We start from the raw sequence: 286,890 nt of genomic DNA, 5'->3' as shown, positions 1-286,890 counted from the left end.
TATGGCAAGGACAAAAAGGATGTAAGAGACGGGAGAAGGGGAGAAAGGAGGGGAGGAGGTGAAATAAAAAAGGATGTGCGGGAGAAAATGTTCCCCAGGATGGTACACCATATCATTGCTCGCCAGCTCGATTGGCTTGTGACCTCTGCAAGTCAAAGATTTAAACAAGGCCTCATTCACATGACAACACTGTTTCCTTCTTCTTTTTAATTCCCAGTTTATGTTTCTTTCTTTCTCTCTTCGCCCTATCGGTCTGATATTACTCTCCATACACCACAGGGAAATCGAAGGTGAAAGTCGAAGCACCCGTGCTTGCATTCTCTTACTCGGCTTACTGCTCACATGCTACTCAAGGTCACCCTAAGCGCAGGCCTCCATTAACTAATAATGGAGGTTCATAACCTTCTGCCGTGGTGCAACATGGGCAAAGAGAAGGTGGTAAAAGAACTGGGGCTTTCTCATGTCGAGGGCTATTACCCACCTGCATTTAGTGCTGAGGACAAAACACTACAGGTCCATCTGTGGCACATCAGAAACAGACTACCATAATCCCAATGTCAGTGCCTCAGCATGCTTAAAATTCCCTCCAACATGCACATGCAGACACACACACATCCGCCATCTGGTGCCCATCCTGCCCTATGTTATAACCCTCTCTGCCCCGTGCTGGATTACCCCCTCAGTATTTACATCTTGCAAATCCAGCCGGCGGCCTCTGATAGGGGCCATCTGTAATCTGAAGGTCATATTTGCAGCGTGTGTGTGTGTGTGTGTGTGTGTGTGTGTGTGTGTTCTCATGTGTGTATCGGCCTGTAATTTGTTCGCGCTCAGCACAGGGACAGTATCAGCGTCCGCGACATCTGTTCAACACAGGGCCTACACAGCAGAACTGAGCACATCATCTGCACCGCGCAACACAGGGATGAACCTCACTCTCTCTCTCTCTCACACACACACACACACACACACACACACACAAATATCTGCACACAATGCATGCACTCACACACACATACAGGCATGCATGATATTTGTATGTTTTTCAGGTTTTTCAATGCCTTTAATGTGTTCTTTTCTCTGTCTACTGTGTTTATACGACATCTGTTGCATATCTGCTTGCCCTGGAAGAGGGATCCTTCCTCTGTTGCTAGTTTTCTTTTAGTCTTTTTTTCATTTTCATATCCAAACCGGGGATGAAAAGAAACAGGCTGTACAGACTGTTAAGTCCTTTCAGGGAAATTTGGGATTTGTAATTTTAGGCCATTAAGAAGTGTTTAATGGTTGTACAAACTGCTGTCCTGGTGCTCTAGCTGTTAAGACACGTAACAAATACTGCAATCGCAACATGACCCAAGACAATGGGTTGTTTAGACCCCATCTTAGTGTTCAATATTTAAAAGACATTATATATAATGTAAAAATATAATATAATGTAGTCTTAAAATGTTTAAATCTACTCTGGCTCTTTTAAAATGATGTCGCTATTTGTTACTGATTGATCATATAATATAATTCGCCTAAAACAATTGGCGACTGATAAGTGTAATCTGTAAGATCCTTCCTATCTGTTAAATGACTACATGTCTTTAACATTCCTGTTAAAATGTAAACTGTCCAAACTCAATCTGAACTCAAAATCATCCTGAAGACATCATCAGGGTTATTTTTCAGTTTTTAGAAAGCTCTCCTTGAGGCACAAATATTACTGATATAATATATACCGATTTCATGGGATGAGTTGTGCTCTATTCGACAATAGCAGTTCCCAGTCTTGTTCCTTAAGAGATCTACTTTCAATCATCAAGCAAAGTGACAATCCCTGACTGAAATATTTGATAGGAATGTTATATTATATTCAATGCATAACAACAACAGTACAGAACAACTGATAAACTGTACATTTAAGCCAAATGGTGAGAACAGTTACTGCTGGAATACAAAGATTTGGATGAATTTTGAGCCCATTATTCCCTGTGAATAGTGCACTGGAGATTTTTTTTTTTTTTTACTTTTAGGAACTTTTTATACAATTCTCTGTTTGTATTATATATGGTTTTAAAATTTCAACAATCATACATAATTAATAGGCTCCTTCTTTGACAAATTCATATTTTCTTCTCCCTGACGCTTGGAACTTTGGATGTTTAACTGCATACTTTCCTTTTTTTATCCTTTTAAGATTATTTTTGGACATTTTTGCCTCTCTTAGATAGGACAGTGATAGCATGAAAGGGGAGAGAGAGAAGGGGGGGGGCTGACATGCACCAAAGGGCCGTGGGCTGGGATGAAACCCACGCCTACTGCAGCAAGTACATCGCGTTTGTACATGGGGTGCCCGCTCCATCATGTGAGCTACTTGGCACCCGTACTGTGCACTTTTCTAATGCATGACAAGAGCGTTTAACAGAGTGAAGGCTCTGTGAATATAGCTTGTGTTAAGGTTTTCACCATGCCCTTATCATGTGAGATGTATTTTAAGTTTATATCTTAAATAACGCTTTAAATTTAAACAATTTTATCTAGTTTTCTCCAAATAAATGACTGAAAGGTGGAGATACGGCCTTCTGTATAAATCTTTAAAACATTTTCTTCAACTGTTCAGAAGGCCTTGCGACCCCCTGTGAAGCTTCAGCGACCCTTGGGAACCAGTGCTCTACATGACGTGGAATCCAGTTTGTCAGGATGTTAACAGAGTTTTCGTGTTATGTAAATGTGCATTTAAGCAAGTGTGTTTGTCTGACCATGAGCACACATGTCCAGCAGTTGCATGCATCTGTGTGTGGTCAGCTGCGATCGAAACATCTCTGTTCCACCCAGAGAGACGCCACAGCAGGCAGAGGAAAAGGCTCTGAGGCTAAATATTGGAGTTTGAATGCCCAGTATTTCTTGCCAACAATGACAACAACTCAAGTGGGATGCACGCAGAGAAGGAGAACAAAAAGACTGAAATGAATTTACAGCTCACCCGTTGGGGGATGGATGTGCCGAAGATGAAGTGATGATCATCTCTGTTTTCTGCTAAAATGAAATATGACGGCAAGGGAGCTCGGTGCCATTTCCTGCCTGGCACAGGAAGCGCCCATCTGGAGCTGAGTGCTGTCTGTCCTCTGTTGTTGTGTTGCATGGCGTTGTAATAGCTCTTGTCACTGCTGTTCCTGTCCTCAATGCTGTTATTATTTCTGAAGCACCACACAGGTCAGCTGAGGGAGATGGGGGAGACAGAAATGATATTCATAGTTTAAGATGCTGTGTTGCTGCAGAGGAGAGGACTGGTAAAATGGACAATAAGTGAGAGGTTTATTATTTAAACTGGGATGGGGGCAAGGGGGGTAATGGAGGCAGTGGAGGCAAGTCTGTAGGAGGAAGCGCAGTGAGACGCATGCTGGCAGCTGCCCGCACGACTGTCACATCCCACCGCCCGCCAGAAAAGCAGAAGGAAGCCACTCGTCATCACCGTGACAACCAACGCGTGACGAGAGGAGGGAGGAAAGTTATCCATCAAAAAATGATGCAGGGATGAGTGCACTCCTTCGTCTTTTCAGTCGCACACACGCACACGCACACACACGTACACAATCATACACACAATGCCATCATATTTCATTTGGGTCATCAGGAGCAACTGTCTCCAAGAGGAAATCTCTGACTGAATCTCATGCTTTCCCCGCTCAACAACGTGATAATGCATTTTCCTCTGTAACGAAGTGACTGTAACCCCCCACAGGGATAATGTTCTGAACACACAGACAAACTGAAAGCACAAGAGGAGGGGGGAAACAGCAATTCAAGTGTGAACTAAAAAACACCCCAGAGCCGGAGACTGTCACACTGGAGGCAAGTGTGCTGTTGTGCTGTAGACAAAAGCATGAATTCATTTGAAGGAAATTACCCTATAAACCAGAGAATAATCTTATGTTATATACATATTTTTTACATAATCTCAAGCTGTGATTAAGACATGAACATCACAGTCTAAATTTAAAAATGCTTGTTATGTCACACATATACAAATACAATCAATATGTCTGCTGTAAAGTGGCAATTCCCAATCCTCCAGTGCACTGGAAAAACCTGCCTGATGGATTTCTCCCTATTATACAGTTAATAGAAACATGACCTATAACCATACATACCAAGAAGCTACATCTAGCAGCTAAAACTGCAGACTGATGGTTGGGGATCACAGGATAAAAAGCCTGAAAGGAAGGCTACTGTACTCTCTGAGGCTTTCATGCATGAGCAAACAGAAAGGGCTGAAAACTATGAGTGTTGAGCACCACCCAGTGGTTGACTTTGTGGAAAATTAAAGCTCTAATTGAGAATAAACGCACTTTTTCAGCCTGTAGCAATGGAATTTCATTTGAGTTCATTTTTAATAAACAAATAAATAAATAGAGATACATTTGTTCCCTCATTTTGATTAATTTGTTTCCTGGTTTTGGTTAAAAATATGTTGTTGTTGTTTGTTTGTTTTTAAATTAGTGTTATTATTTAAACCTTTTCTTTGTTTTTTGTTTTAGGGTTCCAAGTCTTAATGTCAATGTTAATTTGTAACATTGTATTATATATATATATAAATAAAATACATATGCCCGTTTTTTGCCCAATTTTTATTTATTCATCATGGGTTTATTTCATAATCATATTTATTTATTTCCTACTCTTATTTTATTATTTTTATTCATTCATTCATTTAATATTGACTAAAATAGCATAACAAAACAGGAAAATGTAATGTTCACCCTCGGATGCCACTGTTTACAACATTAACCAAAATTTACATAATGATAATCCTTTAGGACTCTTATATATAAACTCAAAGAGTCTCAACCCGGTTTGTTACTGTTGCTGTGTGATTTCCAGCCTCGTTATCTTTTCATCTAACAACTTTATTAGCTAATTAGGTAATGTATAAAATGACAACCTGAGAGGTTTGCTCCAGCTTTATAGTGAGTTTCAGTTCTTTGTTTTGCAGTCCCACAATTTATGTGATTATGAACAGTCTCATTACTTTCAAAGCATTATTTTCAGCACAAAATAACCACACTGTACACCACCTGCGCTGCACCAAACGGCCGGCAGACACAGTTAGCGGCTAACGCTAGCTAGCTCCGTTACTGGAGCACTAAGAGGCTAAAGCTAAAGGGACATATATTTCCCTTAGTAGTTCATAGAGACAAAAAGGAACCCAAAGAGACTTAACATTTTACTTACATTCATTAGGTGGCCACAGACACGACTCTGCGTGAAAGTTAATATCGCTCCGTGTAATTTATAATTCCTTAATAAGTTATTGTTTGATATCAAGTTAGCCATGTTAGCTTAAAAGCTAATGATATGTCAACACTGTTTACAGCTTGTTTTGCAGTCCCCACGCGGCCAAAATAAATATCGCAGGTATGAAGTAACACTAGTTATTGAAAGCAAAAAGACAAAACCTCTACTAGTGCAATTTTTTTTAAGCCTGAGTCGCAAAAAATGCACCCACACTGTTTTTTACTACTACACAATGGCTAATGTTAGAAACCCCAGACATATTTTGCTGTGCAACTGATACAACAAGTCTTTTAGGTGCCTTCCAGGGTGCCTGTAAGTCCTTAAAAATATTTAAAATGATTGGGCCTTAAAAGTCATTAAATATCTTCAAATTTGTGGGGTTTCAATGCCACAAACATTTGATTCAGTTTTATTTATCATTCTTGTTATTGCTTTTTTGACTAAATGTGTCAAGCTCCTCTGCTTGACAGTCCATATTTCTGCTGTTAAAGATCTTTTTTACAAGGTAGACCTGGCCAAAGATAGCAGCAACATAGATTTACATCAACAGATAAAATTCATGTAAAAGCACGTATGATTTTAGTAACAGAAAATGATCAGAGAAAGCAGTTGCACACAGACATCCTGGACTCATTAGATCTCACTGGGATTTATTCAAGGTAACCATGTGTTAAAGTTTAAGATCATTCTACAGATTATTTCATGCTGTAGGTGCAGAGAACCTAAAAACTTTTTCCCCAAATTCAGTTCTGACTTTGGGCACAACAAGATTCAAAAACTCCTGCAAAGATTATAATTCCCATATTTCATATTAAAAAGTGAAGATAAGTGGACTCCATAGCCTCCCCCCAGAACTGATGTAGAGATCAAATTTTATACCTTTTATTTGCACACCTGGGAGCGCACAGGAGCCTGATGGTAGTGTAAATGACACTCTAACACTCTAACTGAGGAAATATATATTTATATGGTTTTATTTGACAGTATTTATCAAATGAAAACTGTCAGGTAATAACTGTTAGAGCTGCTCAGCTCAGAGGAAACCATGCCTCTGTCACTTTTCCTCACATTACCCCTACTATTCATTATGCGTTCCCAAATCAGCCTTTTCATCCACCAGGCATATGCTGCCCCCTAGAGATCAATACAGTCAATACTCAAAGAGGTAGTCAATAATGTATAACATGAATAATGCTGTTTGCATTTGTCCAAGTCAATAAAAACAAGCATAAACATGTGCAACAACATTACATATATGCACACATCGCACATACTTGGTCCCATTATTCTGCTGTCATCTATTGGCAGGAGGGCCACAGTGGTGTCTGCTCTGCTAACCAACAGGCACGACTGTAGCCAGCGGTACAGGCAGAATAATGAATGAATAATGAATAATAGAAGAATAATGAAGAATAATGACTTGGGGAAAAGACCTACACACGTGCATACACACTCATATGCACACATAGTACACACACAAGGGCAGACATAGATAATTATGCAGTATCACCATCTATCTTTCTCTCAGAGGGAGAGACAGAGAGGTTCCTCTGTCCCCTCTGGTGTACATAACTTCATTAAGAGGAAGTCACAGATGGGCGCAGGGTATGCAAAAAGAAACAGGAAATAGGGTAGCAATTGATATCAGTGTGAATTTGATCAGCCACTGAAAATATCACAACTCAAATCAAATCAACATAAGCATTTCAGCATTAAGGCTTAAGGCCATTTAATGATGTGACCTATGTGACTTCTTTTAAAGAACTTTAGTGATTTCTTCACTGTGCCTGTTACAAATTTCACAGTGTCCATGTGGAAATGAAACCAGGTTGTTGTTTCTGTTTTTTGTAGTGCATCATGGCAACTAAAGATATAAATCTGATTTGTGTTGTTTATATTGAAGGGCAACCAGTGGCATGCCCAGGAATTTTTCTTCGGCGGGGCCAGATGGGGCCATTGAAAATCTTAAGGTGGAACTCTGGGAATTTGACAATGATGTTCAAGCAATAGGCTTCAAAACTATGTGGAAAGTTAAGGAATCACATACACATATACTTATTATTTTACAGTTAATATTACAAATTCTCAGACGTGCATAAACTAATAGGCTCCTGGTACAGTTAAGATTCTCAGTTCCAAAGCAATCCTGTTTTAGTGTGTAATGCATCTGTACATCTCCAGTGATTCGTTGTTTTTCATGTAGTTTGGTTGTCCTTTTTACAAACACAAATGTACAGCTTTAATTTGAAGCAGAACATTGATTATAGGAAACAAAACATTTACTTGAAACAAGCACTCTCAAGTTAAGACTCATGATTACCCATCGAAACCATTTTCAATTAGATATATTGAGGCAACACGTTTTCATCTGAAGTCATCACATACTTCTGCTTTCCAGCGGGATTCCACATTTACATATTATGCTCTTGGCCGTCCAGAGGTGTATCAGGCAGATGCAACAGGTTCTTTCTGGTTGCATTATCACATGACAGCGAACACCCATATATCATGCTGCCATGGCAGGTGCCGTCCGTCCGGTGGCGTATAATAACCTTGTAAATGGTTCTGTCCGGCACGTTCTCAGCTAACGCCATCCATATCATACGGACATGGAAGGTGGCTTTTGGCATCAGGATCTTACGCTGAAAGCTCTGCAAAAGTGGTGGTATTTGACAACTTCGGAATGAAAAGTACTTTTTTGAAAATAGCTGTAAAATTTTGCCTAAATTTTGGAACATTATTTAGCCATCTTCCTGGCAAGCTATACCCACATTTTTGGTACCAATGGATGCCTTAGGTTACCTAGTTTCCCAAGAACACTATCTAGCTTAAACAGCTTTTTAAACACAGCAGTGTCTCCCTCCAATTATTGGGGCACAGCAAAGAAAAATCATTGTCACAACTACAAGTCTTGGCCACTGTAAGAACTTAAAAAAGCTGACTCGATATATATATATGATACAAGATATATAATTAGTCTTTTTTTAAACATGGTTTAAAAAATTGAATTAAAAAATGTCCTTAATCCTGCTACATCGTTTGGAGTTGAATGATGAGCTTAGGAGTCTCACAGCCTGGGGAATGAAGCTGCTCCATAGATATGATTGTAAAGTGGCTTCAGCTCACAGAAAAATGGAGATGTTTCCTGCATTGGTTCTGAGTGAATTCATGCTGAAAATATTTATGATAAGTGTACAAAACACATGCCTAAGGAAAGCATTGATGCATAGTGTATCATAAATTCCTGTTGCTCACCATTAAGAAATGTTTAAGTGTTAACTGATAAAAGACTTTGAGGCTGTCCCTGAAATCTTCTGAGGTATTGCACTTCAGTCAAATTTAGGGAAGTTTACTCAAGTATTTCCACAAAATGCTGCTTCACATTTGACAATTTTTTAACACAAAACTTGCATCACTTTTACTTTTAGTTGAATCTTTTATGTTACAGTTTGTATTGCTTCATCTATTTCTGTAAAAGTTCTGATATGTCTTTCAGTAGTTGAGTTTCCTCCCTCACTACATAGTTTTGTTCTGCAGAAACAGCAGCTGTTGTTTTGTTTAGGCAACAGTTTCTCGATGCAACAGAAACCATTTCCTGCATGTGCATTTCCGGTACATAATGTAAGGTCCAAGATAAAGCTGTTTGCTTATTGACTTGTGAACCCCCCCCATCTGGGGACAACATTTATTTTTAGTGTTAAAACCTGGAGAACAATATAGTTTGCTTACAATCAATGAAAACAAGTGACCATATGTTAGTATGAGTGTAAAAGGAACACCTTACTATACGATACAATTTAATAGAACTAAACCACAAATAAGGTCTATCTGTATGTGTCAGCCCTGCAATAGTTTGACGACCTGTCCAGGGTGTAGTCTGCGTCTTACCCAATGATAGCTGGGACAGGCTCCAGCCCATGGCCCTTACAAGGACAAGCTGATACGGACAATGAATGAATGAATGAATGAATAAACCACAAATAAGGAACTTAAAACAGTCTGATAAATTGGTCTTTAATTTGTGTGCCTTCTACAGAGCCGTCTAAGATCCATTTTCTTCTCCTGACCTGCTCTGACAGCCACTTAGCATTTGCCTCAGGTGAGAGGTCTGGTGTCAAACTGGCCAACAATCTTGGCTGTCATCACAGCCGGAGCCTGAAGGTGACCACTGCTGCAGATATGAAATGTTTAAAACCAAGTGTGTTGAGAGTCTGATAGATTTGCCTGCCAGCTCTAAAATTTAAAAAACCATTAAAAGTTCTGTGGAGCCTGGTTAACTATTTTTCCTGCAGGTCATACATTGATTGACGGATTCTAAATGTTACAAACTGAAGGCTCTCATGGGTGAGATATTGGGTTTAATTATGATTCTCTTAATGCTCATTTGTGCTTTTGTATTTGTGTAACTCTTATCATTACATTTTGTTCAGCTAGCGTTCTGTGTTTTTATATATTAATAGTTGTTTCTTTTCCTTTTTCAACATTAATTTTTGCTTCTTGTGAACCTTGCTCAATTGTTTAAAATGTCAAAACCAACATTTCCAATAACTAGGCTTATGAGGTGGACACATTGCATTCTGCTGCGTGCCTTGTTTATCAAATTACAGTATGTTACTGATTATTTCTGCACAGCTGTTTTGTTAATAATTTGCAAAAAGGAACTTGAGACTTCCTTTTCTTCCAGTTTCCCAGTCTCACACTTCCTCCAGTCTCACCTCTGCTTTGATTGTAACATTTGATTCATTCTTGTACCTGTTCGCCTGAAGCGAGTGCGACATTTACTTTGTGTTCATCTCAAAACAACATGCTGCTCAGCTTTTTTCTCCTGTTCTTTTTGTGTGAGAGCACAGGTAAAGACATTTTTATTGGTGAATGTAATAACAGAACCCAGAATATAGGTTTCAGATATACTGTCAACATTTATTTGTGTTTCTTGTTGTCTTTACAGTGAAATCCCAGATTACAGCAGGGTTTACAAGCCGTGCTTTTACCACAAGAAGGACTATTCCTACAGAGGCTCCAGAAGGTAATACAGAAAGTGATTTTTTAGAAACAAGCCACATTGGCAGCCCTATTTGAGCTAACTGCTTATGTTAGCATGATATTGTGCTCACAACGCCAGCACTAACATGCTAATGTTGAATGGGTGGGAGGAGCCGCTGATTCTGGATATGTTTTTTCCTGTTTCCACCTCGTCTTTAGATGATTTTCTCAGTGGTAATAAACACAGAAACAAACACAGGACTTTACTGTATGATGTAATAATGCCATAGATTTATGTTGTGGCCACAAGTTTTAATAATGTTGTTTCTGAGAAATCATGTTTTGTTTGTGATTTTAGCAAGGCGGGGCAGTCTTCAAGGCCAATTTTAAGCATGACCACGAAGGGGCAATGTCTTACAAAATGCTCCATCTGCTCTGTTAACACCAAACATAGTTGTCTTTATCCCCCAATAAATCTCCACTTTGAGCAGTTAATTCTCAGTGAAGACGACAGCAGTATTTTAATCAGACAAGACAAATTAGAGAGAGTTTACAGCATAATGTGTTTTAGGGAGGAGAACAGTTGGAGGGGTGCTTCCTGTGTCGTTGTGTGTTTTTTTTTTCTACATCTTACCATGTGCCTCTTTTGCCTAAATCTAACCATCCATGACTTTGTTGCCTTATCCTTACCATCATGACTGTCCGCCTTGGTTGCCATGTGCTGTTGTGTAAACATATGCTGCTTCATGTGCATTTGTTGACATCACCATAACGGCATCCCTGAGTGTAAACAGTTGACAAAGAAGGATACCTAAAACTTCATAAGTAGACACAAAAGGTCATTGACAGAGCATGTCACCATGTGACGAGTTGGGATGAGAACAAGTTGACTCATTATTGGAGAACATGAATGTCTATACAAAATTTGATGATAATCCATCCAATTGTTTCTGAGATATTTCAATCTGGACCAAAGTGGTAGATAGACTGACCAAAAAACAGACATGCTAGGCCCAGACTTATGACCCTAATGTTGCTGAAAATGCATACCATACCAATATACGTTGGTATTGTATACAAAAAGGCTTATCTGCTCTCTCTCCTGTGTCCTCCTCACCCTTCTTCCTCACCAGAAAAGCTACCTCCTCTGCAGCTGGTTGCCACACCAAACTACCCAGTTGCAGTAGGTCAAAAAGTCCACCTGCACTGCAGTGCTGTCAACATGACCGTCTCAGTCAAGTGGGTCTGGCAACGTCAAGAAAATCAGACCTGGCAAGAAGTGGGCACTGGTAGGGATCAGACCCTAACTGAGCCAGAGGAGAGTGGGATTTACCGCTGCCGTGCCCAGAGCTGGTTATCTCAGAAGAACGTGACGAGCCCTGAACATACGGTCTATATTGTCTCGAAGCATACGACAGGTTGGTGGTCTGTTCTGACTCTGCTGTTCCCCTCAGCTCCAAGAAGGTTGAATGCAACTTTCAGCTTATTTTTCAGCTGTCCAGCCCAAAACTTGACTGTTTTGACTCTCCCTCACTGCTCCCAAAGATGTTTTTGGCCACGGTGGGAAGCTGTTTTCAGCAAATAGGCTCTTAGTTAACATATAGCTGGTGAATATTGTCAAGCATTTAGCAGTTAAAGGTGGAGTAATCTGAATAAAGATTGTTTATATTTTAAATCAACTCCCAAACAAATACACCCTTTCCAATGGGAATATCTCTAATGTCATTTATGTTTCAATACTATCATGGTTTAGCTATGCTAGTTGTGGGTGAGGACGAGAAAGAGGGAGAGTAGTAGCAAAAGTGTTGGGGCTGTGTGTGATCACCATTTTTTTAGCATATGCACAGAGCAGACGGCTAGTGGACTGTGAGGAAATATTTGACAAAAAGTGTTTTGGATTAGAATCACAGAATGCACCTTTTAAAGGACTGGTAGATAAATTATTTAACTCCAGTGTCAATAAAGATCAGAAACAGATCTAGAAGAAAAGTAAATATTGGAAGTACAAATGTAGGACAAAAACACATTTCCAGATGAATGATACGTTGCTACAAATCTGCTGCTGGATGTGTAAAAAGGCCACTGTTTGCCAACAAACTTTGCCAAATACACTTAAAAATTATGTCACCCACAAAATGATGATTTGTTTATCCCTGTGTTTTGTTGAATTTGTGAAGAAAACTTGTTGCTTGCATGCATCCATAGTGAATGAAGAATCCAAAAACTGAGACAATTCTTGATGAGTTAAAGTAAAAGGGTTCTCTTTTTACAGCAAAACTATATAAAAATATAAGCACAAATGCACAAGCAGACTTCAAACATACGCCCTTGTCTTGGCATGCTACTCTTCCACGCCACTGTTAATGTGGAAGTGTAGTAATTATAGAGGTTTTAACAAAAAATGTGTGTGTTTGAGAAGTACTGGGCATATGACTGGATAAATGAGATTTGGATTAAACTGCACAAACTGTGTGAGACTGTGTAAACTGATGTTTTGACATAGTTTTGCTCTTGCTAATTATGACCCCTATGACTTCAGTTTATGAAGAATTTCTTTCATTTTTGGATTCTTCTTTCATTGTGGGAGCATTTAAGAATTACATGCTTTCTTCACAATTTAAGCATAATACAGGGTAAGTAACTAATATAAAAATCATTAGTGGATGAAGTATTCTTTTTAAAGGTGATTATATTACCAAAGTAGTCAAATAATCAGTTATTGCAAGTTTAAATTATGTTGCTGTAAGAATTGTGGTATATTCTTAATGGAAAATTTTACAGTTGGAAATTAAATGTATCTGTGCCCTCCCGTGTATAAAATACTTCAGTGGCACCACTGTTCCTTAATTGCCTCATACGTATCTTTTGTATCTCAATACAGAGTTAATTTCAGTCAACATATGCACAGGTATCAGTGTATACAGTATGCAGTCTGATATTTGAATGACTAACAAATAATTTTTTTGTGTTTGTCATGCACAAAGATAGAATCCAATTTTTATCTTTTTAACTGTTCAATGTCGTTTTTGTTATCTGCCACTAAAGCTTTTCTCCTCCAATTCTGTTTTGTTTCCCTGACTCACAACAGTCCCTGAGAATTTAGGAATAGCTGCCTTTTTCCTTTCTCTCCTGGCCTTGTTCATCAACATTGCAATTCTTTTTTGGCTGGGCTGCCAAAGATTTGGTACCAAACAGAACACATCCACTGCAGCTAAAGGTAAAAACCACAATGGAGCATTTCTCATTAGGTCAATTTTTAAGCAAATGTTCTGTGGATAATTGAATTTATTGGTTTTCCTAAAGGTTTTCCTGGACCTGAAAAGTCTTCAAAGTAAGTCTTCACAGGAAAAACTATTTATATTGGTGTTTTCATTTTGTTCACATGCTGTGAGTCAGATGTGTCAAAAGACTGTATTAACATCATTTTTCTCCACAACAGGGGAGGTTTGCCACACCCTGAAATCGACGGAGATGTGTACATGAATTACACAAACACCAGCCCAGCCTACACTGACCTGGACCCCACCAGTGTGGCTGTGGATAATGTGTACTCGAGTCTGTCATGAACATCCATGGAAAGATGGAGATGTGCAATAAAAAGACAAAAAGAGCATTTTCTTCAGCAGCAGAATTTCTGCAAAGAGAGCCTAACATTTAACCTGATAGATTAGCGTTTGCTATGTATGTTTGATTTAATCTAATTTGATACAGGTTATTTAACACAGTCTGAATGTGGTAAAACCTGCACATCTGTAGTTCTAGCTAGTGTAGTGTTTTTTTTCTCTGTGTTTGTGCATTTTGATAAAATCAGTAAATTGCTATAATTTTCTGTCTCAAACCACGTTTTTCATTTTTTTCTGTATACAGATTGATAGATATGTCAAAGCTTGTGTCAGAATTTAATTTACTTTAATCATTATGATACAGCAAACAAAACACAAAAAAATCTAATTGTAATTACAAGAGTTGGTTATTTGAAGTAAAAACAGCATATTTTCCATCTGAAGGATTAAAAATAACATTACACATACTTTTATATAAAAATAAAATACAACCAAAGTTGCCCCATTGAATGAATAATGCTTCATAAATTCTGTTAGTATAAAAAAAAACTTACATGTTAGACATATACAGTAGGTGAACAGTAATAAACCCTGGCATTATCTGTCACAGTAAATCATGGGATTTCTACCATGTGACATAAATACAGTGTCACAATACTGGATTCATGAGGGGAAACGTAGCTCAAGCTTTATTACTTCTGTTCCCTGGTTTCACAATACAGGATATGACTTGTCCAGGCAAAGCTATAAAACCTGTAACTTATCTGATGTGAGAAAACCATCTCATCACATAGTTTACAGAGACAATATCAGGTAGAGTGAGTCCGCCCACGAAGTTGAAGAGTGTGTGTAATCTGTTGAGAAACTCCACTCTAAGCACCTAAAAAGACACGACTACGCTCTGAATATCTGTGTTATCCTTGACTTCTCTGCTGTTTTAAGTGCCCTACTTTGTGCAGAACAACACCTGTGGGAGGATTTAAATAATGTGTCTGGTGTTTAATCAGTTCATCTCATAGACTGAAGTGATAAAGTGTCCTCCTGCGGAATTCACAGAGCCATAATCAATTTGTTTACCTACTTCTGCTTGCAAAGCTTCTGCTTTTTAGCTTGTACTTCACACAGGAAGAGCAGAGGGACTGGTGCAATCCAGACCGCAGACCCTACAGTAGGCAGAGATGTCAACAAAATGTCTGTGAAAGCATGTTCAGTTGTGAGAGTGCAGAACCACCTACACTGCACAAACTCTACAATGGCTTATAGTTGCAGAGAAGCAACAAAATAATGTGTTGTTTCACTCACATATCTACTTTTTTATACAAATATATTTGTATATTTGTAGCCATGATGACACACAGTACAACAGCACAACCTCAAGTGTGATATATTCCAGTTCTGCCTGTACAATGCCCTAAATCCTACATACTGGACCTTTAAATCAATCCATTTCGCACTCTTGGTGTTCATTGTGGAATCTCTGGCTCTGATTCTTGCTGTCCATTGAGAGCTGTGAGGTGACCGTCTGCGAGCACCCCTCTCCCTTCACAACTTTTTTAATGTGGGCCATGATGAACCCTCTAAACTTCCTCGTGGCAAAATAATAAACTACAGGATCCAAAATGCAGTTGAGCCCCATGAGAAGCAAGGTGATTTGATGCGCGTCATTGAGTGCCTGAAGAGTCTTCTGGCTCCACTCTACATGTCCCCAGCCCTGTTTGATCTGCAGCACCGCCAGAACCCAGAGGCCTTGGATTACATGGTGAGGCAGGAAACAGAGAACAAAAACTCCCACCACGGCTAACAACATCTGCAGAGCTCTGCGTTTCACCCCCCTCGGCTTTTTAGTGGAGGAGAACATGGTCTTGTTGGACTTCCTGGATAAAATGGTTGCAGACCTGACCTCTGACTGAGGTGGACTTTGAGAGAGTAAGGCTCGGGCAATGAGGAAATTACACACCACGACCAGAAAAAACACAATAACAAACATCCCAATTATTGCAAAGTGTGTGGCAGCCACTGTTCTCTTGTGCGCATCCGTTTCATTTTGGTACCCCTCGAAACAGTGAATGACACCGCTCTCATCAGCGTTGGTTCCTGGAGATATCAGAGATGGAATGGCCATTGCTACGGTCAACAACCAGATGATGACGCACACAATGATCCCACGACGTCGGTGGTCTGAGGAGGCTGCGTCCAGAGGCCGGGTGACTGCCCAGTATCTGTTGACACTGATGGCCCCGAGGAAGAGGATGGAACAGTAGGTGTTGATAAAGAACAACGACCCAGTCAGGCGGCACATGAAGTCTGTGTAGACCCAGTTTCCATGTCGACTGTAATAGCCAATCCAAAAGGGAAGGGCGCAGACGAAGAGAAGGTCAGCAATGGTCAAGTTGGTCATGTAGATGCGGATTTCGCCCATGGCCTTGGCCTCACGGAGGCAGCGCAGCACGAACAGCACGTAGATGTTTGCGAAGAGGCCCAGGATGAAGATGATGCCATAGACGACAGGGAAGAGGATATAACGAAACTCAGAGTCCAGGAAGGTTGAGCCATTACCGGACGAAGAGCCCAGAACAGGGGGCCCTGTTACGGCAACTGTGGTTGAGGCCAGCATGTCTGTCTGTGAGAGACAGAGACATCAGTGTCATGTCCAGTGGTGGAATGTAACAAAGAACATTTACTCAAGTACTGCACTTAAGTACAAATTGTGGTACTTGTACTTTACATGGGTCTGTTCTTTTCAAGTCATTTTATACTTATATTCCACGACATTTCAGGAAAAAATATGGTACTTTTTACTTCACTACATTTATTTGACAGCTTTAGTTTCTTGTCACTTTACAAATTAAGATTTTTGCATAAGAAAAGTCACATTATAACCTTAGTATGTAAAACAAGTCTAAGTAATAAAAGTTTTCCCCTCTGTAGCCTTTCTGAGAGCTTCATCCTCTAATTTCTTACTTAATTGCTAATATTCAATTCACAGCTCATTGGTGAGTGAAAAGCCAAGTAAAATGAAATATTATTAATTTTAAAGACATATTTTTAATGTTTTTGTACCCCACCCACCCCCAACAGTCTTACATCTCAACAAATGCTATTACTAAATAACTGAGTAAATAAATTAAGGGAATGCGTTTGTGACATAAAATAAAATAAACAAAAATTTTACAACACAATATGTACACACACACACACACACACACACACGCACGCACCTACACACATTTTAAGACATGTCTCAATTTGTTTTGTCCAAATCAGTTTTACAGTTTAAAACTGGCCTGATTTGACCTGTTTGCCTCAATGTGTTACAAAAAAGAAAACTTATAACAAAAGAAAATTCTGCCTGTCAGCTTACCAGACTGTTCCTGTTCCTCAAGTAACTCCGAGGAAGTCTCAGACTGAAGTCTCAGACTGAAGTCTCAGACTGAAGTCTCATATTGAAGTCTCAGACGCTATCGAGAACAGTTAAACTGATTGACTGCATGGGCGTGTTCCTGAGAGTGCTGCAAAAGTTCAAGACGAAGGAGGTGTCAGGAGGAGGAGGAGGTAAAGGAAAAACCCCGTATGGTGCAACAATGCACGTTCTCACCTTCACATTTCGTTTGTTCCTGTCCGTCAAAACGAAAAAAACACTCCCACTTTGGGGAAATGTCGGAATTTTATCGTTAGTCTTTCTTCCCCTGATCATAAAAAGTGTGATTTATGTGGTGTGGTGGATTTAAGGGGAAAAAAACACTTATCCAAGGTCATACGAGCAAGGAATTACAGACAGTAAAATCACTTAATTCCCTCGAGAATATCACTTGAATCACTCTAGATATAACTAGACATTATTATTGTTATTATTATTGTTGTTATACTGAGAAAACAAGATGTAATTAAAAGATGTAATGTACAAAGAGATGTAATTAAATTACCAACAAATGTTGGTCTTTACAAAGTGAATACATATAAATGTATTAATTCAGTACAACGTTTACATGTAAAATTCATTCTGTTTATTCATTTATTCATTTTCCTGTTTCCTGCCCAGTTAAAATCAAATGCAATAAGTTACCTAATGTAGATGAAGTAATTACAGCAGTTATTACTTGCATTACAATGCCTTTTTGAGAGGGTAATTCGTAATCAAAATTAACACACACACACGTATATATATATATATATATAGAGAGAGAGAGAGAGAGATTCTTCTAAAGATTAAAGACACTCAGTTTTCACAACGCTGACTTCAGTTTGCCTCAAACTAATTTTATGAGTAAGTGCTCAAGTTTCACTTTCTTTTAAACTCCCACATTAAACAATTAATTATTAGTGTCACCTGCTTCCCTCCTGAAATCTTTGCCTTTGTATAGTATACCCCCAGATTTGTTGTGTGGTTCTCCAACCCAGTGGTTCCCAACTGCTGGGTTGTGGTACAAAAGTAGGTCACAGGTCCATTCTGAATGGACCAGATGTGATTCAAGAATATCAAATTTGTAAAAACATAAAAACATCTTTATTTTGAATTTCTGGCAAAGGTATTCTATTTTCCAAGTCCCATTTCTTTTTAAGCTACTATTTTCATGCACTGCTCCTGGTATTACTTGGCCCATTAACTTAACTGGCCCTTGCAGTATTTTCATGTCACTGATCTTGAAGCAATAATTTGCACTTTTTTGGTTGCAGTGATATTTATTTACTAAGTTTTAAGTCACTTTGACTTTATTTTTGCAATATATTTTATTTCATTGTGTTCCAAACCCACGTGTTAGATACAGTTTGTTAAATGAGATTGAATGCGTTCATTTATATCCTGTGTTGACCTTGAACTAATGACTAAGTGCAAAATCTGGACCTTGAGGCTGGACAAGTTGGGAACCATTGCTCTGACTCACATACAATTGTATTTGTGGCTGTTGCAGTAATGGATTATAACCACATGGGGGCAGAAGAGGCTAATAAAAAAGAGCAAAGGACTCATGCTTCAAATAGAGAAAAGTGATGCTGTGATTTTGGCCCAGGTGAGACTCCATACAGCCCTGTGTGAGCTGCATGAACCACCACTCTCACTCTCTGTGTTGTTCAAAGCAGTAGCAGCCTCCCCTCTGTGGTAAATGTTTAATTCCGGCTCCTATGTACAAACACACAACAACACGTTTTCCTCTCCCTGGTGCCACAGTATAATTCCAAGATTAAGGTTAACGAGCCTCCCCAAACCTTATTGCTGTTATTATGGCTTGGCGGTGGAACAAGAGAGCAGAGCTTTTTGGTGGTTGTGCCCTGCATGACTGCCAGACGTGCTGTGCCATTTGCTGGGTATACAGGCCTACACTGTAAAAAAAAAAAAAGAAAAAAGAAGAGGAAGAAGAAGAAGAAGAAGAAGAAAAAATCTTTTCATGATACATTTTGCTGCTCGTGGTTTGGGTGTGGATTCAAGAGATTCCACTGCAAGCAAATGAGATTTGTCTATGAAAAAGAGAGCAGCTTATGTGAGATTTGGTTTGGTTCAAAGTACAGTATGTGTTACTGTTTTGTGTTTTTGGTTGTATATTGTGTACGCTATAAAACATCATACAACAATACAGCAGAAACAACAAATCTTTTGTCAGATACATTTCATTCAATAATTTATTCTGCTCAAAAATTCTGAGACGCAACTCAGTCTTATAAATATGAGTTATTCTGACATGAAGCCACATGACTGGAAATGATGAGTTGCATGAATGTTCTGCTGAGTGTTTGAAACATGATCAGTGTTTTAGTAGATTACCCAGCATACTTTGTTGTTAGACTCTCCAAAGACCATTCCTTTTGTAGTTAAAGAATACATCATTGAAACTCTCTGTGTCTTTAGGTACACATTTAAGGAATTGTAATAACAGGCTTATTTGCTTTCTTGGACTCCAGATTGTTTTGGTGTAAATTGCCGAGTGTTGAAGATATCAGCTGTAGAGATGTCTGCCTCCTCTCCAATACAATGACCGCACTCGGTTTGTGGTCATCAAAGTGCCAACAAAATACATTTGAAAAACTCTACAGCAGTGTCTCTTTCCAGAAATCATGACCTGGTTACGCAAGATAATCCACAGATCCCTTTTTGTGAGCAGTTTCACGTAAGAACTGGTCATGGTTTCTGGCAAAAGACATTGCTGTAGAGTTTTTCAATTTAATTTCATTTATTTATTTTTGGTGATTTGCGGTCCACACACAAACAATTCGAAAAAAGACAGACATCTCTATGACCAATATCTAGTTCTGGTGAACTATCCCTTTAAAGTATCCTTTGAAATAGAAACCTATGTTTTTAGTTTTTATGTGGAACCAGCTTGAAAAAATTTACAGCGCAATTATAAATAACAGTTGGATTGAATTATAGACATCCCATTTTGCACTGGCATGGCAGTAGTGATATGCTTCACAAATTCTTTCATGCACTACACCTGCGTCTGGCTCCTGCCTGCATGCCAGCTTTTTTATTCTTTTATCAAATACACTCCTCTATACGGCCTCTGAATGGCCCGGGACAAAAATGTAAAATAATCAGACACAGATCCATGCAGGTGATCCCTGATGTTCTGCACTGCTGCATAGGTCAGTCCAAGGAATCCTTCCTCCCAAGGAGTGGTTGCACTTTCAGTCCAGGTGTGCCGAGATGCAGCAAGGGAACGCTGCCAGGGCCTCATAATTTTTTTTCGTTCTTTTTTTAAATTGCCATGTAAAACCTATAGAGTCAGAAATCAGAGTCATGCATTCCTCAGAGAGGCAGGAAGGGAGGGAGCTGCCTGTGCGGAGCTCCTCTTGTCCCATTAACACCTTTCCACAGTTGCTCCTCCACCTCACCTTGATCCATGGCATTTTGCCTCTGGCAGACATGAAACGCCCTGGTAGGATATTTTACAGACCCCAGGCTGCACGCTTAGGCTGCTTATGAAGAACAGAGGAGAAAATAGGATGCTGATAACTGATAAATCTGTGTTTAGCTGCACATCTTGCTTGGCAGAGGGTTCTTGTCAGACCATAGAGTGTAGGTCTCTCTCAAGCAGATTTACTGCATGCCAGAGGCTGAGGTTTGAGGAATGTCCCCCTGCAGTGAGAAAGAGAGGGCCACGGGAGGGTGAGCAAGACAGGCTGAGGCATCTGTACTTCAAGATAATATAGGACCTGACAGTAAGACAAGATTTTCTTTTTACTCCCATCAAAGGATTTGGAGGTCTTTTTTCTCTCATGGGACATTCTGTGTATTTCCAAATTAAGACATAAAAAAACTCAGAAAGAGCTGCTGGAAGTCACCCATTATTAACCCTTTGAATGTGGAGAGACATCACTTTTCAAGCGCTGCTTTCTCTCGCAAATATTTAAACCTTTGAACCCAGAGTAAATTGTGCAATTTCTTTAAAAGAACAACAAAAAACAAGAAAAAACAAAATAAGAAAAAGGCAATGAGCAACTTGGTGATGAATGTTCCACTACTAGCACTAAATTAGTAGATTTAGAAAACTATTTTTAAAAAGCTGGGAAAGATGTCTAAGTGGTAAAAGGAAAAAATGTAAGGGAAAAACTATACCTATAATTATCATAATTACATATTGAAATTATGTCACAATATTATTAGAATTTTATGTTTTTTACTTTTTCCAGGTCTTTTCCTTTTTTTCTTTCTAGTTGTTCTTTTCTTTTATTTATTTATGCTTTTTTTTTGTTTGTTTCTTTTGTTTTGTTTTTTCTTTGCTTCTTTTATTTTAAACTAATATTCAGATAATTTACTCTTGACCAATTTTTTTGTTCATTTTTGGGTCATTTCTTCTGTAATTGTTCATTGCAGCCTACTTGCTCAGATTTCAAATGGTTGAAAAGACTGGCATGATTTTGAGCTATTTGGATACAGTGCTGTACAAGTGATGCTCTTTTTAAAAAACATGACATCTGCACGCTAAATTGATGTTAGTTTACACAATCTTGCACAATGCTGTCAGAGCTTGACAGCTTTAGATAAGTGCATGTTTCTCTCCATGACAAGCTGCCCCACATTTCCAATCCATCAGGGTTACATCTGTTTAAATACTGGCCATAACCCACTCTGAGAGGACAGTGAATTAAGCACATTAATCCTTATCCCCGCTGCAAAATGGACACAAAGTAGGAAAGCTTTAGTCATACTGTGGCATTAAATCCTCCTACTCTGATCTAATTTTTTTCTTTTACATGCTCATTTTGTCATCAAAAGAATAACGTCAGGTGATTGTTGACCTTATCCTTGCACTTTGTACTATTGGCTGCTTGTAATTTTGGTGATCTATGCAGGATTATTGGAGATTAGTCTGCTGTTGCAGCCACTGCAAGCCGCTCTGGATAAGATAAAATAGCTCAAATGTGAACTGCAAAATGATGGGGCTTCCTTTTGAAAGACAGTGTGTTAATTTGATTAGGATTTCTGCTGCTGCAAATTTTTTATTAGAATGAACATGTTAATGTTAATGTGAAGGATGTTTGTGATTAGGAAGGATGTTGGCCTGACCACCACTCTTCCTGATTCCAGTGTGTGTGCTCCAGTATGTGCTGCAAGAGATTACATTCCCTGAAACCCTGTCTTTAAGCATTAGATCGCAGTCTGTAGTATGCATTTGCATTTATATCATTTGATGTATTAAGGCAAATTCCCAGAATGACAGAAAACTTGTCTGTGCATGAGCCAACCCTATCAAGATGGATGAAACATGGCCAGTGCACATCCTCGTAAAGAAGAGGCATTTTCCATGCCTGTCTTTACTTATATGTCATCTCACTGTTTCTATTGCCATGATGGATTTTTTGTGCTTTACTTCTCCATAGATCAAGAGTTGATCTAATGCCTAGAGCAGACTAGTAGCTCTGGAAACTGAGAGATAAACCCGTTTTTCCTCAGCTCCTAAAACTATGTTTCCATCTCACGCTGTGCCTTTCTTTTTAAAGACAAATTAACATTAGAAATATACAACAAGAAATACAGAAATATGTATGCATATTCACATACACCTGGAGCTCAGGTGTCTGGGCATGCCTGGTTGTGCCTTTAGCTTGCAGCAGCTTCTGAAAGGATTTAATGTCTCTTTTGTTGTTTTTGGCCTTTTCCCCACCCGGAGAGAGCAACAGCGTAACATTCAAATCTCGTCCAGCCCATGGTGTGAAATGATATGATTAGAGCAGTATGGCCTTTTATGAGGGCAGGATGTTTAATGAGGGGGAAAACAAAAGGCTTGGCTGTGGGAATCTCCACAGAGGACTGTTTTGATGACACAACCGTTTAAGTCACACAAGACACAGATTAACATCAGGCACTTTAGATCCAATATCTGTATTCTCCAGCCTCTCGTGTATGCAGAGAACAACAGTGTGCTGCTGATGTTACTTTTGAATTGCAATCAGGCACTTTTGAGCACTTGTTTTTGATAATGCAACAGAAGCTTAAAATTTGTGTTTATGTCCTCCTCTGGTGCTGAATAAAGTGGCGTTCTGCAAGAATCACTAAACTGATAAAGAAATTTACACCTCACAGTGTGCAACAGAGGGAGAAAGAGAGAGAGTGTGTGTGTGTGTGTGTGTGTGTTTGTCACCTGGCTGGCTTGATAGTTAAAACATATTTTATCATCTTACTAAAGTAATTTCCAAAGTTACGTAACTGACAGAGAATAAAGAATTTACAGCCGCACCATAATCATGCTGCAGTTCACATAAACAATAAGCTTCTGTTACAGCCATCAAGTTGGGCTTGAAGTTAACACAGTCAGTGTACTTTGTTTTCCTGAAAAAAGGACAAACTAGCCATAGTTTTAGTGCTTGAGACTATGAGGACGCCTCAGAAATTTTACACTGGATTTACAAAGATAAAAGCAAGTTTTGAAATTTAGTTGGGTGTGATACAGTACAGATTGATCCGTGTGTCAGTCTTGGAGGTCAGACACTCTGAGCTGGACTCAAGGGAAGAAAGTGATAATATATTTACATATATTATATTGTTATATTGTCGTTTTGCCCACGATAATCATGTAGTAAAAATAAATCCCTGTTGAGCCACTTTTCCCCAATGCAGAGTAAAGGGTTCTTTAAGGTGCATTTTTGTCAAATAGGGGTCCGGGGTCTCAGCTGCAAATATTTCAGACAGCTTCTTAATGTAAAACTTAGAGAGCCCCCACATTCAACTTTCTCAACTTTCTCAACCTTAAACCATAAAAGTTGCGTAACTTTAACTGTGGTATTTTCACATTTATAAGCATATGCAGAATAATCAGCATTTTTGTGGTGGTCAGTCTGCCATTCCTGGAAATTTTATGGGCATTACAGCGCACACAAACCAAAATAAAAGCTTAATAACAATGCAGTGGGGATTTATAATATGTCTATGCTACTGGAAAATGCATTTAGCATAATGTTATCAGTGTTTTAACCCATTTCGCATACTTTAACACTCTTGTAACATTGCTACAGGTGTGAGTCATTGAGTTTATAGTGACTTTATGACTCGTTTACATTGCAACAGGGACTGAAACTATGATATACAATGGGAAGCTTACAGTAAGTTTGTTGTTAATGGTATTTTATTCTCCCAGTGGTACTACATAAATAGTGCTATAATGTTGCATATGGCAGACCATGTTGTATAAGCAAGTCTACTAGGGTGAAGTCAGGTAAAGTGGGACATCAGGTAAAGTGGGACAAGTAGGGTTTTACTACTTTTTAAATATAAGTTACCAGTCACAGAAAATGTTAATGCTTTATTATTACAAATGTGCTTTACATGAAACAATCATTTTTATTGGTGTGTGAGCCAGGAGAGCCATGTGGGATGATGATTTTTTTCTTTTTGTAAAAAGAGTGCCTTAGCTAAAATAATAAAGGTAAAACAAGAAAAATAGTTTAGGATGTTTATTTCATGTGCTGTTTGATCTGCAATCAGTATATTTTCATGATGATTTTATGAATTAATGAATGAATTGATGGATTTGATCATATAAATATCAAACAAACATGATCGTCCCATGTTACCTTACCAGATGTCCCATTTTGCCTGAACATTTAATGAGTCACAACAGTTGAAAAAAAGGGCAAAACCAAGGCACTCCTCTTATGTTGAAAAGCTTTATTGTCAAGGCTAGTTCATGGTGTAACAGATAAAAATAAAGCTGACGTGTTTCAGCCACACACTGTGTGTGGCCTGCGGCAAGGACACATCTTCTGTACATGGGGCGCCTGCTTTACCAGGTGAGCTATCAGGTGGTGCCCCCTGCCTGCAGATCATTTTTGTTTTGAGACTCAGTCTTAAATCTAAAAAGGAGTAATGTGGATGTAGCCTCACTCTATAGCATGAAACATCACTTCAAAATAATATAAATAAAAGAGCGTGTGTAAAAGAAATTAACAACTTTTTTTTCTTTTTACTAGTTTCTTCCGGTCCATCCAGAATGACCTGCGACCCACTTTTGGACCGCGACCCACCAGTTGGGAACCACCGATATAAATAGTGGCATAATGTTGTGTGTGGAGGATTATGTTTTATCAGGAAGTTTATACCTTGTTCAATTCAAATTTATAATGTGTACAAAGAGAAAGAGAGAAAGCGATAGTCGGACTATCCTCAGCTTGGACTCATTCCTCCCCACCGGCCAGACTCATGTTGTGTGGGGGAGAGAGGCGGGACCTCGCAGCCGGGAAGGGCGTTCTCTTTGCGGTCAGACCGGGCAGAGTCATCCCGAGGGGTGGGTCCTCCGGCAGCAGTAAAGGAAAACCCACCTTTTTTCATTGTTAAGGACGCGGTGGAATGTGATGGTTTGATCTCAAACGGGCCAGGGAGGGGAATATCCGAGAGGAAAGGACCGACCAAAGATTTAGGGAGAGGGGAAAGCCGAAAAACGCAGTCGCCTCCAACTCTCCGCCAGCATTTGAGAATATGTGGATGAACTTGTCCTCGCCGTGTCGGCAGCAGCGAGTCCTACCGTCCACACGAGCTCAAACCGTGTGAAGTTGTGGATTTACCGCTGCGTTTTTCTGACCCGGAGGTGGACCAGCTGAGGTAAAGTTGGTCTCTTTATTATTAGTGTATTTTGTGTTTCACGGGGAACACGGGGGACAGGGGTTTGGGGGGTTTCAGACAGCGGCTTCCTGAGTTGGATACATTCAGTCGGGACTGCAGAAGTCTGAACTGCGGCAAGTTTTTCAACCCTCCTCCTTCTCCTCCTCCTTCGTCGTCCCTCTCCTCCTCTGCTCGTTTTGTAGCCAAAAGGAAGCATCCAGGACTGCGGCGAAAACCTCAGGTGGTTAAAATATAGCGGTGCATACACTATTTATATCGTTTTTTGTGAACACGTCGCAGTTTTCATATGTTTCAAGCATTTGGTGACACAATTGTTACATGTTTGCAATTCGCTTGCGTCTACGCACTTAAAAAACGAAGCTTTTTCATATATGCTACTGCATAACAGCTGTAATTCAGAACATGGGGCTGAAAACATTAAAAAATGAAGTGTTGGCTACTCGTACATGGTATTGACGTCCATGTATGTTTTTCTATAATTAGTGATATCTTAAATGCAATATATATCTATATATATATAGATATATATGAACTCCACTTTTCTTTTTCACAGTCTTTTTGAACCATAGGGTATTTTTTATGAATGAAGACAAAAGGTTTTTTTTTGTTGACATTCAGTATCAGCAACAGAAGCTAGCACATCTAGACTTTGTACCAGACTGCCAGAGGCACTGTTTTGACCCTCTTTTCCTCCAGGATATGGGAAAGCAAGAAATCTGTGTTTACCCATATACACAGCTATATTTCCTACACCTCACACTCAGAGATCTAGAGTTTACAGAAAGAAAACACTGAATGGGTTGTGGTAGATATGACAGCAGATACAGCAGTATTTGTGTGTAGCATCCAGCATATTAACTGCATGACCTACATATATTTTGGGGGAAGCTTAATCACACTATAAAATAACAGCTGGGCACAAAGTCGACATAAATACATTGTACTGACCTAGGAATAAACTAGTGGAGGACATGCTCAAACCACTCAAAGTATGTTAGAGTGGTTTTGAAGGGAATTTGAACACCACCTGTATTTAATCTGTTGAATGAGTTCACTGCTAATTAAGTCATTTTGACTGCAGCTGGAAGACAGTGATAATAAATGAGTTGCACACATGTCCCTGTGTTCAGGGGTCTGTTTTTAGATGCAGGACAACCTCAGTGAAACTGCTTAACAACTGAATTAGCCTTTTGTCGTGATAATGGAATTTCTATTTTTGATTTGATACTTAAAATAGGGATATTTGATACTATTTTCTATACGATGGGGGAAAAGTTGACATTGAGGGCATAACATGTTGTATTTTTTATTATAATATAAATGTTATAAGGCTTTAACATGACAGTGATGACTCATCTTGTCCTCATTAGCAGACAACAGCAGTACAACTGTAGTAAAAAGTAAGTGAGATAGGGCAAGAAATAACAGCTGGTATGGGTTAATTTGATGTTGTGGAAAACGAGTGTTGGATCCATCTCAAATATTCAGAATTGCTACGGATCAATAAATAAATTCTTTTGGACAACATTACAGCCTTGGATGTAGTGCTGAAAGTTAGTCTGAGAACAAATACTGAAAGTTAGTATTCAGTTAGTGTTGCAGCAGTATACTGCAATTGGACAGAAAATTTCACCTTAATTTTAGTTTTTTTTCCAAAAGGGAGACTTCATACACACATGTCCATTAAACATGGTTTCAGGTTTCAGTTATAGTGATAAAACATTTGTTTTACTAAACGAATGACCCTCTTTTTTCACTCCTTCAAGGATAATTGTAACAGATAGTAATAATTCTGTAATATTGTGATACTGTGAAACATCAGCGATATTTTCTGAGACGTTTATCATATAATCTGATACCATAGCAACCCTATAGTCAATCGACAGAAAATTAATCTGGTTCCAGCTTCTCAAACATGTGGATATGGGGCTTCTCACTGTCTTTATCATCGTCATTTAGAGTTTTGAACTGTTTATAGGTGAAAAAAAGCAATTTAAAGATGTCACTTACAGCTTTTGGAAACTGCAATGTCATCTTATAGATTAAATTGACAAATTAATCCTTAACCAAAACACCCGGAAGTTGCAAGTTGCAAGACGTGTTTGTTCTGTTTGAGTATCTGTTTGTTTTCCTTCATGTGAGCTGGAATGTGTTGCACTGCTGCAAGGCTGCACATACATGTATGAAACCAAGGTGGCAGAGCCTGAAGTCTGAATAGTACGTGTCCTGTAATGCCCAAACCAGAATAGTAATAGAGGAGTGTGTGTGCATGTGTCAACAGCAGAAAAAGCTAGTTGTAGTGGTGGAATACTAATCTGCCAGGTGGGGCTCGTAAAGAGCAGCACAGGGAGGGAAGGAGATGGAGGGGACCTGCCTTGACCTGTTTCAGACTTGAAGGAGACAAAAAAAATCACTGATGATTTTCCAGTAAGGCTCGCCCTCCCAGCCAGCAGTAGATTATACCAGCTGAGCTACCAGCCTGAGCTGCTGGGAATCCACTTTCCTCCTGGACTCTGCACAGGCACTTGCATGGCGGCTTGTCACAGCGGTAGATGTGCAAAAAGGGTTTCCTATGGTATTTTTGGAGGGGATTGTGACACCGCATGTGGAGGGAATGTCTGCAGATTGTGCTGTCAGTTTGGAAATGTTGGGAGAGATGCAATAGGGAAAATTAAATGAGAGTAGCAGCAAAGTGGAGAGTGAGATGTCTAAATTTCCCCTGATCACTGCTTGATCCGAGCATTTACAGTCTTGGGAAATCATGCTCCAAGTTAGATTTGGTTGCACTGGCTCTCAGGAGGGATAATTGAACATGAGCGTTTTTAATGCTGACACAGTAAAAGTGCCACCACCACCTGTTTTATGATCTTTAAAGTGATATCGATGGCAACAAGTGAAAGTTACACAAAGAGAGTTTGCACCATGTCCTGTCCAGGAGTTGTCGCCTGCCATGCAGAGTAATAATCATACCCCTTGCTCCTCTTTTATGACCTGGGCTATACCACGCATGATTGGTTTTCCACTCCGCAGAACGCCGCGACCGCCCTATGAAACTGCCTGCACTGCTTTGGGTGAAACCAAAAACTAATCATTATGGGTGTCCAATAAGGGTAATTATCAGACTAAGCACTGGACCTGGGGATTACGGAGTGGCTAAATGACTGCTCTGGGGATTAAATTAAAATATTGAGGTTTTCTGCCTGGGAGAATCAAACCGCTGGGAATGTCAAACCCGGCCTGTCAGTGGTAGTATTACCGCCACTCCGCACATCAAGGTTTATGCACAGAGCCCCTGCTGTTAGTGTAGCACCATCACATCAGTGTGGAATTACAGCATGTGGACATTGACGTCATTTGTTGCAAGTGCATTCAAATAAAATGGATATTGTTATTGCCTAGTTGGATGGAAACATATTGAGAAATAGTGTGATGTTTTTCTAAACATCAACCTTTATTATTATCAGAATTCAGAAGAAATAAAGTGGAAAGACACTAAGCTAATATTAAAAGTTAAATGGACAGTTCATTCCCAAATCAAAAATACATATTTTTCCTCTTACCTGTAATGATATTTATACATCTAAACTGTTTTGATGTGAGTTGCTGAGTTTTGGAGATATCAGCTGTGGAGATGTCTGCCTTCTCTCCAATATAATGGAACTAGATGCCACTCGACTTGTGCTCAAAGCACCAAAAATTACCTTTAACTTACTCAACAGTAATGTGACTCAAGATAATCAACAGACCTTGTTGTGAGCAGTTTCATGTTGGAACTATTTTCTGCCTTTTCACCTAATGTTATAGCTCAGATGATGAGGACACCATTTATGTTTACATCTAACGCTGTCACAAGCATGAGCCTCTCATCCATGAATCGACGCACGCTCCCGTCTGCATGGTGATGCGGTTGACAGGAGTAGTTTGGTAGAAAGAAAATGGTTCCTACATGAAACTGCTCATATAAATGTATGTAGATTATCTTCTGGAAAGAGACATTGTTTTTGAGTTTTTCAGATCTATTTTTTTGGTGCTTTGAGCACCACAAGTTGAGTGCCTCCTAGTTCCATTATATTCAAGAGATGCAGACATCTCTAGGGCTGATATCTCCAACACTTGGCAATTCAAACTGAAACAAATAGCACTACAAGGAGGAAAATTATGTGTTTTTGATTTTGGGATCAACTGTCTCTTTAAAAATAAAATCCCTCGCAGTACATTGCCATCTGTGTTAATTCTGGTAGCAATCCAACAACAACACAACATTATTTTGATTAGCAATAACTCCGACAGTGTTTTCTTGATTATTCAGCTCATGGTTTGGTTTAGGTGATGTATTCAAATTACTGGTTTTAAATTACCAACAGTTGAAAACACAAAGATACTCACATATGACAAAGGACATCCGAGGAGCTGAAACCAGCAAATATTTGGCATTTCTTTGCTTGAAAAATTACAGAAATTATTAACTAGTTATCAAAAAAGTTGCAGATTAATTTACTGCAAAAGGATTGATTGTTAACATAATGATGACAACTTAAAGTGTCACTATTGCTTGTTTGTTCTCAAAGAAATAAACCATAAAAGAAAAGTCAGCATTCAGAAAAACCTATACATCCTCATAAGCTGTAATGGATAGCTCAGTTAGAATTTGGACCGGATGGTGTTGGTTATTATTAGTGGTGGTAGTCTCTCACTGTTAGCCTCCGTAACCCTCTCACCCAGGAATAGAGCAGCGGAGGATGCACACACAGGACACAGAGTGATATTGCAGGCGTTACAATCCGGGGGCCTTCTTGAAATAGCACACATGAATCATGATCTCTTAGAGGCGTGTATTAAAGCCCACACACAGCCTGTGAGTGTATATCCTTTGTGAGTGCTTGTCTGTGTGTATATGTGTGTGTGTTTTGTGATAATGCAATAATGGGCTCAGTATCCGGGACCGAGGCTGCTGTTGACAATACGCAGGCCAGCTGGAGTTGCTGTCTGTCTATTAGCAGACTTGGAGGAGGATGGCTTAACGCCACAAAGACGTCTAAATGTGGCTGTGTATGTGCTGTGTGTTGGAGGTTGAAAGAGCTGAAACAATAGAAAGAAAATTATCTTGCAACTATTTTGTCACAATTTCTTCCTGCTTTCTACTTGCACAGGTTTTATTCCATCTTTGTCCTGTGTGATTGTCAACTGAGCAGCTGAGCTTTGTGGATTTTTGCCATTCAAAACAATCAATTTGAAGATGTCACCTTGTTCCCTGGGGAAACATGATGGGCAGTTTTCACTGTTTTCTGACAATATATTGACCAAAATGATTTGATCAATTGTGAAAGTCAATTGGGGAAATAAACATTAGCTGCAGCCCCAGGGGTCGGCGCATGCATCTCATCTGCTTGTGTCCTGTGCAAACATGTGTATGTCTGCATATTTTTGCTGTTTGATATCGATGATCCTTCTGGATTGGATAATTGGATGATTGTATATTACAGATTTCAGCAACATCTAAACATTGTCTGCTTTCAGCTTATTTGATTCTAAAAGTTGCTGCTTTTCTCTGTTGTATATAAATTTGAGTTAATTTTTTTAATGATGAAAACTAGAAGATGACTGTGGATGTTTGATAGTTTGAAGCAAGAAAAAGCTGATAGCTGATTAATCAGTCAATAGCAATGCAAATGGCTGCCTCTTGCATCATTTTCTCCCGCTCCTTTTCCCTCCCATGGCTCCCTTCTTCCTGCCTGCCCTCCCTGCCAGCTTTCTTTATCAGTGGTGGGCCAGTGACAGGGGCAGGACTGTGTGATTTCAGCTGGAGTTCAAACTACTTGAACTTTGTGTGAGTTCGTTAGTTTGTTGTGTGTGTCTGTATGCATGTATGTCTGCGTGCCAAAGCACTTCTGCTCCATGCTGTTCCCAGCCATGTCGATCTGTCATCGGATACTAGAGGCAGAGAGTGTCAATCACTCAGCGAGTTGTAGCCAGAAGCACATCTCAGTTCCAAGTGTTCACACGGCTCACTCAGGCTCTCATTAACACATACGCTGACACACAGAGCAACAGACATGTGCTCTCACTCTTTAAGAATTCAGAGCAAGAATGGATTCTTTTCATACAATTTCTTCTGCGTGTGTGAATGAATCTCGCTCGTTAGCCCTCCAAAGCGTGCCAAACGGCCTCCTCATTACCAGCTGCTCTGGTGGGCTCTCTGTCCTGCGGTGGCGCGGTCACTCACTGAGGCCTCACAGCACACAGGTGTCTGTGAACCAACAGTTTCATCACGGAGATCTGCTCCAGCACAGGCTGCATGTGCATGTGACCGTGTCCAGTCCACAGTAACAGATACCCACATTAAAGGTCTGTTCTCTCATCAGAACAGGGAGAAAAAGATATCAGTCGGGCCAAATGATCACTTCATCTGCCCCGTTCTAAAGAGGTTGTTTGACTTATTGTATTTTATCAACGTGCCAAGTTTCAATACAGGTTAACTGCCATATTATGCCTTAATGTTTAATAAGATACACTGAAACTACACTCCACGTGAAAGTATGAGTGTGCCATGTGCGTAAATCCATATTTGCAATTCTGTGTTTCCTATCAATACATACATGAAATGATGCCGGGGCAGCCTTTTGCATTGTTTCTTGACACAGAGGGGGTCAGTGGTACAAGGGAGTCGCCAGTTAGGTTTAGGCAACAAAATGATAAGGTTATGGTTTGAAAAAGTGGATGTCACCAAAAATCACTCAGCTTTGAGTGCTAAAAACGCCACACTTGCTGTTATTTGTTGGACAGGAGCAGCATTCCCCCGGGTCAAAGTCCATTATAGTGATGCTGGGGGCATGGTCCAAATGGCATATTTTTGTGCTCAGGGAGCGAAACCAGGCTGTAATGCATAACATAATACAAAACCAACCAATTCACCAGTGAATCCACTGAATAAATTCCTGACAAATAAAGGTGCCATATCACTTTATGCTACAAATCCTGAAATCCTAAAATATAGATCACCTGTTCAGTAATTTGCTACATGTCGTACAATGACATAATACACCCAGGTATTGTAAAGGAATATACAACTTTAGCATAAATAATGTGGCATCGGACAGTAGATGCATTTTATAACATATCATGGCATGTATTGCCATATCGGCCAACCACATATTTACCTTAACAAGCATTTACATTTACTTTACTGTGTATCAAGGGCTTCAACTATGTTTTACTTTCAGTTTGACCTGAATGTAGTCTGACCTACTGGATGTGGACTGTGTGCTATAGATCAGCTATTTAGGCCTCCTTCAGCTATCGGCATGTTTTTTTTTTAAAAAAATGCTGTTTCCTATGGGAAACAACAACCTCTGAGCTAAAAACTTAAACCTTGAAAATTGCACACCTGTTGAAGATTTGGATTGTGCAATAACGTATGCCTGCTTTGTTGTTGCAGAATACTGCTGTAAAGAACTACAATGAATAAAATGAGTTGTAAATGCACCCGGAGAAGCCCAGACTTTGCCTTGCAGGACAGTCATGCCCAATGTTGATCCGTTTTTTTAAAAACACTGCCAGTCGGAGGTGATTTGCCGCATTGTTTTATCTAGCAGTGTCATGTACCAGTGACATTGACTTCACCAATGTACAGATCCGTTCAATTCACACGAGCTTTTATGATATCGTTGAAATAATGTTCGGCATTAGCCACATGTAGCCAGCTAATTGCTCGTGGTTTTAACAGGTCTAATGTGCTCCAAAGCTACAGTATAGTCAGACTTCACCTTTAGAGCTCAAATTATCCAATTTTGTTTGTCTTTATTTGTCAGTAAAAGCTGGATCACACAGTCGACATACATCTGTTACTGTTGTGATTTCTTTTGCGGAGAATCAGCCATTTTAATGAAAGTAATCGCCTCCCTAAGTGTAAATATTCCACCAAAACAAGTTTTGCACTATTTTGCAAGGACACTGTCTCTGCATTCAGGTCTTAAAGCCACTCAAGGGGCTTGTGATTGGTTTAAATAATTACAAATCAGCCAGAGCATTTTTCCCATATAGCAGAATGATAAATGCATGCTTCCAGATATTTCTGTGGTGCTGACACAGTGCTGTGGAGAAATAATTTTCTTTATTTAAATAAGTATTCATGTGTTACTCACCACCTCACAACCTCTCAGACTTTATATATAGAAACTTAGAAACGTATTTTGTAATTTGTGTCATAATCTTCAGCAAGATTGAGTAACCAAGACTCCTAACCCTAACCAGTCAGCCAAACTGATATTTCTGGTATGACCCGTTATTGAGTTACTATGTGTTTATCAAGCCTGTTACATGAGTGGGTGGTTATGAAATAGGACATTTTTGGGCAAATTAGGCTCCTGTTATATGATCAACTTTTTACACTCGGCACAAACGCTTAGTCAGAGCCAAAAATGGGCGGATCATAAAGTATCAAAGCTGTGCCACTGAGAAGCTGACACTAATGAATCATCAAGTTTGAGGAAAAACGTGCGTCTTTGAAACATTTACTGAAACTTCACCCAGCCCTTTGCTTTTTAAGGACTGCTGGGTACTTTGAATGACACATTTCCATTTCCTTGTATTCTTTTTATGTGTGACAAGCCAGCTAGCCAGTCATCTAAGCAATTTTGGCAGGCAGTCGTTGCCTTCCCTTTGTCATTATGAAGAAATCCTCACATCTCAATGCAGAGCTGTAATTGTACTTTTCCACAAGTTTGTAAATCATTGTGCTCCGTATGTAGCTGGAAGCCACAGACTACCAAGCCAAGAGGAAAGCATGACAACATATACAACCTTTTAGTCTCTAAATTTACCTTGGACTCTGTAAATTATTCTTTGACAATAGAAAAGTTTAAAACTGTAAAAACAATTGCTGAGGCCAAAACATGTGGCTGTTAAAACCCTGAGCATTAACAGAATCTTGATAACAAATGCAATTCTGGGCATCTTTGTATGATAAATGGCTCTGACTCTTGACTAAAGTGCACCGGCTTAAAAACAGATGTCTTCAGTGCTTCTCTATCACTGCTCCTCAGGAGTTATGTGTTCGTTGTAATGCAGACCTGTACCAGGCTTCTAAACTGCCTCCACGCGCCCTATTTCAGGAATTTTAATTTATGAACACCCGTCCATAGCGCCCCTGCAACCCTCAAACCCAGGCAGATGCCCTGCTGTTGATGGATGTTTCTAAAGCTGGTAACTGAAGAGGAAAAAAAATCATCTGGTCTTCATTTTGGTTTCCCAACTGTCCACCATTTCCTTATCACTTGGGAGCAGAGAGACGCCGTAGTTAGCGTCGAGTACAAGTTGCTGAATCATTGACTTTAGTCTTTAGACTCAGTTTCTTATTTGAGTCATATTTTAAGGCTTTTGTCTTACTTTTGCAATCAATAACATCCAGTGTGAATGCAAACTCATTGCAGCTTATCAGAGGAATAAACATAGTTGAAAACTTGGTATCACAGACAGGGTTCAACTAATGTTTTTATTAACTAGCAGTTATCGAATAAGAACAGAGATTAAATTTAATTGTAAGATGCATGATATGCAAAAAAAAAATATATTGTGATTATTTTGACAGACTTTGTGATTGCCAAATGTGTCACAATTTTATTGTGAATGGTCATTTCTTTTTTTTTCCACTGATGATGTGATTTTTTTTCTGGAAAACAAGCATGTTCCTTTACGTGGGGTTTATGATTTGTATACCAGGGCATCTCTGTAGCACCATTGTGCTTTATTTCTAATAATATGTTTTGACATATTTAACATTCACATTTTTGGGGGCAACAGTAGCTCATTCCATAGGTACTTGGCTTTGGAACCGGATTGTTGCTGGTTCAAATCCCTGTACAGACAAAGTAAGGAGTGTGGACTGGAGAGTGGTAATTTGCCTGCTGGGTACTGCTGAGGTGCCCTTGAGCAAGGCGCCAAACCCCCAACTGCTCGGGTCCCTATTCTCCATTTCATGCAGTGCAGTGTTTACCCTACCATTATACTGGGGTGAATTTCCTCTCAGGGATTGATCAAGTATGTCTTCTTACTTTTGAAGAAAAATTGCAGCTCCTGTGCTTTAGATATTGCACTTGGCCATATTGTGATTTCGATAGTATTTGGATTACTTGTGTAATTGTCATTAAAAAGTACCCAGTTTTGTCCGCCTTGCTCTTAAACTTGCAGCAAACATGCAAAACTGAGTTGGAGTTTTGACCACATCCTCTAACGCCACCCTTGTATTGTAACTGAAATGCTCGCTTGCTCCTCTGAACAAAAACAAGTCCTTACCTGCTGTCATTTTCTCACGATTGCCGGTCGATACTGCACATGTGCAACTCTCAACAGAGGTGAGAGGGAAGCAAGATGTCTCACTCTTTAGCAACGTTATTATCCGCTCAGGGAAAAAAGATTGTTCAGTTCTTTTTTTATTCCTTACCCAATAGATTAACTAGCCTGTTGTGGCATTTTACTTGCCCACGGCACTCAGGCAGTCCTCACTGCTCAGCCCTGACAATACATTTTTATAATTTTTTTGGTTCTCACATTTTAGAATTGCTCTGTCTTTCTTTCAGGCTGTCTCTTTCTCTAACCCCCTCCTCTATTCTGAGTGCCAGTTTATTTAAACACTGCTGCCAAGAATCTGTTTGTAGCTGTTAGATATACTCTGATAGCTGCAGGTGATAAGTCCTCTAATGTTTAATGGACAGCCTGGCCAGGCCAGCTGCCCCACATGGCTGGAGTTTGGACCACATTGACCAATAATGTGGGTCACTCTGCTACTGTGTTTGTGTTTTACATGTTTTCAGGTTGACCTGAAATACAAGTTTCCTCTTGGTTTTTGGGATTTTTTTTCCCCACTGGTTCCTGTGTGGGATTTAGGTTTCTGTTGGACATTTCAGCCTCCAATAAGTTGTTTTACAGAAGCTCCCCTGCGCGCCTGTTTTGTTCCTACACTGTACAGGCTCCTCAAAAATGGCTTCCTCATCGACCCTGGAAGAAAAGAGGAAAGGAGTGCAAAGGAAACAGACTTCAAAAGCATGTAGGAGGCACAGCGAGGCAGAGGGAGGGAGGGAGAGGAGAAAGGGACTGTTTTAACAGGGGAGAGCTAAAGTTAAGACATTTCTTGTAAATTCCTCAGCCACACTTTTTATTTTTTTAGGTGTTCTCCTCCTCAACAGGCCAATATTTCCCCTCTCTCCTTCCTGATTGTTATCTTGTCTCGCTCACTCTCTCCGTCTCTTTTCACCTCGCTAAAGAGGCGGCCCCCCCCCCCACACACACACACACACCCTCTTTTCCTGTCACTCCCCCCTCTCCCGCCCGGTCCAGGGGTATTTTTGGAAGTTAATGAAAAGAGAAATCCGAACCGCTTACCCTTAAAAGGCATGTCTGGGTCAGCTGGGTGGAAACTTGTGTTATTAATGTCCTTAACATTTTCTATGTGAGCGGGTCATCTGTGATTGTAAGTATGCCTGTGTTCGGTGCTGCGTACAGCGCAGGAATGCTGTGGGTTGGGGGGCTAGAAGGGAAGGAGGGTGGGCTAGCGAGCAGGCCTACGTCTCCAGGAAAGGAGGGGAGCGAGGGGCATATTTGGCATATTTCAGGAGCCATTCCAGTCTGGTTCAAGATGCATTCTTCATCCTAGAGATGTGGCTGAGCGGTCAGACAGACAGCGATCAAGGGAGGGGAAGAAAGGTGAACATCACGCTCTACTTCCCATCAGTCTTGTGATGCTGGTTGTGGGAGATGACGCAGAATGCACATCGCTAAAAAGCCACTAACACAGGTGGTAAAAAGATACGAAAATACCACCTAATGCCACCTACGTGCTAACACAGCTGTGTAACCTCCCCACCACCAAGTCTACAACCTCAATAATATCCTTAAAAGGCTTAATGTTGAACCAAAGTTCCTCACCCAGCAGCGGGGTTTGTGTGTCTTGGGTACCATCACTACAATTTAATGCGTGTTTATATGCAGAGAGCTGTAATATGTCTCTTTCAACCTCTCTTCCGTGGCATTATAGTCACCGCTTCTCTCCCCTAGAATTTATGATGTTTTAGCCTGTTATTTGCAGTCGAATGGCTACTGACTGACGTGACAGTGGTTGGCAGGAGTTCACTGTGGCGGTACCAGTCCAGTGCTCAGCAGAGGTTGGGTTCATCTCGAGGTCTCGAGTCTGTGTTTCAGGGCCCGATTGGATCAGACTGTACCTAACCAGCCAGAACTTGCTGTATTTAATTCTTTTATTTCTGATACTTGTAGCGAAATGTTTCCTTTTACAAATCACTGTCTCAAATCAAAATGACACCAAAGTAAACTGATAAAAGAGCAAACTGTTAGAGTATTAAATACTGTAGATGCTTATTGTCCTGATTCTGGTGCTGCTGTTTCTGGGTGAGGCCCAGAGAGATGAAATCAAATGTGCCATCTGTGCTTTGATGTGTCTGATGTCTCTTTTGTTTTTATCTTAGTGGAGAAGTCTGGATTAGGGAACGACTACAACTGTCACCGATTAAAAGAGAAACCTGAATAAGTGATTGCAGAGGAACTGCAGATTCTTACAGAATGAACAGTTTGATTAGTATGAGAACTACCCAAGTCAGTTAAATCTCAACCCAATTAAACACCTATAAGAGATCAATGATTTAAACAGAGCTTTCCACCATCATCATCACAACGCTAAGTGGGGGAAAACATTTTTTAAATGTGGTGCTTATCTATTATCTATGTCAAGAGCAATGGACCTGTTGTGGCCAAGGACACTTTACAGCCCCTCTCCCACTGGACAGAAAAACCACTAACACCTACTAACATCTGGCTTGTGTATCTAATGGGAAAGGTTACAATTGCCATTCACTCTTGGGTCAAATGACTCTGCAGTATTCATGAGTATTTATCTACTCCAGCCCCAATAAGTTTTAATCGTGCAGTGACAAAAATATGTCACCCAGGATTTGATACTTTTTAACCCATTTGCAGGTGTGATGCAATGACTGGACAGCACAAAATTCCATCCGTCTCTGCCAAAAACATTAGTTTTTTCTTTAATTTGTCACCTGTTTGTTCTCTCAGCGCGACACCAATAGCTGCTGACCACCTTAATGAACACAGAGATATGTGTTTACAGAAAATAGTATGTCTCTTGAAGACAGAGTAATTACAGTAGCATTTGCCCCTGAAAATGAAAATGTTAAAGTTAAGAATGACACCTTTCCTTCTTTCTTGGCTCTGACCAGATGCCAGGCAACCATCAGAGACACTGGCTGCAACCAAGAAATAGTCCAACACATAACGCCCTGTAAAATGGCAAAATATCATTTTTTCACTTTAGTTCTGGGATGAAAGAAGATATATCTTGTGAATTTGTGCTCCATTTCATTTACAGAAGAAACTAACCAGTTCAAATGCACAAAATGTGTAATATTTTGCCCTTTTTATTAAAAATACCAAGCAGTTACTAAGCTGTTTACATAGCTAATGAAAATGAATATTCCATTGATATTCCCATTTACATGCAGCCAATCTCGACTGTATTTTACAGGGGTCTCCGCTGTAACGTGCCATTAATCACATCAACATATGGAAAAGTGGAACGGCTGGAGCTGTTCGTGCCATTATTCTTTGTATTCATTTTTTTTTAAGTTTTCCATCGGTGACCAACTTCAAAAACTTCACCAGCGTGAACGCAAACTCTAAACACCCTCTTGAAAAGGTCAGCATTGCGATATTTGCGAAAATCCCAAACCCTATTGATATCCAAGTCCTTCATGATGTTTAAAAGTATGTGTGTTCTCTCTTGATTGATCTGTTGGGCATGCACCTCTACAGTAGCCTTGCATACTATTGGCAAGTTTGTTTGTGCACAAAACATCAGTGACAATGCACAGAGCTGACTGTGAAAGGGCACTATGTGGCAAATGGCGGTAAAAACCGAAACCGAGATGCATATTCTGAATGCACTGTATACGTGTCCAAAGAATGCTCCTAAAATCTAAATAATAATGACAACTCGCCTTATCAGTAAATGTTTCATTCATAATATGTTTTTTATGTGACATCAAATTCAGAATATTGTCATATCCGGAAAAGTAGTTGAATATTAGTGTGCATGTAAACATAGTCAGCGACAAATAAAGAGGGAACTGACTAAGAAGTTGAGGAAAAGAAATACAGACTTTGGACTTGTGATATGTGTCAACATCCTCAAAAGTGGCCTTCATAAATTCTTTTTGTTGTACAGTGTAGCTGTCGTGTGTGTGTGTGGGTGTGAATGTTTGTTCATCTGATCATATGAACAGTCCGGGTTTTGATGCTCACATGCTCTTCCTTTGCAAATGATCTGTCTGGTGATGCACGAGTGTTTTGCTCTTGTGCCGCCGCCTTCACTGTACGAGGGACACACACACACACACACACACACACACACACACTCACTCTCACACACTCCTGTCTGACCTGTTCTAATCCTTGGATCTCCAGGGCGGCTCTCAAAATAAAATTCCTCCCGCAGATTATTTTTCTTGTGATCAGAAAATATACATGTTCTCAAAGAGAGGAATGTTCAGACGCCATGGCAACCCAACGATTGCTCGCTTCCCCCTCTTCTGTTTCTCTCGTCCTTGGCTGTTTTGTCTTCTGTTCTCTGTTTTTACTTTATTTTTTGTTCCTTCACTTGTTTACTTTGTAGACACAATAAATTGGTTAATCTAATGAACTTTCAACTACTTTTAAAAACTTTTTTTAATGTGTATTACTTTTTATCTGACTTGTCCAAGTTCCCTCATTTTCTGTTTCTCACCTACTGGCATATAAAGCTGGTAAAATGTTTTTCTTCTTTCCCACAGACATCCCTCCCTCTGTTCCTCCATCCATCCATGCATTAGCCAGTCTGGTTTTAGGAGCTTTCATCATTGTGGTGCTGATGCATGCAGACCCCGACTGCTAGGCTATTTTCAGCCTCTCTTTCCCCTCCTGTCTGTACCCTTTTTCCCCCTCTCTTCTGCTTTGGTTTTATTTTGTAGGAGGTCTCTGCACTGCTGCCTTTTGTAAAGGGGCAGTTGAGGGCTGGGTTGGCTGGTTTTCCCCTCCATGCCAACATCACTCTTTGCAGCTCCTTCTCATGCTAGCTGTCCCGACCAGGGGAAGTGAAGCAGCACAATGCGAGCCATGGTGAGGCCATAAAAATAGACTGCCTGAAGTGCAGCTTTTACTTTAAGAAACATGTTTAAAACCCTTTCATGTCCAGTATTTTTGTCGTAGTAGTGGTGGTAGCAGTAGTAGTAGTAGCAGAAGATATTTGACTGAGTTGAGTTTCATCTACAACCCATTTGCCAGAATAAAATGTTGGCACCATACATTTCCACAAAACACGGATGTGTTACATTTGTATGCTCTTACATATAATTTCAACATTACCGAAGTACCGTAGTTCAGATTACATGTACATGAGCTGAGTTTCTCCTCAGGAGGAGGGGATGGTGATGGTGTAACACCAAGGCAAGCAGCAGACCACTGTTTGAAACCAACAAAACTGGGTATTTTTTTACCACGAGTTCAAAGCATTTACAGCTTCTTTTGTAGCAACCAAACAGGGTATTCTTCAACAAGAGTTTGGTATATTTCCAGTGGTGTTTGTATTGACCAAAATGGGTATTTTTTTTAACTAGAGTTTCCAACCATGTTTGTGGCAACCAAACTGGATATTTTAAGCCAAAACACGATGTTCTCCTAAATTTAACCAAGTGGTTTTTATCTTACTTACCATCTTACCTAAACCTTATCACATGTTGCCGCAGTTTGGTCACAACATAAAATTTAAAATTGAAACATATCCACTTCATATGAAATGTACAAATGTGACATATTGGTGGTTTTCAGAAAGGTACAATGCCGACATTTATTTTTGGTTATTAATTGAGATGGCATTCGACAGAAAAAAATATTTCTTTTTATTTTGAACCCGTCTTGGACTACTTGTAGTTAAGAGACGGGCAGGATTACAGGGGAGAGGAAGGAGTATGGCAACAAAAGCTACCATGATGCCCAATTATTGTTTAATTTGTTGATTTTCTTTTTTTTGACAAATTATTTAGTTAAGTAAATGTCAGAAAAAAAGATAGCAGTGACCTCAATTTCACAGAGTCCATTGTGATGACTTCAAATTAGGACTGTAACTGATAATGATTTTTTCAATCAATTAAAGTATGATTAATTGAACATAAGGAAAATGTTTCCAAAAGTTCTGGTTGAGATGTTGTATTGTCAGACCAACAGCCTTAAGCCCAAAGCATTCAGTTACAGTGTAACGCCAAAGAAAAGCAGTAATCCTCGTAGTTTAAAACCTGCAAACATGAGATTTTTTTCATGATTTATTAATAACAGACTAATCCTTTCAGTATTTTGTCTGAGTTTAATAACCTGAGTCACTGGAACATTTCTGTATTAACCTAAACACATCACTCACAGTGATAACACACATACTTTTCTTTTCAATTTGCTAAGAGTGAAGCAGACAAACACACACAGCGACTCACACCATGAGCGAGTCATCGGCTTCCCTCTGGTGGTCCCTTCGTCTGCCCTGTACTTCTTTTCTCTTTCTCTCTCTGTGCGTCACTTTATAGCTAAAAGTAAGCCAACATTTGGACAACAACGACTCCTTTTTATTTAGTTTGTATTCAGTTAAGATGCCTTTTTGATTGAATTTGACCTTTAATTATCAAATAACACTCTTTTAACTGGTATAGCATTGAATGTCTGTCTCGCCCACAGTTAAGACGTGTTTGTGTGAGTACATATGTGTGTGCATGTGGACACATTCAGACACAGGAGCCTCACAGGAATCCTATAACACTCTCAAGTCCCTGAGTGGCTCATTTGTGCACTGTGGAACATTGTGGAATACCAGGCATATTTTATGATCCAACCTTCAGCCGGCTCCCTCTCTTTCTCCCTGCGTCTGGGTTTATTTGTGAAGCTAAGCTGGTCTGGCCATCCGGGGGCCCCCTCCTCTCTCCTTCTCTCTTACGCAGAATATTTAAACATCACATTCAGACATTTAGCTGATGTTTTTATTCAGAGTAACGTACAGTGAGTGGCTGCTGTAAGCTTAAGCGAATTTGGCTGAGGAATCAAACATGAACCTGAGGCTTTGGGATGGTTTACACAGCATGGTTTGTCACCCAGTGAGAAATTTAGGTTTCTACGTGGGTTGACATATGTATATGTATATGTGTGTATGTGTATATGCTACTTTTGTGGCCTTGGCAAACAGGCCTATCACATGTGGTGGCGTATTTTGACCGCCAGGGCAAACAGCAGAGCTCGATGCCCGTGGCAAAGAGTGATTCTCGCCCACCCACTTGGACAAACACGCTGTAATTTTTACCTCCTTGTTTTCACCCTCTGGTCACACATTTTTCCTTCTCTATGTCTAAACCTCCTAAAATCCTTTGCATTTCTGCCTTCACTTGCCTCTTTCATCCTGTCTTAAATGCTCTCCCTCATTCCATCTCTCTCTCTCTCTCTGTGCCGTCCTACCTCCGTCTCTCTGTAGGTGTGGACTGCACAGAAGAATGCAGTTAAATTAGTGTTTCTTCTCTCCTGCCAGCCAGCTGCATCTCACACTCCCAGCCATGCCAAGCATCTGAGACACAATTGACCTTAAAAGGAAACAATAGCGGCCCATCAATTCTGCTCTGCCAGTCAAGGAATGGCTTACTCCTCCATGGGCAGGGTCCACCTCACACACACACACACACACACACACACACACACACACACACAAGAGGAAGTGTTTGGAAACTGAACTTTGAAACTGGCAGGAAATGAGAGCCAGTCAAGATTTTCTTTTTTTTTTTTAAAGGTGTACACTGTCTGTATAGAGCTGTAGCTAGGATTTTAGAAATATTCCATTCTGTTAAAGGTCTGAATCCTGTCTCAAAACCTTTTCCACAATTCTAATTTTGTTTGTTGGCCCTAAAGGTTGTTAAATTTAAATATGGTTCATTAATCAAGACAAGTGCTCTAATTGTTCAAAATGTGCCTGTTTGGAAAGGGCCAGTTACTTGGCCTTTGGTATTGCTGCTTGCAGCTTTCTCAAAAACAGCTCATCCAAGCATCTACATAAAACTACAAACTAAAATTAGGTGATAAACTGCTTTATCATTGCAAGCAGTAGACGTGTCTGCCTCTGTGTTTTTTGTTTTTTTTTTTCTGTTGGGTGACGTTTAAGGTCACAGATGGGCTGAAACACTGGTTAGTAAACAGTAGAAAGCAGCGTGGAGGCCAGAGAGAAGGTGATGGTGGTTACTTCTTTTTTAAAAATCTCTTACTTATTCATTCTCTTTCTGATATGGTGATAAATAAATTTTTAGCGATGTTTGAGGGCTGCTTAGATGTAGACGGATGGTATTTTGTGGCATCAAATGTTAAATTGAGCTATCAAAGATGCTAAAATTAGCTTGTCTCCCCTAGTGAAGGATTTCCATCAAAGCCCATGGAAACAAATCAGAGCTCTCAGTAACTTTTCCCATTAAATGCAAAAGCCAGACAGACGTGTTTTTTTTTCTAGTGGGACAGGAGCTATAGTTATGCATATTTCAGCACAAAAAGCTCCAATAAACATTTCATGGCCTCAATTAATTCAAAGCGCGGCTGGTAGAGAACAAAAATTTTCATTTCAAAAGTTACATTTTACCAGCTACTTAAAATGATTGATTTGTAGTAGTTTGCTACAATGTAACATCTCTGGTGGTTTTCTCTCTCCATTTGTACATGAATGTACTGTAGTGAGCGACAGAGAACAATTTGTGCTGCACGCCATTTGCCGTTGGGGTTCCAATGTCAATACACTACACAGTGTGCACATAACACACAGCTCACATTTAACACCGCACTTCTTTTTTTCCTCAATAACATACCCGCCAAGTGTGAAGCAGAGAAGATGAACAGTTGTTGAGAAAATCAAAGGACAGACAGACAGAAACTCCTTTTGTTTCATTTAGAAGATACCGGAATTTGCCCATGTAAAACTCACCCAAATTACCAGAGCACATGACCTCAATGTGTGTGTGTTTTTGAAAAACTTCAAATTTAAACAAAATGTTTATAAATGAATTTGAATGCAACCCACAACAGCATGTGAGTGACAAGCTGATGTTGCTATGTGCTAAGTTGCCTCACCTTAATCCATTAGATCAGTGTGACTGTGTAGTTATGACACGCCTGTGCTTGAGTGCAAGGCTCTGCCTCTTTAGTTTTGTTTTTACAGCAGAAATTTAGAGATGTCTTAGTAGGAAAAGCACAGGTGTATTCCATTAAGGGGAAGCCCAGGTGTTTTGCACATTGGCTCCCTTACTATATATCTTAAGAATATCTTACTGAGACACTTGATGGAACTGAGCTATCATTAATAATACCAGTTTAACCTGTGCTTTTCCTACTATGACGAGTCAAAATGTTTGCTGTGTAATAGGTCAGTTTCTTATACAATGTGAAAATTTGATTTGAAGAAGATTATTACAGCTTAAATCTATTTTTTTCCCCACGTTCCAATGGTAATTTAAATTCAAACCCACCTAAAGCCTGCTTCTGTTTGAGGAGAGTTTTTCCCTGCTGCGGTCGCTCGAGTGCTTGCTCATAGGGGAATTGTAGGCTCTCTGTGAGTTGTACACTGAGTTTGGGCCAGACTTGCTCTATATGATAAGTGTCATGAGATAACTTTTGTTTTGATTTGGCGTTATTTAACGTTACGTTACTTACATTTTCAATAAAAAGTGAAAACACTGTTGTGAATTCACATCTTTACCACAAATTCAGATGAAACACTTAGACTGAATAATATCTTTGTGGTCAGAAAATTAGCATCCTCAGATTAAAGACCTTGTGCCAGTAAATGCTGACTTGCCCTTAAAGTGTCCCTGAGCAAGACACTAAATCATAGTGTCTTTTAAAAATGCTTTAAAATCCCATTTGTTGGATTTCTTTGACAGGCAGTCCTGTCTAAGTCTTGTTTATTCTACGTAATGGATTTGACCTCTGAAGATTTTGCGAGGATGTACATGCCAGGATGTTGTTCTGTGACATTACTAGACGTCACATTTCTGCTGTATGAATGAGAAACAGCCAACACTAATCTATCTGTGTCAGCTGTCGTGTGTGAAAGCCTCAGCTGTTGTTTGTGGAACAGGCTGGGCTGAAAGTCATTAGATATTGGGACAGGTTCTGCAGGTTCATGGTAGAGTTTAAGAGGTGGATGGTTTAACATTTGACAGCTCGTCAGCTTGTAGACAAATTCTTACTCCACCTTGCCGCTCAGCTGGAATGCAAATAGCAGCAGGAGGAATGCTGTTCTCAGTCTGCACTGGCCGCGAATGAAAAATCAATCCCTTGCTCTATTCTTCTCTGGTGTTCCCTCCTCCTTTCTTTTGTTAGCTCCTTATGTCTGCTACTTTTTGGATCTCTGTTTCCTATATCTACTGTGCTTACTCTCTCTGCCTTGCTGTCTTTCCCCCTCGTCCTCCTCTCTCTCTAGGCATCCTGTTCACTGTGTTTGATTTGGGCATTCCTTTCCTCCCTGAGCAGACAAAACAACCCCAGACCTCTCTGAACTGCAACCCCCAGTGCACGCGCACACACACACACACACACACACACACACACACACATACACACACTCTCCCTTCTGCTAATCACACACAGGAAATGGGCTCCCATGCAAACGAGGCCCGCCTGGCGAGTGGAACCCAGGATGGAGTTTCAGGCCTTGAAATGTTCTCCAGTGGAGGAAATTGAACATGATCTCTCTCTTCCCCCATCTTTCATTCTCCCTCATTTCCCCTCTTGTTTTACTCGCCGTGGTTCCTCCATCCTATTTCTTTTGACACTTTTTTCCACGCTGCATTTAAACGCATCCATTTTGCTGTGAAACATTGGCATTAGGTCCAAGTATTGCTCACAAACAGTTTCTCCTCCTTGGAAGCACTGGTGTCTGTAACATCTTATATCGTTTGTTAGTTTTAATTTCTGTGTCATGCCATTTCTGGCCCATCCTGCATGGGATTATAAGACACCATTACAATACAAAGCATCTGTCAACTTATGTTTTTACACGTATCAGCTAAACAGAAAAAGTACAGACACAAAATAAAGTTACAAAATAATATATGACCAATATTCTTGAAAAAATAATTGTACATTGAAAAAAAAATATATATATTTTTTAGAAATCTACAGTATATCTTGATAAAGACCTTGTTTTCTCATTTCTCATGCTTTCTCCAGATACCAAGCTAATCTAAATGTGTCGTAATACGTAAATAAGCAGCTTAATATTTGTGCATCAATTTACTAAATCAGTATCTGTTTATTTTTACTAATCAAAAATTTGTGCATTTCCACATACAAACAGCTGTAGAAAACAAAATGAAACTTGTTTTATATGTCATTTCTATGTCTTTGGTTAACTTATAAACCATAATTCTCTGTATCATATTTATATTTTATCATCCTAAATATGATGATAATGAAACCATGATAATGAATATTATATATTTGAATGGAGTAATATGTGAAACTTGGAGCATTTTCCATGCTATTGGTACCAGTCAGATCAATGTTAAGTTAAAGCAACTCTTGCAAGAAACTGTGCCAAATCAGACTATATATGCGCGTGTGTGCGTGCGTGCTTGTGTGTGTGAGTTTGTGTGTGGTCTCACATGTACTGTATGTGTTTGGAAAGTGTAAGCCTAAGTGCTCAAGAAGCACACACTGATAACTTATCAACTGCCTTTCATTATATGTGGGATAAAGCCAAACTCAAAGATAAACATAACACGATAAAATGTTTATACAAATGAAAAGGGAGGGGTGGGTTATTTCTGCTGTTAAACACATCAGAGTTTGTAGTTTTAAGTAGGAAGTATTATGTTGCTTTGTAATGTTAGCGCACTGACTGAACATTCATTGTGCCTCAGGACAAGATGGGTAGATATACTCAAACATATCTTGTTGACGTTGTTTTCTTGTGACACTGCGCACTGATATCAGCATTTGCTGCCAGGTATTAATTGATGCTGAACTTCTCTTTATAAGTGCTATTGGAAAATGTATACTGTTCTGTTTTTCAGAGCACCACACTCTCGGAGCGCAGAGTGTACTATGGGCAAAGATGGAGCAGCAGAACTCTGAGTGCTTAGTGAAAGGTTAACTGCTCATTAATTCATATAATAATAGAACGCTGCACTTGCTAGAACAACAGTGCTGTCATTTTAGAATTGTATATCATTTTTTTCGACCTACTTTAGATGAAACTGGCTACATTCCCAAGGGAACCATGTACCCATGGTACAGCGCTGGGTCTAAAGGTTTGCCTTAACTTGCCTCTGAAGCAGATGCTCCTCTAATCCATCGATCTGATCACTGATTGATCTGACTGCAAATATTACTGATTATTTCTCAGCCTTGAAACTCAGACAAAAAAAGAAATGCTGCTGATGGGGAAAAATCAGAATGTGTTTGGCCTGCTCTCCCACAAAATGCTCAAAAATCAGAGAGGGGACACAGAATGATCACAAGGGGACACACACACAAAAAAAACACAGACACTTCTAAGTCTGCGGGAAACACCGGATACTGGATCATATGCTCACCAGTCATTAGAACGATTATGACTGCTTTACAAGTTCATAACGTCTGTTCATGACACATGCATCTCCGTAAAGTGGATACAGTGTGCTTGAAATGACACGTTGGGAAAAATAGAGTTAACTGAGCTGATGGGTGGTTATTCAGAGACAGATACAGACCGTGGAGGAAGTACCACCTCACACTGTTTCAGTTCATTTTGCTGAGTAACGTAATGAATCCTCCCCAACCTGACAGGCTGTGTGCGTGAGGGGAAGCGAGTGGGAGCGAGGGATGAGAAGGAGACAGCTGTTTTCAGTTTCACTTGGTTATGGGTTGGCTAACTGTCTGAATGAATAACTCCGATTGCCCCCCCCCACCACCACACACACACACATATATAACACATCCAAACATAGACAAACATGTGGTCTCTGGCCATCAGGGTACTTGGCGTCTTTTGGCTTGCTAAGAATGTGTCGAATCTCATTTGTAAAATCACATATTTTCATTAAGTGTTTATTGATCACAGAGCATACAAAAAAAGCTGGCTGAGCACTCTGCAGAATTACACATTTGGTTTAGTACAGTGTCCAAGCGCTGTCGTGTCGCGTGAGAACTTCAGATGATTCAGCAAAACCTATGTGCCGGTGTCATGCCGCAGCTCTCATGAATCTAACATGACGGAGCTGAGTGCAGAGCAGCAGGGCTGTCTCCTTCCTGTGAAGAAAAGATGTGTGGGAACAAACAGACAGGATGACACAGAGAGGAGCTGAGAGTGGCAGGAGCTTGTTCTCTCTGTCCATCAGTGGCTACTTACATGATCGAAGTGTCTTTGAGCACATCACTTGCCTCTACTTTCTTTCTTAAAGCAAATAAAAAGAAGGCTTAGTCTTATAGATCGTAAACTTGCTATCTACCTGTACCTCTAATTGCATGCTTTAACAATGTATCTGTTGTCTTTAGGACATGGTTGCTAAGAGGGATGACTATATTGAGTCATACTCTTCTACTAAGCCTATATTCATATAGATTATTTTTTAAGTTTAGCGACATTTCATAAATCCAGTCTTAAATGTATGGAGCACTGCTTGTAGATGATCAAACTTTCCATTATTCAGAGCACTTCTTTCACATCTCACCCATATTGGTATAAAACATGAGCTTCATTCTTTAAAGAATGTTGTGTGTAATATTCATGTCTCTGTACAGAAGTGTCTTGTCGCTCCTTACAGTTCACAGGAATGTTCCCTGTCTTCTTCAGCCTCCCTTCCTCCTCCTCTTCCTCTTTTCTCCCCCTCCCTCCACTTCCCTCTCTCATCCTTTAAATTCAGTCCAGACTTCAGTCTTAAATCTGGATTCTCTGTGCTTAACCAAACATATGGAATGCTACTGTAGTGGAATGCTCCAAGTCTGGGTTGTTTTCTGAGTGTGTGTCCGTGTGTGTGTGTGTGTGTGTGTGTGTGTGTGTGTGTGTGTGTGTTTAACCATGCACATGTTTTGAAGCAGATGAGAGCTTCTAGGATGATGATGATTATGATAATGGTGCGTGTGTGTGTTTGTGTGCCTCCCCGGAGAACTGAATAGGGCCTTCTGTTGTCGTGGCCAAACTGCTTGTCTGCTCATGCATGAGGCTATTGCAAAGCCTTCCGAATGCGTCCCATATCTCAGCAGTTAGCTCATTCTTTAGCCTGTTAGCTTGACTGTGAACCATCTCCCCCACAGTGACTGCATTGTCAGCCCGGCCGCAGGCTCGGGGCCTTGCCAACTGCCAAACATAACGCTGGTGAAAGATGCCATGAGAGAGTGTGTGTGTCTTGATATTATGATGACCAGTGAGTTACTAACCTTATGCCCTGCTTGTGTGTTTTTTAACCACAGGATGGAGACTGTGGGGAGAGGAGCTTAACAAGCGACAGACAAAAGGATGCATCTAAAATGTAAGTTATGCCTTCCTGAGCTGTGGTTAGTGTTGATTTATTTCTGCTCTTTCCTCTTTCTGCACATATTTGGGGTGTCTCTGGGTCACTGAAAGCCTGCATTTTCCAACATGTTCTCATCCCAAGTCGTTACATATCCCTGCTTTGTCAGAAGATTCACGTCTATATATTACACTCGAGGTATCCGCCTGCGTCTGCTGTTGACGTTCAGGGATGCTGCCACCAACACTTGGATGTCAACAAAAGCACATTGTTAGGATTATGTTATGTTTAGGCTACAAAAGCAAATGGTTAGGACTATGCTACAAAGGCACGGGTGGTTAGAGGTAGGCAACAGAAACATGTGGTTAGGTTTAGGAAAAAACATCATGGCTTTACATTATCAGTTGGACCACTGCCCCTCCCACACACCCTAAAGGGGCCTTCCAACTCTTAATATTACATTGTTTCTGGCAGTGTTTTCAGTTCAGTTATATAGTACTTGCTTGCACATGTTTGTCTAACAACTTTGATATGACAAGATACAACTTCAGGACAATCACTTTGCGTAGCTGTTGTTCTCCAAAGAATGGTTACAGCACAAAACTCCCCCTATTAATGTTAAACTATTGTTTTTAGTTGTATTTCTTTAGCTGAGACCAGCAGCTCTATAGCACGCTCTGTCTGCTGGTTACTCTACAAAAATTTCAAAACACTTTGGCGGCCACAGTTTTTCCCTATAGAAAGCTGAAATTTGTCATAGAGGTCAAGAGTGTGTGTGTTTGTAATGGATTCACAGACTTGCACAAGATTTTATGAAAACATTGGTCATAAGCCAAAGGACAGGGATAAGCTAAACTAGACTTAACATGCGCTTATGTGGTTGCATCTATTGCGAATTTGTCCTTGTTTACTTAACAGATTCTCTATGCATTCAGCAGCAAAAAAAAAAGCTTTGTATAAAGCTAAGCTAAGCAAATTGCCCCCCCTCCAACGCACGGATGTGAGAGTGCTGCTGATCTTTTAAATTACCTTGCAGAGGGACAGAAAAAAAGTCAGAAATATTCCTAAAAATGTATTGATCTCATGCTGTCCTTTTTCTTTCACTGACTTTAAACGCTGCATAAAATCAGAAAGGGGACAAAGTTAAAACGGTAAAGATACCCTACCATAGGAATCTGTGTGTGTGTGTCATCAGGTCACCCAGTCGGACGAAATCGATTCACAACGTCGATAATGTTCTGAATTTCAAATGTTTCCTCGGGCTCCACCCCTCCCTTCTCCCTTTTCCTTCACTCCTCCACCTCCTCTAATCTCCTCATCCCCCTCCTTTGCCCACCATCAACCCCCCCACTCCTCCTCCTCCTGCCTCTCCTCCTCGCCTCTTCCGCCCCTCCTCTGCTCTTTGTGAGTCTGTTTCCTGTTGGGCACAAACGCCGGCGCCGCACTTCCTTCCCTGTAGCCTGAAGTCACTCAGGAGTGGCAAACATATACCATACTGTAAATAGTCTGTAACATGTGGGTCAGTACACTTGTAATAACATTCACGCTGCTCTCAGGGACAGCAGCTGGTGCGTGTGCGTGTGTGTGTGTGTGTGTGTTATCAGGCCAGGTTAGTCAGCAGAGACAGTAAATGTGTCACTGTTTTACCGTGTCTACTCGGCTGTCTGCTCACACAGCAGTTTAAGGTCAATGTGTGGCCAAGGCGTGTTCTGTGCGTCTTCACCGAACTGCATTTACATGTGTTTATTATTCCGGATGCATGTTCACATCCTGCTTGAGCTGAATTCATCCTAAATAGTCTGGAACTGACAAAAGCCATGAAAACTGACAGTGAAACAGAAAAAGGAGCTTCTCGTGTCCGTGTTCTGCCACTGAAGGTTCAACTTGGGTTTCTCATCATCAGGATCTTGGTTTTTTATAGTAGGATGCCATTAACTGAACATAATGCAGTATAGAATGACTCATGCTAAATTAAATATATTGACATTTTGGGAAACACACTTGTTTACTTTTTTTGGTCAAAAGATAGATGAAAAGATGGATGACTTTGCACAAACTATGGAGCTTCAGACCAGGAGACACTCAGCCTGGCTGTGTCCAGAGGTCATTTTACACTTCATTTTTTTAGACAAACAAGATATAAAGTGCTTGAAGCTGCTGCTGGGACATTTTTTTGTACCTTTGGTCAGAGCCAGGCTAGTTTTTCCCCCTTCTAAGCAAACTTTCTTCTGGTTGTAGCACCCTTGACAAGAAAGCAAATAAACATATTTCCTGAAATGTGACACATTTTTGTCAGATTACAATTGTGCAAGTGCCTCAGTTATTTTTAAAGGCCCTCTCCTGGCATTGATTTACAACCCTAAAACTAATCTCAGTTCATGAAAGTTATATAATTAAAATCTGTTTTCCATGAAAGCAAATGCCTTAACACCTTAAAATGGCTTAGATGTAACTCTGCGATGTGGCCTTATTTAGCATCCATTGATATATGAATATCCAAGTTAGCCAAATTGGCTCAGTGATGCATTTTATTCTGGTATTTGTCGTGAAAAGTTGCAATATGAGGTAAAATGGTAAGACACCTATGCCCCCTTGTTCCTCTCCACTCGAGGTACCTCCTTGGCTGTCGCTGCTCTCCTGTCAGGTAGTTTTGTCTTGCTTTTTTACTGCGGCTAACCGAAGGGGCTGAGCTGTCCTCCCTCTCTGTCTCCACACTGTCGCTCTCTGTGTCTGTGCGCAGTTCACATCTTCCTACTTGTCATGATCATCCAACTGAATATTACTATCTAACCTGATAAAAGTATGTTATCTGAGTTAGGAAACTACATTGTACTCCTTGTGCCTATCTCATGTTGCAGATTTTATGCCACATTTTCTTCACTACTTCTTAGTTTGCTTCATGCTTCTGGGTCAAACGACTCTCAAAATGCTTTTGATGAAGCCACAAAAAATGCAGAAAAGCAAACCAGTACCGAAAAACTTTGATGACAGATGAAGGTTTGGGAGTCTGTCTGTAAATGTTATTGACACATGAATGAGTTTTAAACATGCAATAATTTTGGACAAAATATGGATTTGGCGTGCAAAGTCCTTTAGCTTTAAAAAACCGACAAGCAGCTTTAACTGGCTTCTCCTCGAACACTTCCTGTTTCATACCCAAAACTTGATTTGTTGAGTAGTGACAATACCCCTCATTTCACCGTGGCATTATGAGTATAAACACATATAAAAACCACCATATAGAGACGTTTACATTGTTCAAGATTCAATGATTCAAAATTAAAAAAAACTTTATTGTCTATCACAGTGACAGAAAATTGCCTTCGGTCGGGGGCTTTAAACAACATTAAAAAGCATCAACACCCATGAAACTCATAAAGTCGCAAAAGAATCACACAACAATTACATAGATCAATAAAACGACACGTTAAAACCTTCATTGTCATTTTATGCAAACAACCTAATTCTCGCTGTGTACTAGAGGTCATTTGAAGGGATCTTCAAATTCATTTCATCCTGCTATATGTTCAAATATTAAAGTACCTGTGAGGACACTGTGAGCTTGATGTGCAATTTTAATATCCTTGCCTTAACATACATTTCCAGTCTAACTACTTTGTTTACAAACAGTAATACAGCAATCTGTAATAACTGCATGACTCAGTGCCTCTGATATACAGCTTCATCATTTTACCTCGCGCTCTGTTGGTCCTCTCTTCCCTCCCTCCATCCTGCAGCCAGTGCTGCATTCCTGCTGCAGTAATCCACTCTGGCAGCTACCTGCTCTGCATTCTGTGGAGTCACTCCCCTCATCTCACCCTTCCTCTCCTCCCTCTCTGGCATTCTCTCTCTCTATCCTTCTTTGCTTGCCTCGCATTATTACATGCATTTTGCCCTGCACATTTGCCCAGTCTAAGCTTTTCCGCCGCTGCCTCGCTCTCGCTCTCTGTTCTGTTTCTTCCTCATCAGAGAGCCACTGAGGTCTCCATTCAGCCGCAGCAGGCAGCTAATGCCAAGGCTCAGGCTGACGAAGCACTGCCAAGCTCTGCCAACCCAGTTCTGTGTGTGTGTTTGTGCGCGCACACACTCTGTGCAAGATGGGAAAGCAGAACGAGCAGGATGTCAAGCAGCCAGGCAGAAGGTTGAAGGGCTGTATGTTAAGAGCTATTGATGTGTCTATGAATCGACACTTTGAAAAAGCAGTTGTCACCAGCCATCAGAGGGGTTGAGTTTGGTCAAATATCCAATCAATCATCACTGGAGAGTTTGACAGTCACCCATCAGCTCCTCCTCTCTTAGGCACAGTGGCAAGGTCATATAAATAAGCAGGAAGGGAGTGAGGATGAACGGCAAGGGAAGGAAACAGGAGAAATGCAACAGCAGAAACAGGGCGTTGGGGGGGATGTTTAGAGGTAGAGGTCACATGAGTGATAGATGACAGTGACTAGAGTGAGAGCGAAATGGAGAACGAGAAGAAAGGAAAGAATGAATATTAATAAGATGGTGTCGTTCTCGACATTTTGCTGGAGGAAATGGCAAAATACACAATTGCTGACCTTCAAGTACAATTTCACACTCAAGCAATTTCTGCAGTTGTTAGAATTGCTTGTCTTTTTTTAAAGGGGACTTATTACAACTATCAAAATCATATTAAACATGGCCACAGTTTCTATTAAAGATGTAAATGTATGTAAAAGTAATCCCTGTGAGCGAAAACTGCAAGCTTAAGATCATTCTGAGTAAACTGTTAACATGAGGGTTTTTTTTCTACTTTGGCGACAAGACGTTAGATCATGACATATTTCTTTATATGGTCATCTGTTCCAGGCACGCTGCTGCTAGTGTACTACATTATGTAGCCTACACTGTTACATGTAGCTATAAAGTAACATAATCTTGTTTACCAATGTAGTTCATTTCTCCCTTATTTCAGATCAGATTCCTGTTTGAACATGTTCAGTTGTCTTTCGTAGCTTTTATTTGTGATTTTTCATGGTCGAACATGCGGCTACGTTTGGTCACAGTAGATTCACAAGAGACGCAGAAGTGCCGCAAGTACAGTAGTTTTCCGTGGAGTGCTGCCTGTTTCCTTTTGGTGATCAAGTTGAGGTATGGGGGTGTTCACACTGGACATGCGGCGGCTGGCTCGCAATCTGCAGCAATAGTTTTTAAATCTGGTTGGTCTCTGTCTTTGTCTCCGCGAGCTGCAAGTGAATCTGGCAAGAAAACTCACCAATAATTTACTATAAACAATATTAAGGATATATCAGATATGATACAAATGATGTTATTATGATAAATGATAAAAGGAATGCATCCCATGCTTCCTTACATTTGTTAGTTGTGTCTAAACAGAGAGGGAGTGAGATAAGCGGACACACACATACACAGACACACCAGCAGACAGGAACAGAGTTCCTAATGTGATTCGAACAGAGCAGAATCGCTCACAGACCGGTGCGGATAGATAGATAGCGGTGCTATTGTTGCGAACGGCCAGGTGACTGCTGACGGGCGGTTGCAGGACAATTGACATATTGGGACACTTCAAAGTCTAGTGTGAACATGACGTCACGCTCATTTATTGTCTGCAATTACGATGCAGAGACAGTGAGATTTGTAAGACCTGGAAACACTGACCAATCAGCGAGAACTGGGCTTTTTGGGGAGGAAGGCTTAAAGAGACTGGTGCTAAAACAGAGCCTTCACAGACAGAGGGTGAATGCAAATGTTCCAGCACAGAAAGTATGAGGAAAATAAAGTGTTTTCTGAACATAAAAGCATGTAAACATGTCCCAGAAGAACCCAAAATACAAGTATGACCCTGAAAATGAGCTGAAATGGGTCCTCTTTAAAGAAAAGTGTCAGATAAACCAATATTACATTCAGTTGACATTATCACAGATCACATAGAGTTTACTACATGATTTTTATGCTGTGTGCATCAGACTTGTGCTTGATTTACATTCTTTAACGCAACCCCATCTGGGATGAGTATGTGAAGAACGGATGTGAGGTAGCGCTTTTGCCATAAATCTCACCTCCTCTCTCTGATAAGCCTGTTAATGCATTTGTACGCTCTGTGGCACCTGGAGTACAGTGAAAATGACTCACATTTTCAGTGTGTCTGCAGAAGCTCTCTGCCAATGACTGGATGATGCATACACAGCATGTGGCTCTGTTATCTCCTGACTGTAGATGAAGCGTTCCAATTTGTAAATGTTTGTTCAACAGTGTGAGCTTAGTCTAAAGTAATATTTTGTCATTTCAAGTACAATTGCAGTCGGCCCTCAAAATTTGTTGGAAATTGTTTGTGCATTGGATTTTAACCTTTGTAAGTACAGTAGTTTGGGAGAAAAGCATTTTTTTATCACACTTAGCAATGTTAAGAACTAGATTCCACCAAAAGCAAATCTTTGGTTTTCTACTGGATCCCTTATTTAATGTTTTTAGGTTTTTGAGACATCCTGCTAACCTTTAAAGAGACAAACAAACAGTATAGGGTGGAGGTAATGAATACGTGTGAGTCTATCATTATATGTTCTTATCACTCTTTAAGCTCTCTCTCTTAACTTTTGTCTGTCTGCCTCGCCTCATTCTTTCTCTGCCTGACTCATACTTATTCACACAGACGCACTCAGAATGTTAGTTCCCTACCATTGAGTCTGACAAGTGTCATCTTGTTGTGATGTTTTCATGATCTCTTATCGGTGTGAAACGGTGACACGCATGCATTCCTTCCTCAGCAGTTCATCGCTGCACGTGTGTGTGTGCGCTCTCATTCAGTCTCATAAAGTTTTTGCTGACGTCTGCTGACACCTGAGAGTGCTTGAACAGCTGTTAAGCATAGCTTTAAATAGGTAGCCGGTGATGGTCCTGACAGAAAGTGCTGTGTTTATGGGAGGTCAAAGAGTTTCTCTTCATTTAAGCCATCTAAAATGATGCTCTTTGTTTGTCAAAACAAGCTTCACCACAAGTTAATTTTATTAGCTGTTCTAGAGCTTTTTGTCATATCACAAGATCTTTGCACATTGCATTGCACATTAAACAAAATTTTAAATGTAACACTTTTGTTTTGCTCCCACTCTTCATAGGTTTACGTCATCCAATACACAGAAGTACTTCTTTTTTTTTTTCTGTGTCCACACTGCCCACGTGAGCAGCAACGCTTAGGCTCGGCCTGGCTGCTGCCCAGCTGTGGAACATGTTGAGAAAAACAAATCTTGCCTATTTTTGCTGCATGACACTTGTGGTTTGTGCAAAAATAGCCTGTGAAAACGGTCTTTTGATATTTATATCAGCATGTCATCTTTCACTACAGTTTCACTGTCTATATCGGTCACAAACATGAAAAAATATATTTATTTTTTCCTCAGCACATCCTGTCTCTTTTTCAAAATAAAAGCCCTCTGACAGCATTTTTGTCTACAGAGTCCTTTAATTTGCTAACACAAGGCTTTCCATTGTGACCATGCAGTGGCTTGCATGGCTCCATGATTAAGTGGAATACCAGCTTTTAATTGTGGAAATCCAGTAGTCATAGCAGCGGACACCTGTGCAACACTGTCTGTGTGAACACTACATGTGTGTGAGCAGCAGCAGTTCAGCAAGATAGCCATAACGCGCTGCTCACGCAGGCAGTGTGGCCCGTGCATTTTTTAATGCACACAAAAGACATTTCTATCCAATTTTGGTTGCAGATTTGTTTAAATCTGTGTTTGTGAGCACTTCTCTTATTCCAAAATAATCTATCCACATGACACGTGTGGTAAATCAAGATGCTGATTGAGAAGCATCATCATTAACCGGTGTGTGTTTGGCTCGTCACAATAAAAGGCCACTCAAAAATCTGCAATTTTACCAAACAACACAATGCCACAGTTACTGTAAGATTTACCATAAGCCGTCTCCAATGTAGTTTCTGTGAATTTGGAGTGCTTCCAACCAACCTCACAACTGCAGACTATGGTTAACCATGCCAGCCCCCGCAGACATGGATTTTACGAAAAATGTGACCAAAATTTGAGGGAAACAAGTCTTTTGTGTGCATAAAAAAGTCTAAGATATTTAACTTAAACCTATTCTTTTGCAAAAACAAAAGTGTCGTTTATAACATTGTTGGACCCATAGTTTGAAAAAATCGATGCAGCAGAATCAGAGTTAGTGTGCTTGAGATGCTGACAGGCGCTCTGTTTCCTTCTTTCTCTCTCTCTGTCTTGCTCTCCTCTCTGATCATCCTATCTAATCATATTAATGTCACAGTGTGGTCAGGACAGTTACGTCTCCTGCTGGAGTCTTCCTGTCTATCACTCCACAACTGGGACTTCCCGCGGTTTCAGTCCACAAGATAGCAAATCACACACACACACACACACACACACACACACACGTACGCACACACAAACCCATGCTTCGTATCTAAATTCATGGCTTTGTCAAACAAAATTTCTTGTTTTCTTTATTTTCTTATTCTTGAGTAATCCTTGTTTTTTGTGCAATGACTTTTGAATCATGACTCACTTAACAGGACTGATCAAATGCATTTATTTCGCCAATGTTACAATCTGTGTGTGCAGTTCTTCAGTATCTCATTTGTAAGAGATGGATTTTACAAAGTAATCATTATCAACATTTTATTGTCGGTCCAAAAAAAACCCCACTATAGGCAACAAAACCGTCACTTCTCACATTTTTAGTCAGACAGATGCACTTCAGTTCGTTTTGGTAGCTACAGCAGAAAACAACACAGTCTGCTCTCCTAATCAGGGCCTCAGTCCTGTTTGCCCCAGTGTCTTGTGCAAAGTGTTTTTCATGTTTACAGTGTCAGTGACCTCTGACCCCAAACACAGAGGGCAACGGGCTGAGGGCATGCTGGGGTGGAATTGGGAAATATTTCATGGAAACATGACGGCAAGTTGCATGGGACATAAATCTTTGTATTTACACCAATAACAAGGGCATTTCCAAACTTGTGTTTGTTTGAAACACTTAGATAAAAAAACAGAAAAAAAGACACACATCTTAGCCATCTTTAACCAAAGAAACATCTGGCAAAGTCAGAAAAAACAGATCTGCACACCATGAAATATTTCCCAATTCTTCTTCAGCATGCCCCCAGCTGTGCTTTGCACAATATTAAAATCCTTCTAACAAGACCTACTTGGTGTGCAGATTTATTTATTTATACTTTGCACGTAGGTTAAAGCAATTTTTCAAGGAAAATTTTTTTATAAAATCTTTAGTTTAAGCTTTTCAGTTGTGAATATTCAGCACCTTTCTCTCTTTTATACCAGACTGAATATCTTTAGGTTTTGGATTATTGGTCAGACAAAGCAAGGTGTTTTAAGACATTAAAGATGGACAATTCAAGATTAATTGATTAATCAAGAACGATAACCAACACTTTATTCAATACTGAAAGCAATAATTTCTTGCAGCCCTAACTGACACACAGGCCTGACCCCAGTAACATCACAACAGAGGCCAGATTGAACATAATTTAGACTTGATCAGGTCTTATTTACTGGGAAAGGAGTGGACCCATAAAGACCTCCTTTATGTAGTATCATCTGCCATGCCAGTAACATTACTCGTTCAGGTTCATAATGTCATTGTAGCAACCTTCAAAATCATTTGGGAATGAAAAACTATTAATTTTTGGAAAGCTTAGAGTATGACAAACCCCAAAAATCAATCTGTCTCTTTGTTGGCCATCTTGGACTGTTAAAATGATGACAACCCAGTTTTTTTTTTACTTTATCCTCCAATATAAAGAAAATCAGCTAATGACTTTAGTGTCTAAGCCCAGGAAGCAAATGAGACCTTCTGTAACATGATAAAGACAGAATGTGATGAATGTTAGTCTCCACAGGAGTCATTTCAGTGGAGTGAGACCGTTTTTAAAAGTCTTTACCTTGCTGTATAAAATGACCTGTAGTGACCTCTAGGATAACAACAGCCTCATGAAATTTTACAACCACAAACGAGACATCAGGCATTCAGAGGATGGATGGCTTTTATAGGTTTATTGACAATAAGGGGGCTTCTTAAGTGCTCGGCATCCACTCATAGAAAAATTCAATTCTCGCAGAAGCATTCAAATGAAGTTTTTAAAACCAAATCACAACATGGATTTTCTTACTCCTCTAAACTGAATATATTGGGGTGGTGGAAGCAATGATTGACATGTTTCACAATTTTCTGACATTTTAAAATAACTTATTAAGTAATTGAGAAAATAGTTAGCTGAATCATCAAAAACGAAAACGATTGTTAATTTTTGTGACAAACGTTCAGAGTATGGAGAGAATGACCTTTTCACTTAATCTACTGGTTCATAAATTCTGGCAGTACTGTTGAAAAGAGATTGGATCTGGTGAATTTTTGAACAGCAGATGATTATTAGTAATCCTTTATTGAATGAACCTGCATGTATTTCCGTCAGTATAACATTGATATGAGTGCATAAGTGACCAACTGTTAATGCTTTCATGTTTTTGTTGTATTTTTTAGCTTCCTTAATAAATAAAGTTTAAAAAAGAAAATAAATTTTAGTTGCAGACCTACTTTATACACTCCAAATGATGTGACAGAGTTTTGTGGCATTTTGGGCGAGTGTTTAAACAGAGTGGTACTGAGAGAATAATAGGCGTAGCATTGAAATGTAGTGAGCGTAACCTGTTTTGGTGAGCATCCATCTGGTGTGTGATATTATGTGTTTCTATCACAAATGATTACAGTCAAGTTGCTCCAGATCTCTTTGGCTGCAGATCTGCCTCAGGCCCAGCTACCAACTGACTGGCCAGTATTTTCGGGTGCTTCTGTTTTTGTTTTGTTTTTTAAATAGAGCCTCTAATACCCTCCCCCTGCTGCTCTGCTTCTTGGCTGCAGCTACAGTGGCTGTTGCATGTAATTCTGTGTGTAATGCTGATGTCTGATGAAGAACATGCTCTAATTTACTCTTATGCCACCAAGTTAAGGAGCCCAGCTGAGACGCTCTGAGGGTTTTGAGTTTAATTCAACCTCTTCAAAGTTGCAGCAGCAATTAGGTCATAAACAGAGGAGCCAGAAACATAGCGCATGTGTAGAAGCATCCCAACAGCTGACAGGTCAGACACTGTAAGTCCTCTGGCTTTTCTGCCATGTCTGCCCTCTTTTCCGACTTTCTCTGGCATTTCCCATCCCCCCTTCCCCATATTTCCCCCCTCTCATCTTCTTATCTTGCCCCCTCACATAAGCAGGGTGCTGGTTTTAAGCCCCAGCAACAGGACTCTTGATGTAGACAGACAGAGGAGGGGAGGGGGGACCTAGAAAAGGCTCTGGGTTACTGGGCTAAGACCGGAGAGAGGACTGTTACTTTCCAGCCACACGTTCAAACAAAAACTGTGATGTTCTCATAAATGTTTGTCCTGAGGACAACCTTCACCCTAAGCTTCACCTTTGACCTCAGCGGCCTAAGGGTGCATCTTTTTCTTTTTATGTTTGTTGTTTTTTTTTTTTTTTGTTTGTCTTGTCCGGTCTTGTCTCTGTTAAGCCCCATGTATGCACTGCCTATCAATACCCTGTTTTATTATTATTTATTTATTTATTTATTTAATTTATTATTTATTTAGTACTGCCCTTTTGCGCTCACTGATAATTTAAAAAAAACATGCAAGGAAAGAAAAGCTTACCTTATCTCGCTCTGGGATACAGAGCAATGATAAATTGTTATTTAGATACACATTGACATTTATTAATGTAACCTTTCATGACTCTGACGGTGTTTATGCTTTTATTGCACCAATGTAACATTTTTTTCCTGCACATGTACCAAACTGGGGTTGATTGAGTAGATTATCCACCTTCATTGCAACTTAAACCTCGTACATTACTGCTTAAAAGTCTGGATTAGTGGGGTAGATGTTTTCGTCTTTCCTTCTATAATAAGATTATAGAAGATTATAAATCACACATCAAATGTATTATTATAATATATTATTTAAAACAGTTTTGACTCCCAAAAAAAGAATATTTAATAGCGTTAAGTGACTCTCAATCATAATTGAACCATAATGACAAAAGTGGACTTTTGGGAAGTTGGTTTTCTTTGGGCCCTCTGCAGTCTACTCAGTGGTTAGGCTGAATAGGTTTAGTTATGGATATCTCGATCCAGGCTCAAAGGTCAGTGTCGAGGCCTGTCAGAGCATTTTTTAACTGATCAGGATTGGCTATATTGAGCTATATAAAGTCTGATCCCATACTTTGTTTCATGCCAGTTTTCATTCACATCAATGCAACATCAGTGAGGGCAGCCGTCATCAACGTTCTCACCTCAGGGGCTACATCAGGTGTGCAATGTGCAGCCGTTTTACCGAGCAAACACTAGTATGGTACTGGGATTCAGTATCTCGGATATACAATATGAACTGACTCAGTCGGGATCTGGGGCAAAAAGGTTGATTGTGACATCCCTAGGTTTAAACCATGATTTGTCTGACCGTTTTGTTTTAATTCCAACAGTGCTATCCTTTGATTAATCTTCTATTTCTATTTTCAAGTTTCAAGAGATTTGCTTCAGCAACACACCTGTTTATTCCAGCTTGTTTGAGCGTTATTGTGCACTTGACACTGAAACAGGAACCTGTGCCTATTTAAAACAGCACACATTTTGATGCTAAGCCTCCAGTTTCTTTTACCAGTAACTGCTGATGTCTTCTTTTCTTGTTCAACTGTTGCTCAAAGGGATCTTTGTCATTTTCTGTCCTTTCAACTGTCAATCTGGTTGAAACATTGCACAGTGTTTTGTTCTCCATGTACAAAATAAACCCTTAATTCAAAATAAGATCTTGTAAAGAGGACTTTCTACAACATAAAAACATGAAAGACTGTTCAAGAATATAGAGTAGTCCTCCCCAACATCTGGCAGTAAACAGTCAAGCTTTCGTGGCAGGCAATTCCAAAGTTAGTTGGGGATGGAAAATTGAGAAGACTATCTTTATCGAATCCCACCCAGATCAATTTGTGTAGAAAAAAAGTAGGCCTTCATGGGTTTTCAGCATCAGTGCAACTGTTTTATGTCTGAACACAGTGTAGCAACAAAAGAGAAAAAGGAATGTGACTCGGGTGTCCTCCAATGTTTAACTGTTTTCTTAGTCAAAGAAAAAACATGCTTAGCCTGCCTGCATGGTGTTAATGGCATTATAACAGAGGATATTTACCCTCGGTAACGGACGTGCCGCTCTGTTAAGAAGCATTCCTGGAATTTGAGCTCATGTTGATAAGAAAGAGGTTTAGGCGTATTGCAGGTGTTTCCACCCTTTCTTAAAATTAGAATGTTTCAGACATTATAAGCAGTACTTTTGTCACCAAAGCCGTGCATTGAAATCTCTTGGTTTCTCTTGGTTTGACATCATTGTTTTGCAAAGTGCAACTATCAGGAAAAACACGCCACCGTTGATAAAATGTGTTGATAAGCTCGGAGGTATATGATTCCAACTCTTGATTCCCATTCCTAATGTCAGAGCACCCTTTTTTATTTTTAACGGGGCTGCAGCTAAGAATGATTTCGTTGATTAATCTGGCAATTATTTTCTTGAATAATTGATTTGTTGTCTTTAAAATGTCAGAAAACTGTGAAAGTTATCCTTCACAATTTCCAGTCAAAGAGAATAGTTATTTTCACATTCTGTCGTTATTTGGCTGCTGATGTCTGGCATATCCAGACAAAAACTTCCTCACTCAACAGTTGACTTTTTCTTGCACTGCTGTCTTTATTTTCCCTTTTTTCTCCCTCCTCTCTGTTATTTTGGTTTTGGGACTCCATTTGTTCAAACCCATAAAGAGCCACTGTTTCTCTTAAACGGTAAAATTAGTCCAGACTGTTAACAAATGACAGGAAATCCAAACTGAAATGAAGCTAAGTGTCCATGCTGAGCATTTCCAATCATTGGCAGCGGGGGCCTTGGAGGAAAGCAATGGAGCAAAACTGTGATGTATCAACTCAGTTTTTATTTTGCTTTCAGTCTATTTTTTGAGGGGAGAAATAACTGGTGGGAGAAAGGAAAAAGGAAACCATGTCACTAAAGAATATCTTAACTTTGAGTGATGTTGCCTTGACAAACAGAAAGCATCTGCTTTGTCGTTATAGTGGTATTGTGGTTAACTTCCATGTCCTCACCCATAAACAAATCTATTTTTCTACCAGAGGCGACGTTTTGTTTACCCACTATTTCACCACATGTCAATACTTACACTGTAAGTGGTAATTTTAACCAGGATCTTAAGGAAAAATCCACGGAGAGTAGGTATTCCCATCCCATTTCAGCTTCCTCTAATGAATACGCTACATGACCTTAGTTCCTTATCCATTTTTCTGCTGAAATGCAACACTGCCTTTCGTTTCTTTACCATTTTTCCAGAAATGGTGCAAAACTGAAAGGACAAAAAGAAAGAAAAAAAACATGACAGCACAGGAAACGACAAACCGAACATTATGGGATGCCGGTTTTCTCTTTCTTGGAAAAACGGAAAAATGCAGGCCAAGCATCAGGTCTCCACCATCTTGTGGCTTCCAGTGCTGCGCCAGCATCCATCCACTGCAGTCGTCCCTCCTCACACACACACACACACACACACACACACACAAAGTATTTGTCACACATTCACATATGTAAACTGGCAGTAACCCCCTACATGAAGATGTGGTTGAGGCATTTTGATTGGACCGGGGCCCTTTATTAACTAGAGTTTATGAGGCAGAAGAGCTTCAAACCCAAAGTTACAACGTCAAGTGCAAGAGAGAGAGAGAGGGGATTTTTTTTCTTTCTTTTCCTTCTCTCTTTCATGGAGAGAACAGAATGTACTGAAGGCTACAGGCAGGCAGGAAGAGAGTGGCTAAAGCCCTAATGATATGGTGTATGATTGTAACCTTGGTGTGTGTGTGTGTGTGTGTGTGTTTGAGAGAGAGAGAGATCTGTGTGAATGAACGTCTTCAACAAAGTTTGACTACCGATTCCATTTGGTATTGTTGGTCCAAGACAAAATGAAGCCCCTGTGGGTTTCCTATGTCTGTCCCCTCCTCTTACATGGATCACTGTCTGTCTATCCTATCTGTCTAGTCCGTATATATATTGGGTGATATGGGTTAAAATGTTGTTTTCGTATTTGTCGATATTGATAATTATCTACCATTATCTGTCATTATTTCTTAAGTATAAAGCCTGATTTTTTTTTTTTTTTTTGCTCATAGGTGAAAGTTAACATGCATACTACATACTGTTAATTGTAGTTAAAACTATTATTTTTGTCAGAACATGACAACATTTTCCAAACAGCAGAGCATTTCACAAATCTGTGTTAAATTTATAACAAATCATACATTAAAAATATGAAATATAAAATCTTAAACTTCACATGTAAGACTTTCTGAAGGTTGAACACGTGTCAGCATTACAGTTTTATTTCTTACACGTCTGCACTCTTGCTGCAGATAAAAAGTCTCAGCGTCCTGCTTCTCGTAACAACGGCAGTAGAAGTGCGAAAGGTCAAGTAGGGAACTTCCTGTCCAGATTTCAGGAAGTGAAAGGTGCCAGAGTCATACGGTGTTGGACTGTGCAGTCAGTCAGGGCGTGGTTTAAGCTGATTCGATGTTTACTTTAATTTAAATGGGTTGTGAGTTTAGTTACAGATGCTGTGTAACCTTACATGGCAAACACAATCTCAGGAATCAGCCCAGAGCCGACTGAACCTTAGAGCACTTTTACAGACTCCTTGGGCCCTCGCCATGAAACCCAGACAATGCCCTGGTTAGGAATGAGCTTCCTGGGAGAGGCTGTCAGTGGCCTGGTTAAGAGCAGACAAGGCAGAGCGAGGGACTGGCAGTGCCCCGGTTAGTCCGTCATCAGGAATGTGTCTGCGTAAAAGGGGTCAGTTCCCCTGCCTCGCAGCTCCTACCCCCCTCCAGGATTTCCATAATTGTCAAACAACGCACAGAACAGAGGAACGAAACTTTGTTCAATTTGTGTTCAGAATACCTCTGTGACTCCCCTCCAGCCATACTTCCTTCCCTCCACCCCCCCCCCTTTCTCCGCTGTTTCAAACCTGTTCTTGGCCAAACAGCTTCACACGGTTTACTTTCCGGGCCACAGTCTTGAAGATGAGTAATAACTCCTAGGAATACTGGGCTTCATTTTTCTCTTGTGTGTGAATATACACACATTTTTTTGCCCGGTCTTGTTTTCCAGGTATTCAGTGCGTTCTTTCATCTTTGAAATTTGTTCACCAGATATTTAATGGATTTATGGTGCAGTATTTCACGGCCATGTAACCTGTTCCACTCTGCAGCTGGTTTCTTTCAAAGTTCTGTTGTGGAAATTCACAAGTGTCACAAAAATAGTAATAAAGCATTTAATTAATTTTATAACTAATTGTACAATTAAAGTAGACATTAATACTTATACAGCCGTGGTTTTTACAGCACAAGGCCCAGAGTGTCACAGAAATGGACAAAATAAAATTGTCTTTATTTTAGTTAAGAAAATTATTAAAAAGCCTTACCTCTACTCCTCTCCTCCTCTCCATCTTACCCACCATCCTTCCTCTTCCCTCCTGTCTTGTCCTGAATGTAGCTAACGAGGCCCCGGCTCTGCGATAAGTGAATCAGGTATGTTGATTGGTTTGGCAGAGGCGGGCCCTTGCCAGAGTCGCTTTGCACGCACCGCCGCCCCTTAAAAGCGCCCACTTGGCCGTGCTGGTGTGCGTGTCTGAGAGCGATGGAGGGTAGAGATGAGGGAGGGAGGTAGCGAGCTGGCAAAGAAATAAAGGCAGAATGAAAGGAGAGTTAGGCAGCCTGCCAAGACAGGAGTAGCTGGACGTGGCAAAACACCATTATTAACCAGGACGAGGCTCAACCAGAGAGGATTTCTTCAAATCATGCCGGGGCCCAAAAGCCATCCTGAAGATAATCAGAAATCTGAACTTGATGTTTCATTAGTGGGTCAGGACAGCAGGACCATCATCTAGTTTTGACTTTTTCTCCTGAGGTCCAAAGCGTCACAGAAAGGCTAAAAGGAGAAGTTAAAGCAGAAAATGCAAACTGGAGAGGAAGTTGCCATTTTTAAATTCCATATTAAAATCTTAATTCTTAATTCAATTTATAAATCCAGTTCTTTAATTCTCTATTATTTTGAAATAGGTAGTCAAGTGATTAATTAATCTATTTTTTCAAAATTATATACTACTTATTGACTGTTGTTTTTTTTTTGTAAATACCTTTTTAAAATGAACGAATAATAGATCGATTCATATTCGTTCATATTGCCCCTTGAATTAATTACTATATCCTTTAGCCTGTTAATTTATATATCAATAAGGTTGATAACTCTTAGTAAAAAATATATATATATGAATATAAATATTTGAAATATAATAATAATCAAGTTATATAATATAGCCATATATTTCATCCAGAAATAGGCAACGCTGCATAATGAGTAGCCTGCTTTTGGTATTTTTAGTTTATTTTGATAAAGTACTTTATTTTGAAAGTACTTTTACTTAAGTAACATTTTGAATGCACTACTTTTACTAGTATTTCTACCCTGTGGTATTACGTTTTTTACTTAAGTAAAAGATCTGAGTGGCCTAAAAGAAATTAATTTGCAAATTAATTTGTAAATGTATATTTTACATGTACAATTAGTTATTAATTTGTTAAATGCTTAATTACTATTTCTGTGACACTTATGGTCCTCCATAGTCTGTTGCATTGTTAACTTAAGTCTTTTTTACTCTTGGCTCATCCTTGATTTCTTTTTGAGACTGACTCCTCCAGTAAGACTATCAGGGGTTTTATTTCTCCCAGTTTGGAAGTTGGGTCAGAAATCTGAACTTGATGTTTCATAATTTAACGGGTCAGGAGGACAGTAGGACCATCATGTAGTTTTTAACTTTTTCTCCAGAGCACATCATTTAAACTGTTATTCTTTGAACCTCTCTTGTGGTTATGTTTTCCCTGAGCTGCATAGTGCAGTGTGAAGAGATGTCATGAAGAATTGAACTGTAGCTATGTAAATCTTTTGGTGCCAGTGAGCGCTCTCTGCTTTTAATGGATACATGGGGAATTTTTACTTTGCTGGAACAGGATCAGTCAGGACAGGTTTGGATCACAGCGACCACCTCGAGACAACAGAGAAAAATTGGTCTGCAACTCACTTAACAAGCCACAGCTGGGCGAAAAAAAATGCAACCCAAAATGACTTTATTGACTAAGGTGTTTTGGCATTCAAGTGGACAGCTAAGCTAGCCGTTTTCTCTCCAACATTTTTCCACATTTGTCTCTTCCCCTCTTCAGTCCATGTACTTTGCAGTATTTCCTCAAAGTCTTGTACTCCACAAGAAGATTACCAAACCACTAGACCTCATGAAAGTGACGATTAATTAAAACACTGCAGCTTTGAGTTCACATTGTGCTTTTTCACAAAGTAATCGTTGCCATATTGAGTTTCAAAGCTCATCGCCTCGGTTTATGTTCAACAAGACATTTAATGAATTATGGGGAGAGGGGCTTTTTACACCAAATGAAACGATAGAAAATATATGAAGCTATGCTTGAGTAAACCATAATGGCTACCTCTGTATAGCATGTACGCACACAAATAAAAAGATGAAGCAAATTTACTGCATTGATTGATGTTTTTACAAGTTCTTTAATGTAAAGGAAAACTACAGTAGTTTTTGTATGTAGTGGTTTGTAGCTTCAGAGAGGCAATCTTTGAACACGGAGACAAGCTGAAAACGGAGGCATGGAGCCGGCTATCAGGGGGTCGATAAGTGATGATGTGTGCAGATGTTATGTCCTACCCGCAGGTCGATTTTCCCTCGCGGTCAGTGGGGGAAGCTCGGCAGGATGAAGGGGGGAAGGGGAGTAATAGGATTTAGGAAAGCCCACCACCTGAATCATGCATGAGACAAAAGCTTCGGCTGTTAGATTTATGGAGGTCATGCTGACAGGCATACTGTGTTGTGCTAATAATCCTTGTTCTCATCACACAGAGCCTTGCTGGGTGCACAGATGGGTATTACCACATTGTAATGGCTGAAGAAATATGACCTCTGATATAACTGTACTGATTAACAAGGCAAAGGACACCACAGCCTCAGTATCCTGCTTTGTGATTATGATGTTTCTTCAATCAGAGCGTACTTATTTCTAGCTAGTAATCTCTGTCGCAGAGTGAAACACTTTCCCATGTGACCATGAATGGCGTAGTGTTGTGACGGGCCTGTGATGTCCTGGTTGCCACGGTGACGGCTGTGTATGTGTGCAGATAGGGTATGTGAAGGAGGCCGGTGTTATTGAGATACGCTGCTGTCAGCAGAAGCAGGCAGGCAAGCATAAATCGATGCAGGATACCACAGCAGGGAGACAACAAAGTGTGTGGGTGCGTGTGTGCATGTGTAAGTCTGTGCAGACATGTTTAAACCCCCATACTCACACACATATAAGCAGTGCCACCCGCATGCCCTTCAAAGAACAGGCAAGGTGAAAGACATGGTGGTTCAGTGGGAGAAAGGAACAGAGGTGTAGTGTTTGTGTGTGTGTGTGTGTGTGCTATGTCCACTTAATGCACACTTGATTGTCATAATGAAGAATGGTACTTTTGCCACAGAAAATGTAATATTTAATTTTATGAGTGAAAGGAACATTAAAGGGATTTTTTGCTATGGTTGACAACAGTCCAAAATAATAGAAAACATGAACAATTCCCCCAAATCCAAAAACTAGATGTGTTTGGGTACATTTTCTGTTTCAGACCTGAGAACACAACAATACAAACAAAATTCATGTTTATGGCTTTCTGTGGATTCGCAAAATCGGTCTCCCATTAATTGTGACTTTATACTTGATGACATCAGAAGTTTTGGACTTATTTCTCTGGCTTTAAGAGAAGCTCATGGTTACAGATATTGATACAACTTTCCTAGGCCATTGAAATAACATACTTGAATTCTTTATTTAGCTGATGTCACCCTTTGCCTATGACTTCATGTTTACTATGTAACGTATCTCTTGTCACGTGTTAATTTTATATAAAAATGTCTCTGCATGTGCCACATTGTGAGTTTTTTTGTTTTGTTGTTTTACTGTACATGCATTTATGTCTGTCCTTGTTTAGTCTCATCCTAATTGTCACAGCAATTAGGAAGTGTATAATCATACAGTACACTGACTGGTCTTGTGTGCCATCTCTTTCCTGGCTTACTGAGCTACCTTTTTGGAATGTAAATGACTGTCATTGACAAATTAGGGATGACTAAGTGTTATTTCCTCTCTCCCTCCTACAGATGACGGATTTGTCTGCTAAATGCCACTCTGAGGAAACTCCAAAGTCTTAAAGCGACCGACAGACCGCAGAGAGAAAAGAGTATTTTCCCAAGAACCTAAAGGACTTGATAATACTACCACACAAATGTGGACCTCCCAAAACATTGTCATCAAATAATCTGAACAACAAAACAAACACAGAAATAAGACAAAAAAATTTGCAGCCATGTCTGACCATAAAGACATGACCCACCGCCACCTGCGGCACAAGCTACAGAGTCTCAGTCGACGACTGGATGAACTGGAAGAAGCAACCAACAAGCTGCAGAAATCTGAGGATGAGCTGCTTGACCTGCAGGTCAGTACCAGTTGATTTCAGATAGTGTTTGTTTGTGTGTGCATATCAGAAACAATAAGTGTGTTTGCATACACAGAATTGTCTATTAACATGACTAATGAAAATAAATATTCCAATAAAACTCCGGTTTACATGCAGCTGTGCATACTCCGATTAACATGCCCTAACATGTCATTCATCACGTCAAAATATGAAGAAGTCGAACAGCTGGAGCCACTTGTCATTTTGCTTTTTTGCATTAAAATAGGATTTTTTCACATTTTCCTATTGGTTGTGGACTCACCTTCACCTTCCTGAAAAGGTCGGTGCTGCAATATTTGCACATTTCCAAAAACCCATTGATATCTAAGTCTTCTATAAAGTAGGTGTATAATAAAAGTAGGTGGGTTTCTTCTTCCGCCCAGAAATGTGAGATTTCCTTTTGTGTGCATCTCTACACCACAGTCTTGCAAACTGTTAGTGAGATGGTTTGTGCACAACATATCCATGACAACGCACAGAGGTGACCGTAAACAGACGAGAGGCTGTGGAGATGCATATTCTAAACTAGCTGTATACATGCCCAAATAATGAACCTAAAACCCAAATAATAACGGCATATCTCATGTGTCTTAATAGGAAAACAGCCAAACAGCCTGATTCAGAATGTCTAAATGGAGTAGTGTCTTGTCATATTTGGAATAATATGGGAATATTGGTGTGCATGCCACCATAGTTAGTGAGTGGAAAGAGGTGGAATAGAAATACACTACATGAATTGATTAATAAATGGTTGGTCTCTCTCTCATCAGGACAAAGTCATCCAGGGAGAAGGCAGCAACTCATCCCTGCTCGGAGATGTGGAGGAATTAAGGAAACGTCTCCTAAAGATCCAGGGTAAGGATGAGGAGGTACGCAAAGCAGAGGATCTTTGCCGCACAGTCAGAGAAAAACTGGAAGAGGAGGAGAACCTGACAAAGGAGTTGAAGGCCGAGACTGAACGTCTACAAAGGAGGATGGCCGAACTGGAGAAACTGGAAGAAGCTTTTGGGAAAAGCAAGTCTGACTGCAGCCAGCTCTGCCTGAGCCTCAATGAGGAAAAGAACTTGACTAAGAAGCTCTCGTCTGAGTTGGAGGCCCTCAAAGCACGTTTGAAGGACTTAGAGGGGTCTGAGACAAAACTGGACAGAGCAGAGCAGGCTTTGGCCATGGAACTTGAGAAACTCAAAGGATTCACCCAGACCTTTATGAGCGAGCGAAAGAGGCTACTAGAGAAACAAAGAGAGGACGAGAAGATTATTCTAAAGCTGACAGAAAAATTGGAGCACCAGAAGAATCGCATTGGCATGTCACCAGACCCTGGTCGCGCAGATTTCATGAGGTCACGAATTGAGGACGAGCTTTCATCCACGGGGCTCCTCACAAGTAAACTGGCAGGACGGAAAAAGAGCCTTGAGTACTTGAAGTTAGCCGATGACAGCATCGGCCTTGTGAACAAATCTGAGAATGAGAAGAACATTAGTCTTGAAGGCTCGCAGGAGGAGGACAACAAAGTAAAGGAGCTGACACAGGAAGTAGAGAGGCTGAAGAACCGCCTCAAACAGCTGGAGATTGTAGAGGAGGATCTAAAGAACTCAGAGTCCAAAAATGGCGAACTTAACGAGAAGTTCCAAATGGAGCGAAACCGGGCTCGCCAACTGAGCGAGCAGGTGGAGCAGCTCAGGACGCAGCTGTGCGGAAAAGGTGGAAGAAATGGAACTAGTAATGTGGATAAACATGGCAATGGAAGCACTAACATTTGTCCCAACAGCCCCGCCAAGGTCCTGGAAAATGGCAAAGCTGAGAATGAAGAGATTGTGAAGGGAGGTTTCAGACAAGAGAAGCCCAAATTTAGGAATGTTGCAAATGTGTCAGAGCCAAGTTCCCCCAAACACAGGAACAGGGAGCTGTCTCCTCAGCATAAGAGAGAGACCAAGCTGAGGAGCAAAGATCTGAGCCACTCAGAGGAGAGCTCCCCGAAGCCTGTGAGGAGAGCCCTCAGTCCAGCTCACAAGAGTAGAAGGACACCCAAAACCACAACTACTGCAGTGTCTTCTGATAATGGAATAAGAGACACAGGACGAGGAACTGAGGACAAGACAAGAGGAGCCACTCCCTCCTCTGTAAACACAACCTCTAGTGATACTAAGAAAGCGTCTGTTCTTAGTCGCTACCCTCCAGCAGCTAATGACCAGAAGCCACTGAGGACGGCAAACAAACAGACGGATGGGGAAACTAAAAAAAGCAGAATAGAAAAGTTTTCAAAACTGTACGTAGGTAGCGATAGCGAATCAAACAACTCTGATGTAGTGCCTGAAAGTAACATCAACAGTCTCTCTGCTTTAGAGAAGGACACAGCGTCTGCCTCAGATCAGGAATCAACAGACCTGGTTCAGGAATCTGTCTCAGTATCTGTCGCCTCCACCCTGTCCAAAGCCAATGGAGCCTTCACAGCCTACAGATCCCAGGTCACTCCACTGCTGCCCAACGACCAGGGGTCAGAGGGTCATTCGTCTGCCTCTGAAACTGAATCCACTGGTTCAAGGCCCTCTGAGCCAGAGCCTGTAACTGAGACGACTACTACAACTGCAAGCACTAGGACTGCAACCTCCAGATATCCTAGATACTCCCACGTCCACGACTCGCATTCAGAGGGTTCGTCTTCCAGGAGCTCGTTTGATGAGGAGCTCCACAACAGAACACTGTTGGCCGAGGGAGGCCACCCGGGGCCCGTGCACACCGCAACAGGGCTCGAGATCCAGCGAGTGTGCAGCCCACGTGAAGCGCTGAGGTCAAAAGCTGTCATCAAGCCCGCAATCGTCGAGATTGACAGGAAGGAAGTGATGATTTCCGAGCCTTTGTCTGCAAACGGCAAACCCAAAATCTCCACCAAACCCATTGTGACCAGCACCAGTAAAATGACCAGTAGTATCACCATCTATCCCAACGACCCGAGCTCCTCCAGAACCAGCAGTCGCAGCAGCAGTCTGTCCAGTGAACCCATGCCGATTAAAGAACGCCACACCTCCACCAGTAACATCCTCATAGGTAAGTGCCACATGATGCTTTAACCCTTGGAAACCTGGGTGAATTTGTCTGATTTCTTTTGAAAATATGGGAAGAAGGCGATGAGCAAGTTAAGAAGAAATGTCCCAGAAATGGTTCCAAGAAAATTACCTGAAAATTAGAAAAAGTAAAGGAAAGTAAAAGGAAAGTAAAAACAAAAAACAGAAAAAAAACAGTGAATGACCTGCTCCAGAATTATAATTCTGTAAAAAATTTCCCCTAGTGTTTTAAAATTATTTTTAAACAAGTTATTTTAAATAAACATATTTCTTGCAATTTGCAGGAAAGTTTCTCATTGTCTGCTCACAGTTGGTCAGGGTTCAAAGCAGCAGCAGCAGCAGCAGCTCTCTGAGGCTGTATTCGAAGAAATGCTTTGAGTTAAATGCCTATTACAGCATGCTAACATTCAGGTATAATGGATGCCATGTTTACAATGTTCACCATCTGTGTTTAGCATGTTATCATGCTAAGATTCAGTTGCTAACCACAGGGGCATTAATCACAAAGTATAGCAAAGACTGATGGAAATTCGTTATTAGTTTTGCAGGTTTTCAGTCATAATTTAATGTACAAGAAGAAGTCATCCTGCTGCATTACTGCCTTGTCACTTTGATGTCTGCCTTACACCAAACAACTTTTCAAGCAATTTGACAAATTTCCAGTGTCAGAATGAAATCATGAGAGTTGTGGCACGGTCCTATGATCTCAATCAATTAGTGTAAGTCCGAGCTGTCTTAAGTCAGTCTTTTTCTTGTCTTAATATTACAATAAAATTAAACATGTTTAATATTATCTGAATTTTTTAGTCTTAGCTTATGCAAACGATGATGTCAGTATTGTCAACAACAAACAGGTGCGCTCTTTCCAGAATCAAATAGGAAGCAGCAAATTATGAAGATGGTAAACATGTAGAGCACTCTGGAGTTGTGGTTCTTTTGGACTGTGGAGAAGGAGGACAAACTGTTGGAGTTGTGGAGTGAATAAGAGATGGTATTTGATTTGGCCTGCATCTGATCCACCAACCAGCATTTATTTTTGTGAGGAATCATAATTTTTGAACAGTTCGCTTCTCTTTCCCACCGTTTTCTTCTTCTACTAAAAAGTACGGTTAAACAAAGGAGGCTGGTTGCTATTTTAGGTGACAAATTCCAAATGTAAAGTTTGTCACAAGTACAGTTTATCTGTATGGATTATACTGTTGCCAAATTGACAAGAATACTGTTGAAATATGACGCCCTTTTGCCCCCTTTTTGGAAAATGATGTGTTTTTGGTTTATGTCAGAAGTTGTTATTATGTCTAGGATGGCAAATCATGTCAAAGAATTCTAGTTTTAGCTTTGCAAGTAGTGACACTTCAAGATCCCCATTCTTTGCAAAATCCCATAGAATGTGCCTAAAAAACTCATTTTAGATGTGAGAAGGTGTCGGAATTTAGTCTTTTAAAAGTGTCTGGTAGGCTTTACTGCCAGCTTATTGCATCTGTGAAATGTTTTGTTCATAAAATATTTATTTCTTTAATCCAGGCCCCAGCAGTGAGCACCATGGCAGCATCTCCGTCCCGTATGAGATCTCCATTCCCAAGAGTGAGATCACCTTGCGTTCGTGCCAGGACCAGGACTATGGGCTGGAGGACAGCAGTGACTCATCATCAAGGTCCAAACACTCCAGAATGGAGACAACCACCAGCCACCTGTGCTGCCAACGCGGCAACTTCAGCCTCCAGTCCCCAGACACCACCTCCGCAGACTTAAACGACACAGAGTCGGGCTTCGAAAGCAGCAGCAGTAGTAGCACCACCACAGTCACCAGCTGGAGACACCAAAGACAAAACCAGCACTCTCAAGAGGACAGTTTACCAGACATGAAGAATGTGACTGTGAGGAGCACCTGGAAGAACAGGGGACCTGCGTCAGTGGACGAGACCGGCCGGGGACGAGGGGGTGCAAGGACGATGACTGATGGTGGGTCGGAGGATGAGACAGAGACCGTGACAACATGGAGGGCTTACCGTGCAACCACCTTCGATTCAGAAGAAACCGTGAACAGCGGAGCTGGTGGGAATGTTGAGGCACAGAAGGGAGCAAAGCCGTCCCCTGCAGAGGTGAGATAATGAATAAATCTAGGAGACAAATGAGTACATTCTCTGCAAAAAGGTAATAATAAATTAATGGACAGGAGTGGGCTACTTTATAGCTGCATTATGTTCATCTTTGTGTTGCTCTCTGTTCTAGGTGTACATGCGTAGGATCAACAGTGTGGTTACTAACACCAGAGAAGTCGAGGAGCCAGCGCTTCGCCGTAGCAAACGCTCACAGTCTCCCACCACTGAAGCAAGAGGCCTGGGACGGACCGTACCCCATGCACCTGTTACCTCTCAGTCCTGGGGCAGATCCTACACACAACAACCACAGGTAGGATGACAAACTTAAGGTCTTTATACTTTTGTGCTCTCAAAAAATGCGATCTTTTCAAAGGATGCAGGAACCCTGACGCTGTAAAAAATGTAAATGAAAACAGAATTTAATGATTTCCCAATCCATTTTGACCTATATTCAATTAAATACAGTACAAAGACAAGATATTTCATGTTCAAACTGATAAACTTTTTCATAAATATACATACACATACACATTCATTGCCTTTTCCTTTAACAACATTCAGTCAGCATTCAAGAACTGAGGACACTAACTGTTGAAGTTTTGAAAGAAAAAATTCAGATTCATGAGGGAAGCATCTTGAAGCTGGCACAGCAGCTTGTAACCTGCTTTTGATGTTACAACCTGCTTTTCTGCCACTTGTATAACTGAAATGCTACTCCCCCTCCTGCTGTACAAAGCAGGACCTGGCATAGCAAACAAAAGCTTCTCAAAGTACTAAATATATTTCAGTTAGTCTCTGAAATACTTTTTTTCTTGAGTTATTTCACTTTATTGCACTTATTTTTTATGGATTTATTTATCTGTGTCAGTTTGTAAAGTTAATACCAATGTCTAATCTAAATTTCATGTGACTAGCTGTGTTTAAATATGTTTAATAAAAAAACAACATGTTGAATACTTTGGATATATGTTAAAAAGGATTTGCATTCTGTTTTTATGCATGTTTTGCGCAGTGTTGGGGATGGAAATTGTTAATACAAATCAATCATTTATTAGTCTTCATCAAATGGGAAACACAAAACAAGTGTTAAGGTTTGGCAAAATTTGACTGGTCATTTTACATGCTTGGAGTATCCGTTTGACAATATGGAAGTTACTGAAAGAATATCACAATTTAATTCATCCCCTCTTGGTAAATAAGCCTCTGTGTTTACTTCAGATTTCTCAAATATTTCTGGCATCGAATTTTCGCGATTACAGCATAGCGTGGCTTCTGAAACACCCTGTATTGCTGTGCAGGTGAAAGCATTATCTGCACCACTCGGCAAATAGTTTTGTCTTGAAGATAAAAGTCCAGAAAGTACAACCGCAGGGCTGAGCTCCTGGTGTGTCCACTTTGCATGAGAGCTCAGCTTGTATTTTTCCCTGACGCCAGGCTCTGCGACTTCAAGCTTAGCACAGCAGTTCTGTAGGCCCCACTCCTGCTGCCCCAGTAAGCACAAAGAGAAAAGGGTGGGTCAAAAAAAGAGAGAGGGAGGATGGAAATGAAAAAGACCTCAACAGGGGGAAAAGAAGGTTAGGAAAACCTCAAGGAGAAGAAAATAGCTGTCTTGTATTTAAATGTGCCACCACAGACTGTGCCCCTGCCAGGCGACGTTGCTATTCTGCGCACATATTGCTAAAAATACATGAATCCTCGCACATGTATAGGATTAATGTGTGTCTGTGTATTAATCCACATACGTGCATCTGTCATCTGTCACTGTGCTAGAGCTTGTATTTGTGGATTTAATTTGAAATTCTGAAACTTTCACCGCTGTAATCACAACCTGACATGTAACGTCTCCTACACTTATCACTGATTGTGGAGCTAGGTCATAAACACTTAATTTCCATGCAAATAGTCACACTGAGCCCTCTGATTTCTATATGTGTGCCTATGCATTAATATGTAAGATTGTGTGCATAGCTACAGTTTAATTAATGGAGTGTGAAAGTTTGTACATGTCATCAGGAAGATGAGGTGAAAACGACTTATGGGCTACAGTATTAACTCACTTGTCTATTGGTATATAATATAATGTCAAATGTCTGCAGTACCACTTACAGAGTGGGCTCCATGGCTACAATAACATGTCAGTCTGTCAGTTTGACAAATGATGCTGGACTGGAGGACTTTGGCTAAAATATCTGTGTTTTCCTCTATAAATAATGTGGACGTTGCTAAGGAGACAGACACACACATGCAAAGTGTCCGCTGTCCCATCCATCATCTTTACTCACATTTGTGATCTAGGGCAATAAAGTCATCTGTAGTTAAATCGTTTTTGTCGTGCATTTATACAGCACAGTCCCTCAAGAGACTTCTTAAAGTTCCCATAATATGCAAAATACAGACGGCCAGTTTTAATCCTGAGCCCCTGTGTTCATTTATCTCTTGCCATGGGCCAAATATATGTCCAAAAAAACAGTATCAGAGTATTTTTACATGAAAATTATTGTCTCTTGTCTTATAAAACCAGGTTAAACAGTTTCAAAAATATCCAAATAAAAGAAGAAATGCATATGATTCATGAGTGCATTTAGAGTATAAATCCAGCATTATACTATTTTCCTCTTTTGGATTTTAAACAGATTACGATAAATAAATCAAATCAATGCATCCTGATGTTAAAATGATCCAGTTAATTATTCACTACCAGTTTATATAGTCTGCACTTCCAAACACTCCATAGCCAACTGCATCAGAAGCAGGTAAAGCCCTTGTTCCTCTCCGCCTACGCGATGCGACACAGCCATGTCCCTTGTATTTCGGCCGTTACACTGAGCCTCGACCCTTAACGCCCCCTTTCAGCCCTGACTGGTAGAGAGAGCATTTGGGGACAGCCACCTTTGTTGTGTCTCTGACTCCTCCCCTCCTTTCCTTTCTTGTCCATCCTCCCCCCACCCCCCCCTATTTAATTTGTCATTCAAGCGCTGACATGAACAAAATGGCTTCGAGTCATGTATTTGAGGGGCTCTGTTGGGGTCAGTGCCCACATCAGTTCTGCTACATGGCCTTGACCTGCGATTTCAGGACAGCGACCACTTATTCTTTTCTCATTTCAGTTCATACGTGTCCTTCCTCCTCTTTTTGACCCATCCCACATCACTCACTGTTGATAGCCTTGGTTATCCTAAAGCTCTGCCCTGTCTGATGTGGTAAATCAGCAGTGACCTGATGAACTTTTTTTGTTGTCACTGCTTCATTTAATGCACTTTGTTATGGGAATTTCCCAGAGCCGCTTCGTTGACTCTGCGGTACAGTAAAACTTTGTTTCCACTGATATTCAATACATGAACTGGTCACTCCATTTAGATAGCAATTATGAACAAAAATTGCTACAGAGCAAAGACTAAATAAATAAAAACTACTTCTATTCATTATTGTGCTTTGAAGCATGTCTTGGAACACAGCCGATCATCTTTGGTTTGGATTTTCAGAACATTTCAGTGGTCTGAACTGCGTCCATTCCCAAGAGGTTTGGATAAATACAGCTGTCGTCAGGACAGCGGGAGGTTGGGATTAGTTTGTGATTGCAGTGTCAAAGGTTGATAGAAGAGGCTTGTGTTATTACGAGTTTGTAGATGGAGGCACACGGGTTGATGGGAGAGGAATGCAGCCAGTCACCATGAACTGAAAAAATTGATCTTTCTTTCAGTGCTCCTTTGGCTAAAGCTTGATCCATTAAAGTGTGCATATAAGTAGCAGCTTTTTATATAAGGTGCTGTTGCTTCAGACATTTATTCCTCCTCTTTCAGCATGAAAAAATCGGTAGTCTTCCCAGTGATGAGTGTAGAGCAGACGGAAAATCAGAGATCGATATATACTGTAGTCATTAAGGAGGAGACAACCCTTCCAATTCCTTTAAGCACCCTGGAGCGACCTGGACAAATCGATAGCTCATTGATTAGCTTTCTTTTTCAAACCTCATGTATAAATTATTTGGATGTCATTTATTCAAACCTCTATGGGACAGAGAATGACATCTTCTCATCAAATGAAAGGTCATCGTCGTTATCATCAAGTTCCAAATCCATGGCTGCTGTTGAAGTTTGACTTTGGTTTGTTTAAACAAATGTTTATGGTGCAAATGTGGAGCACTGACTTTCTGTAGCAGTCACTCTACACCTCAGAGTCCAGAACAGAACAGTATTGTAGTAATTCCTCCCCACTGTAGCAGGAGGAAACCTCAGCCTGTATATGAATGAGCCATGAACTTATGTTTGGCTGAGGACAGCGGGGCCGATATGGCCGATGAGCAAGATACCAAAACATCCTTTTGTTGAGTCAAAAACCAGCGGCAGCAAGGTAAAGTGTGGGATCAGAGCTGCCCTGCTATTCCCTGTTTGCCTGACATGACCCGCGCAGAAAAAGCCCTCTGGAAAAACTGTGTGTGCAGCAGCTGAAGTTGGACTGCGTGATGTTTTCAGTAGTAGAGCATCAGAAAACAGAGACTGTACAAAATGCCCCGTGAAAAGCAATAAACGAACAGCTTTTATAAATCATAACCAATAAACAGATCATCACTTGGGCAAATCAAACACAAATTTCACCTTTTCTGAAACATTTCACCTGGAGTGTCAAGAGTGTTGTCTTACTGGAGAGGTGATTTAAGAGTTTGAGTTGGCAAGACATCATCATTCCTTTAAAATTGGGCGAGAGACCAAGGGCAGACAGATTTAAAGTAGGGATGTAATTTCTTCTGCAGAAGGTCTGACACGCTACGTGTTATTTCATGAATCTGCTGGCCTTCATTGGGTTTTAGAATGAGGAGGCCTCTCACAGTGTCTGTTTGTTTTTTTAAGAAAGCTCTTGGAAACTGAATCAATCGTTCTTAAATGGAGAGCCTTTTGTTCTCATAAAACTATGTCTACGCATAAAGCTGAAAACACCCCAGTGGAGCATTGTTTCCAACCTTCAGACCATAAAAATAGGGAGGATTTCAAAACCAAAGTGAGAGGTCTGGGGTCCTCCATTGGAAAATTTGTTTCCTCGAGTCTGGCGACATTTAAGCCCACTGCATCAGCGTTTTGATGTCAAATACATTTAATTTGGATTAGTTCTTGGTTGATGACCCTGGTTCTCTGCTGGAGGAGGGACGGAGTCCAGACTGTAGGCTTGGTCGGCACCAGAGACCCACAGCTGGCTGTCCTCCCTGGCCCACACGCCCCTGGGTCCTTGATGCCAGAAGAAAGACAAAACTGAAGACTAGCAGTCTCTGGAAGACAACTGAGTAACCCATGGGGTGGAGCAGGGCAAGCTGGGTTCCCCTAAAAGCCCTGCTAGAGTGTCCCATTGCACTTATGCATGGATAATGTGGTAAGCATGGAAACAAAGTGTCCATCGGCAGTAGTGACCACCTAATTCCAGCCTGACAGCAACCCTCTCCGACCCCATAGGGTTGTAGAGAGGGGCGAGCGCCAAAGGGTAGGAAGCGGTACACTTTTAGAGTCATGGTGCCTTAACATGCTGTACTCTGCAAGAAATGGTTTATGATAATGAAAAGGAAAAATGTATAAAAAGTTGTCATAAATTTGGAAAAATCCAGGATACTTGTGAACCTGGGATGAAACCAGGAGAGTGTTGCTTCAAAATGTGTTGTCAATATGCGTTTTCCCCGTTAATGCGTAGCGCATATTTATCTGGTATTGATTAAGGCTGTCTGCATTAACACGTTAAATAAATGTAAAAGTCATGATCATAAAGTCAGTTTCTTTGCATTAATTTATTCCCAATCAAGACACTTTAAAAACTGTTTTGAAATGCGAAATAATGGAATTTTAAATATTTAATTAAAGATGAAATTTAAAAAATAATAATCATTTGACAGCCCAAGTATCAATCATCTCTTCTAAAAGAAAGCAAAAAAAGGGAATTTCCCAAAATGTCAAACTATTCCTTTAAATGTCACAGATCATCTTATCTATCCTGTTGATTTGATAAACAAAGGTTGGTATAAGATCTGCACCTAACAGCACTGCTTTTCTTACCCACACCTTCTCTGTTTTTTTTTTAGTGTTTCAAATTGTCATGCTGTGCTGCCAGACATGATTTAGTGTTTCTGATTATAACAGCCTATAAAAGTGGGTTTTCCAGGCTGAAGGCGTTGTGGTGTGAGCTGGAGCAGGTCTGCGATGACAGCAGCACTTGCTTTTCCCAGTAGATTTTCTCTGCTGTGGCACATCATCTTACTTAACAGCATTTATTACAGGCTGACATTGCTCTTGCCCAAATATTTTCTTAAATCAACTTTCAGCCACATGGGAAAAATCTCTAAGTTGGCACACACGCAGAAGTTGCTAATTTTCCTTTGAACAAAGCCACACGTCTTTAAAGCTGTTAAGTTCTAGAAAACATTATTTTTATTTCCTTTTTCTTTTAATTCTCAGCTACTACATGCCAAATCTTTATTGTCATTTTTATTAACTTGTTATATTAGGTCCGCAACAATGTGTTGAACAATGTACCAGCCCCCTGTTGAGTGCAGGAGAAACACTGGGAGCACATTACATGGCAACCGTGTGAAAGCCCCCGGTCCTGCAGCAGCGGCTTACCATAGAAGGAGAATATGCCACTCTGCCGTTTCCTCCCCTCGGTGACTGGAGCAGGAAGTGACCACACTGAACACGCCTACTTGGCAGGGATCGCTGGTGACTGATTTCCTGTCTGTTACCCCTGGAGACGGAGAAAGGCAGTCCAGCAGGGCTCCATTAAAGCCAATTAGTGAGAATGCCTTCTAAAACGGCATCAGAAGCCAACTCCAACCCACCAAATGTCACTAATTATGGTGCTTTTTTAAAGCTGAAATTACAGGCGCGGGGTGCTGTTTCTGTGTGCTTTAGGAACTGCATCGTCATCTAACTCTCGCTTTCTGAGAGCAGGGTTACTGAGGTTATGAGAGGGGATGTGCCGCTGTAGCCACCACAGACTAGTAACGCGGGGTTTGTTTTCTAGTCAGCCCACCAAATTATAAATCTCTCAGCTTGGGGTATGTTTGGGGTTTTTGGTTGGGGATTTTTCCCCTGGCAGAAGTCCACATGGCAGACTTTCCTTGTCACACACCAGTTAACATAAGCAGCATGTATTTAATGCCCACATTATACAAAAGCCCAAACAAGGCCCCAAACCGTCCAAACAAAATCCCCAGAGTTCCTTCACACTACTCCAGAATATGGGATTAAATGTGTTTGTGTTTCTGATCATGCCAAGGCCAAACCAATTCCCTTTTTTAACAAAGACTTGCCGCCGGTTCAGACTCTTAACAAGACTTTTCTTTATCACATTTTCTTAACCTCTCCAGGCTGCTGACAGCGTAGAACCCAGTCCGAACCCAAGCCACAGCCCAGCAACCTGGAGGCGGCACCTTCCCAGCAACGACCCTCACCCTGTGGGGAGCTCTTATGATCGGGCGTCTAAGACAGCAGGAGCTTCCTCCAGAGCGGATCTGTGGTCCAGTCGGGGTCAAGGGTCAGGGGCCAGAGCCGAGGGGAGGACCGGAGCTGGGAGCAGACCGTGGAGCCAACGCCACTCTGAGCATCATTAGAGCAGCTGGGTCTGAGCAGGATGTCGACAGCAAGAGGACAGGTAGGAGAAGATCTTTTTTTTTTAATCCTTTGAAAGTCATTAATTAAAGGTGACAGATGTTAATTACCTCTATTGCAATGATGTCATATCTCTTAAGGGGGTTTCAAATCAAATTTGCAGCATTAAGCTGACCTGACACTGCTGCAGCACGTTTCACAGCTCTGGGTTTAGCACATCCATCATGATGGCAGCAGTGTGGTAGTTTAATATGTAGAGTGACCCCCAGTGGGAAACCTCAGGCTCACTGCATGTAACAGTCAGCATCCATCCTGCCAAGGCGTCCCTGAGCAAGAAAATTCCAGGTGAACTGTACTGTAACTAAATCTCCAAGCAGGCGTGAGAGAGAAATCCTGCATTGTTCATAATTCTGAATGTTTTCTGGATTTTTAAGCAGTTTCCTGGAATAACAATGAGCCTCCTTCGCCAATATCTTCCAAAGTTTTTTCTCCAGTTTGTTTTTGGTATTCATTTTTTTCGTATCTATTTCATTGTCATTCAGATTCATTACGTCTTCTTAAACTGCAGAATTTTTCGTACCTGTTCAAAAAATGATGAATCCCATTGTCCTCGTGAGTTGAAAACACTTGCAGATCCTAATTAGTAAACACAAAATAGGCAAATCAGGGCTGTCTGCACACACAGAAATTGAAGAGCAACAGAAGCTGAGAAAATAAAATTCAAGAATGCCCAAATAAGAGTCCAAAGAGGATGAAGCTCCGGACCTGAAATATATATAGTTTTTAAAAACGTTCTTAAGGAAGCTGGAGGAAGTTCTCCAGGAAGTGGACGTCAAATAAGTAATCACTCTTAGTAGCATTTGTAATGGACACAAAATAACACGAAAAAGATGCATGAGATGCTAAAATTGTGCCTTAATCCCCTGACCTGCAAATCGCAAACATAATGCATTATTGCACATTTGTCGGGAATGAAGACAGAGACGAGAGCCACGATGCTCTCCAAGGTGTGCATGTGTAGTTCGGCGTTAATGGGGAGACTTTTTTGAGTTTTCTTGAAAGAAAAGCTCCATTTGAATCCAAGTTAGTAATCATTCACTATCAGTTTCTTTGCGGAAACATTATTCTTCATACATATTGACTTGTCTATTAACAAATTTCACACTTTTACATGTTTAGCTGGTCTGCTGTGCACTAACCAAGGTTAGTGAGTTTTTTTGGAAATTAATTGGAAGCGTACCAATTAAACACTGTTTCTCCTGTAATTCATACCAAATCACCTTGTTGTCTCTGGCAAACTTTTAGGAAATTATTTGGAAATTATAGCTCAATCATGTGTCTGAACAAGATGAATGGCTGTGTTTAAAATAAGAAGAATTAAGTAAAATCTTTTTCTGTATTTTTCTCTCAACAGCACTCCATTAAGCTCTCAATGGCACAATGAGGGCCAAACATCAGTCTTCCATCAACTAATGGCTACCACCGTCTCCAAAAGTCAACATCTACAGCTTTTATAGCAAGCAAAGCAAAGAAAAATAGCAGTTGCTGCCATTTAGAACAACAAACCACAGACCTGACATCCTTACTCTGACTCTGAGTGTATGCTGAGACGTGAACAGCTCTTCCTATCCGGAACTTTCTTTGTCCCAAAAGAGGCATAAATGGAAAGACAGTGCCTGTACAGTGTTTTTGGGGGTCGCCTCACCAGTCCATGTATCCTCTTCTGCTTCACGTGTTGGATGTATTATAGTGTAATCCCTAAACTTGACAAGGGAGAGGCTGGCATGCTGGGGACGGCTGGGGATTTTCCTGCGTGCCAGAGAGGGTTTAAAGAGAGTTAGAGGAAGAAGGACTCAAATGTTGAGAATGCCTTTCTCAGAGGACCATTACAGTGACCTCAATGAAGCTGGATGTGCATAGCTTCTGCATCAAAATTTCAACCTTTCTCCATCGCTGAAAAAACGATCTGCAGTTAACAGCAGTACAAGGTTTAAGATGCATCTTCATCTCACAGGGCTGGATCTACATGCAGAGCTCATCACAGACTAAAGTACCTTTTAATGTGACCAAAAACAGGAAGCGAATTACCGTCTTTGCTGACCCATACCATGATATTCACTTATATATTTGCTTTGACAGCCATATGTGCTTTTTTCCAGAGTTTCTCACACATAAATACACAAAACCATACAAACACATGCACATTTTTAACTTTTGGTTTATTTTAAACCCGTGTCACCACTTTCTGGCATGCAGCCTCAAACTGGATTTAATTTGAGGTCTTGGATGTTGAGCGAACATTTGCATGTTTCTAAGTAATAAATGAAGAGCACTTGAAAGATTGTGACTCAGCATGCACTCTGCTTAAAGGATTGCTGGTTGGCTTCATTTAAGGAGCACACAGACACAAACACACACACACACACAGACACATATGCATACACACATGCATACACATTTGTACAGACAGACCGGGACCTTATTTATGCTTTTTGCCATTTTCACCAGTTATTTTCTTTGTAATTCGCTTCCTGTTCTGCATTATCCTTTCCCCTTTCTGCTGAACCATATCAATACAAAAAAATCGTAGTTTGCACGCAATGAAATGCAATGCACATGTAGAAAAAAAAGAATAATTGGGATGGAGGGGGGGGTGGCATTGTTTATAACCTCAAACCATGCTACAATTTCCATGGTGCTTTGTTCTACAGCTGTTGCAGTTCTCCTCATTCATGTATTTTAAGAGAGCCATAGCAAAATGGAGTTTTAATGAATATTGGACTTGGGATTACCAGCAAACCTGGCCTGGCAGGCGGACATTTTTTTCAGTGCTGCTGTAAATACTGTAGACATGCCAGCCGGTCATAGGACGACTCCTAACTGGAGTCACAAGGAACTGACAGTTCAGCTTTTACGTGACTGGGTTCGCCGTGCGAATCGTCCCATCTTATCTCCATTATTTCTATAGAGGTGTATTTTTTTGCTACATCATAAAATATCAACTCGTGGTTGGTATATTGGAGCAATCTCTCATTGGAGGGTGCCACTGCAGCAATGGGGGTGCCATAGAAACCAGTTTAGTAGTGGCCAGTCAACAAAAAAAGGTGTTTTCATTGAGGTAAATGGTGCATATCTATGACAGAAACATTGTCAAACTTTTTTCAGGCTCCTGCTGGAATCATTACAGTACGACAGGCAATGTAAACTTTGATCCCACAGCAAAATTTATGAATGTCGCTATTGAATGCAGCTGAGAATGACCAATCGCTTGATGTACCGATCCAACACAACTGCATTTCTTTGTTTATCCGACATGTAACTGTGACAACATCTGTTGAAGAACTTTTAAAGCTCCATCTGGTTCCTCTGCTGTTGTGGATTTCAGTGCTGTGTTGAGTCAGACCCTGCTGGGGGTGGCCTGTTGAAGACTCAGTGCATTTCTCAGTTCTCCTGTATTCTACCAGCCGTCATCTAGCTGTAATATTTATTAGTCTCCATATTATGTACAGGTTCTTTTATTGTGAAGAGGTCTGCCCGGTGGCAGGAGCCCATTCTGTTGCCGCTTCGTCACTTTACTGTTTATGCAAGCAGGAGATTATATGCAATCAATAAACTGCCCCCCCGCCTCCATGCAATGTCTGTAATTATGCTGTGCATACAGGTCGGTGGTAACTCCAAACTAACATGTTTGTTTACCTGCAGAATGTGCATTTCCATTACTCTTTGCTAGAACTATTTACAGTGTTCATCTGTGCCTTGAGATTCAGTAAGAGAGGTCCCAACAAATCCAGACTTGCACCATGTTTTTACTCTTGCTGTGCATATAAATGACATGCAATACTGATTGTGAGGTTCAGTTTTTTTTTTTTTATAACTTTATATTCTTTCCTTTAGAGGTTTGTTGTATGGAACGTCGTAAAAGTATTTTGGTTTAAGGGTAAAAAGTTCTCAGAGGGAACTCCTCCCTGAGGGATGTCAAAGCAAGGTTCCCTGAGAAAAGCTTTTCTTTTCTTTTTTTCTAACCCAACTTCAAAGTACCCTTTTAAAGTATATAGACCGCACCGCTCGAAAAGCTATGTCCTTTGGATTTGTCTGTCAGAGTTGCAGGGTGCAGCGCAGCCGGAAAGGATTGCCATGTGGCCTCTTCATGGCTGCTGCTGGCTTTATGATAGAGCAAAAACAGACCAAACATACTGTTCAGAGCTCGCAGTGCAAATGCCAAGACCTGATGATCATGTAGTCTTTCTGTGCTCTCTCTGTTATTGTTTCTACTACCACTCTTCTCATTTACCAAAAGGGAATGCCATCTTTTCCCTGATCTCTCATCTTTTCAACCGATTCCAACTTTCCTTTTAGTATTTAGAGCAGTGTCCCTCACTCCTTTCCTCTCGTCCTCTGTTTCTCTGCATCTTCCTTGGATTCTCATTTCCTAAAGGGAAACGTTGTCCTAAACAGCTGTGATATGTTGTTGGTTCAGAGCATTGTTTTATTGAAGGCCAGAGGCCTGTCACCAGACAGTGACGGGCAGCTCCCTGGGTAGCTGAAAGGTCAGAGGTCAGGGCTGCATCTAATCCTGTCTCTTCGTCTTGACTCAGGGCTTCTAAATACAGGAGAGGAAAAGCGACAGCTTGGCAGTTATTTCCTCTTTAGGGGTAATTAAAACAGACTTAGGTATCAAATGTCCACTTCTGCCTGAGCTCACGCTGCCAGAGATGCACGTGGTGTGGTCGTCTAGTGGTGTTGTTATTAATATGACAGTGAGCGCTCTCGTTTTAAAGCTTGACATGTGAGCTGGTGTGTTGTTAGCTGCTGCAGATCCCAGAGTAAGAAGGTGATGACTGAGAGATGTGCACGTGTTTGTCAGAGTTGGCACGCAGCGCCTGAGATTGTTTTTGTTTTTGTTATTTTTGAGGCTGACATCACTGTGGGTCAGGATTTCTGTATATAGCGACTTGGTGATGCAAGTGCTAACATGAACGCCCTTCTCAACCCTTATCCTGCCTTACTGCCCCCATATGTCACCTGTTTCCCTCCACCCAACAAAAAACAGGCAGACTGTCCTCCAGTTTCACCCATCCTTATGACAGCTATACTGTACAGCCACTATCATTTGCCTTTTTCACTTTCCATCTTCCCTCTACCTTTTATTCACCTTCTGCTCTGAAACCAAGAGAGCATTTGAGTCGGGGGTCCCAGGAAGAGCCCAGCTGTCAGAAACTCGGTTTTATGACGCATTGAAGGGTTTCTGTCCTGGAGACCGGCTTCAAAGAAAGTGTGGCTTTTTAAACTCCATCCTCCACTATGCATGATGCCTTTCTTCCTTACAAGACCCCAAAGTTCACTAACACCCGACCGTACGTCCACGCTGGACACTGAAACCTGGATGGACCCTTTGCCACGATGAAGACCACTTTAAAGGGTAACTTAGATATTTTTCATACTGGACCCTGTTTTAACATGCTTTTGTGTCTAAGTGGCTAATGGGAACAACATTTTTTTTATTGGTCCAGTATTGAGTGAGACTGTCGCAGCTAGCAGCTGCAAAACAGGCTGCAATGTAACCGCTTGGAGCATTTGTGAACCAGTTTACATACACTAAAAGTGCTTGTTTTTGATGCTGACATGCTCAGATTGTTATCATAACTATCTGACAACATTATGGAAAGAATTTTCAACAGATATAGACCTTTTTTTTTTAAAGAATTAAAAGGAGATCTTCTTTATTTAACCAAAAACAGCCCCAAAATCGCCATCGTCAAACCCACCAGACTCCATATAAAACAACAGTTATTTTATCATCATAAAATACGCTTCATTCAAAGTCTACAGAAACAAAATAAAACTCATAAAATCTGTCTCGGGTCATCATTCCACTGTTCCGACAATCAACAGTTCTGGCTTGGTTGAAATAAATCCTTAATTCACCTGTTGAGATGTCAAAGTAAGCTGGCTCTATACACACTAAAATTACTGATAATTTAAATGGAGTCTGGTGGGTTTGGTGATAAAGATTTCGGGAGTGTTTCTGGTTAAACAAAAAGGATCTTACTCTTTAACGAAAAGGTCTATATCCATGGGGATCCTTTCCATAATGCTGGCAGACAGTTAAAATAACAATCTGAGCCAGTCGGTGGCAAAAACAAGCACTTCAGTGGACATAAACGGGACGGTGCAGAAATGCCCCAAGTGGTTACCTCGCAGTCTGTTTCACAGATTCCAGCTGCAGCGCTCTCACTTAATACTGGTCCATTTTCGAAATATGTTGTTCCCATTAGTCACCTAGATGCAAAAAATGGGACTATAGTATCCAGGTTGAAAAATACCTAAGTTACCCTTTAAGCTTTTTTCTATATGTGTTTCGGGCTACATGCCATTACTCACATGCTATAGGTCTTATTCGTAACTTCCAGTGGCGAGAGCCTGCACAGCGTTGACGTGGTGGAATGTACTGACTGGTCATCTGGGACTTAAGTGAAGACTTTACAGGTTTCAAGATTTCTATGGCTTTTGTGGCGCCGTAAAGAAACAGCAGGGTGCTGTTACAGAGGTTTTTGTCGGTCCCTCTCCTCCCTGAATGATGGCAGTTTTTCAGAACATTTGTTGAATGAGAGAATCTGTACGGTTGCTGTTGCTCGAGCAGAATATTTAGGCTGCGAATGATATGATTGGAAACTCCTACCAGGACAAGAGGTGGTTAAGCGGTGGAAAGAAAAGTGGCTGCTTCCTGCACAAATACCAACTAAAGAGTTAACAGAAATCCTCTTAAGCCCTGGTGGTGTATGTATAAACATCCGTTATTTACAAGTCATTGTTTTTTCCTCTTTTATAAAGTAGACTAGAATGTACTTAGTGGAGATTGGCGTGGCGAGGCAGAAATGGCTCCCGGGCAGCGAGCGGGCCCTTGTCCTCAAAGGCCTCCATTGTGAAGCCAGGGTCATGGTGTCATTGGGTGGCGTAGGCTGTAATCTGCACTTAACCAGCACTTAACTTTAAGACCTCAAACTACTAATGCCCCCTTAGTCCCCTTTGTCAAAAAGTTTCCTCTTTTGTGTCCCAGATTTGTACTTAAACTGAGTTTCAGTAGCTGTTTGCTGAATGTACCACAGGCGGATATGTTATGTGTTTTTGCACCAGCCAAATTAGAGTATTTAAGTATCATCTCACCAGGTAAAGAGAGGAAATTGGCAGTGAATGAATTGTGTTTGAACATGTTTTTTTTTTAGAGATATGGCACCCTGTTACGCCTGTATCTCAGCCTTCTAACATTGTGCCAAAATCATTCCACAGTATTTCCAGTTTACAGTCAGAGGCGGTGCCAACGCTTCCCCAGATGGCCACCCTGTCTCTAAGATACTGAAATTAAGGGGAAATATTCAATTTGAGGGTTTTCTTTTTTGTTTTCTGCTAATTGTGTTTTTATTTCTTTGTTAAAAAAAAGATGTCTTATTTTGGAAGCTATATCGGATAGATTTTATTTAAGGAAACTCTTGTAATTTTGTAAAGTGGGCCTTATTATTGAAATATATTAAGTATTTGTCCATCTTGATTTTAAGAATGATATTTTTTTTGCAAGATAATGTAACTTCCTCGTTGTTATTACACTCCTGGAGAGTACTTCTTCCTGTATTTTGTGTTTGTTGTTCTAATGCAAGACATTTCTGAAGACCTGGAGACATGACAGCACACCACAGATCGGAGAGAGAGGCCAGGGTTGTGTCATAGTCATTGAAGAATGAGAGCTATGTGCATTTTATCAGAGCTGAGCAGGTTTCGCAGCACTGAGTGGTTCACCATGTGTCGTCCCCGTTTTTATCGGGTGACCATTCAGTGCTCCGGCTTCTTTGCTTCTCTGTTCTCCCTCGCTCATAAATTCAGGGTTCGTACATCTTCTGTGCTGTATGTTTGTAAGTGCTGCCAAAGAAAGAAGCGTGCAGGCCCCAGATACACATGTATATATAAACACAAATAATCTAATAGGAATAAAAAAAAACATGTAACTCATCTCTCTTACATGCATACATGCACAGATACAAGAATTTCAGGCCTGTACAATCATTTTTTTATGCTGAGTGTTTCTAAGTTCATTTTGTGTGCGGAAGGAGACTGACAGACAGAGGTGTCAAACACAAAACTGTATGTAATGAAATCAGATCAAAAGGGGTTTTTATGATTTATTCTTGCTTCTCCGTGTGTCAGCGATGCCAGGTGGACTTTGTGGGGAGACGGTTCGTTTTTTTTCTCCGTTTTAGAATTAATACATTGTGCATGTTTTAACCTTAACTGTGGCTGGCGCACTCTGCATGTAGGTCTCTTGAAGCTGCCAACTGTACAGCAGACCATATGTATTCCAATAAAAATAAAAACCAACCTGTTTGTAACACGTCTCCATATTGGAACCTGTGTCAGTGTGTGTGTGTGTGTGTGTAAAACTCAACCATGTATGTTAATCTCTTTCATGCTTTTTGCAGTACAAGCTCAGCAAGTTTTGATTTCATAGCGGTACACCCTGTGTGTGTGTGTGTGTGTGTGTGTGTGTGTGTGTGTGTGCTGATTTTGAACAGGGCAGAGAGAGCAGCAGCTGACGGTACGCAAAATAAGCAGCAGGCAGACAAATGAGGCAAATTGGTCAGGTACAAAGAGGAAAACCACAAGCTGTTGTGGAATGCAAAGTCAGCACACATAACTCTCTTTTAAACAGCAACGCCTCACTTTGTGAAAGCCAGCACTTCTGTTCCCGCAACCGTAAATACTCATCTAATCTGCACAATCTGGTCTGATAAATCAAGACTTTTTCATGTGAAAATAACCAGCCTCTGATTCTCAAGTTATTGTAATATCGGACATCAATGCTCGGTGCATCTCACGAGAAATCTTTGTGGTGAAACTTTTTCACTTCACCTCAAGCTGCCTTGTAATTTCCAACATTTCCCAGAACAGTTTTGTATAACTGCAGAGAACAAGCCTGAACGTGTTGAATTCAGCTGCATGGCCTTTATTGTGTAGTTGAACAGAGTTATAGAGCAAAAGATCAACATGTTCAGGTTGACAGCAAGTGACTTTTTGTGCATTACACTGTGGTCTATTGACACTGCTGTTAGTAGGCAACGCTTCCTGCCTTGGGATTTGAAAATCACAGTTTTAAACTAATTATCGCAATGATATCAAACTGTAGGCTATATTTCATATATATTATATGTGACTATGAACTTTATATTCAACTATATACCGCGGGGCAAGTGGTGAGGGCCGAAGGCCAGAGCAGTGTGAGCCACATTTAGCCAACTGTACAGGACAGCCAAAACAAAAAATAAAGCAAAAAGTTTGCAAAAGCACACACATGCAGACACAGTTTTTTTTTGTTTTTTTTTTTAAAAGTAGATTCTGGACAAGAGATAATACAAGAGACAAAAATAACACAACTTACCACCATAAAAATTACCACCGCGGTCACATTTGAAGTGATTTAATAAAAAAAATAATGGGAGCATAGTCTCATCTGTGGACTCTTTTCATTTATTGTATTACCTCTTGTCCAGCACTTAGCTTTTACTTCTCTGGATGTATCCACTTTTGCAAACTTTTTAAACAAAAAATGTGCACTATGTCCTGACTTAATTGATTTTAACCCTAAACTGTAAAATTCTATAAATATGTGAATGACTTTGCTTTATTGAAAAAAATCACCTAAAATGACTATTCAAAGCTTAGACAATGCAAACTGACTGAGTTCTTGTTCCCTTTTTAGTACATGTACATGCATGGGCTTATTTGCAAAATAAACTCTGAAGTTTTTTTCCCCAACAAAAATCAGTATCACAGTAAGTGCTTCTGTCATTGACTTGTATCAGCTTAAACAGACTGAAACAAAACATTTTTTCATGTTCGCCTATACATTTTGTTAAAAAAAAGTTGCTGCTGATAACTAGAACTAGGAGGTTCTAGTTACCTAGCAACCCCATCCGAAACTCTGATAGGCTGAGTGAGCACTCTGCTGAAGGCTTAATGAGCAGCTATCCAAGACGGCAGTGAGGTCAGCTGCGTAAATCAAACAGATTTAAAGAATAATATAAATGATAAAATTAGGAAAATATTAATGTTCAAAGCAATGCAACGGCAGTTTGTGGATATAATAATGAGTTTGGACTCATCATGGTGTTTGTGAGTTTATTTCTGTTGGAAAAAAATGACAACAAATACAGATTTTTGGACTACAATAATGTCAGAGTGAAAGTGGGATATTTTTTGAAAGTGGGATGTTTTTATATGATGGTGTAAGTACAGGTTGAACAGATAGATGGCGCTGTTCACGTGCCGTCAGTTGAGGTAGACGGAGGAAAGAAGAAGAGAGAGAGGCGAGTGAGCTAACTGTACATGCACTGGAGTTACTAAAAGTTATGAGGAAGACCCAGAGCGTGTGTTTGGACGGATTTATTCCTCCACACGGCCACGTCGCTTACACTGGTGGCAGCCGTGGGGTGTTTCACCTGTGAAATATCGCCATTTGGGATTCTGCTCAACTTCATAAGTCTCCGACGCTGTAAGCTAACGTTAGCCGCGCTAGCCGCTAGCTAACTGTAGCCGTCAGTACAGTCAGTTAGCTCGCCACTACAATCCACGTTTTGTTGTTTTGTTAGCTTCACAGAGTTTAGAAACCGTGTTTCGGTCAGTTAACTCCGTCTGAGAGCTAAGGAAAGTAATAAAAGAATGAAGAAAAATCATCAAGTCTGAGGATGAACCCCCCATATATACAATAACACTTCATAGGTGAGTAATGACTGTTTGTGTGTATTTTATCTGACAGCAGAGTTAAAGGTACCTGCTGTGGTAGTTTGTGTCTTGAAATGGTCTGCACAGCTTTAGATAAAATATGCCGTGTGACTATAGGCCTATCGCTTAAATAACAATGAATACAGTAGATGAAGTATTCATCAAAAAGTAAGGCCCATGGATGGGCCTTCGGATCAGAAGGCTTATAATGAACAAACTGACATATATTGCATTTTGGCTTTTGATTAATAACTCCCTAAGGGACTTTTTTCAAAGCAGACATTTTGACTTGTCATAACACGAAAAGCACAGGTGAAATTGATAACGTTAACAATTTCTCAATTCCAATAACCTTTTCCAGTGAGCCAGCATGGACAATACCAGGACATACCCTAAATCGATTGTTAGTGCTTTTGAAAACACCTGTGCTTTCCTTGCTATGACACCTCAATTTGTCTGCTGTGAAAAAGGGCTATGGTTTACAATTCACAAGTTTTTTTGGCTGTAGAAATTGCTACAAAAAAAGAAAAATAAACACATTGGAGTCCTGACACAAGACCCCTTTGAGATGTTGAAATGTCACAATAGGAAAAGCATAATAATCACTTAATGACAGCTGAATTGCAGTTAGCAGCTTTGGTTTCAGGGTCCTGATAGTATGGATGCTTGAACAAACTCATTGTTAATGTTATCAGTTACAGCTGTGTTCTACCTTCCATGACAAATGGAAATGTCTGCTGTGAAAGAAAAGGCCATTTTGATCCATAATAGCGTACAGTCCCAGGGTTTCTTTAAGAGTAAGAGACACAAGAAAATCAAAAAATAAAAAATCAATATTTATCAGGCTTTTCTTTTATTACTATGGCCCAGCTTTGTTGAACAGGCTGCCTGAGGACTTGAGGGCAGCAAAGGAGGTTGATATTTTTAAAAGCAAACCCAAGACCTACCTTTTTTGTCTGGATTTTATTGAATTTATCTTATTGACTATATATTTATATGCTTTAGTCTGTTTTACTGTTTCTCTAGTTGGTATTATATAATATGATTATTTTTAAAATATTTATTTTTTTACTTTGTGCTTTTATTTTCCTCTTATCTGCTGTTAAGAGTATTCGACCTATTTATAATTTTATGTATTTATTTGTTTATTTCTATCTATAGATTTTATCTTGCCTCTTGTGTTTCATCACCTCAGTTTCTGGTTTTAATGAATACTCATATCATAGTGCTGTACTTAATTACAAAGTATTGCTTTTTATGCATGTGCTTGTGTGTATCTAATAAGTCTAACTAATTAACACTGCAAAATGGAATCAAGCCTTAGTTTTTTTGTTGGGGAGTCATGAGTCCACATGGTTGAGCGTCAGGGGTTAATGCTGTCTCCTGCCTGTGGTTTAATCTGTCCCAAGTTCAGATGCAGGGAGGTGCTACCCTAACACAGTGGTGCCTGTTTAAACCCTGGTACGCCGCTGCCTGACCTGAATTAGTGCTGTGAAGTCAACCATAGAAATGACTCAGAGGTACTGCAGGCGAGTGGAGGAGGAGGAAGATGGAGGAGTTAGAGTGAGAAAGAAGCCTCACACACTGCCTACAACAGGTGTGATAGGAGAGACTGAGGGGGAAGTTAACACAAAATGTTGTTGAGGTTGAGCCCGCAGCTTTGAATAACCTAAGAAGGGAAAATGTCGAAAATTGATGACAACCTCAGCTAACAAACCAGAGCTTGATTCCCTTTTGCTGTGTTTAATAACACAGTTTAATAATTGAAAAAAATAGATAAAAGTACCACAAAAAAAGATTACTGAAAAGCTGCGTAGAAGAGGACAGTCTTAATCTTCATTTTAAAATATTTTAAGTCCAAAAAGAGCTGCAGCATAGTGACTAAAAGCTGTTAAACCACTTTTTATTTTAAAACAGGGCACCACTAACTGAGCAGGAGGAGAAGTAGAAAGTGTCATAAGATTAAATTACTTAAGCAATATAAAAATACCTCAAATTTGTACAGTATTTGTAAATACAGAACTTGAGTAAATGTACTAAGGTACATTCCACCCCTGATCACCAGTTTGTAAGATTCGTCAGACGGGGACCATAAATGTCTGTACAAAAGTTCATGACAATCCATCAAATAGTTGTTGAGATGTTTCAGTGCACTGCCCTCCCTAAGGCTGTGCCATTAGAGTGGTTATAATACTTTATTGACATAAGCTGAAACCATTGTACAGTCATTATGTAATCCCTGGATTTATCTCCTATTTGATTATTATGGATGATGTCCAACAGTGCTCATAAGAGCCTGTGGGAGGTGTTTGTACCTGTGTTAGTGTACATTCCTCCCCACACCTATGAATCACATGAGATGTGCTGCGACACGCTGTGGTCTCTCAGTCAAAAGGCCTTTAATAACTCCTTATCACACTTTCTAAGTCTCTGCCTCTCTATCAAGTTGATGTGGCCTCGAGGCTTTTACGAAAAATAACCTCACCAGTCAACAGCTACACGCTGCTCTGAGCATATGGTTTACCAAGGAGGTGAAAATACCCGAGTGCCGCGGTCCAAAACCCCAGCTCAAATTACTGTTGTTACATCAAACATCTCCTTTGGTCACGATAATAATAACCACATCTCTGGGGGAAAACAAGGCCTGTGACGCGCGAGAGTGCATGGAAACAGAGGGGCACAGAGCCCTGAAATACAACGCCACAGAGAAGCTCATAGCTCATGGTTGACCATTTTAATCCCCCCTTCCATTCATCAGATCCCCCACTATGTGGAGCTGCTGCCAGGGACCCCCATCACTCCCCCACTAACACACACGCTCAGTGCCACAGACGCTGGGAAGCAGCCAGACCTGCAATCAAGGAGGGTCATTAGAGGGTCAAAGCAGAAGCAGCCATGTTACTTTTGAACATGCATGTAAAAAAATGACCCATCTGCAGGTTACTGGACAGGAATATGAAAGCAAATAAGAGATATAAATATTTTAATTTTAAGAGCCACTGAATACTTAATATTAAAAACTAATATAAAAAAGTTCACAAAGTCCTATGATTTTAAATTAAAAAAAGGATTCGGGTTGCGCAAATTTGATTGGTCAAATACAGATCTGAAAATTCAAATTTTAAGATAAATTTTAAAAAAAAACAAAAACTTAAAACTTTTTAGTTTCTCAAGCCAGGACAGGATAGAACATCGAGCCTAAACGTAGTTGTACTTTTTTAATTTCTTTCAATTTAAATTTTGAAATCTGAATTTGAGCAATAGAATTTAATTAATTTGAACATTAAAAAAATAAAATAAAATTGCAAATCTACAAATTTTACATTATGTCAAGGAGGTGAATTCGGAGCACATAAAATTAGATACAATACAGATATTTTTGTCTCTTACTTGCTTCCATACATAGCATTCTGCAGACAGTACTTCCTACTCTGGGATATGAAAATTAGTTTTACACCAATAATCCCAGTGCTATCAAACTGTATATTACACATCTGCACATTCAGCGATACATATAGACATTTAGACAACTGTTTAATTAAGAAATTGTTGAAATCCTTCATGTCAGAGTATGAAAATCTGATTTTGACCAATTGAATCCAAGTAATAAATTTTTTTTTTAGTTCTTGAACTTGAACTTAATTTTTTATCTGAATGTGTAAACATTGAAGAATAAGTTGTTCTTATATATGTATATATATATATATATATATATATATGTACACAGCATTTTCAAGAAGAACACACCAGATCCAAGCTAAACTTTTTGTCTTTTAATAACAAAACAATTGACAATATAAAAAAGTATGTGATGACAACCATAATAAAATACTTAAACTGCTATGGCAACAAAAAACATTCACAATTCTTTCATCATAATTGTTTTTTTTTTTTTAGCTTTGAATACAAACTATTTTCACTACACTCTGCAACCTAAATGAAAGTAAATTCAGGAGGCATAAAGCTACAGTACATAGCTATGTTTTAAGACTTTAAGACAACCAAGACAAGGCCTTGAGATTGAGACTGCTACTGAGTTGGTCATCGGTCTTATTAGATATCTGGCTCTAGGTTGTGTATACATTTAGGGAATTTACAGGATTTAGACAAGGGCACATAAATAGATGTTTGCAGACATGCTCCACATGGAATCAAACACACTCAATCACTTCAAACATAATGCCGTGCTTCCCATTTTTAAGACTAGGATGTTAAACATTTTTTAAAGATGAGCTTTTTCTTTGCTATGTAACAAATTTGGGATTACGTCATCTTTCAACTTAGTCCAGTCTTCGTAGTAGGTTTCTATCTCAACATTTTGCTTGAAATGTAAACAGAAGTCTGAGGAACCGAACTGCTCCGGTTAAAAATCTCAAATTTGCATCATACCTACAGCCAGAATATAAAGTTTCTGTTAAAGTAAAGGCAATAATACAACGTGTTGCAGGGACTTCCATTCACACACTGAAATATCAACAGTTTGTAGGTAAACTTGTGTTTTCTATGGAACTGGGAGAGGTGATTTCAGACACTTGGCGTTGGCTGAGCCTGCTGAGGGTTGCTGGCAGCTGTGGGGGTGGCCTGTCGGGGAAGTGTGTACATGGCACCCAGGAATTGATCTGCAATACGTCCGGCCTCGCGGAGTCCGCTGAGCAGGGCGCCGTGAACTGTAGCGGGGTAGTTCCTTATTGTGTGCTCCCCAGAGAAGAAGAGACGAGGGACGGGCTGAGAGAAAAAAGGAAAACCACATTTAGATTGATGCTGGATTGTCCCAAAAATAATGGGTTATTAAATGAAAACAGGGGATTGGTTAGAGGAGAAAATGTGTGGAAGTTAAGTGCCAGAACTCATCAGTCAACACATAAATATGACTCAATCAGCATGCCAACTTCAAAACAGCCCCAAAAAGCATCTGTGTGGGGAGTAAACTGCCCTGCTTTGGTTTGGTTGAGTGTTGTGGGCAGGCTGGGATGCCTTCTCTCCCTCGCTTTCTCACACACATTTTCACTCAAACTCAACACGATGACTCCGTCGTGCTTACCTGTGAGGCTCCCGGTATGGCAGGGCCAGGAGTGATGGGTTGCGCCATCAGGTCATAGTCGTTACCTGAAGAACCCGCAGCGACGTACGAGTAGGAGCCCCTTGCCCAGGGATCTGCGCGCCACCGCGTGACCACAGTTTCCTTTGGCTGCCATGACAACAAACAACAACACATACGTCTTAGGAGTTTCCATGAAGATATTAGAGGGACCTGTAAACAGCTGGATGGTGAACAGTTCCAACGCTGGCCTCCATGCATATGATTTTATCCCATATGAAACCATAAGCACATGATTTATAATGACGGGTGGTTTGGACACGACTCCACTTGTGAGTGCCTTTCACATGTGCTCGGCTCGCTGTGTAAAGTCGCGCTGGTTGTGGGGGTCGATTCAGGAACGGATTTGACATTCCACTCAAAGTAGTGGAAAACCCAGAAAAAACACTAATGATGGAGCTCAAAAAAATATCACCCACCACTACTTTTCTGTAAACAACAAACATAATCAAGTTGTATTTGAACAAAACAGCCAGCTATGCTGAATTGTGTGGACAACTTGGTTGGGAACAATTTGGCATGTGGACTCAGAGTTAAGTTAAAACAGCACTGAAAGGCCAAAGTGAAGAAACATGTACCTGCGGCACAGCGCTGCTTCCAAATATTCCTTTGAGAATAGCCAGGCAGCGTCCGACAATCACATCATCACTGATGTTCTCCATGATGCCAGCTGCCTCACCAGCCATCAGAGCGAGTAGGATTGGGGCTGAAAGAAGAGTAGGCACAATTCGTTATATTAACTTTTAATGGGAACATTAGAGAAGCAAAGAGCATATATGGACAGGAAATATACAGATCAGCCACAACATTAAAACCACTGACAGGTGAAGTGAATTACATTGATCATCTCCTTACTACTACTAATGTTCTAATAGGAAACCTTGGGTCCTGGCATTAATGGATCCACCACGCTAGGCAAGCACACCTCCTCATGCAGGCAAATAATATTTTAAGACTTTTTTATTGCCACTCAGGATGATATTTAAGACCAATTTTACCATAACCAAAACTGGGGGAAAAAAGAAAATAAAAAATCATGAACCAGCATTCTTTTTGGTCTAGTGAAAAAGTATATTTGGCTAGAATTGGGAAATTCCTTGCAATTATTGTTCATTTTTATACCCTGTATGTGGGATTATTCCACTGCTTTAAGACCCATCATGAAGAGTTTAAGAAGAGGGAGATAATCAATGTAATTCACTTCACCTTTTAGTGTTTTTTTTAACTGTATTTTTTTGTTTTTCAATAATAATTGCACAAAATAAATCTCTATACACGTATACACATGCACATGTACAAAGTACTATAACAGCAATAGTGCACTGCATAAATTGAATCAAGAAGGGGGGGGGGTTAAGAGTGTCTATAAAAGAGAGAATAAATCAAAATTAGGCCTAATAGGTCTTTGTATGAGTCTTGATAGGGTTTGAGAAATACTACTACAATAATTTGATATCCTTGTGCAGCTCTAGAACATAATAGCACCTGTCAGTGGTTTTAATGTTATGGCTGAATGGTGTATACAGACAGGAGATACTGTATATCTCAATACTGCATCACTCTGCAGTGTGAAACTAAAAGTGATCTTTTGTCACCTTTGTAGAGGTTCCAGAAGAGGAAGAGTTCGCCCCGACTTGCTGTGGTGGAGCCAACATGACCAAACAGGTTGACGCTGGGATCCCAGAACACACGGTCAAAACACAGCACCACCTTCACACAGGGAGGAGCACAACATAAAAACCGTCACACAACAATCAAACTTTTTATTTTATTCAAATGGCCTGTTGAAGCATATCTTAGGTTCAGCACATTTACTGCTGTCACCTCACTGTTATGAATGTGGGAATGGTAGAGCGCCCTCTGCTGGAGACACTGCATTAGTAGCAGCTCAGATTGCATAATAATGCAGTATTCTCCTCTCTGCTGCAGTCGAATTAGGAGATAAACTACTCTGCTGCAGATGATGCTCAGCAACAGAGAGATTGCGAGAGCTGGTGGGTCAGGAGTGACGCACAATGAGCGCTCTGATCGGATTATTAACACTCGAGTGAAAACGCACCTTTCATTCGCACGCCATCCGACTGCCCATCCTCTCCTATACGTTACACATTTCCCATGTCACCCTTTCGATCCCTCTATCCATTCTCAGTCTGAGCCTAGATGCATACCAGGATAGAGCAGTATCTCCTTGGCAACGAACACAATCATTTTCTGATTATTAATCAGTTTTTGGCCCTCTTCCACTGAAGGTCAAACTCCTAGCATAAGGACACTGCAGCAGAGAGAAAAGCAGGAGGTGTCTCTGAGGAACAGATCCTCAGTCCTGCCGGAAGCACACTGCATGATTTAAAACCTGAGTTGAACTGTGATTTGATTTATTTCAAGACTGGTCAGTTTGCACTGGTCAGCACAGAATCTGGCAGATCACACTCAGCACACGTTCCTGTAGTGGGAGGAAAGAATTCTAATCTTAAAATCTCTGGTCTCTCACTTAGACGTCACCCTACTCAGGGCTGTCTGGACAAAAGCAGCTGCGGTTAAGGTTAAGGGTAGCAGATTAGAAGGAATGACGCTCAGTAGAGCTGGGTATCGTTTGAAAAAAATTACAATACCAGTAGATACCTATGATGTGGATGGAGCGGTGTGTAGTACAGTCATACTTCTGAGCAATTTAGTACAATCTTGGAACACTGAAATGCCAAATCAATCAAATACACCATGCTTGACTTCACCACACCACAGGCTGTATTGGTTATAGCTGATACTGCAGGACTGTGAGATCCATAGTTAGGAGAGTCCACTCAGCCCTGTGCATACAGTGACACGGCTTACTGCATCACATGTCTAATGCTATCCAAAAGTCATTAACGTGTTCAACAACAAAGTCAAGCTGTTTCGGTGTTGCTGTGAGTTTGTTGGGTCACCTTAACAGCTCATTGTTGGATGTTAGCCACTGCTGCTGTGTTAGCTTTTGCTGACCGGGCAGACATTAACTAACCATTTGCTAGGAGTAAAGCAACTCTCGAGATGGCAGCAAGGTTTGGGACAGTCAGAGATAAGACCCCTGGTGCAGAAAAGGATCGAATACAGTTATCTTTTGAGGTGAGACGTTTTGACGCTACTTGGTAATGGGTTATTTCAGTCGATACTTTAAAGATATCGTGTACTGATAACCAGCCTTAAAGCTTAGTCTGATAAATGTTGAGCACCATACCTTGTTGAGGTTGCCAAAGCCCATCCTCTGTATAGCAGATGTCTTCCATTCAGGCAGCGGAGGAACAAACTGCACAGCAGGGGGCTGCTGCTTCAGCACGCCAAGAGGCAGGGTGCACAGCACAGCATCACACTTGTATATGAAGGTCTGAGTCGTAGAGCGAGTGTTGACTGCTATCACCTCACAGCCTGGAGAAAGAACAGATGAGGAATTGTTAACAGGGTTCCTGCAGATTAGGGCAAGGTAGATTTAAGACTGCTAAGACTTTTTTAGTGCCACTCAGAATTAAGACCAATTTTCTAATAACCAAAATTGACAGATAATTTTATTTTGCCCAAATGAGCATTTTTAAGACTTTTAGAAAATTATCTTCAGACAACATAAAGACAAATAAGGTCATATTTTCAGATTAATTAATTCAATGCCTTTTAAGTCTTTTTAAGGATTCGCCCTAGTTTAAACACATATTGTACATCCTTATGAACATCAGTTATGAAATCCATAGATGTGGACGACAAACACATGCTCCTGCGCACGTACCTGAAGCTGTGTATCGGACCTGGCGTACTGCTGTGTTTAGTTTGATGTCCAAACCTTCAGCCAGGGCCACAGGGACGCAAGAGTATCCGTTCCTTACTGTCAGGTGGCTGCCAGTGAACTCAAAGTCATCATCCTGTGGATACATTAATAATCTGTCACCCTAGTAGTACAATTATCCTCTTGATGTTATAAAACTGAATGGCAGGTACCTCTTAGTTAAACTAGCAGAAGCTCGTTAGGCACATTGGTCTGTAAGAGGCCCGAGGGTCTTTGCACTGCAAGACCATTGTCAGGACTACACGGTTATGACATCTTTAAATGGGTGCATGTATATACCTGATCCCAGTGCTTGAGAGAAAGGGTGGAGAGGGGCGTAGCGTTGGCAAACTCCAAGTTGGCAAAGTGCCAGTCTAGAATCTGCCGATCCCTGGATGACAGGTAAACATCACTGTGGGAAAGAAGGGACAGAAAGAGACACGGTGATGCACACTGACAGCTATTCAGACATCAGAGGGACAGGTTTACTCATGCACAAACTGTAAATGCTTAACTCAAAATGGTGCTAATGTAATAATACATATTTGAACACACAGCATTAACTGGAAACTAAAATTGCCACAGGACATATAACAGGTAAACATCTGTTGCTAAGGGCTGCGAGGCTCCAACTAGCAGCAATTATCTTTTATTACCAATAAGAACAGACTATTTTCCCTTCAGCACATATGCCAATATTGCTTCAACATTAGCCAGTCAAGCCTGGATAACTCCTGATTAGAGCATTTAATAAAAGACGTCTTCAGCAACAGTTACATCACAGGCTAGCATACTGATCCAAACCAGACCAACAAGCTGCTTCATGTAGTCATTCATTACACTGAAACATTACACACCCAGGGATGTTTTAGCTTCAGGTTCTTGAATATATAGGTTTTTCTAATGGGAAAAAAATGACTTAGGCTTGCCCAGGGGCACAGCATTTATTTACCAAATAGAAGCACGTTAGAGTTGTAGGCCGGGCATTTCTAACGACAAAAAATAACAGAAGCATTACAGTATAATCTTGATTATTGTCCCATAATGACATAAATACTGTGAAGGTATGTAATTTTCCCTATTATTAAAAAAATAGGATCACATAAAGTGTGATTTAACCATTAAACTGTTTGCATGTAAAGAAGAGATAAGTGAATAAATAGAGACGAGCTCAGTTTCATTCTAGCCACCCTAATCCATCCCTACAGTGAACTGACACTGTGCATTTTTAACTTAAAGCTGGGAAATATATGTATATTTTATCAACATCGCAATATAAGACTAGATATCGTCCTAGATTTTGGATATCTAAAATTTTGTCTTTTCCTGGTTTTAAAGGCTGCATTACAGTAAAGTGACGTACATTTCTGAACTAACCGGACTGTTCTCCGGTTGTATTATTTGCCTTTATGCACTTTGTCACTATCACCACATTACCATTAATAATTTTAAAAAAGCTCACTGTATTAATATTTTAGGAAAGCAATAATAGTCAACCCAACAATATCGCTGTAGTATTGATATTAAGGTATTTAGTCAAAAATATTGTAGTTCGATTTTCTTCTTATCGCCCAGCCCTACTGTAACTAAAGGTATAGCAAATAACAGAATAAGGAGTAGCAGCTGGGGAGATTTTTGCTAATACTTCAGAGGGACTGATTACCTGGGTGGATTGGCCTCCAGCTCCTGCAGCTTCTCCTCCAGCTTGACCTGCATCTCCACCAACTCATCGTACTCCTGCACAGGGACAAGGCAGATAGCAAAGACATGTATATACATCATTATTTAGTATCACTGCTAGGAAATACTAATACAATAAGAATTATTTTTCTGTATTTGTAGATTTCATTATCAAATTTAAAACTCCAATTAAAACAAATGAGCTAAAACTTTAAAAGTAATTGAGAAGCAAACCTGTTTGGCATATTTTATCAACATCTTGACAATTTTCAACTACAACTCACAATTAATATTAGAGGTCCAAAGATTAGTTATAATTAGTCAGTCAGAAGAAAATGCAATGCCCAGTATTTCGATAATCAATTACTAGTTTCAGTCATTTCTCAAGCAAAAATGTCCAACATTTGCTTGTTCCAGCTTCATAAATGTGACCACCTGTTGCTTTTCTTTGTTATTTATGATGATAAATGAAGACTCTTTGCATTTTGGACTGTTGAAATACTGCAAACTGAAGATTTCACTTTGGGTTCTGGGAAATTTAATTAATTTAATTTTAATTTTTAATTAATATTGTGAAAATAATTGGCAGATGGGTCAATAACTAAAGTAACTGATAGTTGTAGCCCTGATGAAGATGTATTTCGTGTTACAGTATTAAGAATGTGCTTACATTTTACAATTATACAACTAAAATTATGACAAATAATTATCTAAAAATGATATTTCACATCAAACTGAGCAGCTATCAGACTTGAGGGTACACACCCAGGGGGTTTGGGGGTATGTAGAAAGGACATGTAGTCTTGACAGAAAGGGGCTGACTCAACCTGTTCATCAGTTCACCACAATAGCGCCAACTATAGCAGCAGTGCAGAGTCTAGTAATACCACCAACCGCGCCAGCCCCCGGGACACAGCTACACTGAGTCAAGTCTAAAACTTGTACATCCTAATGACGCCTTCAAGCTAGTAGGCAGGCTGACCTGGGAAAATACTACCAACAGCAAGAATACTGGAAAACATCCCAGCAAAAATATCCTGACGCAGCCTTAAAATCTTGTTATATAGTGTAGTCATGCATGTCATGAACACACACACTCTTAAATGCTCATTCTGTCTTGTGTGTGTGTAGACATAAAGACAGTCAGACTGTGATTCAAAAGCCTTGAAGTGGTTTCGCAGACAGCGGATGGGTAGCAGACAAATTCAGTTCAGACACCAGCTGTGTTTAAACCAACTAAAACCTCCTTCTAAAATACACACATAGCAGCAGTGGAGGTGATTTATCTGAAGCAAAAATAAAACAGCGGCACTCACTCTAATAATATATCCTACCGAGGCATTAAACCACTTAAACACAGCCTGTCTGGTTTACTTAGAGAGCACGGCATTAAAATTCTGTGAGGCATCCACCCTGACCCAGGAATCCATAAAAAATACCCACTTTACATGCTGCTGCTTCAGCTTTATAAAACTGCTGGAAATGATCTGACCTCCAATTAAAATGTTTCTATCCTGAAAATTGTGCTGGTCAGCCTTCTGACCTGCAGGTACGCCTAATAATCAACAAAGGAAATGTAATATTGCTTCAAAGTAATTCAAACTATAGCAGCAGTGACTACGTAATACCCACAGCACCACAAGCACAGTTGGAAATAGTTAGCTTTTAAGCCTAACTGCCTTGACTCGAGTATTTTAAGTCCTGCAGATTGATTTCAGCCCGTAAGTAATGAAAGTGTCACACTGTAATCTCTGGATGACAACCAGTCTAGATAACTGCCCGCAGCTTGTAAATATTTGCAGGAAGTGTGAAGAGATATAATAGGACTCTTGTAACTTTCTTATATGACACTCTTCAGCTTTTTGATGATCACTGTGTCTCCCTCCTTTCTTAAAAAGTGTTTGAGCTCACTTTGCAGAGCGCGGTGAGGTCGCGGTGTTTGCTCTTCACCAGGAACTCAGCTGTGATATCTCTGGGAGGTTTGACTTCACTGGCCTCTTTGTACTGCTGATGGAGCTCCTTAACACGTTCCTTAGTGGTCACCATCTGAGAGGGAGGAGCAGAGCGAAATAAGGAAGTCATAGGGTGATGGTGGAGAGGGAGAAAAAAAAATCAACATCAAGAAAATGGTTATGTTGTTAAAATTTAACCCCTGTAATTGGCTTCTAAAAGGCATCAGGTTAAGCGCTTCATGGAGGATTAACTTGCAGCTCTGCCTTCATTGACTGAAATGTTGCAGATGCCTAAAATTGGATGTTTAAAACCAGTATTTCAGTCTGAAGCCTGCTTTTCTCACCATATTGGCACTTTGGGACTGCTGTCAGAGATTTCAGCAGTTTATTAAAATGGTTCTCCAACTCTTTGCACTCTTAGTGAATCAATCAAACAAATGTAACGGACAAACCAAATGACAGATGTTTGCCAAATATATACTATAATTAAATGTCGACAGTCCTTCTAATGTTTCCTCCACAGCCTGCATAAAAGTGGAAGCCACAGAGATTGCACCTACTGGTTTGTAGAGTGCCATTTGAAGAAGTTTGGCATTCTGGCCATAGCTATCCTGTTCTTTTTTTCCCCAGAAGTGACCATATTTGGACAAGAGGGTGGAGGTGGATGTCACGCTTTGCTTTGCCTCTATCCTGACTGACAGGTTGCCATGGTAGCAACTTGTAAATAACAAGGTAGCCTCACTCTTAAGCATACACTGCTGTGTGGAGTTCTTGCACCACCAACTTGATGGCATTATAAAATTTACTAAAGGCATCTGGTGCCTTCCAGAAAAAACCTGATTTGTGCTCACCTTGTTGAGAAGATCCCTGAGATCTTCCTGAGTCTTTACGATCTTCTTCCAGTGTTCTATCTGCTCATCTTTTACATGTTTCTCCTGCAGCCTGCACACACACAAACACAAGGTTAGGACTGTGTGCATCTCTTTTTTTTTTGTAGGACACATCTGTCACCATCTCCTGTGTATGCACTCTTGTAGTTTACACCATACTCACTGTATGACCACCTCCAGGGCTTGTCCCAGTGAAACAGGTTTGTTGTTGAGAAAGTTAAAGTCCAGCTGGTGGCTCAGGAAAGAGGTGGCCTCCAGCAATCTGTTGAACTCTTGCTCCACCATTTCATCTTTTTCTTTTGGCACCTGGACACACACAAACAAAGGACCGTAAGTCACACTAATGACAGCAGTGATAGTCTTTATAGAAACAGTAGGAAAAGCATGCCGAACTCTTCCAGAGCTAAAGGCAGTAAAAGTATTATAACTGGTAAAATAAGTGGAATTTGATGTAATTTATGGCATTTATACATCACTCCATAGTCAAACTTGTAATCATCTCTCACTTCTCTTATTTGGACATACATTTAAATACCCAATCATATTAATAACAATACACAGAAGAAGCATAGTCAAGAAATATTAAATGTAAATAAACCAATACATACACTTGTGCAGCGTTCACCCTTGAATGGATCACCAAATGTCGAACATTTAAGAGGTCGTGAAGACAAGGGGGGGAAGGGAGAGAGTGAGAACATAAGTAAACACAACTTTAACCTCAAACAGGTTTGCACAAAAGTAAAACATGTACATTTAATTTGCCTTTTCCTGCCAAGGAGGAAACCAGTTACACATGATGTAAATGCTTCAAGAGCCCTGCTGGCTAGTTTCTACTTTAATGGAAGTGCCCCGCGAGTGAACCTAAACATCCTACTACTGTTGCTGCCACTTGACAGACAGGACAAAAATGGGAAGGGGGACACACTGTTTATTTCCCGTTTAATGACATTATGCTATATCTGTTCTCTAGATTGCTCTGCTCTGAGAGGAACTGGAGCTGTTGTTGATGACACGCAAGGGTAAGCAGCTAAATTAATCCAACATTCATTGTGTTTTTTGTGGCTTATGGAAAGCCAGATCAGTGCCTCAGGACAACAACAGAACTTGGAGAACAACTTTAAACCCAAACACAGAGCACTTTTATGCCAAGAGGGATCTCTTGTGCATAGCTAAACATCTTCTGTTAAAGGAAGTAAACAACACAAGGTCCTGGTTTCAAAAATGAAATCTGTGTGCACATATCAAACGCAGCTGTAGCCAGAGGTTAGCTGTTTGTGAGGTGACTCTGACCTGATACATAGCTAAAAATGTCAGTATGACTGAGGCAGGAAGACATTTTTCAGGTATCAGGCTATTAACAGGCTATTTCAGGCCCTGCTACTATTAACTTATTGCCATTTATCAAATTGTATTTTCTTGGCTTTCCAAGTAAACCTGACATTTCTGCAAATAATCAAAACAAAATGATGCCTATTTACAATTAAGGTAAATATTTAATGACTCATGAGGTATCTCAGCAATTCTACCTGTTTAATATGACAATATCCTGAGTAGCTTGGCTAATATGGCAGCATTATGTATAAGAGGCGACTTACTCTACTGATTAAAATATCATTATACTCACAGCCTGACCATTAGCTTCATACAGTGGACACTTCTGTTTGATCTTGGCCAGCTCCATGTTAACCTGCTTGCTGATCACTGCCATGGGATTCCCTCCTAAATGAGTACACACACACACACACACACACACACACACACACACACACACAGAGTTGACAATGACGCAGCATGAACATGGACAATAACACCCTCTACAGGTAGTTTTAGTAACTGTAGAATCTCTTGAAGGACTATTTTATGACTTTATTAAAAGCAGTTGCCTAAAATCATGCATCTGTGTTGAATGCAAAAAGTCCAAATCTAACTCTTACCCAGTCCTGTCACCACCATGGCTCCCAGATCAGCCACATAGTTGCCCTTCCTAAATGTGGCCACTCTGCCTCCAACACGGTCCTGCATGGAAAGAATTAGTTACATTTTTCTGCACTTACATTGTAAACTTGTTAACTATAAACTTAAAAAAATAAATAAATATAAAAAGCAATGTACGTTTAGTTCACTCGATTGGTTATTATACAAACCCTTAGAAAACATGTATATCTTATTACATAGCACATGTAGGGGGAGCCGCTAATCTCACACTGCTATCAATTACAAAAATACAGTCAATTATTCACAATCAAATGATTATACTAGTTAGGAAAATGTGACAAAACCAAACATATCTGAAACGACAGACTGATAAAAACCTATTTGATGACCCACCCTGGCCTCCAGTACTGTAACATCCATCCCGAAGCTCTGCAGCTGCCTGGCTGCAGCCAGACCAGACACACCTCCGCCAATAACTATAACCTTCCCCGTCTTCTTAGCTGCAACAATAAGCAGAGTAAATTAAATGGTTATCCTTACACCAATGACCTTTCTGAGGTCAGTGTCTCTGAATGACCTTGTCTACATGTAAGAGTAGCCAGTAAATCCCAATATTAGACAACCCCTCTTTATGAACCACTTTGGCTAATCGCTGGTGTTATTTTACCAGTGCAACATGAATGAAGTGAACTTACTGGGTAGAGGCTTGACCCTCTTGTAAATGCCAAAGTTGATGAGACCATGTCTTTCTAAGTAGCTGTGTATCCTGTGGACTAATACAGCATCACCTAAAAAACAAACAAACAGAAAACAAGCACATCAAATCGTAACTTCTGTATGACTACAGTGTTCTTGGGGGGGGGGAGGAATTAAAATGTATAGGAAAAAAAAGTTTAATTTTATGTCTCACTGTTGTATGGTGCTTCAAGCTGCTGTGCTGTGGCCTCAAATGTCAGCTGGATTTTGGGGTTGTCCAGCCACAGTTGGAGCTGTAGGAGGTTAATATGAATGAATATACAGCTCTACATACGTTCAAAACAATGGTGTCATAGTCTTTAGTGTTTTAACACCAAGTAATGTGTGTGGCACTGACCGTGCGGTTGCGGATGTAGAGGAAGACCTTCTGAGTCTGCTGGGGGCCGCTGATGATGTCAGGGAAGCAGGCAGCCTCCTGGGATGTCATACGATCATGAGGGAGTCGGCTCTGGAAAGCAGCTCCTTCAACACCTAAAAATTACCGTACTTATTACTGCCTTATTAGCAGCATGGAGTGATTATCAGGATCACTTTAGGACTGTGAAAGACAGTCTTCATGTTAGTTTAAAAAAATCCTGCCATTGTCACTGTAAGAAAAGCTTGGGCTTTTTATTACACATTTTAAGTTTCAAACAAAAACATCTGTTTCATTTCACTGCTTTGATATGACGCAGACTCACCAGACGGCTCCTCTGGTTCACTGTCATTCTCTTCCTCAGGTGGTGGAGGTGGTGGAGGGATAACCTGCTTCCTCTCTTTCTCTGCCTTGGCATTCCTCTCCTCCTCAGAGTAATATTCGTCCTCCGATAGGTTAGCCAGGCTCTCGTCCATCTCGCGGTACTCCACCTGCAACAGTAGGCACAATAAAAGCATCATTAAAACCAAGAACACCATGGTGGGAAGAAGATATTACCTCTGTTGCTAATTTCCACTGGAATATATATGCAAATGCGAACTTGTGACTTCAGGCAGAGTAATATTGTGCCTAAAGTTCTAATGATTATCCATTTTTGATCCTTTAAAACTAATGGTGACAAATTACAGTGAAATCTGCAAATGCCTGATAAAGGTCATCTTTCTTTCTAATTTCCACTCATCAGTATCAGTTCTGGCAGCATCTTTTCCTCCCTGAGTGGGAGGATGCAGAACCCTAAAATGTTTACTTTTGCTCGCTTGCGACGACTCGTTCTGCGAACTTCAGCTGAGTCTTGGTCTGCCCCCCCAGGACCTGCTTGGTGAGGCAGAGGGGCTCCTCCAGGTTCCCCACTAGGGGATGACCTCTCTTTTTTCTTTACATCCATAGGGCCTGCAGCTGAGGCTGACGGCCCAGTCTGGGCATCAGAAACCGGGGCCCTTTCACCTCCTGCTGCTCCTGCAGAAGATGAAGAGGAGGAGGAAGAGGAGCCAGCATCTGACTTCTTGCTAGACAGCATCATGGAGGATGTCGGAGGCCTCTCCTGAAAAGGTGCGAAGCACAAAATTGATGACACCAATCAAAATGAAACATACAATAGCCCAAATTAAGATATTTTTAAGGTAAATGGTTGAAATCTGAATGTTCAAAGAAGTATAACTAATAAAAAATAATATAATATTCCTAAAAGAAAAGATGAAAATGATGAAGTGTGGGTTGTGTGTGCTGGGAACAAACCAAAAATGTGTTTGTACCCATTATGGCTTTCTCAAAATTGTTTTTATATTATATCCTGAAATTATTAACAAAAGAAAATGGTTATTTGACTGACTTGCTCGTTGCTTTTAACACAAATTAACATATCTTAAGAGCATTGGTTTAAAACCTCTATGTCAAGTGGTCACTTGGCTGTTGGGGATGGTGAATGCACCTGCAACAAAAGGCTAACAACCACCAAACCCTGTCTGGCTTTGGGAGATGCTTCAACACCCCCCAAAAAAATCACAGCTGCATCGCTGGATGATTCAATTAACTGTGCATGGATGTCATGGTTTATGAGATGAGGGCTCCATGGTTAAGTTACAGTAACCTTGTCTTGTTTTACCCATTTCTCCGTGCACCTGGTAATATCCATTCAAACACTAAGAAATAAAGACAGAACCAGAAATATGGTTACGAACAGGACCGATTGGACAACAAATGTTGGCCTTTTAAATTACATCCTGTGAGATTTAACCAAGCTAAACACTTTGAAAACCTATTACCAAATATGTACTGAACAATACGAGACAATCTGATGTGATTCACCGAAACGTTTGCTCACTGGCTCATCGGGACTTAGCTAACATTAAAGTCTAGAAAACATAAAGAAGCATGAGCCCTTTAATATGAAATGTGTGCCTTTGTGTTGGATCATTTAATGGAAACAGGACAGGCATCAGTCAGACACCTTCGTTTGTCATCCTAAACAATTTAACTTCTGTTAGCTCGCAAGATATCTGCATGCTAGCCGAAAAACCGTAGCTAAGGCTATCAACGTTAGCTTGCGTTAGCGAACGGTAGCTTTGTTCTCTTTAAGCGACTTGTACATCGCACATATGGATATATTATATTCTTTTAATATGACTGCAACATAAGTTGTAGTGTCCGCATGGCTTCGATTGCTCCAACGTATATTTAATATAATTTTCTTTATTAGGAGACCATGCCACATTAGCTAACACCGCTAACAATGAGAGCTGTAGCAGGTGCGAGCTAGCGAAAAAAAAAAAAGGAATCGCCGGCTTCGTTTACAAAATAATCTGCGTCAATGAATTACTCTAACGCGAGACAGACTTCCCTATATCAGCGAGCTTTTTGTAAAAAGCAAATGAAGGCATTTAATTTAAAAAATGTTAATATTACCTCGCTATCCTCCGCAGATGTCAACACAAAGACGGCACAGTAGCAGGTCTCCTTTCAATGAACTCTTTCGTGATTGGTGGAGCGAAAATGTTACTCAACACCACGTAGCGATACGATTGGTCAAAATAGCTGTCTATCAAAAAGTAGGCGGGGTCTTTTTTTAAGTTTATGTTTAGCCGTGCAAATTGTCTTTTAGCCCGTGTTTCAGACACAAATCGGCTTTGTTTTTCAGGTATAAACATAAAAATATAGTTGATTAAAGTTTCCTTCAGTTGCTGAGCGGAGTGCAGCATTTTCGCATCTTCTGTTTGCGAAGAAACGACAAAACTTAAAAATAAATAAATAAATCTTATATTATTTTATTTTTAGAAACGACAAAACTGATCCCAGACCTGCGCACAAACTGACGTCAGCTTAGAGGAAGAGCAGGATGGGCAAGGACGGGAAGGTGGGGGTGGACAGGTAAAGGTGAGCTTCTCCGTCGCGCCTACTACTCAGGGAAGCATACCGACGTTTTGTTTCACTCCTTTGTTTCTCCAGTTTGAGCTGACTGCATGTAAGTACCAACTAAAATCTAAATATTAATCGTAAATAAGTGCTTTGGCCTCACTTATCTGACTTAACCTGCAAGTTCTCAGGTGAGTTTAAAGCAGGGCCATGTCTGTTTTGCTCTCGGCTCCTCTGGGTGTTGTTGGTAGTTAAGATTCAAGATTTTTGGGTGTGATATGAAGCCTTTTAGGGGTGGGGTAGATTCTGTGTTGTTAAAAAGTTAATGATGAAGTTGCCTGCAATGTCCTACATTAAAATGAGAGTATACTCTTGAATAAGCAGAAATGGGGGAGTCCTGCTTCAAACCAGGGTAAATTCATGTTGGACCTCGATGAATAAACCTTTATTTAACTTAGTCTGTATATTCTAGATTATCTAGGGAGTGCTTCACGTGCTTGCAATGACTATAACATAGTACACTTATTATACAATACATACAAGCAAGTACAAACTGGTAATCTGATAAACAATGTAACCAACAGATCCAAAAAATGGTGAAGCAAGAGCCGGAGTTAGCCAACCGGCCTGACAACACCGCCTTCACTCAGCAGAGGCTTCCGGCATGGCAGCCCATTCTCTCCGCTGGCATTGTCATCCCACTGTTTGTCCTCATTGGCCTGGCATTCATTGGCATTGGCGTTGCCCTCTTTGTCACTTCACGGAGCATCCAGGTGTTGGAGGTAGGTCTGTGACCACTGAACACAAATCAGTTGGGTGGGTCAGATGTCACCTGCAAAAAGAGAGACAGAAAAAAGATTTGTTAACTGGGTAGAGGTGAACAAACCTTAAGTAAATATGAAAACAATTGTGCTGCTTTTACGGAAGTGTGGTGTCCCGTAACGCCTGATGGAGTTAGGTGTTGTAGCAATCAATAATTAATAACCTCTCTTGTTCTTTGCCACACAGCTGGACTACACTGGGGTTGAACAGAACTCACCATGCTTCAAGTGCTCTAACCCAGATAACAAGAACTGTGTTTGCACGCTGGACTTCTCCATTGACACTCTATTTAAGGTTGGAGCTTTGCACACATATTCAAGCAGTAATGACGCTGAACTGTGCTCCTGCCTCTGACACTGAGTTATGCTTTTGTAATTCTGTTTTCATCCTCAGGGGCCTGTTTTCTTTTATTATGGTTTGTCCAACTACTTCCAAAACTACAGACGATACAGTGTGTCCAGAGATGATAACCAGCTGTCTGGAGACATTGATAACTTTAAGGCAAGTTAACAACATAGGATTTTGAGGGGGGAAAAAAACAATCCTCTGGTTTTAATTTCTAAAATTTACTTAAAAGATATGCAGCATGGAGAACAAATATGCCAAGTTGTCACTTTGGGTAAAGGTGCAGTGATTTAGTGGCATCAAGAGGTGATTATTGCAGATTAAATCCAGGTGAAACTTCTTTCATGTGCATGAAGTCCCAGGTAGAGTTTCCTCAGTGTTGATTGTTGAGGAGGTTTACCGGGAGCTGAATAATCGCAAAGGTCTCATTCTCTCCAAAACATAGAGACCAGGTGATTAAAATTGTTGAAAACACTAGATAAAGCAGTTTCACATTACAAATCAGTGTTTTTCTAATGCTGTTTGGCTGATTGCAGAAAGCCACCATTCCAACATCTATTAATGTACGCTCAACGTTTTTCTTTGATAATTTAACATCCAGACATCCAGGAGGTTTTTACCGAGAGTCAAATTACTCGCAGAGGTCTCTTCTTCTTCCAAACAAATGGACACTGTGATTTTTACTGGTGTAAACACTGAAAAAAGCAGTTCATGTTTAAAATCTATGTTTTCCCGACACTGTTTGGCTCATCATAGAGGGGCTGCTAACTACGGTGGCCGATGCAAAAATGCAAAAAGCCCTGACTATCCATTCTGGGCTACTGTAGAAACATTACGGTGCGACAAGGTGTACTCAGTGAACCAGGACCCACTTCTTATGTAGATATAAACTACTCATTCTGGGGAAAGAAAACACAATGATTCTTATTTTCAGGGGATACGTAACAAAAGGAAACAGTTATTATATTATTCACCTTTTCTGTCAACCTATCCCCCTAAATCCTATACCCTGTGCCTTTAAACAGTTCATAAGTTTATCAGAGTACATAGTGTGTTTGATGAAAACCTGTTCTGTCTCTCTTGAAGAGTCCTGATGACACCTGTGCACCCTATCAATATGACAGCAACGACAGACCAATTGTTCCATGTGGATCAATAGCAAACAGCATGTTCAATGGTATGTAAGGACATTTAGAGTTACTTTGAAATTAAGTGTGTTATTGCTGTGTTAATGAAGTATGAATTCTTGTTTTTTAGACACCTTCAAGCTGTATCAGAAAGTCAGTGGGACAAAGAAGCTGGTGCCCTTTGATGGAAAAGGAATTGCTTGGTGGACGGACTACAACATCAAATTCAGAAACCCCACTGTCAAACCTCTGAAGAACGCATTCAACGGTAGTAACTTACTCTGCTGTGACTGGCTGTCTTTTCTGTTCTAATAGTGCTATGATGGGGATGAATTGTGTTTAATGAGGGGTTCCCAATTTGCTCAAAATTAACTGGATGGTCACAAGGATCAAGAATTGGTGGAGAAGCCGTATTGAAGGGAGTATCATGTACAAAAGAAGTAACACTTTAGTGCAGTAAATAAGGGTCTTTATGGTGAATTCACATAAAAGAAATAACAATACAGGTGTAATATAATGTTTGACAATCATGATTGCTGAATATAACTTCCAGGTACAGTGAAACCCTTATCTTGGCCCAAGCCTGCGTACGAATTGGACCCCTCAGACCCTGCTAACAACGGCTTCATCAATCAAGATTTCCTGGTGTGGATGAGGATCGCCGCCCTGCCAGATTTCAGAAAGCTGTATCGACGAATCACAGAGGGCGATTATGCAAAGGGTCTGCCGGTTGGGAACTACTCACTCGAAATCGCCTACAGTATCCTTTGTACATTACAGCTTTATGCATGAATAGTTAAGCGTAAATCTTGTGTTTAAAAAAGACTATTTTACATGTTAATAATTTTCACTCTGACCCTATTTATCCTTTTTTGCCATCACACAAATATGTACTGTTCAACTATAACTCATTACATCTTGTTTGATATAATGCAGGTTTAACGGATAGCAAAATAGTCACATTAAAAGCCAAGGCATGCCTTTATCAAGGTATATACACTTACTTAAATGAGATATTTCACTAGTGCATGTAGATAGCAGCAGCTGTTATGACAAGATAATGATGTAGGTAACATCAACTATTAAACAAAGGCCACACTTGAATCAGTCCAATTTCTATTTTTATACGAAATAAAACGTCACAGAGCGAGCAATCAAATGTCGTAAAACAAGGAATTGGTACAGCATTTTTTTGTAATATACAAGACAGCAAAAAAAAATCCACTTTTAAATAAGTGGTATTTAATTAGAGAGACATTATAAACAAGAAAGACATTATAGGTTCTTAAAATGCATCTTTGCGATTATGTCTGGGACATTCCTCGTTGCGAAAGTGGAAGAGAACAGTTTATTTGTTTAAAGGCGTATAAGTCTGCAGAATAAACCTTACTATCAGAACTTTAAACAAGGACATCTGCATGGCTAAATAAGTTAGTTCCATCCACATGATTTCCAAAACTTCAAAGATATATAAATGTATCAGCCACTGAATTTGCTGCGTGTTTTGTGTTGTGTTACAACAACAGCAGTTAAGTCTAACTTGTTAAACAGGTTGGGTGTGGTTCTGTTTTTACCTGAGCAAAGTGAACACAATGACTCAGGAGTTCCTTGAGTTAAGAAAAAAAAACAGGCAAATTGTCTGACTTAAGTAAATGTGCTATGCAAATAATATCTTATGACTGCTCCTACAAAACCTATGTAAATGCCACAGACATTTTCCATTTCGCTTAAGAGACCATACCACCATGTTTACAAGTTTAAATCCGTTTTTGACATTTAAATGCTCATGTATACTTTACATTTTTGTCTACAATCGTTTCACCAGAGAATTTTAGTTGTTTAGCTGAATATGTTTTTTTTGCTTTTTCAGGCAGACATTGCGTTTTATTCTTTTCCGTGCACACTGAAAACTCATCAAATCCACATTTTTGTCAGTCAAAAAGGATCAATCAGTAATGCAATTTAAAAATAGATTATGGTTAAAGTTTACAATGGCATAAGTCATTACAATAATGTAACGCAGATGGATTATATAAGTCAAGAAAGTTTAGTGTTTGTTATCTGATTTTGATATATAGCTGAAATCAATAAAGGCAAGAAATGCCCGAAAAGATGGATTCAAATTTAACACAGTCAGGTTTACATTGTAGGGGTCGGGGAAGGAATCAATACAGCATGGTATCTCAATATTTAACATGGCAATATTGTATTAATACATGGTCGCCAGTCATCGACTAGTTTATTATTGTAATTATTATGTTGTAAATACAGATAAAACTTTGATAGTCGCCTAAAATAGTACATCTGTTGCTTTTTTAGTCCATTTTACTGCAAAAAAAAGATGTGAGATGAACAGGCGGAAACCTTTATCTGATTAAATAAAACAAATGTTAAAGCTTTCCTTTGCTGACGTAATTTGCAGTTGAAAAAAGTCAATGAATTGCAATATCATAAGCTATCACATTATATTTAAAACCGCAATAATATTTTATCGTGACTTAAATATCCTGTTAGTATCGTATCGAGGTGTATCTGGGGATCCCCCTTAGTAAATGTGTTAAAACGTGCAAAACTACTGGTTGTTTAATGCACTATCTTGATGCCATTTTGGATACAATAGTGAATGTATTGACACATGGTCTTTTTTTTTTTTTTTTTTAAATCTTTCTTATTTTATGTGTCCCCATTTTTGCTGTATATCCTTAACAAGTTGTCCCTCAGACTATCCTGTTCTGAGCTTTAATGGGAGGAAGAAGGTGGTGTTCAGCAATGTGTCCTGGATGGGCGGCAAGAACGAGTTCCTGGGCATCGCCTACCTTGTGATTGGTTCACTCTGCATCTTAATGTCCATAGTCATGCTCATCGTCTATGCTAAATTCAAGTTTCCTGAGGAAGAGTGAGGGCCTCGTCGTGGACTGAGGACGATGGAGGATTTTTTTTTTTTTCATTTTTCACATTTTTCTCCTTTTTACCTTTTTACTCAATGGGATGATGAAAGCACAATACTGTGCTCACGCAATGGGAAGATAAAGCTACACGCCACCTGTGAACACATTATTCTGGACTTCACGGCGCTTCATAAGGAGCAGAGGAAACCTGGTGTGATTTTATGAGTTGAGACTCGACACTTGAGTTTCCCCATTGACTACAAAATAGGATGACTTCCAATATGAGTGCATGTATTTGCTCACAAGCCTTGTCAAAAATTAGAATGATAATGTATCTGTTGTAAATATCTGTTCTTTCATATTGGTACTGTTATAATGACCCCACTGTGAATCTGCAGGCCGCTATCTGGTGGACAGAAGTAGATATACAGCTTTTGTGCACTCTTGTTCGTTGAGTCTGTACTTGTCAAGTTTATTTAAATGAACTAGGGATATGGCAGGGCATTTCTCTCAGGCTTTAAATACTTTGTTTTTTCAAATTTGTGCTTTTTATCATAAGAAAATGAGCTGCCTCCTCCTTTTAGGTAAGTAGTAATATTAAAGCCATTGAACATTTGATAAGCCATATAATACTGCACAAGAATTTATACTTGATTTAGTGAGATGTGTAGCTTAGCTTAGATATAATGCTGTAAAACGTGGGGATATTATTTCAGGGATCTGGTGTACAGGCTTTACAAGCTCATGTTTTAAGTCTTGCAGAGGTTTTACTTCATGTTGATATTTATTTAATAAAACATCAAAACCATAGCTTCACATTCCTGTCTGTCTTTAGATAACCTTGTTATTGTAGCCATGTTTACATCATTTTTAACCATTGATGTGGGATTCTATGGAAATCTGGGCTTTTTGCTATCCATAGGCAAAGTTTTTATCCTTGAACCACTTCTTTACTATGACTTCAGAGGTCTCTAATTTATTTTTTTCAGATCTAGGATCTAGGAAATTCTGCTAGCGTTTCTGCTGCTGCAGGTCTGCCTTCTTAGCTGATGGGTCTAGATGTTTTTGTTCCTTAGAAAAAAATATATGCAGAAGTAATGATTAATACTTTTTTAAATTTTTACTGTCCCACAACTGGGAATTTTTCATCACCACCACAGCAAAGAGGACAGTGTAAATTCAGAACATTAGTAAAAAAAACCCAATGCAATAACATAAATATACAGTAGAAAGAAAAATATAATAAATAGATGGGGTGAATTCAAATTCTAACATGCGGGAAGCATAGATATATGAATTTGTTCACTAACTATTAACTAACTATTGTAAAAGGTGTATTGTAAAAAAGCTTACAATGTAAGGATCTATTTAGATTAAATTATATTATATTATATTTAATTAGATTAGATTATGGATTTTTCTGTACATAGATGCATACATGTATTGCTCTGCATCATTGGAGACAACTCCCTTTCTCCCCCTATCTGTCATACACGGGTAAAACAAAAGGAGAGGAGAAAAATGATTCGTTCAATTGCATTATGGGTATTGTAGTTTTAAGCTCAACTGAGTCCAACAAAACGCTAATACTTTGAAACTACAAGTACCACAATCCATTGCGCAGATAAATCTGACGGCCACGGTTGCGGCGTTTTGACAGCGGCAGTCAGCCTCTGACTGTCTCCGGAAGACAGTGCAGTCAGCAGTTTAACGTCAGCTTCGTTTCTTTGTTCACTTTCACACCGTTACTGGCCGTCGTTGACCGCTTCAAATAATGTCCGACGGTGGGGGGACGGAGGAAAACTCCGGCACCATGGAGGTGTCGGCCGTTCAAACGGTCGCTGATACCTCGGTGCTGCAGAAGCATATGAGAAAATTGGTGCCGCTGCTCCTGGAAGATGGCGGCGAGGCCCCGGCCGCTCTGGAAACCGCCCTGGAGGAGAAGAGTGCCGTGGAGCAGATGAAGAAATTTCTGTCGGATCCCCAAGTTCACACCATTCTGGTCGAAAGGAGTGCACTCAAAGGTACTTTTAGCAAGAAAAAGTCAGCTGGCTAATATAATTTGACTAAAAACAGTTATTGTTCTGAACACAATGAGTCTGATGCCGTTAAATTAGTCTCCAACGGAAAACTGAATGCTTGCTAGTTAACGTATTATGACAGCTAGCTAGTATTATTTGACAGTTGGGTCTAAAGCGATGTAAGTTAGCTTGATATCTTTGTCCATCTCATTGTTAAATTAGAAACTACGCCACAATGGGTGGGGAAGAGAAAACCGAGCCAATGGCAACACAGCACACTCCAATGACAGTGGTCGGTGTTAGCTACAATTTTAAGGTGTCACGCTGGTTATTAAGCCGCATTTAATAAATAATTCTTGCTGAGGTGATGTACAATTTAACAAAAGTTAGGGACTCTTCTGTATTTATCAGAAGAAGGGAATGGCCCTTTGAGCCTCCCTGAGTGACTGGGTTAAAATGCATGACCCTCCATTCACCATAAATAACCATATTTCACGGTGTGAGGCTATGAAAGATGCTTCATAAAATAAAAAACACAACTCCATACACAATGCTGAAAAAGTAATCTTAAGTCCCTGCCCCGTTTTGCATCATCCATGCCCCCAGAGTCACTGCAGAGCCTTAAAAAGTCTTTAAATGCATACATTTTTAAAATTAATTTATGAATCTCTTTTTTATTACATTGCATTGTAAAATCTTAAAAAATGGTAACTTGCTGTCACCCAAAAGTCATGTTTTATATTAAATATTTGGTCCAAATTTCTTCCTAACCCCAAGTCTGAGTTTTTTTTCTCCCCCAACTTTGGTTTAAGTGAAATTAGTCTTAAATTTCATTTTGAGTGGAAAAAAAGTCTGTAAAAGTCTTGAATTTCACTTGCAATAAGTTTTGCGAACCTTGCTCCTCTCTCATAATGAACAGTCCCTTAGCACTACCACTTTGTTTCTCATATGCTGTTTATTTTTTAAAGCACATAGGCATAATATTTCCTGACAGCTGTGCTCTACAAAACAGAACGAGCAAACACAGTGCTAATAATAACAACAAAAAACTGCACAAACGTCAAAGTGATAGAAATTCAAAGAAAATGAATCCTTTGTAATGACTCAAAGTCATGTTGTGTGCACCATCTTTTGGTTTTATCATGTGAACTAGCTTGTGTCAATGGACACATTATCTTCTGTTTCCTCCAGACGAATTAATCCTGAGCCTCAGAGCCACTTGGCCTTACCAGTGTTTTATGAGTGCTAAACCTTGATCCCTTGATACTGCACATGATCAGCCACTAAGCCTGAGCCTGTAGGTTTCAGATTCCCAGCCTGAGAGTCTCTCCCCTAGCCCATTATTGTGCACTAAGAATACTGATGCTGCAATGCAGAGAGCACTTTCTTTTCCTGCAAGCCATGATCTCACTTGTAAAGAAGGGTGGGGACTGGATGGAGGCCAGAATGCACTGTCATCCTACTGTAACAAGGCTTATTATGCTCAGATAAACTAAACTCCTGTCTTGCATTCAGATGATTTATTTTTACCATGAGCAGCAGAGTATATTTGGTTGGCTTTGACCAAGTCTTATCTATCGATCAGTCTTATCTACTTGCTGCATGCCATATGTACTAAAAACTTGATTTCAACTTGAACATTTCTGTTGCAAAACATTCATTAATCATTGATTATTGGGTGTTTTTTTCATGATTTAATGGGTTTTCAGTTTACTTGATAAAATAAGACATATATTTTATTTGTTCTCCACACAGAGGATGTTGGAGATGAAGGAGAAGAGGAGAAGGAGTGCATCACTTACAACATCAGCGTTGACATACATTATGGGGTGAAGTCCAACAGGTAAATGATGCATCTAATGCACTGAACAGAGGTCTTCTTTTACCAGTAAAACCCTCCTTCATTTTCTCCAAAAGATTATTTTAATTTACTGTATAGCACTCAGCTTTCACTGAAGTTCTGTTAATTTGGAACTCTGATTGTTTTTGCTATTTTGTCCCCTGCAGCTTGGCTTTCATCAAGAGAACAGGAGTCATTGACGCAGACAAGCCCATATCAACCCAAGTGCGAGTTCTCACTTTGAGTGAGGATTCCCCCTACGAAACACTCCACTCTTTCATCAGCAATGCTGTCTCTCCTTTCTTTAAGTCCTACATCCGCGAGTCTGGCAAGGCAGACAGGTAAGCCTCAAAATTAGTCTTTATATTGTGATTGAAAACTGTGCAACAAGTAAAGTGAATCTCGAACTCTGCTTGGAGGAATTATTGATGGACAATTCTTTTGCACTGTCATGTCTGTCCTAACCCTTTAGAGATGGGGATAAAATGGCTCCCTCAGTGGAGAAGAAGATTGCTGAGCTGGAGATGGGCCTTCTCCACCTGCAGCAGAACATCGAGATTCCCGAAATCAGCCTGCTCATCCATCCCATCATCTCAAACATCGCCAAGCAGTGCAATGAGCGCGGGGAGAAGCCCAAAGTCACTGACTTTGGTGACAAAGTAGAGGACCCAACCTTCCTTAACCAGCTGCAATCTGGAGTCAACCGCTGGATCAGGGAGATCCAGAAGGTTAGAGGCCTTCCTGTATTCTCATCTCATATTATATGTGAGAGATGAAAAGGTTTTCTTCTCTTATACTCACCACTGGGTTTATTTGTCACCCATTTATCAGGTGACAAAGCTCGATCGTGACCCAGCTTCAGGCACAGCCTTGCAGGAGATCAGTTTCTGGCTGAATCTGGAGAGAGCCCTCAACAGGATCCAGGAGAAGAGAGAGAGCCCCGAGGTTCTGCTCACACTGGACATCCTCAAACACGGCAAGCGTTTCCACGCTACTGTCAGCTTTGACACCGACACTGGTGAGTGACAGTCATTCTCAACAATTTTTCCTTTGCTTCTTTCATTCTGCTACCTCTAATGGCAGTATTACCAATACAGTATGATTTTTTCTTCATCCTTTTTTTTTTTTCTTTTTTTTTTTTTTTCTTACTCCTCACAGGTCTGAAACAGGCTGTGGAAACCGTCAATGACTACAATCCTCTGATGAAGGATTTCCCTCTCAATGACCTGCTCTCTGCTTCGGAGCTTGATAAGATCCGCCAGGCTCTGATGGCCATATTCACTCACTTGAAAAAGATCAGGAACACCAAGTACCCTATCCAGAGAGCACTGCGTCTGGTAGAAGCCATCTCCAGGGACTTGAGCTCCCAGCTCCTTAAGGTGTTGGGCACCAGGAAGCTTATGCATGTCGCCTACGAGGAGTTTGAAAAGGTTGGTGTTGTTTGGCCTCTAACATAAACTAAAACTTTTGTTATTTTTCCCACAGAAGTACACTCTTAATCAGGCTACTCAAAATATTCTGCATCTTCCTAAATATCCTTTTAAAACTTAAACTGTGCAGGTGATGGTGGCATGCTTCGAGGTGTTCCAGACCTGGGAGGATGAGTATGAGAAACTGCAGGTGCTTCTGAGGGACATTGTGAAGAGAAAGAGAGAGGAGAACCTGAAGATGGTGTGGCGTTTGAGCCCCGCCCACAGGAAGCTTCAATCACGTCTGGATCATATGAGACGTTTCAGACGGCAACACGAGCAGTTGAGGGCTGTCATTGTCCGTGTGCTGAGGCCTCAGGTAAAGACCAGCATGTCTTGCTGTTATTTACCTCTTTCATGATCACTTTAATGTCGATTTCTATTGAATACTGATAGAAAATGTGGTTTAATCCACACTTTATTGACAAACATTTAACGTTTGTTTCCAGGTTTCTGCTGTGCCACAACATGCCCCTGGCGAGACAGTTGAGCCTCAAGACATGAAGGTAGCTGGAGTTCTCTTTGATGCTGCTGACGCCAATGCCATTGAGGAGGTCAACCTGGCATATGAGAATGTCAAAGAGGTCGACGGTCTGGATGTCTCTAAGGAAGGCATGGAAGCCTGGGAAGCTGCCATGAAGCGCTACGACGAACGCATTGACCGCGTGGAGACCCGTATCACTGCCCGCCTGCGTGACCAGCTGGGAACCGCCAAGAACGCCAATGAGATGTTCCGCATCTTCTCTCGCTTCAACGCTCTCTTTGTGCGCCCCCACATCCGCGGTGCCATCCGAGAGTACCAGACGCAGCTCATCCAGCGTGTGAAAGATGACATTGAGTCGCTGCATGACAAGTTCAAAGTGCAGTATCCTCAGAGCCAGGCCTGCAAGATGAGCCATGTCCGAGACCTGCCACCTGTTTCTGGCTCCATCATCTGGGCCAAGCAGATCGACCGTCAGCTGACTGCGTATATGAAGAGAGTGGAGGATGTTCTGGGAAAAGGCTGGGAGAACCACGTGGAGGGGCTGAAGCTGAAGCAGGATGGAGATAGCTTCAGGGCTAAACTCAATACTCAAGAGATTTTCGATGACTGGGCCCGCAAGGTATGGAACTGATCGTAGACATAAATATAGTGAAGCTATATTTATTTTTGAATAAATATTAAAGAAATGTTTTTGTCTCTTTCAAAGCATATTTGTATTTTTGCCATTTCTTCTGTTACTAAATATTTGTTACTCTTTTATTCTGCAAATCAGGTGCAGCAGCGTAACCTTGGCGTGTCTGGCCGCATCTTCACAATCGAGAGTACTCGTGCCCGTGGACGCACTGGAAACATGCTCAAGCTTAAAGTCAACTTCCTCCCAGAGATCATCACCTTGTCCAAAGAGGTCCGCAACCTCAAGTGGTTGAGCTTCCGTGTTCCTTTGGCCATTGTCAACAAAGCCCACCAAGCTAACCAGCTGTACCCGTTTGCCATCTCTTTGATCGAGAGTGTGCGCACCTACGAGCGCACTTGTGAGAAGGTGGAGGAGAGGTCCTCCATCTCCCTGCTGGTGGCTGGACTGAAGAAGGAGGTTCAGGCTCTCATTACTGAAGGCATCACTCTGGTCTGGGAGTCCTACAAGCTGGATCCTTATGTTCAGAGGCTGGCTGAGACAGTGTTCAACTTCCAGGAGAAGGTCAGTGTGTCATTACAAAATGATTACATACTCGAGTAAAGGCCGTCCTCCTTATCGCCCCATACACTCATTCTAATATATTTTTTTTCTGCTGTGGGTTGTTTCCAGGTGGACGACCTCTTGCTGATTGAAGAGAAAATTGATCTTGAGGTTCGCTCTCTGGAGACTTGCATGTTTGAGAACAAGACCTTTTCCGACATCCTCAACAGAGTCCAGAAGGCTGTGGACGACCTCAATCTCCACTCCTATTCCAACCTGCCCATCTGGGTCAACAAGCTTGACATTGAGGTTGGCGTCACAAAGCAATACAACAATTATTTGTTTTTCTTGTTCAGTTCAGTTGTGACCATTTTGAGTCAGAATAAAATAACTTTGAATCTTTGTTTCTTTTTACATGTAGTTGGCCAGAGTGTTTTGTAACAGGGTTAATTTTCATTTTCTTTTTATAGATTGAACGTATTTTGGGAGTGCGCCTGCAGGCTGGCCTTAAGGCCTGGACCCAGGTGCTCCGTGGCCAGGTAGAGGACAAAGCTGATGTGGACATGGACACAGAGGCTCCACAAGTGAGCCACAAACCTGGAGGGGAGCCAAAGATCAAGGTAGCCATCATGACTGTTGTAACTCTTATGTCATAGTAAAACCTATGTCATGTTTTGTTTAATGACAATACATTTCTGATTAAAAAAACAACAACAAACAACTAACTATAACAACTTTGGATTCCCGCACACAGCTCACTATCATTTGTAACAAACTATTCTGTCATTTTCTTTTCTCAGAATGTTATCCACGAGCTGAGGATTACTAACCAGGTGATCTACCTGAACCCACCAATTGAAGACTGTCGCTACAAGCTCTACCAGGAAATGTTTGCCTGGAAGATGGTCATCCTTTCTCTTCCCAGGATTCAGAGCCAGAGATACCAGGTAGAGATGTCTGAACAGTTTAAGTTGTAGGGCTTCCATTCCCACGTCAGAAAGCCAGAACAAGCTTTTTTTAACAGTGTAGCAAATAAACATAGCTCAAGTTATTTTATTTATTTCAAATATGTTATATATAGAGATGTATATGAATGCATATTACACTTGTGCTGTTGATTTGATCTAAGCAAATGCATCCTTCCTCACCAGGTGGGAGTCCACTACGAGCTGTCGGAGGAGGAGAAGTTCTACAGAAATGCTCTGACCAGGATGCCGGATGGCCCTGCAGCCTTAGAGGAGGCCTACAATGCGGTTGAAGACATTGTCAATGAGGTGGAGCAGTATGTCAAGGTAAGAGATATCTACAGTGTGTTGTCATACCTTAGGTTTACTTCTGATAGAATAACATTGTTTGAGAAGCAGCTTTAAAACAATCACATACCAAATTATTTTCTTCTGTACTGTCGCTTCTGCCTTTATATCATAAACATGCGGAATATACACTGTCATGTATATTAGTTGGTGAGTATTGATTTTTTTCTTTGTTGTATCTGTGCAGGTCTGGCTGCAGTACCAGTGCTTGTGGGACATGCAAGCTGAGAACATCTACAACCGCCTGGGTGAAGACCTCACCAAGTGGCAGGCCCTGCTGGTCCAGATCCGCAAAGCACGTGGAACCTTTGACAATGCTGAGACACGCAAAGAGTTTGGACCTGTGGTCATCGACTATGGCAAGGTAATAATAATTGACAGTTGTAGGTGCTGTATTTGAAAAATGTTTCTCAAAAGGCAGTTGCTTGGAAAATGTCAAGTCATGTGCTTACATGACATGATCTTCAAAACAAGACATTTCAGACAAAATCTTATACATTTTAACAATTCTGAGGGACATTTCTAATTGAACCGCCTTAATTTGCAAATTTGTTTCATAAAAGTGCATATCTGAAATACATAGTTATTTGCTGCTCCATCTTCTGCATTGAGTGTCCTTTTGTATGTCTTTGGGCTATTTGTTAATTATTGTTGTTCTAACAACAGGTCCAGTCAAAGGTGAACCTGAAGTATGACTCCTGGCACAAAGAAGTGCTCAGCAAGTTTGGCCAGATGCTTGGCCAGAACATGCAGGACTTCCATGCCCAGATCTCCAAGGTAAGGCATAAAATTATTGAGCATTAATTTCTACGAGACATTGAACAGAATATCATTCTATGAACTGGATTATTTTCCTTATCCCCTTTCTTTTTCTTAAACAGTCCCGTCAAGAACTGGAGCAACATTCTGTGGATACGGCTAGCACCTCAGATGCTGTCAACTTCATAACATATGTCCAGACCCTGAAGCGCAAGATCAAACAGTTTGAGAAAAATGTGGACGTAAGTACGCTAAAACTTTCAGTATTCTTACTTTTATTCGCTGGTATCATTGCGTGCCTTATTAAAACAGTTTAGGGTTGTAATCAGATTCTCCCTTCTTCTGCCTGTAGTTGTTCCGTAACGGACAGCGTTTGCTGGAAAAGCAGAGATTCCAGTTCCCTCCATCTTGGCTTTACATCGACAATATTGAAGGAGAATGGGGCGCCTTCAGTGACATAATGAAGCGCAAGGATACAGCTATCCAGCAGCAGGTGGCCAACCTGCAGATGAAAATCGTCCAGGAGGACAAAGCTGTGGAAAACCGCACCACTGACTTGCTCAATGAGTGGGAGAAGACCAAACCAGTAGCTGTAAGAGAAATGGAATCATATAATGAATGTTTAACTTAAATACTTTTTTTGTTGTTGTTTTTTTGTTTTTAAAGCATTTATTTTTGAAACTGAAAAAAACTTGAAAGAAAAATCATTAGATCTTTTAAAACTGAATTACTTTACTTTTTAAAGTTTAACTGGTTATCTGTTTCAACAGGGTAACCTGCGTCCAGAGGAGGCGCTTCAGTCTCTGACGATCTACGAAGGCAACTTTGGCCGTCTGAAGGTTGAAAGGGAGAAGTGTGCCCGAGCCAAAGAAGCCCTTGAGCTCACAGACACTGGCCTGCTCAGCGGCAGTGAAGAAAGGGTGCAGGTAATGCCAGCAAACATTTTAAATCGCTCCATTATTGTCCCTTACAGCTCCCATGTTTTACTTTTATAGGTGTTCTGAAACCACAGCAGTGCCATAAAGAAATGCATTTTTTGAATAGTTTCTGTCTTTGTTGCAATTTGAAGGTGGCATTAGAGGAGCTGCATGACCTGAAGGAGGTTTGGTCCGAGCTGTCAAAGGTCTGGGAGCAGATCGACCAGATGAAAGAACAGCCGTGGGTTTCTGTACAGCCTCGCAAGGTAACAAATCCACAATAATCATTCAGTAAAATTGAATGTCTTCTGCTTATTTGGGAAATACTTAGCATATAACTTTTCTTGCGTTTGCATTTTGTTTTTAGCTTCGTCAGAGTCTGGATGGTCTTCTGAACCAGCTGAAGAACTTCCAGGCAAGACTGAGGCAGTATGCTTCCTACGAGTACGTCCAGAGGCTGCTTAAAGGATACCTGAAGGTCAGGCATCTATTCTGTTTTCTACCAAGCTTATATTTTGACTTGCAAGAAAACTTAAAAATGGGTTATTTAATTCTCTGCCTATTCCTTTTTTCTCACCAGGTTAACATGTTGGTGATTGAGCTGAAATCAGAGGCTCTGAAGGACCGCCACTGGAAGCAGCTGATGAAGCGTTTGCATGTTAACTGGGTGCCATCAGAGTTGACCTTGGGACAGATCTGGGATGTGGATCTGCAGAAGAATGAGATGGTCGTGAAGGACGTTCTCCTGGTGGCTCAGGGAGAGATGGCTTTGGAGGAGTTCCTTAAACAGGTAAAGAGGGAGGGCACTCAAGAGATTATACAGTGTGGTTGTGATGCTCATAAGAACAACTAGCAGTTTTTAAAAGATTAATCTGTAGCTTCCAATCTAAATGATTGTAAATTAGTCTCTTGTTTGTAGACCTTTTGATAATAATTCACTGGTTTTGGTCTTCAGATCCGTGAAGTGTGGAACTCATATGAGCTCGACCTGGTCAACTACCAGAACAAGTGTCGTCTGATCAGAGGTTGGGATGACCTCTTCAACAAGGTCAAAGAACATATTAACAGCGTGTCGGCCATGAAGTTGTCTCCGTACTACAAGGTAAACAGAATAACATCTTGTGTTCTTCAGTTTGAGATTAAACAAAGTTTTTAGAACCGCATCAACATCATGTTCTTCTTCTTTATTTCCTCCCAGGTGTTTGAGGAAGACGCCCTGAGCTGGGAGGACAAGCTGAATCGCATCATGGCTCTGTTTGACGTTTGGATTGATGTCCAGCGTCGTTGGGTCTATCTGGAAGGCATTTTCACCGGCAGTGCTGACATCAAACATCTGCTACCTGTAGAAACCCAGAGATTCCAGAGGTAAATGAGGCACTTACTTTTGCATTTTATTTTAACATATTAGAATTTATTTGTAAATTTCAACAGACAGAAGCTATTGGTAATCTGCCTCCAGTTAATACTGTAACAATATTTATGGCTAGATCCGACTTTAATTTGTTTCTCTGTCTTTATTTCACAGTATCAGCACAGAGTTCTTGGCACTGATGAAGAAAGTAACAAAGTCTCCTTTAGTGATGGATGTGCTGAATATTCAGGGAGTGCAGAGGTCTCTGGAGCGACTGGCTGACCTTCTGGGAAAAATCCAGAAAGCTCTTGGAGAGTATCTGGAGAGAGAGCGATCGTCATTCCCTAGGTAAGATGCGGGATGAAGGGACTGCACATTGTTGTTGACTTGCATACAGAACATGAAACTAAGACGTTAATGATTATTGTAAATACTTGGAACCGCTTTCTCTGATTCGCATATCATTTTATTAACAAACCTTAACTGATCCGTCACGCTCTTTTTGATTCCAGGTTCTACTTTGTTGGAGACGAGGACCTGCTTGAAATCATCGGCAACAGCAAGAATGTGGCCAAACTGCAGAAGCACTTCAAGAAAATGTTTGCTGGTGTTTCCAGCATCCTGCTCAACGAGGACAACACAGTGGTGCTGGGAATCTCCTCCCGCGAGGGTGAGGAGATTCTCTACAAGACACCAGTCTCCATCACAGACCACCCCAAAATCAACGAGTGGCTGACGCTGGTGGAGAAGGAGATGAGGGTGACTCTGGCTAAGCTGTTAGCCGAGTCTGTCACAGAAGTTGCATCCTTCAACAAGGGCACAGCCATTGACCTGAGTCAGTACATCAACTGGATTGATCGTTACCAGGTTGGTATTGAGAGCATTTATTCTACACACAGAATTATTCAGCATATGGAATCAGGCAGTGCTTTAATTTCCCTTGATCTGTTTCTTCTCTTCACAGGCCCAGTTGGTGGTCCTCTCCACTCAGATTGCCTGGTCCGAGAACATTGAGTCTGCCTTGACCACCATCTCTGGCGGTGGAGACATGGCACCCATGCAGGGAGTGCTGTCAAATGTGCAGGCCACCCTCAACGTGTTGGCTGACACCGTGCTGATGGAGCAGCCACCACTCCGCAGGAGGAAACTGGAGCACTTGGTAAAAGGGAATTTTTAAAAAACACATTTTTTAACTAGTGTTGTCCAAGAATACTGTCTTAAATCCCTCTTCTGCTCTATTCTAGATCACTGAGCTGGTGCACCAACGTGATGTGACCAGGACTCTGATCAAGAACAAGATCGACAACCCCAAGTCCTTTGAGTGGCTCAGCCAGATGCGCTTCTACTTTGACCCCAAGCAGACGGATGTCCTGCAACAGCTGTCCATTCAGATGGCCAACGCCAAGTTCAACTATGGCTTCGAGTACTTGGGTGTCCAGGACAAACTTGTCCAGACCCCACTGACAGACCGCTGCTATCTCACCATGACCCAGGCTCTGGAAGCCCGCCTTGGAGGATCACCCTTTGGTATGCAACCTTTTTTTTTGTAATCATAGAAAATAGATTTTAAGAAAACTATGGGTTTATATATAGAGCAATCAACCTAACTGTAATTGTCCTTCATTTAGGTCCTGCTGGCACAGGAAAGACTGAGTCAGTGAAAGCCCTTGGACACCAGCTGGGCCGCTTCGTCCTGGTGTTCAACTGTGATGAGACGTTTGACTTCCAGGTACATAACTGCACTCAGCAATCACAACAAACCATGAGAGATCAGTCATACAGCAGTCTTTTTTTAATATTGTTCATTTAATTTACAAACCTTTTTTGTTGACTTCCTGTTTTTTAGGCCATGGGTCGTATCTTCGTGGGTCTGTGCCAGGTGGGAGCATGGGGCTGCTTCGACGAGTTCAATCGTCTGGAGGAGAGAATGCTCTCTGCCGTGTCCCAGCAGGTCCAGTACATCCAGGTGGCCTTGAGGGAGCACAGCAACCCCAACAGAGACAAGAGTACGTATTATATGTGTGGGAACTCGTGTCATGATACGTAAGGAGGCTGTCCCTTTTAAGAAAGTGTCCACATTCAACTTAGTGCCAATATGCCGCAGAGTAAAATTTTTAAAATTTAGATGTGACACAGCAAATCAGTGTGTCACCACCATGTTTTATCAAAATTTTACAAGAGGACTGCATTGTAAACAAGTACACGTGTCACCCCCCTCAGGTGTACCAGTCACCACCGAGCTCCTGAACAAGCAGGTGAAGGTGAGTCCGGAAATGGCCATCTTCATCACTATGAACCCTGGCTACGCTGGCCGCTCCAACCTGCCGGACAATCTGAAGAAGCTGTTCCGTAGTTTGGCCATGACCAAGCCCGACCGCCAGCTCATCGCCCAGGTCATGCTCTACTCTCAAGGTTTCCGCACAGCCGAGATCCTCGCCAAGAAGATCGTGCCCTTCTTCAAGTATGTACTGTTTAAGAAAATTGTACACTTCAAGAAAATGTTGTGTGTTTCCTTTCTGAATTTATCCTATGCCTCTATTTCAGGCTGTGTGATGAGCAGCTGTCTTCTCAGAGTCACTACGACTTTGGGCTCCGAGCTCTCAAGAGCGTGCTGATCAGTGCTGGCAATGTCAAGCGTGAGCGCATCCAGAAGATCAAAAGAGAGAAGCTTGAGCGCGGAGAGGACGTCGATGAGAATGAGATCGCCGAGAATCTTCCTGAACAGGAGGTATAGAAAGTTAAACAGTGTAGGGCGTGAAACTCTGACAAATTTGTTTTTAGACTACAGCCAGAATTTGAGGCGTTTGAGTGGTTATTTCACTCTGTGTCTTGTTACTGTAGATTCTGATCCAGAGTGTTTGCGAGACCATGGTTCCCAAGCTGGTGGCGGAGGACATCCCTCTGCTGTTTAGCCTGCTGTCAGACGTCTTCCCTGGTGTCCAGTACATGCGTGGAGAGATGACCGCTCTGAGGGAGGAGCTGAAGAAAGTCTGTGCAGAGATGTACCTCACCTACGGAGACGGTGATGATGTGGGCAGCATGTGGGTGGAGAAGGTATGTAGCTAAACAGAGTCAACATTGAATCTAATTTAGTGTGCTTAGAAATAGTGAGAAGTATCCTACATAGCATGACAGTGCAGTTTTCATAGTGCTTGCATGGTAAGAAATTACTCTCATTTTTCGAAACTTTGTCATTCATCTCCAGGTGCTCCAGTTGTTCCAGATCACACAGATCAACCACGGTCTGATGATGGTGGGACCATCCGGTAGTGGGAAGACCATGGCATGGAGGGTGCTGCTCAAGGCCCTGGAGAGGCTGGAGGGTGTTGAGGGTGTGGCCCACATCATCGACCCCAAGGCCATCAGCAAGGACCACCTGTACGGAACCCTGGACCCCAACACCCGTGAATGGACAGATGGCTTGTTCACACACATCCTCAGAAAGTGAGTTCTCTAACACATTTCATTGTTCAAAGTGTAAATCAAGTCATTTTTCCTTTTCAAAAATAAAGTAATATATTTTTTCTGTCAATTTCAGGATCATTGACAATGTTCGAGGTGAACTGCAGAAGCGTCAGTGGATCATCTTTGATGGTGATGTTGACCCTGAGTGGGTTGAAAATCTCAACTCTGTCCTGGATGACAACAAGCTGCTCACCCTTCCCAATGGAGAGCGTCTCAGCTTGCCACCAAATGTAGGAGCACAGCGCCTCAAACACAGATGACAGTTTTAGCTGGCGAAAGCTTGCTGCATTGATCTGGAATTATTCCTTCCCTTTCTCTACAGGTGCGTGTCATGTTTGAAGTACAGGACCTGAAATACGCCACCCTGGCCACTGTGTCTCGCTGCGGTATGGTCTGGTTTAGTGAGGATGTCCTCAGCACCGACATGATCTTCAACCACTTCCTGGCTCGCATTCGCAGCATCCCATTGGACGAGGGAGAGGATGAAGCTCAGCGCCAGAGGAAGGGCACAGAAGACGAGGACGAGGCTGCATCACCAATGTTGCAGGTAATTAATGGGAAGAAAATTAACACAAAAAAAAAAAAAGATGGCAGCTGTTAAATAGAGAAGAAAAATGTCCTTACTTCTGATGTCCATCTATGTTCTACTTTAGATTCAGCGTGATTCTGCAGCTATCCTGCAGCCGTACTTCACCTCCACAGGTCTGGTGATCAAGGCCTTAGAGCACGCCTCCAAGATGGAGCACATCATGGACTTCACCCGCCTGCGCTGCCTGGGTTCCCTGTTCTCAATGCTGCATCAAGCCTGCCGTAATGTTGCGCTCTACAACAACAACCACCCTGACTTCCCCATGCCCATTGATCAGCTGGAGAGATACATGCAGGTAATGTTCTGCTTTCTGCTCTCCATATAACTTGATTATTGAGACGCATACATTTTACTGTTGGAACTTAATCACTGCAAAAATAAATGCCTTTTTTTAATCAAATACATTTTGTGGCATTGTCCCTCTACAGAAATATCTGATCTACGCTGTTCTGTGGTCCTTCTCTGGTGACGGACGGCTGAAGATGAGGGCTGAGCTCGGAGAGTACATCCGTCGCATCACCACTGTTCCTCTCCCAGCTGCTCCCAATGTCCCCATCATTGACTACGAGGTACAGCCTATTTGGGTCGAACAGATATTGATTTTTGTCTTGAGTAAATTTAAAAGAAAATGTTTGACTCTCTGTATCTGCACAGAATCCATGAAGGCGAACCAAAACTTTTGCAGTCTTTTAATTTTAGAATAACAATCGATTGCATTGTTTTTTCCACGTTGTGCAGGTGTGCATCTCAGGTGAATGGCAGTCTTGGCAGGGCAAGGTGCCCCAGATTGAGGTAGAGACCCACAAGGTGGCATCTCCTGATGTTGTGGTTCCCACGCTGGATACAGTTCGCCATGAGGCATTGCTGTACACATGGCTGGCAGAGCACAAACCGCTGGTGCTGTGTGGACCTCCTGGCTCTGGAAAGACTATGACTCTGTTCAGTGCCCTCAGAGCCTTACCTGATATGGAGGTGAGATATAACGATGTATTATAAATCTTAATCAGTTTAGCCTGAATTTTAAGTTTAACCTCGAATTTGAATGTACCAGAAAGCTCTTACACGTCCCTCAAATTGATTTAAAATGTTCAATTAGCTATGTATAGTGGAATTTCCTAAACTGCTGAATGAATACCAATTAACTGTTAAGATTAGAAAAAATATTTTGTAATTGTCAACATTTGTAATTTCCAATTTTTCCGTCTGCTCTCCACCAGGTTGTAGGTCTGAACTTCTCCAGTGCCACCACTCCAGAGCTGCTGCTGAAGACCTTTGATCATTACTGTGAGTACCGCCGTACCCCCAACGGCGTGGTCCTTGCCCCCGTCCAGCTGGGCAAATGGCTGGTGTTGTTCTGTGATGAGATCAATCTGCCAGACATGGACAAGTATGGCACACAGAGAGTCATCTCTTTCCTCAGACAGGTATGAGCCATTGTTTACAATCTGCAATTTTATGTTCCCTTTTTGCTTTTTTTCAGCAAAACCTTGTCTATTTTAAGGGGCATTGAATATACTGAAATTATTGCAGCATTAAATATAATATTGAAATACCTCCTTGAATGTTAAAAGATCCCGTTATTTTGTCTTTGCAGATGGTGGAACATGGAGGTTTCTACCGCACCTCAGACCAGACCTGGGTCAAACTGGAGAGAATCCAGTTTGTTGGAGCCTGTAATCCTCCCACTGACCCCGGCAGAAAGCCTCTCACTCACAGGTACAGTACCCAGACCGATTAGAGCAATAGTGTAAATGATGCTATGATAAGCAGGAACAATAATGAAATGTGAGTGATGCCTACAAATCTTAACATTGCACACGTCATAACGATAGCCGTGTTGTTTTTCTCTTTCCAGGTTCCTGCGTCATGTTCCTGTGGTGTACGTGGACTATCCAGGCCCAGCCTCTCTTACCCAGATTTATGGCACCTTCAACCGTGCCATGCTGCGCCTCATCCCCTCTTTGCGTACATATGCTGAGCCTCTTACTGCAGCTATGGTTGAGTTCTACACTATGTCTCAGGTAAAAGAGATAACTATTTTTATAAATATTAAATATGTAAACATAAACTTTACTTAGAAGTGTCACAGGAAACAACTAGGGATAAGATGTTTTATTGATTTCTTTTATTTACAGTATTTGGTTACTTATCCAATTGCACTCCTTCTTTCCCTTCAGGAGCGCTTCACCCAGGACACCCAGCCTCACTACATCTACTCTCCCAGAGAGATGACCCGCTGGGTGAGGGGTATCTTCGAGGCCCTGCGGCCACTTGAGACGCTGCCTGTGGAGGGGCTCATCCGCATTTGGGCCCACGAAGCTCTCCGTCTCTTCCAGGACAGGTAACTGCAAGTTTCTGAGAGGCTATTCTATTCTGTTACTAGCAATGTAGCGCATCTGTATGCTGATGAGTCTTAAAATAGCATGTCATGTTTTTTTGACTAACTGATTAATCCGATAAAGTGCCACTGAAGAACTTTACAGAACGATCATTTTGGTGATGATGTGGCTTAAAAACTTTTTTCCAGGCTGGTTGGTGATGAAGAGAGAAGGTGGACAGATGAAAACATCGACACAGTTTCTCTCAAACATTTCCCCAACATTGATAAGGAGAAGGCTCTCAACAGGCCGATTCTCTACAGCAACTGGCTCTCCAAGGTAAACTGCAAGCTGACCCAATTGTTATGTTCCTTCTTTGGTAATGATGCTGAAATATTGTGAGTTGACTTTTCCATTTTCACTGAGTTTGTTTGTGGTTGCAGGACTACATCCCAGTGGAGCAGGAGGAGCTGAGGGACTATGTTAAGGCCCGTCTGAAGGTCTTCTATGAAGAGGAGCTGGACGTCCCTCTGGTGCTCTTCAATGAAGTGCTGGACCACGTCCTCAGAATTGATCGGTGAGTTACAGCCTCTGATCTGATAAGCTTGTCATCTGGTGGAAGTCAAGAAATGATAAGGTCTGAAATTTGTTTTGGAGTACATTTTTCACATTGTATTTCCTTCTCCAGAATTTTCCGCCAGCCTCAGGGCCATCTCCTGTTGATCGGTGTGAGCGGAGCAGGAAAAACAACTCTGTCTCGCTTTGTAGCCTGGATGAATGGACTCAGTGTGTACCAGATCAAGGTTGGTTCAACAGATGAAAATCCAGAGCCGTTTTCCTACAATTTCCTGTCACCATTTTTAAATGTTTGTTTTTGTGTGTTTTCAGGTTCACAGGAAATACACTGGAGAGGACTTTGACGAGGACCTGCGCACAGTGTTGCGTCGCTCAGGATGTAAGAACGAGAAGATTGCCTTCATCATGGATGAGTCCAACGTGTTGGATTCTGGTTTCCTTGAGAGAATGAACACACTGCTGGCCAACGGAGAGGTAATCTGCTGTCAACACGATGTTGTACTTTAGCATTACTCTTAAGGGAATAAGATGAAAACATGATTCCATTAAATTGTTAAGCAAATTTTAGGCCTACTTTTTTAATGTCACAAAAACAAATGTAAATTAGATTTTTTCATATATATATGCATATAGGCTATGCTTTATGCGTGGGTGTAATCTGCCAGTAAACAAGATTAGAAGAACGAAGGTTGTGAAGCAGAGACAAAGCAAGTCGCTTTGGCCATTCAACCTATTTACGAGTATCTACGAGAGAAAAATGGACAGCGGTCTTAGGCAATTTGTTTTAGTTAAGCAAATTTTACTTATCTGACAGCATAAACAGCTGATCAGTCATGTCGGTTTAATGTTTGCTACATCAGAACTAACTGATATTATTTGAAGCATTTCACTAAGAGGGGTCAGTTTGCACAAATTGTTAGCAAATATACACATACATAGAAATTCTTGATAAATATACAAATGCAGCATGAATATAATTAGTGCATTTACATAACAAGTACTAGTGTGCAAAAAAACAAAAAAAAACAATAACCTGAAATAAAAATACAAACAAACAAAAAAACAACAACAAATCAAAGACCAAAACAAAACTTATTTGGTAAGGTCTTCCCAGCTACCTTTCTTTGGTATCTGAGATAAAGTCTTTTTGGGTTGTACCCGCTTTATTTTTGGTTTCTAATATGTTAATGTTGCCTGTTCTCCGCAGGTCCCTGGCCTGTTTGAGGGAGACGAGTATGCCACCCTGATGACTCAGTGTAAGGAGGGAGCCCAGAAAGAGGGCCTGATGCTCGACACACACGAGGAGCTGTACAAGTGGTTCACCAGCCAGGTCATCAGGAACCTCCATGTCGTTTTCACCATGAATCCTTCATCAGAGGGCCTGAAGGACAGGGCTGCCACATCTCCTGCCCTCTTCAACAGGTACAGACACACATGCTGAACACTGAGCAGGAATTAAAATATTACGTCACAAGTAAGAAATAAATATGTTGAAATGACAAAATGCTGTTTCTTAGCTAACTGAAAACTTTGTGTTAGGTGTGTGTTGAACTGGTTTGGAGACTGGTCGACAGAGGCTTTGTATCAGGTGGGTAAGGAGTTCACCAGCAAGATGGATCTGGAGAAACCAAACTACAAGGTGCCGGACTACATGCCCACCGTCTATGACAAACTGCCCCAGCCACCTTCTCACCGTGAGGCTATCGTCAATGGCTGTGTGTTTGTACACCAGACACTTCACCAGGTAGGGATGTTTCTAAGTTTGCAGTGGTGGCTTATTGATTGTTTTTTTTTTGTAGTATTCTTCATAAGTTGTTGTTCAACTCTACACAGGCTAACAATCGTCTGGCTAAGCGAGGTGGGCACACGATGGCCATCACTCCTCGCCACTACCTGGACTTCATAAACCAGTACGCCAACCTGTTCAATGAGAAACGCAGCGAGTTGGAGGAGCAGCAGATGCACCTCAACGTTGGTCTCCGCAAGATCAAGGAGACTGTCGATCAGGTAAAGTAACATTTTACTTCATTTCATTCCTCCTGTTTCTTATAAACCTGTCAAGAGTTGGGCCTTTAGAAAAAAGAGGTAATTTTTATTGCCGTTTTCCAACTATTTCTTGCTTTTGCATGATTCCCTAATCATGCTTATCCCTCCTTATCAAGGTGGAGGAGCTTCGTCGTGACCTGAGGATCAAGAGCCAGGAGTTGGAAGCTAAGAATGCTGCTGCCAATGACAAGCTGAAGAAGATGGTCAAAGACCAGCAGGAGGCGGAGAAGAAAAAGGTACACAGGAAGGAATTTAACACTTAGTACACTTGTTAATGTATTTAAATAAAAACATGTTGCACATTGATCTCTTCAGCGTTGCTTATTTAGGCTGGATCAAACTCCTGTGCTCTTACTCTTGTGATTGCAGGTGATGAGCCAGGAGATCCAGGAAGCTGTGTACAAGCAGCAGGAGGTGATCAAGGACAAACAGCTGAGTGTCAAACAGGATTTGGACCAAGTGGAGCCTGCTGTCATTGAGGCTCAGAATGGTACAGTGGTTTATTTACTCTCAGCAGTCTTTATAGTGCATTTGATTTTTTTTGTCACACAATGAATGCTGAAAAGATGAATTGTCATACTGTTTACCCAACAATAGAACGATACAAATGTTCTTCAACGTGTGCTTCATTGCTGATAAGCTGGAAGATTGGTGGTCAGGTTTTTAGTTTGTACATAGATAAATAATAAGTCAAACTGTTTCCATTTTCATTACGATGACTATGTTACATGCACAAAATATTCCGTTTTTTTCCTTATTCTGAAAAAAACAATATATCCTACTAAGCTGTTTATATTGTTAATGAAAATGAGTATTCAAATAGTCCTGTCAACATGCAGCTGTGCATACTCGCGCTGCAACATTTATGCAATATCCCAAAAAATTCTTTTGGGCATGCATTACTACCCCACAGCTTTGCAAACTGTTGGCGTGTTGGTCTGTGTACAACGCATCCATGACAACGCACAGAGCTAATTGTAAACAGACAAAAGGCTGTGTGTCACACAGTGTGGTTAAAAACCCTAATTGAGGTGCATATTTCAAAAGCACTATATACAAAATGCCATTAAAACTCGACTAACGGCAGCATATCATTCATGTCTTTGTTGAAAATGGAATAAGGCCTCATTTCAAATATCCAAAAGGAAAATGATGTTTACATATCAAATTTGTAATATTGTCAATAATAGTGCATGCAAACAGTCATTGTAATTAAATACTCAGTTATGGGCTTCCAGCTAACAATTTGATCTCTACCTGCATCCTCCCCTCATCGCTTCCCTGTCCTTGTCATAATCCACATCCTTGTTTACCTGATGTCGATAGCTGTTAAGTCCATTAAGAAGCAGCACTTGGTGGAGGTGCGTTCCATGGCCAATCCACCTGCGGCCGTGAAGCTGGCCCTCGAGTCCATCTGCCTGCTCCTGGGAGAGAGCACCACTGACTGGAAGCAGATCCGCTCCATCATCATGAGGGAGAACTTCATCCCCACTATTGTTAACTTCTCTGCTGAAGAGATCAGGTGAAATAAGAGAAAATGTTTTGTGTGATTGTTCATTAAAGCTGTATCTTTCTCTCTCTCTCTGCCTCTCTGTCTTGTACCCTACACACTCCCCTTCTCTCTCCCTTCTCATTCTTCTTTCTCTTAAACACATTCCTCCTTCCACCTAACTAGCGGTGAGTTCTATTAAGCGGCATCACCTAGTAGAAGTGCGGGCTATGACCAATCCTCCAGCCGCAGTCAAGTTGGCCCTGGAGTCTATCTGCCTTATGCTGGGCGAGGAGACCAATGACTGGAAAAAAATCAGACAAGTTATTATCAGGGACAATTTCATCAGCAGCATAGTCAACTTTTCCTCTGAGGATATGAGGTACCGGTGTCAGAACATCCGTCTAGTCTTTAATGGAAGACAAACTATATCAATCAGTATTAAAATCAAGTGGTACCTGTGATCATAATTTAATTTTAGGTTTCTTGTCGGTTGATTTTGCTGAATCAGAAAATGAGCTGATAGTAACAAAGATCACTGTCCTTGTTGTAGTGGTTTTTGGTCATGATTTTGCATTTTTCACAGTCAGTAGAAACTCCACCCTCTCCCCACCCCAAACAAAATTTTAATTATCCAATTAAATATTACATTGATTCATGAAGATTATTCCACAGATCATGCTGAAGTGTTTGACTGTGTAAAATAATAATTTGCTATATGCTAACTTGGATTGTTTCCAATTCATTCAGTGACTCCATCCGTGAAAAGATGAAGAAGAACTACATGTCCAACCCAAGCTACAACTATGACCAGGTCAACAGGGCGTCTCTGGCCTGTGGACCTATGGTGAAATGGGCCATTGCTCAGGTAGGGATGCCTAAACAAGAAATCTTTACCCATCAAACCAACCTAATTAACAAGATTTTTTGTAACAGTTATTTACATTAATTTACTTACTTTTTTATTTACATTGTAATGTTTTATTGTTTCACATGCATTGATCTCAAATTGTTCATTTTTTTACATTTGTGTTTTTACTGTCTACATTTGGTCTTTCTTACTATGTGGTTTGTCATGTGAATCACTTTGAGCTGCACTAACTTGTAAGACAGGTGCTATAAAAAAGTTTGATAAACAATCTGAAAATCAAAGTAACAGTTGGGTAGCGAGTATTCCTTTCATGTGTACTATGTTCTACTCCCCTAGCTCAACTATGCTGACATGCTGAAGCGTGTGGAGCCTCTGCGTAATGAACTGCAGAAGCTCGAGGATGATGCCACAGACAACAAGACAAAGGCAGAGGAGGTGGAGCAGATGATCAGAGACCTCGAGGCCAGCATCGCTCGCTACAAGGAGGAGTACGCTGTCCTCATCTCAGAGGCCCAGGCCATCAAGGCTGATCTGGCTGCTGTGGAGGCCAAGGTAACTGTTCCTCAGACTCTCTGTGTCTTGTCTCTTTATATCTAGTTTAAGTTCAATTATCTTGCAGCATTGTTCTCAACTCTTGCGCTCTGTCCTCTCAGGTGAACCGCAGCACAGCTCTACTGAAGAGTCTGTCAGCTGAGAGGGACCGCTGGGAGAAGACCAGCGAGACCTTCAAGAACCAGATGTCCACCATCGCTGGAGACTGTTTGCTCTCTGCTGCTTTCATTACCTATGCCGGCTACTTTGAACAACAGATGAGGCAGAACCTCTTCACTACATGGTCTCACCACCTGCAGCAGGCCAACATTCAGGTAGTTAAAGCTCTGACACATGAGGCCAAAGTTTTTTCTGTTGTTATTTTCACACCTAAAAATCCTACAAGTCCTAGCCTCACTCTTATTACCTGCATGCATGTAGGAACTTGTTTCGACTGCGATTCTTGGGTTCAAGACATCAAATGTACACTTTAGCATATCTAAATTTTGATCAAGAATGTACAAAAGATGGCATGACCATATAAGCACGTATGGCAAATTATATTCAATGATTCAAATTATATCGTTCTTTTCATATCATTCTTTTCTTCTATATCTTCTATTTTTACTTTACAAATTATGTATATGTTAAGATTTCCCAAAACTACTAGAGTCTCCAAGGTAATGCTGGTGCCGTGTGATTAGGGCTTTAGTGAGTTTAATTTTTAGTGAACTTAAAGGTACTGTACACCAATTATAGACCAAGCCTTTAACGTTTGACTATTGTTCATTCGTACATACCTCAAGGCACACAAATATGTTGAGGACTTTAAAACTTAAAGAATTTTTTCTCTTTCCAGTTCCGTACTGATATTGCCAGGACTGAGTACTTGTCCAACGCTGACGAGAGGCTCCGCTGGCAAGCCAACTCCCTCCCAGCTGATGACCTCTGCACTGAGAACGCCATCATGCTCAAGAGGTTCAACAGGTCAGTGTCTTTCTCCTTTTCTGTAAGCCTTTTTTAGGTTTTATTACAAACACTAATCAATCCTGAGCATTAATTGTCATTGAGTCCGTTTAACTTCCCATGTTGATCTATTCTGTGCTGTTCTCTTTTCTAGGTACCCACTAATCATCGATCCATCAGGCCAAGCCACAGAGTTCATAATGAATGAGTACAAAGAACGCAAGATCACCAGAACCAGTTTCCTGGATGATGCCTTCAGGAAGAACCTGGAGAGTGCCTTGCGTTTTGGAAACCCACTGTTGGTCCAGGTATGAACGGCTACTTCACGGTGCCAAAGTTCAGTTGTCACTGTCCAGTGCCCTCATATTCATCTAAAATAAGTTTTACAGAGTAATTTATTCTCTTTTCTTTTTTTCCCCCCTCAAGGATGTAGAAAGTTATGACCCCATCCTAAACCCGGTGCTGAACAGAGAGGTCCGCAGGACTGGAGGACGTGTCCTCATCACCCTGGGAGACCAGGACATCGATCTGTCACCTTCATTTGTCATCTTCCTTTCCACTCGAGACCCAACAGTGAGTAGATTTGGGTTTTTTCTATGAATAATTTAAGATTATTAGATAGTATTTAACCATTTTAAATAGATAAGTCTATTAACAGGGTGTATCTGAAATGTGGCTTTCCCCTCATTTACACGGAAGTTGATCTGTGTCATGCGGTTTCTCACGTGTGCAGGTCGAGTTCCCACCAGACTTGTGCTCCCGTGTTACATTTGTCAACTTCACTGTGACACGCAGCAGCCTTCAGAGCCAGTGTCTCAACGAGGTCCTAAAGGCTGAGAGGCCTGATGTGGATGAGAAACGCTCCGACCTCCTTAAACTGCAGGGTATGATGATCAACACTGACAGGGTGCAAGATGATTCAAGTCATGGTGGAAAAGACTTCAATAAAATGATGTCTCCCGTCTCTTGTAGGTGAGTTCCAGCTGCGTCTGCGTCAGCTGGAAAAATCCCTGCTGCAGGCCCTCAATGAGGTCAAGGGCCGCATCCTTGACGATGATACCATCATCACCACCTTGGAGAACTTGAAGAAGGAGGCAGCTGAGGTGACCAGGAAGGTGGAGGAGACCGATATCGTCATGGCAGAGGTGGAGGCAGTGTCACAGCAATACCTGTCGCTGTCCTCCGCCTGCAGCAGCATCTACTTCACCATGGAGTCTCTCAACCAGGTCTCACTTCACTTTAACCAGTCGTTTGGTTATAATTTTTCTTTTTAATCTTCTGATTTCACTATCACCAAACACACACACACACACACACACACACACACACACACACACACTACGCTACCTAAAAAGTTGCATAAACAAACCTTTTTTTTTTGTCTTGCTCCAGATGCACTTCCTGTACCAGTACTCCCTTCACTTTTTCCTGGATACCTACCACACGGTGCTGTATGAGAACCCCAACCTCAAAGGCATCAGCGATCATACACAGAGACTTGCTGTCATCACCAAGGACCTCTTCCAGGTTTGAACCACACATTTTGAAAACAAGACTCCCTTTTACCTCCTTTGGTGGTATGATTGTAATAGACCTAATTTGCCTCTCCTTCTTTTCTTTTTGATGTAGGTGGCATTCAACAGAGCAGCCAGAGGTATGCTGCACCTGGATCACATCACTTTTGCCATGCTGCTGGGTAAGATCAGCCTAAAGGGCATGACCAGGTAAGATGCCAGTGTCACACTAGTATTCAACCAGTGGTGGTATTATTAACATCAGACATAAATCTTATCAATTTGAATCCATCTCTTTGTAGTGAGCCCTCGTATGATGCAGAGTTCCAGCACTTCCTGCGTGGAAAGGAGATTGTTCTGACTGGCATGTCGCTGCCCAAAGTGAAGGGTCTGACCACTGACCAGTGCGAGGCCATGGTCCGCCTCAGCCGCCTGCCGGCGTTCAGCGACTTGGTGGCCAAAGTTGAGGCTGATGAGGTGAGTGTCGACAGATACTGTCCATCAAGTGATACTTGAATTGTGAAGAAGCTGCATATCAACAAATGTATATTAAGTAAAATTGTATCAAATGTACATTTATGGCTTCTATTGAGGTTTTTCAAATTGTCTGATGTCTGTTATTCTTTTCATTATGTCATGACCCTAACATTTTTTTTTAAAAATTTAAAAAAAATAAAAAAATAAAAAAGTTACCCAGCATATGTGTGTTGGTAAAGAATTCAAATGTCAGTGAAATGAATAAAGCTTCAAAGTACACTGCACAGCCCTATTTATAAGCATAACTATTAACAACTACTTCTACAGAGATCATTTTGTTTTCTTTTGTTTCTTCAGCAATTCTTCATGTGGCTTGAGAGCAACACTCCAGAGCTGGCTGTTCCTTATCTGTGGTCAGAGGAGAAGCAGTCCAGTGAGTATACAGAAATTTCATTTTTGCAAATAATGATTGATTGAAAAATGGATGGAAATATGTATATTATATACATACATGACCTGCTCTGCACATCATCCCCTGCACAGCTCCTATTGGCCAGGCAGTGCACCAGCTGCTGTTGATTCAGGCCTTCCGTCCCGACCGTCTACTGGCCATGTCGCACATTTTTGTCTCAAAGGTGCTGGGAGAGAGCTTCATGAACATCATCGAGCAGCCTCTTGACCTGGCTAACATTGTGGATAGCGAGGTAGCCAAAATTTCTTCAATGTTTTCTTACCAGAGGCATTTGCCTTTCTCAGTGTAGTTGAATCTGTTGCTTACTTTGCATCTCATGTGTCTGTAGGTGAAGCCCAGCACTCCAGTGTTGATGTGCTCTGTACCTGGTTATGATGCCAGTGGTCTGGTCAGAGACCTGGCTGCTGAGGAAAACAAACAAATCACCTCCATCTCTATTGGTAAGGAACAAATTAGCTCATAGTTTGACACACAAATAAGACCCTGAAGTCAAAAGTTAAGCAAAGATTCGGTTGGTGAATGTTTGTTTTCTTGTGCTGTTCACAGGTTCGGCTGAGGGCTTCAATAAGGCAGACAGAGACATCAACACTGCTGTCAAGTCTGGCAGGTGGGTAATGTTTATTCTGTGTATTTTCTTAGTATGTACACTTGTTTTGTTGTACTGGTGTCCTGACTCTTTCGTCCTGTAGGTGGGTGATGTTGGAGAACGTCCATTTGGCCCCTGGATGGCTGATGCAGCTGGAAAAGAAGCTCCACTCCATGCAGCCTCATGCCAGCTTCAGGCTTTTCCTGACCATGGAGATCAACCCCAAGGTAAAACACATCACTCATGATATTAGTAATGAAACCGTAAGTAAATTCTCACTTTTAGTGACAGATGTCATTCTCTCTTTCACTCCTCAAAGTCTCAGTATTGTGTTTTCCCCACCAGGTTCCAGTGAATCTGCTCCGTGCCGGTCGCATCTTTGTGTTCGAGCCTCCTCCTGGTGTCAAGGCCAACATGCTCAGAACCTTCAGCAGCATCCCTGTGGCTCGCATGTGCAAGGTGACTTACCAGCACATACAATCACACCAAAAGCTTAATCATAACCCTCTAAATCAATCATCCACATCTAAATTACTTTGACCGTGTTTCCACAGGCTCCAAACGAGCGTGCTCGTCTGTACTTCTTGTTGGCTTGGTTCCATGCTGTCATTCAGGAGCGTCTGCGTTATGCACCACTGGGCTGGTCCAAGAAATACGAGTTTGGAGAGTCTGACCTCCGCTCTGCTTGTGACACCGTTGACACCTGGCTGGACGACACTGCTAAGGTTTGAGATTATTTCAGAAATCATTTACAGGGCTTCAAATGTGTCGGCATGAGAATTATTTGTTGCAACTATAAACTTTTATCAACAATCCATACATTTATACAACAAAAAATAGTAAATTAATCATATAAACTGGTTGAAGGGTAACTTTTATGCTCATTTTCATGTTCATACTTGCATTTAAGGTTTCTACTGGTAAATTTTTTTTACACACTTTATTGTTCGAAGCATTTATTCATCCATACTCTGCATGAATACACCTTTACCCAAGGCTCCATTTTAGTGCCTGTTTCCCACCCAAAAAGCACAGTCTGCTCTGACTGGTCGGCATTTTGAGGTCATTTACGTGATGTAAACACTTGAAGTAGCGTCCCTGGAGCAGATGACCATATAAGGAAATCTGTTACAAGCCAATGTCATCTTGTAGCCAAAGTAGAAAAAACTGCTGGAAACAGTATTCATAACGATATGAACCTTGACTTTTTTCCACACAGGTATTACTTTTACACAAGTTAATATAATTATTTAAAACTTTGGCTGCATTAAATATGAAAATCCAACATTGTAACAGTAAATATCACCAAAAAATATGGCAAAAGGTAAATAGGCCCCCATTAAATATTAGTTATGACAGTGTGTTAAATATCTGACAACCTCGTCACACTTTGCCTCTGCGCACTCAGGGTCGTCAAAATATTGCACCAGACAAGATTCCCTGGGCGGCTCTGAAAACCCTGATGGCCCAGTCCATCTATGGCGGCCGCATCGACAATGAGTTTGACCAGCGTCTTCTCAACACTTTCCTGGATCGCATCTTCACCAAGGGAAGCTTCGACAGCGAGTTCAAACTGGCTCTCAAGGTTGACGGGCACAAAGACATTAAGATGCCTGACGGCATCCGGTCAGTAGCAGCTTTTCTTACGATGAAGTTTGTTAAAGTTCATGTTGTTAATATTTTTTCCGAATGATTTCGGCCAGTTGAAAGATAATTTATGATTTCGATTTGTTGCAGGCGTGAGGAGTTCATGCACTGGGTAGAGATGCTTCCAGACACTCAGACTCCATCCTGGCTCGGGTTGCCTAGCAATGCTGAGAAGGTCTTGCTCACCACTCAGGGTACGCCACAGCCGGTCATCTTCGTCATCTGTGCTCTGGTGTTCTGTCATAGTCACTGGACCACAACTCATCCTGATTCTTCCTCCTCAATCCTTCTGTTGGGATTTCATGTTTTCACGGGGCAGATCATTAACCATCTCTCTCTCTGTTCTAGTGTCTTTACTTTTATTTTGACAGGGTGTCTCAGCGAGCAGTCCAATATGTTTGCGTCTGCTTTGGGCAGAATACTGTGTGTATGTGTGGTGGCAATGAATATGTTTAGGGTGCTTCCTCCACTAATTTCTCATCCTCTCATGTATTCACTTCACCAGTTAGTTTTTTTTTAGTAGCTCTTAGTCCCAGTCCTGTATATCATAGTCATTTTAGCTGTGTTTTTGTAGCCTAGCTTTAGTCATAGCCATCGTGCTTGAAAAGGTGCTCTGCCCAAAGGAAGGGTGTGTGTCTCCTCACCCTCCAGCAGCTGTATTTCACAGCCATCATGTTGCTTTGCTCAAATATTATCCCCACCGCTCCCTCAAATTAGGATTCAACACCACAATCCTCCCATCCCTTCAGTCATTCCCTCCCTCCCTGTTTTGTCAGATTGATTTCTACACCATCCAAACTCCCACAATCCCAGCTGCCAAAGCATCCACCCCTTGGATCACATGCCATACTCCCCATCTCCTTCATCCTCACTCCTACCTCCCACCCTTCAGTGCTTATGTTCATTTCTTTTACAGATCCAGTCAAGAATGTGGTTATTTTATCCACCTGGGAATTATGTGTTGAATGTTATGTTTGATGGAAATATTGCCTGAAGCCTTGTGTGTCTTTTCGTCCTACCCAGTGTTTTAATTTATTTTTCTGTCTGGCACAACTCCTTTTTTGTGATAAACATTAATCTTTCTTTAACACTCCCTCGAGGTAAGCCGTTTGTTTCTTTGTTCCACTATTAATTTCTTCTCCCCTCCTACCTCCCACCATGGCCTTGTCTTCCACCTCCCTCCCCTGCTCACTTGCTCCCTCCACCTGGGCTGCGCAGGCATTGACATGATGGGTAAGATGCTGAAAATGCAGATGTTGGAGGATGAGGATGACCTTGCCTATGAGACGGAGAAAAAGGAGCGCACTTCGTCCACATCTGACGCTCAGCCGGCCTGGATGAGGACCCTCCACACCACCGCCTGCAACTGGCTGCAGCTCGTGCCCCAAATGGTCAATCCACTCAAACGCACAGTGGAGAACATCAAGGTAACGGCAGAAAGGAGAGGAAAGGTGGTTGATGAGCAGACTTAAGGAGATAGAGCTCTACTATTGTGTTCTGTACAAGCAGCTTTGCAACATCCTTGGCAATTGCTGTCATGTTGAGCAGTTTTTTAATGTTCATTTTGACTCATTGATGTGAAATTAAACAAAAATAAAAGCTCAGGTTTAGATTTTTAGCAGATTAATTTGTACTTGGTCTTCTTTGTCAATGTATTTGATTAATGTCTTTTTTTCCAAACACACCAACACCAGGACCCACTGTTCCGCTTCTTCGAGCGCGAGGTGAAGATGGGTGGCAAGATGCTCCAGGAAGTCCGTCAGGATCTGTCTGATGTGGTGCAAGTGTGCGAGGGCAAGAAGAAGCAGACTAACTACCTGCGTACGCTCATCAGTGACCTTGTTAAAGGTAAAGTCTTACTTTTACACTCAGATTTCTTCATGTATTTTTAAAACTTCTTGTTTGAAGTCAGATGAATGAAAGAAGGAAATATTGAACACTTAAAATTCATTAGTTGGTCTTGACCAACAAGATGTCCTCGAAGCAATTATACTTTGAGGGAACTGGTACACACTAGGAGTTTAACGATACAATGACTGTGATCAGCAATCCATCAGGTATTAGCAAAGCAAAGTGAAAATGTTGATACATATTTTAATCTTTAACATAAGTCTTTATTTGACATTGTCCATGGCACAGCAAGCACATGGACAAGCACATTTCTTTCCTAAACCTTCAAACAGTGCCAGCAACCTAAGGCCTGGAAGAACGTGGTACGCAGCCAAGAAAAAGACGGGGATATTTGCCTCAAATTGAACTAAATGAAATCAAAATCGTATTGTGGCAGACTTTGTGATATCGGCAAATATTGTATCGTCCAGGGTGTCGATAGAATTTCGTATTGTGATGGGACTTGTGATCGCACGTCTGGTATACATTGTTCTTTGTTTCTCCCCAGGCATCCTCCCTCGCAGCTGGTGTCGGTACACTGTTCCCGCCGCCATGACTGTGATCCAGTGGGTGGCAGACTTCAGCGAGCGTATCAAACAGCTGCAGCAGATCTCCCAGGGTGCTGCCAGCGGAGGTGCAAAGGAGCTGAAGGTGCTGCTTTGTTAACTTTTTGTGTATAGCATCAAACAACCTTTACCTGAATAGTACGATAGATTCCTTAAAAAACTGAAAGATGGAGCGCCCAGTAGCTCAGTTGGTAGAGTGGGCGCCCCATTCTGGTTCAGTTCTGACCTCGGCCCTTTGCTGTATCTTATCCCCTCTTTCTCCCCCTTTCACGCTTAAACTGTCCCATCAAATAAAGACAAAAAGCCCAACAATAATCTTAAAAAAAAAAAAAATCTGACAGATGACTCACAGTATGATTATTTTATTATTTTACTTTTTTTCCCTCTCCCGTCTCTGCCACAGAACATCCACGTGTGCCTCGGCAGCCTGTTTGTGCCAGAGGCTTACATCACCGCCACACGCCAGTATGTGGCGCAGGCAAACAGCTGGTCTCTGGAAGAGCTGTGTCTGGAGGTCAATGTCACCACCGCACAGGGGGCCGCACTGGACGCCTGCAGCTTCGGCATCAAAGGTCAGAGAAGCAGGGTCCCAGTAATTCTGTAGCACCCTTGTTATGAGTGTGAATACCTACACAAGTCTTGGAAATGTGAATCCAAAACTTTGTGTTTTAATATATGTCGGAGATTTGTATGAATGAGTTTCAAGGGTTCTAATGTGGAACGTGCTCATTGTTCTCAGGTCTGAAACTGCAGGGAGCTACTTGTGCCAACAACAAGCTGTCTCTGTCCACCTCCATCTCTACTGAGCTGCCTCTCACGCAGCTCCGCTGGATCAAACAGAGCAACGCTGAGAAGAGACACATGGTATGAAGTCAATATTTCTACACAATATAACACTACTTCTCTTTCTATCAAACCATTTCTACAAATGATTTAGAAAAAACATAATGATGCTGTTATATTTAGCTTTTGTTGGTTTTGTCTTTCTCATCACGTTTATTTCCTTCTCATTGCAGGTGACTCTTCCTGTGTACCTGAACTTCACCAGGTCTGACCTTATTTTCACTGTTGACTTTGACATCGCCACTAAGGAGGATCCACACAGCTTCTATGAGCGTGGAGTCGCTGTTCTGTGCACCGAGTAGATGAAACATCAGTCATTCCTGAAGACCAGAGAGTCTTGATTATTTAACCACATATAATCACGTACATTCATCACTCTCTAACCACTATTAAAAAGTAGATGTAACCTGTTGCATTCCAGCACTAAACGTAGTCAAGAACATTTGTAGAGCAGTAATTTAACATGTAGTCGTTTGTAGTGTTTTTGGAAAGTGTTTTCAAGGGTCTAGAGAATGTTGACAGATGGCAAATGAAGAGAGGATGAAATGTGGGAAAGGAAAGTTGAAAGTAAAAGATGATTTTATGAAGGAAACCATTTTTAGATTGAATAAAGCCTGTTGGGATTAAATTAACTGCATTGATGACTTCAGCGTGGTCTTTCATGTTAAATAACACATTTTTCTAATTGAAATGTCAGATGAGCTATTTTGATTAGAATGGATGATCTGGGTCATTATTTAAGACACTTCAGAGGGGAATTCCTCTGTCGTCTTTTATAAATTAGGTCCAGCAAACTAAAATAGTGAACAGCATCATAGATGTTTTATCCAATTACTTATTTATATATATAGATATATATATATATAAGATGGTTTCTTGTTTACATGATTTCCTGGCCTGCAGAACCTGAGAACCAAGGAGCACATTTTGGAGGATATTAACTGTGTACTGAGCTTCAGTGGCTGCTCTTTGAATTAATGACAGTTATATGATATTGTAGAAGCTAATATCAACAAAGATACAAAAGGCTTCATTAACCAGAATGAGCTGAGTGTTATTTTTCCTGTGTATAACTGCCACCTGCTGGCAGGAGGGATTAACGTGATTGTTCTGTTTTTGTGTAAACTGGTAAACCTGCAGTACGACAGTCTGTGGAGTCTTTTTTTGTATACCCATTTAGATATATTTTAAGAAAGTAACATTTAACAGCTTATCATTTTAACAAAATGAGATTTTGATGTGGCATCTGTGGCTAAAATTCAGTGGTGCTATATACGCTGAATGGCACCTCTATCATTACATTCAGGTAGTGCTCCAACTATACCATCTGTGCAATAGCAGATAATTATTCAGTTTATGTTATGTGGACAAAAAACAGTACCATGTCAAATGCTCTTTTTGGAATAAGTTTTTTCTTTTATTCTTTGGGAAAATACAGTGTCTTCACTTTGAGTGCAAAGGTTGGACTTTGGTTTGTGATAAAGACTGAGCTTATTTATGGTCATTCTCCCAACAAAATCATAATTGCTTGAAGACAAATCAGCACATTATGTGACACATTTGAGACACTGAAAAATATCCCCTTAGGTCTTTTGCCATTTTATCATTACATGAGTAAACGAAGTGCATTGCCAAGTAACTTTTTATAGTCTTTTATTCCACTTTAAATCACTGAAGGCATTGAATATGACTGCAGTGTGTCAGTCCATGGTTAGATGGCTCTAACATGGTTCAGATCTAGAGTCTCTTCCCTCCTGTTCATCCCCCATACTGACGATGCACTGCCTCTTTCTCTGCTCCAGCTCCACCATTTCTGCTCCGGGGAAACCCAGCTTTCTCTTGTAGAGCGATTTGAGGTTACAGGGATAGCGGGATCTCTCATCCAGCATCTGGGACGAACATGCTTCCACTGGGGTTACAGGTCCAGGTGTGTGAGGTGTGGAGGATCTTGATGTGTGCAAACCTGAATCATCACCGTGGCGTTGTAGTTCTATATCCATAGTTTGCATCGTTGAATCATTGATCATTTCCTCTGTGAGGTCCCTGTCTCTGTTGGAGGGCAGAAGGCTGCAGACACACAGCTCAGAGTCACTCCCACATTTCATCTGGACATCCAAAAGATGCTGCTGCTCTGTCGCAGGATCTCTCGGCCCATTTTTCACCACTTCTCTGGGTGCGACGGAGGCAGAGTGATGTAGGATAAATCTCCTGCTTCTGCCTGTGAACCGACAGCCTCCTCCTCCACCTCTTCCCTGCTGCCTCAGACGCCTGCTGGAGACACCCACATCCATGTTTGACTCGTCAGAATCCTCAGAGCTCCCGTCATATGGGTCCAAAAACTACATAAACACACGTGCATTCATTCATGAACACAGAGAAGCAGGATGCTTTTGCAGCTGAAATTAATTAATTAGAGAGAGGAAAAAGTTTACCAAAGAATTACAGCCATGTCTTCCTGCAGGCTTGTGTGTTAACGGCAATGACAGCCGGAAAGTTCCACTTTCAGGTGCACTGCTCACACATCCCTGTTCAACGAGGAATTCAGTGATTTTTGCATTGACAAGTCAGTAAATTCATTTTAAACCAAAGAGCCCAATGCATGCTGGAGCCCATTCCAGTTTGCCGTTACTGTGTGTGTGTGTGTGTGTGTGTGTGTGTGTGTCAGCATCCAATGGTGGTGCCAAGATAAAAGGCATGTGGAGTCATTTCTGGGGGAGAAACTTAATTTTATCCCATTTAAAAATACATTTCATGGAGATGTCTGGTGGAAAATATCCTGGATCTGGGTTTAATCTATTTTTAAGCCATTTAAAATATAGTTATGTACCATAAAAGAGACATAAGTATTTCAATTCTGATGGCTGCTGAATACTTAATACTGAAATATAAACACCTCTGAATTCGTAGCATTTAAATATTTTTCTTTGAAAAAGCATATATCTGTTTTTTTCTAAAGTCCCCTATCTGAAATTAAAGTTGTACATTTCAATTGCTGAATTTGAACTTCTTTTAAAAATATATTTTTTTATGTTCATATATTCAGAGCCAGAAGTTTTAGAATTTCAATAAAATAAAAACTAAAACAACCTAAAAAAAGTTTGGTTTTCTTAACTTAATTTGAATTTGAAGTTAAATCTTTTTTTTTTCTTCCTGAAACTCAATTTTTAGATTAAGTTTCTGAGCACTGAAAAAAATAGCTCTTGAAATGGCAAATCAAGAAATTTCACATTTCAACATTAATGAGGTGAATTCAGAAAAAAAAATAATTCAGAGACATGTTTTGAAAAGTAAAATATTTCAATTCTAAGATTTCAGCTGTGTTTAAATTTCAATACTAAGTATTCGGTGGCTGTTAAAATTAAGATACTTAACGTCTCTTATTAACTTCCATATAATATTTAATTTAACATTCACATTGTCGCTTAATTTCTGCTGATTGTGTCTGTAATTTATTACCATGGTGCTGGTGTCCGACCATCTTGGGCTGATCTCTGAGTCTGAATCAGTGCTGGACTCCACTTTACACATCTGACAGAAAACAGAGGAGCAAAAAAACAGTTAAATGCAGGTGGATTAAAAAAGGGTCAGAGTACTCGCAAAATGATGATGAAATGTGGCTAACTGATATCACCATGTATTTGAAAGCAAGCCGGTCCATGTTGTTGGGCACATGTCTGGCCCTGTGATCTAATTTGAGAAAACAAATATTTTGTTTTGCAATAATGCATTAAAGAAAAAGCTTGTGACTCAAAGGATAACCCACTCATGCGGAGCCAGAATACCATATCCATGATAGCAAATCCTCAGCAATATTAAATTTGTACCATGCAGCCTATATTACACAATCTAACGTTAATAGACTATAAGTTTTTAACTCTGCAAAAATAAAAGTATTGATACCTGAAAGTGAAAGTTGTCGTCTCCTTCTATATGCCATGACATTTGACACGCTTAACTTTTTTGAAGCACGAGAAAGTAAAATACTTAAAATATGTCTGTCATGCAGTCAGGTAAAGTGGTGGATTAATTACTCAGCAGAGTAGCAGGTGTCTTTGATATGACGCAACTGAGTGTGACCACAGCAGATTCGGCACGAGCTCCAAACGCCACTTTTTTAATTTCCAGAATTAAAGAAGAAAAAAAATCCGATGTTATTTATTTATTTATGTATTTTTGCTGCTGCAACACGACAACCTATAAGCTATGTTAGTTTTCATTTTCAGCTTTTTGATTCTTCCTGACCAACTTTATTTTCACACGTGTACTTTTGTAAATAGCCTGTCTGAAGAGTTTCTAAATCCGTACAGGCCGAAAAAGCGGCGAATTAGGGACTGTTCGTTATTTATCAGGGGGAGGGGCTGGTGTAAATGGGGGAGGCATGCCAAACGATTTTAAAGCACTGGAGGGGGACTTTTTATTTATTTATTTATTTATTTATTTTTCAATTTTGGCTTAGGGGAGGGACATACAACTTTAAATGGTTGTATATTATATTATATTTATTTATTTATTTTAAAACTTTTTAAAAAATTGCTAAAATTACACTATTTATAGCTAATAGCCAGAAACTGTAAAAACAGAAATTATCATTGAATTTTACATTTCTGTCAATCCTTGAACACATTAATGCACAACTAGAGGGAAAAACCAAGGCTTTATTTTATTTTTTTTTTTTACAACTCCAGGATTTTGTCTTCAGCTTTTAACTTTTTTATTATGATCAAAGTTTTATTTAGTTTCTGCGCAGAATGTAATAATAAGTCATATTACACAGCTGTGTCTCAGCCATAGGCTATGTGTCCATATGTTTTACAAATATTGTGGGTTTCTCCAGAAGGAAAATTAACCTACTTTCTAACCCTTCTCTACCCATCCCAGCTGGCTTGGGATGTCCTGTGATGTCTAAGTCCTATAATATAAAGAGGGACAAAAATAAATAAATAAAAACCAACAAAAACACATACAAACAAAAGATGAGGAAATTAATAAATTCAGCAAAATTTGTTTAACATTGTTATTTTATTTTATTTTATATAATGTGTGTTAAATAAATCAAACAAAAACAAAGGAAAAATATTTGCAGCTTCAGGGAGGGTAAAAAAACTAAACTAAACAAAAAACAAGAAAAACAAAACGCCCCCTCCCCGCTAAACAATGAACGCTCCCTAACCGTTATGTTATATGTGTGCAAAATGTGCTTTAAAATTAGTATAATGCTGCAATGTTTAATAAAAGCACAAAGCTGTGGTAACAGCTGTTTTAGCTCCAGATATCCTCCTCCACCAGTTCCCCGGTGAACCGTTGGGGGGAACGGGAGAGTCGGAATGCCCGCTCCACGGCCCGCTCCCCTCCGTGCGTAAGATCCGGCCTGGGGGAAAGGGATGAATGTTAATTTCAAAGATGGCGGCGGAGGGAGGAGGGAAGGAGATGAACGAAATTAAAACTCAATTCACCACTCGGGAAGGCGTCTACAAACTCCTCACTCACTCCGAATACAGCCGTCCTAACAGGGTGCCTTTCAACTCGCAAGGCTCCAACCCCGTCAAGGTCTCCTTCGTCAACGTCAACGACCAGTCGGGCAACGGCGACAGGATCTGTTTCAATGTGGGCCGTGAGCTCTACTTCTACATCTACAAAGGCGTTAGAAAGGTAGCGTGCTAACGCGGCTATTGTCAACGGAAACCCGTGATACTGCATGTTAACGAAACATCACTGTTAACTTAGCTGTTGCTGAACTCTTGGCTAGTGTTGGCTGTGTTAAATAACTCTGGCAGGTGCTTGACTTTGAAATTAGCTGGCAGCTAGTTAGCTTCAAGCTACGGTGAAGCTAGCCTGCTAGTTAGCCAGCTAACGCAGCTAGCTAACGTTAGCAACAGCTACTCCCGAGGCCGGGGGCTAAATTCCGTCCACAGTCCGTCACTCTGTTGTCGCTTTCCTGGGTGGAAGGATCTGAGAGTTTGTGTATCGATAACTTGTTTAAAGCTGGCATTTTGTTTTGGTGTAAGTTGTCAAGGTTGACATTGCTGCTGTAACGGTTATAGTTTGTGATGGCAGTGACAGGTCGTACCACCCATAAACACCTGTCGACGCCTTTTGACTGACAGTTGTCGACATGTCAAAATGATGGTACGGATAGTCGCTTATTTGGCTGGCAAGCTAAGTGCTGTCTTTTGATTTGTGGCACTCAGCTCTTAGCGTCGGGATGTGTCTCAAACTAGGCAGAAATGCTTTGCTTGTAGAGAAATCCTAACGTTAACTAGTTAGTTGTGACATTTATGTTGGCGCATATAGTTCGGTAAATTGTGTTTAAATGAAAGGGTTAAACGTTTTTGAAGGCTGCGTCACTCTACAGTACATATTTATATTCTTAGGCAGGGATATTAGACTTGCTTTGCTTGGTTCACTTTTGCAAAATGACATTAGGCCAGTCGCAGCAGCCCCATACATGTTTCTAGGATTTTAGCACCAGTGTTCCTGCAGATCCTTATGAAGTCTTAAAAGGCAATGGGGTAATTTATTCAAAACATAAGGCCTTGTATTAAAATGATATAAACTAATCTTTCAAAAGTCTTAAAATGTTTTTTTGATGTTGCATTGTAAATTCTCAAAAGTATTGGTAACATCTATTTTTTTTCTTATTCTATTTTTTTTGTTAACTAATTGAATAAATTAGAATCCATCTATAAATGGCAGATATTTACCACTTCTGTTGGTAACCCAAATAGATATGTTTATGAGAATATGCAATATAAAAATATATTCACTGTCTACCATGTGTTGGACTCTCTATAGGGTTGTTTTCCCAACATTTGATGTAGATAATTGTTTACATTGGACAAAAAAAACAGTTTTGTTTTATGTCAAAATAAATATTTGGGCAAAATAAAACTGTCCCTCAGTTTTAGTTATTAGAAATTTGGTCTTAAACTTAAGCCTGAGTGTCATTTTAAAAACATCATAAAAAGCCTTAAATATTGCTTTCCTTAAACTGCAGGAACCCTGAGGATGTTTTGGGGATTTTAGGATGTTTCTGGGATTTTAGGACCTCTGTTGGGGTTATAGGGGATCAGCTACTGGCATTTTTTTGATAAACAAACTCTATTTTGATGCTATTTTATGCACTCTGGCACTGTATTTATACTTAAAGTTTAAAAACAATTCCCAGTGTGAATCACTTTATTTTTATTGGATATTAGAAAATGTTTGGGAGGCCACACGGCACCCTATTAGGGGCTAGATTTGGACCGTGGGCTTTAAGTATTACTGTTATGATGTTCAGTCACTAACAAATAGGTCATTCATAATGAATGTCTCATGGAGAATACTGAAAAATATTTTATGATTTTCTAGTAAAATAGAAGTGGGAGTAACATGCAAGGAAAGTTCATTTATATAGCACATTTCAGCAACAAGGCAATTCAAAGTGCAAAAGCATTGAGACATAATGTGGAAAAGAACACACACACACATTATAAAAGGGCATTTAAATGTTGCGACATTTATGGTGGAGCGTATTGTTCTGTAAATCATCTGTAATGGTAATGGATACATGTTTTTGAGGACAGTATCACTCATATGTTTATATTCTAAGATGTCTCTTACAAATAAGTCATTAATATTGAATAACTCCTTGTGAAGCTTAACAAATATGTCATGATTTTATAGTCAAAACAGAAGTGGAAATAAAATGCAAGGCAAGTTCATTCATAAAGCACATTTCAGCAACAAGCCAATGCAAATGGCTCTACATAAAACATCAAAAGCATGGAGAAAAGGACACTTAAATGCCATTAAAAACTCAATTAGAGAGCCAGAGAATAGAACATTTAAAGAGGCTAAAGAATAACAAAGATAGGTATAAAATGCAAAGAAAGTGCAGTGTATGAAATAAATATATATGTGATTTCATTAAAGGGAGAAGTAAAGAAAAAAGTCTTCAGCCTTGATTTAAAGTTTACAATGACTGTGTGTGTTATCATGAGTTTAATCAATATGCCGGTGTGGTTTTGTAGTATTTTGATACGGGCTCTGCCACATGCTGCAAAGCATAAAGAAGAAATATTATATCTATATGCTGACTACAGAAGGTGGTTTCGGCTAACTGCTGACACAGGTTGACAGGAATCAGCTGACTTCTAACTGGAAGGAATGTGTCATAGCCTTTTAATTATTCACACAGGGACATGTGCACGTCATGTGTGTCATCATTCCACTTCAAAACAGCATCAGACTGGCTGAAGGCTGAATAATTTGAGTTTGTAGTACAGAAGTTGAGTACAAAAAGTACAAAACCCTGTGTAATAGCATCTAGTCTCGTCATACCTGAACATTTAAGTTTGACAGAAACTGTAAAATGGCAAAGTTATCATGACACAAGCAGATTAGTCACATGCCTAATAAAGATAATATTTGGTTTCAGTTTATCAATATCGCATCACAAGACAGTGTTAATAATACATCACCTTATTCATTAGTCTGTTTGTCCTACTCCTGTGCAGCTGGAAGAAATGTTTACTTTGCTAATACATTTTGCTGCATCAGGTACATGGCTACATGTTTAAAGCAAAAAAAGAAAGACAGCTAATGAATCCAGCAGCATATGAGGACCTGTTTACCTCTGATATGTGGATATCCATAACCTCCTTATTCCAAAGACTGTTAACATGGTCTAATTATGTATCCGTTTTGTTGATATTGTCAACAATCGAAGCCCTGTCTAATGTCACGTATGCTCTTGTGAGGCATAAAAGTTGTGTTTTAGACTTGACTTTTAATTTGAACTACTTTTAAGACTCGGTGTGACATTTTATTTCTCTGAGGTGAGACAGAAACACTCACTGTCACATGTAACAATCGTGGAGGAACTACTGATTCCTTGTCTTCAAAGAATTTTCCATTCCTTCAGTAGTGTTAACTGTAAATCATTAACAAATATAACTGTTCTTGTCCTGCCTATCTTCAGTTTATGCCCACGGTGTCTTCTTTGCTGCAGTAAAATAATGTTTCCCTGACATAAAGAAACCATCTATTTGCCATAAAGTATGGTTGCTATTATCTGTCATTCCACAGAGAAAAAGGCATACCTCTGTACTTGAGTTTTTCCTCATTTTTGCTCAGTGACTGGCAGCAGTTTGATGTGTTGCTAAAGGTCACACAGAACTAGTGCGAGTTCAGATGTCGCTTCTTGCACATTTTATTTAAGATATTTAAGATTCAATATAACTGTGCACTCAGCTCCAATAGTACAAAAGCTTTTGTCATGCAAATAGGTGCATAAAGTAATTTTTAGATATTTAAAGGTTACTGCACTCACTCCATGTGTGTTCCTGCATTCTCTCCTCAGGCTGCTGACCTGAGCAAGCCCATAGACAAGCGCATTTACAAGGGAACGCAGCCCACCTGTCATGACTTTAACCACCTCACCGCCACAGCGGAGAGTGTGTCCTTGCTGGTGGGTTTCTCGGCTGGACAGGTACAGCTCATTGACCCCATCAAGAAGGAGACAAGCAAGCTCTTCAATGAGGAGGTAGGTCTCTGAGGGACAGAGGTTAGTTCAATAAGAGTAGGGGTGTGTGCCATCTCATGATAATATCACTACAGTTTTTAATATGATAAGAAAAATTCATATCAAGACAATGGCAGTATTCTGACTTGTTGACATTATGATGTAGTACTGTTACACATGGCATCAACACGCATGGTTAAAAGAGAAATTGCTACCAGCTCTGGGTGGCCTTCCTCCTGTGTTTTTGAAAGAAATAAAGCCGGTTTTCTTAGGTTTTAAAGGGTTAATATAGTATTCTGTGTGACACTGGACTCTCCACTTCTTGATAATTCTGTGCTGACATTATTTTTTTCCCTCTCCTCTTCTCCCTCTGCTCTCTCCTCCCCTGTCTGAAACCTCACCCTTCCCTCTCCCCCCTGTCAGAGACTAATAGACAAGTCCAGAGTCACATGTGTGAAATGGGTGCCGGGCTCTGAGAGCCTGTTTCTGGTCTCTCATGCCAGTGGGAACATGTACCTGTACAACGTGGAGCATACTTGCGGCACCACGGCACCTCACTACCAGCTACTTAAACAGGGCGAAAACTACTCTGTACACACCTGCAAGAGTAAATCCACGAGGAACCCTCTCCTGAAATGGACAGTGGGCGAGGGGGCTCTGAATGAGTTTGCCTTCTCTCCAGACGGGAAGTTCCTAGCCTGTGTTAGCCAAGACGGCTTCCTACGAGTCTTCAACTTTGACGCCGTTGAGCTTCACGGCACCATGAAGAGCTACTTTGGTGGCTTGTTGTGTGTGTGCTGGAGCCCTGACGGAAAGTACATAGTTGCAGGTGGAGAGGACGATTTAGTGACTGTGTGGTCGTTTTTGGACTGCAGAGTCATCGCTCGAGGTCATGGGCACAAGTCGTGGGTCAGTGTGGTGGCGTTTGACCATTACACCACCAGCGTGGAGGAGAGTGACCCGATGGAGTTCAGTGGCAGTGATGAGGACTTCCAGGATCAGATGATCCATTTCGGGCGGGACCGGGCCAACAGTACGCAGTCTCGACTCTCCAAGCGCAACTCCACGGACAGCCGGCCCGTTAGTGTCACGTACCGGTTTGGCTCAGTGGGCCAGGACACTCAGCTGTGCCTATGGGACCTCACTGAGGACATCCTTTTCCCCCATCTTCCGCTCTCACGGACACGGACGCACACTAACGTGATGAATGCTACCAGCCCCCCTGCGGGTGCTACAATAATCACTAACACCTCTAGTAACACTACTAACGGAAACAACAGTGGTGCCAATACTCCTGGCATTAACTCCCTCTCTACTACATTACCACGCTCCAACAGCCTACCGCATTCAGCCGGCACCACGACGACGGCAAACAACACCAACAAGGCTGGCAGTGGCGGTGGCATCGGCAGTGGTATTATGGACAGTGCCATTGCTACAGGTGTGAGTAAGTTTGCCACGCTGTCACTCCACGATCGGAAGGAGCGCCACCACGAGAAGGACCACAAACGCAACCACAGCATGGGCCACATCAGCAGCAAGAGCAGCGACAAGCTCAACCTGCTGACAAAAACCAAAACAGACCCTGCTAAGACTCTGGGCACTCTGCTGTGCCCGCGCATGGAGGACGTGCCCCTCCTTGAGCCCCTCATCTGTAAAAAGATAGCACACGAGAGACTGACTGTACTCATATTTTTAGAGGACTGTTTAGTGACTGCTTGTCAGGAGGGATTTATTTGCACATGGGCGAGGCCAGGCAAAGTGGTAAGTTCTTTTTAACATAGGAAATGTGGGGAAGTGTCTTTCAGTCTTAAATTGTCCTAAAGTCAGTTGGTGGGCTGTAACTAAAAATCTAAATATATTCTGAAAGCGTAAAATAAAATATGGACATTTGGGTTAGCATTTTTAGCTTTTATAGTCAGATTGTCCCCCTCTGCAGGCAGGCAAGTAACATATTAGAAGTTGTTAAATGTACATCTGCTTTCCAGGGAAAGACCTATTTATGCCTACGTTTCTAATATAACCCATGCTATGGAAATATTAGTCTGGTTATATAATACACTCTGATAAGGAGGATTTCCTGTGTAGACATGTGAGGGGAAAGAGGACGTTAATCCATACGGAGTGTGTTCATTGGTTCATCATAATCATCCCACAATGCATAGCAGCATAGCCAAGAAGTCATCTGCATACACGCTCACATTTCAGCTTTTATGCAAATGGCTCTGTATTTGCCCAAAGAATCTTTGCAGTTCCTCACACGCTTACAGCCCGATGTGTGTGTATACACCCTTGTATACTTCCCTTTTGTCTGTGTTTTGAGAGATGTTGCCAGAGCGAGGCACATGATAGTCTGGATACATACAGGCAATCTGAGGGCTAGTCAGTCCGGTGAGACTGTTGCTACGTGAACAGGCGCTAGAGGCAGGAATGACCTTGAAATGTACTCAAATGTCTCATAAGTAAGACTGGCAAACAAACAGTTATACCGAGGATTACACTAGTGTCTTTTGAGTCAGAAAATGGAACAAATGAGATCCAGAAAAAAAATCTGAAGCAGTAAAAATTGATGTCACCAGACAGCCTGAAGTGGGTACAAATTCTTATTAATAAGAACCAGTTAATACAAAAAAGTTAGAATTCAGTAACAGGAAAGACGTTTAAGCAAACATTACTTATGGTTAAAGGAATACTTTACCGCAAAATGAGCACTACTCAACGTGTTTCACTATGAATTTATGAAGAGAAATGTTTTCCTCGTATGCCTCCACAGTGAACAAATAATCCCGAAAAGACAAATATGGTAGATAAATTGGGGTAAATGGGAGCTTGTGCAGCATAATCAGTGAAGTCTCATTTATCCATTCGTTTGCTCAGTAATTCCTAAACACGTGCATGTTTTACTCAAATATAACGATTTAAAACACGGCAGTAAAAACAGTCTCATGCGTTGCAGAGTACTCGTAGGTAAGTGTTTTATACGGCGCTCCCACAGACATGCAAAACCTGGATAAGTCAAAGGGCCCAGTAAAGTCATGGAATTAGTTAAATCCTTGAAAGTTTTTAAATAAATTATGGATGCGTATGTGTGTGGGGGGTAGCTGATGTCGGGGGATGAAAACAAACAGTCAGGTTTTTTTTTTAACATTTGTGTGTGCCCCTTTTTATCATTCTGTGTCCCCTCTCTTAATTCGGAGGTTTTTGCAGTACTGTGAATGCAGCTCAGGCAGAGCTCTCAGTTAGATCTTTTTTTTCCTTCAGCAGCAGTTTGTGACTGGCGAGATGGATAATTGATCTGTCGATCTGTTCAGAGCTGATCTGATCAGATCGATTGATGAGCGGAGCAGCTGCTGCGATTGAATGCATTTTCTCACAGCGTTCTGTCAGCTAGCTGCTATGATGTTTGAATAGAGTTTGAATCTAATATGTTGGAAAAAATAATATTGATACAATGTTATTTAACATGTAGGGTCTAGTAACTCAAAGTTTCCATACCTATGCTTCACTAATTCTTTTAATTTGTGCCGTGTTTTTGATGGAACGATTGGCAGAGCACCCTAGGTTGTCTACTAGAGCTCCAGTGTGAACTCTGATTTCGTTTTAACTGCTCTAAGAGAAGAGCACAGAAGTTGGAAGGTAAGAACCACTCTTTTTTTCCTGAACAAAATGACCAATGGGCCAACCAAACAGACGTACTCCCCAGTTCTGCGAGCTCTACTGTTCCATTTACGCAGGCTGTCTGTAATAATATAATTAAGATACGAAGTAAAATATACTTTATGGTTTTATTTGTGTTGTACATTGTGAATGGTCGTGGACATTTTATAATGGGTTAAGTTTTGAAATTCTATCTGTGTAAAATGTGCTGGAATATACGTAATATCTATTTGCCAAAATGCATGTGTTTGGGAAGTTCTGACTTTTTGAAACGAGATTATGGAATTCCATGACTTTTCCAGGTTTTCCATGACCGTGGAACCCTGTTTAAAAACACCTCATTGACAAGAACTTGTCCGTGCATGAGGCTGTTGCACTGCTGTGGTTTAAGCTATAATATTTTAGCGAAAATGCATGTGTTTAGGAAGTACTGAGCATCCAAATGGATACATGATTTGTATATAATTTGTTCATCAAGATAATCTTCACAAATGAACACCACTTTGTCATCCGCAGACCTTATTTCAGGCTTCTAACAAAAAACGTATTCATAAACCCATTGACTTTGAGACGAGGGACCAGGAGGTGCTGAAATTCTAACAGATTCCCACATTTTAGGAGTCATTACTGAGGTTCTCTATTTGGATTCTTTGTTTATAATTGAGGCTTGGGGGAAGACAAAGTTTTCAATACAAATTTGACGTAACATGCAGTGAGTGACTGATACATATATGATTTTGCCGGTGAGGTATTATTTCAAGAATTGAGTGTGTAACAGAAGAAGTACAGTAAAAATACAGTTGTTTGGTAAGTTTGCCCTTAAAAAAAGGGAAAAATGCCCTCATAGGTCAGATCAAGAGATTTGAGAAGCCCTTGCTAAAACAAGTTAATTATCTGGTCATGTACATTAAAAGTGCCTTGATTGAGAAACCTTTCAATTACACCATTACACTGAATACCCGGCGTCCACTTTGACTGCTGTGCACAGGCTGTTAATTTCATGCAGAGGTGCTGGATGTGGAGTGAAGAGGCTAGAGGCTAATTTTTTTAATGAACTATTTGTTGCTTGATTTTTTGCTACAGTATGTGAACTTTCCCAATGCAAATCTCCTTGTTTTCCTTTTTCCAGGGTTTATTGTCATCCCAAAACCAAGCCAGCTCTCCCAGTGGAACAGTAGTATAGCCACAATATTTCTGCTGCTAAAGAACCCTGCAACCCAGAGTCTGATGCTGCTCTCCACCCTGCAAGCATTGCAAGTTTTCCTTTTCTTTTATACCCCTCCCCTCCCTCCCCGATTTTGTTAACAGCTTTTCTGTTCTTTTTTGTTTATCACTCACTTGACCTAGAGGAGGAATGAAGCAAGAAAAGGTGTGGTGCAATTGTGGACTATTGCGCTAATTTACTGTTGTTCTCTGGAGTTTTAACACATTTTTAGATTTTTAAAAATCTTTATTTCATGTCATCAGACTGTTGTCCCCTCTGGAAATAAAGCTTGGCTTTGTTAGATGCAAACCAGACAATTGTGGCTTGAGATTAAAGGGGTAGTTCATTTGATTTTCATAATAAAGTGTACCTTTTTTTTAACCTTGTGGTGTAGCCCAGTCTCAGTTCAGGGTGACTGACTAAAACATGAATCTTGGATGAACTATCCTTTTATGACCAAGTGCGTAAGCATCTGAAAATTCTTGCATCCATCCACATTCACCCACCACTTCTGTCTTTTCTTGAGTAGAATCTCCGCATCAACAACTTTGCACTGATTTTGTTAGTTATTTTGTTGTTTGTTTTTATAACTACTCTAATGGAACAAAAAAAGAGGGTTGAGGACTGCCTTGTTGCACTCGGCTTTAACATCCTCAGTCTTGAAATCTGATACTATAAAGCTGGATGCTGCAATCATAGTCTTTTTAAAGAAAAAAAAAATGTTTGCACTTAAATTAGTTTATTAGAAGAAAATGGCTTTACATTTTTGGGTGTGCTCAGAACTCACAGATGGCTAATAATGGTAGGTGAAGAAAAATGATAAACTATTAAAACCTTTATCTATTGAGCATTTATTTTAATATTATTTCAGATTCAAATCTGCTCTGTATCATAATGTGTATATTGTAATTAATTGATTTGATGGGGGCCTAAGCAAACTACCATTACTCCAGTGGAAGTTTTGTCATTGATAGTTATATTTCTAAAGCCTAAAGTATACATATTAATAATATTAAAATAATCTTGAATACACTGTTCACTGTTCCTTTTTTGTGCACCCACATGTGCTGTATTTACATAACAAAGCTGTGATGCCTCTGGTGTGGAAATTGCTTATATTGTCAAAATGTGCCAAAGTTGCACGAATGGAGCTGTCAAGTATAAAGTCTTTTGAAGCTCGGGGAAAAACTGAATCTCATCCTGTGAGTTCCTAAGACTTAAAACAAGCTCGCTGCATGCCTCAGTCAATAAAATTCAGAGAGTGCTTTTCAATATGCTAGCGTGTCCTCACGTCTCTTTCTCGCGTCTTGGCTTCTTCCAGCGAAGATGTGAGAGAGATGCAAGGACGGAGGATGCCAAGTGAGAAATCCTTGGTTCCATAGCAGCGTCAATTACTGTGCCACACGCGAGGTTGCGGCATTTATGTGTCACACCACTTGATAAAAGACTTCCACATAGGATAAAACTGTTTTTCCTCGCTCTAAGCGCCCTCAGAGGCCTCCTCTCTCCTCCTCTCCTCTAAGCACGTTTAAGGGATTGGAAGATCCTCCATGATGGAAGAGATCAAGTTCATTGGAGGAGAGAGGATGCCACGGCTGTTAAATAAGAGCTGGGACACAGAGCATGACACATGCGAAATTTAACTAGAGTTACACAAGTTTATCCTCCTTGGGTACGTGCTGCCTGACAGAACTTAAATGGTACACTCGAATCGATGGTGGCCGATATACAATGGAACGTTTTATGGTCTTTTATTAACACTTAGAAACCTGCAGCGACATCACTTTCAATGTGATGCTTCCACATGCCTTTAACAAATATTTCAATCTTTAAACCCTCAGCAAATTGCTATAATTTCTTTTAAAAAAGATGGGGGAAAAGGCAGCTATATTTATAATAAACCTTACTACGTATTTAAAATGGTTACAAAACTAATACACATTTTAAGCATTTTGAAGGTTGTTTTTGAAACATTTTCTTTTGTATTTTTTTTTTTAGCTAATTTTAAGGTAGTTTACTTGTCCTTTTTTTAACCATTTTTTTTCATTGCACATTGCCACTTTCCCATGTTTATGAAAGAAATCAAGCCATAATTTTAATAAATGCAGATTAGCAATTCTCACTTTAATCTTAATCTGTCAGAGTAGCGTAGCTCTAATATGCATCGATGTGTTAACGTTTTGTTAACCATCATATGTTTCTTCATTTCTGTCCCGTGGTCCGTCTCTCCTTCTGTGTGTGCCAGCTAGCTCTTTGAATAGAGTTTTAATCTGATGTGTTTGAAAAAAAACTGGGCGAGTAGAGCAAGAAAAAAATACATATTATGGGTCCTTGAAAAGTGACGGGAAAGTTTGTGTGTGAGATGTGTGAGAGCTCTGTATTGAGCCTTTCAGCAAGTGCACAGCGGACTTAACTGTGCATGTGTTGTACCCCTACGATATGATGCGATGTGTCCCAGCCTTTATTTAATAGCCTTTGAGGAAGCGAGGAAGTGTCTGTTACATAATAAAACATGGAGCTTTATTTCCTCCAATCTTCTCCTTCACAGAAATCCAAAAAGCCAAATTTAAGATTTCAGATGAGAAACTTGAGTCTTTGCTATTTGACGTTACTGCAGTATTCATGTTCTTTATTTTTGAGTGATAACAAATCATTGATGTCACAGAGTCCAGTGACCCCTTACATTGGACAGAAAGCTGGTGTAGCAAATATATTTTTTTAAGTGGATAACATTACACATTTCCCACTTTATTATTGATTAAAAATCATGACTCATCAATTTGTTCAACATTTTTGTGTCAGGAGGTTGTACAGACATGTACGAGAATTATGCATTTGCAGTGCGGGTTAATGACGACATCAAATGACACTGAACTTTTTGTTACTCTGATTATGTGTCACAATAACTAAGACAGTAAAGTGCAGACTGAGTCCCAGTCCAGTTTTAATGAGCTCACAGCTCTGAATGAAATGGTGCTTGTGTTTTTTAAGCCACAATGCTTCATATTAGGGTTCTAGTTCAACTATGTTTTAAACAAAACATAAAAAAATATCCAGGACTTTCTCAAAGCCATATAAAAAAACCCAGATGTTTTCACATACATTATTCATCTAAAAGAAGAATATTTTTCGTTATTATCTGTTCCAAGCCTGTGTTTTGTTGCCTGTGGGGATTGTGCCTTTAAAAGCTTCTCTGAAGATAATGTTGTGACTTAAAATAATTGTGAAGCACTTCATGTGAATGTTTTTGCTGTTTACCTTTTGCACAGGAAGACTCTACAAATCAGTTTGTCCAGAGGAGTTAGTTCACAGATATTAAGAGGAGACCATCACAAATATACAGTGCTGATAAAAAGTATTTAACCCCACCTTTGGAGGCTCTCAACTTTGAATCACAGCTGATTAATTAGTCACTGTGTGTAGTATTTGGTCAAAGTCCTGACCTAAGGTCTAGATTAGATTTGGGTATGGACTCTGACTTGGCTGCTCCAGGACATTACAGGCATAGTTTGGATTTTTTTAAAGTGGGGTTAAATGAGGTACTTATGTATAGTCAGTGTATCACATACAGAAGAGGGCGATCTGCAAAACTGGCAGCGTATCAACCACCATCTACTGTTGGTTATACACTGACCATGGATAAGTATTTCATACAACCCCAATTAAAAAAAATCGAAACAATTACTTCATGGTGTCGTTTTTACCAGAACATTAACTAACTAGCTGTTGGATCGATATACCGTACTTGTTACACCATAGTTACATACATGCATTCTCCCTCAACTTATTAATACTTACACATACTTAGTGTTTTATAGTTGCACTTACTTTAGATCAGTTTGTTGACATTTGCTTATCACTTACTATTACTTGCTTACTTTCTTATTAGTTACTTGCTTATTTAATCATTTGTGATTCAAAGTTGTAAAATAAGATAATCGAAACCAGTCAGGTTTGGTGACTTTTGAAGACACTATTAGTTTCCAGGAAACGAATTATGTTCTTTGTCAAAGATGTTGCACAGTTTCATTCACCAGTGGTAAATGTATGGAGGCCCTGAGAGGCAAGTGAGAAAAAGAAATATGGAATGCATGTCCTGCGCCTGATCTAAATTGTTTTTTGTCCAGTGTTAAAGAACATGTGGAAGAAAAATGTTGTCAGGATAATTGTTTTAATAATGTTTTTTTTTCTTCCCCACACATCTTTGAAACGGGCAAGAAAAAAAGTTTCACCACGTGGGAAAAAAGGTTTAGGAAATTTTGCTTTTCCTCCATTTTTGAAAATGGGTGAAAAATATGACAGTAGTATTTCTCGTCTTTTCAAAGGAACAATTCATATTTTTTTGAACTCACTTGCCTTTCAGGGCTTTTGTTTAAAAAGGCTGTTCACTTGTCAGATACCTTATTGCTTTGTTTGTGTAATAGGCTCAGATGGAAGTATATTTCTAAACAGTTGTAAACATGTAACACCTGACTTGGTCAAGTAAAGCTGAGGTCATAACTATACTACACACTCTTAATGCAACAAAATATGACAGACTCTATTATTGTTAGTGTAGATATCACATTGAATTTCATCATTACAGTGAGGGTTGAACAGTTTGATGAAGCAGTAATAACTGGTAAAATGACAGGCTTGGCGGTCTTCATTGCATTTTTTGTTTATGTTGCTTGACAGATTTCAACATCAGGCCTGTCCAAACACTGTCCTCTCCACAATGTGTTTAAAAGCACAGGTCTAACCTGTTTCAAGAGGCAAATTTTGATCAAAAGTTGAAGTTTTTGGCTCTCAGTAGCCTCCATGTTTCCGATCCAGAGGTGGCATGTGGTAGGTCTTGAAAGCTGCACGGTGTGACTCATCCCGAGGCTGTGAAGAGAGGAAATGCAGTCTGAATGCCAAATCAAAGCCCTTAATGCAAGGACTTTTAAGGTTATATTAATGTGACGTTCCTCTTGCATTTATACAATGTTTAATATGCAGAACAAACCTGTCAGCTGTGTTTTACTTCATTGCCACAGTGCCCTTGGTAGATATCATTGTAAAAAACCTGCTGTCTGTGTAGCACTCCTGTGTTTACCTTGGCCAACCGTGACTGGCACTTTTTCGAGGTGATGGTTGGCAGTGTGCCTCGGTGGGTGACAGTAAATGCCGGCATAGTGGAGGCTGGGAAGGAGATCTGCGGTCCGGGTATGACCATGTTGAGCTTGGGCAGCTCTGCGGGATAATGAGGGACGTTGCGTCGGATGAGGGGCTCTGCTACATGCTTCATGTTGTGCTAAAGGGGGATGAAGCGTCAGATGGTACCAGTTGTATTTATTTCCATTGACATTTCACTCTAGTTGACTTGCACTTTGACTTACGCTCATTAAAGGCGTTTGCCTCGTGTGTCGTCCCCTCAGCTGTTTGCCAAGTCTGGCTGGGCGCCAGATGTGGTCTAAGGAGTTGTGCATCCCACTACTTTCTACTTCCTCCATAGTCCCAGAAACTCTGTTCAGAGTCTCGGCTTTTTTCTCTGCCAGCCTGGGAGAAAAAAAAAACAACAGCAAGTAAGACTTAAGAAAGACAGAAAAACAAAATACAAACAAAATACATCAACATATAATGAGTCCTGCTATTTCTGACCACAGACCCCTCTAACCAAAATTAAAATGAAAATTGTTTTCACCTCGTTTGGGGGAACTATTTAATATACGGTTGTAAATTCATTTTCAAAGGGTGGCAAAACTTCAAAATATTTCAAAATATATATTATTTATTTAAATGGCAGTGCCATTACCATTGCTGGTATTCTCTGCTGGCCTCACTTTATTTTACTGTCCTGCTCTAATCTACTAAAATTTTATCCGGTCTGACAACTACTGTCACTCTAATTCCATGTGAACACAGCATTACTAATGACAGGATATGAGTATTTAAAATTAAAGTCCTTTGTCTTATGAAGAAAACAGGTTTCTACAGAGCGCTTAATTAAAAATAAATTTGTTGTCTAAATATGATTTAATAAGTTGCAAGGTGATGAAATGTTCCTTATTTGTAAGGTTTACCTTATTTCCCTAAAGTATGTGTGTCGCAGGGCTGTCTCCGCGGTGATTCGTTCATCGGGGTCATAGGCGAGCATCTGATAGAGCAGTGACAGAGCCGGAGCCGGGCAGTGAGGGACTAACTTTGAGATGCCGCTGCCTTTTTTAGGAGGGAAGTTGAAATGCATCGCTCTAGACCTGCCAGACATTAAAAACCATGACGAGTCTTTATTTTCTTTAAAAATTAGATATTCATGAGATGTTCAGCTTCTGTGACAAAGAAACACTCGTTTTCAGGCAGCATATCTGAGGCAGAACACCTACGGCTTGAATTTTTGGAGGATACTTTGATCAGGCGTCCCCAACACGTCATGGATCTTGGACACCTGGTCCAGCTCATTGGTCCCAGGGAAGAGAGGATTCAAACTGAAAACACACAGGTATCTGAATGACACAACAAAGCTATTTACATAACATTTGCTTGACATTTGTTTGTGCCTGTGGTGACAGGTCGATCAAAAAGAACAAAGGAAGACTGAAGGCAGACATTAGTATCATTATGTTAAACTATATATGATCGAGTCATAAGGGGAGACTACAGGTGAATGTGGAAAATTCCTAGAAACTTCCGTGGCTGATTTCATTTTGGTGACACATTCAGGGTCGAAGGTTTTTACAGAGGGAATTTTTTATACTTCTTTTTATCACTCTATAAATCGGTAAAATACTGTCAAAGGCCATAAAGATATGTCAATTTTTGCCATGTTTTTAGGAATAAAATGTTCTATAATCAGTCCATGATTTAAATATAAGCACACACCTCTGTAAGAACATAGACAGGAATTAAACTAGAAAGTTTGGTGCTACTGAAGTGGAGATTTCTGTTTTTTTGTGTAAGGAAAAAAAAATTTTGTTTTGAGAAAATGGCCTTTAAGGATACACTAAGTTACATTTAAGTTACACAATTGTTTTTTGCAATACAAGTGTTCAGAAATGTTATGTTAAATGTGAAAAGAATTTATCTAATTAAATATGTGTTTTTTGCATACATTTCTAGAACAGAAATCTGAACTAAAATAAAAAACTAAACGTGTATTTTGGACTTTTCCCCCCACTAGTCTAAAGAAGACATGTTACTAAAGCAACATAGCCCAAAATCTTAAATTTAATTTTTTTTTCACTTGTAGTGTCTCCCCATAAGAGTACTGCTATACTGTCTCATTAACTCAAAAACTTTTGTCCTATTTATGCTTTACAGATGAAATATTGTGCCCTTCCCCTGTAGAGGTACCTCATGATCTCAAAGAAGACACAACCAGCGCTCCACATGTCCATCTTTAGGCCGTAGTACCCATCAGTGAGGAGGCACTCTGGGGCTCTGTACCAGCGTGTGGAGATGTACTCTGTGTGCGGGGGCTTTGAGTACACACTCCGACATGAGCCGAAGTCACCGAGCTTCAGACCATTTTGCTGCAATTTGTATAAAATAATTTAAAAATGCGTACAACACAAAACCAGATTACCACTATTGTCTTTTCGTGAGGCAAGTTATGATAATGACGCATCTCACTTTGATGAGGATGTTTTCTGGCTTCACATCTCGGTGAAAGATACCGCAGCTGAAAAGAAAAACAATTTCACCATGGTAAGTGTTTTATTTTACAATTTCATGTGAAATTATGCTTTTTTCACAACTACCTGTGCATATGTTCAAGTGACTTGCAGAGCTGGTACATGTAGTTCTTCACTGTATGGTCAGGCAGTGGAGTTTCTCTTCCTATAAGGAATGTAGAAACAATATCAGCCCAAAATTCACCCAGAGGTTTACAGAAAGACTACATGTACATCTCCACATTCATCCTTGATTTATTATATAAATCATACATGCAGACTTACCTTGTATGAACTCATAGATGTTCATCTCCATCAGCTCACAAATCAAAGACACAGTTCCAGTTTCTTTGTCACTGAAACATTGTATTAGATTAATATGACACTGCAAATTCAAGTAGCTTCAGGCAATACATTAACTTCATAACAGACAACACTCAAGTACTCACAAAATCAGCTCATGTAGCTGGATGATATTTGCATGCGGGCTCAGTCTCTTCATTGCCTGGACCTCCCGCAGGTTGTTGGCCTGCTCCAGACTTTATGACAGGCAACAGATGACATTTGTACATTTAATTTGACAGATGTATGCATATAATAATGCTATCTGTGTAGTCAAACTGCATATTTGCTGTTTATGGACAATGAAATCATTTAATAAGCTAAATGACAAATTTAAAGGGCACAGTCAATGTCAAAACCAGTGCACAGACTCACATTTCAAGCAGTGTCATCTATTGTTACCTCATCACTACAAGGTCAAAGGCAGAGTAAGCTGACATCTAATAGGATACTTAAGGCAAAGGGGGTGTCAAGCTGCTAACTCAGGTTGCAAGGGTCCAGACACAGCAAACTGTACGCACCACTGATTGCTGGTGCACAGAACATTTTGTTGCAGAATACATACCTATTAATTGTCTGCTTCATGGTTTTACATGCGTAGAACTTTCCATCTTTCAGGCTTTGAGTTTTCACCACCTCTGAAAATGTGCCCTCCCCGATTTTCTTGATTGTTTTATAGCCTGTGCAGCAATAAAAAACAAAGATAAAGTGTGATAGATGGAAAGGTTTTGCATGAACATATTGGGAGCTGGATGCTCATGAGCACAGTAAACGGGCAAAACAACCGCAGACCAAAAAACAAAAACTACAAACAGTCACCAAACCACAGAAAGATCCACGATGACTACAAAAAGATGCAAAAAACCAACAACAACAAACAACTGAAGTTAAACAACTATCAAGTCTGTATGTCTTGTGGTGGTGCCTCCTACATCTCTGCCCAGGGGCCCATTGTCTCACAATCTGCCCATGGCTGCGACAAATAGTTATTTAAATCGCATGCTGTGCTAATTATTTTCTTGATTAATCCAAAAAGATCTTTACCAGTAATTTTTGTAAATTTTGTATGGAAAATTACTCGATTAAATTTCTGCAGCTTTATCACTTTAATCCCACTGTTTATTGTAACAACGAGGGGTCAACAGATTACTGGCCTGGACAATTACTGGGGCTGATAATTTGCATTTTGACAATTATCTGTATCAGCATTTTATTATAATGATGGCTGATAAAAATTAATTAATTAAAAAGTTCAAAGAAAGTGCCAGCATGGGAAAAATACTTTGTAAAACTCCAGGGAGCTATTTCTATTTATTAATTTTTAATTTAAAATTTCACTTGACTTTATAAAAAAAAGTTGCTGCGAACTCTGTACATAATGTTGAACACTTCAGTTTTGATTTAACATTTGCTAAAGGCATTTAAACAAAGTTTTGTGTTGGAGTTTGTTATATTCCAAATTCTAAATATTGACAGAAAGATTTTCCAATTTTATTGTAAATACATTATGGTTCCAAATATCCGTTATCAGTCTCATTAACTAATAATAATCGATATCGGTATCAGCCCTGAAAGACCAGTATCAGCGACCCCTCGCAAAAACACAATTTTTAAGCTCTGATGTTAAGTTCAAGGAGACAGTTGTCTGAAAAAAGACATTAAAAGGCAGATTAAATTGTATTTAAAGTGGATTTTCCCTTTAACGAGTCAGAAGTTAAGAAACCGAACTGTCTATACACCAAATATGAATGCTGGTATTGTTCAAATTTATTCTCTTTACGTGACTACAAGACCTCTAAACTCGCTTCATGTGCTGGCATTACAAGTGCACCCAGTTAATGACACAATAAAACCGCAGCTAGCTTCTCACAGACGTTAAAACAGCTCGCAAACAAAGGACAGAAATCTTTCGTGGAGAAACCTCAACGACGTGCGACCGCCTGTCAGACCTGTCATCACTCTGCTCAGCCTTAACTCACAACTTACGATGCATCCCTTTGTGTCTTATCCGCCGCATGTAACTCGATTATCCATAACATGAGTGTGTGGACGGTACATCACAATGTAAGGGTTAAAAATGTAAGTTTTTCCGCGCATCGAGGTGTCAAAAGGACACGAAACTCGTATAACGGGCGTTAGCCTAGCACCGCTAGCAGCCCTGTTAGCTGACCGTCGCCTTGGTAACGGAGCACGCCTTCGCCCTCCACTCTGACCTGAGGAGGAAACTGGAAACTCCGGCTCAGTGTTTCACTACTACCGCTGAAAATATTCACATTTAAAAGCAACAGCACATTGAACATGTACTGCTATTTATAGAAAAAAAGGCCGGACAAGCTTTTTATTCGCTGCAGGCCCAGATATTTGACGCGACGGTGTTTTCACAGCTGCATAATTCACCTTCTTACCTTTTTTCCAAAGGTGGGAGGCGACCGCTAGCTCGGATGTCTTTTCATTTTGCTGCGGATTGTTGTTCTGCACGTCGACAACATTTCCCAAGCTGTTCCAGTCCGTGTTAGGTGGTGTTTTGCATGCATTTCGAAGGCTTGCCCTGTTTTTCACGCCAATAAGCCAGTTAGAATAGTGCATCATTAGTGCACTTTTAATGCTGAAGAGCCTACCATGAGCTTAGTAATATCTATAAACAGTAAGAGCACCACTGGTCCACTGCATCCATGTCACAGCATAACGTTACCGGGCATCCCATACACAATCAATGCTTTCTATTCACTCAGTGTGTGGAAAAGGCGTGGACCTGCTCCTTTTTGCTCCACGTCGGCTCTCGTAGAAGTTGTCACTTGTGCGCATGCTCACTAATTCCCTGCATGTTTTCCTTGCTGATGTTGCACTAGAAATGTGAATTTCTCAGTGTTTATGTTCCTTTTTCCAAATCTTGTTTAGCTTTTAGGTCACCATGAAAACAAGATTTACCACTGTGGACATCAGGGCAGTTATTGCCGAGATCAATGCCAAGTAGGTGATGTGTGTTATTGCCATCAGCCGGGTGGCTAAGCTAACCATCGATAATGTGTGGACTAGTCCACACTTGTGTAGCAGCCATTCATTTATTGTGCTTTTTTCCTCCACAGCTACATTGGCATGAGAGTAAACAACGTGTATGACATCGACAACAAGACGTATCTCATCCGACTGCAAAAGTGAGGACACTTTTGACAAACTTGTCTCCATAAGTTTCACTATAGTGGCGTTTCATTATGGCATGAAGCTGCAAAATAGTGAAACCACGAGATACAGATACTTGATCACAAATTATAGTACTTAATTGGAAATTGTGATTATAATAATTTAATTTAGTGAGACAGTGTTGTCATCAACATGCGGTTTGAGTATCAAAATAAAGGCAGATATTATGCAGCAGAGCGCCCCTGTCAGTGGTATCTTATTAGCTTTTTATATGATTTTTGTATGCAAGATCTGAATCTGAAATTTATCAGTGATATGATAGCTGTCAAGTAAGCGTGAAGTAAAAAAACACAACAGGTTTATTTTGTTTTTATTTCATCCCTTTTCAGAAGTTTTGTCTTTTAGACATTGGTTGTATGTATTATCCCCCTTTTTAAGAGTGACCTGCACTTTGATATATGCTGTACAATGAATGTCAATAAAAGAAAAATATGCGTACAAAAAAAACCCCAAACAAAAAACAGCAGTTTTCTCTTAAATAAGGTGGAGTACAACTAGAAGTAGCATGAAACAGAAGCTCTCAAGTACAATTGCCTTAAATGGTACTTAAATACAGACTCTTAAATATATGTTGTTATCTCCAACCACTTTTAGTGAGTATGTATAAGTCTGTGTCATGTTTTTGTCTCAGGCCTGACAGCAAAGCTGTGCTCCTGATTGAGTCCGGGACTCGTATTCACTCTACAGACTTCGAATGGCCCAAGAACATGATGCCTTCGGGCTTTGCAATGAAAGTAAGAACATCTTGTCTATTAAATAAGAATGACCAACTTTGCTTTCTCAGTTGTTGCTGATTTGTATTTGCTTTTTTTAATCCTTTGATCTGTGATTCAAGTGAAGTCCAGTGTGATTAACATCATCACAATCCCAATCAGAGTGTTGGGTTTTCACTTATAAGGAGGTTACTTTGGTTTGTTTGTGGTGCATAAAATAATTATACAATAAACATATTATAAATATTATTATATATTATATATTATTACGAGGAAATTAAAAAAAAGTTGAAGTACTGCAACAGTAAAGGACAAAAAAATAGGATAGCAAAATTACACTAAAATATGAAAAAGATACTTTAATTAAGATACTTTAATTTTTACTATAACATAGGAAATGAGCAATATATGCCAGTTTCAGAATAAGAATCCTGTACACTTTTGTGCAGGATGTGCAAAATATTAATCAAGGCTGTGCAAAAGTTCCCTGTATACTAACCAGACAGTTTAACATGTTTTTTTCTCTGTTCCTCAACAGATTTATTATTCATGTCAATTTACCAGTACAAGTTTCTCATTAATGTGATTTTCTTTTATTTGTGTATTTATCTTTTACTTGCAATGAAACTGAATGTTTAAACTTTCTTCGTAGTGTCGAAAACATCTGAAGACACGGCGGTTGACCCACATTAAGCAGCTCGGGATCGACAGGATTGTTGACATCCAGTTTGGCTCAGATGAAGCTGCCTACCACCTGATCATCGAACTGTATGACAGGGTGAGAAAACATTGTGAGATGCATATATTAAACAGTCCTGATCTTGAACCATCACATTAACACATGCCTATGTGTTTGTGTATATCCATCTTCAGGGTAATGTCATCCTCGCAGACCACGAGTACACCATCCTAAACCTGCTGCGGTTTCGTACAGCCGAGACAGAAGATGTCAAGATTGCTGTCAGAGAGCGGTACCCTGTGGAGAGCGCCCGACCCCCTGAACCTCTCATCAGTTTAGAGCGGTAACTGCATCTTTACACGTGCTTTTCATGTTTGTGGACGCCCATCAGAATTAAATTAACACATATTTTTCTTATAACAGCGGAAACTAAGTCTCTTATATTGCTTTTCTTTTTAGACTCACTGAAATCCTCAGCCAAGCACAGCATGGAGAGCAGGTTAAAAGGGTCCTGAACCCTCATCTTCGTAAGTAGCCAGGCAACAGTTTTGAATTGTTGAGCTAAAAGAGATACACTTGAGATTTAATGTCTTAAATATCTTATGAATCATGGTTTGTGCCCTTCCCAAAAACACCTTGTCAGCCTATGGAGCCACTCTGATCGAACACAGTCTGATGGAGGCGGGACTGCCGGGCTCTGCCAAAGTTGACAGCCAAGTTGATGCTGCAGAAGGTATAGCAGAGAAATAAAGGTTACTGGTAATTGTAGTCACAGACCAGTGGATGTAGAAACTCTGTTTTAAGATTTTTTTAAAAAAAATATATTTTTGATTGCAGTATTTGTTTTGACTCCTTTTTCAGTTGCACCTAAAATCCTGGAAGCCCTGCAGATTGCAGAAACCTACATGGAAAAAACCGAGAACTTCAGTGGCAAAGTAAAGGTTCTTTTATAAGCAGTCCGTATTTTGAGGGAACATTCTTTATGATTCTGTAATGGAGGGAACCTGAAATAGATTTTATTCACAAACCCTGCTTTGTTTAATTCAAGGGTTACATCATTCAAAAAAGTGAGAAGAAACCAAGTTTAACTCCTGGCAAACCCAGCGAAGAGCTGCTCACGTATGTCCACTTTGTTACTATATATACACTTTATTTCAACTGTTTGTTTTTTTTGGTAATACGGTTAATGAATTCATGTCTGTGATGCCTGCTTACAGATATGATGAATTCCACCCATTCCTCTTTGCCCAGCATGTAAAGAGTCCCTATTTGGAGTTTGATACTTTTGACAAGGTAAATATTGACATGGCTGCTTATTTGGTTTTATTTCTTGATGTGCGGTTGAAGAAACAATATTGATCCTTTCTCCTTCACAATGTGAATTCACACTTAGTCTGCAAGGCTGTGATAAAAAATCAAATGTGACCCTCTCACTCAGGCAGTGGATGAGTTCTTCTCTAAGATGGAGAGTCAGAAAATTGACATGAAGGCCTTGCAGCAGGAGAAAAATGCCCTGAAGAAGTTGGAAAACGTAAAGAGGGACCACGAGCAGAGACTGGAGGCTTTGCACCAAGCACAGGTCAGCAACACTGCCCTCTTTTAGGTTTGTCTGCTGTGAAAGCTGTAAAGAATTCCTCTCGCTGTCCCACGTGCATGTGAAACATTAATGTCAGTGCTGATGAGAAGAATTAACCAAAATATGCAAAAGGAAAGCCAGCCAATTTATCTCAACATGAAACACAATAAGTTTGATCTTGTGTATTGCAGGAGGTGGACAGAGTAAAGGGTGAGCTGGTGGAGATGAACCTGCCGGTGGTGGAGAGGGCGCTGCAGGTGGTGCGCAGTGCACTGGCGAATCAGGTGGACTGGACAGAGATCGGCATTATCGTCAAAGAGGCACAAGCGGCTGGAGACCCGGTGGCCTGCGCCATCAAGGAGCTGAAGCTGCAGACTAATCATATCACCATGCTTTTAAAGTGAGACCATCTTATAATAAAAGTCCTACAGACCGCTTTGCTTATTGTTACACCGTGTGTCTCATGTGTGTCTTTTTCCCTCTCTAGAAATCCATACATATCTGAGGAAGACCAGGAAGAGGAAGAGAACAAAGATGGTGTGGAGGAGAAAGGGAAGAAAAACAAAACTAAAGACAAAGGACAAAACAAGAAGGTGCAAAAGAACAAGCCCATGTTAGTGGATGTGGATCTCGGCCTGTCTGCTTATGGCAATGCCAAAAAGTAGGTTTACATGTAATCTTTTAGATGCAGAACTGATGACGTGGGAAAAATGTTGTTCCTCAAGCTGTTGGTCCTTGTCTTTTTTTTTTTTTAGGTACTATGACTTCAAACGTAGTGCTGAAAAGAAGGAACATAAAACAATTGAAGCAGCAGATAAGGTAAGAAAGCTGATTTGTTTGACACTAGTTTTAACGTGAGAAAACATAAGCCTTTTAATCACATGCAATCTTACAATTTAGTGTAGTTTAAAGGTTGCAGTGACAAATTATTGCAATATCTGCATCGCTAAGATCAAAATGAGGCTTTTTTTTGTGTTTCTAAGGATCTTTTTTTTTACACAGGACATATTTGCAGTTGACAAGTCATAATTCTTCTGTATAATATTAAATGTTCTTCTATTTCCATGTAATTCAAGGCGATGAAATCTGCAGAGAAAAAAACACAGCAAACACTGAAAGAAGTTCAGACTGTGACCACCATTCAAAAGGCGAGGAAAGTCTACTGGTAAGACACATTTCACCATATCTACCTATACGTATTCAGATTTTGATGCAGTATTTTCATATATGTATGTTTTAGCCTTTATTTATTCTCTCATTCATTTCTTCCCCTTTTGGCAGGTTTGAGAAGTTCTTGTGGTTCATCAGCTCAGAGAATTATCTCATCATCGCAGGAAGGGACCAGCAGCAGAACGAGATGATTGTCAAACGCTACCTCCGGGCAGGTAATGAACGAACCTAAACTGTCACAGTCTTTTTAAAAAAAAATCTTCATCACAAGGTAAAGGGTAGATTTATTTGTCATTTTTCTTAAACATGGTTTTAGCGGAAATGAAATTAAAGTTGACCCTAAATCCTGCTATATCTTTTTGGTGTCAAAGGAGGAGTTGAGGCGTCTCACAGCCTGGGGAAAGAGCCAGTGTTGTACAAATATCGAAGTACAAATCTGTTCTAGTATTATTTGTTTTTTTTTCCCCCTCCTAACCCTCTTTGTGGTAATATTAACACACCACCCACACACAACAAACCCCAATGAGTAAGTAAAGCAAAAATTACAAATAAATATATATAAAATAATAATAATAATAATAACAATAATAATAATAATTAAAAAAATAAATAAATAAACAGAAATATAAAAAAGAATTGGAGAAGAACCTCAGAGGAAAGTTAGATAGATAGATAGACTCTCACACTTGCATGTGCCTTCAGAACAGAGCTGGTTTATTATGTTTATCATGTGCGCCTTTGCTTCTCAGGTGATATCTATGTTCATGCTGACCTCCATGGAGCGACGAGCTGCGTCATCAAAAACCCCTCAGGTAAACCTGCGCTGTTTGACCTAATGTTTTCACTTTGTGAGAATACTTGATTTTACACTCATTTCTGTGTGTCTCTGCCTCTCCATCCTCCTGCCCCAGGTGACCCCATCCCTCCTCGTACCCTGACAGAAGCTGGCACTATGTCTGTGTGCTACAGCGCTGCTTGGGATGCAAAGATCGTCACCAGTGCTTGGTGGGTTCATCATCATCAGGTGAGCTGTGACTGTTATTTTCAATCTTTGTTTCTCAAATGAAATGACTAATAGTAATAATAACAACAACAACAACAAAACAGCAAACATTTCAAAATATTAAAGCCGAAACAGTATGATCATTTCTACATTTTGATCATAGCATGTTGACAATAAAGTTTATCAATTCGAACATTAAATACCTCACATTTGAACTTTATTCAACTGAATATAGGTCAAAAAGGATTAACATTAGCAGTTTTTATTTATGTTTTACACACCGGTTGAGGTTGTAGCACTGACAACTGTGATAATTTTGGTCACTATAATCAAGATGTAGAAATGATCATACTGTTTCGGTTTTAATATTTTGAAATGTTTGCTGCTTTGCTGTTATTATTATTATTATGTGTAAGTGTAGTTTATAGTTTTTTGGTGACATGTTTTATAACTGTGCGGTTTTACATTAATTACTTGTGTTCAGGTATCTAAAACTGCTCCCACTGGAGAGTACCTGACCACTGGAAGCTTCATGATCAGAGGTGAGGCACACTAAAATTTAAGATTTATACATTTTTTAAGCACCAGAGCCAAATATAAGAAGTATAGTTGTAAATGGTGACATACAACCTAACCCTTGACCTATTTCTCACCAGGAAAGAAAAACTTCCTGCCACCTTCTTATTTGATCATGGGCTTTGGATTCCTCTTCAAGGTAAATACCATCGTGAGCTGTGAGTACATGTTTAATTATTTGTCTTTAAACAGTAAATTTCTATGTTTGTCTCCGCACAGGTTGATGAGCAGAGTGTGTTTCGGCACCGAGGGGAGAGAAAGGTGAAGACTGTAGAGGAGGACATTGAGGACGTGACATCCAAAGCTGCCGAGCTGTTAGACGAGGGAGAGGAGCTGATAGGTAGCAAACACCGAATATTCATCTTTATTTACTGTGTATGCAACAGCCACAATCAGCTGATTCTGTTGCCTGTGCAGGTGACGACAGCAGTAATGAAGATCAGGGTGAGGAAAGAGCGGGAGGCGATGGAGAGAAGGAAAAGAAGATTAAAAAGGTGTCTGAGGGGGATGAAGATGACGCTGTTCCTGTGGAGCCGGCGTCAGATGCAAAGATGATGCTGACAGAGCCGAACAATGCGACGGTGGAGGCAGAGGAGGATGGAGAGGGAGAGAGCGGGGAGGAGACGGAGATGAAGAATGAAGAAAGTGAAGAATTCAGCTTTCCGGATACGACCATCTCCCTCTCTCATATTCAGCCCAGCAGGTAACGTTTCTACCGCTACACACTGACACAAACAAGCTTTCTACAAACTTATTATTCATTACGTTACTTACTGAAATTGTCTTTTTATTTCCAGGAGTACTCAGAACCCTGGTTTCAAAAAAGAAGTGACCACTCAGGTAATTCGCTGTCATCTAAGGCCACATACATTTTTTTTTTTATTATTAGTCAGTTATTATTATTTTATTTATTATTTTTTATTATTATTTTTATTACTCAATATCATTCATTCTTTGGTTTCTCTTCAGGTTGAGGCAGACTCACAGGGGAGGAAACACATGACTGCCAAGCAGAGAAGGTAAATAAATGGAGTGAAATACAAAAAAGCTTAGCATGTGCATCTTCCTGTTAGGCTCAAACCACAAACCTAAGAGGCTGTCAGCAACAGGTGCAACAAACGGAGAAAAGCAGTATGCAGAGGACGATTTATGTGAAAATCTCTGATCGTCCAGTCCTTGATTTAGTCCTCGGGTGTTTTTGTCTTTGCCACTAGAGAAGAGAAGAAGAAGAAGCAGAAACAGGACGGGTTCGACACTGAGGAGAAGACTGAGATTTCGCCATCTGGATCAGCTGTCGATCAGGGGTCCAAAGGTGGAGGAGGCCCCTCCCAGCAGCCACCGAAGAGAGGCCAAAGGGTAACAGACACGTGTGATAAGATAAGATGTAGTGTTCTTGAGACTGAATCTAAAACAAAGTGATACAACCTTCAACCAGTCAATGGTGCTTTTAAGTTCACAAATCTTTCCAAAAATGGAGGGAAAACAACTGAGAAATCCAACACTTGAACACTGAGAAAAAAGCAATAAAACCTTAAAGAAACTACAGCAAAGACACAATATATTTGGAGGAAAACGATGCTAGTATAGTTATTAAAAGCATGAGTAGTAGTATCCATATAAAGTACATATAAAACTCTCTCTCTCTCTCTCCATATATATCTATATCTATATATATATATAGTCAGCTAAAAGAAGGCTGTATATAAGAGAATTAAATTTTTTCTTGTTCTAAGTGCTACATTGGCTGTATTTCTGTCTCAATAGCACAATCTGGATGCATACTGTATCAAATGCAAGAACAAAATAACATCTCGGATAAAGTGAAAATGTGAGAAGGACTTTATTTGATGGTTCAACCTTGAACCTGAACTGATCCTCTGTTGCTTCTGTGTCTTTGTTCCTGTTGTCACTGCAGAACAAGTTAAAGAAGATCAAAGAGAAGTACAAAGACCAGGATGAAGAGGACAGGGAGCTGATGATGCAACTGCTCGGGGTGAGGATGAATAAAAAACGAATCCGGCCTTTACAATGTGCTGTGCAGTACAGTTACATTGCCATCATACCATCTAAAAAAAACGTTTGTTTTTTTAAAACTTTATTTATACTTTTTCCAGTAAATATACACACCAACATTTTAGCACACCCACCCCATCCCCCCGGAGTCCTTAGACATGAATAAATAAATACAAAATTATACAGGAATATAGATATAATATATAAAAAATGTATAAAGAAAAAACAAGATTAGATTGTTTTTTACAATTTGAACCGCTCAGTTGTATACCTGTTATCAAAAGATACTGCATTTACACATATAAACATGCCTACATACGTCCATGCGTAAACAGGCATATACGGCATACACACATATAAAGATATGTACATACAAACACATCTCAACACACATATTTAAGTACTTAAGGAATATGCACATCTTCTTTTAACAAGTGAAGAACAGGCTCGTTGACAATGTCACGTAAATGAGGCACTCAAAAAATCTGCAATTGTTTTAGTAACAGCAGTTCAGGTCTAAACCGCTGTTGTGTGTGAGTCCTCGAGACTAACACAATAAATAACAGCATAACCGCTTTTCCTCTGCAGTCAGCTGGCTCTGCCAAGGAGGAGAAGGATAAGGGAAAGAAAGGGAAGAAGGGGAAGGGCAAAGATGAACCTGTCAAAAAGCCAGCCCCTCAGAAACAACCCCCAAAAACTCGAAACGCAGAGGCTGCAGTGAAGAAACCAGAGCAGACAGGAGGAGAGGAGGGTGATGAGGAGAGAGGAGAGGCGGGAGGTCCTGCTGGGCAGGAGGACAAGGTACGTGACGCAACAATGGTCCAACAGCAACATCTGAAATGTATCATTTGTCTAGTTATGTTGACAAAATTACCTGCATAGAAAAACTTAAAAATTATCTCTCCATCACTCTGTCCATTTTGATACATAGAATTTGATTCTACTCCATGCTCTCATTTATAACATGCATATTTACATATGTTTTAAATTTTTAATCAATGTTGTCCCCTCTCTCAGGAGGACGATGTGGACCAGGACAACCCTGGAGCAGAGGTGGGTCCTTAACGTAAAACGTTAATGTAAAAATCATCATTCCCTCTGTGATAAGTCACCTGATTTTGGTTTTCCTTTGTGTTGCCTCAGGAAGCAGAGAATCTGCTCACCTCTCTAACAGGACAGCCTCATGTGGAAGACGTGCTGCTGTTTGCTGTGCCGGTCTGTGCTCCGTACACAGCCCTGTCCAACTACAAGTATGTGTACTTTTTTTTACGTTTGTTGTGTGTGTGTGTAAGACACAAAGTGAAGTTTCCTGGGACTAAATGGCTTATTTGTGTTTTGCAGACACAAAGTGAAACTGACACCAGGTTCTCAGAAGAAAGGAAAAGGTGAGAATAGTTAGTGATTAAAATATTCATTAAACCGTTTTTGAATGTTGAAGTCAAAATATTACTTTTGAAATCTTTTTTTTGTCCCCACCAGCCGCACGCACTGCAGTTTTGAGCTTTATGAAAGCCAGAGATGCCTCAACCAGAGAAAAAGACCTGTTCCGCAGCGTCAAGGTAAAGACGTTAACTGCATTTTATGATATTTCTTTGTCTTATTGATAGTTTAATTAATAACCATAAGCAGAACTATCATAATTATAGCTGACTGATGATTGAATGTAGTCGTTGATTCATTCACTCTCGCACAATGTTGAGCAAACAGCAGGTGTAATTCCAACAACACTTTTATGAGGATGTGCAAATGTGTGTGTGTGTGTGGGTGAGAGAGACAAAGAGTGTGTGTGTTTGTTTGTGTGTGTTGGTGTGAGTGTGAACGCTGCAAGAGACAAAGGTAAATTAGCTGACAACATTTGCTACACCAAGATGCCGGATTCAAGAGGGCCTCAAAATGGGGGCGTACCTGACTATGTGGGTGGGGGGACGGGAACTTTTCCTTCTCTGTGTGCTTATGCTGTGAGTAGATGTTGATGTGGTTTAAAATGTATTAATGGTTCAGTCTCTGCTGGGCGGTTCCAAGGATACAGGAAGAGGCTGGTCCTGGTGTCCTGACAGAGATAGAAGTTCAGTGCTAACATGCCATATTATGATGTTTTTGGTGTAATTTTTTAAAATTTTTTGCTAGACTATAGTACTGCTTTGTGGGTCATGTTTTCGACATGCCACATAACGGTGTTTTTGTCAGATTTTGCAACATACCATGCAATGGCTATTTTATGCTATTTTGAAGTGTTTTCAGCTGCTTTTGGGACGTGTCATATTTGGACATTTTTGACATACTATAGCCTTGCCTCTTCTGTCTTTTTTTTACATGCATTGTTTCGCTGTTTTTGGCCGTATTTGCAACATTCTATGCTATGGCGTGTTGTCGCAGGCTATTTTATGCTGTTTTGAGGTGTGTTTAGCTGTTTTTGGGACATGTCATAATTTGACATTTTTTCCATACTATAGCCTTGCCTTTTCGGTCATTTTTTGGACATGCAGTATTAGCATGTTTTTGGCCGTTTTTGCAACATTCAATGCTATGGCGTGTTTTGACACGCTATTTTAAGTTGTTTTTAAGTATTTTCAGCTGTTTTTGAGAGATGTCATATTTTGACATTTTTCCATACTATAGCCTTGCCTTTTCAGTCCATTTTTGGACATGCAGTATTAGCTTGCTTTTGTCCGTTTTTAAAACATTGTATGCTATGGTGTGTTTTGGCACGCTATTTTAAGCTTTTTTGAGGTATTTTCAACTGTTTTTAGGACATGTCATATTTTGACATTTTTCTATACTATAGCCTTGCCTTTTCGGTCATTTTTTGGACATTCGGTCATTTTTTGGACATTCAGTATTAGCATGTTTTTGGCTGTTTTTGCAACATTCTATTCTACGGTGTATTTTGGCACGCTATTTTAAGCTGTTTTGAGGTGTTTTAAGCTGTTTTTGGGACATGTCATATTTTGACATTTTTCCATACTATAGCCTTGCCTTTTCGATCATTTTTTGGACATGCATTATTTCGTTGTTTTTGGCCGTTTTTGCAACATTCTATGTTACGGTGTGTTTTGGCACACTATTTTAAGCTGTTTTGAGGTGTTTTCAACTGTTTTTGGGACATGTCATATTTTGAAATTATTCCATACTATAGCCTTGCCTTTTCGGTCATTTTTTGGACATGCAGTATTAGCATGTTTTTGGCTGTTTTTGCAACATTCTATGCTACGGCGTGTTTTGGCACGCAATTTTAAACTTTTTTTGAGGTGTTTTAAGCTGTTTTTGGGACATGTCATATTTTGAAAATTTTCCATACTATAGCCTTGCCTTTTCGGTCATTTTTTGGACATGCAGTATTAGCATGTTTTTGGCCGTTTTTCAACATTCTATGCTACAGCGTGTTTTGGCACGCAATTTTAAGCTGTTTTCAGGTGTTTTCAGCTGTTTTTGGGATATGTCATATTTTGAAATTTTTTCCATACTATAGCCTTGCCTTTTCGGTCATTTTTTGGACATGCATTATTTCGCTGTTTTTGGTTGTTTTTGCAACATTCTATGCTACGGCGTGTTTTTGCACGCAATTTTAAGCTATTTTGAGGTGTTTTCAGCAGTTTTTGGGACATGTCATATTTTGACATTTTTCCATACTATAGCCTTGCCTTTTCGGTCATTTTTTGGACATGCATTATTGGCATGTTTTTGGCCGTTTTTGCAACATTCTATGCTACGGCGTGTTTTGGCACGCTATTTTAAGCTGTTTTGAGGTGTTTTCAGCAGTTTTTGGGACATGTCATATTTTGAAATTTTTCCATACTATAGCCTTGCCTTTTCAGTCATTTTTTGGACATTCAGTATTAGCATGTTTTTGGCCGTTTTTGCAACATTCTGTGTTACGGTGTGTTTTGGCACGCTATTTTAAGCTGTTTTCAGGTGTTTTCAGCAGTTTTTGGGACATGTCATATTTTGAAATTTTTCCATACTATAGCCTTGCCGTTTCGGTCATTTTTTGGACATTCAGTATTAGCATGTTTTGGCCGTTTTTGCAACATTCTATGCTACGGTGTGTTTTGGCACGCTATTTTCAACTTTTTTGAGGTGTTTTAAGCTGTTTTTGGGACATGTCATATTTTGACATTTTTCCATACTATAGCCTTGCCTTTTCGGTCATTTTTTGGACATGCAGTATTAGCATGTTTTTGGCCGTTTTTGCAACATTCTATGCAACAGCGTGTCTTGGCAGGCTATTTTAAGCTGATTTGAGGTGTTTTCAGCAGTTTTTGGGACATGTCATATTTTGAGATTTTTCCATACTATAGCCTTGCCTTTTCGATCATTTTTTGGACATTCAGTATTAGCATGTTTTTGGCTGTTTTTGCAACATTCTATATTACGGTGTATTTTGGCACGCTATTTTAAGCTGTTTTCAGGTGTTTTCAGCTGTTTTTGGGCCATGTCATATTTTGACATTTTTCCATACTATAGCCTTGCCTTTTCGGTCATTTTTTGGACATTCAGTATTAGCATGTTTTTGGCTGTTTTTGCAACATTCTATGCTACGGCGTGTTTTGGCACGCTATTTTAAACTTTTTTGAGGTGTTTTAAGCTGTTTTTGGGACATGTCATATTTTGACATTTTTCCATACTATAGCCTTGCCTTTTCGGTCATTTTTTGGACATGCAGTATTAGCATGTTTCTGGCTGTTTTTGCAACATTCTATGCTACGGCATGCTTTGGCATGCTATTTTAAGCTGGTTTGAGGTGTTTTCAGCAGTTTTTGGGACATGTCATATTTTGACATTTTTCCATACTATAGCCTTGCCTTTTTGGTCATTTTTTGGACATGCAGTATTAGCATGTTTTTGGCCGTTTTTGCAACATTCTATGCCATGGCGTGTCTTGGCAGGCTATTTTAAGCTGGTTTGAGGTGTTTTAAGCTGTTTTTGGGACATGTCATATTTTGACATTTTTCCATACTATAGCCTTGCCTTTTCGGTCATTTTTTGGACATGCAGTATTAGCATGTTTTTGGCCGTTTTTGCAACATTCTATGCCATGGCGTGTCTTGGCAGGCTATTTTAAGCTGGTTTGAGGTGTTTTAAGCTGTTTTTGGGACATGTCATATTTTGACATTTTTCCATACTATAGCCTTGCCTTTTTGGTCATTTTTTGGACATGCATTATTTCGCTGTTTTTGGTTGTTTTTGCAACATTCTATGCTACGGCGTGTTTTGGCACGCAATTTTAAGCTGTTTTGAGGTGTTTTCAGCAGTTTTTGGGACATGTCACATTTTGAAATTTTTCCATACTATAGCCTTGCCTTTTCGGTCATTTTTTGGACATGCAGTATTAGCATGTTTCTGGCTGTTTTTGCAACATTCTATGCTACGGTGTGCTTTGGCACGCTATTTTAAGCTGGTTTGAGGTGTTTTAAGCTGTTTTTGGGACATGTCATATTTTGACATTTTTCCATACTATAGCCTTGCCTTTTTGGTCATTTTTTGGACATGCATTATTTCGCTGTTTTTGGTTGTTTTTGCAACATTCTATGCTACGGCGTGTTTTGGCACGCAATTTTAAGCTGTTTTGAGGTGTTTTCAGCAGTTTTTGGGACATGTCACATTTTGAAATTTTTCCATACTATAGCCTTGCCTTTTCAGTCATTTTTTGGACATGCAGTATTAGCATGTTTCTGGCTGTTTTTGCAACATTCTATGCTACGGTGTGCTTTGGCACGCTATTTTAAGCTGGTTTGAGGTGTTTTAAGCTGTTTTTGGGATATGTCATATTTTGACATTTTTCCATACTATAGCCTTGCCTTTTTGGTCATTTTTTGGACATGCATTATTTCGCTGTTTTTGGTTGTTTTTGCAACATTCTATGCTACGGCGTGTTTTGGCACGCAATTTTAAGCTGTTTTGAGGTGTTTTCAGCAGTTTTTGGGACATGTCACATTTTGAAATTTTTCCATACTATAGCCTTGCCTTTTCGGTCATTTTTTGGACATGCAGTATTAGCATGTTTCTGGCTGTTTTTGCAACATTCTATGCTACGGTGTGCTTTGGCATGCTATTTTAAGCTGGTTTGAGGTGTTTTAAGCTGTTTTTGGGACATGTCATATTTTGACATTTTTCCATACTATAGCCTTGCCTTTTCGGTGATTTTTTGGACATGCAGTATTAGCATGTTTCTGGCTGTTTTTGCAACATTCTATGCTACGGCGTGTTTTGGCACGCTATTTTAAACTTTTTTGAGGTGTTTTAAGCTGTTTTTGGGACATGTCATATTTTGACATTTTTCCATACTATAGCCTTGCCTTTTTGGTCATTTTTTGGACATGCAGTATTAGCATGTTTTTGGCCGTTTTTGCAACATTCTATGCCATGGCGTGTCTTGGCAGGCTATTTTAAGCTGGTTTGAGGTGTTTTAAGCTGTTTTTGGGACATGTCATATTTTGACATTTTTCCATACTATAGCCTTGCCTTTTTGGTCATTTTTGGACATGCAGTATTAGCATGTTTTTGGCCGTTTTTGCAACATTCTATGCCATGGCGTGTCTTGGCAGGCTATTTTAAGCTGGTTTGAGGTGTTTTCAGCAGTTTTTGGGACATGTCATATTTTGACATTTTTCCATACTATAGCCTTGCCTTTTGGTCATTTTTGGACATGCATTATTTCGCTGTTTTTGGTTGTTTTTTCAACATTCTATGCTACGGCGTGTTTTGGCACGCAATTTTAAGCTGTTTTGAGGTGTTTTAAGCTGTTTTTGGGACATGTCATATTTTGACATTTTTCCATACTATAGCCTTGCCTTTTTGGTCATTTTTTGGACATGCATTATTTCGCTGTTTTTGGTTGTTTTTGCAACATTCTATGCTACGGCGTGTTTTGGCACGCAATTTTAAGCTGTTTTGAGGTGTTTTCAGCAGTTTTTGGGACATGTCACATTTTGAAATTTTTCCATACTATAGCCTTGCCTTTTTGGTCATTTTTTGGACATGCAGTATTAGCATGTTTCTGGCTGTTTTTGCAACATTCTATGCTACGGTGTGCTTTGGCACGCTATTTTAAGCTGGTTTGAGGTGTTTTAAGCTGTTTTTGGGATATGTCATATTTTGACATTTTTCCATACTATAGCCTTGCCTTTTTGGTCATTTTTTGGACATGCAGTATTAGCATGTTTTTGGTTGTTTTTGCAACATTCTATGCTACGGCGTGTTTTGTACGCATAATTTTAAGCTGTTTTGAGGTGTTTTCAGCAGTTTTGGGACATGTCATATTTTGACATTTTTCCATACTATAGCCTTGCCTTTTGGTCATTTTTTGGACATGCAGTATTAGCATGTTTTTGGCCGTTTTTGCAACATTCTATGCCATGGCGTGTCTTGGCAGGCTATTTTAAGCTGGTTTGAGGTGTTTTAAGCTGTTTTTGGGACATGTCATATTTTGACATTTTTCCATACTATAGCCTTGCCTTTTTGGTCATTTTTTGGACATGCAGTATTAGCATGTTTTTGGCCGTTTTTGCAACATTCTATGCCATGGCGTGTCTTGGCAGGCTATTTTAAGCTGGTTTGAGGTGTTTTAAGCTGTTTTTGGGACATATGTCATATTTTGACATTTTTCCATACTATAGCCTTGCCTTTTTGGTCATTTTTGGACATGCATTATTAGCTGTTTTTGGTTGTTTTTGCAACATTCTATGCTACGGCGTGTTTTGGCACGCAATTTTAAGCTGTTTTGAGGTGTTTTCAGCAGTTTTTGGGACATGTCACATTTTGAAATTTTTCCATACTATAGCCTTGCCTTTTCGGTCATTTTTTGGACATGCAGTATTAGCATGTTTCTGGCTGTTTTTGCAACATTCTATGCTACGGTGTGCTTTGGCACGCTATTTTAAGCTGGTTTGAGGTGTTTTAAGCTGTTTTTGGGACATGTCATATTTTGACATTTTTCCATACTATAGCCTTGCCTTTTTGGTCATTTTTTGGACATGCATTATTTCGCTGTTTTTGGTTGTTTTTGCAACATTCTATGCTACGGCGTGTTTTGGCACGCAATTTTAAGCTGTTTTGAGGTGTTTTCAGCAGTTTTTGGGACATGTCACATTTTGAAATTTTTCCATACTATAGCCTTGCCTTTTCAGTCATTTTTTGGACATGCAGTATTAGCATGTTTCTGGCTGTTTTTGCAACATTCTATGCTACGGTGTGCTTTGGCACGCTATTTTAAGCTGGTTTGAGGTGTTTTAAGCTGTTTTTGGGATATGTCATATTTTGACATTTTTCCATACTATAGCCTTGCCTTTTTGGTCATTTTTTGGACATGCAGTATTTAGCTGTTTTTGGTTGTTTTGCAACATTCTATGCTACGGCGTGTTTTGGCACGCAATTTTAAGCTGTTTTGAGGTGTTTTCAGCAGTTTTTGGGACATGTCACATTTTGAAATTTTTCCATACTATAGCCTTGCCTTTTCGGTCATTTTTTGGACATGCAGTATTAGCATGTTTCTGGCTGTTTTTGCAACATTCTATGCTACGGTGTGCTTTGGCATGCTATTTTAAGCTGGTTTGAGGTGTTTTAAGCTGTTTTTGGGACATGTCATATTTTGACATTTTTCCATACTATAGCCTTGCCTTTTCGGTCATTTTTTGGACATGCAGTATTAGCATGTTTTTGGCCGTTTTTGCAACATTCTATGCTACGGCGTGTTTTGGCACGCTATTTTAAGCTGGTTTGAGGTGTTTTAAGCTGTTTTTGGGATATGTCATATTTTGACATTTTTCCATACTATAGCCTTGCCTTTTTGGTCATTTTTTGGACATGCAGTATTAGCATGTTTTTGGTTGTTTTTGCAACATTCTATGCTACGGCGTGTTTTGGCACGCAATTTTAAGCTGTTTTGAGGTGTTTTCAGCAGTTTTTGGGACATGTCACATTTTGAAATTTTTCCATACTATAGCCTTGCCTTTTCGGTCATTTTTTGGACATGCAGTATTAGCATGTTTTTGGCCGTTTTTGCAACATTCTATGCTACGGCGTGTTTTGGCACGCTATTTTAAGCTGGTTTGAGGTGTTTTAAGCTGTTTTTGGGATATGTCATATTTTGACATTTTTCCATACTATAGCCTTGCCTTTTTGGTCATTTTTTGGACATGCATTATTTCGCTGTTTTTGGTTGTTTTTGCAACATTCTATGCTACGGCGTGTTTTGGCACGCTATTTTAAGCTGGTTTGAGGTGTTTTAAGCTGTTTTTGGGACATGTCATATTTTGACATTTTTCCATACTATAGCCTTGCCTTTTTGGTCATTTTTTGGACATGCATTATTTCGCTGTTTTTGGTTGTTTTTGCAACATTCTATGCTACGGTGTGCTTTGGCATGCTATTTTAAGCTGGTTTGAGGTGTTTTAAGCTGTTTTTGGGACATGTCATATTTTGACATTTTTCCATACTATAGCCTTGCCTTTTTGGTCATTTTTTGGACATGCAGTATTAGCATGTTTTTGGTTGTTTTTGCAACATTCTATGCTACGGCGTGTTTTGGCACGCAATTTTAAGCTGTTTTGAGGTGTTTTCAGCAGTTTTTGGGACATGTCACATTTTGAAATTTTTCCATACTATAGCCTTGCCTTTTCGGTCATTTTTTGGACATGCAGTATTAGCATGTTTTTGGCCGTTTTTGCAACATTCTATGCTACGGCGTGTTTTGGCACGCTATTTTAAGCTGGTTTGAGGTGTTTTAAGCTGTTTTTGGGACATGTCATATTTTGACATTTTTCCATACTATAGCCTTGCCTTTTTGGTCATTTTTTGGACATGCATTATTTCGCTGTTTTTGGTTGTTTTTGCAACATTCTATGCTACGGCGTGTTTTGGCACGCAATTTTAAGCTGTTTTGAGGTGTTTTCAGCAGTTTTTGGGACATGTCACATTTTGAAATTTTTCCATACTATAGCCTTGCCTTTTCGGTCATTTTTTGGACATGCAGTATTAGCATGTTTTTGGCCGTTTTTGCAACATTCTATGCTACGGCGTGTTTTGGCACGCTATTTTAAGCTGGTTTGAGGTGTTTTAAGCAGTTTTTGGGATATGTCACATTTTGAAATTTTTCCATACTATAGCCTTGCCTTTTTGGTCATTTTTTGGACATGCATTATTTCGCTGTTTTTGGTTGTTTTTGCAACATTCTATGCTACGGCGTGTTTTGGCACGCTATTTTAAGCTGGTTTGAGGTGTTTTAAGCTGTTTTTGGGACATGTCATATTTTGACATTTTTCCATACTATAGCCTTGCCTTTTTGGTCATTTTTTGGACATGCATTATTTCGCTGTTTTTGGTTGTTTTTGCAACATTCTATGCTACGGCGTGTTTTGGCACGCTATTTTAAGCTGTTTTGAGGTGTTTTAAGCTGTTTTTGGGACATGTCATATTTTGAAATTTTTCCATACTATAGCCTTGCCTTTTCAGTCATTTTTTGGACATGCAGTATTAGCATGTTTCTGGCTGTTTTTGCAACATTCTATGCTACGGTGTGCTTTGGCACGCTATTTTAAGCTGGTTTGAGGTGTTTTAAGCTGTTTTTGGGATATGTCATATTTTGACATTTTTCCATACTATAGCCTTGCCTTTTTGGTCATTTTTTGGACATGCATTATTTAGCTGTTTTGGTTGTTTTGCAACATTCTATGCACTGGTGTGTTTTGTACATAATTTTAAGCTGTTTTGAGGTGTTTTCAGCAGTTTTTGGGACATGTCACATTTTGAAATTTTTCCATACTATAGCCTTGCCTTTTCGGTCATTTTTTGGACATGCAGTATTAGCATGTTTCTGGCTGTTTTTGCAACATTCTATGCTACGGTGTGCTTTGGCATGCTATTTTAAGCTGGTTTGAGGTGTTTTAAGCTGTTTTTGGGACATGTCATATTTTGACATTTTTCCATACTATAGCCTTGCCTTTTCGGTCATTTTTTGGACATGCAGTATTAGCATGTTTTTGGTTGTTTTTGCAACATTCTATGCTTTCTGGCGTGTTTTGTACGCATAATTTTAAGCTGTTTTGAGGTGTTTTCAGCAGTTTTTGGGACATGTCACATTTTGAAATTTTTCCATACTATAGCCTTGCCTTTTCGGTCATTTTTTGGACATGCAGTATTAGCATGTTTTTGGCCGTTTTGCAACATTCTATGCTTTCTGGCGTGTTTTGTACGCTATTTTAAGCTGGTTTGAGGTGTTTTAAGCTGTTTTTGGGATATGTCATATTTTGACATTTTTCCATACTATAGCCTTGCCTTTTGGTCATTTTTGGACATGCATTATTTAGCTGTTTTTGGTTGTTTTGCAACATTCTATGCTTTCTGGCGTGTTTTGTACGCATAATTTTAAGCTGTTTTGAGGTGTTTTCAGCAGTTTTTGGGACATGTCACATTTTGAAATTTTTCCATACTATAGCCTTGCCTTTTCAGTCATTTTTTGGACATGCAGTATTAGCATGTTTCTGGCTGTTTTTGCAACATTCTATGCTACGGTGTGCTTTGGCACGCTATTTTAAGCTGGTTTGAGGTGTTTTAAGCTGTTTTTGGGATATGTCATATTTTGACATTTTTCCATACTATAGCCTTGCCTTTTTGGTCATTTTTTGGACATGCAGTATTAGCATGTTTTTGGTTGTTTTGCAACATTCTATGCTACTGGCGTGTTTTGGCACGCAATTTTAAGCTGTTTTGAGGTGTTTTCAGCAGTTTTTGGGACATGTCACATTTTGAAATTTTTCCATACTATAGCCTTGCCTTTTCGGTCATTTTTTGGACATGCAGTATTAGCATGTTTTTGGCCGTTTTTGCAACATTCTATGCTACGGCGTGTTTTGTACGCTATTTTAAGCTGGTTTGAGGTGTTTTAAGCTGTTTTTGGGATATGTCATATTTTGACATTTTTCCATACTATAGCCTTGCCTTTTTGGTCATTTTTTGGACATGCATTATTTCGCTGTTTTTGGTTGTTTTTGCAACATTCTATGCTTTCTGGCGTGTTTTGTACGCTATTTTAAGCTGGTTTGAGGTGTTTTAAGCTGTTTTTGGGACATGTCATATTTTGACATTTTTCCATACTATAGCCTTGCCTTTTTGGTCATTTTTTGGACATGCATTATTTCGCTGTTTTTGGTTGTTTTTGCAACATTCTATGCTTTCTGGCGTGTTTGTACATAATTTTAAGCTGTTTTGAGGTGTTTTCAGCAGTTTTTGGGACATGTCACATTTTGAAATTTTTCCATACTATAGCCTTGCCTTTTCGGTCATTTTTGGACATGCAGTATTAGCATGTTTCTGGCTGTTTTTGCAACATTCTATGCTACGGTGTGCTTTGGCATGCTATTTTAAGCTGGTTTGAGGTGTTTTAAGCTGTTTTTGGGACATGTCATATTTTGACATTTTTCCATACTATAGCCTTGCCTTTTCGGTCATTTTTGGACATGCAGTATTAGCATGTTTTGGCCGTTTGCAACATTCTATGCTTTCTGGCGTGTTTTGGCACGCAATTTTAAGCTGTTTTGAGGTGTTTTCAGCAGTTTTTGGGACATGTCACATTTTGAAATTTTTCCATACTATAGCCTTGCCTTTTCGGTCATTTTTTGGACATGCAGTATTTCGCTGTTTTTGGTTGTTTTTGCAACATTCTATGCTCTGGCGTGTTTGTACGCTATTTTAAGCTGGTTTGAGGTGTTTTAAGCTGTTTTGGGACATGTCATATTTTGACATTTTTCCATACTATAGCCTTGCCTTTTGGTCATTTTTGGACATGCATTATTTCGCTGTTTTTGGTTGTTTTGCAACATTCTATGCTTTCTGGCGTGTTTTGTACGCATAATTTTAAGCTGTTTTGAGGTGTTTTCAGCAGTTTTGGGACATGTCACATTTTGAAATTTTTCCATACTATAGCCTTGCCTTTTCGGTCATTTTTGGACATGCAGTATTAGCATGTTTTTGGCCGTTTTGCAACATTCTATGCTCTGGCGTGTTTGTACGCTATTTTAAGCTGGTTTGAGGTGTTTTAAGCAGTTTTTGGGATATGTCACATTTTGAAATTTTTCCATACTATAGCCTTGCCTTTTTGGTCATTTTTTGGACATGCATTATTTCGCTGTTTTTGGTTGTTTTTGCAACATTCTATGCTACGGCGTGTTTTGTACGCTATTTTAAGCTGTTTTGAGGTGTTTTAAGCTGTTTTTGGGACATGTCATATTTTGACATTTTTCCATACTATAGCCTTGCCTTTTCGGTCATTTTTTGGACATGCATTATTTTGCTGTTTTGGGCCGTTTTTGCAACATTGTATACTACGGCGTGTTTTGGCACGCTATTTTATGCAGTTTTGAGGTGTTTTAAGCTGTTTTTGGGACATGTCATATTTTGAAATTTTTCCATACTATAGCCTTGCCTTTTTGGTCATTTTTTGGACATGCATTATTTCGCTGTTTTTGGTTGTTTTGCAACATTCTATGCTTTCTGGCGTGTTTTGTACGCATAATTTTAAGCTGTTTTGAGGTGTTTTCAGCAGTTTTGGGACATGTCACATTTTGAAATTTTCCATACTATAGCCTTGCCTTTTCAGTCATTTTTGGACATGCAGTATTAGCATGTTTTTGGCCGTTTTTGCAACATTCTATGCTACGGCGTGTTTTGGCACGCTATTTTAAGCTGGTTTGAGGTGTTTTAAGCTGTTTTTGGGATATGTCATATTTTGACATTTTTCCATACTATAGCCTTGCCTTTTTGGTCATTTTTTGGACATGCATTATTTCGCTGTTTTTGGTTGTTTTTGCAACATTCTATACTCTGGCGTGTTTGTACGCTATTTTAAGCTGGTTTGAGGTGTTTTAAGCTGTTTTTGGGACATGTCATATTTTGACATTTTTCCATACTATAGCCTTGCCTTTTTGGTCATTTTTTGGACATGCATTATTTCGCTGTTTTTGGTTGTTTTTGCAACATTCTATGCTTTCTGGCGTGTTTGTACGCAATTTTAAGCTGTTTTGAGGTGTTTTCAGCAGTTTTGGGACATGTCACATTTTGAAATTTTTCCATACTATAGCCTTGCCTTTTCGGTCATTTTTGGACATGCAGTATTAGCATGTTTCTGGCTGTTTTGCAACATTCTATGCTACGGTGTGCTTTGGCATGCTATTTTAAGCTGGTTTGAGGTGTTTTAAGCTGTTTTTGGGACATGTCATATTTTGACATTTTTCCATACTATAGCCTTGCCTTTTCGGTCATTTTTGGACATGCAGTATTAGCATGTTTTGGTTGTTTTGCAACATTCTATGCTACTGGCGTGTTTTGTACGCTATTTTAAGCTAGTTTGAGGTGTTTTAAGCTGTTTTTGGGACATGTCATATTTTGACATTTTCCATACTATAGCCTTGCCTTTTTGGTCATTTTTGGACATGCATTATTTACGCTGTTTTTGGTTGTTTTGCAACATTCTATGCTTTCTGGCGTGTTTGGCACGCAATTTTAAGCTGTTTTGAGGTGTTTTCAGCAGTTTTTGGGACATGTCACATTTTGAAATTTTTCCATACTATAGCCTTGCCTTTTCGGTCATTTTTTGGACATGCAGTATTAGCATGTTTCTGGCTGTTTTTGCAACATTCTATGCTACGGTGTGCTTTGGCATGCTATTTTAAGCTGGTTTGAGGTGTTTTAAGCTGTTTTTGGGACATGTCATATTTTGACATTTTTCCATACTATAGCCTTGCCTTTTCGGTCATTTTTTGGACATGCAGTATTAGCATGTTTTTGGCGTTTTGCAACATTCTATGCTCTGGCGTGTTTTGCACGCTATTTTAAGCTGGTTTGAGGTGTTTTAAGCTGTTTTTGGGACATGTCATATTTTGACATTTTTCCATACTATAGCCTTGCCTTTTTGGTCATTTTTTGGACATGCATTATTTCGCTTTTTTTGGTTTTTTTTGCAACATTCTATGCTACGGCGTGTTTTGGCACGCTATTTTAAGCTGTTTTGAGGTGTTTTCAGCAGTTTTTGGGACATGTCACATTTTGAAATTTTTCCATACTATAGCCTTGCCTTTTCGGTCATTTTTTGGACATGCAGTATTAGCATGTTTCTGGCTATTTTTGCAACATTCTATGCTACAGCGTGTTTTGGCACGCAATTTTAAGCTGTTTTGAGGTGTTTTAAGCTGCTTCTGGGACATGTCATATTTTGACATTTTTGCCCCACAATAGCATTGCCTTTTTGGCCATTTTTTAAAAATAATTTCTCTGATCACTCATTAAATGAATAATTATCACCAAAATTACCATATTAATACTTAATAGTGTGTGAGTCACTCACTTTTGTACAACGTTAAGCGGACAGGAAGTATGATTTCAAAAACATTTATTCAATAAAACAAGCAATGCTGAACAAAACACACAATCTATCCTTACTGCTAGTATATATATACGTTGATTTACAACTGTGGATCTGTAAATGTGTGTGTGTGTAAGAGAGAGAGAAACAAAGAGAAGGTGTGTGTTGGTGTGAGCGCGAACACATTAAGAGGCAGAGGTTGATTGAGTAACAACAGAAGCTACAACTTGATGCCACAGTCAAGATGTTGGACCAAAGTTGGCCGCAGAACGAGGTCAGCCTTAGCTGACTTTGTGGTCGGTCAGACAAAGGAAGAAAGAAAAGGCAGGAACTTTAAGTTCCTTCTCTGTGTGCTTCTGTTGAGAGCCAATTTCTGAGTGCATGTATGTGATCTAATATATATATGGTGCTTTAGTTTGTAAAAAGGTTATTTAGTGTCATGTATGCCCCTGTCTGTGTGAGGCATTAACAAACTTAATCCCAGACAAACCAATAACCCAATAACAAGTGATCAGAACAACAACTCATTTGATAGCATTAACATCAATACGTTACACATGACAAAAGACAAAGTAAACATCCTTGTCCAGGCTGTACATATGTCCTAATGCTATGCCCAGATGTTACTTGCCAGTACAGCAGTGGTAGAAGAGTTCTTTGGGTTGCTGGCTGAAGGAAAGAGGTTTCGGTTCAGTCACTTCTGTGCAGTTCCAAGGATCCAGACGGAGGCTGGCCGGTCCTGGTGTCCTTACAGTGATAGCAGTTTAGTGCTATCTTGGTTCTGTTCTCCTTTGCTTAACTTATGGGAAGTCTCTATGAACTTGGAAATTAGAGTTTAGGCATGCTATTTTATGCTGTTGTGAGGTGTTTTCAGCAGGTTTTGAGACATGTCATATTTTGACATTTTTGCCATACTATAGCCTTGCCATTTCGGTCATTTTTTTGACATGCATTATTAATGTGTTTTTTGACATTTTTGCAACATTCTATGCTATGGTGTGTCTTGGCAGGCTATTTTATCTTGTTTTTAATTGTTTTCAACAGTTTTTGGGAAGTCTCATATTTCAACATTTTTGCCATACTATAGCCTTGCCTTTTCGTTCATTTTTTGACATACATGATTATGCTGTTTTAATGCTGCTGACACCTCAAAACAGCATAAAAATAGCCTGCCAAGATACGCCATAGCATAGAATGTTGCAAAAATAGCCAGAAACATGCTAATACTGCATGTCCAAAAAATGACCGAAAAGGCAAGGCTATAGTATGGAAAAATTTCAAAATGTGACATGTCCCAAAAACTGCTGAAAACACCTCAAAACAGCTTAAAATTGCGTGCCAAAACACGCCGTAGCATAGAATGTTGCAAAAACAACCAAAAACAGCGAAATAATGCATGTCCAAAAAATGACCAAAAAGGCAAGGCTATAGTATGGAAAAATGTCAAAATATGACATGTCCCAAAAACAGCTTAAAACACCTCAAACCAACTTAAAATAGCGTTAAAACACTAGCATAGAATGTTGCAAAACGGCCAAAAACATGCTAATACTGCATGTCCAAAAATGACCGAAAAGGCAAGGCTATAGTATGGAAAAATTTCAAAATGTGACATGTCCCAAAAACTGCTGAAAACACCTCAAAACAGCTTAAAATTGCGTGCCAAAACACGCCATAGCATAGAATGTTGCAAAAACAACCAAAAACAGCGAAATAATGCATGTCCAAAAAATGACCAAAAAGGCAAGGCTATAGTATGGAAAAATGTCAAAATATGACGTGTCCCAAAAACAGCTTAAAACACCTCAAACCAGCTTAAAATAGCGTGCCAAAACACGCCGTAGCATAGAATGTTGCAAAAACAACCAAAAACAGCGAAATAATGCATGTCCAAAAAATGACCAAAAAGGCAAGGCTATAGTATGGAAAAATGTCAAAATATGACATGTCCCAAAAACAGCTTAAAACACCTCAAAACAGCTTAAAATAGCGTGCAAAACACGCCATAGCATAGAATGTTGCAAAAACAACCAGAAACATGCTAATAATGCATGTCCAAAAAATGACCAAAAAGGCAAGGCTATAGTATGGAAAAATGTCATAAAATGACATGTCCCAAAAACAGCTGAATACACCTCAAAACAGCATAAAATAGCCTGCCAAGACACACCACAGCACAGAATGTTGCAAAAACAACCAAAAACAGCTAATAATGCATGTCCAAAAATGACCGAAAAGGCAAGGCTATAGTATGGAAAATATGTCAAAACATGACATGTCCAAAAAATAGTTGAAAACACCTCAAAACAGCAAAAAATGGCCTGCCAAGACACGCCATAGCATAGAATGTTGCAAAAACTGCCAAAAAGACGCTAATAATGCATGTCCAAAAAATGACCGAAAAGGCAAGGCTATAGTATGGCAAAAATGTCAAAATATGACATGTCCCAAAAACAGCTGAAAACACCTCAAAACAGCATGAAATAGCCTGCCAAGACACGCCATAGTATAGAATGTTGCAAAACAACCAAAAAACAGCATAATAATGCATGTCCAAAAATGACCGAAAAGGCAAGGCTATAGTATGGCAAAAATGTCAAAATATGACATGTCCCCAAAAACAGCTGAAAACATCTCAAAATAGCATAAAATAGCCTACCAAGACACACCTTGGCATAGAATGGTGCTAAAATGACCAAAAACATCATAATCATGCATGTCAAAAAATTGACCGAAAAGGCAAGGCTATAGTATGGCAAAAATGTAGAAAAATGACATGTCCCAAAAACAGCTGAAAACAACATAAAATAGCATAAAATAGCCTGCAAAGACATGCCATAGCATAGAATGGTGCTAAAACGGCCAAAAACAAGTAAATAATGCATGTCCAAAAATGACCAAAAAGGCAAGGCTATAGTATGGCAAAAATGTCAAAATATGACATGTCCGCAAAACAGCTGAAAACACCTCAAAATAGCATAAAATAGCTTGCAAAGACACACCTTGGCATAGAATGTTGCTAAAACAACCAAAACATCATAAATAATGCATGTCCAAAAATTGACCAAAAGGCAAGGCTATAGTATGGCAAAAATGTCAAAATATGACATGTCCCAAAACAGCTGAAAACATCTCAAAATAGCATAAAATAGCCTGCCAAGACACACCATAGCATAGAATGTTGCAAAATGACCAAAACAAGTAAATAATGCATGTCCAAAAAAATTGACTGAAAAGGCAAGGCTATAGTATGGCAAAAATGTCAAAATATGACATGTCCCAAAAACAGCTGAAAACAACATAAAATAGCATAAAATAGCCTGCAAAGACACACCATAGCATAGAATGTTGCATAAACGGCTAAAAAACAAGTAAAATAATGCATGTCCAAAAAATGACCAAAAAGGCAAGGCTATAGTATGGCAAAAAATTCGAAATATGACGTGTCCCCAAAACAGCTGAAAACATCTCAAAATAGCATAAAATAGCTTGCCAAGACACACCTTGGCATAGAATGGTGCTAAAACGACCAAAAACATCATAATTATGCATGTCCAAAAAATGACCAAAAAGGCAAGGCTATAGTATGGCAAAAATGTCGAAATATGACATGTCCCAAAAACAGCTGAAAACATCTCAAAACAGCATAAAATAGCCTGCCAAGACACGCCATAGCATAGAATGTTGCATAAACGGCTAAAAAACAAGTAAAATAATGCATGTCAAAAAATTGACCGAAAAGGCAAGGCTATAGTATGGCAAAAATGTCGAAATATGACATGTCCCAAAAACAGCTGAAACCACCTCAAAACAGCATAAAATAGCCTGCCAAGACACACCATAGCATAGAATGTTGCATAAACGGCTAAAAAACAAGTAAAATAATGCATGTCCAAAAAATGACCGAAAAGGCAAGGCTATAGTATGGCAAAAAATTCGAAATATGACATGTCCCCAAAACAGCTGAAAACATCTCAAAATAGCATAAAATAGCTTGCCAAGACACACCTTGGCATAGAATGGTGCTAAAACGACCAAAGACATCATAATTATGCATGTCAAAAAATTGACCGAAATGCAAGGCTATAGTATGGCAAAAATGTCGAAATATGACATGTCCCCAAAACAGCTGAAAACATCTCAAAATAGCATAAAATAGCCTACCAAGACACACCTTGGCATAGAATGGTGCTAAAATGACCAAAAACATCATAATCATGCATGTCAAAAAATTGACTGAAAAGGCAAGGCTATAGTATGGCAAAAATGTAGAAAAATGACATGTCCCAAAAACAGCTGAAAACAACATAAAATAGCATGAAATAGCCTGCCAAGACACACCATAGCATAGAATGTTGCATAAACGGCTAAAAAACAAGTAAAATAATGCATGTCCAAAAAATGACCGAAAAGGCAAGGCTATAGTATGGCAAAAAATTCGAAATATGACATGTCCCCAAAACAGCTGAAAACATCTCAAAATAGCATAAAATAGCTTGCCAAGACACACCGTGGCATAGAATGGTGCTAAAACGACCAAAAACATCATAATTATGCATGTCAAAAAATTGACCGAAACCCAAGGCTATAGTATGGCAAAAATGTCGAAATATGACATGTCCCAAAAACAGCTGAAACCACCTCAAAACAGCATAAAATAGCCTGCCAAGACACACCATAGCATAGAATGTTGCATAAACGGCTAAAAAACAAGTAAAATAATGCATGTCAAAAAAATGACCGAAAAGGCAAGTCTATAGTATGGCAAAAATGTCGAAATATGACATGTCCCAAAAACAGCTGAAACCACCTCAAAACAGCATAAAATAGCCTGCCAAGACATACCATAGCATAGAATGTTGCATAAACGGCTAAAAAACAAGTAAAATAATGTATGTCAAAAAAATGAGCGAAAAGGCAAGGCTATAGTTTGGCAAAAAAATTGAAATATGACATGTCCCAAAAACAGCTGAAAACATCTCAAAACAGCATAAAATAGCCTGCCAAGACACACCATAGCATAGAATGTTGCATAAACGGCCAAAAACAGCATAATTGTGCATGTCAAAAAAATGACCGAAAAGGCAAGGCTATAGTATGGCAAAAATGTCGAAATATGACGTCCCAAAAACAGCTGAAACCACCTCAAAACAGCATAAAATAGCCTGCCAAGACACACCATAGCATAGAATGTTGCATACACGGCTAAAAAACAAGTAAAATAATGCATGTCCAAAAAATGACCGAAAAGGCAAGGCTATAGTATGGCAAAAAATTTGAAATATGACATGTCCCAAAAACAGCTGAAAACATCTCAAAACAGCATAAAATAGCCTGCCAATAGCCATAGCATAGAATGGTGGTAAAACAACCAAAAACAGCATAATTATGCATGTCAAAAAAATGACCGAAAAGGCAAGGCTATAGTATGGCAAAAATGTCGAAATATGACATGTCCTAAAAACAGCTGAAAACACTTCAAAACAGCATAAAATAGCCTGCCAAGACACGCCATAGCATAGAATGTTGCATAAACGGCTAAAAAACAAGGAAAGTAATGCATGTCCAAAAAGTGACCGAAAAGGCAAGGCTATAGTATGGCAAAAAATTTGAAATATGACATGTCCCAAAAACAGCTGAAAACATCTCAAAACAGCATAAAATAGCCTGCCAAGACACACCATAGCATAGAATGTTGCATAAACGGCTAAAAAACAAGGAAAGTAATGCATGTCCAAAAAGTGACCGAAAAGGCAAGGCTATAGTATGGCAAAAATGTCAAAATATGACATGTCCCAAAAACAGCTGAAAACATCTCAAAACAGCATAAAATAGCCTGCCAAGACACACCATAGCATAGAATGTTGCATAAACGGCTAAAAAACAAGGAAAGTAATGCATGTCCAAAAAGTGACCGAAAAGGCAAGGCTATAGTATGGCAAAAATGTCAAAATATGACATGTCCCAAAAACAGCTGAAAACATCTCAAAACAGCATAAAATAGCCTGCCAAGACACACCATAGCATAGAATGTTGCATAAACGGCTAAAAAACAAGGAAAGTAATGCATGTCAAAAAAATGACCGAAAAGGCAAGGCTATAGTATGGCAAAAAATTTGAAATATGACATGTCCCAAAAACAGCTGAAAACATCTCAAAACAGCATAAAATAGCCTGCCAAGACACGCCATAGCATAGAATGTTGCATAAACAGCCAAAAACAGCACAATTATGCATGTCAAAAAAATGACCGAAAAGGCAAGGCTATAGTATGGCAAAAAATGTCGAAATATGACATGTCCCAAAAACAGCTGAAACCACCTCAAAACAGCATAAAATAGCCTGCCAAGACACGCCATAGCATAGAATGTTGCATAAACGGCTAAAAAACAAGTAAAATAATGCATGTCCAAAAAATGACCGAAAAGGCAAGGCTATAGTATGGCAAAAAATTTGAAATATGACATGTCCCAAAAAAAGCTGAAAACATCTCAAAAGGGCATAAAATAGCCTGCCAAGACACACCTTGGCATAGAATGGTGCTAAAACGACCAAAAACATCATAATCATGCATGTCAAAAAAATGATCGAAAAGGCAAGGCTATAGTATGGCAAAAATGTCAAAATATGACATGTCCCAAAAACAGCTGAAAACATCTCAAAACAGCATAAAATAGCCTGCCAAGACACACCATAGCATAGAATGTTGCATAAACGGCCAAAAACAGCATAATTATGCATGTCAAAAAATTGACCGATAAGGCAAGGCTATAGTATGGCAAAAATGTAGAAAAATAACATGTCCCAAAAACAGCTGAAAACACCATAAAATAGCCTGCCAAGACACACCATAGCATAGAATGTTGCATAAACGGTTAAAAAACAAGTAAAATAATGCATGTCCAAAAAATGACCAAAAAGGCAAGGCTATAAATATGACATGTCCCAAAAACAGCTGAAAACATCTCAAAACAGCATAAAATAGCCTGCCAAGACACGCCATAGCATAGAATGGTGGTAAAACAACCAAAAACAGCATAGTCATGCATGTCAAAAAAATGACCGAAAAGGCAAGGCTATAGTATGGCAAAAAAGTTGAAATATGACATGTCCCAAAAACAGCTGAAACCACCTCAAAACAGCATAAAATAGCCTGCCAAGACACACCATAGCATAGAATGTTGCATACACGGCTAAAAAACAAGTAAAATAATGCATGTCCAAAAAATGACCGAAAAGGCAAGGCTATAGTATGGCAAAAAATTTGAAATATGACATGTCCCAAAAACAGCTGAAAACATCTCAAAACAGCATAAAATAGCCTGCCAAGACACACCATAGCATAGAATGTTGCATAAACGGCTAAAAAACAAGGAAAGTAATGCATGTCCAAAAAGTGACCGAAAAGGCAAGGCTATAGTATGGCAAAAATGTCAAAATATGACATGTCCCAAAAACAGCTGAAAACATCTCAAAACAGCATAAAATAGCCTGCCAAGACACACCATAGCATAGAATGTTGCATAAACGGCTAAAAAACAAGGAAAGTAATGCATGTCAAAAAAATGACCGAAAAGGCAAGGCTATAGTTTGGCAAAAAATTTGAAATATGACATGTCCCAAAAACAGCTGAAAACATCTCAAAACAGCATAAAATAGCCTGCCAAGACACACCTTGGCATAGAATGGTGCTAAAACGACCAAAAACATCATAATCATGCATGTCAAAAAAATGATCGAAAAGGCAAGGCTATAGTATGGCAAAAATGTCAAAATATGACATGTCCCAAAAACAGCTGAAAACATCTCAAAACAGCATAAAATAGCCTGCCAAGACACACCATAGCATAGAATGTTGCATAAACGGCCAAAAACAGCATAATTATGCATGTCAAAAAATTGACCGATAAGGCAAGGCTATAGTATGGCAAAAATGTAGAAAAATAACATGTCCCAAAAACAGCTGAAAACACCATAAAATAGCCTGCCAAGACACACCATAGCATAGAATGTTGCATAAACGGTTAAAAAACAAGTAAAATAACGCATGTCCAAAAAATGACCAAAAAGGCAAGGCTATAAATATGACATGTCCCAAAAACAGCTGAAAACATCTCAAAACAGCATAAAATAGCCTGCCAAGACACGCCATAGCATAGAATGGTGGTAAAACAACCAAAAACAGCATAGTCATGCATGTCAAAAAAATGACCGAAAAGGCAAGGCTATAGTATGGCAAAAAAGTTGAAATATGACATGTCCCAAAAACAGCTGAAACCACCTCAAAACAGCATAAAATAGCCTGCCAAGACACACCATAGCATAGAATGTTGCATACACGGCTAAAAAACAAGTAAAATAATGCATGTCCAAAAAATGACCGAAAAGGCAAGGCTATAGTATGGCAAAAAATTTGAAATATGACATGTCCCAAAAACAGCTGAAAACATCTCAAAACAGCATAAAATAGCCTGCCAAGACACACCATAGCATAGAATGTTGCATAAACGGCTAAAAAACAAGGAAAGTAATGCATGTCAAAAAAATGACCGAAAAGGCAAGGCTATAGTTTGGCAAAAAATTTGAAATATGACATGTCCCAAAAACAGCTGAAAACATCTCAAAACAGCATAAAATAGCCTGCCAAGACACGCCATAGCATAGAATGTTGCATAAACAGCCAAAAACAGCACAATTATGCATGTCAAAAAAATGACCGAAAAGGCAATGCTATAGTATGGCAAAAATGTCGAAATATGACATGTCCCAAAAAAAGCTGAAAACATCTCAAAAGGGCATAAAATAGCCTGCCAAGACACACCTTGGCATAGAATGGTGCTAAAACGACCAAAAACATCATAATCATGCATGTCAAAAAAATGATCGAAAAGGCAAGGCTATAGTATGGCAAAAATGTCAAAATATGACATGTCCCAAAAACAGCTGAAAACATCTCAAAACAGCATAAAATAGCCTGCCAAGACACACCATAGCATAGAATGTTGCATAAACGGCCAAAAACAGCATAATTATGCATGTCAAAAAATTGACCGATAAGGCAAGGCTATAGTATGGCAAAAATGTAGAAAAATAACATGTCCCAAAAACAGCTGAAAACACCATAAAATAGCCTGCCAAGACACACCATAGCATAGAATGTTGCATAAACGGTTAAAAAACAAGTAAAATAATGCATGTCCAAAAAATGACCAAAAAGGCAAGGCTATAAATATGACATGTCCCAAAAACAGCTGAAAACATCTCAAAACAGCATAAAATAGCCTGCCAAGACACACCATAGCATAGAATGTTGCATGCACGGCTAAAAAACAAGTAAAATAATGCATGTCAAAAAAATGACCGAAAAGGCAAGGCTATAGTATGGCAAAAAATTTGAAATATGACATGTCCGAAAAACAGCTGAAAACATCTTAAAACAGCATAAAATAGCCTGCCAAGACACGCCATAGCATAGAATGGTGGTAAACAACCAAAAACAGCATAATTATGCATGTCAAAAAAATGAGCGAAAAGGCAAGGCTATAGTATGGCAAAAAAGTTGAAATATGACATGTCCCAAAAACAGCTGAAACCACCTCAAAACAGCATAAAATAGCCTGCCAAGACACACCATAGCATAGAATGTTGCATACACGGCTAAAAAACAAGTAAAATAATGCATGTCAAAAAAATGACCGAAAAGGCAAGGCTATAGTATGGCAAAAAATTTGAAATATGACATGTCCGAAAAACAGCTGAAAACATCTTAAAACAGCATAAAATAGCCTGCCAAGACACGCCATAGCATAGAATGGTGGTAAACAACCAAAAACAGCATAATTATGCATGTCAAAAAAATGAGCGAAAAGGCAAGGCTATAGTATGGCAAAAATGTTGAAATATGACATGTCCCAAAAACAGCTGAAAACACTTCAAAACAGCATAAAATAGCCTGCCAAGACACGCCATAGCATAGAATGGTGGTAAACAACCAAAAACAGCATAATTATGCATGTCAAAAAAATGAGCGAAAAGGCAAGGCTATAGTATGGCAAAAATGTTGAAATATGACATGTCCCAAAAACAGCTGAAACCACCTCAAAACAGCATAAAATAACCTGCCAAGACACACTATAGCATAGAATGTTGCATAAACGGCTAAAAAACAAGTAAAATAATGAATGTCAAAAAAATGACCGAAAAGGCAAGGCTATAGTATGGCAAAAAATTTGAAATATGACATGTCCCAAAAACAGCTGAAAACATCTTAAAACAGCATAAAATAGCCTGCCAAGACACGCCATAGCATAGAATGGTGGTAAACAACCAAAAACAGCATAATTATGCATGTCAAAAAAATGAGCGAAAAGGCAAGGCTATAGTATGGCAAAAAAATTTGAAATATGACATGTCCTGAAAACAGCTGAAAACACTTCAAAACAGCATAAAATAGCCTGCCAAGACAGGCCATAGCGTAGAATGTTGCAAAAATGCCAACAACACATTAATAATGCATGTCAAAAAAATGACCGAAAAGGCAAGGCTATAGTATGGCAAAAATGTCGAAATATGACATGTCCCAAAAACAGCTGAAACCACCTCAAAACAGCATAAAATAGCCTGCCAAGACACACCATGGCATAGAACGTTGCATAAACGGCTAAAAAACAAGTAAAATAATGCATGTCAAAAAAATGACCGAAAAGGCAAGGCTATAGTATGGCAAAAAATTTGAAATATGACATGTCCCAAAAACAGCTGAAACCACCTCAAAACAGCATAAAATAGCCTGCCAAGACACGCCATAGCATAGAATGGTGGTAAAACAACCAAAAACAGCATAGTCATGCATGTCAAAAAAATGACCGAAAAGGCAAGGCTATAGTATGGCAAAAAAGTTGAAATATGACATGTCCCAAAAACAGCTGAAACCACCTCAAAACAGCATAAAATAGCCTGCCAAGACACACTATAGCATAGAATGTTGCATAAACGGCTAAAAAACAAGTAAAATAATGCATGTCAAAAAAATGACCGAAAAGGCAAGGCTATAGTATGGCAAAAAATTTGAAATATGACATGTCCCAAAAACAGCTGAAAACATCTTAAAACAGCATAAAATAGCCTGCCAAGACACGCCATAGCATAGAATGGTGGTAAAATAACCAAAAACAGCATAATTATGCATGTCAAAAAAATGAGCGAAAAGGCAAGGCTATAGTATGGCAAAAATGTCGAAATATGACATGTCCCAAAAACAGCTGAAAACACTTCAAAACAGCATAAAATAGCCTGCCAAGACATGCCATAGCATAGAATGGTGCTAAAACAACCGAAAACAGCATAATCATGCATGTCAAAAAAAATGACCGAAAAGGCAAGGCTATAGTATGGCAAAAAATTTTAAATATGACATGTCCTGAAAACAGCTGAAAACACTTCAAAACAGCATAAAATAGCCTGCCAAGACACACCATAGCGTAGAATGTTGCAAAAATGCCAACAACACATTAATAATGCATGTCAAAAAAATGACCGAAAAGGCAAGGCTATCCATCCATCCATCCATCCATTTTCTTCCGCTTATCCGGGGTCGGGTCGCGGGGGCAGCAGCCTAAGCAGGGAAACCCAGACTTCCCTCTCCCCGGCCACTTCATCCAGCTCTTCCCGGGGGACCCCGAGGCGTTCCCAGGCCAGCTGAGAGACGTAGTCTCTCCAGCGTGTCCTGGGTCTTCCCCGGGGCCTCCTACCGGTGGGACGTGCCCTGAACACCTCACCAGGGAGGCGTCCTGGAGGCATCCTAATTAGATGCCCGAGCCACCTCATCTGGCTCTTCTCAATGCGGAGGAGCAGCGGCTCTACTCCGAGCTCCTCCCGGATGACCGAGCTTCTCACCCTATCTCTAAGGGAGAGCCCAGCCACCCTACGGAGGAAACTCATTTCGGCCGCTTGTACCCGCGATCTTGTTCTTTCGGTCACTACCCAAAGCTCGTGACCATAGGTGAGGGTAGGAACGAAGATCGACTGGTAAATCGAAAGCTTTGCCTTTCGGCTCAGCTCCCTCTTCACCAAGACAGACCGGTGCAGAGTCCGCATTACTGCAGACGCCGCACCGATCCGCCTGTCGATCTCCCGTTCCATCCTTCCCTCACTCGTGAACAAGACCCCGAGGTACTTAAACTCCTCCACTTGGGGCAGGACTTCATCCCCGATCCGGAGGGGGCACGCCACCCTTTTCCGGCTGAGAACCATGGTCTCGGATTTGGAGGTGCTGATTTTCATTCCAGCCGCTTCACACTCGGCTGCGAACCGATCCAGTGAGAGCTGAAGGTCGCGGCCCGATGAAGCCAACAGGACCACATCATCTGCAAAGAGCAGAGACCTAATCCTGAGGTCACCAAACCGGACCCCCTCAACACCCTGGCTGCGCCTAGAAATTCTGTCCATAAAAGTTATGAACAGAATCGGTGACAAAGGGCAGCCCTGGCGGAGTCCAACCCTCACCGGAAACGAGTTCGACTTACTGCCGGCAATGCGGACCAAGCTCCGGCACCGGTCATACAGAGAACCCCCCACAGGACTCCTCGAGGGACACGGTCGAATGCCTTCTCCAAGTCCACAAAGCACATGTGGACTGGTTGGGCAAACTCCCAAGCACCCTCAAGGATCCTGCCAAGGGTCCAGAGCTGGTCCACAGTTCCACGACCGGGGCGAAAACCGCATTGCTCCTCCTGAATCCGGGGTTCGACTATCCGGTGGACCCTCCTCTCTAGTACCCCCGAATAGACCTTACCAGGGAGGCTGAGGAGTGTGATCCCCCTGTAGTTGGAACACACCCTCCGGTCCCCTTCTTGAAAAGAGGACCACCACCCCAGTCTGCCAGTCCAAGGGCACTGCCCCCGATGTCCACGCAATGTTGCAGTCGTGTCAGCCACGACAGCCCCACAACATCCAGGGCCTTGAGGAACTCCGGGCGGACCTCGTCCACCCCCGGGGCCCTGCCACCGAGGAGCTTTGACCACCTCGGTAACCTCAGCCCCAGAGATAGAGGAGCCCACCCCCGGGTCCCCAGGCCCTGCTTCCCCAACGGAAGGCGTGTCGGTGGGATTGAGGAGGTCTTCGAAGTATTCCTTCCACCGATCCACAACGTCCCGAGTCGAGGTCAGCAGCGCCCCGTCGCCACCATACACAGTGTTGACAGAGCACTGTTTCCCCCTCCTGAGACGCCGAATGGTGGTCCAGAACCTCTTCGAAGCCGTCCGGAAGTCGTTTTCCATGGCCTCGCCGAACTCCTCCCATGCCCGGGTTTTCGCCTCGGCGACCGCCGCCGCACTCCGCTTGGCCTGTCGGTACCTGTCTGCTGCCGCCGGAGTCCCACAGGCCAAGAAGGTCCGATAGGACTCCTTCTTCAGCTTGACGGCACCTTACCGCCCGGTGTCCACCAGCGGGTTCGGGTGTTGCCGCCCCGACAGGCACCAACCACCTTACGGCCACAGCACCGGTCGGCCGCCTCAGCAATGGGGGCACGGAACACGGCCCACTCGGACTCAATGTCCCCAGCCTCCCCCGGGACATGGTCGAAGCTCTTCCGGAGGTGGGAGTTGAAGCTCCTTCTGACGGGAGACTCTGCCAGACGTTCCCAGCAGACCCTCACTATGCGTTTGGGTCTGCCAGGTCTGACCGGCGTCCTCCCCCTCCATCGGAGCCAACTCACCACCAGGTGGTGATCGGTTGACAGCTCCGCCCCTCTCTTCACCCGAGTGTCCAAGACATACGGCCGCAAGTCCAACGATACGACTACAAAGTCGATCATTGAACTGCGGCCTAGGGTGTCCTGATGCCAAGTGCGCATATGGACACCCTTATGCTTGAACATGGTGTTCGTTATGGACAATCTGTGGCGAGCACAGAAGTCCAATAACAAAACACCACTCGGGTTCAGATCGGGGGGGCCATTCCTCCCGATCACGCCCCTCCAGGTCTCACTGTCGTTGCCAATGTGAGCGTTGAAGTCCCCCAGCAGAATGAGGGAGTCCCCAGAAGGAGCACTCTCGAGCACCCCCTCTAAGGACTCCAAAAAGGGTGGATACTCTGAACTGCTGTTTGGACCATAGGCACAAACAACAGTCAGGATCTGTCCCCCAACCCGAAGGCGGAGGGAGGCTACCCTCTCATTCACCGGCGTAAACTCCAACGTGCAGGCGCCGAGCCGGGGGGCAATAAGTATTGCCATCCCTGCCCGGCGCCTCTCACCAGTGGCAACTCCAGAGTGGAAGAGAGTCCATCCCCTCTCGAGAAGACTGGTTCCGGAGCCCAAGCCATGCGTCGAGGTGAGGCCGACTATATCTAGTCGGAACTTCTCAACCTTGCGCACCAGCTCAGGCTCCTTCCCCACCAGAGAGGTGACATTCCACGTCCCCAGAGCTAGCTTCTGCAGCCGAGGATCGGACCACCAAGGTCCCCGCCTTCGGCTGCCGCCCAGCTCACATTGCACCCGACCCCTACGGCCCCTCCTACGGGTGGTGAGCCCACGGGAAGGAGGTCCCATGTCACCTCTTCGGGTCTTGTGAGCTACACTTTGTCTGGTCCCTCCCCTAGGACCTGTTTGCCATGGGTGACCCTACCAGGGGCATGAAGCCCCCGACAACTGAGCTCCTAGGATCACTGGGACACGCAAACCCCTCCACCACGATAAGGTGGTAGCTCAGGGAGGGGGGCAAGGCTATAGTATGGCAAAAATGTCGAAATATGACATGTCCCAAAAACAGCTGAAACCACCTCAAAACAGCATAAAATAGCCTGCCAAGACACACCTTGGCATAGAATGTTGCATAAACGGCTAAAAAACAAGTAAAATAATGCATGTCAAAAAAATGACCGAAAAGGCAAGGCTATAGTATGGCAAAAAATTTGAAATATGACATGTCCCAAAAACAGCTGAAAACATCTCAAAACAGCATAAAATAGCCTGCCAAGACACACCATAGCATAGAATGGTGCTAAAACAACCAAAAACAGCATAATCATGCAGCTGAAAACAACATAAAATAGCATAAAATAGCCTGCCAAGACACACCATAGCATAGAATGTTGCATAAACGGCTAAAAACAAGTAAAATAATGCATGTCCAAAAAATGACCGAAAAGGCAAGGCTATAGTATGGCAAAAATGTCGAAATATGACATGTCCCAAAAACAGCTGAAAACATCTCACAACAGCATAAAATAGCCTGCCAAGACACACCATAGCATAGAATGTTGCATAAACAGCCAAAAACATCATAATTATGCATGTCAAAAAAATGACCGAAAAGGCAAGGCTATAGTATGGCAAAAATGTCGAAATATGACGTCCCAAAAACAGCTGAAACCACCTCAAAACAGCATAAAATAGCCTGCCAAGACACACCATAGCATCGAATGTTGCATACACGGCTAAAAAACAAGTAAAATAATGCATGTCAAAAAAATGACCGAAAAGGCAAGGCTATAGTATGGCAAAAAATTTGAAATATGACATGTCCCAAAAACAGCTGAAAACACTTCAAAACAGCATAAAATAGCCTGCCAAGACACGCCATAGCATAGAATGTTGCATAAACGGCTAAAAAACAAGTAAAATAATGCATGTCAAAAAAATGACTGAAAAGGCAAGGCTATAGTATGGCAAAAAAAATGAAATATGACATGTCCCAAAAGCAGCTGAAAACATCTCAAAACAGCATAAAATAGCCTGCCAAGACACACCTTGGAATAGAATGGTGCTAAAACGTCCAAAAACAGCATTATCATGCATGTCAAAAAATTGACCGAAAAGCAAGGCTATAGTATGGCAAAAATGTCGAAATATGACATGTCCCAAAAACAGCTTAAAACACCTCAAAACAGTATAAATTAGCCTGCCAAGATATGCCATAGCATAGAATGTTGCATAAATGGCTAAAAAACAAGTAAAATAATGCATGTCCAAAAAATGACCGAAAAGGCAAGGCTATAGTATGACAAAAATGTCGAAATGTCCCAAAAACAGCTGAAAACAGCTCAAAAGCAGTAGCATAGGATGTTGCAAAAAAAAAAAAACGGCCAAAAACAGCAAAATAATGCATGTCAAAAAAAAAACAATGACCGAAAAAGTAATGTAATAGTTAAAACATTTGCAAAAAATCTCAAAACAGCATAAAAATATTGGGATAGACACCCAATACATACCATAGTATGGTACAGCATTTCAGCTGTTTCTCGACATGCTACATTATGGTGTATTTGCAACATTCTATAGTATAACGTGTCTTGATATGCTACTTTATGTTTTTCAGCTGTTTTTTGGACGTCACATGTTTGACATTTTGTGACATGCTATACTGTGATGTTTTCGGGCCATTTTTGACAATAAACCAACCTTTGACATTTCTGTTACAGTTTTGACGTTTTTGGGTATTTGCCTTTTTTATGGTATTTTGGACAACATACTTTACTTTGACTTTTTTATCATGTTTTGGACGACATACCATACAATGACATTTTCATGATGTTTTGGACGACATATTTTAGTTCGAAACTTTCATGATACTTTGGATGACATACTGCACTATTGCATTGATGTGATATTTTGGGTGCCATACTATAGTATGACATTTTTATGTTAAAAGAATTGTATGTCATAAAAAAGTCTAAGTAGAGTATTTCATTTAACAAACATGGTTTACTGTGGTATTTTTTATGTCATACTAAACTATGAGGTTTTCAATCAGTTTTTTTAAGGTAACATTAGGCTTTTTCCCCACAAACTTTCTGACATTTCACAGTCTAAACAATTGATTGATTGATTGATTTGTTTGTAATTAATCAATATTCACAGAGGTAATCAAAGGTTAATATGTCTTTCTTGATGCTGTTATTACAACTGTGTCCCATCTAATATTATTCTGTGTTGCAGGATGCCGATCTATCCAGAAACATGCCTGGCAAAGTTAAAGTATCTGCTCCAAACCTGCTTGCTGCCAAGAAGAAATGAGAGACGGGTAAACAAAGACCTGTGGGACTCTGCCAACTTCATCTACATTTAAAGTATGAGCATTACTAGTTAAGATCTGGTCATCACAACCGTGTTTCCCTGTTAAGATATCAAAAATTTTATTTTGAATATTGATTGTATTTGTTGACCAACGATTTGTTTGAAATGAAAACATGTAAATTAAGGAAGCTGAACAGAATTTGTTTATTCTTTGAGTACGAATTAACAGTATACTCTTTATTCTACAATAAAAAACACAGAGGGAACATTGTGCAAACCAGGCAAATACAAAGTCCTACTAACATTAGGCATTTCAGTGCAACGTGGCTCAACATCCAATATACTTGCAGTATTTTAAGTTATTGATTAAATAAATTTAAATGCTACAGGAGCCACTCATGACAATTTAAAAGACTTTATAAGCCTGTTTCAGAATAAAGATCCCCACATTTTGTCACAAATATATAAATACCTATATTTATATATAAATAAAAATTAACATTTCTGTGGCTTCAGAGTAGATAGTCTTGCGTAACAAAGCACTAGTTTTAGGTCTGTGAGACTTAACTATCCAAGATTTAGCAAACGTCTGTGTTAAAGATCGTGCCAAACATTAGCAATAATTAAAGCAACAGGCACTCTAAAAAATTCTGCACTGTTAAAGCAAACTTGTTTCAGCCTCGCACCATTTATTTAGTGTTAAGACATTAGACTGATATTTTAAGTTCGATTTCTGAGTAAGACCAGTGAAAACCACAGTTTGAACAAGTGACTGGCGTATGTGTTTGTTTTACGGGACCTGATCTCTTCTCTTGACTCTTTGACTATACCTACAGGATGCACTACAATCTTGTTGAGGAAAGGGAAGTCCTTCCCTTTTTTCAAACTATTATTTTTCCTTACTAGCCTCACACAATTAATTTTCTCACAGGGTTTCTTTTAGTGGTTTTCCTGAAAAGCTGATCATGAGAGCGGGGTTTTCTGTTCGTATTCTAAGTTGAGCGGGTATCTACTACTGCACTGTCTATCACAACACAATATTAACTTCTCGTTTTAACCAAGTTAAAAAAATAATTGTTTTTGTTAGCATTAATCAACATAACCCCCTAACAATCTTAAGCCCTTTTTACAAAGAGATCATGCTATAGGGCTGCTGCTAAGTCCCTTCTTTTTATTTTCACACAGGACCAAATGACGGCAGTATTGAGCAGCTAACAGTGTGCGATTTTCAATAGCATGTCATCATCGCGGAAGCAAATAAGGCGTGACGTTGCACACAACAGCCTCTAGTTTGACATATATCATACGTTTCTGCAGCACTTTCTAAACAATAACAATGGCATAATGTGTCAATCACAATCATTCACTATTCCTGTTATATGGCAGCTGATCTCATTCTATGTTCGGAGGTTAAGGAAATCCCGAATCACATTGTTTGAGCACTTTGCAGACATTTACAGCTACTGTTCTTTTTCTTTGAGTTAGCCACTTACTGCTACTAGCTGCTTTTTAAATTTCTCGCGGTTGCACGCATAACAACCCCCAGTTGTGCGATCGTACCTTTTATACAGAATGGCGAGGTGGCATAATGGCGCAATATTCCTGCCTTGAACAGGGGCTTTAAACATGGAAGCGCTGTCATAGTTTCCCTGTTTTTGCAGTTACTAATTGCTGACAACTATTTTATCTTATTGTTTTTTATCCAGTACATAAGTAGCAAACCATTTGTCTTAGAACAGGGAAATAAAAACTATGCTGTTACATTTAAACTTTTCAGAATGAATATTTAAAGAAGTCCTGCTGAAAAATTATGCTTTTACTAAAACAAACTAACCCGAAGCTAGTCCAGGAACTGCTGCTCTCTCTTATATGCTGTGCATCACCTGCACTGCAACTCCACTTTATGTTTTACTGGCTTTGCAAGAGTTTAACTTATAAGAAAAGGTAAGAAAAAAAAAAGTTTTAAGGATCGCCTGTGAACAGTGCCAGTCAGGATCCATTTCTAACAGTTCCACAGCTGTTCACTGTTGCTTAGAGATTTTTTGTGTCCACACACATTAAACTAATGCTCCAGTAGGACTACCTGCTTTGAGAGGTAACATTCATCCATACATACATAGTCTCCTGTAATCCTCTGGACTAGACTGACATGTTCGTCTAGGAGCCCAGGGTGTTGACACGTGCCATTCTCAGTTTGAGGCTGTGCAGGAGGTGTTTCGGCAAACAGTCCCAGTAACTAGACAAACGCTCCCTGTGCTGCAAAACAGCCTCCATGCAGAATCTGGGGAGCGGGGACAAGAAAATATGAGCACAAAAATAATAAAAAGGAGAACATCTTAACTTAAGGTGTAAAAATGTTCAAACTCACCGAACTAGTGATTTAGGTTGAACGTTGAAAACCAGTAACTCGTTGCTGTGAGCCTGTCACATATATAAAAAAGACATTTTAATTCAGTAGAAAGTTTTTTAATTAATGTGAAAACAAATGTGTTATATCAAGGTATGACTTGCATCTTACAGCTCTTTGATGAGACAACAGATTGTTGGCACATCCTCCAAACACAAACACCTCTCCATCAGGACCGGAGCATGCTGTGTGCCACAGCCTGAAATACAGCGTAAGGCATCGTCTACATACACATTGTTTTCTCATAAACACATAACCTAATGGGTGATCATTGCCCAGAGTCATTTAGCTTAAACTTAATATGAACACTGTTTGTGTGCTTGTAGGTTAAGATGAGTGGATTACCTCGGGCTCTCTGTGTGACTGTGTTTGAAAGGCTTCCATTCGTTTTTGCTCACATAGTACAGCCAAGCGTCACCTGAAAAATATAATAATTCTTTGAGACAAGCAATCATTTTGAGGTGGCGAGGGATTATTTAGTGTCAGACTCACTCAGTGTCTCTCTGTCTGTGGTGAATCCTCCAAATAAGAAGATGTGGTCTGGTGACACGGGAGTGAAGGAATGCCAAGACCGGCCCACAGGACCCTGCTGGGGAACGCTCCTACAACAGGGACAGATGGGAATATTAGAGCAAGAAAAACACAATTAAGAGAATGCTCAAGGCTAATCATCCTCCAATGGAAAACATGGAAGACCGATATCTAGGATTAGATTCACACATTGACAAAAGATGTCCTGATATTAGGATGGTTTTTAGCTATTGTGAGTGACCTACGTAAATGAAAAACACTTACATTTCATGCCACTCCCATGTGTCTAGGTCGATGTAGTACAGATCATTTAGTCTGTAGTTCTGTGGACCAAAGGAGATGGAGATTGGAGTTGGAAATAATCATTTGTTTTATGGTGAACAGGCAGGTAAAAATAAACTGTGAGTTTAAAGGCGTCTATATCTTGAATTCCTAGTTTCAAATTTCCTTACCTTGTATCTTCCTCCAAAGACATAGCCTCTGTTACCAACTGTGGCACAAGCATGAGCTGCTCTGGGTGATGGGGTGTTCCCCTACATCAGGATATGCCAACAGAGAGAAAATGGATAATGTCATATAGGGGTTAACCGATACCAATAATTAGTAGTCAGTGAGACTGATAACTGATATGTGGAATACAATACAATACAAAACAATAAATATGAAAATCTTTCTGTCAAAATCTAAAAATTGGGATATAACAAACTCCAAAAAAAAAGTTTGATCAAAACTGAAACTTTCCACATCAGAATCCTTTTTTGTTTAATATAAAGTCAAGTGAAAATAAATAAATAATAATAATAATAATAATAATAATAATAATAATAATAAATAAAGCTCGCTTAAGTGCACTGCACTTTTGGATCTTTTCTTTAGCATCCCAACGCCTGTATAAGTGGGGTCACGTTCATTAAATACAGTCTATGGTAAAAACATACCAGAGGGAGAGAGACAGCTGTAGCAAGGCCAAAGTAGCACATTTATTAATCTGTGGATCCCTAATATCACTTTTTTCAGTTGTATAATCTAATATTCCTAAAGAGATGCAGTAAAAGTAGTTATTGGCAAGATAATGACCTGGACATGGGGATGAAAAATGGAGAAGCTGGTCTAAGAGAATGAGGCCTCTACTTGCTACAGGGAAATAACTTGTGTTTGTGCAAGTGTTCACCGTGGTGTTGGGCTGGCTCCATGTAGATGTTTCCAGGTCCAGGATATGGATGTGGTTGTTCCAGCCTCGTCCAGGGCTGTCCCACTGCAGCATAAATCCAATTTTTCAGTCAAGTGTTATAAAACATTATCTCTACCGCAAATAAATGCTCTGACTATTTTTTTTAAACCTGCTGTGAAAGATTATCCTTTAAACCAATAAACTTAAAAATAAACACTGATATAAAAAGATGCAACAATTAAAGTTGGTGTTTATCAAGCAAAGAGGATTTTTGTTAACTGACCACATGTGAGGATGATTCATCATATTCAAAAGTCCCTTGATGAGGTCCTTGTGCAGCGTAGCCATAACCCCCAAAGAATATCAGTCTGCGGTAACAGTAAAAAAAAAAATCTCAAAATATAAGATGACAACAATTGGCGACCACTTTTAAAAACCTTTTTTGATGCCTTTTCTGGTGGAGAGTTATTCATTTTATATCAGTCAATACATTGTGTTGTTTAGGAAAATCCTGCATAGTATACTTTTAATGTTTACCAAACATCAAAATCCAGGAAGAAAAGGTTGTGATCTCTTACCTGTTCTTTTGAACCCAGCACCCTAGCTTGTCCTTGCAGGATGGCGGGAGTCCTTTAAGATCCCTCATTTCCTCCCAGACAAGGTTGGGGGCTCTCAGGGGCAGGCGGTAGATCTGCAAAGCACAGCACAAAATATAGTTTTGTAATATGATCACAAACAGCAAGCTGACCTGCTTCAAGGTCTTATGATTAAACATGAGGCAATCATTTGAAAAATACTTAAGAAATCTGCTTAATGTAAAATACAAACTGTACCCTGTTTGTATTTCCCCTGGCATGATGACCTCCAAATAAGTAGAGGACTCCGTCAACGCACACCCCGCAGCTGCCTGACATGGATGTTTGCAGGTTTCCTCCGGCTACATGCTTTGTCCTGTGAACATTTAGGTTATATTTTGTCTATTTTGTGTGTAAATTAGTAAAAAAAAAAAATAGTGCTCGTGAAAATTGTATCAATATGCAATTTTATTATAACAGCAATTACCATACTCCTGACTCCATGTTGTATGTCCAGATCTCATTTCTCGGCAGATACAAGTCAAAGAATCCGTGGTTTTGAGCATTCTTGTACAAAGAGAGACAAAATGTGTTATGTACATAAATGTACAGACTTGAGAACACAGCTAAAGGAAACATCAAAAACTTTCAGAGTGTTTGGAGGTTTGGCTCAGTGGGTAAATCAGGAGGATATTGTGCCTGAGGTTGCTGGTTCAAGTCTTGGCTTGGAGAGGTGACATCTGACTTTTATGGCATAAATAAAATATCAGCTGATACGTGTGTCTGCTCTGCTAATATAAGTCATTAATGACGTACCTTGCAACAAATATTTAAAACACTTAAAAAACACAATTTTCTCCTGAATTTCCATATACTGAATACTGAATTGTCCCTGCCAAGAACATAGTTGATTATTGGCCTGACTCATATATCAGTCGAGTTTTCGGCAGAAGCCACTGCCGACACTGAGCTAAAGGGAACAACGAAAATACATGAACTATCAGGAGGTTTAGCTCAGTGGATAACTCAGGTGGTTAGTATCCATGAGGTCGCTGGTTCAAGTCTTGTCTGTGACTGTGCTTGCTTTGGGTTTAGCTCAGTCTTTAAAATTCACCAGAGCTAAAGGGAATGTTGGGGGAAAGACAAGAAGTTAGTTTAAGAGTCAGGAAAGACAGTCACGTTATATATGCAGTTTGGTTGTCAGACAAGGACAGTCAAGAGACAGGAAGTTGAGGTGAGAAACAGGAAGCTTGGGTTGAGAGATATAAAGATTAGTCAAGTTACAAGAAATTAAGTTGAGAGACAGGAAGTTGAGTTGAGAGACAGGAAGTTGAGTTACGGTAGAGGATGAGAGTATAAGAGGTGAAAATAGGAAAAAGAAACGGTCAGAAAGTAGAAAATAAGGGACTGAAATAGAAATCTTACAAAAAATGACCTATATATCAACAGGGCAGACAGATATTACAGTCAATATTTATTTATTAATATTTTTTTTGCCATTAAATATCATTTGGCTGTTGATTCATACAGTTTAGACACTAGTTTTGATATTGATATTGAAGTTAAGCACGTAAATTGAGTGAAATATCATTTTGGACAATAAATCAGGTGAAGTGCTCCCAAAACAGGTAAAACCAGTATCGGCAGTGACGTCTGTCGAAAACTTGACTGATATATGAGTCAGGCCGATATTTCTTGATTTAGACAGACGTCACTGCCGATACTGGTTTTACCTGTTTCGGGACCACTTCACCTGATTTATTGTCCAAAATGCTATTTCACTCAATTTACATGCCTTAACTCGTTCTGTAATATCAAAACTAGTGTCTAAACTGTATGAATCAACAGCCAAATGATATTTAATGGCATAAAAAAATATAAATAAATAAATAAATATTGACTGTAATATGTGTCTGCCCTGTTGATATATAGGTCACTTTTTTGTAAGATTTCTATTTCAGTCCCTTATTTTCTACTTTCTGACCGTTTCTTTTTCCTATTTTCACCTCTTATACTCTCATCCTCTACCGTAACTCAACTTCCTGTCTCTCAACTCAACTTCCTGTCTCTCGACTTAATTTCTTGTAACTTGACTAATCTTTATATCTCTCAACCCAAGCTTCCTGTTTCTCACCTCAACTTCCTGTCTCTTGACTGTCTTTCTTGTCTGACAACCAAACTGCATATAACGTGACTGTCTTTCCTGACTCTTAAACTAACTTCTTGTCTTTCCCCCAACATTCCCTTTAGCTCTGTGCTCGCTTCAGGTTGAGCTCAGTCTTTAAAATTCACCAGTCGCAGACAAGACTTGAACCAGCGACCTCATGGATACTAACCATCAGAGTTACCCACTGAGCTAAACTCAACTGGTATATGATTCAGGCCGATAATCAACTTAGTTCTTGGCAGGGACAATTCAGTATTCAGTATTTGGAAATTCTGGAGACAATTGTGTGTTTTTTTTAAAGTGTTTAAAGTGTTCATGGAAAGGTACGTCATTGATAACTTATATTAGCAGGGCAGACACATATGTCAGCCAATATTGTATTTATACCTTAAAAGTCAAAATTCACCTGTTCCAGACAAGACTTGAACCAGAAACCTCATGGACACAAACCACCTGATTTACACACTGAGCTAAACCTCCTGACAATGCACCTGTTTCAATGTTCTCTTTAGCACAGTATCTGCAGTATCATTTGTCGAAAACTCAAGTGATGTATGAGTCAGTCCGATAATCAACTAAGTTCTTGGCAGGTGTTTTTAAACTGTTTAAAGTGTTGGATGCAAAGTACATCAGTGATGACTCATATCAGCAGAGGAGAAACATAGATTAGCTGATATTTTATTTTATTTATGCCATAAAAGTGAAACATCACCTGTCCCAGATAAGACTTGAACCAGCAATCTCAGGTACAATGACCACCTGATTTAACCACTGAGCCAAACCTCCAGACATCCTAAAGTTTTCGATGTTCCCTTTATCTCAGCATCAGCAGTGACGTATGACAAAAACTCAAGCGATATATGAGTCAGGCTGTTCTTGGCAGGGAAAGTTCAGTGTTCAGTATATGGAAATTCAGGAGACAAGGAGACAATTGTGTGTTTTTTTTTTAAACTGCTTTAAATGTTTGGTGCAAGGCACATAATCGATGACTTATACCAGCAGAGCAGAAAAATACATTAGCTGATATTTCATTTCTGCCACAAAAGTCAAACGCCACCTGTCCCAGATAAGACTTGTACCAGCAATCTCAAACATACAAAACGCCTGATTTCCCCACTGAGCCAAACCTCCTGACACTGTGAAAGTTTATGACGTTCCCTTTAGGTCAGCATTAGCAGTGACATCTGTTGAAAACTCAACTGATATATAAGCCAGGCCGATAATCAACTAAGTTCTTCGCAGGGAGAATTCCTTATTCAGTATTTTAAAATTCAGGAGACAAGGAGACAATTGTGTGTTTTTTAACTGTTTTCAATGTTCGTTGCAAGGTGCGTCATCAATGACTTATATCAGAAGAGCAGATAGATATCAGCCAAAATTCTGCTCATGCCATGAAAGTCAAATGCCACAGATGAGCCTTGAACCAGCAACCTCAGGCAAACTAACCTCCTGATTTACCCACTGAACCAAATGAGCTTTCATAAGTTTATGAGCATGTTTAGACCTCCAAAAATGTGATTCATTTAGCAGAAAAATAATAATTATCTGAATTCCAAGAGGGTCCTCACACAGTTCGTGCACAGCATGGATGTATTATAAGGAAGTCGGTGCACAGGCCCTAAATTAAAACAGTTATCAAGACATTTAACTTTCAAAACCCCTTACCTTGTATCCACCCCAAATATACATGATGTTTCTGTCAATCACAGCTATGTGACCACTGCGCTCTGCTGGGGTGTCCAACTCAAAGGACTCAGATGCTTCAGTGTCCAAGGGTTGTTCATCCTCCACCTCCTCCTCTTCTTCATCTTCCTCGTCCTCATCCATGTCGTCATTGACCATCCAAGCAAACAGTCTGTCATCTTCATCTCTGTCTGAGTCATTGTCATCCTCTCCGGCTGGCACATCCCCCATGTCTTCCTCCATCTCTTCCATTCTCTCTGCCATGTCAGCCTCTACTGTCTCCTGTCCGTGCCAGAGGCCAGAAAGAAAATCATGTGGGTTACTGCTGATACGATTATTCGATAAGCTAATTTTCCAATAATCTAATTAAAACAGGTACACAGAAAACGACCCACATTCAAAACAATAGATGTTAGGGTATGCTTTTCAGCTGACGTTACTCATAACAGACAACATCGTCTTATTTTCGCTCTGTATCTTCGTTTCTCTTAATGTTTAATTCACACATTCAACCTTTTAAATTCACTTTTTAGTCACTTTGTTAGCGAGAATTTAGCCAATTTAGGGCAACGCCGTTAGCTGGCAACACGATTACTGCTGACCTACTTTGCTAGCTTAATTATTTAGGTTACTAAATCAACCTTGGCCGTTAGCTTAGCTTTTGTCTTAGAGATTAGACTAACTGAAGATCCGGAATTGATTGATTTATTAGGTTTAAACTGAATAAACTAGTTACTGCCTACCAAGATAGCAAGCACGTAACAGCTGTTTGTCGGGTGCCTCCGTCAGCTACAAGACGTCAGAAAATTCAAAAATACAAAACAGTCGGTGTAAAAAAAAGTCTTAAATCGCACCGGCCACGTTTGCGTCGATGCAAACCTACATGTAAATGCAGTTCTTGTAAAATAAATTACACTCACCGTTGCCTTATGTTGGGAGATGTTTGTTTTTCCTGCAAATTTCAAACGCAGTACGCCATGTAACTGAGGTCATCACAAGCGTTGTGGGGGCACGACCGGAAGTTGTGGACTTCTTAAATCCGCCATCTTGGTAAGGTCGGCATAGATCGATCGATCGATAGATAGATAGATGGATGGGCTGGAAGTATCAAAAATATTGGAAATAAAAGTGACGAAAATGCGTCTTAATTAATGATGGAAGTAATGAAAAGTATGCAAATTGTAAAATAGATGGGTAAAAATTGATTTAAAAAAATGATCAAGTCCCACGAAATAGAATATCACATGATATTGACAAGTGATTTTCAAAGTTAAAGTCTTAACTTTATTACACCCCTTTTTAAATGCATCAGTAGTCCAGTGCTTGCAAATATATAGAATTTAAATTAAAATGTTGAATTTAATTCAAAAACTAAAAACTATAGTCTAATTTACAGAGATGCTTTAATGCTTCAAGTAGGGCTGATCATTATGCATACACAAAGATCTCAGTACAAAGAATAAAACCTTTATTAATCCTGACAGAACATACACACATGGCATTTCGATTACCAATCCATTGAAAAAATACAGTATAATACATGAGTAATGTACAAGTGAATATGATTCACTTCTTATTCCACATTTTTCTTTAGAGTCCTTGAAGTTTGCTGTGAACACATAAGAACAGAACTGATTAGTCTGAGCATTAGTGATGGCTGAAACTACAGTTTATATGTAGAAATATGTGCAGAAAAAATGAAACTTCAAGAACAAATCCCACCTGTCCTCAACAGTTTTGTTGGAGGGGTAGTACACCTTAAATGTGAAGCCACTTCTTGGGAATGAGCCCTACAGAAATATTTTATTGACAATTATGTTTGTGACAAATTCAACATGAATCCATATTGAAATAAGACTGATCGAAAAGATTATCATTTTCTGTCAATTTTTTATAGCCCTCACTTGGGTTCCTCTGTTTCTTACCGGGTTGACACAGAGGCAGTCTGTGTTTTTGATGCTGAATGGGTCGTATTTGTCTGCAAAGACTATGACATCAGGGACTGGGTAGACACGCAGAGAGTAGTCATACGCCCAGAATACAGGACTGACATACAGAGGCAGTGGAGTCAAGTGGCCCTGGGACAGGATGGTCTTAACAAACTGGGGAGAAAATAATTCAAATAAGAAGATTATTCATTTACAAAAATAAAAAGGACAGAGATTAAACCAGGCTAAGTAATTTGCCAAAATCTTAGCAGCAACAACTCATTGCTTAAGGAGCACTTAGAAAGGATGACAAAAACTTACTGAACTAAATACCACATTTAAGGAAAATAAAACCTCTGACAACACAACTAAAAATACTGAGTGACCTTTTAATGAGAGGTAGTTCACTCAGTGGGAGAGTTTGTTCAGAGAAGCTGAAACTCACATGGTTTGGAATGTCAAGATTGTTGTTGGGCAACCGAACGCAGTTCCTGCACATCTTGTTGACCAGGTCCTCCCTGATGATGACGATCTCCTGGCTGCAGTACTGGATCCTGATGGGAAGAACACAGCAGGTCACTTTTAGTCTCTAAAGCAGAAATACTGTCAAAGTGTGATCACAAACTTTTCAAATGCTTTCAGATCAACCTTGTGTACATCAGACCTCTGTTCACTCTGCATAACAAATATTTTGACATCAAATAAAAAAGCCTTGTAGGTTTTACCTGCATGGATTCGTAGTGAACACAGAAAACGGCACCCTCTGTCTGAACTCCTCTGTGATGTGATCTGCCAATGGAGGCCTGAGGAAAACAGATTTATCCACATTTGTACAAATAACTGAGCAAATCACAGCGATGCTTATGTCTGTGGATGTTTACCGTGGCAGGATGGTTCCTGGACCAGGATCTTCAGGGCCGGGAACAAACACAAAGCGACAACTGCAGGATCAGGGTAAACAAATAAAAATCAAACACTGAAATTGGAGCAGACAATGTGGACCTGCAGAGTTTTCTTATGAACAAACACAATGTATGTTTACATTCAGTATTGATTAACAAAATATATTGTGTATCCTCCAGCTCTAACAAACATGTTAAATGCATTTTATTTCTCATAAAACATCTGCAAAACTGTATCTCAAGTACATGAAAACACTTTAAAATTCCTTTAAAAAGAATGTGAAAACATTTTTTGGAACAGCTTAATTTTTTTTTTTATAAAGAGTAATTAACCCAAAATGTGTGTCCATAAATATGGTAATTAATTACTTTAGAATTTCTTTTAGATAATATGGAAAACTCAAAATTATGGTAATTAAGTATTTAACTACCATGTTTTTGGACACATATTTGTAAGTTAAATCCTCAGAAAAAAACTTTTAATTTGAATGTGTTATGGCCTGTTACCATAATTATGAGCACACAAATTTAAGTTGATTGCTAGTAAAAACTAATTTGGTCCAACACATTTTTTCCACATTATTTAAAATAACTTTTAAAGTGTTACAACCAGAATTGTTTACATCCATGTTTAACAGGATGAAGTCTTTGTTTCTTTGCCTTTGTTGGTGAACTGCAGCATATCTTGGAGAGTTACTGCCACCTGCAGGATTAGTTGACTAGTACATTAAATGTTGCTACCCTCGCTAGCTGGAACCAGAAATACTGGTTGGTTAAAGTTGTTGTTAAGATACCTGAAGGAAAACACGAGGTGTTTGGATTGGTATGTGAAACTAAACAGCAGCTGATCAACTCTCTCTCTCACACACACACACACACACACACACACACACACACACACACACACACACACACACACACACACACACACACACACACACACACACACATGTCCGCACTCATGGTCGTCCACAGCTGTTCAGGGACATAAGAAAGTATGTCTGTGCCTTCACATACACTCCAGCTGGCTGGATGTCTTCTTGCTAGGCTGAATGAGAGACACGCTGAGGCTTGTCATAAACTGGGTGTACGGGATCCTGGATGTATGTGAGTGGCAATTTGCGTGAGAGAGCTAACGTGTGTTTTGAATGAAAATGAAAAAGGATTTTAAAAAGTGGGTTTTTGTCAGGTTTTGTGGGATAATGTGCAATGTTCATAATGCACGGTGCAAAGTGGTGTATTTAAATTATGTGTTTATGTAATTGAAAATGGGATAAACAATTTCTAATGTCATATTTTTTTCAGACTTCATAGATTAAATAGTTTTTAATTTAGACTGTTTTCTAACTTTCAGACTAAACTAAGTTTAAACTTACATACAGCAGCAGGGATATTTTTTCCTTGTATCACTTGCAGGTGCTTGTGCTTCCTCATGCATTTGCACAAGATGAACAAAACAGGGACAACTCACAGAAAAACAGCTCCCTAGCACCACTACAGGTCAAAAACTCCACAGGAAAACTTTAAGAACAGACCAGAGCAGGGTAGGGTGACAACTCAATGGGATCCTACCTGCTGTGAATCGTCGGGTATGAACATATAGCATCGGCAAGAGCCTTCAGTGACTCTGTAAAAGAGAAATAGGAATTTGATTCTGAAATGTGCCCATTTATCTCTTTATTAAACACAAAGATCTCAAAATCTACAGTATGTTAGAAGTGAGGAGGACCCAAAAGTCTCACCTTTGAGTGATTTGATCTGTGCTTTTCCATACGGGGCAGAGGAGAAGTTACCACAAAAAATGAAACAGGTGGGAGGCATCGAAGCATAGCCTGTGAGAAAAAACAAAGTGACGCTAAATGTAATTAGTGTCTCAGAGTGCAGATTCTTTACTTACAGAGTCTAAGACTATGATGCAATAGCAGACCTGAGAACATCATGCTGAGCTTTTCCATCACTTCAACACTGTCCAGCCACACATCAGAGACAATTACAAACATGGCGTCTTCATTCTCCTCCTCCAGCTGCTTCAGTTTGGCTGAAGCCTTCACTGAGGTTGTGGATGGACCACCAAAGAAGTTCAAATTGCCGTAGTAAGCCCTGGAAAAAAGGAGGGATCAGTGAGTCACTGCCCTTTCACACGAAGCTGTCTTCTTGATGAACGAAACAATTTCTACAAGAGTTAAACAGTAACTTTGGTATTTTTCAGCATTTTGTGTTTGACTGATGAGGAAAACTGTTTTTGACATCGGTTCAGGATTGAGCGAGAGCACTGCAGTTAGCAGTGGCGAAACAGGATGCAGTCTAATCCCTGTGGGAAATTTAACAACACCAGCTCACGCCCACTCAAAGTGCCTGACAACATTATGAATCGAACCCTACAGAGATCGACCTTTTTATAAAGAGTAAAATCCTTTTGGTTTAAACAGAAACAGCCTCAACATAGCTATCATCAAAGCTGTAGGATTCCATTTAAATAAATGCATTATCATAAAACACACTTCATTTAAAGTTGACCAAGAAATAAAGAAAACTCTCTATACACACAAAAATTACTATTTATTTAACTGGATTCTGGTGGGTTTAGTAATGGTGATTTCTGGTCCATTTCTGGTTGAACAAAAAGGATCTTACTCTTTTACACCAAAATGTTTGTCTCTGTCGGGATCCTTCCCACAATGTTGCCAAACACAGATCAGCAGTCTGAGCTTTTTAGTGGCAACACGTAAAAAGCCACAGACGTACTCCAGTATCTAATGCCAGGTTGCACATATCGATAAACTCACAGCTCACTATTTAAGCTTGCAATAAAAGTCAATCTGAACACTTCTCTTTCAATCCACTGACCTTGTGCTTGATGACGGCTCTGTTGGTGGAAACCCGAAGCCATTGACATGAAAAACCGAGTCCTCATACCAACCTACAGGACAAAGGGCAAAGCTTCACTTCTAATAATGCATATACTGATGCTTTGTTTTAATCTTATTGCATCTTTTTTTTTCCATTTTCTTTAGTGCAGTTGTAGTAGTAGTTATTATTTTACCCTCTGCTAGTACAAAGCAGGATTCTGTGTACAGGCCGTTATGAAACTGGTGATAACCTAGTTAAGGAATACATCCACTTTGAAAGCAACAAAATGCTGTAGAATATAAAGTGTTTTTAGTTGGGGAGCTCCAACAAACACATGAAAGGATATTGCTTTGGACATGTCCAGCTGTACTGTTCCACTTGGGTCCTCAAGGTAAAATTTACCCTTGAAAAAAAAAAAAGTTTCAGAAATTAGATGTACTGAAAAGAGACAAAAGCCTCTGAGAACTTTTCATTACCAACTCACCTCTTTCAGTTGTGTGACCATCCCCAATACAATCACCTCTCCCAGTTTAGCTGTGCTGCCGAGCAGTGCTTCAATTGTCTTGAGCTAGAAAAAACAAACAAAAATCTGTTAGTGACATGCAAAGCATTTATATGTGGGTCATTTGTAATTAGTGATCAGGATTTGTTACCTGAAATTTGTTTTGACCCTCTTCAACCGCAGCTCCGATTGCAGGTGGGGTGAAGAGCTGGTGCCGATGAATACGCTACAAAAAATATGTTTGCATAAATACAACATTCAAGCTGCATATCCTGGGAATAGCAGCAAAGAGACTGTGTCAATTCCCCAGTCTGCAAATTCGATAATGACCAGAGCTCACTGACCTGTTGTAGGATGGTGTAGCGCTCCCTGAAGAGTTCAGCTTTGTCTTTGGCCAAACCACACAAACTGGGAGCTGGATGGCTTGTCATACTGATGCTGTGTGAAAAAAAAAAATAAATTAAAAGGTTCATAACTCTGTCTGCATTACATGTAAATGTTTGAACTGGGTCGAAAAACAGCAGCAAAATAAAGCAAATCTGAATGAAATAATTTGGGATAATTTTTATTAAAAATGAGACAGAAACTGTCCCTTTACTCACGGTACAAACTTCTTCCTCTCCACACTGTAAATGTATCTGGGCACATCAAAAGCTCCAACGATGTTGAAAACATTATCTCTGGAAGAAAGTTAAACAACTCAAATTAGTAAGATTTTCTACAGGAGAATAATATCGATAATACAGCTACATCTAATTGTATGTTGAGTATCTATAAAATGACAAAATGTCGTTTGTAGTGTAGTTACTACATTATCACAATAAAGCAAGCATGTGCCTGCAGTTACCCAATAACATTACAGTGAATCACTGGTACACACTCTTCAAATTCCAGCTGCTAATATGCAAATGGCTGGAAATTAATATGATCTAATGGATATTAGTGCACATTACTGTTTCCCTGTCCTGTAAATAATTTGCATCATGATAGTCTAGTCTAGACAACAGTATGCTCAAAGATTAAAATTCATGGGTGCACCTAAAAACTGCTGAAAGATTAAGATTCACGGGTGCACCTAAAAGCTAATATGGTAATGAAATGGGGAATTCACTCACTTCATCAACTCAAATTCTAAAAAAAAATCATTTTAGTCATCTATCAATACAAATCCAAAGCATCAACTATAGATTAATGCAGTAATTGTTATATAATTTAAAAAAAAAAGGCTTACATGGTTTCATCACAAGACTGAGTGCAATCCTGGACGGCACTCTCCACCACAGACAGCTCAATCATACTCGAGGACACTGTTGGAAAACACAAATTGTGGTCACAACCTGTAAAAACTCTCAAGGAAAACACAAAAACAAGTGCTGTCTACAGCAGATTGTGCACTAAACACACAGTGATGTGGAGAGACACTTACGTGGTTGCTTCTCCACTGCATCCAGGACCTTTTCAATAATATCATCCAGTTCAGAGACATTGACAGACTCCAGGACCTCCACAAGATATCTGCTGGCTTCACTGGAGCACAAAACAAGAAATACACCAATGTTGTTACTTTTGACTGCTGATATAAAAGTAGAAAAATATTAATTTTATCAAGGAAATGTGTATATACATGCTTCAGTTAAAGAAATCACTGGATGCATTTTCTAAAAAGTTTTTTTTCTTATTGCTTTCCACATTAAAAACAATATAAACAGGCTGAATGATTTAAATGTGAATTGCTTGTTTGTTAGAAATTATACAATAGTATAAACTCAAGATGGAACTTCTAAGGATGTGAAGTGTCACTTTAGATGTAGTTGAAGTGTAGGTGATGAAAGCAGCTGAGGTGAATCGCTGCAATTTATTTCGAGCAAGTAAAAAAGGTAAAGAAAGAATGAACATGGAAGATGCTAACGTTACATACAGGATGACTCCTAGCTTCCGTGTGGTAACAAACAACAAAGAAAACATGAAAACGTACGCATAACCCGTTGCATGATCACAGTCTGCATATTGTTAATGTTGCTTATTTTCATAACCATTACCATAAAATCAATCACAAAGTTTGAACGGCGTCCACCAAAGTGTCGCTGCCTTCGACGTGACAGATAACCTTACATATCATGTTAGCTCTGTTGTTACACAAATGCCACAAATTTTACGGCGTTTGCATCAAAAACACATTAACAACGTTTAAAAATGACTAAAATACATACGGTCTAAGTATAAGTCCCCTCATCTTGAAGCCAGTAGACACTTTAGTCTTTATTTTCCGAGCGACATCCATGGTTGTTTTTACTGTTCCACTCAGATTTGGCGCTAAATGTCAACTTCCGCATGTATTTCGTCACTTCCGTTGAAGAAATGTTTTAAAAAAAAGAAAACAACTGTTTTATTAAAACGTTATGCAAAAATGAAATAACGTTAAAGCAAGCAGCACAAACCCATTTTTTAAATTTGAAAGTTTTTTGTTTTAGCATAAATTACTTAAACATACAAACGATACAACTTTTCTCGTAATGTTACATGCATAATGGACGTTGTGCTTACAAGTTTTTAATTTTTAATTATTTTTTTACGTTATTGTTGTAATTTGTTACCGCATCTTGAGTTTATAGGTGATAGTTAAAAATATACTGAAAATCATCCATACCTGTTGATAACATTTAACATTTAAACCATAATTATTACTATTAGCTATTATCATTATTATCAGTAGTAGTAGTATAGTATTATATTTTTGCACCTCATAATGGTAGTAAAAACCAAGGTGTGTGTATTGTCTGTGTGAGGAAAGCCTCCTTGGTGCTATAACTCTGCAATTACCCTTGTTCAAAACACGTTACATTATTCAAGCAACTCTCAATAAACACTGTGAAAGTACCCTCTTTATTTCTCTAAGAGAATTAGAATATTTCCTTATATTATTCAAACACTTCATCCGGAAAGTGCTATTTTCCATTTACATATAAACAATAATTGTATAGGTTATATTGGTCATGGATAGAACAGGATTTGAAAACCAAAAAACAGAACAGAACCAAACATAGATGTAACTCAACATCAGAATCACTGTATTCATTGCATAATATTGCTATGGCCGTTACGACTAGTTTATGACCGATTTGACTCGTTTTACTTGGGACCCCTGGCAGAAAGCTTTTACTTTGACAAGAAAAAAATGACCGGAAGTTGTATTTTATTATGCAGCTATTCTGACACACGGCTTATGGGACTGGAAGGACTGGGACGAGACTTTTCTCTGCACCGCAGTGTTTTGGCGTTTACAACATGAGAAAAAAACTACGTGACAACTAAAAGCGTACCATAGCACGTAAGTACCATGTATATATACATGTTTTTGTGGGGAAAAAGGAGTAAATAATGTCTGTATTGTTGACCATTTGTTGTTTCACCTGCAACTACGTAACGGTAACTCTCCGGCTATAACGTTAAAAATGTAACGTTAGGCTTCCAATTTTCTACAGAAATACCTGAGAAATACGATATAATTTACTATTTTTCTATAAAAACAACATGAGGGGAGTTGGGAGCCTGTTTGTATCACCTCTGCTCGCACTATTATTTCCTTGACTGTAAAACGGCAACTGATGATGCAACATAGGTGACATTTTCCGACACATTTTTTACACATTTCTTCTATTTTGAGGCTGAAACTCACAGTCTTCTGTTTCTATTAATAGCAGCCAGTCATGGATGCCGCATTTGAGAGGCACCGCTCGGAGCTGGTGGCCCGGGAGAGGAGCGGACACACGGCTGTGGTGGAGGAAAACCTGCTGTATGTTTGGGGAGGTTACATGGTGAGAAAAACAAACATTACCAAACGAACCGTTTAACGTTTTCCTTCAAGAAATTAACGAAAATAAACACAGATAGCATGCTAAAACATGGTTTACTAATGCTGTCTTATTGGACATAATTGTAATACCTTAATAATAGACATGTATTCTTTACAGTCAGTTGCTGACGATGAAGTTTTCCTTCCCAATGATGAAATCTGGGTGTATGACTTACAACAAGGTGTATGGTAAGAATATAAAATAAATTCCAAATGTGCCTGTTTGGTCAAGACAAAGAATAATTAATTGATGTGTTAATATATTCACATATTGTGGCTTAAAGATCTGGTGTGTAGGATTTAGTGACATCTTGTGGTGAGGTTGCAATATTGCAACCAATGAAATTTCTCATATGTTTGCTAAGGTTTCTGCATACTTTCTGTGTTGAACGTATACGGACAGGGGTGGTCAGATATGCTCGCGGCTATATATATTGGCTACTACATGTGACAGTCCGTGTAAGTCTCTGGCGGTAAACACGAGGGCTGGGAGGTGAGTTTACCGTATGTCTACTGCTGGGGAGAGTGAAACTAAACGATGCTGCTGGGTGTGGAATAAATGTTTGGCAAATATCCAACTTAAAACAAATTTAACTGGGGTTAGGGGACTGCTGTTTTTTACTGGACTAAAGTGTTGAACAAGGAATTGGAGCATGCACAGACGGTGTGCTTGTTATGTCACAGTGTGTGTGGTCACAAAAAATGGGCTGCACGCAGACATCAGCATAGGCTCCTAGTGGAGCCTTGTGAACATGGGTTGGTGGCAACATTTACATCACACGGACCGATGTCGACCCATGCGCACACATGGACGCAGACACCATGAACTGACCTTACGAAAACTGCGGGGGCTGATCTAGAGCCAGTGTTTGGTTTGTCCCATCTATACTATGGTAGAAACATGTCGGACTCCACGGAAGAGGACCCACATTGTTAACGAGGTTAACGAAAAATATTAATACTTCGTTTCAGGTTATTACAAGCTAAAGAAAACATAGTTCTGAATATTATATCCTATTTCTGCCACTATATCCCCCTAATGCTGCATTCATATGGTATCAGGGAGGTGGTACACAGCAAACTGGACATCATTTTAGTGGACAAGAGCAGGATGGAAAAATTAGGTTAGGCCTGCAGAAAATACCAGCAATGATGATGGTAGAGGTGGTAAACAATGTCCCCACTGCAATACACTGTCACACATGTTTAGTTTTACTGTCTTTCCATTTTGTTGGACTGTTTTTTAATTTATCGCATGCCATCCTTGAGGGCATTGTCCATGTACCATCTATTGTCTGCCTGATTCTGTGTAAACGCAACATAAATCTTACACACTGGACCTTTATATATCTCCAACTTTCTGGTTATTTACACATCTTTATGTCTCAGCCCAGTCATGTCACATTTGTCTTGTGCTTGGCTCGACAAGCTCTTGCTTGGAGCCATCAGCTGTTTAGTTTTTGTTGTAAATTGTGTCATGAGTGAATGTAAGAAGTTTATCCACATTTTTTTCTGAATTATTTTCTGAAGGGAGGTGTTTCACATGTCAGGGGAAGTCCCTCCCTCTATGTCAGGGACCTGCGGCTGCTCTGTGAATGGACACATGTACATATTTGGAGGCTGTGATGACAATGGACAGACCAATCAGGTGAGGCTGATAAATGATGATCCCCACAATTTATGACATCTTAACCCTTTAAAACCTAAACAAATGTGATTTCTTACAAAAACATAGAGAGAAGGCAATGAGCTATTTAACAAGACATGGCCCAAAAATTAGCAAAAAAATAGGAAGTTACAAGAAAATGTGAAACCTGAAATAAACAAAAAAAAAAAAAAAAAAGAAAGAAAAGTAGAATGCGAAAAAACCCTGTAACATAATCTATAACATAATTTTACAAATAAAATTATCTTAATTGTAAATATATTTTTCTGGATGTTTTTCCATAAGCTTGGGATATTTTTTTATAATCCTCCCATCTTTTTTAAAAACTATTATTCAGGTAATTTTCTTATTACCTTTTAATAACCTCTTGCATTGTGTGCTACATTTCTTGCCAAGTTGGTCACAACCTTTTCCCCATGTTTTCAAAAGAAATTAAACCAATTTGCTGAGGGTTCAAAGACTCAAATTGCCTCTAAGAGGTGTCTGAACGCACCACAAGAAAACTGATGTTGATCCAGATTTTAAAGGGTTAATATGGTTTACTCACATAAACAGCACAGGTTGTTTTTCTTCTTGTGTGTTGTTAAAAAAAATAACTATAAACACCAAAGTATGTGTAAAACCTGTTGGGTGTGAGTGCACAATGGATCAGTGTGAACACACCCAAAGGTCACATTTGAGACTGAGCAGCTGACATTAAGAAGTTATCGGTGTTTGACTTCAAACAGATCTATTGTGTCAACCTGACAGACGGTAAATACACGTGGAAGAAGATCATGCATGAGATCGGTTCTGCTCCCTCACCTCGAGACAAACTGTCCTGCTGGGTTCACAATGGGAGGTAAGTACCATGACAATGTAAATGTTTACTGGCTGCTGTTTCAAACACTTTGTTACTACATGGGCTGCTACGTAAAGAAAACACAACAATTCGTATTTCCATTTCATTATACACTTACGAAAACGTAGCTATGAATATGATATTCTATTTCTGCCACTATTTCCCCTTAAATTCTACACACTGGACCTTTAAAAATCATCCGTTTGTGCCTAATTTTGTGGTGAAATGGAATTAAGTACTAATTGTTTTGGATTTTGATACTTTATTACCAAATAAATCCATAATCTGCTCTTGCATGATGGTAATATTGGTTGTAATATTTAATATTCTCCAGGATCATCTACTTTGGGGGATATGGTCACAAACTACTGACGGATCTTGATAGCAGGAACAGGAGCTTCATTGTAGATGAAACATCATGGGTAATATTTTTTATTGACTATACATCTGTCACTGGTCACATGTTTGTTCAACAGTGCAGCATAGGCATAAAAGATATTATTGAAAAACATATGAATGACTCTATACATTTGTTTTCAGGTGGGAGATCTCTTCTGGGGATGGAACAATGAGGTTCATATATTTGACCCCATGCAAGCCAGTTGGAGTGAACCACAAACTCATGTAAGCCAGTTAAGAGTGTGATTCATGCTTTAGTGCAATAATTACAATGCAGTGATTGTAATTCACTGATTGAAAATTTAAGAGAAGGGACCTTTAGCAGTATTGGAAATCTTTTTAGACGATGATTTTCAGATGATTTTTAAGTGTCAGTTTTTGTGTTCAGGGCCGTGCTCCAGCCCCCAGAGCCGCCCATGCCAGCGCCACAATAGGATGTAGAGGATACATTTGTGGAGGCAGAGTCATGGTGAGAGCTCGATGTGGTTTTTAGTTCTTCTCACATATTCGTGAGCAGAAAACAGTAAGCCTTTAGAAGCTGCACAAAGATAATAGCAGTCTGCCATCAGTAATTTGTGCTCTTCTTCTTTTAAATGCAGGAAGCCAGGACGAGTGACATTCACTGCCTGGACTTTCAAACATGGACGTGGTCAGAAATGTACGTATGTGATTGTGGCCCAGATGACCTCAATTTCAACATTATTGTTGATATTTCAAGTGGACTTATCATAGACTGTTAATAAAGATGGTCGATGCTTCTACAGTTTCATCCCACTGTACAAAAATGAAGCAAAAGTGTCGGATGAAGGCCCTTCATTATTCTGGCTTTGCTTTTTATACAGAACCAAAAAACGACAGCATAAATGTCTGATTTTAGGCAGCATGATGGATAAAGTGTAACACAACAGTTTTAGCCTCTAGTGTGACAAATAATATACACACTTGGCAGCACTTTCCATAAAATAACAATGGCATAACATCATCCTCTGCTCAGAGGGTAAAGAGTTCCTAAATCTAGTCATCTCGCCAATTTGTGGATATTTCCGATTGCTGTTCTTCTGCTTTGAGTCAGCAGCTAAGTGATGCTTACTGCTTTTTAAATCTCCCAGCGGTAGGTTACACACATAACACATTGTCAATGAAATATCACACCATGTCATGTATAGGTGGCTGCCCCTTTTAGACAGCTGTTGATTTGGCACTGTTACTTCCTTCACTGCTAGCTTTAAAGTGACAACTCTGTCCCTCCATTCTTTAATTATACTTGATATACAGACTTGTGAGGCGAAATGACAGCACGAAACTCTTGCTTTGAACAAGCTGCGTAAAAAGATCAATTCACAGTCATCAATCATGATGCCACACCCCCTTTTTATAGCATCAAATAACTAATAAAAACAAATGCACAGAAAAACGAACACTTCAACAAACATCAGTGTGATTAGAACTACTCAGAATGCAAGAGGACATCTCTGGGTAAAATTATATGACGTGTACTTTGATATTTTAGTTTGGCCCATGCCACATATGCTAACATGGAGAAGGTGAGAATTAAGATCTATGCTGCAGTTAGCCACCAGGGGGCAGAAGAGGTGTTTTGCTCTACTTTGGGGAGCTGTCATGCCATCCATCTTTATATTCAGTCTATGGTTCAGATCTTTAGCAGGGTGTGTCTTTGACAGCATCGTGCAAAATATCTTTTCCAGAATCCCAGTTTCCACCACTCCAGTGGGCAGATCGTGGCATACCCTCACAGCGGTATCAGACAGCACCTTGTTCCTGTTTGGGGGCCTCAGTGTAGACTGCAAACCAATGAGTAAGAAAATGCGACCGCCTCTTTTCCTGGTTCCTTTGGTCATTTTATGTTCTTAAATTGTTTTCTTGTAAATAACACAAATTTCTCTCAATCAGGCGATGCCTGGTTGCTGGATATTGACTCAAAGAAATGGAGAGAAGTCGAACATCCCTATAAGAATAAGCCAAGGTAACAATATGGGAATTCTTTCAAATTGTGCCACCAAATTTAAAAGTTCTACATTTGTTACCCTGCAACAGTCTCACAAAGTGTTGCTCTTAATTGTGAGCAGGTTTTAAATGGCGTTTTCTCCCATCCAAGGTTGTGGCACACAGCGAGTCTTAGCAAAGACTCTGATGTGATTGTGTTTGGTGGAAGTTGTGACTACATCCTTCTTGTTGACACTGTAAGTATTTCAGAGACATTTTAAAACAGGGCTACCCAAAGTGGAGCCTGCGGCCAGAGTTTAAAATATTAAAGGGGCCCTGTGGACGGTGGGCAGAGTGACACTTTGCACGGTCAGTTTGGGACCAGTTAGGTTAAAAAAAAATGGTGAAGCAGGTACATTGGTATAAGGACAAAAGACATTTCAATTAGGGGAAATGTGATACTAGTACCATTTTGCATTTTAACAATACAATGCAGTACAATAAGTGTTTGCTACAGGCCTATGGCCCACAATTAAGTTTTAGTTTTGGCCTTCCAAGCGGAAAAAGTTTGGGCATTCCTGCTTTGAAAGCTACAACAGAGATATGATATTATTCAAATTTTATAGACATGAAATCATCACAATCCAAATCCTCATGAATTCAGATTAATACAGTCACAAATGTGTGAAAACTATGCAGAAATACCAGTAAAAATTAATTTAATTTACAGATTTTTAAAAGTAAAATAAATTAAGTTGTATTCTGGTGCTGTTTGGTGTCCCTGGGCTGAATAACACATAAGAGAAAACCTGCATGAAATTCAACTGCATTTAACTTTGCCCATAAATATTCTTTTTACTTTGTGTTGAATGTATAAATAAAAATGTTCCCTTACAAGGCTTGTATATTTCTTTTCAGGGTCACTGCAATGATGCACTTGTTTTCCAGACACAGCCATATCCTCTGTTCAGGTAAAAACTTTTAAACAACAGATATTCTGATTTTTTCAAACACAGTTTAACTCAATAACACGAATTTATGATGGCAGCATTAGATTTACATATGTTCATTTCAGAGCCTTGAAACCTGGGAAAATTGACTTGAATCATTTAAAAACATGGGAAGAAGGCCATTAACAACAGTAGAAGAAATGGCCCAAGAGAAAATTCCTTGAAAATAAAAATAAAAAGTTTAAACATATAGAATAATTCTGTAAAATAATTTCAAATATATACATATAATAATTTTTAAAAAACTTTTCTGATGATTTCTTGCAATTTGTGTGACATTTCTTGCCATGTTGCTCATTGCCCATTTTCTCGTGTTTCTGAAAGAAATCAAACCAATTTGATAATGGTTCAAAGGTTTAAACACATGTGAAAAGCATCTGAAGGCAACAAAAGAAATGTGATATTGATCCAGGTTTCAAGGGGTTAATGATGTTAGCTTCAATGAGCTTCTCCTGTTATTGCAGGTAAAATAACTTATTCTATTTCTTTGTAAATCATGTTATAAATCAGGATAAACCCCTTCAGATGTATCATCTCACTTCCAATTGTTATTTTTACTATTATTATGTCATAGTTTCCCTCAAAATAGAGACGCAAAATGACAGATTTATTTTTTCCTCTGACAGGATTTGTGAGGATTATATTGCGAAGAATGTGAGGAACTATGAGATGCTCAGAAATCAGCTTCCACTGCTGCCTCCCAAACTGCTGACAGCCGTACAGAGGAGGATGTCTTTCTACAGGCCTTCAAAGAAGCAAAAATACTAGTTTAAAGAATGTCTCAGTTGCCAAAAACAGTGTATTATCATACCATTTTTTAAAAAAAAATTCAGTACTGTACTCCCTTCAGTGTGAACATCTCCACTACACTGTGGGATAAGCATTTTTATTTATAAAATATATTGTGCAAGATATTTTATGGTGTTATATTTGATTGTTTTAGAGATGCAAATTTTATTTTGTACAGTCTGCCTGCTGCAATACTCTAACAAGCTGTTTCTGTGATGATTAAAAGGCACATTGAAATGTTTTTGCCTGATTTTGATTACTAAACTTAAAAATAACCAAGTCTACACACAGAAACTATACATATGATCAAAAATACATCAATTATCAGTATTTATTTGCAATATAAAACAAAATACAAAAAAAACGTCCTCTACATTTCTGGTTGAAATCTACCTTTCGTTCGTTAAACAGCGTCAAATTCAGTTTGTTTTCACATACTGTAGTCCCATAAATGGTCAACTATGTGTTCATGCACACTACTGTGCAGTGTCCCACCACTAAGTGGCAGCAGGCCTCTCTGTGTGAATGTGGCTGAAACGCAGCTGAGCTTGACTGAGAGTCTCTGTTGCCACACATTCCTTCTTCATAAGGGCGGAAAAGAGCAGGAACTGTGGTCAGGAGGGAAACCTTAAATAAACAGGCCCGGCTCATACCTTTGCAGGGTTGCCACTTCTGAAAAACTACATGAAGTGCTGCATGCATAAAACTGCTGGTGGAATATGTTATTTTTGCATATAGCATAGCCATGAGAATGTGCCTTTACTGCTACATTTCAGTGTGAGCAATGAGAGAAATACCTGTGTTCTCTCCTTTACCTATTAACAGACAAGTTAAAGAAAGTAATAGGTAACAAAAAGGTAGGTGTGTGCTCTGTGGGAGGCCAGCAGTGCTGAGGGGGTGACAGTGACACCGTACCACTGCAGATAACAAACCAAGGAGTCTGAGGAGAACCTCCTGGCAACTGTTCAAGTTGGTGTTATAACTCGGCAATTACACTGCTTCATGTTAAATAAGACTCAGGTGAATGTGAAAGCCTGAAGTGCAGCAATTCATAAAAAGAAATTAAATGTATCGTGGAAACCCTGCTTATAGTGGATGAAGCCTTCCTTGGTGGCAGGAAATTGTCAAAAGAAACCCTGCTTCCCTTTGTCTGTTTAAAATATCTTCTGCAAACTGCTGTGTCCTACGAGAACGGCTGAGAAGGATGCCGGCTTTGCTGCAGCACTCAGCTGGGGGTCAACCAAACTCTCTCTCAATAGTGTCCATCAGCTCTTCTTCTGATCCATCGTACAGGATGACTGGCATGGTGAGAGAGGAGCTATGGCAGCTGCTAAAAGTCCTGGGGAGAGTGGAGAGACATGTCAGCACCATAGTAACGAAAAAACAGGAAATATAGGTGATACTTTATATTTTTATGTTATTTTCACTTCAGATGATCTATTTTTGAACACATCATGCAATCAAGTGATTAATTCCTCACAATTATTGTATTGCATTAAAGGGATAGTAGTCGAAATATATTATGCCTATTTGTGCTTAAGGCATGAAAACATGTTTTTTTCTCAGATGTGCTTTTGGTTTTCACACTCACCTACAACAAACAGCAACAACAGACACTTGTTTGTTTCTGTCCTGCTTGCAGGCGTCTGACTAAGCTGATCTACCCTGAGAATAATAGGTTCGTACTTCGATCCCTTTAAGGTGAATTTGATCTGGCCCTGCTCAGCTTTTACTACTCCACTGAGCACGAAAATACATTATTTATTGGAGTTGTCTACTCACGATTGTTTTTCTGATGTGGGAACAGCTTCCAACAAAGTCCCTCTTGCCAAAAAGCCCTGAGAGGAGGGCTAACATAAACCAGAGAAGGAAAGAGGGTGTGTTTACATCTCAGATAAATGCTATTTAAAAAATCATCCTGCTCAAATGATCTAAAATAAATGTTCAAAAACAATGGATAAAACGACTGTTATGCAATACTAATGATCAATAATAAAAGTCCTTACATTGAGCTGACTGGGGCACGCAGGTGGGGGTTTTTTAGAGTGTGTGAAAGCATCATTGCTCCTCTTGTTTACATCTCTGGGTCCACCGTGTGAGCCACGTGGCTCCTCACTAAAGTCCTCGTCCTCCTCGTGACTGAAATGACACAGTCCGTATGTTCTGGATCTGATCACTGTCTTCTTGGGAGGACTCTTCTTCACTGAAGCTCTCCCTCGCTCCTCATAATCCGCCAGAACTGTGTCCAGCTCTCCATCAATGTCATCGTCCTCCCTGGAGAAGTCTGAGTCGTGCCCCTCGCTGTGGCAGTCCGGTTGCGCACGGTTGCGCGCGTTACGCAAAATGGCATGGATTTTGAGAGGCTTGAATGGACGGCTGTCCTGTTTGGGTGATGTGACACCATCGGGAGGTGTTTTTGTTACATTCACCTCGCTGACACACGCAGGTGCGACTCTCTTCCCTCGGCTTGTCCCGCTGCCCATGCCTGCTGCTTTCCAAATCTAAGCGCCAAGTCCCATTTCCAAATTCCTCCTCAGGCGCACCAAGAGCTTCCAGAGTTGAACATTAACCAACTGAGATCCTTGGCAGTGTTTAAGGTCAGTTTTCAATTAGGTTTACGTCTCTGAGACAGTTCTTTGGCTAAAAATTAGCTCTAAAGGCCAATTTTCTTCAAAATGTTCCGATCTGAAATGATCTCCATGTTCTCGGACCCGCTGCTGCCTGTAAACTTTCGGCTAACTTCTCATCAGTTTGAGAAGCAGTGTATCAGTTACATAACACCAGTTTGGCTCAGGACCCCAGGGAGAAAACTCCGCCTTCTTATAGAGGGGAACACACACCCTCTATGTTTCCATTATTTCTACCGGACACAAATAACTTCCACTGTTACTGGAGAACAGGGGCGTTTCTCGAATTTGAGGACACTGGTGGCTTAGTCCGGACCTCTGTAGGGGGGTCCAGAGGGACCACCCCCTGAATACTTTATTATTATGCTTTTTTATGCACTCTGGCATTATATTCACCCCTGAAACAAGTTTTTTTTTTAGTTTAATTCTGAACTGTGATGTTAAAAATACTCGTGACTTTGAAATGTGGACTTCTTTTTCATTTTACAAGCATTCACGTGTGATGTGCTATTGTGTATAGCCTTTTATTGTGTGCAACTTTTTCTTGTATATTGTGTGTGATGTTCTTTTTTGCGTAGTTTTATGGTGCATTTTCTGCCTCTTGTCTTCTTCTTTGTATCACTTAATATCATGTGTTATTGTGTCTTTATTGTTTGACTTATGTTTTTTTCTTTTCTCTCTTATTTTTGTACATCTTGACATTATTATGTTATTGTGCTGTGTCTTTGTTCTGACCTGCAAAGGAACCGCAGATGCTCTGAGCTATAACCTGGTACGGTGTATCAAATGGCAACATTTATTTTTTAAACTGTACATGGTCCCTTTTAAAAATAAATAAATAAATAAAAAACAGGATCCAGGAATGACTGCATATTTAAATGCAGATCGAGAAAGAGATTACATAAGGATTCAGACAGTATGACCATAAAAAGGCAAACCGGGCCCAATTACTTTGATTTATCTGTATCACATCAGCAACAATGACCAGCCTTTTGCCTGTCTGTGTTCAGCTAATAGATTTTATTGAGGCAAGTGAGGTCAGGAGTGAGTGAGTTGCTGTCTGCCCGCCGGGGTCCGGGAGGCCCCTAGCTCACCAGCCCCTCCAGTGACTTATTAAGCACTGAACCACAAGACAGAGATGGGGCATTCCTTTCCGACAGCTTGGGCTTCCCAGAGATTCCTCAATAAGCTTTTGTTTGATCCACTTGCACACACAAAAGACACAGCAGGAGCATCTCCCAGCCAGAGCCGTCCAACGAGAACCCAGAGTTCACTAGAGTGAAGGAGTTGTTTGCTATCTCTCATTAAGTGCCTCTTTCTCTCTCTCTTTCCTTGCTTGTGTGTGCACATATGTGTGTGTGTGTGTGTGTGCCAGACAGCTGTGCAACCTGTTCTCTCTGGAGGGTGACCAAGTCAAAGACACCTGCCGTTTGAGCAACTGGCATTTATCAAACTGTGAATGTGAGAGGGGGAAAAATCGTCCTGCAAGTCCCAGATGTCTCATCAAGGAAATTCCTGGTTTACTTTTGTTTTTTTTTTCAGAGAGCACATGTACTTTAAGATGTTAGGGAAAGATCTACACTATTGTTCATTCCCTTAACCTTTTAAAACCTGAGCAAACTAGCTTGATTTATTCCAAAAAGATGGGAAGAAGGCAATGAGCAATGAAATTACCCCCAAATTATTAAGCAATTAGTAAAAAGTACAAGGAAATAAACTGAAAGTAAGTAAAAAGAAAAATAAATAAGTTAAATTAAAAACAAAACAAAAAAATAAAAAAACAATAACAAGCTAATAATCTGGAAAAAATAAATATACCTTTTCATTATTTTTTTTGTTTTTTTTTCCCCCTAGACATTTGCTTTAGCTTTTTCTAAATCATTTTCTCTATCTACTAATTTCTTACAATTTGCGGAACACTGCTTTCCAAGTACTCATTGCCATTTGCCCAATGTTTTAAAACCAACTCCACCAATTTGCACAGGGTTCAAAGGTTTTAATAGTTGTGAAAAGCATCTTTGACTACCACAAGAAAAGTGATGTCGCTCCAGGTTTAAATCTTTGCACTCAAGTCATAATTCAAGACTTACAAGTCCCAAGTTCTAAACTTTGACTTTCGAGGCCTAAACAAGTCATAATCCGCTCTTTAACAAATGCAATGTCATTTTAAAAACAGAAAAATAATATATTAACTTTTCAAAAATCATGAATGCTTATTAAAATTTGAATTGATTTGTTAAAAAGTAACTTTTGCTGAGCATTAGCTTTCTATGATAATATTAGCCTTGACTGACTGTTGTGCAACTTCAGATTTTGAACAAAGTTGTTGTGTCTCCATCTGTAATTTGCACGTTTTGCATACTGCAGTACAATTTTTTGTTGACCACAGCATAGTTTTTGTATGCAAATGTAATTATCTTTAGGATAATTTTTTTCCAACAAGGGCTCAGTAACATAACAGCAGTTCTTTATAGTTCTCTCGACCTTGATTGAATGCTGTTGGATTTGTTCAAAGTGGATCATCTGGGGAATTAAGTGTTGACTTGATGATAATAGCATTAACGTTAGTTGATTCAGGAAATAAATTGAAATGAATGGATTTGTGGCACATTTTTTTGTAAAATTAACATACATCTCAATCAAGTATTTCCAAGTCAAATGCTCAAGTCCAAGTAAAATCATGAGTCAGTGTTGAGTTACAATTTTTTTTATTTTGTCAAGTCAAGTTGGAAGTCATCAAATTTGTGACTCTAATCTGACTCGATTCAAGTTATATGACTCGAAGCCACAACTCTGAAAAGTACTGTAGCTCTTTTAAAGACTACTGTCAGCAGCAGTTTAGTCTTAATGAAAAGTCCAGTGTGGCGTCCTGATTAAAACCACTGAAATGCGAATGTCTTTCTCTAATCAATCTTTCCATCTCACTTGCCAAAGATGTGATCAGCTTTATTTATGAAAGCGTTTCCTCAGATCTGGCCTTATAGGAAAAAAAACTTCAGAGCAGAACTGGATTGACCTCCTGATTGTTCAATAATTGCATAAATATAATTATAGTAAAGTAAAAAAAAGTTTGATTGTACCCAATATAAGTACACAAACAAGCCTACTTTCCACCCCTGGTGCTTCTTGCGGAGTCTTGTTTGTGTTGTTTTTTGTTCAAATCCAAATTCTGTTATGCTCTGCCCTGCACCAGTGTATCATTAAAAAGATCAGGCGGCCACATCTGGAAGAGAACTCAACGGCTTCAAGATGAGGGGGAGGATCTGCCACAAGACGGAGGCCACAACCCAGCTCGCTGCATAACTGTGGCTTCTCTGACGTCTCTCTAAGATTCAAGAATATCCCTCTTCCCATGGACCGAGACTTGACAGACTGGGGAAAGTTCAGCCTTTGCCACTCTCTTGTTCTGGTTTCTGCACGACTATACCAAATTCTCCAGAACCAACTGAATTTAAGAGCGCAGTTCAACAAGTTGTGAGCTAATTTTGCAACTGAACAAATGCCTTTTGTTCCCTCCCAACAGCAAGAACACATGTAAGAGATTTTGATTATTATGACTCAATTGTTCCATTCAAATTGCAACAAAATAAACTATTGTTGTCGTGTTTGAGTTAAAGACACATTTCTGCCATGTGTCTGGCGAAACCAAATCCCTGGAGAGTATTTAACAAGCCAGCTGCCTGCTGATAGGCATTCCAGTAAAACTGTCTGGGCCTCCTACCCCGCCAGGTACACAAACATGAACATGACAGGGTCAAGAAGAAAATACACACCAGTGGTAGAATGCAACTAAGGATACATTTGAGGTACTTGCACTTTATTGAGTATTTCCATTTCATGCACCTTTATACTAGTTCCACATTTCAGGGGCAAATATTATACTTTCTTACCTTCCCACATTTATTATTAACTCTTTACAGATGCTGATTAATAGAAAATATAGATCAACTTATAAAATATGATGCATCATTATTGACTCATATACCCTGCAGTATATAAAGTAATTAAAATGATCTCCACCTTAATCAGCTGCAACATTAAGGTGACAAACTCATTAATGCTTTACTAATTACAATCCAGTAATATAATAAACATTTTTCTGAAATGGGTCATTCTGCATAGTACTTAAGTAGTACTTAAAGTATAATTAAAGGTGCTATATAAATATAGTTATTACTGTCATATTTGGATGCCTTTTGTGCCTTTACTTGCATAAGATTTCGAACACAGGACTTTTACCTGTTGAGTATTTTAACACTGCAGTATTGTTAATTTTGCTCTAGGAAAATGTTTGAATACATCTTCCACCACTGTTAAAGTACACACACCATATACTGTAGTACTACTTTTCTGAAGGTCTTGTGTTTACTGCTACCACCGCATAAGGAAGGTCTACTAGAACCAAACCTAAAATGTAAATATGTGAGGATTAATCTGTAATTTCAGCCAAAATGTCCTCTCTCTTTACAGACTTCATGTCACTATTTGAATTCACACAGTATGCTATACATGAGATATTTCCTACAGAGGACGACACCAAAGATTCTTCCTTTGCATTTAGACAGAAGATCCATCGACACACTGCACAATCAAGAGAACAGATGAGCAAACTGGAGACAGGGGGATATTGTGACTCTGACATGGTGACATAAGGTTGTCAGGGCAACAGTCAATGCAGCCAGGAGGAGTTCGACTGTAGTAAAAGAAGCCGGGGGCAGCCCTGTTTAACTTTGAGCCATCCCTCTTAATCTGCTGGATCACTAAATGTAAATCAAGGCCTTTACATTTGTGTTGACGTTAAAAATACGTCACACAGATGAACTTCTAACCTCTGGAGGAGGTTTGCGGGAAACTTTTTCAGTGTTTACTGCACAACTTTTATGCTTTACACCTCAATATTAGCATACCTTGCATAATTCTCAACGGAGGCTTGTTTTTAAGTGATGAGGCGTCAAGCTCTATTCTCATCTCATGATTTAGTTCTTGTTGCCCAAGTGGCTCATAGTGAAAAGAGTGTGAAACTTATGACCAGCAGATGGAGCCAGCATTCAAGAAAACCACACAGCATCTCTGCTGTTGGGTCCTGCCAGTAAGGAGACTGAAGGGTCCTTGAACAGTAAGGACAATGGTGACTGGCTCTGAATTTGTAAAAATAACTTTGCTCTCCGGCTTTATTATGTGAGAGAGGTTCTCTTAAATTCACTGGGGACCTTGATATTTTAATCAAGAAAAGTGAGTTGAACTGTTAAAAAAAAGAGGGTTCATTTGAGCTAAATTTGATGTTGTTTTTGCGTTTTATTTTGCTCATTATTTTTAATAGTAACATTATGCATGTTAAATAATTTGTAATTAATTTTGACTTGACTTGGTAAAAACAATGGAGTAATTGACAGTGACCTACTAGGAAACACACTGAAACCATTAAAAACCACTAAGGGCTGGCAATCAACACATGCAGGATGTGTCGAAATACAGACGAAAAACAAAAGCACTATACTCATTAAAATGAGACGATTTAACTTTTGTTGAATGCCAGCCATTGTTGCTCAAAGTAAAAAATTACAGGAAAAATGTGTGAATATCAAGAATTATTAGCATTTATCATTAACTTATAGTTTAATCGTTCTAACCGAAGTGGAGTCTACACCACAACTATAATGGCAGTGGTGCAAAGTATTGTTACGATCACCTCCAGAGTGATTTGTTGCACAACAGAAACACTGACTGCAAATCAAAATCCATCCAAATTTACAGGGCGTCATGTTCAACATGGCAGATGGCATTGCGGAGAGACCCATCATTTAGGTTTAAAAAAAGTGCACCCCTGTTTGATAAAGATGCTATCAAGAAGAACATCAGGGATGCAGTTAGGCTCACCCTTGGAATCAGTGCTGAGTGTTTTGTTTTCATTAATAATGAAGATGAGGAGACAATTATAAAGTTTCTTTTTGTTTCTCTAAACAACCTACAGCAGCATCGGGTCATCAACATCCATTTTCCTAAGCTGCCGTCTGCCGTCACAGCTGGACCATGCAGCTGTACTCGTCACTGTCTACGCAACGTCATCATTCATCAGTGTGGATGCTCACATCGTTATAGTTAGAATTATTGTTCTTGTTGTGTAGAGAAGAGTCATAAAACGAGTGCAGTGAGTCAGTACCCGTGTTGTTTTTAAGTTGTGCTGTTATGGAACCAAAATGTAACATCTTCCAAACCTCTCATGCAAACGTCATCTCGACGAATAACAACATTTAGCCGTGAGGTATGGAGATCAAAACTCAACATCTCTAAAACATCACAATAACAAAATAGTTCCATTGTTTGATATTTGCATATATTTACATATGGTCAACCTGATTTTTATTCTAACCAAAACATAATATCTTTCAGACATCATTTTGATGTCTGGTGCCAGCTGGTTAATGTCTGATATACAGCAATGTCTATCTAAAGTTTGCTAACCTTAGCTAAAATAGCCACAATAAGCTAGTGGTCACATCAGACCAAGTAAAGAAGAAAACAAAACCCCTGATTGTATTAACTAAGCAAGGTTTATAGCAAGGTTTATATATATATATATATATATATATATATATATATATATATATATATATAGGTTCTTTGGCCACCTGGTGGCAGCGGAAACTTTGAACAAGTTTGAACATGACATTGACATATCATCACACTGATATGCTGAACAACTGCTTACACACAGAAGTTAAAGAGCAACATTAACTTTCGTTTGGAGTCGTTTACCCTCTTCAGGCTCCGTTTTTGATCTCTACCAACTCCTGAGGGACATATCTGGCTCTTCAGTTGTTAAATGCTCCAGTATGTTCACCAGCCAGTCTCTAACTGTGTCTGTCTGCTGTTTGTTGCTAAGCAGGTTGTGTACAGTGGGTTTTAAGAGCTTTGAAAATAACTGCCTGCTGCAGTAAAAAAAAAAAAAAGGCTAAACAGCTAAACAATGAACTGCAACTCTGAACAAAGCTCTGTGAAGCTGAGGGGAGCTGCAAGTTCAGGTGAGGATTGTCTGTGGGTTCACCACCATGAGCTTTTACATTTTTTTTACATTGTCATTTGAAAAATATATCCATTATAACTGCTTCTACGTGAAAGAAAAAGCATTTGTAGCACAAATACAACCCTGTGTTTGATGCTGCAGTTACATTATATACATTGTAAGTAAATGGAAGCTGGTCTTCTCAGTCCAGTCTGTGGTCACTACTGCAGTGACCCATTTTTCTGTCAAAGGGCCATGTAATCAACAGAAAACAATTACTGCCTCTCTCAGGCGCTCAAGGCACTCAATATCAGCATCTGCTCACTTCCTAATTACCTACTAGGTAAAAGGCTTCATTTGGAGAGGAACTCGCAGTAATCAATCCTTGCATTATACTTGGCTTGTTTGTCAGCATCCTAATATGTCCGATTGGAAGTGTCAGCTCTGTTCAGTTCAATTGCATTTCATTAGCTTTACCTATATGCCTTTTATTTATATAATTTCTTGCATTTATTGATATATTTTTACTCTTGTAACTTAATCAACTGTAAACTTGTGACCTGAGTGTATATCCTCCTGGTTTTTACTCCTCAGGCTCATTTCAGCTGTTTGCTCCCAGGCTGATGCTAACCTGGTTCTGCCTCCACAACAACTTTTAAATTCTTCTCCTTTGTTTAGTGATGTTTTTTTTTTTAATTTTGCTTAGCTATTTGAGATACCTCCTCTGGTAGACAGTATGTTGTGTCAATTAGAGCACGTTGCTGTGAAGCATTGGCTCAGTCATGTCCTGGCTCCAATATTAATGTGGAGGGAATACACCAAGGTAAAGCTGTTGTACACCCTGTTTCTCATTGGCTGCATTGTGCGTCTTTGTGCATTTGGAGCCAGATTGGAAACACAAGCCTTTAAGGGTGCATATGAAGAGTTAAAATCTTAAAAAGTCTTTACTAAGAATAGAAAATATATTTTTGTAATGTTTGCTTGCTTTTGTGATGTGGCTCAATGACATGGCTTCAAGGATGACCATGTGGGTCTGTCGGTAAACTACTTTGGTCCAGACTGAAACATCTCAACACCTGTTGAATTGATTGTCATAAAAGTTTGTACACACATTAATGATCAAGAGAGGATGAATCCCTCTGACTTTTGTGATCCCCTGATTTTTCTTGTAATGCCACCAGCAGGCTGAAATTTGTGGCTTTGAGTGAAATATCTCAACAACTCAAGTTTGGATTGCCATGAAACTTGGTCAGGACATTCATTCCCCCTAAAGATGAATTATCATATTTTGATGATTACTTTACTTTCACTGAATTATCATCATTAGATCAGAACTTTAATTTGAAATACAACAAAAATAATAACATGCATTGTTTTGGTTTTTGTTGTTTTTCTTTTGCCTTGTCTTTTATTCTCATTGCTGTTTATTTGGTTTTTTTTTTGTCATTTTAGGTATTATTTAATTGTCCTGTTACTTTTGATTTCTATTAAATGTTACATTTACTTATGCTGATTTTGTATTTTTTTTGAGGATCCCCTTGAAAACAAGATGGTACATCTCTAGGGGTTATTCTTAGTTAAGAATTTCTTACACGTCCATCAAACACAACTTTAGTACTATTTAATCTTAATTAAAAAATGTTGGCATCAAAACACTAAACTAAGATGAACATTATACCTGCTAAACTAAAAACGTCAATGTCATTGTGCGCATGCTACCATGCTCAAAGTAATCCAGCTTTCAGTAAGTGCATATTAATGCATATTTTTGTTTCTTTTTTTTTTTTTTTACATGGGAAAATATGCTACAAATTGCCAACCAACTTCTTTCCCAAAGCAGCTTGGAGGCCATTGAAAGAATTAGGTCTTTTTTTCTATCTTACTTATTCAGGCTTCAAACTAATTTTGAGCGATGTTTGAACGCTGCTTAGATGGAATTTCATCACTGCCAATTGGAGCAAGTGCTGATAAATATATGTGACTACTGCAGTCATTTGTCCTGAGAATGAATACAGATTGTAACATTTTCCACTTGAGACAAAAGCCAGATGTTAGTGGGTTTATTTTCCATTGGGAAGAGGGCTTGAATCACACCGGAATAATAATGTTAAATAAAATGATACAACTTTCTAAATAAACTGTTTTGTTTTATCCCTCACAGATACAGTAAATTTCTCCCACTGGGTGGCATGGTAAATTGCAATCAAAAGAAAGCTTCTCATAACTGTAAACAATCCACAATCCAAGCAATTCCACAAAATATGACCAAGTAAGAACTGCTGCACTGCTACAGTAAGACACTGTTTCCACCGTGACAAAGACAGCTGCTGAACAGCACCTCAGACAGTTTTTGTCAGTGATTTCCTGTCCTTTCTCCTTTAACAGAACAACACATAGAATATGAAACTTGATCTGATTCCTTCCCTGGGTATTTCTTTTCCAAAAACATTTTGAAGGCAGAGGAAAAGTATAGAAGGTCCAAAAAGAGGAAACAGCACCAGTTTGATGCTGTCCATGGTGCTGACAAGCCACAGATGGAACTGAACAGACAGCTGCACTAAAATCCTTTCCATTTAATTGATAAAGTCTTGAAGGCACATCAGGGATTTTTTTTTAAGAAAAAGCCTGCAGACCCTCTGAAATCCCAAAGTCCTTTACATAATTGGCATATTTGGAAACCTGCAGCAGCTCAGTGCAACAAAATCTTTCTTTTAAACTGATTTATAAATGTCCTGCTTAGCCATTTGGTAGAGCACACTTTGAGTCTCTATATCTTAATGAGAAATTAGTTCAATTTAACTCAACCTGATTGAGCCATCTCTACCATTCGGTTCAGGCATGTTATGCGAAAAAAAAAAAAAAGAAATCCACTAGATGTCGCTGTGTACAGCCTACAGCTATGTACCCTCCTACAGGAAGTTAGTAACACAAATAAATCACGAGGGCTCTGTGTGGTGGGATTTTCAAAGGTAAGCATTTTTTTTCAATATGTTATAGTTTCAGACATCTTACTGAACAGATTTATGTTCTTTTATACTAAAAATAAAAATCTAATAGGGGGCAAACCAATTTTTTAAAAACATACTAATACCAACATACCAAATGTTTGATTTGACCTTTTATGGTAAGGGCAATGATGCTAAAATAATTATCAAATTTTATAAAATAAAAAAAGTATACATTCATTTTTGTTAATACTATATATTAAATCTTATTCCATGATACATTTGATGAAACCAGTATGATTTTTTTCACCATTTCTGAAATGGTGTCGAAGTACTGTAATGGCAATTATCTAAAATAAATATGCGGGAATAATACTAGTACTTGTAAATCCATGGCCACAATTTGATATATGTTGGTATACTAACACAAAAGCATTTTACCAGTACATAAATTGCACTGATTTTTTCTTTCTGTTTTACCATTACCATGACCGGCAATGTCAACCATTTGAAAGAGGCCTGAATTTAAAAAAATCCGGGGGTATGTCAGAAAAATAAACACTGATTTTCACTATTAAAGCCCCAAGGAAATAAAAAAATGCAAAGAAAAATTCCATTGCATTTTAGTGAGGACAATACAGGGATAAGAAAATCTTCACAGGTGGCTGAAAAATAAAATAAAATCCACATTTGGCTTTGTTGCAGAGTTGCCAGACAACATGTGGTGGGTTTGTAGAACGATCACTATCCATGGTGTACTTTTCCCCAAAAAAACAAGTATGGATGCACTGCAAGGCATACAGAGACACGGCTCAGTGTTTACTGTGTATGTGAACGCTTGTTCCTGCCTGCCAGATATGGGAAAAAGTATAGTGTAAAATTGAAAAAAGTGCCATGCATGTGCACACCCCCCTCTGCATGTTATATAATGGGACTGTTGATGGCTGGCATCATTATCGGCCCTGTCTATGCCAGTCTAAAAATACGGTTCAGGACTCCAACAGTATGTGGCATTTATGTAACTGAGGAGAACAGGAGAGGGGTTTGGATCACAAGCTGTTTCTATGACAGTCCAGAGCCAATGTGACAGAGAGGGCGGGTGAGGAGGAAAGATCCAGACGCAAGTAAAAAGAGAGCAGGAGGGAGTTGTGTGTGTGTGTGTGTGAGGGGGAGTGTTGAGAGAGTAGTGGCAGAGGTGCGGAGGAGGTGAAGGTACCTCAGCTCCATTATCGTGCACAGTTTAGATATCCCTGCAAGGGCCACCTGCAAAGAAGCTTTCACACGTCTGCAGCATATTTTCTTCAAACTGTGGTTCATCTTCTGCTAATGCAACATTATGTTACATAAACAGCCTTGTGCAGTTTAATTTTACAGCCCTTAAAGGTATTACACCAATAAAGTATATTAAAAACTAACAGCACTTGCAAGTGAAGAGAAAGCGGAATTAAATTCAATTTCAATCTGCAAGTTAAGTTGAACAAATTAAAGCTGGAGTGAAGAGTTTTTGTCTCCCCCTTCTTGAGGCAGGAGTAATCACACAAACTCTGTGAACACGTGTTCATGACGTAGGCCTGCAGTTTTAAGCACTCCCCCCAGGAGTGCGCTATTATCGTGTGCAAATACTTACTAACAAAGTTATAGTATGTCGATAAAAGGCGTGGTATGGAATGTCAAAAAATGTGCAAAAAATCTTGACAAAAAGTCATACTTTTTCCGCCACACTCGTAGCTGCTGCTCCATCCTTATGACCATCTCTGCCAATAAACTTTTGTTTGTTCTTCAACCATAATATCAAAAGAAAACATCAGAATCATGCACACTGTAACATGGCAGGTGGAGGTGAAGAAAGCTAGTGGCATGGACTAGTTCACAGAGGCACCAGGATAACCGACTAGCTCAGAGAGTCGACAGACAGACAATGAATTGGCGGTTTCGACACTGTTACTTTGTTCTGCAGTACGTAGCATCGACTATACCTGCCAGGTCTCCACAGCACTATATTATGCCATACATGAGCAGTAAAACATAGACAACATAACCTGGACCCAACTCCTTACTACTGAGAGTCCTCTTGTGTGAATGTCAGTTGGAGTAGTGTGCCGACACTGTGTATTCAACTCTCAACTCTAGTACATCACAACAAATCAAAAAGAAGTAATACCAAAAATCTGGCTCTTACAACATGCAGATGAAGCATGAGAACACAAATTGAAAAGTGGAACTGAAATAAATCTAATGTAAAATAAGTTAAAGGTCTCTTCCTCTCTGCTGCTTTTAGCTCTGGCAGACTGACGTAAAACACTTCCATTGAACTTGTTTCTTAAGGGTTTGAATGTAGTGGAAGTTTATTTTTATGTGATTATATATTGTTTATGTCTGTACTAACACAATGCACAAGTAGGGGACAAATTAGTACGATAGTGTGTATAACTTACTAACTACATTTTTTGTGAGATTAGATATTATGTAAAAAAAACCCCAAAACAAAACAAAAAACCAACACAAGCAACACTTGTTCAGGGGTTAATGTAACCTCCAAGAACATTATGCTCAATTCATAAGGGTCAAATCTGGCTTGCGCCAGGATGCAGAGTGGCCTGCTGACCATTTTCCAATTTCAAAATAAAAACAAATTAGCTTTCACTCGAACTTTTGTCTTTTTTAACTTTGAGTGTAAATAAGGTACCGGAGGTCGTTAAAACATAAAAACACACAAAAAAAGCTCCCACTTCCTTGACAGGTCCGGGCTAATTATTTAGCATATATATATTAATTATTAATGTTTGTTTAATAACTGGCCCCTGGCCTCTGGTCATTTTAGAGAAAAAAATGCCCCTGGGCAAGGCAATTTGAGTTTCCCTGCTCTATAGAAAGCATTTAATGACACTGTAGTTGCATATTTATTCATAATGCCGTACTATAATACTGGAGGTACCTGGCCTCACTCTCCAAAACAATGCAGCTCCTTCCACATTTAAATAGAGTCATCTTGAAAAACAAAAAAATCAGGACACCAACTCCTGAAGCTATAGCTTTATTTGTGTCTTTTTGCATTATGTGCAGCCATCATGCACACAAGATATAAAATATAAAATGATATAATCTTTCTGGTGACAAAATCAACAGTTGTCAGCTAAAAATAATAACAAGAAACCGGCTATATGAAATTAAAAATCCATTGTTTAAAAATTTGCGTAGTTTGAGTGTTGGTGTAATTTGCCAGAATGGATACTTTGACAGGTGTTGTAACAGTAACTCGAAGGAATAGCTTTGCAAACAATAAGTTAATAATGCATAAAGATGTTTTTTTCCCCAATATTTAAAGTTTGATTATATTATTATTGTTGGAGCTATTCGTTGGTAGTATTTAGTTGTTTGTGAAACATCAGCCATGTTGTTTTTATTATTCTAGATGTGTGCTTTATTAATTTTTGATAATGTTTTCTGCTGCTGCTGAAAACATTATCAATGCTTATTTTGTCTTTGCATGATTAGCATTTTGTTTTTTTCTTTTGTTAGTGAAATAAGTAATATGGGGCACCAGCGGTGGTAAAGGTAGGTAAACAAGTTCCTTGTTTTTGGCTAAATAAATAAAAAAACGACCACAATAACTTTAAATGGACATTTGACTTCTTTTGCCTGTGTGCCAATGGTGCGTCAGTGCCCCTTTGATTGTTTGGTTTAAATGTGATTTAGATTTTTGCAGAAAAATGGCCGCTGCAATTATTACAAATTATATTTCAAAACAACAAAAACAACAAAAAAACTTCAATATTTGAGAAACAAGCTTGGCTTTTGGGCAAGAAAACACCATGTTGCCTCTTGATCCCCTCTCTGGAAACCAAAAAAAAAGAAAAAGAAAGAAAAAGCAATCTCATTTTTATGACACTGTAAATACCACACATAAACCTTCACTATCAGGTAGCAGCATCTGGATGCGTTGAGGTAATTCCTTGTTTTGAGTGACGCTCTCCTCTGTGCCCTCTGCAGCGTCTCATGCTCAGACTCCGGGGAGGGAATCTACTGTTGTGTGATTAGAGCAGCATTATTGGCTAAATGTTTCCCCTAATTAACATGAAGTTAAAGTCAACAGTAAGACCTCTCTGTCATTTGTAGCCTCCATAATCCCAGCTGGTTTTCCCCTCCTACATTTGCAACATGTCTGACATGTTGGCGTACACGATACAGTCAAAAGAACAGCATGTTTATAGAGATATTTAGTATGTAACTTTGTGTACAGACCATGACAGTTATATCAGGAAATGAGCCGTTATTATTAATCACCTTGACCTCTTGATTGATTCATACTGCATGAAGGATTTATAGGAAATGCTGTTTATAGTAACGGGATTTTTACATAATTACAAATTTGCATCTCATTTGTGTTTTGAATTCAAAATGTATTGGTCTTCAGCTTGTCACCTACATTATTACTAAGCTGTATTCCCACTATGTTTGCCATTTGAAATATTTCACCAGACGTAATGAGTTTATTTTCATCAAGTCAAAGCACTTAAGTACTATCTGCAAAATGCACTTCAAGTATTAACAGTGCTAAATGCAGATTAAAATTATCTGATGTATTCATATTGGTTATCACTGATGCATTAATGTGATTGCAACAATTTCATGTGGTTCTTCATCAAGATGAACTAAGTTTGTATGTATTTTACCTAATTTAAAAAAAATTAACTCAATGCACCTGAGTTAGCCAGGGAGCTAGTTTTTATCGGCAGTCCCTTGCCTGATGTTACCAGGCATCCTAAAATAATTTGGCTTTTGAGAGCCAGTGGGGCCCGTTGGCGAAAATCGCTTTGACTGGCAATTCAGCTCAGCGCACAATCCATTTATTTTTTTAGCCTTAAAGCTTTTTAGCAGAAACAACTGCATGTGTTACTATTTGCCAGAGCATAATAAATATCCTTAATTCTTTCAACATCAGGTTGTGATGTTAATGTGCCAACTGGCAAACTAGCGTCTTGAATCTGTATTGTCTGTGTCCTGGATTCATTTTTTGAATGACGAAAACAAACTACCGCTGCCCGATGGTATGGAAAGTTATTTCCTCTCATGCAGGCGCAGAATGTAAGTGCTGCTTAGCTGTTGGCAGTAGTCTTAGTGGGGTGTCTCACTGCAACTTGTTGGCCGAGGCACATGCATGGTATTGTGATGCAGCAGTCAGCCTTCATGTCCACTAATTCTTTGATGTCGGTTTGTGTATCTGGGCCATAAAGAATACTTCGCCCCCAAATGACCATTTCTATTTCAGTTACTTGTCTTGTGCTGTGTGAATTTCATGAAGAAAACTTTCTTGCTTGCCTCCAGCTAACAAAGAATCTAAAAATGGAGAAAATTCTTGTTGAATTGAAGTTTAAGGTGCCGGGACTAATGACAGAAAAGCTATATCAAAACATCTGTTTACGAACTCTCACACAATGTATGCAGCACAATCCCTGCTGTTACTCAGTACTTCCCAAACAGACAGCCCTTACCGATTGGGAACTTAATTTAAAGTGAAACTTATCCATGCTCTCTTCAAAGCCAGTCTCTATTGACAAAAAGTGTAATTTTACCTCACTGAACACAGAAGCTGCTGGTCTACCACTGACTGGATCAGTAGTTTGCTTGATATTGTGTGAGTTTACTGTTTTCGAAGAATACTTTATTGTTACATTGTACAGCGAAATTTGGCCCCTGCATTGAACCCATCCTCTCAGGAGCAGTGCTTGGGGACCAACTCCAGATCTAACAGTAGTATTAATTTAACGGTGGGGAAAATCCATGCAGACACAGGACATGAAGACAATGGCAGTCTAAAAGATTTAATCTTGTGGCTTTTAGCTGTTCCAAATGTTATGAAACTAGATGGCTTAAATCTAAATAGTGAAATGAGTCGTTCTGTGGGGGTTTTGACGTTAACAAAAAAATATTTACTGATCTACAGACATCTCTTTGCCAGTGTAAGACAATGGGGAAAAGTCTATCTGGGCCAGTGGGCATCACATGACCGACCTGGACCGTGTAATTTAATTTTTGGCCACTATGTTAAATTGGCATCAGACCCTTGCACACTTCCTGGGAGCCTGGTCACTGTTAGGTTTAGCTTTGACTACTTCACAAATTAAACTTTACATAGGGAAAGTAATTTTAGTTTTCAAGTTGTCATTACGTATCCCTTTACGTAATTTAGTAAAAAATAAAAAAGTAAAAAAGTGTCGCCACTGTTGGCAGGTTAATCCACAACATATACATCTTGGAATTGGCTGAATATTAGGACCATCATAATGTCCTAACACAAAATACTAGCGTGCTGTTGTTAGTGTGACATTGGTTCTGAGTAGAGACACCTTGTCTCGTCTCGGTCTTGATAACAGCTCCGCCGTATCCTGATGTAGTGATGCCACACTGAACACCAAACCCTTACGGCTGAGGAGAGCTACTGAAGCAGAAGGCTGCGCTCTATGCGGAATAGAGTTACCCATTCTTGACAAATTACACCTGGTAAGCAAGTCTGAAACACGTTACCTCAGTGTTTGTAAGATTTATGAGCGCGTCTGCATCCACATCTAATTCACTCGGATCTGGCAGACACGGCAGAAAGGAGGAAAAAAAAGGAGATTTCCTCAACAGTTTTTTGTGAAGACGTATGCACTTCAACCGTCGTTCAAAAGGTGGTTGTAAAAGTTAACAACCTCTGCATATAATAGGAATGCAGTAAACACACTCTGACATATGGCAGGCTATGCTGATCAAAGCCTTACGACGGGATTTAGATGAAGGGGAAGAAGGAGAGGAGTGAGATTTCAGCATTTCTTCACTTTACCACATTTTCTTATCAGAAAATCTTGAGGAAAGCTTGTAATATCACATTAATTATATGTATTTGTTGTGAAATATGTAAAGAAAGATGATTTCACAAGAAACTACCACACAAAAATGTTCAATTTTCAAAGCAAAGGAGTACTTCTTGAGGCCATGTCACCTATAAAAAAAAGCCAAGCTGCTCACTACATATCTTCTTTTCATATTTTTCCGATTCAAGAAAGCAATCGAAGTTAACTCAGGGTGCGAGGTATTGCCCACATGAACTGATTTTGGCTCTCAGGCTGTCTTTCACAGAGCTCTACGCTGCTGTTGTTCTGCTTGTGTTATCAGAGCTCAGCGGACTGGGCTGAATAATTCAATGCTCCCAGCAGCGCCGTTCTCTCTCTCGCTCTCTCTTGCACCGACCTAGTTTACATCAGGAGTTTACAGGTCGGGAAGGGGGCTTGAGACTCGCAGCCTTGACTATCAACCCTGGTCTGACAAAAAATAAAATAAAATAAAATAAAATACCTCCTCTGTATACAATATCAGGCTTCAGCCTTGGTAATTAAAGTTAGAACGTAATGAATGTGTCATGCCTGTGTCACAATGTAGCTGCCTAAATAAACATTTGCCCTCTGCTTTCAGAGTTGATCACAGTCAGTTACAGCAGCACAAATCCAAAAGTCAAACAGGACTTCACTTTGAGCTCAACCCAGAGGCGCAGTGTTAGTTCAACCACCTGCCAGGCTGACAAGGAGAAACGTTACGCCTGTTACACAGACCACCAACATCCGAGAGCTCAGCTCAGTGACAAGCCTGATGGAGCTCTCCTTTGACCTGCCAAGACTGTTGAGCCCAAATGAGCTTAAAACGCAGCATGAAACACAGGCCGTCTGCGAGCGTGAGTGTGCTCGCCACAAGCTTCAAGAGTTGCCAAGAGGTGACAGTACAGATCCGCAAAGTCATGTTTTGGAAGTTTTTTGGAATTGTAGATGCCGATATTACTGAGCGCAGTCAGTTTAATCATTTGAAACACAGAGCGGCATCACTTTTTTGTGTTGCTTTCAGACGCCTTTCACAAGTATTTAACCATTAGAAACCTGAAAAAGTTGCGTTTTCTTGGAAAAACATGGAAAAAAAGGCAACGAGCACCTTAGTTATGAAATGATGCACAAATTGCAAGAAATGAGTAGATGTAGAAAATTATTTTTAAAAAGCTAGAGGAAAAAGGAAAAAAGGAAAAGCTAGGGAATAAAAACGATCTGTAATTATCATAATTAGATATTACATATATTTGTTTCGGAATTATTATAAGAAATAAAAATGTTTTCCAAGTCTTGTTTGTTGTTTGCTTTTTTGTTTTTTTATTTAGTATGTCTTTTTGTTCTTTTTGTTTTTTTCTTGCAGTCATTTGGTTTTCTTTCTCTTCGGGTAATTTTCTTGTACTTTATACTAATTTCTATTGGATGATTTCTTCTTTTGTTGCTTACTGCCTTCTTCACATTTTTTTAAGAAATAAAGCTAGTTTGCTCAGGTTTCAAATAGTTAACAAAAGATCAATTCTTTTTTTTTTTTTTTTGTTTTTCAGCTGAACTAAGGGTGGAGCAACAGATGCCAACCACCGGAGTAAAGAGTTAATGAAATTTCCCCTTAAAGAAAAGAGAGAGAGAGATGAAAATTCTAACTAAGAAAAATTGAATTGAGCAGCTTCAGGTTCAGGGAAGCCAAGGTTTGGGAAATGCAACAAAGCAGTGCAGTGTTTTCATTGAAAATCAATACTGTGCTTCTCATTAATGTCGTCATACTGCCGTGTAGGAGACAGGTCAGACTTCTCAACATGCGGGGAACACTGAAGAACAGAGTCTGTGACGCCCAGGAGAGAAAACAATATTGCTGTAAATACACTAATAATAATATGTTGCCACAAAACCAAAACAGGAGGGAATGTGCTTTATTATTTCTCCCCTTTAAAGGAGCTCTTTTAATTTAAAAGTTTTCCACAAACTGAGTTCAGCTTTTCTCATTACTCTCACCTCTCATGTTCGCAGCACACTCCCCGCTTTCTTTTGACCTCTGGACGACCTCCCATTAGCAACAGCTATCACAGTCTGACATGGATATCACTGCTTCGGGTCAATATTCAAATCACACCTCAGATGTCGAGTGGCTTCCCCTGCCAAGTTTCTGTTAATCCATTCTGGGCAAAAACGAAAGAATTATCTCCCCATTTGCCAAAAAAACTCTTTCCTAAAACACTTGCAAGATGTTTTTATGGAATACTGATTAGAAGTGAGAAATTAGTAATCAGGTGGCTCAGTAGGACTGCAAACCTCTCTCACCAGACTTTAAAAATGTTGAATTTGTGACTGATGGGTTTTGTTTTCAGTCTCATATAAGAATGTTTGCTAAGAGACATTTCACTTTCTTTTATATATATTTTTTTATTGCAATAACCAGTTGACCACTCACTATTACTACTACAACTAACTATTTATATAGTACCCTTCAAAACTATGTTACAAAGTGCTTCACACACAAGGACAAAATACAAAGCAAAAACACTATTACAAACAAAAAGTACATGCTCTGGTATGACTTTAATTTCTATTTTTAACATTAAAAAAAGACTAAAAACACCACAAAACAATGTAGTATGAAATGCTGCTTTGCCAGTAATGCTGGGTTGCTACTAGTTAGTAAGCCGGCCATTAAGTAATTATGCATAGTTACAATTGCTAAGCTATTGATAAATACTATTGGGGGTGGATCTAGCAAACAGTCAGATACAAGTATGATCTCATTTATAATGATGCAATGACAAAACAATTCCTTACTGAGCTATTTTTAGCTATCAACTTTACTGCTCTAACGTCCATCATTTTCACTGTTGTTTTGATATAAAAGACAACAACATCCCTGCTGCTAATAAACACAGCTGAAGGTCAACCTACTCCGTGTGCCGGCATCCCAAAACAAAAGACTACATATTACCTCTGTAAGTGCTACCAACAATATGTCACAGTAAATTAAATTTCCCCGGCACACGGGCTGGAGCTGCTGCCTGATCCCCTCAGACACTGACCTCTCTTTGTCGGTCAGTGCAGTCAGGCAGGAGAATGAAGTGAACGAGCCTCGGCCACAAAAGGCCATCCCTGCTTAGCTCATGATCTGCACTGCCGGAGCTGACATCAGAGGTGTTATTACCATATAAATGAGATAAGGTCTTTGGTAATTGCTGGCTGAAATTAAAGCCAAATAGTCATGTGTTGGAGACAATTTCCTTCTACATGCAGACAAACTTTCTTACAGATTGACTTGGATTTCCTGAGTTGTGTCTTAAAATGATGATTCTTCTGTATCTTCATTGAAAGATAAACAGGCTGAAATCCAATCTATAACAACTTCATGGCAGCTTATTTACTTACTAAAAAAATCTGATGTAATAGTGACACTAAAGCTATGAAGATGCCTATAAGAGCAAATAAAAACATTAACATAGGTAAAGCGCCTTATTTAGAGTCCTGTTAATCCCCTTAAATCTATGTGATTACAAAGAGAACTAAAACACCCGTCACATAACAAATTAGTCCCACTGTTGGCAGCGAGCAAATTAGATCCTGATAAGTGCTGCTAATTACATCTGCGGTGAGGTGTGTGTCATCAGATGATTTTTACGAGTGTTGTGCCATATTATGTTACGGGGCTTTGGTGCTGAGAGAGGGGCAGCGGCATTTATTAGCTGATGGAATAGCCCACCTGGGATAAGAGCAGCCGTGACATTTCAGCAGTGGAGCAGGGCAATTACCCGGGGCGTCAGCAGCAATAGAGCAAGCTGGCCTTCTGTTGTAGTTCAACTCATCGAGGCTTTGATTTGTACATAGATTTCTCTGGTTGGACGTTTAGAAATGAAAAAAAAAACACCCATCTGTCTTTGTTTTTTAGGCCAAAAAGCAGAAGTTTTAACACAAACATTTATTATCATTTTGTTTAAGCAGTGTTGCAGATATTAGCCATGTCAAAAACAAATAATATACCTGGATATAGGCTGATAATATAAGCTTTTTTATCTTCATTTTTAACAATCAATCCAGTTGCAGGGGCTCGCATAACTGGAGGAATAAACCTTTTAAATGAACAATTTGAGTTCACTTCCATTTTAATGATTTTCATATACATTTTTCAAATCTCATTTAAGTGATAAATGCTACATTTTACTTTCTGCTCATTCAAACCAAAGTAACAACCAATCATATAACTTGCTCTGCCTTGATTGACAGACTTTCGAATTTATGCTGCATTCATAAATTTTCCAAGTTAAAAGGGACCATGTACAGTTTAAAACATAAATGTTTCCTTTTGATGCACTGTATCAGGTTATAGCTTAGAGCTAATTTGCATCTGCAGTCTGTTTTATGCTACGTTTACAGGGAATCAGGGAGACAGTAGACGGGTATCACTTTAATGGGCCAGAGCAGGACAGTAAAATTGGGAGAGGCCAGCAGAGAATACCGGCAAAGGTAATGGCAGACGGCATTGGCATTCAAATTTTAATATTTTAACTTTTGGCCATCACCTATGATGGAATTTACAACTGGATGTTACATAGTTCCCTCACACAAGGAAAAAAACATGGGCTGTCTGGACAGTTACAAAACTACAGAACATAAATGAACATGACATAATAAGTATATTTCATGAAATAAATTATACATATTTTATGCAACATTATGCCCTTTGTGGAAACAACACCCTTAAAAGATGTGTTGTATTTTATTGCTAAGAGCATTTAACCTCCCATTGACTGGGACGAGATTCATGCTGTCATCCAAATATGGTGAAACCATTGGAAGCCTGATATTACCAAAAAAATATCCATCTTGTTGATATTTTCAAAATTTCTTTTTCAAGAGCGAGTTGGCCGCAAAGGCAGCATAAGACTTGTCACAACAATAAACAATAAGCAGACAAGTACAACTGTTATACACCAGAAAGAGCAAGCACAACATCCAACAAATGATTTTGGCCCAGACTTGTTGTTGCACCAGTGCATTCTGTAAAAAAACTAAAATGTATTATTTTTTTGTTATCCAGTATAATACTAAAAAAATAACCAAAGAAATAACTAACTAATCAAGGTCACTCTATGTGGACAACAAGGACAGTTACAACTTAATACCATATTACAAATTACATATAAACAAAAATTAACATGCAATACGTGAATTACGAAGTTACTCAGCATCAGCCAAACATTTACTTTTGTCAGCTATGGTTTAGTGTCATATGGTGCCAGCTTGGCAAGTCATTTAACAAAATTTTCTCTGATTGTCCGAGTTGTTGTTCCAACTTGAGGGGGCATTCATGGAAATTTCCCAGTCAGGCTGTTCTCACGCACTGTCTATATGTTTTTCTACAAAAAGTAACGCACCAAAATTCATACATGTCCCACATATTCCCCAGGAGACCACTGTTCAGACACGTGTGAAGTTTGAACTTTGAGTCATTTTAAGATAAGTCGCCATTATGTTTTGTTCCTAAACCTCACCACAGTAATTTTACAATTAAGTATGCAACTTTATGGTGACGTCAACTGTGGGGCACTAATTAGTGTTAGATATAATACTCTTGCATTGGGATATGTTGTTGTCCCAGACAGGATTTTATTTTTTTGTTTTTCCGACACTACACAAATGCAGGGCAAGGCCTGGTCACACTAGGAAGTGGCACAGGGAAAATAATTAAAATTTATATCTAAGTCTCTGTCTTTTGTGTTTTATCTGGCTGCAAGACAAGTTTCCCTCTTGTGAAAACAATTAAAGCTGAAAGTTGACATTGAAGTGGTGATGAAATGGTGTTACATAAAAACAGACTTTGGAGAAAGAACAGATGCTGCGATGAAATAAACATGATCCGAATTATTGTGAAAAGAAGCAGAATTAAATAAAATTTAATTATTCTGATTTATTGGATTTTCTTTTACAGTTTTCTGTTCATATGTTTTATTTATGTGATTAATTATTTCATGAGGTTTTTTTTTTCTTCTTCAATATACACTTTCAGTCTCCATACATGAAAACCTCCAAGACTCTAAAATAACCACATTGCCTCATATTGTGCAGCTGGTGTGGTAGATTTCTAAAGTTTTCACATCAATTTAAGCTTTTCAAGGACCTAATACAACAAATCATGTTTGACTTATTTGGTCTCATACTCTTAATTGTACCTCTGAAAAATGAGAAAGGTCCTGGCTGCATCTTCAAAGTTGTTAATCAATTGTTAACTTTACTGTAGTGTAATCTTATTTAACCTTAGTTTATCGCATGTGCCTTTGGACAAGTGAATGCATTTAAAAACACGAGGACAGAAGCGACTGTGGTCAGGCTGCTTTTGATTATCTCTTGATAAGGAGCAAGCTGTGAACTATTGATCCTCTAAACTGTGATACGATAAAGGGTCGAAAAACCATCTGCCGCGATAATTCAACTGATAATGGATGACTTCCTGCAACTACATTGGGTCTTTTTCACAAGAAACAGTCTTTGCCACTTGTGACATATACAGTACATGCTACAGCAGTGGCAGAGCACAAGATCAAAACAGACGACCCCAGCTTTGTTGCGACCTTTCACTACGATGAAGTCACGAATAAAAACCTCCACTAATCACAGCACTGTATTTCAATTACCCCCCACATCATAACACCACTCTTCTCTTCCCAGAATGCCACTGCCTGAAGGTCATGGCAGCCTTTTTATCGCATGCTGTCTAGGACTTTCCGTGGTTGACCTTTCCCTGTCTGTCGCTTCACAGGATAACACCAATCACCATGCAAGGATTTGATTGCATGCAAGGTTACATCATGAGGTCCTGGCCCATGTTTTGTACAGTATATTAGTTGTGCAGTTTGTGGTCATTGTTGTCATCTTGTCTGTTGTGTTGGAAAAAGACAGAGAATGACAGACCGAGAGGTGGTAGTATGTTAAAAGATGACTGATTCGTTCCCGACAGGGTCCTCTCATTAATTTTTTACATCTCGCCTGTAGTTATCATTACGAAGAAAACCATCAGACTCCCGCTCCTTATTTTGACAGAGACACTTACTTTCATCTTCACTACAAGAACAGGGGTGTTGGGGGTGTTGTTGTTGTTGTTTACCAGCTTCCCACCCACCTCTGAAATTCTGCAGAGTTTAGCAAGTCATCCACTGAGAGATACGTCTGGACTGATGAGCACCTCTTCTCTATTTTTGTTTTGAGAAATGTGAACTACAGATTTTAGTGCTTGATTGCATCAAAAAGTAACACTGCAATGTCTGTGCTGTGCAAAAATCTATTAAAAAAAAAACAAAAAACACAATGAATATTTTATACTTAATTATCATTATCATCACTATCATTATACTTCATTTCACTTTTCATGCTTTAATGTTCAAAAAACACTTTATTTACCTCATACTTCCTGGAACATCATCTTAAGCACCTGTCTCTTTAAACCCCTCCTCCTAAAAAGAGCTCAGTCTGCTCTGATTGGTCAGTGTTTCAAGAGTGCTTTTTGGCATCTGCTCAGGCTTGCTTCTATTTTTTCCCACTGGTCACATACGGTATTGCAGTAAAAAAAATCCTGTGACCCAACTGCCTCATAGACCACCAATGTACAAGAGACGTCTGTAAAACTTTTGACAGAAAACCTTGAACTGCCAACAAGGTCAATTATGACTCCTTCTATTACAAATTTTGTTAACCATGGAGAGCTTATATTGTATCACAATGTTAAGTCTTACCGCAAATATTCGGTGGGAAGCATACCAAAAAGTAAACCGGAAGTTAGAAACTTTTCTGGTATATGCGTCAAGCCAACAATTTCATTGAACTGTATAGGCACCAGCTTGGCATCTGGTATCTTGTTATAAGTCTACATCGATGGTCTCTGTACTGTCTTTGCAGAGGAGGAATGATTGTAATGGAGAATAGCTACACTTTTTTTCTGTGAAAAGTCACAAAAAAAAAAAAAAAAAAAATTTTACACACAACCAGAGTATCTTAGCATGCAGCTTCATGTAGCAGTGTAGGGTACGTAATGTAAACACATGCATTAGCGTGCCTGGAGCAGATGCACATATATAGAAATATGTCTTTGTAGCCAAAATAGAGGTTCCCTTTAACATAAGTGAAAAGCTGAGTTTATGTCACCAATCTCCTTAAGAAAAACTTGAATTGACAGACCTTTTTTTCTATGATGCTGAAACATTTTCAGCTAGAGACGAGGTATCACAAGCTTTGTTGTAAGGGATCGCAAGCCACAAAGGCTGGGAACAACAGCCAAACACCACCCTGATGTTCCTCCATGTCACTCATTCACTGAAATTTCATTCACAAATTCAAAGCACAGTCACAATTTATGTTTGTACATTGAGCACATCAGGCCTGCAGATCATTCACGGCGCACTTTGGGCATTATGAATATTCAGCGTGGTAGCCAAATGTCACCAAGCTATCCCGTAACAATAATGGAGCTTGAAGTCTGGAGACAAGTGGGCACGAAACTGAGGTGAGTTAATGAATGTAGCTGCCTCGCTTTGATTAGTTTGGATGACAAATGTTTTGATAGAGACGGCTCTCCGAGGCTTCAATCTATCACATCATTTTCTTCTTTATGCTGTGTGACAACACTGCGAGTTCAAACAGAGGCAACATGTGAACCAGGGACGTTAATGTTTTACATATTGAAACAGAGGTAAAGATCAAAGTTTGTGCTCCCTGCTTTTGCTCATAATGGTAGAAAAGTACAAGTGCTGCACACATGCAAACAAAAACATTACACATAGGAACACAGACACAAATAGAAGTCTCAGTATTCATAATTAGTACTAATATATAAAACAAAATGAAGTCAGTGACTCAAGAGGTAGAGCCACTATTAGTGGATAAATGTCCACAAGCTGAGTTCAGGCAATGTGGGAAAAAACCCACCAAATAACAAAAAACATCTGTGTCTTTGGTAATGCTGCATGCTGCACTGTGCGACAGGAAAGACTAAATGATGTCGTTTGAAGGGCTGGCGCGCTTTAGAAACACGGTCCACTGGCTGAGTTTATTGTAAATATAATTTATACCTGACACTCTTTGTCACTCTGTCACAGGAAAACTCAAAGCCGAGAGCATTACTGGGAGCTGGCGTCAGTCTAATTACTGGGAATAGTACCTGTCAGGAATTTAGGGCAGGACCTGCAGTATGGCACAGACATTAACATAAAGGATGTTGAAAGAAATTTAATGGGATTTTCAGCTTTTTAGGTGAGCAAAATGATGGAAAAACAGTCGTCTATACAGGAAAATGCAGATGTACCGCAGTTATTCTGACAACAAATCAGCTCTATTTTATAGACGACTGTAAAGCCTAAGACATGCTAATTCACTCTTAAAAATATACACAGACTCAAAGACACATATACATTTACATATGGCAGCAATTACATATAGGCACACACATTTTACTACATCTTGTGCTATTGTATAGCCACAGGAGGTCCTGTTTAACTGCTTAATCAACCCTTTTTTTTGTTTTGCACATTTTTGCAAACCATGGATGTATTACATTTATAATTTTTTGGTAGCAGATACATTAAAACTTTGTTTCTAAACAATGCTGTGGTGAAGGTGTGGTTCGGTTTCGACACAAAAATCACTTGGTTATGGTAAGGAATGGCGCATGTTTTAGTTTAAAAGACCTACATTTGGTGGCAAAAAAGCAGCTGGACAAGCAGGGATGGGCCAGTGGGAAACACTCAGATTCAGTGGCAAAAATGCTATTAGAAAATGCCACAATGTGTCAGTAAATAAACACATAGATTTGGTGGTTCAAATGCCATTGGAAAACAATGTGATGTGACAGTGAAAAACACCCAGGTTCAGGGACACAAACAGCACTGGGAAATGCTGTGATTAGTTATTTAAAAACACCCAGGTTCGGTGGCTGAATTGCCGTTGGGAAACATCGCACTGTGTTGTCAAGAACACCCAGGGTTGATGACTCAAACGCTGCTGCAAAACAGCACAGTGTCGGTATAAAAACACCTTGGTTTGGTGGATTGAATGCCGATGGGAAACACTGTGATGTGGTGGCTGAAAAAAACACCAGGTTCAGTGTCACAAACACAGGAAAAGCTGCAATGTGTTGGTAAAAAACACCAAAGTTTCATGGGTCAAACACCGCTGGGACACGCCGCAAAGTATTGATCAGAAACACCCAGATTTGATGCCACAAACAAATACACTTAGGTTTGGCGGTTTTAGTTGATGGAATATGCTGTGATGTGTCAGTGAAGAACATCAGTGAAAATGTTACAAGGGTAGCCAAAAAAAAACAAACAACAACTGGTTTCAACAGTGGTCTGCAGCTTGGCAGGCATCTTGCCTAGGTGACACCATCCACCGACCCCTCAACCTCCCAATGACAAACTTATGTCACAATAGAAATGTTGATATGATACGTATGAAATGTGAAAATGTAACGTAATCGTGGTGTGCAGAATCGTAGTCTGAACATGTTCCTCTAGCAACTGGGCTGACTGAATATATCAAACTGATGTTTTACCACAGTCCCTTTTTCATAAGCAGACATCTGCTGATGCTATTAGCCTCCACAGGGAGTCCTACTTTGATGCCAGAGTGAAAGAGTAAACGATGCTTTGTATGATAGTGGATATCTAGTTCTGGAAAGTAACTCTTTATGTAACTCATTAGTGTATTTGGCTCTCCTGGTATTGCATGCTGTGGTAAACTCAGACCCAGCTGAGGTCCTTCATGTGTCCACATTGAAGACCAGATGAGATCTGCAGTGATTCCTTGCTCTCTGCTCAGTTCGACTGGCCTTGATCTGGGTCATCTGGGCCTTTCACAGGACGGCTGTGGGCCAAGGGAGGAAAAAAACCTCCAAACACAAAAACAAACAGACCCACAATTTGTAATTTGAATGTGAAACAGCTGTTAACCTTGCCAGAACTACTTCATATCGACCTCTTATGACACAGTTTTTAAAAGAGTCCAGTTTCAAACAACATTGCATTTATAATATAATCAGGGATTCTTAACAGTTGTGGTTTGTGAAGGTTTGCTCCTGGAGTCAGAGAAGAGCATTAAATATTAAACCACCACAGCCTGCTACGGGGCGAAGCTCTGCTCATGCAATAACAAGAAGGCTGTTTACTTATCCTCATCTTGCAGTTGAGAGCTTAATTTTTATGTTATTATTTTTGCTCATAGACGTTTGGAAAAAGTGGGACACTCTAATTGAAAAACTGCAATACTTTCCTGTGAATGAACTCTCTAGAGAGAAGATGTGTCAGCTGACTTAGTGTTTCCGTCACTTTAGTTTTAACTGATGACATTTACTTAACTGAAACACAGTTTTGAACATATGAGTACGTTGCTTGAGTATTTCCATTGTTATGCGACTATACTTCAGCGAGACTGTCCTCTGCAAAATATGACCACATAGGCCATTTGAACAAGCATATTCAGATGTTTTTTTTTGCTTTAGATTATGACCTCTAGTGGCTTTAGTAGTTATAATGGCAGCACAGGAAATGGTCAGGTGACGTAGCATAAAAGAGCGAGAAAATCCGATTTTGGAGGGAGGAGGGGAGGTGGATTGGTCAAACAAGCACTGGACTTTCATTCAGGAGACAGGTGTTTCTGTCCCATGTTTAAAAGTCTGAATATTAACAGTCATATATAAACTATTCTGTCGTTCACTGTGGGTCGTATTCAGAGGTATGAACATATGATCTATGTGGACATATGGGTTGAAGGACTTATTGACTTCAGCTTTTTTAAATTGTTGTATTTGTACTTTTACTTAAGTATCTGAGTACTTCTGCGACAACTCACTGTCTTAATGTGCTGATTTTAAACTTGAATTACAATTAACAATATGACTTAATTGTAAAAAAAATGTGTAAACAATATTCTGTTTTGTAGATTTAATATTATTAAACTATATATGATTTATATATACAGTTTTATTCATTTATTATTCATTTTAATCAAAACATGGTGTTAATATTCCTGATGGTGGATCACTTATTGTTTCAAGTGTTGGTAAATGCATGATAAATGGTAGATGCAAAAACATTCAATGAAATCCCAGAAAAAAAAAAAAAAAAAACACGATAAAATTGAAATTATAGAGACTGAATAGCTACAGGGACTGCAGCAAAATGAATTCCTTTTGGGATATAAAACAGAGGGTCAGCTGTTGTGTTGTGCATCAACAGTTCTGGATACCAATGAAAATAGATTTCTACATCAAAGAGGATTTTACATAGCACCTAAATGGATTCCCCTGCAGGGACAGGCAGGAGATGCTAAATTGCACTTTCCCTATTTCGAGTGTAGCATTAATTAGACATAGTGAATAATGAGCCGAATGTATAAAATATTTCCTTGGTGCCATTGTGATACTGACCGAAGGAAAAAATGTGGGAAGGAAGCCCGGACAAAAATGGACAATAAGAAAGAAAAGTTGTGATGCATGTACAGTAGAGTTCTTGCCATGTTGGAGGCAGCATGTGGGGGTCAAACGTTCGCTTGTATCTTACAGTAATAACCTTTTCTCATTCGCCATTTGGCCACATTGATGGGCTTCTGTATTTGAGCTCTTGAGCTGCCTCTCTATTGTGGCAGTTTTCAATAAAGTCAGCTTTGTTCTATAACCAGGAACACCATCTGCCAATGTGTCAAAATAAATTCAAGAGGGCATTTAATTGCATCCTGCTTTGGATTTAATGACATTTTAGTAAAACTGGAGAAACAGACAAAAAGATAGAGACATGGTGCCTGGCAACGGACTGCAGAGTTGGTGAAGCCACCAGAGACAGAAATACAACACTTTTATGATTTATGAATGAATCCACCAATGAGTGACCAAGTCAGTTGGTCAGTCCACCACTTTGAATGAAATATCATGAAATATCTCAAAGACTACATTCATGTCTCTCTTTGGATGAACAATAATAACTTGGAAGACCCCTTAATTTTTTGTCAAGCACCATTATCAGATCAAAATTGCATGCTTGTGCACTAAACCAAAATAGTGACACTGGAAAATGTTATACCTGCAAATGTCAATGGGTAAGCATTGTCAGTGTCTTACTGAACAGATGCAACTTTATACAAAAATAAAAATCTAATAAAGATCAAATAATTTCTTTACATTTTTAAAAACATGTTCTACCAAATGGTTGATTTGGTATTTTATGGTAAAAGTAAATGTAAATATAAATAAGCTTATGATCATTTAAGAACAATTTTTCACTATCTTAAAACCATGCTCAACCAAACTGCTGAATTGGCCTTTTATGATAAAAATAAGATGATAAATTTACTTTTTTTTTTTTGATATAAGAAAAGGATGAATATTCATCATTGTTAAAGAATAAAGGGGACTACAGTAAGTACAACCCAAGTCTTCTGCAATACGGCATAATGTCGATTTTGTTAGTTATGGTGCCATTTAGAGTAAAATTAATGATAAAGCAGGGTATGCTTTAGGTTGAGCTGCCGTGTAATTGACAAGTCACTACTTTGGCTTTGTCCTCAGGTTATTGTCCAGTCCACTCCTCACTCTGCTACAGCTCCACCCTCGTGTCTAAATATGGTCACTTTGGGCTAAAAAAACAAAAACAACAACAAACAAACAAGATGGCGGCGGTCCTTGAGGATCCAAAATGAAAGTTCGCAAACCAACAGGTGACATAACAGTGGCTGCTTCCACTTCTTTGATCCAGCCTCACAAAGCTGCTAGCATGGCTTTAGACTCATACTTGTACATACAACTCCATACAACGTACTGATTCTAAGGAGGTTTTGAGTATGTTTGTTCACATTAGAAAATGACCAAATAGTGCACTCAATGCAGACAGTGTGTGTACTAAAAAGGGTCAATTTGAGGTGCTTGATTGCTTTGTTGATGCATACTATTCTTATATTATGCATTGCACAAAGACAAATGAGGAGCTTCTCACAGCTAGAAAAATGCAGTTATGTGTGGGTGGTGGTGAAACAACTGTAAAAAATAATGATCAAAATTGTAGGACAGCTGTGAAGTTTAAGTGGCAGCAGCTTATCTGGTTGCAGTTTGATTGACACCCAATGTTACACTGTTATTTCTATTAGTGCAAAATGGTGAAGTATGTTGACATTTTTGTGTACTGACTACCAAGACAGTATTCTACGACATTTAGTATGTAGTCGAGAGTTAGTACTGTATGTAGTGTGAACACAGTGCTTGTTGAAGAAGAAATGCCAAACATCATTTGATGGAAAACTTAGATTACTTATAAAATAAAAATGCAGGAATCTGTCTCATTCTTTTCATGTATTTCACCACATTTGGCTCCGAAATTAGAGGGTAGAAAGGTTGTCAAATTCAAAGAGGAACAGCTCCTTTTGAAAACCTCATATTTATCGTTCCTTAAAAGCTCTGATGCTGTTGTCAGGGTGTAAAGAGTTACAGCTTTGCCCTATGAGATCCTTGAAGCCCTCTTAACTAAATGTGTTTGTATTTTTTATGTCTCTGTGCCAACCTCTATTAGTATCATGTCACTAAGTGCCCTTGACTCCAGTCAGGCAGCGCTGTGCCTGTTGGTGAGGTCCGGGTTGCATTTACAGTCTACGCCCCCTGAAACACAGCTATGCACAGCGCAGGGCAGATGAAGGATGCTAACTGCTCCATGACTGAATGAACTGAAAGTTATTCAAGCTGTGTTGACCTGTGGGTGAAGTGAAGTACTCTTCAACTTTAAAAACATCTTATGATTTTTTTTGGTTGCTGTAGGTTTTACAGTAAAACACACTTCGAATGTCAAGTGTCAAGTGGCCTGCCTACTTTAATGGTATAGTGCCATATACAATGTAGTGTGGTACACTGCACTAGTATTGATAAGACTGTATATAGATACTGTTATTATATATTGTGTGATGACAGCTCTACTTTACTTAGAGCGCTTCCTACACTTCTTTATAATGTTACATTAGCTGCTGGGTGAAAGTGTTGCGTGGGCGGCTGAATCACACAGGGATTATATGTGCAGGTTCATTAAACTATTCAACCATACGCTCACGTCATTAAGTTTCATGACTATACTTGAGAGTGAAAGGTACCCTCCAAATATTTTTCACAGCAGTAGGGAGGTCTGTTCTTTCCTCGCCAGGTGGTTTATTGGCAGTTTTCTAATCTTGCAGCAGGAAAATATCAGCATAATGAGATTGGATCTAACAGAAAATATTTGCGTTTATATGCTTTAAATTATGTTTCATGGTAAATTATTATATTCAACGAAGACCTTGGTTTTACAGTGCCAATATGACATTCAAAAAGCTACTGTAAATGTGTAGCTTGAGTTGAGAAAGTTGATAAATGCTAATAAGTGTTTATGTGTTATCAGAGATATAAACAGCATCATAACACTTGATGTATCTTAGGAATGATGATCAGTACCTACATGCAGGGTTTGTCATGAAATTTCGTGTTTAGGAGCTACTGTGGCTAGTGGTATTCCAAAGCTGCTCAGCATTTTCTCGAGCCAAAATTTTATTGTTATATTTTATCTGATTAAAGTAAATTGTATTCTTAATGATTATGTTTTATGTGATTAAAGTTAATTATGGTGTGCTACAATTTACTTGAAGAACAAAGCTTGCAAACCTTTAAACCGTTAATGATCACTATAAACACCCGAATAAAGACTACATAAAATGTAAATCACAACAGTCATATAATATTCAGCCCTGATAAGATTGTGTGTAAAGCTCCTTTTGTATAAAAACATGCAACCAATTAAGACAAAGACATTAAAAAAGTAGCTTCTGATTGCATAAGTGGTGCAGAGGTGTAGAAGATGAATTGAAGACATAGCAACTAAACTGATGGGAAAAAAACAGAAGATCTTTGTATTATTTACTGCAATTGTTCATAAATATTTAAATAGAAAAAGTAGAAGAAATATATACAACAGAGACCAAATTCACTTTGTCTAATTAATTAAATTTGTGTTTTTCTCTTACAAAGCTGTTCATGTCAAGCCCTTCCCACAGACTGGTGGAAAGTACCACTACTTAAGTACATTTACTCAACTGTACAATTATGCAGTACTTATACTTGAGTATTTTTGTTTTGTGTTACTTTACACTTCTACTTCACTACATTTCAGATGAAAATATGACACTTTTATCTTCATTACATTTATAAATAATAATAATAATAATAATGATACATTTTATTCATAGAGCACTTTTCAGAGAACTCAAAGATGCTTTATATAGCAAAACAATTATATATATATATATATATATATATATATATATATATATATAGCTGTTATAGTCACTAAGTCACTGGTTTTTTGTTGTAATTTCTTTTTAAACATTAGAATGAACTGTTTATATCTACATAGTGAGTGGGTCTTTGTCTATGGAGTCTGTCATTTTGTCACTGCAGTAGCCCAGAACAGACAAATCAAATACTGGCTCTTCACAGGGCCGTTCAAGTTTTTGCTTTTTTGCATCTACCACTGTAGTTCTACAACAAGCCACTAAATTCTACATACTAGACCTTTTGGACTTTTGTTTGCAACATAGTATTTTATGTTGTTATATTGGTTACTTAAGTCAATGATCTGTGTACTTCTAGCAGCAGTGACGACACACAGAAATAATTTTCTGCAGAATCACAAAAGAGAAATGAGCAAGAAGTTTATGTGTGTCAGCTTAATGATCTGTGTCTGCACTCCACTTTGAGTCTCCACCGCAACTAAGCTCTGCTTAGAACTGGACGAAACAGACGAGAAGTGCTGTGACGTCCAAACACAGAAAACCTTGCCTGTTGGACCCAGAAAGACGTCCCGTACTTGGGTCAGCAATCTTTCTATACCCCCTAAAAAGTGCAGCCGGAGCCTCTCTGGAAAGATTAATGACCATTGATCCTCGGCACAAGCCACCAGGGCAGCAGACCACTGTTTTCCTCCAGTTCCCATGAGCAGTAAAATCCTCATTACACACTTTCTGAGTCTTTAGGTTGCCCCTCTGCCAGGTCTGAACCAAACCCAAGGACGGTTGTTGGTGTTTTGTTTTGTTCAGCGAAGTGTGTTAATGCTTGCTTACTGGTGTGCTTTACCATGAATTCTATAATGTTTAAATGCTATGTTTACACCTTTTTTTAAGTAAACAATGTAGAAATGCAAGGTGAGAAGGAGCAAAACACTGATGAACACTGCGATTCAGAGAAAACTGCACACTCTGAACTACATTTTTTAAAAAGACATGCACGATAACTAACAAAGTTGTCTAGACTCTGCTGCAGACCTGCTCATTTGCAGATGAAACAGGAAGCCCGTATAATAATCTGTGTGTTTGGAGAGCTTGTTCCCGTATTGTGCTTCTTTCTGCATGACCTTCCTGGTCAGATGAGCATTTCAAAAGCACAAGGGGCAGAGGGTCGCCGCCAATATGGGGCTGAAACAGCAAATTACCATTCAGCGGGAATATTCCTCCTGTAAATCAGCTCCTGCTCTATTCGGATCTGTAGGTAACTGTCTGACTTCTGCCCCAAACACTGTCTTTGATGTTGGGAGAAGGTTTGAAGTACAAGTGATTAAAAAGTAACAGCTACGGGCTTTGTACACACTGTAAGCAGATTTTTCTATGCAGGAATAATTTGTCTTTTTTCAAACAATTTGGTTTGAAGCGAACTGACTACTTTCATTGGAAATCAATATCTTACTAACGAACAGCTTAACATGGGTTGAGTGTGACTAATAAATGATATTATTTCAAGTTGGAAACTGATGATATCTCACTTTCTTCACTTTGTGAGACACATTTCACAGATTTGATGATATCAAACCCAGATGGGAATCTGCAAAAGGATCTTGATAAAAAGCTGTTAGTGTCGACATCTTTCCCTCTGTACCTTCCATGCCAGAAATGAATAAGTCAAAGCTTTTTTTATTTATTTATTTATTTTTTTTACAGCTTCAGCTCATTAAACACTGTCTATGTTTAGTTTCCAGTTTTGGTCTTCTATCGCTGCTTTGAGCCCTTTCTAAAAGAGTGTACTTCATGCTTTGGGTGTCAAGTGATGACAGGTAAGCACTCAACATATCTGATATTTAACATGGTTATGTTACTACTGAAGTGATAAAATGTTTACCCTCACAATACGGACAACTCTGACCCACTATAATAACCAACATGTGACATGAAAGGACAACATCTATGTGAAATAATTCTGCAAAACCTCATGATAAAGAATCATGATAATGCCATTTTTCTCTCTCTTTTTCTTTTTGCAAAATCTGTACACAGCAACTATGGTAAGGCTAAGGTTAGGAAGAGCAAAGAGTGGGCGAAATACATGCACATTTTTATTGTCCAGGTGCTGAGTCCAGAGAATGTACGGTGCTTTATGCTTTAAAGATGTTGCATTGTCTTACATTTACAGAAAGTACAATATTTCAAGATAAAATTGGTTCTTCATCAGGTACATAAGCATCAAAAAGATTGGGGGAAACTTTTGGTCAAGGTAATTAAAAACGAAAACGTTAACTGCAACATACTTTTTGACTCTTAACTCATCAAATACTGATGCTTGGGGAGCTGCCCTACATGCCACACAATGACACTATGATACCCCGCCAGTGTCAGTTGTGGATATTCAGGGACGGCATGCCAATTCATGCCTATTAAAGGTTTAAGGTTTTTTTTCCCAAAATAAGTTTTCTGCTTGTTAAGTGCATGCAGTCTCTTTTTATAGTAAACTTAAAATATAGATAAAATACTTGTTTTAGGTTTACTCTGCTAGGTTAAGGCAGCAAAAGTATGTGGTGAAGGTTTAGAAAAAAATGGTTTAGCTTAAAAGAAGAAGGAATCATTTTTTACTTACATAATGTAATATGACATAGATCACAAAGTATACATCAGCTAACATGTGTCACTAGGATAGCATGCTACACATATTTTTGGTTTCACAGCAGACACAAACACTGGTCTCCTGGGTAAAAGTCCAGAGTTTGCTTGACCCATCCACTTCCACCTGTCCCATGGGGACTTTCTCGCTTATACTACAGCAGGTGCTCAGAATATCAAACAGAGCTGCAGCCTTGTGCATCTCATAGCACCAATAAAAGCTGCCTTTGTGCATTAGTGTCTGACACCAAGTGCCACTAAACAAACCTTGTTTGATGAGTTGAGAGCGAGACCAAGATGTACGTCTGTGATGGGATGCAAACTGAGATAAACTACATTTAAGTGTGATTTTCCACACACCCTTTGAGCACCGCAATAATTTCCACCATGCCTAAGGGCAAAATACTTCCTGCACTGGCACTAAATAAGGCTGATGTGACAAGTTTTATCCAAAGAATAAAAAACTGGAGCCAAAGTCATTTGTGGTTCTTTTGCCAGCATGCAGATTTTACATCCTAAAAACAACCCCATCATTAGTGGAGCCAATTACCAACCAACATCACACAGATCTGATGTTTGGCTAAACTGGTTTAAACTTAACATGCATGACTTAAAAATCATGCTCATTAAGTCTAGAGGGAGAAAGAAACTTTCCCAGTATTTAGTAGTTTCAAAGGTTTAATTTTTTTCTGCATTCTGCCAGTTTCCTTCATAAGCTTTTCAAGTTTTGATGGGTCTTTAAAATTAACAAACTTTTTGCAGTCACTGTTGGGAAAGTCTCAGAGCCGAATTTACTGCCAATCACTCCACATTTTGGATAAAATGTGCATATAAAAAAGGGTGTAGTCTTTAAGAAACACTGCTGATAACCTATAAGCTTGCATGAGAAGAAGGTTCGTATGATGGTTCAGAGAGGCACTTGTTTAACACATCAGCTGTGTCTTAAAGCTATTGACCCAGCATCTACAGTACCTCCACCCTGGGAATTCAACTATAAGTGACCTGTGATTCTCCGTGGGTGCAAGAATAGGTCAAAGCGAGGTGAGAGAAACGAAGCACACTTTCTTCATACCTTGATAAAAACATATACTGTATGTATCTAATTCATTTTTCTATTGATGACTGGTGAGATACTTCTCTTTATAAGTTGTACATCTACTGATGTTGCTGAATTAATGATGTTGTTCTCTGTGCATCCAGATGAGTTGATAATACTCCGCTACACATTATAAATTGACCTACAGTGCTGACATCAGTGATCTGGAACTGGTAATGGTGTGTGGTTAAGTTGCCCATAAAACCAGCATGAGGAAATGCGCTGTCACAGCAGCCCGATCATTAGGACACCAAACAAGGAAATGCTCGGATGGACACTAATCATTCAAGATCAAACACATTTCAATTAACCAATAACATCTGCTGCACACAGCCATTCTGGTGATTCGCCATATGTTTTTAAACCTTAAAGTAGCAATGACGAGAGATGGATGTGTCATGATCTGTTGCCAAAATGAAGAAAACTAAAAGATTAAAATCCATGAATCTGATGATGTTTTTTTCACCACAGGCTTGAACCTATGTGACTTGAAAAAGAGAGGTCCTTGAATGTGACTTTGAAAGGCCCAAAGTCATGGCTACTACCAGCACTTTTGCTGCTCTAGGCGAAAAATAATTATGTCGGCCCTCTATTTACAAAGTACCAAACTAGACGGTGCATACAAAGGCTAATATGCCATACACATAAAGCAAAAAACAAAAACTGCAGGTGCAGCCTGATTGATACAAGTCTTAACAATTCATTGTGCTTACTGAAAGCATAGCCTAGTATGCTAGGAGCCTGCAGTCACTGCTGTTGGTGATTTTACTCATGAACAGTTAGGCATTCATTTCGCTGCCCTTGCCAAAGTGCCACCTTGGGCAACTGTCTAGTTCACCTATATCGATATGCCACCCCTGCCCAAAGTTAAAGGAACAGCGTGTTAGATTTAGGGGCGCTTTAGTGGCATCTAGCAAGTGAGGACTGTATATTGGAACCAGCTGAACTTTCTCCTGATTAGAATTCCTTGGATGTTCATTGTTCAGGAGCTTTTCACTGGGAGTCAAATAATGCGCAGGTCAAACAAACGGATCCAATGATTTAAACTGGTAAAAAAACACTGAATAAAACATAGTGTTTTTCCGATGCTGCCGTCATGGAGGGGCTGCTTACTACAGTGGTTGATGCAAAAATGCAAAAACACTTAAGGCAATGTCTAGAGCCAGTGTTCGGCGCGCTCATTCTGGAGTCCTGTAGAAACAAGATGGTGCAACATGATGGACTCTGTGGATGAGGACCTGCTCCCTATAGATATAAACAGCACATTATAAGGTAACAAAAACACATTATTATTATCTTCAGGTGATTATACACTACAGAAAACATACTGTATTCCATATCTTCCAATATATCCCCCTAAATCCTACACGCTGGACCTTTAACTGAGGATTAGCATGAAATTTCAGCTTTATCTCATTTTTGAACACATGGTTTAACAGAAACTGATGGCTGCCCAGTCATGGAGATACTTGTCTGATTTTAACACCACACACTATCTGCTGCGCCATATGGATACCTGCTGTTTGAATGGAGTGTTTACCTTGTACAGATGGGTTAAAAATAATGAGGGTATTTACACTGAGTGATTTAGAGCTATCGTTTAGATTTTAACACATGCCTCTCTCATGTAATAACACAAGCAAATCAGATTCATTTAAATAATTGCATTTGTTCCTGTTTTTGTCCCAAGTTAATTAGCAAACATTTTAGTTCAGAGAAAAAAATAATCTGCTCTTATTAAGTGGGATAAACAGGGGCTGTCAGCACATCTTTACAAGCCTTATGTGTAATACAAATAAGCGTGGCTGCTTGTAGGTGCCGTCGCTCCGAGAGGGTTTTCATCCATAGCTGAACAATTTTCTGCTCCTCTGGGATCCTTTGCATCAATTCAATTTATTTCAGTAAATGGACCAATTCATCAGGGAAATTTGGTATGTCATTTGTGTTTTTCATCAAGCGATACCTTCCTCTGCTTTTTTCACCCCCGAACACAAATGGATTAAACACTTTCTGTGCAGACATCTTGAACCTACAGTACATTTGCATGAGAGGTTATTGTATGCTGACAGCATAAAGGATAGGAGCTCAGTGCATATATAATAGGCATTGTAAGATAATTTATGTAAGAAAGTGTTTACTGCTCATTCACTGTGAGCCAATGTTGATTGTTGAATTAGGAGTGAAACTGCATTTACTGACATAAACTGGGTTGATTTTGATTTGGGTTTACATTTCACTTAATCTATAAGGAGATCTGCTTGTAAACCAGACTCAGGGATGACACTTATAAGATATAGAGGAGATATGGAGATATAAAAAAAATTATATTACATGAAATCCAACAGAAACCAGCTCAGGTAATAATAAATTCTTTCCTTGAAAAGGCAGCAAGCGGCTGGTGCTCCATATCCTTCCAGATGTCTGTGTGCGATATGCTCCTCCCCGCTGGCCCACACTGACAAGCCCATGTCATCCCTGTGACATTTCCAGAGCCTTCACATTTCATCAGGACGGTAATTAATCATTGCCGAAACAATGTGGTGGCCTGGAACACCAGGGCTGCCACGGCGCTGAGGAGGAGAGCGAGTGCTGCCAGGGGCCTCCTTGGCACACACCAGGGTGCGACAGGCAAAGGCGTTGCCATGGTGAAGCCGTGGCAGCATCGGGGACCATCATCCCACTGTGACATCTGCTGGCATCACGGGCTGCAACTCTAACCTAAAAGCAGGATTCAGATACTCAGGCTGCTCCGTGTCTGCACAAATGATGACAAAGAGCAGATCTAGAAAATACTTTTTGCAAACGCTCATTAAGAAATCCTTAACTTTGACAGGAGCATGGCTTGCAAAAATGAGGCTTATAAAAATTAATAATATCTGTCAGTAACATCTGATCATTATTTTCTATTTGTGAAACTTTGATACGTCTCACATGATCAACTTCCTGAATTCTACAAGTACTTTTCATGAAATCTGCAAGCAACATGCAGTTTACTGATTCCATGTAGCATACTTAATGCTATTTTGAAGTTTAAAAATAAATAAAATGATACATTTTTGCAGTTTGAAGACTATTGTGCAGAGTTCATGGTCTTAAAAGTTTTCCATAAATTTAAATATAATGCTTCTCTTTCTTCATTCTTGTGAAAAAGACTGATGGAACCAGTGCAATCAACTTTTTCTTCAGGCAGGATCTAGCTTATGTATAAGCTACCCTCATAAAAATCTGCATGCAGAGAATTTCAATACTATAACTTGTAATTAAATGTTTTAATCATTAGTTACAAAATCCACCTTGGCATGTAAAGTAATGTCTCCTCCCTTGCATTTGGCATTGAAAAATTAAAAAGAAAAGCATCAATTTAATTGCAGTGTGTCCACATAGCTGCAAGCATCCTAACAAAAACGATATTGCACCCATACAGAATCTAATCAACAGCTTTCTTAACCCATTAAGTGCATTGCTGTAATAAAGTATCAAAACAACCATAAAAAAATACCCAATTATCAAGTATTATTCTTTAAAGGAGTTATATGAAACAACATATCTGTGATTCAGATTTTGGGGTGGGATAGTCTGCACCAGCCCGTTCTCATTTCAAACTCCTCAAATACTCTGCTCTGTCTGTGCTTTTGGCATAAGTACACAACACCAAAAGTCACATTTTGCATCAGCATGGACCAGTGCTGGACCGTTTCAGCTGAAACAGTGTTGTTATTGTATGACGCTGTACAGTCAGACTGCACCAGGTGCATCCACATGATAGGCGCACGGACCACCAGGCAGAACTGGCTGCATATGCATGAAACACAAAAGGACAGTGTCAGGTTGTAACACTGCTGGTGACGATGTAATACAAAGGGAGTGCAAGTGCACCTATAGGGCAGATGGGTTGGGAGGTGGATGGATCCACAAACAAGTGACTATCATGTGGGAGTGTGGTGTTCGCTTCCTGTCTAAATGTGATGGGTTTTCTTCTACAACTTACTATGTGCCACTTATGCCTAACTCTAACCATTCGTGACTTTGTTGCCTAATCCTAGCCATCATTCCCAGCATGTGCATTTGTTGACAGTTTGCATTGGTAGCCCTGTGCTCAAGTTTTCTAAACATAACCAAACACTGCATCATCCCAACATGTGCATTTGTTGACATCAGAGTAGCATCCCAGAGTTTATGAAACAGATGCAGAAGGACACTTTAAACCTCATAAGTCGATGCAGAACTTCATTGACAAAGCAGCACCATGTGACAAACTGAGCTAGAATGCATTGTCTGCACACAGTTCTCACCATGGAGGTGACAACAAGATCCACATCTCTCCATCATCTCAAGGTTTTCAACACTTCTATAAAACATGGTCATCCTCAACAACCATCATCATAACAATCATCATCATCACTGCCTTAACCAACATCACATAAATATACAAAAAATAACAACCAGCTAACAGAGTAGCCACAACAACAAAAGGTCCAGACACACCAAACCGACAACAAAGGCCAAGTACTGTGTCACTTCACATCACCTGTGTCTCAGCCAAAAATGTACATCCACCCCCCACTCACTTGGTGTGTCAGGGCCCTAACAGAGAAGCTTGGATGACAACACATACAGAGATAGTGTGACTTAATTGTCTGCTCGGGATTTCAGAATCACTCCAAAGAATCTCTATGTAAAAAAAAAGCTGTTTGCTGCCAAGTTCTGAATGTTGCATACAGCTTGTTCAAAAATCAGTTAAAAGTATATGTAGACAACTACGAAAAGTAAAGTGAAGCACTGCGTTTATTTTCTTTTGTAATCTAATGAAGGAAAAATAAAATGTGTCACAAAGACATAATACTCTAGAAAAGTACCTTGATATATTATTTAAGTACAGTACTCAAATAAATGTACTTGGCACCTCTGGTGCCTTGTCAGGGCAGTAAAACATAGTGTACAAGGCATGATAAGAAAACACAGCCTGCAGGCAGGAATAAAGGCTCAAAGAGAGCCAGATGTGCCCCGGACTTTCAGGCTGTATTAAGTGTACGAGTACAGATAACCTACTTCAGGTCTGTCAGCTGTACAAACATTCTCTGAAACGCCACTATGAATAAATCAAAAGCATAACAGCAACATTCTCTCGAGTGCTATTATTTTTTTATGAAAGTTATATGTAATAATGTATAGAGCCTTTAGGTACAGTTTTCCAACCATATACGTGCTTTAAATTAATAGAAAAATCAAGGTTATTTTGGATTTTGT

At 39.7% G+C, this 286,890-nt stretch overlaps 14 protein-coding genes across 27 annotated transcripts; 7 read left to right on the top strand and 7 right to left on the bottom strand.

Annotated features, from left to right (window-relative positions):
• The first annotated feature begins 9,972 nt into the window (after window positions 1-9,972).
• LOC121953159 (uncharacterized) lies at window positions 9,973-14,084 on the top strand. The gene is made up of 6 exons (XM_042500071.2): window positions 9,973-10,127; window positions 10,226-10,303; window positions 11,394-11,678; window positions 13,349-13,477; window positions 13,564-13,591; window positions 13,700-14,084. Exons 1-6 carry the CDS (start codon window positions 10,082-10,084, stop codon window positions 13,824-13,826), a joined length of 693 nt encoding a protein of 230 aa, XP_042356005.2. The 5' UTR covers window positions 9,973-10,081; the 3' UTR covers window positions 13,827-14,084.
• Window positions 14,085-14,147: 63 nt separating this feature from the next.
• On the bottom strand, window positions 14,148-17,304 carry ptafr (platelet-activating factor receptor). Its single transcript, XM_042500853.2, has 2 exons — window positions 17,185-17,304; window positions 14,148-16,443 (listed from the first exon to the last, which is right to left on the bottom strand). Exon 2 carries the CDS (start codon window positions 16,435-16,437, stop codon window positions 15,262-15,264), a length of 1,176 nt encoding a protein of 391 aa, XP_042356787.1. The 5' UTR covers window positions 16,438-16,443; window positions 17,185-17,304; the 3' UTR covers window positions 14,148-15,261.
• Window positions 17,305-25,534: 8,230 nt separating this feature from the next.
• luzp1 (leucine zipper protein 1) lies at window positions 25,535-92,235 on the top strand. Its single transcript, XM_042500405.2, has 8 exons — window positions 25,535-25,854; window positions 50,386-50,444; window positions 70,752-71,089; window positions 71,881-74,155; window positions 75,697-76,274; window positions 76,405-76,584; window positions 83,617-83,900; window positions 85,272-92,235. Exons 3-7 carry the CDS (start codon window positions 70,958-70,960, stop codon window positions 83,857-83,859), a joined length of 3,408 nt encoding a protein of 1,135 aa, XP_042356339.2. The 5' UTR covers window positions 25,535-25,854; window positions 50,386-50,444; window positions 70,752-70,957; the 3' UTR covers window positions 83,860-83,900; window positions 85,272-92,235.
• A 6,147-nt stretch (window positions 92,236-98,382) lies between these two features.
• kdm1a (lysine (K)-specific demethylase 1a) lies at window positions 98,383-113,598 on the bottom strand. Of its 5 annotated transcripts, none has more exons than XM_042500362.2 (22): window positions 113,547-113,598; window positions 112,747-112,783; window positions 111,892-112,185; window positions 111,409-111,577; window positions 111,066-111,199; window positions 110,883-110,961; window positions 110,668-110,760; window positions 110,366-110,472; window positions 109,972-110,053; window positions 109,662-109,756; window positions 108,643-108,660; window positions 108,198-108,340; window positions 107,996-108,086; window positions 107,104-107,238; window positions 105,176-105,249; window positions 103,813-103,924; window positions 103,477-103,609; window positions 102,937-103,124; window positions 101,318-101,432; window positions 100,301-100,428; window positions 99,666-99,812; window positions 98,383-99,349 (listed from the first exon to the last, which is right to left on the bottom strand). In XM_042500362.2, exons 2-22 carry the CDS (start codon window positions 112,774-112,776, stop codon window positions 99,149-99,151), a joined length of 2,568 nt encoding a protein of 855 aa, XP_042356296.1. In that variant the 5' UTR covers window positions 112,777-112,783; window positions 113,547-113,598; the 3' UTR covers window positions 98,383-99,148. The 5 variants fall into 5 exon arrangements, with proteins under 5 accessions (XP_042356296.1, XP_042356297.1, XP_087943472.1 ...); XM_042500363.2 differs by having other exon boundaries at window positions 111,409-111,574; window positions 113,547-113,597; XM_088087346.1 differs by lacking the exon at window positions 113,547-113,598 and having other exon boundaries at window positions 112,732-112,783.
• On the top strand, window positions 112,064-119,985 carry tmem30b (transmembrane protein 30B). 4 transcript variants are annotated; one of them, XM_088087351.1, is made up of 9 exons: window positions 112,064-112,193; window positions 113,916-114,008; window positions 114,578-114,775; window positions 115,002-115,109; window positions 115,209-115,316; window positions 116,247-116,337; window positions 116,418-116,555; window positions 116,841-117,047; window positions 119,009-119,985. In XM_088087351.1, the coding sequence occupies exons 3-9, from the start codon at window positions 114,587-114,589 to the stop codon at window positions 119,185-119,187; spliced, it is 1,020 nt and encodes a 339-aa protein (XP_087943477.1). In that variant the 5' UTR covers window positions 112,064-112,193; window positions 113,916-114,008; window positions 114,578-114,586; the 3' UTR covers window positions 119,188-119,985. The 4 variants fall into 4 exon arrangements, with proteins under 4 accessions (XP_087943477.1, XP_087943475.1, XP_087943476.1 ...); XM_088087349.1 differs by having other exon boundaries at window positions 113,916-114,014; XM_088087350.1 differs by lacking the exon at window positions 112,064-112,193 and adding an exon at window positions 113,755-113,778 and having other exon boundaries at window positions 113,916-114,014.
• Window positions 119,986-120,829: 844 nt separating this feature from the next.
• On the top strand, window positions 120,830-151,986 carry dync1h1 (dynein, cytoplasmic 1, heavy chain 1). Of its 2 annotated transcripts, none has more exons than XM_088087137.1 (78): window positions 120,830-121,199; window positions 122,952-123,039; window positions 123,204-123,377; window positions 123,509-123,764; window positions 123,868-124,054; window positions 124,195-124,466; window positions 124,597-124,824; window positions 124,955-125,608; window positions 125,762-126,184; window positions 126,293-126,472; window positions 126,634-126,783; window positions 126,964-127,110; window positions 127,315-127,455; window positions 127,664-127,840; window positions 128,143-128,253; window positions 128,358-128,477; window positions 128,588-128,827; window positions 129,006-129,161; window positions 129,305-129,418; window positions 129,520-129,630; window positions 129,733-129,942; window positions 130,108-130,254; window positions 130,351-130,517; window positions 130,678-130,851; window positions 131,016-131,370; window positions 131,468-131,662; window positions 131,748-132,030; window positions 132,132-132,232; window positions 132,350-132,509; window positions 132,724-132,964; window positions 133,048-133,231; window positions 133,345-133,557; window positions 133,709-133,947; window positions 134,042-134,198; window positions 134,291-134,515; window positions 134,622-134,852; window positions 134,986-135,126; window positions 135,296-135,529; window positions 135,775-135,981; window positions 136,152-136,273; window positions 136,413-136,578; window positions 136,735-136,898; window positions 137,085-137,214; window positions 137,319-137,452; window positions 137,564-137,678; window positions 137,764-137,925; window positions 138,659-138,873; window positions 138,991-139,195; window positions 139,285-139,458; window positions 139,614-139,733; window positions 139,867-139,987; window positions 141,173-141,368; window positions 141,737-141,854; window positions 142,194-142,409; window positions 142,511-142,723; window positions 143,248-143,375; window positions 143,509-143,662; window positions 143,781-143,927; window positions 144,088-144,238; window positions 144,327-144,580; window positions 144,747-144,881; window positions 144,984-145,078; window positions 145,171-145,345; window positions 145,703-145,778; window positions 145,889-146,049; window positions 146,146-146,257; window positions 146,364-146,424; window positions 146,507-146,630; window positions 146,749-146,862; window positions 146,958-147,128; window positions 147,812-148,029; window positions 148,141-148,244; window positions 149,269-149,477; window positions 149,745-149,898; window positions 150,449-150,591; window positions 150,910-151,078; window positions 151,246-151,370; window positions 151,523-151,986. In XM_088087137.1, the coding sequence occupies exons 1-78, from the start codon at window positions 120,950-120,952 to the stop codon at window positions 151,649-151,651; spliced, it is 13,923 nt and encodes a 4,640-aa protein (XP_087943263.1). In that variant the 5' UTR covers window positions 120,830-120,949; the 3' UTR covers window positions 151,652-151,986. The 2 variants fall into 2 exon arrangements, with proteins under 2 accessions (XP_087943263.1, XP_042356237.2); XM_042500303.2 differs by lacking the exon at window positions 141,173-141,368 and adding an exon at window positions 140,824-141,019.
• Window positions 151,987-152,741: 755 nt separating this feature from the next.
• On the bottom strand, window positions 152,742-155,590 carry LOC121954037 (uncharacterized). 2 transcript variants are annotated; one of them, XM_042501349.2, is made up of 5 exons: window positions 155,250-155,573; window positions 154,981-155,036; window positions 154,806-154,877; window positions 153,782-153,874; window positions 152,742-153,688 (listed from the first exon to the last, which is right to left on the bottom strand). In XM_042501349.2, the coding sequence occupies exons 1-5, from the start codon at window positions 155,284-155,286 to the stop codon at window positions 153,071-153,073; spliced, it is 876 nt and encodes a 291-aa protein (XP_042357283.2). In that variant the 5' UTR covers window positions 155,287-155,573; the 3' UTR covers window positions 152,742-153,070. The 2 variants fall into 2 exon arrangements, with proteins under 2 accessions (XP_042357283.2, XP_042357284.2); XM_042501350.2 differs by lacking the exon at window positions 154,981-155,036 and having other exon boundaries at window positions 155,250-155,590.
• A 1,105-nt stretch (window positions 155,591-156,695) lies between these two features.
• wdr20a (WD repeat domain 20a) lies at window positions 156,696-166,745 on the top strand. Of its 2 annotated transcripts, XM_088087139.1 has the most exons (5): window positions 156,696-156,998; window positions 160,693-160,875; window positions 161,278-162,618; window positions 164,406-164,490; window positions 165,641-166,745. In XM_088087139.1, exons 1-4 carry the CDS (start codon window positions 156,735-156,737, stop codon window positions 164,445-164,447), a joined length of 1,830 nt encoding a protein of 609 aa, XP_087943265.1. In that variant the 5' UTR covers window positions 156,696-156,734; the 3' UTR covers window positions 164,448-164,490; window positions 165,641-166,745. The 2 variants fall into 2 exon arrangements, with proteins under 2 accessions (XP_087943265.1, XP_042356616.1); XM_042500682.2 differs by lacking the exon at window positions 164,406-164,490 and having other exon boundaries at window positions 156,698-156,998.
• Window positions 166,746-167,975: 1,230 nt separating this feature from the next.
• On the bottom strand, window positions 167,976-176,413 carry mok (MOK protein kinase). 2 transcript variants are annotated; one of them, XM_042501234.2, is made up of 12 exons: window positions 176,094-176,413; window positions 174,254-174,368; window positions 173,796-173,885; window positions 173,632-173,702; window positions 173,434-173,512; window positions 173,306-173,354; window positions 173,027-173,205; window positions 172,060-172,161; window positions 171,760-171,933; window positions 171,076-171,235; window positions 170,793-170,990; window positions 167,976-170,581 (listed from the first exon to the last, which is right to left on the bottom strand). In XM_042501234.2, exons 1-12 carry the CDS (start codon window positions 176,275-176,277, stop codon window positions 170,504-170,506), a joined length of 1,479 nt encoding a protein of 492 aa, XP_042357168.2. In that variant the 5' UTR covers window positions 176,278-176,413; the 3' UTR covers window positions 167,976-170,503. The 2 variants fall into 2 exon arrangements, with proteins under 2 accessions (XP_042357168.2, XP_042357169.2); XM_042501235.2 differs by lacking the exon at window positions 176,094-176,413 and adding an exon at window positions 175,675-175,854.
• Window positions 176,414-176,470: 57 nt separating this feature from the next.
• Window positions 176,471-217,173, top strand: nemf (nuclear export mediator factor). The gene is made up of 32 exons (XM_088087138.1): window positions 176,471-176,658; window positions 176,775-176,843; window positions 177,521-177,623; window positions 178,255-178,380; window positions 178,476-178,624; window positions 178,741-178,808; window positions 178,925-179,014; window positions 179,143-179,216; window positions 179,330-179,400; window positions 179,499-179,574; window positions 179,720-179,860; window positions 180,049-180,257; window positions 180,345-180,518; window positions 180,613-180,676; window positions 180,934-181,022; window positions 181,139-181,242; window positions 181,777-181,839; window positions 181,939-182,051; window positions 182,515-182,572; window positions 182,687-182,745; window positions 182,826-182,946; window positions 183,024-183,309; window positions 183,404-183,446; window positions 183,576-183,625; window positions 183,821-183,962; window positions 184,522-184,599; window positions 185,208-185,420; window positions 185,637-185,672; window positions 185,763-185,869; window positions 185,961-186,004; window positions 186,099-186,178; window positions 216,908-217,173. The coding sequence occupies exons 1-32, from the start codon at window positions 176,600-176,602 to the stop codon at window positions 216,983-216,985; spliced, it is 3,237 nt and encodes a 1,078-aa protein (XP_087943264.1). The 5' UTR covers window positions 176,471-176,599; the 3' UTR covers window positions 216,986-217,173.
• On the bottom strand, window positions 217,171-226,572 carry klhdc2 (kelch domain containing 2). 2 transcript variants are annotated; one of them, XM_042501447.2, is made up of 14 exons: window positions 226,440-226,572; window positions 225,502-225,801; window positions 222,157-222,236; window positions 221,928-222,045; window positions 221,673-221,785; window positions 221,378-221,462; window positions 221,095-221,178; window positions 220,376-220,456; window positions 220,188-220,246; window positions 219,885-219,994; window positions 219,738-219,810; window positions 219,504-219,591; window positions 219,354-219,406; window positions 217,171-219,266 (listed from the first exon to the last, which is right to left on the bottom strand). In XM_042501447.2, the coding sequence occupies exons 2-14, from the start codon at window positions 225,781-225,783 to the stop codon at window positions 219,143-219,145; spliced, it is 1,350 nt and encodes a 449-aa protein (XP_042357381.2). In that variant the 5' UTR covers window positions 225,784-225,801; window positions 226,440-226,572; the 3' UTR covers window positions 217,171-219,142. The 2 variants fall into 2 exon arrangements, with proteins under 2 accessions (XP_042357381.2, XP_087943266.1); XM_088087140.1 differs by lacking the exon at window positions 226,440-226,572 and adding an exon at window positions 226,263-226,383.
• Window positions 226,573-226,964: 392 nt separating this feature from the next.
• Window positions 226,965-234,042, bottom strand: pole2 (polymerase (DNA directed), epsilon 2). The gene is made up of 19 exons (XM_042501058.2): window positions 233,912-234,042; window positions 233,128-233,228; window positions 232,933-233,008; window positions 232,304-232,381; window positions 232,046-232,139; window positions 231,853-231,927; window positions 231,684-231,767; window positions 231,546-231,602; window positions 231,393-231,441; window positions 231,197-231,269; window positions 230,277-230,449; window positions 230,092-230,181; window positions 229,922-229,976; window positions 228,329-228,388; window positions 228,173-228,250; window positions 227,893-228,001; window positions 227,445-227,621; window positions 227,242-227,309; window positions 226,965-227,128 (listed from the first exon to the last, which is right to left on the bottom strand). The coding sequence occupies exons 1-19, from the start codon at window positions 233,980-233,982 to the stop codon at window positions 227,110-227,112; spliced, it is 1,587 nt and encodes a 528-aa protein (XP_042356992.1). The 5' UTR covers window positions 233,983-234,042; the 3' UTR covers window positions 226,965-227,109.
• Window positions 234,043-234,899: 857 nt separating this feature from the next.
• On the top strand, window positions 234,900-242,444 carry LOC121954166 (kelch domain-containing protein 1). 2 transcript variants are annotated; one of them, XM_042501517.2, is made up of 14 exons: window positions 234,900-235,029; window positions 235,400-235,516; window positions 235,673-235,743; window positions 237,085-237,202; window positions 237,949-238,061; window positions 238,396-238,483; window positions 238,602-238,685; window positions 238,849-238,929; window positions 239,060-239,118; window positions 240,167-240,276; window positions 240,372-240,444; window positions 240,577-240,661; window positions 241,323-241,375; window positions 242,041-242,444. In XM_042501517.2, exons 2-14 carry the CDS (start codon window positions 235,409-235,411, stop codon window positions 242,180-242,182), a joined length of 1,185 nt encoding a protein of 394 aa, XP_042357451.1. In that variant the 5' UTR covers window positions 234,900-235,029; window positions 235,400-235,408; the 3' UTR covers window positions 242,183-242,444. The 2 variants fall into 2 exon arrangements, with proteins under 2 accessions (XP_042357451.1, XP_042357452.1); XM_042501518.2 differs by having other exon boundaries at window positions 234,908-235,029; window positions 235,403-235,516.
• Window positions 242,445-242,495: 51 nt separating this feature from the next.
• LOC121954167 (uncharacterized) lies at window positions 242,496-245,225 on the bottom strand. Its single transcript, XM_042501519.2, has 3 exons — window positions 244,210-245,225; window positions 243,986-244,053; window positions 242,496-243,542 (listed from the first exon to the last, which is right to left on the bottom strand). The coding sequence occupies exons 1-3, from the start codon at window positions 244,684-244,686 to the stop codon at window positions 243,440-243,442; spliced, it is 648 nt and encodes a 215-aa protein (XP_042357453.1). The 5' UTR covers window positions 244,687-245,225; the 3' UTR covers window positions 242,496-243,439.
• Window positions 245,226-286,890: the final 41,665 nt, after the last annotated feature.

The sequence above is a fragment of the Plectropomus leopardus genome, chromosome 14, assembly GCF_026936395.1.
Source record: "Plectropomus leopardus strain MGB_pleo_1.0 chromosome 14, ASM2693639v1, whole genome shotgun sequence".
Classification (NCBI taxonomy): domain Eukaryota; kingdom Metazoa; phylum Chordata; class Actinopteri; order Perciformes; family Serranidae; genus Plectropomus; species Plectropomus leopardus.
The sequence above is the reverse complement of the archived record's forward strand: the minus strand, read 5'-3'. Positions and strand labels throughout refer to the sequence as shown.

What these genes read in the sequence shown, in the direction of transcription:
- LOC121954166 (XM_042501517.2), top strand. Translation starts at nt 235,409, where the DNA reads ATGGATGCCGCATTTGAGAGGCACCGCTCGGAGCTGGTGGCCCGGGAG. An exon ending in TTTGTGGAGGCAGAGTCATG is followed by an intron (nt 238,930 to 239,059) that starts GTGAGAGCTCGA and finishes TTTTAAATGCAG; the next exon opens with GAAGCCAGGACGAGTGACAT. An exon ending in TGTAGACTGCAAACCAATGA is followed by an intron (nt 240,277 to 240,371) that starts GTAAGAAAATGC and finishes TCTCTCAATCAG; the next exon opens with GCGATGCCTGGTTGCTGGAT.
- mok (XM_042501234.2), bottom strand. Translation starts at nt 176,277, where the DNA reads ATGATGCACTATTCTAACTGGCTTATTGGCGTGAAAAACAGGGCAAGC. An exon ending in CATCTATGAGTTCATACAAG is followed by an intron (nt 173,513 to 173,631) that starts GTAAGTCTGCAT and finishes CATTCCTTATAG; the next exon opens with GAAGAGAAACTCCACTGCCT. An exon ending in ATCCTCCAAAAATTCAAGCC is followed by an intron (nt 171,934 to 172,059) that starts GTAGGTGTTCTG and finishes AATGTCTGGCAG; the next exon opens with GTCTAGAGCGATGCATTTCA.
- LOC121954037 (XM_042501349.2), bottom strand. Translation starts at nt 155,286, where the DNA reads ATGGCATATAGAAGGAGACGACAACTTTCACTTTCAG. An exon ending in ACGACAACTTTCACTTTCAG is followed by an intron (nt 155,037 to 155,249) that starts GTATCAATACTT and finishes TTCTCAAATTAG; the next exon opens with ATCACAGGGCCAGACATGTG. An exon ending in GGCTTGCTTTCAAATACATG is followed by an intron (nt 154,878 to 154,980) that starts GTGATATCAGTT and finishes GTTTTCTGTCAG; the next exon opens with ATGTGTAAAGTGGAGTCCAG.
- kdm1a (XM_088087346.1), bottom strand. Translation starts at nt 112,776, where the DNA reads ATGGATATTACCAGGTGCACGGAGAAATGGGTAAAACAAGACAAG. An exon ending in TTACAGTACTGGAGGCCAGG is followed by an intron (nt 110,054 to 110,365) that starts GTGGGTCATCAA and finishes CTTTCCATGCAG; the next exon opens with GACCGTGTTGGAGGCAGAGT. An exon ending in GCCCTGGAGGTGGTCATACA is followed by an intron (nt 108,087 to 108,197) that starts GTGAGTATGGTG and finishes GTGTGTGTGCAG; the next exon opens with GCTGCAGGAGAAACATGTAA.
- nemf (XM_088087138.1), top strand. Translation starts at nt 176,600, where the DNA reads ATGAAAACAAGATTTACCACTGTGGACATCAGGGCAGTTATTGCCGAG. An exon ending in AGGACAACCCTGGAGCAGAG is followed by an intron (nt 185,673 to 185,762) that starts GTGGGTCCTTAA and finishes GTGTTGCCTCAG; the next exon opens with GAAGCAGAGAATCTGCTCAC. An exon ending in TTCTCAGAAGAAAGGAAAAG is followed by an intron (nt 186,005 to 186,098) that starts GTGAGAATAGTT and finishes TGTCCCCACCAG; the next exon opens with CCGCACGCACTGCAGTTTTG.
- dync1h1 (XM_088087137.1), top strand. Translation starts at nt 120,950, where the DNA reads ATGTCCGACGGTGGGGGGACGGAGGAAAACTCCGGCACCATGGAGGTG. An exon ending in TCAACAAGCTTGACATTGAG is followed by an intron (nt 126,473 to 126,633) that starts GTTGGCGTCACA and finishes TTCTTTTTATAG; the next exon opens with ATTGAACGTATTTTGGGAGT. An exon ending in GTCAGAGGAGAAGCAGTCCA is followed by an intron (nt 145,779 to 145,888) that starts GTGAGTATACAG and finishes TCCCCTGCACAG; the next exon opens with CTCCTATTGGCCAGGCAGTG.
- LOC121953159 (XM_042500071.2), top strand. Translation starts at nt 10,082, where the DNA reads ATGCTGCTCAGCTTTTTTCTCCTGTTCTTTTTGTGTGAGAGCACAG. An exon ending in CTTTTTGTGTGAGAGCACAG is followed by an intron (nt 10,128 to 10,225) that starts GTAAAGACATTT and finishes TTGTCTTTACAG; the next exon opens with TGAAATCCCAGATTACAGCA. An exon ending in GGACCTGAAAAGTCTTCAAA is followed by an intron (nt 13,592 to 13,699) that starts GTAAGTCTTCAC and finishes TCTCCACAACAG; the next exon opens with GGGAGGTTTGCCACACCCTG.
- tmem30b (XM_088087351.1), top strand. Translation starts at nt 114,587, where the DNA reads ATGGTGAAGCAAGAGCCGGAGTTAGCCAACCGGCCTGACAACACCGCC. An exon ending in GGAGCATCCAGGTGTTGGAG is followed by an intron (nt 114,776 to 115,001) that starts GTAGGTCTGTGA and finishes TTTGCCACACAG; the next exon opens with CTGGACTACACTGGGGTTGA. An exon ending in CCATTGACACTCTATTTAAG is followed by an intron (nt 115,110 to 115,208) that starts GTTGGAGCTTTG and finishes TTTCATCCTCAG; the next exon opens with GGGCCTGTTTTCTTTTATTA.
- LOC121954167 (XM_042501519.2), bottom strand. Translation starts at nt 244,686, where the DNA reads ATGGGCAGCGGGACAAGCCGAGGGAAGAGAGTCGCACCTGCGTGTGTC. An exon ending in CGTGCCCCAGTCAGCTCAAT is followed by an intron (nt 244,054 to 244,209) that starts GTAAGGACTTTT and finishes GGTTTATGTTAG; the next exon opens with CCCTCCTCTCAGGGCTTTTT. An exon ending in CCCACATCAGAAAAACAATC is followed by an intron (nt 243,543 to 243,985) that starts GTGAGTAGACAA and finishes CACTCTCCCCAG; the next exon opens with GACTTTTAGCAGCTGCCATA.
- wdr20a (XM_042500682.2), top strand. Translation starts at nt 156,735, where the DNA reads ATGTTAATTTCAAAGATGGCGGCGGAGGGAGGAGGGAAGGAGATGAAC. An exon ending in TCTACAAAGGCGTTAGAAAG is followed by an intron (nt 156,999 to 160,692) that starts GTAGCGTGCTAA and finishes TTCTCTCCTCAG; the next exon opens with GCTGCTGACCTGAGCAAGCC. An exon ending in GGGCGAGGCCAGGCAAAGTG is followed by an intron (nt 162,619 to 165,640) that starts GTAAGTTCTTTT and finishes TCCTTTTTCCAG; the next exon opens with GGTTTATTGTCATCCCAAAA.
- klhdc2 (XM_042501447.2), bottom strand. Translation starts at nt 225,783, where the DNA reads ATGGCAGAGAGAATGGAAGAGATGGAGGAAGACATGGGGGATGTGCCA. An exon ending in AGTCACACAGAGAGCCCGAG is followed by an intron (nt 219,592 to 219,737) that starts GTAATCCACTCA and finishes GCTGTATTTCAG; the next exon opens with GCTGTGGCACACAGCATGCT. An exon ending in TGTTGTCTCATCAAAGAGCT is followed by an intron (nt 219,407 to 219,503) that starts GTAAGATGCAAG and finishes TATATGTGACAG; the next exon opens with GCTCACAGCAACGAGTTACT.
- luzp1 (XM_042500405.2), top strand. Translation starts at nt 70,958, where the DNA reads ATGTCTGACCATAAAGACATGACCCACCGCCACCTGCGGCACAAGCTA. An exon ending in ATGAGCTGCTTGACCTGCAG is followed by an intron (nt 71,090 to 71,880) that starts GTCAGTACCAGT and finishes CTCTCTCATCAG; the next exon opens with GACAAAGTCATCCAGGGAGA. An exon ending in CAAAGCCGTCCCCTGCAGAG is followed by an intron (nt 76,275 to 76,404) that starts GTGAGATAATGA and finishes TCTCTGTTCTAG; the next exon opens with GTGTACATGCGTAGGATCAA.
- ptafr (XM_042500853.2), bottom strand. Translation starts at nt 16,437, where the DNA reads ATGCTGGCCTCAACCACAGTTGCCGTAACAGGGCCCCCTGTTCTGGGC.
- pole2 (XM_042501058.2), bottom strand. Translation starts at nt 233,982, where the DNA reads ATGGATGTCGCTCGGAAAATAAAGACTAAAGTGTCTACTGGCTTCAAG. An exon ending in AGGGGACTTATACTTAGACC is followed by an intron (nt 233,229 to 233,911) that starts GTATGTATTTTA and finishes TTTGTGCTCCAG; the next exon opens with TGAAGCCAGCAGATATCTTG. An exon ending in CAGTCTTGTGATGAAACCAT is followed by an intron (nt 232,382 to 232,932) that starts GTAAGCCTTTTT and finishes ACTTTCTTCCAG; the next exon opens with AGATAATGTTTTCAACATCG.